Consider the following 288,358-nt stretch of genomic DNA (forward strand, 5'->3'; position numbering starts at 1 on the left):
CTCTTTCCAATCACCATGGGAATTTGTTTACTAGAAAATCCAAGCGTAAGAAAATGCACATCACAAGATGGTGATTTAAGCAGCCTGTTGGCTAATTCATTCAGCTTCAGAGCTTACTATGCACAGATGATGACAAAATAGGTTAGGCCGCTGGTGTCTGCATTGCTGCAACAAGACCGCATTAATTTAACGTTCGAGACACTCGTCCAAGTGGTAGTCTTAGGCATTCAAATGAAATAAGTATTACCTTATAAAGGCTCTGTCATTAAAGCTTTAAGAATTGTGACGGAGACCCTTTAAGTGGTTTTACGCTATATGCTTTTACCTGCTTACCTTTTGCACTTGGATTATAAGAACATCAGAAACAGGAGCAGGAGTCGGCCATACAGCCATTTAATAGGATCATGGCTGATCCGATCATGGACTCAGGTCCACTTCCCTGCCCGCTCCCCATAACCCCTTATTCCCTTATCGTTTAAGAGACTGTCTATTTCTGTCTTAAATCCATTTAATGTCCCAGCTTCCACAGCTCTCTGAGGCAGCGAATTCCACAGATTTACAACCCTCTGAGAGAAGAAATTCCTCCTCATCTCAGTTTTAAATGGGCGGCCCCTTATTCTAAGATCATGCCCCCTAGTTCTAGTCTCCCCCATCAGTGGAAACATCCTCCTCATAAGCCCCCTCATAATCTTATACGTTTCGATAAGGTCACATGTCATTCTTCTGAATTCGAATGAGTAGAGGCCCAACCTACTCAACCTTTCCTCATAAGTCAACCCCCTCATTTCCGGAATCAACCCAGTGAACATTCTCTGAACTGCCTCCAAAGCAAGTATATCCTTTCTTAAAAATGGAAACCAAAACTGCACGCAGTATTCCAGGTGTGGCCTCACCAATACCCTGTATAACTTGTCATGTATCTTACATTATTATATATAACTGTATCCTAACATGCTATACATGACTGTAATAAGATATGACCTGTAACCACCAGCATACCTTACCACCAGGGGTGGGTGCACTTGCAAGAGACAAGTATATAAGGACAGATCTCAGGCAAGTGCAGCATTCCAGAGCTGTGAAATAAAGGTGCAGGTCCAGAGTGACCTTGACTTCACTACATGTCTCGTGTGTGAATCTGTACTGAGGGGACAGGACTTTACATAACTGTAGCAAGACTTCCCTGCTTTTATACTCCATTCCCTTTGCAATAAAAGCCAAGATTCCATTGGTCTTCCTGATCACTTGCTGTACCTGCATACTATCCTTTTATGTTTCATGCACCAGGACCCCCAGGTCCCGCTGTGCTGCGGCACTTTGCAATTTTTCTCCATTTAAATAATAACTTGCTCTTCGATTATTTTTCTGCCAAAGTGGATTTTCCAACATTATATTCCATCTGCCAAATTTTTGCAGACTCACTTAGCCTGTCTATGTCTTTTTGCAGATTATCTCCTGCTTTACATAGTTTCATATATATTTATAAAAGGCTTGTATTGATACAAATACATGACAAACAGGTTGGTTACTTCTCTTGCACAAGGCACTTTACGTTCATAGACTCAGAGAAATTTATGACACAGAAGGAGGCCATTCAGCCCACGTTGTCTGTGCCGGCCGACAAAGAGCCATTACCGCAGCAGCTCGTTAGCACCCCCGCCAGGCGGTAACTGGAAGCGCTAACGTACCGAACCTTTCCCCCTGTACCTCTGATGGGCCTGTCCGATCCGTGGGACAGGGATGGTGATGGAAGAATATGGGACGTTGGCTGAAAGGTTTGATTCTGTATCACCATGGCAGGCTGTTGCTTGACCATTCTGTGGGGCAGCTCTCCCAATTTTGGCACAAGTCCCCAGATGTTAGTAAGGAGGGCTTTTCAGGGCCGACCAGGCTGGGTGTGCTTTTCGTAAAATCATGGAAATTTACAGCACAGAGGGAAGCCATTCAGCCCATCACGTCTGTGCTGGTCAATAAACAGCTATCCAGCCTAATCCCACTTTCCAGTTCTGCAGGTTATGGCACTATCCAAGTACTTTTTAATACGATGAGGGTTTCTGCCTCTACCACTCTTTCAGGCTGTGAGTTCCAGACCCCCGCCACCCTCTGGGTGAAGACAGAGCCGGGAACAGTATCCTCACAGGAGGGTTTGCAAGTGCTGTTGGGGAGGGTTTAAACTAGCTTGGCAGGGGGATGGGAACCAGAGAATAGATTCATAACAACACAAGAACATAAGAAATAGGAACAGGAGTAGGCCATACAGCCCCTTGAGCCTGCTCCGCCATTCAATACGATCATGGCTGATCCGATCATGGACTCAGCTCCACTTCCCTGCCCGCTATCCATAACCCCTTATTCCCTTATCGGTTAAGAAACTGTCTATCTCTTTCTTAAATTTATTCAATGACCCAGTTTCCACAGCTCTCTGTTGCAGCGAATTCCACAGATTTACAACCCTCTGAGAGAAGAAATTCCTCCTCATCTCAGTTTTAAATGGGTGGCCCCTTATTCTAAGATTATGCCCCCTAGTTCTAGTCTCACCTATCAGTGGAAACATCCTCTCTGCATCCACCTTGTCGAGCCCCCTCATAATCTTATACGTTTCGATAAGATCACCTCTCATTCTTCTGAATTCCAATGAGTAGAGGCCCAACCGACTCAACCTTTCCTCATAAGTCAACCCCCTCATCTCTGGAATCAACCTAGTGAACCTTCTCTGAACTGCCTCCAAAGCAAGTATATCCTTTTGGAAATATAGAAACCAAAACTGCACGCAGTATTCCAGGTGTAGCCTCACCAGTACCCTGCATAACTGTAGCAAGACTTCCCTGCTTTTATACTCCATCCCCTTTGCAATAAAGGCCAAGATACCATTGGCCTTCCTGATTACTTGTTGTACCTGCATACTAACCTTTTGTGTTTCATGCACAAGTACCCCAGGTCCCGCTGTACTGCAACACTTTGCAATCTTTCTCCATTTAAATAATAACTTGCTCTTTGATTTTTTTTCTGCCAAAGTGCATGACCTCACACTTTCTAACATCATACTCCAGCTGCCAAATTTTTGCCCACTCACTTAGCCTGTCTATGTCCTTTTGCAGATTTTTTATGTCCTCCTCACACATTGCTTTTTCTCCCATCTTTGTATCATCAGCAAACTTGTCGACATAACACTCAGTCCCTTTATCCAAATCGTTAATATAGATTGTAAATAGTTGGGTTCCCAGCCCAAGTTGGCACCCCACCAGTTACTGATTGCTAATCCGAGAATGAACCATTTATCCCGACTCTCTGTTTTCTGTTAGTTAGCCAATCCTCTATCCATGCTAATATATTACCCCCAACCCCATCAGCTTTTATCTTGTGCAGTAACCTTTTACGTGGCACCTTGTCAAATACCTTCTGGAAGTCCAAATACACCACATCCACTGGTTCCCCTTTATCCACCCTGTTCATTACATCCTCAAAGAATTCCAGCAAATTTGTCAAACATGACTTCCCCTTCATAAATCCATGCTGACTTTGCCTGACCGAATTTTGTTTTTCCAAATGCCCTGCTACTGCTTTTTTAATAATGGATTCAAACATTTTCCCAACCACAGATGTTAGGCTAACTGGTCTATAGTTTCCTGCTTTTTGTCTGCCTCCTTTTTTATATAGGGGCATTACATTTGCAGTTTTCCAATCTGCTGGGACCTCCCCAGAATCCAGGGAATTTTGGCAAATTACAACCAATGCATCCACTATCCCTGCCACTACTCTTAAGACCCTAGGATGCAAGCCATCAGGTCCAGGGGATTTATCCACCTTTAGTGGGGAGAGAAGCAAAGCTGGAATTGGGCAGCAGAAAAGTAGAAAGTGGATTTGGAAGATAGAGGAAACAAGGGCTGGAAAATAGACAACAAGGGGGTTTGGCACCACTAAATGGTATATTCTTCAATGAAAGGAGTATAGGGAATAAGGCAGATGAGCTGAGAGCACAGAAAGACACTTGGCAATACGATATTATAGGCATTACTGAGACTTGGCTAAAAATAGGACAGGTATAGCAACTCAACATTCCTGGTTACAGGGTTTTCAGACGGGATAGAGAGGGCGGCAATAAAGGAGGGGGGGTTGCAGTATTAGTTAAAGAAACAATTACAGCTGTGAGAAGAGATGATATGTTAGAGGGGTCATCAAACAAGGCCATATGGGTTGAATTGAAGAACAGAAAAGGGGCCATCACACTACTGGGAGCATGCTATAGATCCCCAAACAGTCAGAGGAAGATAGAAGAACAAATATGTGAGCAAATTGCTGCGAAGTGCAAAAGCTATAGAGCTGTAATAGTGGGGGATTTCACCTACCCTAATATTAACTGGGAAAAAAGCAGTGTGAATGGTACAAAGGGTGCGGAATTCCTAAAATGCATTCAGGAGAACTTCTTTAGCCAGTATGTAACAAGCCCAACAAGGGAGGGGGCAGTTCTGGACTTGGTTTTGGGGAATGATGAAAGGTTAGTGCAAGGGGTATCAGTGGGATAAGATTTTGGTGCTAGTGATACCTCGGGAGCCTCTTATCAACAAAGGCAGACATTGATGCGGAGATTCAACACCGCCTCCAGTGCGCCAGTGCAGCCTTCGGCTGCCTGAGGAAAAGAGTGTTTGAAGACCAGGCCCTCAAATCTACCACGAAGCTCATAGTCTACAGGGCTGTAGTAATACCCGCCCTCCTGTATGGCTCAGAGGCAAGGACGATGTACAGAAGACACCTCAAGTCGCTGGAGGTATATCACCAACGATGTCGCCGCAAGATCCTGCAAATCCCCTGAGAGGACAGGTGCACTAACATCAGTGTCCTCATCCAGGCTAACACCCCCAGCATTTAAGCACTCACCACACTCGATCAGCTTGGCTGGGCAGGCCACATAGTTCACATGCCAGACACGAGACTCCCTAAGCAAATGCTCAATGCGGAGCTCCTTCACGGCAAATGAGCCAAATGTGGGCAGCGGTTACAAGGACACTCTCAAAGCCTCCCTGATAAAGTGCAACATCACCACTGACACCTGGGAGTCCTTGGCCGAAGACCGCCCTAGGTGGAGAAAGTGCATCTGGGGTGTGTTGAGCTCTTCGAATCTCAATGCCGAGATGTGCAGAGGTCAAGCGCACGTGCGGTAAACCAATCCCACACACCCCTTCCCTTGGCGAATATCTGTCCCACCTGCGACAGAGTCTGTGGCTCTCGTATTGGACTGTACAGTAACTGGAGAACTCACTTCAGAAGTGGAGGCAAGTTTTCCTTGATTCTAAGGGACTTCCAGTGATGATGCTAGTGATCATAATTTAGTAAGATTTAGGATAGTTATTGTCATGTATCCTACATGGTTACTGTTTGTACTATTACAAGATGTGCCACCAGAGAGCACCGCAGTGGGAGACTTGTAGGCTACCTGTACAGATGTACATGGTCTAGTATAAAAAGCAGGCCATCATGTGTGATCCTCACTCTGGAGTGATCAATAAAGGAATGAGGTCACTACAGTTCAGGGGTTGGACCTCTACTCGTTGGAGTTCAGAAGAATGAGAGGTGATCTTGTCGAAACGCATAAGATTATGAGGGGGGCTTGACAAGGTGGATGCAGAGAAGATGTTTCCACTGGTGGGGGGGGACTGGAACTGTGGGGCATGATCTTGGAATGGGGGGCCGCCCGTTTGGAGCTGAGATAGGGGGGAATTTCTTCTCTCGGAGGGTTGTAGATCAGTGGAGTTTGCTGCGTCAGGGAGCTGTGGTGGCTGGGACATTGAATAGGTTTGGGACAGAAATAGACAGTTTCTTGACCGATGAGGAAGTGGGGGGTTGTGGGGAGCGGGTGGGGAAGTGGAGCTGAGTCCATGATCGGATCAGCCATGATCGTATTGAATGGCGGACGGAGCAGACTCGAGGGGCCGTATGGCCTACTCCTGCTCCTGTTTCTTATGTTCTTATGTTCTATTAAGTCTAGAGGTAACAAAGACATGGATGAGGGCTTCAGCAGCGGATGAGGCAAGATCGGAAGCAGGCGCTGGAGGTTATGGAGGCTGTGACATAATAATGTCCTTGGAACTCGAGAGGGAGTTGTTTCAGTTGCACACTCTACTTTGGCGATGAGTGGGTCGGGGGCGGGTGGGGGCGTCAGTAAAATAGTCGCTATCCCCCTTTATTACAGTAAGAAGATGAAAATAAATGAAATGTAAAATAGTAATTTAGAAACCACATAATATAAAGATCAATAAATGGCTGGCAGGAAGGAACAGTCCAACCTTGTTGGCATGCTGTTCAAAAGCTCCACAAACAATATCACACAAGGAAATACTTGAAGCATGTGACTGAAATTCCTTTCCTCATTATTTTAGTGGAGGCAATAACCAGCGTAAACTACAAAAGCAAAACACTGCGGTTGCTGGAATCTGAAATAAAAACAGAGAATGCTGGAAATCTCAGCGGGTCAGGCAGCGTTGAAACATAGAAATTTACAGCGCAGAAGGAGGCCATTTCAGCCCATTGTGTCCGCACCGGCCGACAAAGAGCCGCACGGCCCTCGGTCAGCAGCCCTGAAGGTTACATATAAACCTATGAACAATGAACAATGGCGGACAGGCAAAGAGCACCCGGCCCAACCAGTCCGCCTCACACAACTGCGACACCCCTTACACTGAAACATTCTACACTCCACCCCAACTGGAGCCATGTGATCTCCTGGGAGAGACAAAAAACATAAAAACCCAGGCAAATTTAGGGAGAAAAAATCTGGGAAAATTCCTCTCCGACCCATCCAGGTGATCGAAACTAGTCCAGGAGATCATAGTGGCCGTATTCGATTCCCTGCAGTACTTACCATTATATCTGCGCCGGCCAACAAAAGGTCATCCAGTCTAATCTCAATTACCAGCTCTTGGTCTGTAATCCTGCAGGTTACTGCACTTTAAGTGCCCATCCAACCATCTCTTAAAAGTGGTGAGGGTTTCTGCATCCACCACTCTTCCAGGCAGCGAGTTCCAGATCCCCACAACTCTCTGCATAAAGAAGCCCCCCTCAAATCCCCTCAAGGAGGTGGCCTTGGAAATAGCGGATGCATTGACAGCCATTTTCCAACATTCCATAGACTCTGGATCAGTTCCTATTGAGTGGAGGGTAGCCAATGTAACCCCACTTTTTAAAAAAGGAGGGAGAGAGAAAACAGGAAATTATAGACCGGTCAGCATGACCTCAGTAGTGGGTAAAATGATGGAATCAATTATTAAGGATGTCATAGCAGCGCATTTGGAAAGAGGTGACATGATAGGTCCAAGTCAGCATGGATTTGTGAAAGGGAAATCATGCTTGACAAATCTTCTGGAATTTTTTGAGGATGTTTCCAGTAGAGTGGACAAGGGAGAACCAGTTGATGGTATATTTGGACTTTCAGAAGGCTTTCGACAAGGTCCCACACAAGAGATTAATGTGCAAAGTTAAAGCACATGGGATTGGGGGTAGTGTGCTGACGTGGATTGAGAACTGGTTGTCAGACAGGAAGCAAAGAGTAGGAGTAAATGGGTACTTTTCAGAATGGCAGGCAGTGACTAGTGGGGTACCGCAAGATTCTGTGCTGGAGCCCTAGCTGTTTACACTGTACATTAATGATTTGGACGAGGGGATTAAATGTAGTATCTCCAAATTTGCGGATGACACTAAGTTGGGTGGCAGTGTGAGCTGCGAGGAGGATGTTATGAGGCTGCAGAGTGACTTGGATAGGTTAGGTGAGTGGGCAAATGCATGGCAGATGAAGTATAATGTGGATAAATGTGAGGTTATCCACTTTGGTGGTAAAAACAGAGAGACAGATGATTATCTGAATGGTGACAGATTAGGAAAAGGGGAGGTGCAACGAGACCTGAGTGTCATGGTACATCAGTCATTGAAGGTTGGCATGCAGGTACAGCAGGCGGTTAAGAAAGAAAATGGCATGTTGGCCTTCATAGCAAGGGGATTTGAGTACAGGGGCAGGGAGGTGTTGCTATAGTTGTACAGGGCCTTGGTGAGGCCACACCTGGAGTATTGTGTACAGTTTTGGTCTCCTAACTTGAGGAAGGACATTCTTGCTATTGAGGGAGTGCAGCGAAGGTTCACCAGACTGACTCCCGGGATGGCGGTACTGACATATCAAGAAAGACTGTATCAACTGGGCTTGTATTCACTGGAGTTCAGAAGAATGAGAGGGGACCTCATAGAAACGTTTAAACTTCTGACGGGTTTAGACAGGTTAGACGCAGGAAGAATGTTCCTAAGGGAAGTCCAGAACCAGGGGTCACAGTCTAAGGATAAGGGGTGAGCCATTTAGGACTGAGATGAGGAGAAACTTCTTCACCCAGAGAGTGGTGAACCTGTGGAATTCTCTACCACAGAAAGTTGTTGAGGCCAATTCACTAAATATATTCAAAAAGGAGTTAGATATAGTCCTTACTACTAGGGGGATCAAGGAGTATGGCGAGAAAGCAGGAATGGGGTACTGAAGTTGCATGTTCAGCCATGAACTCATTGAATGGCGGTGCAGGCTAGAAGGGCCGAATGGCCTACTCCTGCACCTATTTTCTATGTTTCTAAGTACAACACATTGACTCATGGAGTCATTATTAGAGCATCTAAAGGCATAACAATTGGCGACGAGATTACGGACCTTCACGTGAAAATGGCTACCTTTGGTACGTTGCAGCAGTTCGCCGATGGTGATGATTGGGACGCCTTCGTGGAGAGGCTCGGCCATTTCTTCACAGCAAACAACCTGGCAGGCGATGATCCGGCCACACTGGCTGATAAGCGCAGAGCTATCCTGCTGACCAGTTGTGGACCCACTTGCTGGCACCAGCGAAGACAACAACCATGACGTACGAGGAGCTTGTAACGCTGATCCAAGAACAACTCAAGTTCAAAGAGAGCATCCTCACAGCCAGACACCGGTTTTACACTCACCGACGGCCCGAAGGCCAGGAAATTATGAAATATGCTGCAGACCTCAGGAGGCTGACGGCACCGTGTGATTTCGGCAACCCACTTCACCGAAGCGCTGCGGGATATCTTTGCCATTGGAATCGGCCATGAGGCCCTTCTTCATAAGCTACTGTCTGTGGATACCACAGTCACACTGCAGAAGGCCATCTCCGTGAGCCAGGCATTCATGACCTCGACCTGCGGCTCTAGGCAGATGACTCTTCCTCAGGACTCAAACCTGGCAAGTACTCTGCACAGAGTGGCGCCTTTTAGAGGCTGGACTGTAGAAAGGGAACCTTCTCAGGGAAGTGAGAACAGGCCCCCGAGTCCCTCAACTCAGAGTCCGCCGAGAGGGGCTAACCGAGTAGTTCCATGCTGGCGTTGTGGAGGGAATCACAGGGCTCACCAGTGCCGCTTTAAAGACCATGTATGCAGCACAAAGGGCCACCTCTAGCGAATGTGTAAAAGAAATATGACTCACTGTGTTAATGACGAATCTGTAGAGGGCCATGAATCCAGCGCGGATTATGAAGAGACGCTCAGTGAGGCAGCTCAGCCCCACGATGAGGTACATGATATGTTTATCTGCACCACCGAGTGTTCCCCGTTGAGGATGGAAGTCGAGATAAATGGCGTTCCAGTCTTCATGGAAGTGGACATGGGGGCGAGCCAGTCAGTAATGAATCAAGAAGCCTTTGAGAGGCTATGGGACAATCAAACTGAACGACCCAAGTTGGTCCTGGTTCAGGCAAAGCTGCTCACCTACACCAATGAACTTATCCCAGTCGTTGGTAATGCGGATGTAAAAGTACTCCATGATGGCACGGTGCACAAGTTACCTCTGTGGATTGTTGCAGGTGATGGACCAACGCTACTCGGAAGAAGGTGGATGGAGAAGATCCATTGGAGCGGGGAAGATTTCATCCCTCCAGCGATCGACGTCCTCCGCACTCAGAGGCAAAGCAAGCCCTCGCCTGAGGTTGGATCCGGCACCAGAGAGCAGACCAGCACAGCACCCGAGGCACAGACCGCTCAGCACGACTGCGTGGAGATGATCCAGCTGAGGCAACCCGAACGCACCTTCCAGACTCCAGTGGCAGGACTCCGGAGGAAGAAAATCGGATGCAAAGGCGACTTCCCAGCTTCGGTGGCAAATCCCGGGGAGAAGAGGATCACCGCAGTCGACATCGTGGATGGAGGAAAGATGGCCAAACCACGAGGTGATGTGCTGAAGAAAAAGATGGCGGCGGCCAGACCACGAGGTGCAGCGCTGATGGAGCAACACGTGGTACCAAACAGAGAAGAGGATTGGGGTAAAGATAGCAAGGCTCTCTTAAAGGAGGCCTGCAACCCGCCACACTTAAAGGGACAGTTCCACTTTCTCAATCAATGTAAGAGCAACTGTGCGTTAGATGTAAAATGTGCAATTGATGATCGGAATTGTGTACATGTAATAAGCAAAGAAAAGGAGTGCGATCGCGATTGGAGCTACAGGTTACTTACCATGAATAGTGAAAAGTTGTGCAATGTAGGATTTCAACTGCACTCAGTCAATGCAGTGGGCAGACACCCATCGGGAGCACACAGGTCCAGTGAGCTACCCAATGTAGTAGCCTGCATCCCTGGGACCAGAGTCATGCACCACAGAGTATGGTCACAAGCAGCCAATACACACAAGCTGCAGAGCAAGCGATCTCAGGAGGGCAATGGCACCGGTATCGATACCCTGCCCCTGATCCTGATCGACTCCATCTCTCAGGCACCCGATGCCACGAGCCTGGAAGAGCAAACTGTGCTAAGGCGCAGCCCCCAGACCCTATTGCCACCAAGGCCATACCCGGGAACGAAGGGTCACCCGCAACAGTTCTCCCAAATGGGACCGGGACCAGCCAGGATCCCAAACCAAATAACGCCCAGGCAAGCGAGTCGGCAGTTCCCTGTGCACTGCCAGACGACTGCCCCTCAGGAAGCAGCAATGTAAGGAGAGGACAGGGAGGTCACAGGCATCTGTGAATCTGCCCGACGCTAGGAACAACGGCAAAAGTCCCGAGAGCAGGAAACTTGAGCCAACCAGGGTCCCACTGCCAGCACTGGGCACCACACCATCACCAGACTACCTGGACACCGTCCAGCAGTCCTGGCACTGGTTTGTCCTCATCAAAAATACTCCAAGCATGTACTTACTGCAACACTGTGAATGCATTTTTTTTTCCTTTGGACAACGGCACCATCTGTATGTGGGGGGGGGGGGGGGAGAGAATGGAGTGGTCATGGACACACAAGCAAAAACCACCAGCACTCTACTGCCAATGAAACACTCACCCAAGTTGGAAACGACCTGCCTAAGGTCAACCGTATAGAGCTAAGTCCAGAGCACAGTCAATGCAGAGGTGATTTGCACTAAAGACTTGGGGGAGAGTGATGTCATGTATCCTACATGGTTACTGTTTGTACTATCACAAGGTGTGCCACCAGAGGGCACAGCAGTAGGAGACTTGTAGGTTACCTGTACAGGTGTGCCTGGCCTAGTATAAAAGGCAGGCCACCAGGACTCACTCTGGAGTTATCAATAAAGGACTGAGGTCACTACAGTTCAAGTACAACACATTGCCTCGTGGAGTCATTATAGAAACATAGGAACATAGAAAATAGGTGCAGTAGTAGGCCATTCGGCCCTTCGAGCCAATATTATCAGAGCATCTAAAGACATAACGTTATGGAAAAGGACAAAGGTGGACCAGGAAAAAAAGTTCTCAATTGGAGTAAAGCCAATTTTGCTGAGCTGAGATGGGATTTGGCCAAGGTGGATTTGAAACGGTTACTTGATGGTCAGTGTCAGAGCAGTGGGAGGCATTCAAGGAGGAGATCCTGAGGGTACAGAGCAAGTATATTCCCTTAAAATAAAAGGGTGGAGCCAACAAATCTCGGGTCATACAGGGTAAGATAAAGAAAAAAAGGGAGGCTTATGACAGATTCTGGAGGAGTATAAGAAGTGCAGGGGTGCAATTAAAAAAGATATCAGGAAAGCAAAGGGAGAGCATGAATGTTGACAAGTAAAATCAGGTAAAACCCAAAGATGTTTTATAAATATATTAAGAGCAAGATGATAACTAGAGAAAAAAATGGGGCCATATAGAGACCACAAAGGAAATCTGTGTGTGGAGGCAGAAGACGTGGGTATGATTCTTAATGAATACTTTGCATCTGTTTTCACAAAAGAGAGGGGCGATGCAGACTTTGCAATGAGGGAGGAAGAGTGTGAAATATTAGACGAGATAAACATAGTGAGAGAGAAAGTATTAAGGGGTTTAGCAGCTTTGAAGGTGGATAAATTCCTAGGCCCTGATGAACTGTATCCAAGGCTGTTAAGAGAAGCAAAAGAGGAAATAGCAGAGGCTCTGACCATCATTTTCCAATCCTCTCTGGCTACATGTGTGGTGCCAGAAGACTGGAGGACTGCTGATGTGGTACCTTTGTTTAAAGAGGGAGAAAGGGACAGACTGAGTAATTACAGGCCAGTCAGCCTAACCTCAGTGGTGGGGAAATTATTGGAAATAATCCTGAGGGACAGGATAAATCTTCATTTAGAAAGACATGGATTAATCAGGGACAGTCAGCACGGATTTGTTAAGGGAAGGTCGTGTCTGACTAACTTGATTGAATTTTTCGAGGAGGTAACCAGGAGGGTCGATGAGGGCAGTGCATATGATGTAGTGTATATGGATTTTAACAAAGCTTTTGATAAGATCCCTCATGGCAGACTGGTCACGAAAGTAAAAGCCCATGGGATCCAGGGCAAAGTGGCAAGTTGGATCCAAAATTGGCTCAGAGGCAGGAAGCAAAGGGTAATGGTTGATGGGTGTTTTTGTGAATGGAAGGATGTTTCCAGTGGGGTTCCACAGGGCTCAGTGCTGGGTCCCTTGCTTTTTGTGGTATATATCAATGACTTTGACTTGAATGTTGGGGTATGATTAAGAAGTTTGCAGATGACACTAAAACAGGCTGTGTGGTTGATAATGAAGAAGAAAGCTGCGGACTGCAGGAAGATATCAATGTACGGGTCAGGTGGGCAGAACAGAGGCAAATGGAATTCAATCCGGATAAGTGTGAGGTAAAGCATTTGGGGAGGTCTAACAAGGCAAGGGAATACACATTAAATGGTACGACACTGAAAAGTGTAGAGGAACAGAGGGACCTTGGAGTGCAGGTCCACAGATCCCTGAAGGTAGCAGGCCAGGTAAATAAGGTGGTTAAGAAGGCCGATGGAATACTTGCCTTTATTAGTCGAGGCATGGAATACAAGAGCAGGGGGGGGTTATGCTTGAACTGTATAAAACACTTGTTAGGCCACAGCTGGAGTACTATGTGCAGTTCTGGTCACTACATTACAGGAAAGATGTGATTGCACTGGAAGGGGTGCAGAGGAGATTTACAAGAATGTTGCCTGGACTGGAGAATTCTGGCTATGAGGAAAGATTGGAGATGCTGGGTCTGTTTTCTTTGGAATAGAGGAGGCTGAGGGGAGACCTGATTGAGGTGTATAAAATTATGAGGGGCCTGGATAGAGTGGATAGGAAGGACCTGTTTCCCTTGGAAGAGTGGTTAACAACCAGGGGGCATAGATTTAAAGTAATTGGGGGGGAGATATAGAGGAGATATGAGGGGAAATGTCTTCACCCAGAGGGTAGTGGGGGTCTGGAACTCACTGCTTGAAAGGGTGGTAGAGGCAGAAACCCTCACCTCATTTAAAAAAATACTTGGGTGTGCACTTTTGGGGGAGAGAGTTCCAGATTCCCACAACCCTTTGTGTGAAGAAGGGCTTCCTGACATCACCCCTGAACGGCCTGGCTCTAATTTTAAGGTGACGCCCCCCTTGTTCCGGACTCCCCCACCAGAGGAAATAGTTTATCTCTCTCTACCCCATCAACCCCTTTAATCATCTTAAACACCTCAACTAGATCACCCCTTAATCGTCTATACTGGAGCGAATACAAGCCCAGTCTGTGCAACTCGTCCTTATAATTCTGGTGAATCTGCGTTGCTCCTCTCTGAGGGCAATATATCCTTCCTGAGCGGCGGGGCCCAGAATTGAACACAGTTACTCCCGATGGGGTCTGACCCGAGCTCAATACAACTGAACCTCACTTCCTCCTCTTTGTATTCCAGCCCCCTCGAGATAAAGGCCAGCATTCCATTATCCTATCACATTAGTTTAATATATGGAGTTTCTTCTTTGCAGACATGTCTACATAAAAGTAACAAATACAATCTAAAGCAACCTGGAGCAGTATGTTTTTATTCATTCTTTGGATGTGGATGTCACTGGAAAGGCCGGCATTAATTGCCCATCCCTAATTACCCCTCGAGAAGGTGGTGGTGAGCCGCCTTCTTGAACCGCTGCAGTCCGTGTGGTGAAGGTGCTCCCACAGTGCTGTTATGGAGGGAGTTCCAGGATTTTGACCCAGCGACGATGAAGGAACGGCCGATATATTTCCAAGTCAGGATGGTATGTGACTTGGAGGGGAACGTGGAGGTGGTGGTGTTCCCATGTGCCTGCTGCCCTTGTCCTTCTAGGTGGTAGAGGTTGCGGGTTTGGGAGGTGCTGCCTAAGAAGCCTTGGCGAGTTGCTGCAGTGCATCTTGTAGATGGTGCACACTGCAGCCACGGTGCGCCGGTGGTGGAGGGAGTGAATGTTGAAGGTGGTGGATGGGGTGCCGATCAAGTGGGCTGCTTTGTCCTGGATGGTGTCGAGCTTCCTGAGTATTGTTGGAGTGGCACTCATCCAGGCAAGTGGATAGTATTCCATCACACTCCGGTTTTGTGTCTTATAGATGGTAATAAACGCTGAATTTGTCGTCAGCGGCTATTATTGTGGGTTGAAAGGTGTTAATTTCAGTTGGCCACCACCGCAGGTCAGTAGTATAAGAGCCAGCGTGGGCCCTTCACCATCGTGGGCCACCCCGACACACGAGAGGACACCACCACAGGTCGGGAGGATAAGAGCTGGAGCGCAGCCACCACAACTTAGGGCGCGAGCCGCTCCAAGTGTGCAACGGCTTCAAGGAGGGCGACTGGGTGACGTCATCAAAACCCAGGTCGCCGTTTGGGGTATGAGCAGGAACATCGGCGGGGCCCTGGTACAGCGGAGGAACGGGAAGGTCAGGGCGGATGAGCGGCGAGAGATCGAAGCAGAAATGCGGCGGATGATCGGGACAGAGGAGCGGTGAGGAATCGTGGCTAAGATTTGGCGAGTGATCATGGCGGAGGTGCGGCGAATATTTTGTGGCGGAGGAGCGGCGAGAAATCGTGGCGGAGGTGCGGCAAATCGGGGTATGGGGCCCAGAAGGGGCGAGGGCCCAGGGGCAGCACGGGCCCAGCCCACACTGCGATATGTGCGCGCACTGGGTCCGTGCAGCAGAGCCGGTCTCCAGTCGTCCTGGTTAACATAGAAACATAGAAACATAGAAAATAGGTGCAGGAGTAGGCCATTCGGCCCTTCTAGCCTGCACCGCCATTCAATGAGTTCATGGCTGAACATGCAACTTTAGTACCCCATTCCTGCTTTCTCGCCATACCACTTGATCCCCCTAGTAGTAAGGACTATATCTAACTCCTTTTTGAATATATTTAGTGAATTGGCATCACCAACTTCCTGTGGTAGAGAATTCCACAGGTTCACCACTCTCTGGGTGAAGAAATTCCTCCTCATCTCGGTCCTAAATGGCTTCCCCCTTATCCTTAGACTGTGTCCCCTGGTTCTGGACTTCCCCAACATTGGGAACATTCTTCCTGCATTTAACCTGTCTAAACCCGTCAGAATTTTAAACGTTTCTATGAGGTCCCCTCTCATTCTTCTGAACTCCAGTGAATACAAGCCCAGTTGATCCAGTCTTTCTTGATAGGTCAGTCCCGCCATCCCGGGAATCAGTCTGGTGAACCTTCGCTGCACTCCCTCAATAGCAAGAATGTCCTTCCTCAGGTTAGGAGACCAAAACTGTACACAATACTCCAGGTGTGGCCTCACCAAGGCCCTGTACAACTGTAGCAACACCTCCCTGCCCTTGTACTCAAATCCCCTCGCTATGAAGGCCAACATGCCATTTGCTTTCTTAACCGCCTGCTGTACCTGCATGCCAACCTTCAATGACTGATGTACCATGCCACTGGACCAAGACCTAGCTCTGTCAAGCCCGTGTGGTGGCTGATGTGCAACGGCCACCACACGATAAAAAAATCCACGCACAGGCATCTTCCACCCCTGGAGTTCAAGACTGGAACATCGGGTCCTTCATTGAAACATCTGCGAACTCATCCCTTTTGGTGTGGACGCAAGTCATCCTCGTTCGAGGGCTCGCCTATGATGATGAATAGCGGAGTGGGCTCGAGGGGCTGAATGGCCTACTGCTGCTCCTAATTCTTATTGTCTTATGCCTTTGGATTAATATATTCGTTTACTGTCCCTGTAATCTCATTCATGCACAAAGTCTGCAAATACCACTGGACTGGAATTTCCCTCGATCAGCTGATTAAAGCAACTTGGCTATTGGTAAGTAAACAATAAATGTAACAGTAAGGGAATTACGAGAAATCACGTCAGGGCAAGTCCGAGAAGCTCAAATTCCCCTTAAGACCATAAACAACGACCATATAAAAAAACTTTATTCACTGTCACCACTGAGTCAGAAGGTTGTGGGTTCAAGTCCCACTCCGGGGACAGAAATCGAGGCTGACACTCCCAGTGCAGTACTGAGGGAGTGCCGCACTGTCGGAGGTGTCGTCTTTCAGATGAGACGTTAAACCAAGGCCCTGTCTGCTCTTTCAGGTGGATGTAAAAGATCCCATGGCACTATTTCGAAGAAGAGCAGGGGAGTTATCCCCGGTGTCCGGGGGTCAATATTTATCCCTCGATCAACATCACCAAAACAGATGATCTACACAGGATTACATCAGATATACGGCACAGAAACAGGCCATTCGGCCCAACCAGTCCATGCCGGCGTTGATGCTCCACTCGAGCCTCCTCCCGTCTTTCCTCATCTAACTCTATCAGCATAACCCTCTGCTGGACCATTGTACAGCAAAATTCTAAAAGGGCAGAGGGTGTTAAAAAAACAAGCCTAAAGGCTTTGTGTCTTAATGCAAGGAGTATCCGTAATAAGGTGGATGAATTAACTGTGCAAATAGATGTTAACAAATATGATGTCATTGGGATTACGGAGACGTGGCTCCAGGATGATCAGGGCTGGGAACTCAACATCCAGGGGTATTCAACATTCAGGAAGGATAGAATAAAAGGAAAAGGAGGTGGGGTAGCATTGCTGGTTAAGGAGGAGATTAAGGCAATAGTTAGGAAGGACATTAGCTTGGATGATGTGGAATCTATATGGGTAGAGCTACAGAACACCAAAGGGCAAAAAACGTTAGTGGGAGTTGTGTACAGACCTCCAAACAGTCGTAGTGATGTTCGGGAGGGCATCAAACAGGAAATTAGGGGTGCATGCAATAAAGGTGCAGCAGTTATAATGGGTGACTTTAATATGCACATAGATTGGGCTAACCAAACTAGAAGCAATACGGTGGAGGAGGATTTCCTGGAGTGCATAAGGGATGGTTTTTTAGACCAATATGTCGAGGAACCAACTAGGGGGGGAGGCCATCTTAGACTGGGTGTTATGTAATGAGAGAGGATTAATTAGCAATCTCGTTGTGCGAGGCCCCTTGGGGAAGAGTGACCATAATATGGTGGAATTCTGCATTGGGATGGAGAATGAAACAGTTAATTCAGAGACCATGGTCCAGAACTTAAAGAAGGCTAACTTTGAAGGTATGAGGCGTGAATTGGCTGGGATGGATTGGCGAATGATACTTATGGGGTTGACTGTGGATGGGCAATGGCAGACATTTAGAGACCGCATGGATGAACTACAACAATTGTACATTCCTGTCTGACATAAAAATAAAAAAGGGAAGGTGGCTCAACCGTGGCTATCAAGGGAAATCAGGGATAGTATTAAAGCCAAGGAAGTGGCATACAAATTGGCCAGAAATAGCAGCAAACCTGGGGACTGGGAGAAATTTAGAACTCAGCAGAGGAGGACAAAGGGTTTGATTAGGGCAGGGAAAATGGAGTATGAGAAGAAGCTTGCAGGGAACATTAAGACGGATTGCAAAACTTTCTATAGATATGTAAAGAGAAAAAGGTTAGTAAAGACAAACGTAGGTCCCCTGCAGTCAGAATCAGGGGAAGTCATAACGGGGAACAAAGAAATGGCGGACCAATTGAACAAGTACTTTGGTTCGGTATTCACGAAGGAGGACACAAACAACCTTCCGGTTATAAAAGGGGTCGGGGGGTCTAGTAAGGAGGAGGAACTGAGGGAAAACCTTATTAGCCGGGAAATTGTGTTGGGGAAATTGATGGGATTGAAGGCCGATAAATCCCCAGGGCCTGATGGACTGCATCCCAGAGTACTTAAGGAGGTGGCCTTGGAAATAGTGGATGCATTGACAGTCATTTTCAAACATTCCATTGACTCTGGATCAGTTCCTATAGAGTGGAGGGTAGCCAATGTAACCCCACTTTTTAAAAAAGGAGGGAGAGAGAAAACAGGGAATTATAGACCGGTCAGCCTGACATCGGTAGTGGGTAAAATGATGGAATCAATTATTAAGGATGTCATAGCAGTACATTTGGAAAGAGGTGACATGATAGGTCCAAGTCAGCATGGATTTGTGAAAGGGAAATCATGCTTGACAAATCTTCTGGAATTTTTTGAGGATGTTTCCAGTAGAGTGGACAAGGGAGAACCAGTTGATGTGGTATATTTGGACTTTCAGAAGGCGTTCGACAAGGTCCCACACAAGAGATTGATGTGCAAAGTTAGAGCACATGGGATTAGGGGTAGTGTGCTGACATGGATTGAGAACTGGTTGTCAGACAGGAAGCAAAGAGTAGGAGTAAATGTGTACTTTTCAGAATGGCAGGCAGTGACTAGTGGGGTACCGCAAGGTTCTGTGCTGGGGCCCCAGCTGTTTACAATGTACATTAATGATTTAGATGAGGGGATTAAATGTAGTATCTCCAAATTTGCGGATGACACTAAGTTGGGTGGCAGTGTGAGCTGCGAGGAGGATGCTGTGAGGCTGCAGAGCGACTTGGATAGGTTAGGTGAGTGGGCAAATGCATGGCAGATGAAGTATAATGTGGATAAATGTGAGGTTATCCACTTTGGTGGTAAAAACAGAGAGACAGACTATTATCTGAATGGTGACAGATTAGGAAAAGGGGAGGTGCAAAGAGACCTGGGTGTCGTGGTACATCAGTCATTGAAGATTGGCATGCAGGTGCAGCAGGCGGTTAAGAAAGCAAATGGCATGTTGGCCTTCATAGCAAGGGGATTTGAGTACAGGGGCAGGGAGGTGTTGCTACAGTTGTACAGGGCATTGGTGAGGCCACACCTGGAGTATTGTGTACAGTTTTGGTCTCCTAACCTGAGGAAGGACATTCTTGCTATTGAGGGAGTGCAGCGAAGGTTCACCAGTCTGATTCCCGGGATGGCGGGACTGACCTATCAAGAAAGACTGGATCAACTGGGCTTGTATTCACTGGAGTTCAGAAGAATGAGAGGGGACCTCATAGAAACATTTAAAATTCTGACGGGGTTAGACAGGTTAGATGCAGGAAGAATGTTCCCAATGTTGGGGAAGTCCAGAACCAGAGGTCACAGTCTAAGGATAAGTGGTAAGACATTTAGGACCGAGATGCGGAGGAACTTCTTCACCCAGAGAGTGGTGAACCTGTGGAATTCTCGACCACAGAAAGTTGTTGAGGCCAATTCACTAAATATATTCAAAAAGGAGTTAGATGAGGTCCTTACTACTAGGGGGATCAAGGGGTATGGCGAGAAAGCAGGAATGGGGTACTGAAGTTGAATGTTCAGCCATGAACTCATTGAATGGTGGTGCAGGCTCGAAGGGCCGAATGGCCTACTCCTGCACCTATTTTCTATGTTCTATGTTTCTATTTTTCCCTTCTCCCTCATGTGCTTGTCTGGCCTCCCCTTAAATGCATCGATACTATTCGCTTCAACCACTCCCTGTGGCAGCGAGTTCCACATTCTCACCACTCTCTGGGCAACAAAGTTTTTTTTCTGAATTCCCTATTGGATTTGGTCATTATCACATTGCTGTTTGTGGGAGGCACTGTGTGCAAATTGGCTGCCGCGTTTCCCACATTACAACTGTGAATACACTCCAAAAAGTACTTCATTGGCTGTAAAGCGTTTACAGGGACGGCCTGTGTTTGTGAAACTCGCTGAAGAAATGAAAGTGTTTGTTTCTTTCCGACACCTAGAGCTTTGAAAAAAAGAGTAGTTGGAGAGGTCTGGCCTTAGAGGTAGGTTTAAGGAAGCTTTTGAAGGTGCAGAGAGAAGTTGAGTGGGGCAGTGGGTGTTAAGGACAGTGTTGTCCATTGAAACATAGAAACATAGAAATTAGGTGCAGGAGCAGGCCATTCGGCCCTTCGAGCCTGCACCACCATTCAATAAGATCATGGCTGATCATTCACCTCAGTACCCCTTTTCTGCTTTCTCTCTAGTCCAATACTAGTCCAATACATTAGCCACATGTGCCTAATGGGGAATACAGAGGTGGATAATTGCATTTCTGATTGAGTAAATAAAAAATAAGGAATAGACATTCTCACTGGGCATGTGATACGCATGTGCAGAGGGTATGCAAGTACGCGGTAACCTTTTCGTGCCTCTGCTGGTTCCTACATTACAGCAGTGACCACACTTCAAAAATACGTCATTGGCTGTAAAGCTGTTTGGGACGTCTGGTGGTCGTGAAAGGCGCTATATAAATGCAAGTCTTTAAGATGCGAAGATGAAAAGTAGAGTGCGTGACCATCATTCGATTGTTGTGAGCGCTTTACTTCCATGGTTACCGAATGGTTTGTTAAGTAAACATACGCATGTCATAGAGTAATGGAGTCATAGGGGCCGAATTTGGTCAAGGCCCCCGCCCGCCCAAGTGCCGCCCAAAGTGCCGCCGGTGGCCGCCGAGGTACCGGACGGTACTGTGGGCGGGATATTCACGGCCGAGGTCCCTCGAAGGTCGGCGGGCAGCAAATGGACGACGTACGTCGCCAATCTGGGCGGCAGCGGGCGGGAGGTCTCATTCTCGGCGGCAGAGGCGCTTGCCGCCCAAGTAACACCGAGGATGGAGTCGGGTCCACGGAGGGTCGGAGACCTGGAAATAAAAATCACAAATAAAAAAATACAAAAACTATCGGAAGACCTTCAGGGGACCCCCGTGCAGGTAAGTCGCTGCGGGAAATGTAAATGTTCACTGACCTTTTTTTCAGGATCCTCAGACACACCGTCGGGGACAGACCCGCCTCCAGCCAGCGGCCCCGCCCCCGTTCTGTCTCCGAGTCCCGCCGACTCCCGCCCTCAGGAATCTGGGAGCTCGGCGGGCGGGAGCTTCCCGGCGGCTCTCCCCTCCCGCCCGCTCCAGGCCCCCCCCCCCCCAAAAGTGGCACTGGGCGGGTCTTCAGGAGGAACGTCGGGGGCAGTGGGCGGCAGTCGTTACGACACAGAAGGTGGCCATTCGTTCCATCGAGTCCATGCCGGCTCGCTGTAGAGTAATCCAGTCAGACCCATTCGCCCCCCCCCCCCCCCCCGGCTCTATCCTCGTAGCCCTGCAAGTTTATTTCCCTCAAGTGACTATCCAATTTCACTTTTAAATCATTGATCGTCTCTGCTTCCACCAACCTCGTTGGTGGCGAGTTCCAGGTCATTACCACTCGCTGTGTAAAAAAGTTCTTCTCACAGCCCCCTGTATCTTTTGCCCAAAATCTTAAATCTGTGCCCCCCCTAGCCCTTGTACTTTTAACCAATAAGGGAATTAAGGGTTACGGGCAGCGGGCGGGTAAGTGGAGCTGAGTCCACGGCCAGATCAGTCATGATCTTGTTGAATGGCGGAGCAGGCTCGAGGGGCTAGATGGCCTACTCCTGTTCCTAATTCTTATGTTCTTATGTTCTTACGTACCATCAGCTAATGGGAACAGCCTTTCTCTGCCTACCCAATCCAAACCCGTCAAAATCTTGTACACCTCTATCAAATCTCCTCTCAACCTCCTTTGCTCCAAGGAGAACAACCCCAGCTTCTCCAACCTCATCATCATCATCATAGGTGTTATATATTCAGACTATAGATATACTCTCTGTGTAGTCACTGTATAGTTGCATAACATGGAGACTTGTTACCTGATGCACTATCAATAAGGTTTACACTGTGTATATACTATGCTGGCACCACTAGAGGGTGCAACTGGTGGAGACCGGGGTTTCCTGCCCCTGTGGCACAGGCTGTCCACCAGAGGGCACTGCGGTGAGAGACCTGAGGGTCACCTGCATAGGTGTGCAGGGCCCAGTATAAAAGGCTGCCCACCATGCTTGTGCCTCACTCTGGGGTTATGAATAAAGGACCAAGGTCACTGCAGTTTGAGTACAACACACTGCCTCATGGAGCCATTCATACGTGTATTACAGACATAACAATCGGCAGTCCCTCGGAGTCGAGGAAGACTGGCTTCCACTCTAAAAGTGAGTTCTCAGATGATTGATGAGACCTGTCATGTATCTCACACGACTGTATATAACTGTATCTTACCATGCTATACATGACTGTAACTAGAGATGACCTGAAACCACCAGGGGTGCACTTGCAGGAGACTCTGCATACCTGTTCCACACAGGTATATAAAGGCAGGTCTCAGGCAAGTGTGGCACTCGAGAGCTGTGAAATAAAGGTGTAGGTCCAGAGTGACCTTGACATCAGCATGTGCCTCGTGTAAGTCTGGACTGCAGGGTCAGGACTTTACAAGACCAATGCAGGAACTACAGTCTCTACAGGTGGGGCAGACAGTGGTTGAAGGAAAGGGTGGGTGGGAGCTTGAGTTGATGCACGCTCCTTCCGCTGCCTGCGCTTGCTTTCTGCTTGTTCTCGCCGATGGGACTCGAGGTGCTCCCAGGTGCTCTTCCTCCACTTTGGGCGATCGTGGGCCAGGGATTCCCAGGAGCGGGTGGGGATGTTGCACTTTGTCGAGGAGACTTTGAGGGTGTCCTTGAAGCGATTCCTCTGCCCACCTGGGGCTCGCTTGCCGCGTCGAAGCTCTGCGTAGAGCGTTTGCTTTGGGAGTCTCGCGTCGGGCATGCGGGTGATGTGGCCCGCCCAACGGAGCTGATCGAGCATGTAAGCACGTGAAGTATTTTTTATCTCTATTAGGCGAATGGCATTAAGGGCCCGTAATTTGCAGTCAGCGGCAAAGCAAAGGCGTTCACTGCTGGCCCTGGATAAAGTTGCCCGCTGAGATCGCGCGAGAAGTTTACCTTTTTCAACACCCAAATGATTTCAGTGCTCTCTAGTGGCGATTTCCTGCGTGAGCTGCTGTGATGGTAGCATAGTGGTTCTGTCACTGGATTTAGTAATCCAACAGCCTGCCCTGATGACTTGGAGGCGTGAGTTCAAATCCCACCACGGGCAACTGGGGGAATTTAAATACAGTTAATTACATAAATCTGAAATAAAAAAGCTAGTATCAGTAATGGTGACCACAAAACTGCTGGATTTTTGGATAAAACCATCTGGTTCACTAATTTCCTTTCGGGAAGGAAGTTTGCTGTCTTTATCCGGTCTGGCCAATATGAGACTGCAGGCTCACAACAGAGGAAACTTCTTTACCCAGAGAGTGGTGAGAATGTGGAACTGACTACCACAGGGAGTAGTTGAAGCGAATAGTATAGATGTGTTTAAGGGGAGGCGAGACAAGCAAGAGGGAGAAGGGAATAGAGGGTTATGCTGATAGATTGAGATGAGGAAAGACGGGAGGAGGCTTGAGTGGAGCATAAACGCCGGCATGGACTGGTTGAGCCGAATGGCCTGTTTCTGTGCCGTATATCCACTGTTATCCTATTAATACAATATGTAACGTAGTTGACTTTTAACCGTCCTCGGAAACGGCCGAGCAAAAAGCCTTTTACGCTCGAAAAAACCTTGTCTACACTTTAGCAAATCAGGTGTAGGTTACAAATCAGGCGTAGGGAATGTGGGGGGGGTTTAAAGGGAAGTTTACAAACATTACACACTTCAGTTTTATAAATAAAGAGCCTCATCAATAATAAATGATAAAAACATCAATAAATCAACCAATAAATCAATCAAAAAAATTAATAAGAAATATATTTTTTTTTAAATCAATAAATAAAACATTTTCTACTTACCGACTGCAGCACCGGGAGCCCTCCAATAGCGTGCTGGGATGCCCCCCCCCCCCCAGTGTGTCTCTGTCAGTGTCTCTATCTCTCTGTCTGTCTGTGTGTGTGTGTCTCTCACTCTCTGTCTGTCAGTGTCTGTGTTTCTGAGGGGAGGGGGAGGAGGGGGGTAGAGGGGTAGAGGGAGAGAGGGGGGGGCAGGGGGAGGGGAGGGAGGGGGGCAGAGGTGGAGGAAGGGAAGGGGGAGTGATGGGGGAGGGGGGGAGAAAGGGGGAGTGGGGGAGAAGGGGGGAGATGGAGAAGGGGAAGGGGGGGAGAAGGGGAAGGGGGGGAGGAGGAGAAGGGGGGGAGGAGGAGAAGGGGGTGGAAAGGGGGGGGGGGGAAAGGAGAAGGGTGGGGGAGGCTGAACGGGCCGGGCCTGGCGGCTGGGCCCAAGACTTCGGGCAGGGCCCGTCCCCAGCACCAGATTTACAGGTAGGTGGTGTTGGGTCGGGTCGGGGTCGGGAGCGCGGGTCGGATCGGGTCGGGGCCGGTCCGGGGGGCGGGGGGGGCGGTCGGGAGCACAGGTCGGGTCGGGGGGGGTGGGGGAGGAGGAGGAGGGAGGTCGGTTCGGGTCGGTTCGTGTCGAGGCCTGTCCGGGGGACAGGGGGGCGGTCGGGAGCACGGGTCGGGTCGCGGGGGGGGGGGGGGAGGAGGAGGGAGGTTGCTTCGGGTCGGATCGGGTCGGGGCCGGTCCGGGGGTGGGGGGCGATCGGGAACACGGGTCGGGTCGGGGTGGGGGGGAGGAGGAGGGAGGTCAGTTCAGGTCGGTTCGTGTCGGGGGCGGGGGAAGGGAGGTCAGGTTGGGTTGGGTCCGGTCCGGGGGGTCGGTTCCGGTCTAGTCCGGGGGCGGTGGGGGAAGCGGGAGTCGGGTCGGTGTCGGGGTCGGGTCCGGTCCTGGGGTCGGGGGGCGGGGGAGCAGGAGCTGGGTGTGGGAGGAGCCTTATGCACGCAGCCCCAGTGAGGCCATTGGGCCAGGTCTAGGGGCTGCGTGCTTCGGGCCCCACCCACACAGTTCTGGGCACCTGGAACACGCATGTGCAGAGGTCCTGGCACTGTTTTCAGTGCAGGGACCTGGCTCCGCCCCCCCACAGCTCATGCTACGCCGCGCCGAGGGCCAGAGGACCTGCAGGGAGCCGGAGAATCAGGAAGTTTTTTTTAGGCGCACTTTGTGGTGCGAAAAACGGGCGTCCAGGTCGAACGGCACAGCCCGAAACTTGGGCCCATAGAAACATAGAAAATAGGTGCAGAAGTAGGCCATTCGGCCCTTCGAGCCTGCATCGGCTGAACATGCAACTTCAGTACCCCATTCCTGCTTTCTCACCATACCCCTTGATCCCCCTAGTAGTAAGGACTACATCTAACTCCTTTTTCAATATATTTAGTGAATTGGCCTCAACAATTTTCTGTGGTAGAGAATTCCACAGGTTCACCACTCTCTGGGTGAAGAAGTTTCTCCTCATCTCGGTCCTAAATGGCTTATCCCTTATCCTTAGACTGTGACCCCTGGTTCTGGACTTCCCCAACATTGGGAACATTCTTCCTGCATCTAACCTGTCTAAACCCGTCAGAATTTTAAACGTTTCTATGAGATCCCCTCTCATTCTTCTGAACTCCATTGAATACAAGCCCAGTTGATCCAATCTTTCTTGATAGGCCATCCCGGGAATCAGTCTGGTGAACCTTCGCTGCACTCCCTCAATAGCAAGAATGTCCTTCCTCAAGTTAGGAAACCAAAACTGTACACAATACTCCAGGTGTGGCCTCACCAAGGCCCTGTACAACTGTAGCAACACCTCCCTGCCCCTGTACTCAAATTCCTTCGCTATGAAGGCCAACATGCCATTTGCTTTCTTAACCGCCTGCTGTACCTGCATGCCAACCTTCAATGACTGATGTACCATGACACCCAGGTCTCGTTGTACCTCCCCTTTTCCTAATCTGTCACCATTCAGATAATAGTCTTTCTCTCTGTTTTTTACCACCAAAGTGGATAGCCTCACATTTATCCACATTATACTTCATCTGCCATACATTTGCCCACTCACCTAACCTATCCAAGTCACTCTGCAGCCTCATAGCATCCTCCTCGCAGCTCACACTGCCACCCAACTTAGTGTCATCCGCAAATTTGGAGAGACTACATTTAATCCCCTCGTCTAAATCATTAATGTACAATGTAAACAGCTGGGGTCCCAGCACAGAACCTTGCGGTACCCCACTAGTCACTGCCTGCCATTCTGAAAAGTACCCATTTACTCCTACTCTTTGCTTTCTGTCTGACAACCGGTTCTCAATCCACGTCAGCACACTACCCCAAATCCCATGTGCTTTAACTTTGCACATTAATCTCTTGTGTGGGACCTTGTCGAAAGCCTTCTGAAAGTCCAAATATACCACATCAACTGGTTCTCCCTTGTCCACTCTACTGGAAACATCCTCAAAAAATTCCAGAAGATTTGTCAAGCATGATTTCCCTTTCACAAATCCATGCTGACTTGGACCTATCATGTCACCTCTTTCCAAATGCGCTGCTATGACATCCTTAATAATTGATTCCATTATTTTACCCACTACTGAGGTCAGGCTGACCGGTCTATAATTCCCTGTTTTCTCTCTCCCTCCTTTTTTAAAAAGTGGGGTTACATTGGCTACCCTCCACTCGATAGGAAGTGATCCAGAGTCTATGGAATGTTGGAAAATGACTGTCAATGCATCCGCTATTTCCAAGGCCACCTCCTTAAGTACTCTGGGATGCAGTCCATCAGGCCCTGGGGATTTATCGGCCTTCAATTCCATCAATTTCCCCAACACAATTTCCCGACTAATAAGGATTTCCCTCAGTTACTCCTTCTTACTAGACCCTCTGGCCACCTTTATATCCGGAAGGTTGTTTGTGTCCTCCTTCGTGAATACCGAACCAAAGTACTTGTTCAATTGGTCCGCCATTTCTTTGTTCCCAGTTATGACTTCCCCCGATTCTGACTGCAGGGGGCCTACATTTGTCTTTACTAACCTTTTTCTCTTTACATATCTATGGAAACTTTTGCAGTCCGTCTTAATGTTCCCTGCAAGCTTCCTCTCGTACTACATTTTCCCTGCCCTAATCAAACCCTTTGTCCTCCTCTGCTGAGTTCTAAATTTCTCCCAGTCCCCAGGTTCGCTGCTATTTCTGGCCAATTTGTATGCCACTTCCTTGGCTTTAATACTATCCCTGATTTCCCTTAATAGCCACTGTTGAGCCATCTTCCCTTTTTTATTTTTACGCCAGAGAAGGATGTACAATTGTTGCAGTTCATCCATGCGGTCTCTAAATGTCTGGTTTGTTGGGCCATTTCAGAGGGAGGTTAAGAGTCAAGCACATTGCTTTGGGTCCAGAGTCACATATAGGCCAGGCCAGGTGAGGACAGCAGATTTCCTTCCCTAATCATCTAGGCAGTCCCTCGAAGCGAGCATGACTTGCTTCCACGCCAAAAGGGGATGAGCTCACAGGTATTTCAATGAAGGACCTAATATTCCAGGTCCTGAACTACATCGTGAAGGGGGCAAGATGTCTGTGCGTGGATTTTTTTAACGTATGATGGCCGTTGTACACCAGCCACCATATGGGCTTGACAGAGCTCAGTCTTGGTCCAGTGGCTAGTGTTATCCAAGACGACTGGAGACCAGCTCTGCTGCACGGACCCAGTGTGCGCGCACATATCGCACAGTGTGGGCTGGGCCCGTGCTGCCCCTGGGCTCTCGTCTCTGGTGGGCCCCGAACTCGTCCCTCCCCTGGGCCCCGATCACGTCCCTCTACAACCTCTCGCCGCTCCTTCGCCCCGACCTCGCCGCTCCTGCTGTATCTGCCCACGCTCCAATCACCTACCTGGACCTTGATGATGTCACTCTTCGCTGCCGTCACCCTCCTGCACCAGCTCGCGCTGTACCTTGCCGTGGTACACCGCCACACTGCCCATGGCTGCCGCTCACCGCTACTTTTATGGCCCCGACCTGCCGCTGACGGTCTCTCACAGGTCGGAGTTGCCACACTCCTTCCCTAAAGGGCATTAGTAAACCAGATGGGCTTTTATGACATCTGGATTTCATGATCACCATTACTGATACTAGCTTTTTTTTAAATTCCACATTTATTTGACTACTCCAACGAACTCTTTGGCTGGCCTCCCACATTCTACCCTATGTAAACGAGAGGTGATCCAAAGCTCAGCTGCCCGTGTCCTAACTCGCACCAAGTCCCGCTCACCCATCGCCCCTGTGCTCACTGCCCCGTGTCCTAACTCGCACCAAGTCCCGCTCACCCATCGCCCTCTGTGCTCACTGCCCCGTGTCCTAACTCGCACCAAGTCCCGCTCACCCATCACCCTCTGTGCTCACTGCCCCATTTCCTAACTCGCACCGAATCCCACTCACCCATCGCCCCTGTGCTCACTGTCCCGTGTCCTAACTCGCACCAAGTCCCGCTCACCCATCACCCCTGTGCTCACTGCCCCGTGTCCTAACTCGCACCGAGTCCCGCTCACCCATCACCCTCTGTGCTCACTGCCCCATTTCCTAACTCGCACCGAATCCCGCTCACCCATCGCCCCTGTGCTCACTGTCCCGTGTCCTAACTCGCACCAAGTCCCGCTCACCCATCGCCCCTGTGCTCACTGTCCCGTGTCCTAACTCGCACCTAGTCCTGCTCACCCATCACCCCTGTGCTCACTGCCCCGTGTCCTAACTCACACCAAGTCCCGCTCACCCATCACCCCTGTGCTCACTGACCTACATTGGCTCCCAGTTAAGCAACGCCTCGATTTCAAAATTCTCACCCTTGTTTACAAATCCCTTCATGGCCTCGCCCCTCCCTATCTCTGTAATCTCCTCCAGCCCGATATCCTTCCACCCCACGAGATGTCTGCGCTCTTCCAATTTTTCCCTCTTGAGCATCTCTGAATATAATCACTCAACCATTTGTGGCCATGCCTCCTGTTTCCTGGGCCCAAAGCTCGAGAATTCCTTGCCTAAACCTCTCTACCTCTCTCTCCTCAAAAAGATATAAATCAACTGGTCAGGTGGGCAGAACAGTGGCAAATGGAATTTAATCCAGAGAAGTGTGAGGGAATACATTTTGGGAGGGCTAACAAATAAAGGGAATGCACATTAAATGGTAGGATACGGAGAAGTGTGTGGGAACAAAGGGACTTTGGAGTGCAGGTCCACAGATCCCTGAAAGTAGCAGGCCAGGTAGATAAGGTGGTTAAGAAGGCATACAGAATGCTTGCCTTTATTAGCCAGGGCATAGAATACAAGAGCAGGGGGGTTATGCTTAAACTGTATAAAACACTAAATAGGCCACAGCTGGAGTACTGCTTGCAGTTCTGGTCCGGAAGGACGTGATTGCACTGGAGAGGGAACAGAGGAGATTTACAAGGATGTTGCCGGGAGTGGAGAATCCATGCTGTGAGGACAGATTGGATAGGCTGGATGTAACATACAGGGTGGATAAAGGGGAACCAGTAGATGTGGTGTATTTGGACTTCCAGAAGGCATTTGACAAGGTGCCACATAAAAGGTTACTGCACAAGATAAAAGTTCACGGGGTTGAGGGTACTATATTAGCATGAATAGCAGATTGGCTAACTAACAGAAAACAGAGAGTCGGGATAAATGGTTCATTCTCGGGTTCGCAACAAGTAACTAGTGGGGTGCCGCATGGATCAGTGCTGGGACCCCAACTATTTACAATCTATATTAACGACTTGGAAGAAGGGACTGAGTGTAACGTAGCCAAGTTTGCTGACGATACAAAGATGGGAGGAAAAGTAATGTGTGAGGAGGACACAAAAAATCTGTAAAAGGACATAGACAGGCTAAGTGAGTGCGCAAAAATTTGGCAGATGGAGTATAATGTTGGAAACTGAGAGGTCATGTACTTTGGCAGAAAAAAAAATCAAAGAGCAAGTTATTATTTAAATGGAGAAAGTGCTGCAGTACAGCGGGACGTGAGGTACTTGGACATGAAACACAAAAGTCTAGTATGCAGATACAGCAAGTGATCAGGAAGGCCAATGGAATTTTGTATTATATTGCAAAGGGGATGGAGTATAAAAGCAGGGAAGTCTTGTTACAGTTATACAGGGTATTGGTGCGGCTGCACCTGGAATAACGCGTAGTTTTGGTTTCCATATTTACGGAAGGATATACTTGCTTTGGAGGCAGTTCAGAGAAGGTTCACTAGGTTTATTCCGGAGATGAGGGGGTTAACTTATGAGAAAAGGTTGCATAAGTTGGGCCTCTGCTCATTGGAATTCAGAAGAATGAGAGCTGATCCTATCGAAATGTATAAGATTATGAGGGGGCTTGACAAGGTGGATGCAGAGAGGATGTTTCCACTGATAGGGGAGACTAGAATTAGGGGGCATAATCTTAGAATAAGGGGCTGCCCACTTAAAACTGAGATGAGGAGGAATTTCTTCTCTCAGAGGGTTGTGGATCTGTGGAATTCGCTGCCTCAGAGAGCTGTGGAAGCTGGGACATTGAATATATTTAAGACAGAAATAGACCGTTTCTTAACCAATTAGGGAATAAGGGGTTATGGGGAGCGGGCAGGGATTGGATCAGTCATGATCTTATTGAATGGCGGAGCAGGCTCGAGGGGCCGTATGGCCTTCTCCTGATCCTATTTCTTATGTTCTTATGTTTTTCTTATGATTTGTTTTCATTGAAACAGAGGAGGAGAAGGAGAGACCTCATTCAGGTGTATAAAATTATGAAGGACCTAGATATAGAGGATAGAAAGGGCTTATTTCCCTTAGCAGAGGAGTCAACAACCAAGGGGCATAAATTTAAAGTAATTGGGGGGAGGTTAAGAGGAGATTTGAGGGTGGTGGGGGTCTGGAACTCACGGCCTGAAAGGGTGGTAGAGGCAGAAACCCTCACCACATTTTAAAAGTACTGGGGATGTGCACCTGAAGCGCCGTAACCCACAGGGCTTCTGACCAAGAGCTGGAAAATGGGATTAGGCTGGATAGTTCTTTGTCGGATGGCGTGGACACGATGGGCCGTAATGGCCTCCTTCCGTGCTGTAAATTTCTATGAAAACCGATCTCTTGGATTGCCAGCGCTAATTTCTACTCAAGTGGCTCAGTGTTAAATTTTTTATCTCAATCCTCCTTGTGAAGTGTCACTGCATTAAAGGTGCTATATAAATACAAATTGCTGTTCTTGTTAATTAATTGAATTTAAATTCCCCAGCGGCCGTGGTGGGATTTGAACTCGAATCACGCAGATCATTAATTCAAGTCTGTGGATAATTAATCCAGTGACGTAACCAGTACGCTATGGTTCCCCCTAACGGGCCGGGCTTGACGTAGCACCATTTAGGATGAGTGGCGGAGAGGGGCGGGATTGCCGTTTTTGAGATAGTGCGCAGGCGCGCGGAGGCGGGGTCTCTGTGAGGCGGAGGGCGCGTCCTCGCGTGCGTGAAGCAGCAATTAGGATGATTGACAGACGGCGGTCAGAGAGGACGGGACTCCCCGAATTTTGAGGCAGTGCGCAGGCGCGGTAGGAGGGGGGAAGGGGGGGGCAGGTTCACGCGGAGGGCGTGACCTAGCGTGACGTCGCGCCAGTTCAGAGGATTGACAGACGGTGGGTGAAGGATCACGCGGAGGGCGTGGCCTGGCGTGACGTCTCGCCAGTTCAGATGATTGACAGACGGGCGGTGGGTGAAGGTTCACGCGGAGGGGGTGGACTGGCGTGAGGTCTCGCCAGTTCAGATGATTGACAGACGGGCGGTGGGTGGAGGTTCACGCGGAGGGCGTGGCCTGGCGTGACGTCTCGCCAGTTCAGATGATTGACAGACGGGCGGTGGGTGGAGGTTCACGCGGAGGGCGTGGCCTGGCGTGACGTCTCGCCAGTTCAGATGGTTGACAGACGGGCGGTGGGTGGAGGTTCACGCGGAGGGCGTGGCCTAGCGTGACATCGCGCCGGATTGACAGACGGGGTGGCAGCACTCCACCCGGCTTTTGGGGCGTGGCGTTAACGCGCGACGTGCTTACGTCAGCCGCCGGCCGCCATCAGGTGAGGCGGGGCGGGAGGAGCGAGGATTTGTTGTCCAATATGGCGGCGCTTGCTCTCCTCTCAGCCTAGCGCCGCGGCCTGCCGATGGTTCTGGGGGAAATTATTGAACTTTTGAGTTGAAATCGTCGTCGAACCGGCGGCGGGGGACAGGCCCGGGAAATGGCTCAGTGCGTGCAGAGCGTCCAGGAGTTCATCCAGGACACCTTCGTGCCCATGGTGGCCGTCCTGTGCAGCGAGGCTGCCGAGACGTCGACGCGGAAAAACAACCTGACTTTCGCCGAGCTGGTCAGGCCTTTCTGCCGCCTGACGTCCGAAGGTTTGTACCCGAGACACGGCTGGAGGGGAGGGAGCAAGGCCTCAGCTCGGCCCGCCTTGTCGATTTTCCTCCACCCAGCCCCTGCACCACTGCTGGCCGGAGCTGGCTTCAAACCCTCCCTCTCTCCAGCCAGGGCCTGTCAGCTGGCTCTGGGCTTCTCGTTCCCCCCCCCCCCCCCCGCCCCTTTCACCGCTTGCTGTGTGTACACCTGTATACTGTATTAACTCTGTGTACCAGGGCACCCAGGTCCCTCTGAACACCCAGCACTTCACAATTCTCTCCCCCCCCCCCCCCTCCTCATTTGAAACAGATTCTTGCTTTTTCTCTTTTTTTTCCCTACCAACTTCACATTTGCCACGTTCTTGCCCACTCACTTAACCTGTCTGTATCCGAAGAACATAAGAAATAGGAGCAGGCCATTCGGCCCCTCGAGCCTGCTCCGCCATTCAATAAGATCACGGCTGATCTGATCATGGACTCGGCTCCACTTCCCTGCCCGCTCCCCATAACCCTTTACTCCCTTATCGCTCAAAAATCTGTGTATTGCCGCCTTAAATATATTCAATGATCCAGCCTCCACAGCTCTCTGGGGCAGAGAATTCCAAAGAGTTACAACCCTCAGAAGAAATTTCTCCTCATCTCAGTTTTAAATGGGCGGCCCCTCATTCTGAGACTGTCCTCTAGTTTTAGTCTCCCCTATGAGTGGAAATATCCTCTCTGTATCCACCTTGTCAAGCCCCCTCATTATCTTATATGTTTCAATAAGATCATCTCTCATTTTTCTGAACTCCAATGTGCATAGACTCAACCTATCTTCATAAGTCCACCCCTTCATCTCTGGAATCAGCCTAGTGAACCTTCTCTGTAGGTATCCTCTTGGAAGTCTCTTGACACCCTCCTCACAACTTGAATTCAACCTCAGAACTTTTTGCATTTAATTATTCTCCCTCTGACTATATATCATGGCCTAGTTGGGCCGAATGGCTTGTTTCTGTGCTTTGCAATAAAGATTTGGTAGGCTAGGGTTAGAATATAAGAAAAACTTGCATTTCTACAGCACCTTTCATGAGAAACATAAGAAATAGGAGCAGGTGTAGGCCATTTAGCCCCTTGAGTCCATTCAATAAGATCATGGCTGATCTGATTTCACCACCACCTGACATCCCAAAGCCCTTTACAGCCAATTAAGTACAGTGTGGTCACTGTAATAAGAATTGGGAGTCGGCCATTCAGCCTCTCGTGCCTACTCTGCCATTCAATGAGATCATGGCTGATCTACCTCAACTCCACTTTCCTGTACTGTCCCCATATCCCTTGATTCCCTTAATATCCAAAAATCTATCTCTCTCTGTCTTGAATGTACTCAAAGACTGAGCCACCACAGCCCTCTGGCGTAGAGATTTCCAGAGATTCACCACCCTCTGAGTGAATAAGTTTCTTCTCATCTCAGTCCTAAATGGCCAACCCCTTATTCTGAGACTGGTTCTAGACTTCTCAGCCAGAGGAAACATCCTGTCAAGCTCTAAGAATTTTGTATGTTTCAATAAGATCACTTCTCATTCTTCTAAACTCTAGAGAATATAGGCCTAGTCTACTCAATCTCTCCTCATAGGATAATCACTCTATCCCAGGAATCAGTCTGGTGAACCTTTCTTGCACTCCCCCAATGGCAAGTATATCGATCCTTAGGTAAGGACTGTACACCATACTCCAGGTGCAATCTCACCAGGGTCCTATATAATTGCAGTGACCGCGTTGCTCTTATACTCCAATCCTCTTGTAATAAAGGCCAACATACCAGTTGCCTTCTTAATTGCTTGCTGTACCTCCATGTTAACTTTGTGATTTGTGTACAAGGATACCCAGGTCCCACTTCCCAATCTCTCACCATTTAAAAGGTACTTTAATTTCTATTTTTCCTATCAAAGCGGATAACTTCACATTTCTCCACATTTATTCTATTTGCCATGTTCTTAGCCTGCTTTACCCACTTACTTAGCCAGTCTATATCCCCTTGAAGCCTCTTTGCATCCTCTTCACAACTTACATTCCCACCAAGCTTTGTATCATCAGCAAACTTAGATATATTACATTTGGTCCCCTCATCCAAACATTGATATAGATTGTGAATAGCTGGGGCTCAAGCACCGATCCTTGCGGCACCCCACTAGATACAGCCTGCCAACCTGAAAATAACCCGTTTTTTCCTACTCTCTGTTTACTGTCCGTTAACCAATCCTCAATCCATGCTGGTAAATTAACTCCAATGCCATGAGCCCTAATATTGTTTAATAACCTTTTGTGTGGCACCTTATCGAATGCCTTCTGAAAATCCAAATACACCACATCCATTGTTCCCCACTTATCTATTCTGCTTGTTTGAACCTCAAAAAAAACTAGATTTGTCAAACATGATTTTGCTTTCATAAATCCACGTTGACTCTGCCCAATCCTATTTTTTGCCATATCCTTAATAATAGATTCTGTACTACTGATGTCAGGCTAACTGGTCTGTAGTTCCTCGTTTTCTCTCCCTCTTTTCTTAAATAGCGGGGTCACGTTAGCAACCTTTCAATCTCGACTCTGGAATTTTGGAAGATGACAACCACTGCATCCGCTATATAGCCGCCTCTTTCAAAATGCTAAGACGTAGGACATCAGGTCCAGGGGATTTATCAGCTTTCAGTCCCATTAATTTCTCCAGAACTATATTTTTACTGATACTAATTTCTTTCGTTCCTCATTCTCGCTAGACCCCTGATGCGCCACTATTTCCGGGAGGATTTTCGTGTCTTCTGTGAAGACAGACACAAAGTATTTGGTTAATTTCTCTGCCATTTCCTTATACCTCATTATAATTTCTCCTGTCTGTCTGTAGGGGACCCACATTTACTTTCGCTAATCTTTTCCTTTTTACATACCTATAGCAGCTTTTACAGTCTGTTTTTATGTCTTCCCCCTAGTTTACTCTCGTATTCTATTTTCCCTTTCTTTATCAATTTCTTGATCCTTCTTTGAATTCTAAAATCCTCCCAATCCTCAGGCTTACTGCTCTTTTTGGCAGCATTAATACTTCTCTTGTTGGACCACTCTTCCTGAGGAGTTTGTGCCTTAAAGGAATGTATGTTTGTTGTAAATTATGTATTCTTTAAATGCTAGCCATTGCTTGTCTACCGTCATACCTTAGTGTAGTTTCCCAATCTACCTTAGCCAACTCCACCTTCATACCTATGTAGTTTCCAATGTTTCGATTTAAGACCCCAGTTTCGGATTTAAATAAATCATTTTCAAACTTAATGTAAAATTCTATCTTATGGTCACTCTTCCCTAAAGTCCCCTTTACTACAAGGTTATTCATTAACCTAGTCTCAGCAGGCCGGGGCCATTGGAGGGAGCATAAGAACATAAGAATTAGGAACAGGAGTAGGCCATCTAGCCCCTCGAGCCTGCTCCGCCATTCAATAAGATCATGGCTGATCTGGTCGTGGACTCAGCTCCACTTACCCGCCCTCTCCCCGTAACCCTTAATTCCCTTATTGCTTAAAAATCTATCTATCTTTGACTTGAAAACATTCAATGAGCCAGCCTCAATTGCTTCCTTGGGCAGAGAATTCCACAGATTCACAACCCTCTGGGAGAAGAAATTCTTTCTCAACTCGGTTTTAAATTAGCAGCGTGCGACGGCATACCACTGTAGAGAGCAGCGCGTGCTGCTGCAGGAGGGCGACTGCTACGAAACCAGGTCGTTGATTGCAGTGCTGGCAGCCACAGCAGGAGGGGCGAAGGAGCGGCAAGAGTTCGTAGAGGGAAGTGACTAGGGCCAGGAGAGGCGAGGGCCCTGGGGCAGCATGGGCCCAGCCACACTGCAATATGTGTGCACACTAGGTCCGTGCAGCAGAGCTGGTCTCCAGTTAGTCTTGGTTAACCCTTGCCACTGGACCAAGACCTAGCTCTGTCAAGCCCGTGTGGTGGCTGGAGTGCAACGGCCATCTCTAGATTGAAAGTCCCCATGATTATTGTATTGCCCTTGTTACATGCACGTCTAAATCCTTGATATATACTGTGTCCTACATTACCACTACTGTTTGGGGGGGCCTATGAACAACTCCCACCAATGTTTTCTGCCCCTTGCTGTTTCTTAGCTACACCGAAACTGATTCTACTTCTTGATTTTCCAAGCTAAGATCCTTTCTCTCCTGTCTTTATCCCATCCTTTATTATCAGGGCTACCCCTCCTCCTTTTCCATTTTGCCCATCTCTTCTAAAAGTTAAGTATCCTGGAATATTTAGTTCCCAACCTTGGTCACTTTGTAACCACGTTTCTATAATGGCTATTAGATCAAACCTATTAGATGATTTAGACGAAGGAATTGAACGTAATATCTCCAAGTTTGCAGATGACACTAAGTTGGGTGGTAGAGTGAGCTGTGAGGAGGACGCGAAGAGGCTGCAGGGTGACTTGGACACGTTAGGTGAGTGGGCAAATGCATGGCAGATGCAGTATAATGTAGATAAATGTGAGGTTATCCACTTTAGTGGCAAAAACAGGAAGGCAGAATATTATGTGAATGGTGACGGATTAGGAAAAGGGGAGGTGCAATGAGACCTGGGTGTCATGGTAAATCAGACATTGAAAGTTGGCATGCAGGTACAGAGGTGGTGAAGAATACAAATGGCATGTTGGCCTTCATAGCGAGAGGATTTGAGTATAGGAGCAGGGCGGTCTTACTGCAGTTGTACAAGGCCTTAGTGAGGCCTCACATGGAATATTGTGAACAGTTTTGGTCTCCTAATCTGAGGAAGGACATTCTTGCTATTGAGAGAGTGCAGCGAAGGTTCACCAGACTGATTTCCAGGATGACAGGACTGACCTATGAAGAAAGACTGGATCTACTAGGCTTATAGTCACTGGAATTTCGAAGAATGAGAGGGGATCTCATAGAAACATATAAAATTCTGACGGGATTGGACAGGTTAGATGCAGGAAGAATGTTCCCGATGTTGGGGAGGTCCAGAACCAAGGGACACAGTCTAAGGATAAGGGGTAAGCCATTTAGGACCGAGATGAGGAGAAACTTCTTCACTCAGAGAATTGTGAACCTGTGGAATTCTCTACCACAGAAAGTTGTTGAGGCCAGTTAGATATATTCAAAAGGGAGTTAGATGTGGCGTTGACGGCTAAAGAGATCAAAGGGTATGGAGAGAAAGCAGGAATGGGGTACTGAAGTTGCATGATCAACCATGATCATATTGAATGGTGGTGCAGGCTCGAAGGGCCAAATGGCCTGCTCCTGCACCTATTTTCTGTGTTTCTATTAATTTTTATCTCTGCTATTAATTCATCTACAGCTTTATTTTGTTGCGAATGCGCAAAATGTAGGAAACGCAGCAGCCAATGTGATCATGATGTGATCTGTTTTAGTGATAGTTGAGGGATAAATATTGTCACGCCTCTAAGAGCAGGGAGGTTATGCTTGAACTGTATAAAACACTAGTTAGGCCACAGCTGGAGTACAGTGTGCAGTTCTGGTCACTATATTACGGGAAAGATGTGATTACGGGAGAGGGTACAGAGGAGCTTTACGGGGATGTTGCCTGGACTGGAGAATTTTAGCTATGAGGAAAGATTGGAAATGCTGGAGTTGTTTTCTTTGCAACAGAGGAGGCTGAGAGGAGACCTCATTGAGGTGTATAAAATTATGAGGGGTCTGGATAGAGTGGATAGGATGGAGCTGTTTCCCTTGGCAGAGAGATCAACAACCAGGGGGCACAGATTAAAAGTAATTGGCAGAAGGATTAGAGGAGAGTTGAGTGTTTTTCACCCAGACACGATGGGCCGAGTGGCCTCCTTCTAGAAACAAAGAAATTTACAGCCCATCGTGTCCGTGCCGGCCGACAGAGCCACACGGACTTGGTCAGCAGCCCTAAAGGTCACACACAAACCTATGAACAATGACGGAAAGGCAAAGAACACCCAGCCAGTCTGCCCCACACAACTGCGACACACCTTATACTAAAACAACCGGAGCCATGTGATCTCCTGGGAGTGGCAAAAACCAGATAAAAACCCAGGCCAATTTAGGGATTAAAAATTCTGGGAAAATTCCTCTCCGACCCATCCAGGCGATCGAAACTAGTCCAGGAGATCACTCTGGCCATATTCTAGTCCCTGCAGTACTTACCATTGTATCTGCTCCGACCAACAAAAGGTCATGCAGTCTAATCCCAATTGCCAGCTCTAGGTCCGTAACCCTGCAAGTTACTTTACTTTAAGTGCCCATCCAACCATTTCTTAAAAGTGGTGAGGGTTTCTGCATCCACCACTGCCAGACAGCGAGTTCCAATCCTCTGTGTAAAGAAGCACCCCCTCAAATCCCCTCTAAACCTTCCACCAACTACCTTAAAACTATGCCCCCTCGTAATAGACCCCATCACCAATGGAAATAGACCCTTACTATCCACTATGTCCAGGCACCTCAATATTTTGCACACCTCGATGAGGTCTCCTCTCAACCTCCTCTGTTCCAATGAGAACAAACCCAGCCTATCCAATCTGTCCTCATAACTAAGATTCTCCATTCCAGGCAGCATCCTAGTACATCTCCTCTGCACCCTCTCTAGTGCAACCACATCCTTCCTATAATACGGTGACCAGAACTGCACGCAGTACTCCAGCTGTGGCCTAACCAAAGTATTATACAACTTGAGCATAACCTCCCTGCTCTTATATTCTGTGCCTTAGCCAATAAAGGCAAGCATTCCGTATGCCTTCTTAATCACCTTGCCCACCTGGTCTGCTACTTTCAGGGATCGAGGGTCCACGTGACCTAATGGATAAGGTGTCTGACTTCAGTGTAAACTCTGGTGTGATCAGAAGATTGCAGACTCGAGTCCTACCCTGGTCATTTCCAAAAAGAGTTCTGTGCACAAGTACTCCAAGGTCCCTTTTGTTCATCTACACTATTAAGTGGTTTACCGCTTTCCTTATTAGCCCTCCCAAAGTGCATCACCTCACACGTCTCTGAATTAAATTCCATTTGCCACTGCTCTGCTCACCTGACCAGTAGATTGATATCCTCTTGCAGCCCATGACTTTCTTCTTCATTATCAACCACTCAGCCAATTTTAATGTTGTCTGCAAACTACTTAATCATACTCTCTATATTCAAATCTAAGTCGTTGATATATATTGTGTGCTGTAAGCTTCTATAATCCTGTATCTGTGGCTTAATCTCTACTGACAGTTTGTAAAGAACATTGACCCACCCACATTAAAAACCCAAAATGTTGAAACCTTCCTTTCCTAGTTAACAAAAAAGTTAACAGTGTGGTTTTATGTATTTAACCCGAGTCATAGGCTTTTTAGATAACTAGGATAAGTCTTGTTCTGGACAATGGTCCAATGAGGCTCATGTGTTGGGCTCGAAATTAAAACTCTTCATTAGTATAAACAGTAAGGCTCTTAAGTTATCTGGGCAAAAGCAAAAGACAGAAAGGAGATGAGGAAAAGTGGAGGGCAGAGAAACCCAAGGCAAAGAACAAAAAGGGCCACTGTACAGCAAAATTCTAAAAGGACAAAGGGTGTTAAAAAAGCAAGCCTGAAGGCTTTGTGTCTTAATGCAAGGAGTATCCGCAATAAGGTGGATGAATTAAGTGTGCAAATAGATGTTAACAAATATGATGTGATTGGGATTACGGAGACGTGGCTCCAGGATGATCAGGGCTGGGAACTCAACATCCAGGGGTATTCAACATTCAGGAAGGATAGAATAAAAGGAAAAGGAGGTGGGGTAGCATTGCTGGTTAAAGAGGAGATTAATGCAATAGTTAGGAAAGACATTAGTTTGGATGATGTGGAATCTATATGGGTAGAGGTGCAGAACACTAAAGGGCAAAAAACGTTAGTGGGAGTTGTGTACAGACCTCCAAACAGTAATAGTGATGTTGGGGAGGGCATCAAACAGGAAATTAGGGGTGCATGCAATAAAGGTGCAGCAGTTATAATGGGTGACTTTAATATGCACATAGATTGGGCTAGCCAAACTGGAAGCAATACGGTGGAGGAAGATTTCCTGGAGTGCATAAGGGATGGTTTTCTAGACCAATATGTCGAGGAACCAACTAGGGGGGGAGGCCATCTTAGACTGGGTGTTGTGTAATTAGAGAGGATTAATTAACAATCTCATTGTGCGAGGCCCCTTGGGGAAGAGTGACCATAATATGGTGGAATTCTGCATTAGGATGGAGAATGAAACAGTTAATTCAGAGACCATGGTCCAGAACTTAAAGAAGGGTAACTTTGAAGGTATGAGGCGTGAATTGGCTAAGATAGATTGGCGAATGATACTTAAGGGGTTGACTGTGGATGGGCAATGGCAGACATTTAGAGACCGCATGGATGAATTACAACAATTGTACATTCCTGTCTGGCGTAAAAATAAAAAAGGGAAGGTGGCTCAACCGTGGCTATCAAGGGAAATCAGGGATAGTATTAAAGCCAAGGAAGTGGCCAGGAGGAGGACAAAGGGTTTGAATAGGGCAGGGAAAATAGAGTACGAGAAGAAGCTTGCAGGGAACATTAAGGCGGATTGCAAAAGTTTCTATAGGTATGTAAAGAGAAAAAGGTTAGTAAAGACAAACGTAGGTCCCCTGCAGTCAGAATCAGGGAAAGTCATAACGGGGAACAAAGAAATGGCAGACCAATTGAACAAGTACTTTGGTTCAGTATTCACTAAGCCGGATACAAACAACCTTCCGGATATAAAAGGGGTCCGAGGGTCTAGTAAGGAGGAGGAACTGAGGGAAATCTTTATTAGTCGGGAAATTGTGTTGGGGAAATTGATGGGATTGAAGGCCGATAAATCCCCAGGGCCTGATGGACTGCATCCCAGAGTACTTAAGGACGTGGCCTTGGAAATAGCGGATGCATTGACAGTCATTTTCCAACATTCCATTGACTCTGGATTAGTTCCTATCGAGTGGAGGGTAGCCAATGTAACCCCACTTTTTAAAAAAAGGAGGGAGAGAGAAAGCAGGGAATTATAGACCGGTCAGCCTGACCTCAGTAGTGGGTAAAATGATGGAATCAATTATTAAGGATGTCATAGCAGCGCATTTGGAAAATGGTGACATGATAGGTCCAAGTCAGCATGGATTTGTGAAAGGGAGATCATGCTTGACAAATCTTCTGGAATTTTTTGAGGATGTTTCCAGTAAAGTGGACAAAGGAGAACCAGTTGATGTGGTATATTTGGACTTTCAGAAGGCTTTCGACAAGGTCCCACACAGGAGATTAATGTGCAAAGTTAAAGCACATGGGAATGGGGGTAGTGTGCTGACGTGGATTGAGAACTGGTTGTCAGACAGGAAGCAAAGAGTAGGAGTAAATGGGTACTTTTCAGAATGGCAGGCAGTGACTAGTGGGGTACCACAAGGTTCTGTGCTGGGGCCCCAGCTGTTTACACTGTACATTAATGATTTAGACGAGGAGATTAAATGTAGTATCTCCAAATTTGTGGATGACACTAAGTTGGGTGGCAGTGTGAGCTGCGAGGAGGATGCTATGAGGCTGCAGAGTGACTTGGATAGGTTAGGTGAGTGGGCAAATGCGTGGCAGATGAAGTATAATGTGGATAAATGTGAGGTTATCCACTTTGGTGGTAAAAACAGAGAGACAGACTAGGAAGGGGGAAGGTGCAGCGAGACCTGGGTGTCATGGTACATCAGTCATTGAAGGTTGGCATGCAGGTACAGCAGGCGGTTAAGAAAGCAAATGGCATGTTGGCCTTCATAGCGAGGGGATTTGAGTACAGGGGCAGGGAGGTGTTGCTACAGTTGCATAGGGCCTTGGTGAGGCCACACCTGGAGTATTGTGTACAGTTTTGGTCTCCTAACTTGAGGAAGGACGTTCTTGCTATTGAGGGAGTGCAGGGAAGATTCACCAGACTGATTCCCGGGATGGTGGGACTGACCTATCAAGAAAGACTGGATCAACTGGGCTTGTATTCACTGGAGTTCAGAAGAGTGAGAGGGGACCTCATAGAAACGTTTAAAATTCTGATGGGTTTGGACAGGTTGGATGCAGGAAGAATGTTCCCAATGTTGGGGAAGTCCAGAACCAGGGGTCACAGTCTGAGGATAAGGGTAAGCCATTTAGGACCGAGATGAGGAGAAACTTCTTCACCCAGAGAGTGGTGAACCTGTGGAATTCTCTACCACAGAAAGTAGTTGAGGCCAATTCAATAAATATATTCAAAAGGGAGTTAGATGAAGTCCTTACTACTCGGGGGATCAAGGGGTATGGCGAGAAAGCAGGAATGGGGTACTGAAGTTTCATGTTCAGCCATGAACTCATTGAATGGCGGTGCAGGCTAAAAGGGCTGAATGGCCTGCTCCTGCACCTATTTTCTATGTTTTCTATGGGCCTGCTTGCTTTCAAGCCGGTGTACATTTTCATACTATGTTCAATTGAACTGACAGTTTTGCATAATGTTCTCCCAAACACATGCAGAACATTTTGAGCTATGTAACTAGAGTCAATTAATGGTATTCACAGGTCATCATTATCATCATCGGCAGTCCCTCGGAATCGAGGAAGACTTGATTCCAATCTTAGAATGAGTCACTGCTGGTAAATTAAGAGAATCAGAAGATGAAGGGATATTTTATTTTTTACTGTAGTATATTGCTACTTTATGTAAAATAACCAGATTAAATTAAAGCTTTTTCCATTAAGGAAGTTGCTGTTCTGTCCATAAACTTATTACTTTTCTTGTTAATAGGCATGTAGCACAATGCAAAATCTTGATTTCTGCCAAAATAATTCAGTTGGACTAAGAACTGAAAGCAGAGACTGGAATGGAATCCTTGATATTTATTTCCTGTAGTCTGTTACATTGAGTTCAATAGATTTAGCAATCAATGCACTAGTGATCTGTTCAATGTAAGAAACTCCATGTTGGCACCTTATGAGCTTCATGCTACAACTTTAATAATGATTTTCTTGATGCCCGAGTGCAGTAGAGAGTCGATAAATATGTACTGGCATTGAAGTTTGTCTTAATTAATCCACCAAGAGATAGTGATACACATCAGTTGTAGTTTACTGGTACTTGAGGGCAGTACGCAAACTGATTAATTATAAATAGATTTAATGAACAAATGCATCAATTTTGCATTATCATTTCCTACTTTTGTTACTTCACTCTTGTATTTGTTCCCTCTGTTTCACTGTCCGAATGGTACTTTGTCTAATATGCAAATCATTTTCAAAACTAGTGGGTTTTCGAGTTTGAAGGGCTGCTACTCTGCTATTGGAATGTTTGTCACTAAATAATGCCTCCTCTGACTTTAGTTTCCATCTGCGATACGAGAACCGAATCATACAATAAAGCCTCACAGCGCTTTGCGACAAAGCTTGTTCTTGGATATTTAAGGCAATCAACAACCTGTGACGTACTCGTGCTTTAAGTCAGCTGATGGGCATATACTTGTGTATCGTGCGTTCCAGTCTCAACTCTCTGCAAACATAAGTCTGAAGTTTCATCCCCCCCTCAATTTGACTTCATTTAAACTAAGGAATATATTAAAATCATAGAATAGTTATCATCATCATAGGCAGTCCCTCAAAATCGAGGAAGACTTGCTTCCACTCTTTAAAAATGAGTCCTTAGGTGGTTGAACAGTCCAATACGGGAATTAGTCTTTGTCACAGGTGGGACAGACAGTGGTTGAAGGAAAGGGTGGGTCGGGAGTCTGGTTTGCCGCACGCTCCTTCCGCTGCCTGCGCTTGTTTTCTGCATGCTCTCAGCAATGAGACTCGAGGTGCTCAGCGCCCTCCCGAATGCACTTAGGGCGGTCTTTGGCCAGGGACTCCCAGGTATCGGTGGGGATGTTGCACTTTATCAAGAGTCTCCTTGAAACATTTCCTCTGCCCACCTTTGGCTGGTTTGCCGTGAAGGAGTTCCGAGTAAAGCGCTTGCTTTGGGAGTCTTGTGGCAAGCATGCGAACAGTGTGGCCCGCCCCGCGGAGCTGGTCGAGTGTGGTCAGTGCTGGGGATGTTGGCCTGATCGAGGACGCTAATGTTGGTGCATATGTCCTCCTAGGAGATTTGCAGGATTTTGCGGAGACATCGTTGGTATTTCTCTAGCGCTTTGAGCTGTCTACTGTATATGGTCCACATCTCGGAGCCATACAGGAGGGCGGGTATTATTACAGCCCTGTAGACCATGAACTTGGTGGCAGATTTGGACGAAGGCTGCGCTGGCGCACTTGAATCTTGTAATCGACTAGTACAACACAGGAGGTGGCCATTCGGCCCATCAACTGCGCTGGCTCTTTCAATGAGCAATCCAGTCAGTCCCACACTTGCTCTTTTACATATTCCTGCAATTTTTTCTCCAAGTATTTATCCAATTCCTTTTTGAAGGCTACTATTGACTGTATCCATTACCCTATCAAGCAGTGCATTCTAAATTCTAACCAGTTGTAGCATATACATTTTGTTTCCTCATGCCATCTCTGGTTCTTTTGCCAATCACCTTAAATCTGTGCCCTCTGGTTATTGATCCTTCAGCCATTGGAAACAGTTTGTCGTTATTTACTCTACCCATAATGATTTTAAACCTCTCTATCAAATCTCTTGGTCACCGTTTGCTCTAAGGAGAGCTTCTCCAGTCCCTCCACGTAACTAATCCTTCAGCTAGACACAATTCTTCAGCTAGAGGCAAACTAGTGCTTTATATAGATTTAGCATACCTTTTGCTTACTTTTGTACTCAATGCCTCTACTTATAAAGCTCCGGATCCCAAAGGCTTTTATCCTGCCACCTTCAACGATTTGTGCACAAGCACCCCCAGGTGTCTCTGTTCTTGCACCTCCTTTTTAAATTGTAGCATTAAGCTTGTGCTCACATTTTTCTGCATTTTAATCTGCCACGTCTCCACCCATTCCACTAGCCTTTCTGCATTCTGTGATCAAACACTGTGTAGAAAATATAAAAAACCAAATGGATGTTTTGCATCTAGAACTGTAGGAATGCATTTTAATTTGGTGTCTATGTTCCACAATGTATTGATTTAGCCTCCACAGTTATTTTTTTGAAAATCACTCTCTAGCTTCTCTCATCGTTGTAGGTTACTTGTACAGTTGCTGATTCATTCATCTTAAAACTGGACAGACAATCTGAAAATTCATGTTCTTTCTACGATTCTGCTCAAATTTTAGAAAGCAAAGAAACACTTGTATTTCTGTAGCGCCTTTCACGACCACAGGACATCCCAAAACAATTTATAGCCAATGAAGTGCTTTTTGAAGTGTGGTCACTGTTGTAATGTCGGAGTATCTGATGTGACTATTATGCATCCATGCTGTGTTTTGAATCCAGCTTAATTTCCTTCTTAATTCAATGATTCATTAAAATATTTTTTAATCAACATGTTTTTTTCTTCATACTGACTCTTGTTCTCCAGTTCCTTCCCATCACTGTGTTCATGGTTGGAATTTATTGCTGCTTATACTTAATCAAGTTACATAAGAAATAGGAGCAGGAGTAGGCCATATGGCCCCGCCCGCTCCCCATAATCCCTTACTCCCTTATCAGTTAAGAAACTGTCTATCTCTGTCTTAATTTTATTCAATGACCCAGCTTCCACAGCTCTCTGAGGCAGTGAATTCCACAGATTTACAACCCTCAGAGAAGAAATTCCTCCTCATCTCTGTTTTAAATGGGCATCCCCTTATTCTGAGATTATGCCCTCTAGTTCTAGTCTCCCCCATCAGTGGAAACATCCTCTCTGCATCCACCTTGTCAAGCCCCTTCATAATCTTATACGTTTTGATAAGATCACCTCTCATTCTTTTGAATTCCAATGAGTAGAGGCCCAGCCTACTCAACTTTTCCTCATAAGTCAACCCCTTCATCTCCGGAATTAACCGAGTGAACCTTCTCTGAACTGTCTCCAAAGCAAGTATATCCTTTCTTAAAACCAAAACTGTATGCAGTATTCTAGGTGTGGCCTCAGCAATACCCTGTATAACTCTATAGCAAGACTTCCCTGCTTTTATACTCTACCCCCTTTGCAATAAAGGCCAAGATTCCATTGGCCTTCCTGATCACTTGCTGTACCTGCATACTAACCTTTTGTGTTTAATGCACCAGGACCCCCAGGTCCCGCTGTACTGCAGCACTTTGCAATCTTTCTCCATTTAAATAATAACTTGCTCTTCGATTTTTTTTTTTTTCCTGCCAAAGTGCATGACCTCACACTTTCCAACATTATACTCCATCTGCCAAATTTTTGACCACTCATTTATAATGCCTATGTCCTTTTGCAGTTTTTTTTTGTGTCCTCCTCACACATTGCTTTTCTTCCCATCTTTGTATCGTCAGCAAACTTGGCTACTTTACACTCTGTCTCTTCATCCAAGTCGTTAATATGGATTGTAAATAGTCTGGGTCCGAGCACTGGTCCCTGTGGCACCCCACTAGTTACTGATTGCCAACCCTAGAATGAACCATTTATCCCGACTGTTTTCTGTTAGTTAGCCAATCCTCTATCCATGCTAATATATTACCCCCAACCCTGTGAACTTTTATCTTGTGCAGTAACCTTTTATGTGGCACCTTGTCAAATGCCTTCTGGAAGTCCAAATCCACCACATCCACTGGTTCCCCTTTATCCACCCTGTCTGTTGCATCCTCAAAGAATTCCAGCAGATTTGTCAAACATGACTTCCCCTTCATAAATCCATGCTGACTCTGCCTGACTGAATTATGCTTTTCCAAATGTCCTGCTACTGCTTCCTTAATAATGGACTCCCAACATTTTCCCAACCACAGATGTTAGGCTAACTGGTCTATAGGTTGCTAGGTCTAATTAAAGAGCAGATTCCAATCACACTAAAACGCACGCGTATAAACTACCATTTTATGGACAGCTCATTGTTTCCACTCGAGGGGCCGAATTGCCGACTCCTGCTCCTATTTCCTATTATGTTCCAAGGGGAAAGGTCCTGCGCAGGCTGTTCACCAGTACCGCGCATGCACCGAAATTTAATAGGATCGCGCATTAAAAGAAACAGGCCATGCAGAACAATGCACAGCTTACAGGGAACATTGGTACTGCTATGAATTTTTTTCACTATTTAGATAATTTTTATGTGCGTTTGAAAAGGAGAGGAGATGTAAATGAAATGGGACAATTTTAAAGGGGTTCACATACACAAATCTTTGAAGGTGACAGGACAAGTTAAAAATACTTTTTTTTTTAAAAAGCGTATGGGATCCTGGGCTTTATAGATAGAGGCATAGAGTACCAAAGCAAGGAAGCTATGCTAAGATGTTATAAATCACTGGTTAGGTTCAGCTGGAGTATTGTCTAAATCTAGGCACCATACTTTAGTAGCGAATGCAGAAAAGATTTACTGGAATAAGAGCATAGCGAGCAGGAGTAGACTGCTCGAGCCTGCTCTACCATTCACTAAGGTCATGGCTGATCCTTGACCTCCACTTTCCTTCCCCTTTCCCATACCTCCACTTTCCTTTCCCTTTCCCATACCTCCTAATTCCCTTAGTGCCCAAAAATCTATCACTCTCAGCCAAGGATTCACAACCCTCTGAGTGAAAAAATTGTGGGCAGAGTTGGCTAAAAGTGGACTGGGAAAATCGACTAAAGTATGGGATAGTTGATGAGCAGTGGCAGACATTTAAGGAGATATTTCATAACTTTACACAAAAATATATCTGAGAAGGGATAACAATCCGTGGCTAGCTAAGGAAATAAGGGAGGGTATCAAATTGAAAACAAAGGCATATAATGTGGCCAGGACTAATGGGAGGCCAGAGGATTGGGAAATTTTTTTAAGCCAGCAGAGAAAGACGGGAAAAAAAAGATAGGGAAGACAGATTATGAAAGTAAACTAGCACAAAATATAAAAACAGATAGTAAGAGTTTGTACAGGTACATAAAAAGGAAAAGAGTGGCTTAAAGTAAATGTTGATTCCCTGGAGGATGAGACTGGGGAATTAATAATGGAAAACAGGGAAATGTCAGACGTTGAACAAATATTTTGTATCGGTCTTCATGGTAGAAGACACTCAAAACATCCCAATGCTGGATAATCAAGGAGCTATCGGGAGGGAGGGACAATCGCTATCACTAATGAAGTAGTATTAGATAAAAGAATGGAACTAAAGGTGGACAAGTCCCCTGGACCTGATGGCTTACATCCTAGGGTCTTAAGAGAAGTGGCTGCAGAGATAGTGGATGCATTAGTTGTAATCTACCAAAATTCCCTGGATTCTGGGGCGGTCCCAGCGGATTGGCTGCCCATTTAAAACTGAAATGAGGAGGAATTTATTCTCTGGGGATTGTAAATCTGTGGAATTCTCTGCCCCAGCGAGCTGTGCAGGCTGGGTCATTGAATATATTTAAGGTGGAGATAGACAGATTTTTGAGTGATAAGGGAGTAAAGGGTTATGGGGAGTCGGCAGGGAAGTGGAGCTGAGTCCATGATCAGATCAGCCATGATCATATTAAATGGCGGAGCAGGCGTGATGGTCCAAATGGCCGCCTACTGCTCCTATTTCTTATGTTCTACGTCCTAAATGGCCGACCCCCTATAATACCAGAGATGACTGACTTCAGTTATGTGGAGAGACTGGAGAAGCTGGGGTTGACATCCTTGGAGCAAAGAAGGTTAAGGGTAGATTTAATAGAGGTGTTCAAAATCGTAAAGGGTTTTGATAGAGTAAATAAAACCGTTTCTACTGGCAGGAGGGGTAGTAACCAGAGGACACAGATTTAAGATAATTGGCGGAAGAGGAGATAAGATTTTTACGTGGCGAGTTATTGTGATCTGGAATGCGCTGCCTGAAAGGGCGGTGGGAGCAGATTCAATAGTAACTTTCAAAAAGGAATTGCATAAATACTTGAAAAAGAAAAGTTGCAGGGGAAAGAGCAGGGAATGGATAGCTTTTTCAAGGAGCCGGCACAGGCAAGATGGACTGAATGGTCTCCAGAGGGGTGGGGATCTCTTGTGGCCATCTGCTTGGTGTATTAATATGCTGTCTCAGTGCATTCCAGGTAGCTTTTTAATCAGCAGAGTTCGGGCACTGCAGCGAGGCTTTTAATATTTATTAATTCTGTTTGGTGATTTTTTTTTGTTGCTACTTTTCTTTGTCTAGTTCACATGCGAGATCCCAACAACCAGAGCCATGTTATTAAAAACCTAAGGATCAGCGTTACCGGCATTGTAACCCAGCCACCACAGCAGACGGCCATTCGGAAGCTGTTAAGCGAGGTGGTTTCTGCAAGTCAGCCTGCAGACGGATTGGTTGCTAATGTGATTACAGCCGGAGATTACGATCTCAACATCAGCGGTAAGCTCTCAATTTCATGTTTATTCTTTTTGGGTTGTGCACGGCGCCTCGGCTTACTGGAGGCTGTTTAAAGTTTACATTCAATTCTAGGTGTTGGAAATTATGAAGCTTGTTTGGTCAACATTTCCTATCATTTTTAAGCCGGATTTGCATTCGCATGCTTCACTTGCAATTACGATAGCCTCTAGATTAAAAATGTTGGGATTCCATAAGTTGTGTGGGCATTTCTTGTGGCATATGTGTGTGCAGTACTTGGCAGCTGAAACGTGACCATGTTGGCCTGTTTCATACTGTATAACTACTTTTGACTGAACCATTTTTAAGCTACCGACTGCTGTTTTCTCTTTGATGTTTGGCTATTATTTTGAAGGGTTCAGAACAAAGTGCATCATTCATTAAAACGTGCCCTATACATTGTAATTGATTTAAACCAACCATATTCTTAATGTTTAGTTGATGTAGATAGTTCAGGAGGAAACCAGCATCCGAGAGAGGGGATTCGGGCAGATGTAACTCGTGGGGTTTCAGTTTGGGGACGGAGCAGGCTGCCAAGGCCCCCTTGCTGTATCTTTTGGGCAAGCATTGCCTGGCTGCTCCAGATGTTTCTGTCTGGCTGCCGTGAGTGCCTTTTTGGCCAATCCGCATGGTTCCAGACTCCGTCTGAGTGCTGAGGATGAAATTTTACAGATCATTTAAGAGCCCAGCACTGCAGTTACTTTGAGGTTCAGTTCTTTCCCATCCAGTCTGTGTCCTCTCTTCCACCCTTCCAGGTAGCATACTGGTTATGTTACTGGACTGAGGCCTGGACTAATGAATCAAAGTCACGAGTTCAAATCCCACCACGGAGTTTAAATTCAGTTAATTAAATAAATCTAGAATAAAAAGCTCGCATCAGGAACGGTGACCATGAAACTACCAGATTGCTGGTTCACTAATGTCCTTTAGGGAAGGAAATCTGCTGCCCTGACCTGGTCTGGCCTATGTGTGACTCCAGACCCACAGCAATGTGGTCGACTCTTAACTGCCCTCATAACAAGCCACTCTGTTGTACCAAATCGCTACAAAATAGTATACGCACTGTGGGAGTACCTTCACCACACGGACTGCAGCGGTTCACGAAGGTGGCTCACCACCACCTTCTCGAGGGCAATTAGGGATGGGCAATAAATGCTGGCCTTGCCAGCAATGCCCACATCACATGAATTAATTTTAAAAACCTGCAACGTGTTACATGTTGCCTCACACTTTCCTGCATATCCTCGGCCAAAAGATATTGAGTGCATCAGCTCAGCAACTTGTCAGGCAGTGGAAACATGTAAGATGGAAGGAGGACAGAGGGCGATCTATCAGAAACAATGAGAAGATTTATTTTGAGTTATACGGACACCATAACAGAGTGCGTCATATGTACAACGAGGGATTCCAGACTCTACTACCCCAAGAATGGCAATACCCCATTCTCAAACCCAACTTTCTCTCTCACTTCTTCACCTTCCAAGCAGCTGCTTCCTTGCTTCATCCCTCAATCCTGGTACATGTTGTCTACCACCCTGCTGCTATATATCTTTGGCTTTAAAAAAAAAAAGCAGGGTTTAAGAATTCAGTCAGAGTAGTATGTGAAATATAGAAGGGAGGATAGAAACTTGGACAGTGAGAGAAAAAGATTCCACATTAATTGTCAGAGCCCACTATCTGAAGGGGCTGCTCCCCAACTTGCGGCTCTGCTTCAGTCCAACTCTCCTGATCTTTGGCCTGTCCGGTGCAGAGGGTGGTGGGCAGGTCGGAGGACCTTATCGTGTGCCTGCTTCCGGACCTGGCCAAGGTGGCCATCTGCAGGTCCAGGTTGGATGTGGCAAGGAGGGCTGCCTGCCTCACTTCCAGGTGGTCCCAGAGAGGGAGATGCAGTGCCCGGCGTTACGCTTGAGGCTTCCCACAATCCAGTGGGCACCGTAAGGACCGGTGTGTTTGTACATCCAGAACGACATTGTTATTTAGTTCGATAAGTTTAATTTCTTCTTGTGCTTAAGTTCTGTTGTTAGGTGTTCCTTTTAAAACTTTAATTTGGTTTTAAGTAGATGTCACCGGGGTGTATTATAAAAGGCATTTGGAGAGAATTGGTGAAGACGAGTGATACAGACTGCCATATAGCAAGAAGTAGGAAAGAACAAGACCCATTTACAGGAAAGCAAACCCCCCCCCAAGAGCCGCAGCATAGAACTCGTATGGCATTTAACACAAAATACATTTCATAACGCTCATGTCTTGTAGCAAATACTGAGGAAATCTAAAATCTATAGCAGCTGCAAAATTAGCCCTTTGGTACCTCCTTTTTGAAGCAAATTTTTTGATGCAGTGCATTTGTCTGCATCACAGATTCTTTAACTGTGAATTCATTGTTGCATCTCACTGTTTTTAGATTTCGGGACAATTCAGAGGCTGCAAAGTCATTGTGCACAGTCAAGTTCTGTACTTAATTTTATGTTTAAAATCCTGAGAGATTTAGTGGTATTGTATGGAGTGACCCAGCCTTCTGTGATGTGACAGCTTGAGGAAGAAATTTCTCTAAGCGAGCACAGACCACTTTTTTTCTCTAACCGGCTAGCTTATTGCATGAATGGGTGAATTGAGAATGCTATTTTGTTTGGTCATTCATTATAGGGAAAAGTGTAGTCCCGTTTCTCATGGAATTGCTCTTGCAAGTGATTCTCCAATTACCTTGGGTTGGTGCCCACTCCTTTTTCCGATTTCAGCCCAGACTGATGGCTTTCAACCCTTTGACTGAGGACTATATATTTAAACTGAGTCTTGGCAGTCGCAACCTCGTTCTTTGTAGGTGTGAGCTTATAACACGTTACCGGCGATTGTACTTGACCAGAGGGGTATGTGTGTCTCATTGATAAAAAGTAAAATTTCACCAAAAGTCTACATAAAGAAAAATAAATGCAGGAAAGTAGAGAAAAGCTTGATGGACTCTGTGGTACCTTTTTGTATGTTTGTAAAACCGCCAAAGGGATCTGCACATTGTTGCTCGTAAGCTGGTGCTCGTTTTTTGAATGAGATGTTAAACCGAGGCCTCGTCTGCCCCCTCAGGTGGACATAAAAGATCCCGTGGCACTATTTAGAAGAAGAGCAGGGTGAATTCTCCCTGGTGTCGAGGCCAATATTTATCCCTCAGCCAATATCACTAAAACAGGTCATCTGTTCATTATCACATTGCGCACAGCAAGCTCCCACAAACAGCAATTAGCTGGTGTGTTTCCTACATTACAACAGTGACAACACTTCCAAAGTACTTTATTGGTCGAAAAAGGTGCTTCAGAAATGCAATTCTTTTTGCTAATTGTAACTAACTTGGCACCAGGCTAATAGTGAATTAGAATGGCCAGAGCTCCGGTTGGGGTGGAGTGTAGAATGTTTCATAGAAACATAGAAAATAGGTGCAGAAGTAGGCCAGTCGGCCCTTCGAGCCTGCACCGCCATTCAATGAGTACCCTATTCCTGCTTTCTCGCCATACCCCTTGATCCCCCTAGTAGTAAGGACTACATCTAACTCCTTTTTGAATATATTTAGTGAATTGGCCTCAACAACTTTCTGTGGTAGAGGATTCCATAGGTTCACCACTCTCTGGGTGAAGAAGTTTCTCTTCATCTCGGTCCTAAATGGCTTATCCTTAGACTGTGACCCCTGGTTCTGGACTTCCCCAACATCGGGAACATTCTTCCTGCATCTAACCTGTCTAAACCTGTCAAAATTTGAAACGTTTCTATGAGATCCCCTCTCATTCTTCTGAACTCCAGTGAATACAAGCCCAGTTGATCCAGTCTTTCTTGATATGTCAGTCCTGCCAGCCCGGGAATCAGTCTGGTGAACCTTCGCTGCACTCCCTCAATAGCACGAATGTCCTTCCTCAAGTTAGGACACCAAAACTGTACACAATACTCCAGGTGTGGCCTCACCAAGGCCCTGTACAACTGTAGTAACACCTCACTGCCCCTGTACTCAAATCCCCTCGCTATGAAGGCCAACATGCCATTTGCTTTCTTAACTGCCTGCTGTACCTGCATGCCAACCTTCAATGACTGATGTACCATGACACCCAGGTCTCGTTGCACCTCCCCTTTTCCTAATCTGTCACCATTCAGATAGTAGTCTGTCTCTGTTTTTAACCACCAAAGTGGATAACCTCATATTTATCCTCATTAACCTCATAACCTCACATTATACTTCCATCTGCCATGCATTTGCCCACTCACCTAACCTATCCAAGTCACTCTGCAGCCTCATAGCATCCTCCTCGCAGCTCACACTGCCACCCAACTTAGTGTCATCCGCAAATTTGGAGATACTACATTTAATCCCCTCGTCTAAATCATTAATGTACAATGTAAACAGCTGGGGCCCCAGCACAGAACCTTGTGGTACCCCACTAGTCACTGCCTGCCATTCTGAAAAGTACCCATTTACTCCTACTCTTTGCTTCCTGTCTGCCAACCAGTTCTCAATCCACGTCAGCACACTACCCCCAATCCCATGTGCTTTAACTTTTCACATTAATCTCTTGTGTGGAACCTTGTCGAAAGCCTTCTGAAAGTTCAAATACACCACATCAACTGGTTCCCCCTTGTCCACTCTATTGGAAACATCCTCAAAAAATTCCAGAAGATTTGTCAAGCATGATTTCCTTTTCACAAATCCATGTTGACTTGGACCTATCATGTCCTCTTTCCAAATGTGCTGCTATGACATCCTTAATAATTGATTCCATCATTTTACCCACCACCGATGTCAGGCTGACTGGTCTATAATTTCCTGTTTTCTCTCTCCTTTTTTTAAAAAGTGGGGTTGCATTGGCTACCCTCCATTCCATGGGAACTGATTCAGAGTCTATGGAATAATGGAAAATGACTGTCACTGCATCCGCTATTTCCAAGGCCACCTCCTTAAGTACTTTGGGATGCAGTCCAGCAGGCCCTGGGGATTTATTGGCCTTCAATCCCATCAATTTCTCCCAACACAATTTCCCGACCAATAAGGATTTCCCTCAGTTCCTCCTTACTAGACCCTCTGACCCCTTTTATATCTGGAAGCTTGTTTGTGTCCTCCTTAGTGAATATCGAACCAAAGTACTTGTTCAATTGGTCTGCCATTTCTTTGTTCCCAGTTATGACTTCCCCTGATTCTGACTGCAGGGGACCTATGTTTGTCTTTACTAATCTTTTTCTCTTTACATATCTATAGAAGTTTTTGCAGTCATTGTAATGTTCCCAGCAAGCTTCCTCTCGTACTCTCTTTTCCCTGCTCTAATCAAACCCTTTGTCCTCCTCTGCTAAGTTCTAAATTTCTCCTAGTCCCTGGGTTCGCTGCTATTTCTGGCCAATTTGTATGCCACTTTCTTGGCTTGAATACTATCCCTGATTTCCCTTGATAGCCACGGTTGAGCCACCTTCCCTTTTTGATTTTTACGCCAACTATTGTTGTAATTCATCCATGCGGTCTCAATGTCTGCCATTGCCCATCCACTGTCAACCCCTTGAGTATCATTCGTCAATCTATCCTAGCCAATTTACGCCTCATACCTTCAAAGTTACCCTTCTTTAAGTTCTGGCCATGGTCTTTGAATTAACTGTTTCATTCTCTATCCTAATGTAGAATTCCACCATATTATGATCACTCTTCCCCAAGGGGCCTTGAACAACGAGATTGCTAATTAATCCTCTCATTACACAATACCCAGTCTAAGATGGCCTCCTCCCTAGTTGGTTCCTTGACATATTGGTCTCGAAAACCATCCCTTGTGCACTCCAGGAAATCCTCCTCCACCGCATTGTTTCCAGTTTGGTTATCCCAATCTATATGCATATTAAAGTCACCCATGCTAACTGCTGCACCTTTATTGCATGCACCCCTAATTTCCTGTTTGCCCTCCCCAACATCTCTACTACTGTTTGGAAGCCTGTACACAACTCCCACTACCGTTTTCTGCCCTTTGGTATTCCGTAGCTCCACCCATACTGATTCCACATCATCCAAGCTAATGTCTTTCCTTACAATTGCATTAATTTCCTCTTTAACCAGCAGCGCCACCCCGCCTCCTTTTCCTTTCTGTCTATTCTTTCTAAATGTTGAATACCCTTGGGTGTTGAGTTCCCAGCCTTGGCACCCTGGAGCCATGTCTCCGTGATGCCAACCACATCGTATCCGTTAACTGCTATCTGCACAGTTAATTCGTCCACCTTATTATGAATACTCCTCACATTGAGGCACAGAGCCTTCAGGCTTGACTTTTTAACACACTTTGACCCTTTAGAATTTTGCTGTAAAGTGGCCCTTTTTGTTTTTTGCCTTGGGTTTCTCTGCCCTCCACTTTTACTCATCTCCTTTTATGTCTGTTGCTTCTGTCTCTATTTTGTTTCTCTCTGTCTCCCTGCATTGGTTCCCATCCCCCTGCCATATTAGTTTAACTCCTCCCCAACAGCACTAGCAAACACTCCTCCTAGGACATTGGTTCCAGTCCTGCCTAGGTGCAGACCATCCGGTTTGTACTGGTCCCACCTCCCCCAGAACCGGTTCCAATGCCCCAGGAATTTGAATCCCTCCCTGCTGCACCACTGCTCAAGCCACGTATTCATCTGAGCTATCCTGCGATTCCTACTCTGACTAGCACGTGGCACTGGTAGCAATCCCGAGATTACTACCTTTGAGGTCCTACTTTTAAATTTAGCTCCTAGCTCCTTAAATTCGTCTCGTCGGATCTCATCCCGTTTTTTACCTATATTGTTGGTACCAATGTGCACCATTTCGGTGCAAGGGGTGTCGCAGTTGTGTGGGGGTTGGGCTGGTTGCTCTTTACCTTTCCTCCATTATTCATTGTTCATAGGTTTATATGTAACCTTCAGGGCTGCTGACCGAGGGCCGTGCGGCTCTTTGTCGGCCGGCACGGACACGATGGGCCGAAATGGCCTCCTGCGCTATGGATTTCTGTGTTTCTATGTTTCTATGTTCTATAATCTGGCGGATGATGCCTCAGAAATCTTCACAGTTTAAATGTTGACCATAATGCATTGCAAAGGAGTTTACATTTTCACGTTTTTATCGCTGATGATGGATTTGCTCATTCGGTAGCATGCTGTGTTGATGCATTTCTGCTGTCTGGATGTATTTCTGCAGATTTGATAGTTCTGAGCTGAGGCCATGTCTTCTGAGCGAGATTAAATGATTAGTGGTGAGAAGATTATGGCCTAAGTTTCACTCGACTGATTCCTGAGATGGGGCGCGGTTGTCGTATGAGCAAAGATTGAGCAGACTAGGCCTATATTCCCTAGAGTTTGGAAGAATGAGTGATGATCTAATTGAAACTTATCATCTTAAAGGGCTTGACCGGGTAGATGCAGGGGGGATGTTTTCCCGGGCTGGGGAATCTAGAACCAGTGGTCACAGTCTCAGGATAAAGGGTTGGCCATTTAGAACTGAGATGAAGAGAAACTTCTTCACTGAGGGTGATGAATCTTTGGAATTCTCTACCCCAGAGGGCTGTGGAGGCTCAGTCTTTAAGTAGATTCAAGACCAAGATTGATACATTTTTGGATATTTGAGGGATTCAAGAGAAATTGGGATGGTGCAGAAGGTAGCGTTGAGGTCTAAGATCAGCCATTATCTTATTGAATGGCGGAGCAGGCTCGAGGGGCCGAATGGCCTACTCCTATTTCTTGTTTACTTTCCAGTGCAAGTTATGAAGCTTTATATTTTATCTTTTTTTTGAATCTGAGCTATAAGTGTTCAAAATTTAGTCTTTGGAGTTAACATAAGAAATAGGAGCAGAAGTAGACCATATGGCACCTCTAGCCTGCTCCGCCATTTAATACGATCATGGCTGATCCGATCATGGACTCGGGTCACTTCCCTGCCCACTCCCCATAATCCCTTATTCCCTTATCGTTTAAGAAACTGTCTATTTTTTTCTTAAATTTATTCAATGTCCCGGCTTGCACAGCTCTCTGAGGCAGTGAATTCCACAGATTTACAACCCTCAGAGAAGAAATTCCTCCTCATCTCAGTTTTAAATGGGCGGCCCCTTATTCTAAGATTATGCCCCCTAGTTCTAGTCTCCCCCATCAGTGGAAACATCCTCTCTGCATCCACCTTGTCAAGCCCCCTCATAATCTTATACGTTTCAATAAGATCGCCTCTCATTCTTCTGAATTCCAATGAGTAGAGGCCCAACCTCCTCAACCTTTCCTCATAAGTCAACCCCCTCATCCCCGGAATCAACCGAGTGAACCTTCTCTGAACTGCCTCCAAAGCAAGTATATCCTTTCGTAAATGTGGAAACCAAAACTGCACGCAGTATTCCAGGTGTGACCTCACCAAAACCCTGTATAACTGTAGCAAGACTTCCCTGCTTTTATACTCCATCCCCTTTGCAATAAAGGCCAATATTCCATTGGCCTTCCTGATCACTTGCTGTACCTGCATACTATCTTTTTGTTGCTCTGTTTTTGGAAAGCAGTCTAGTGTAGAAAATATTTGAAGTGCGAAGCCATTTAAAAAAAAAAATGTCCTTCTTGAAAATTGTGTAGAAAATGTTAAGACTTTTCCATAAAACCGAAACAGTATTTGGTGAGTCGAATAGTACAGCCAATTAAGTGACATTATTTTAAAAAAAGATTGGAAAATAATATAAGGTTTGTGCACAGTATGTAGGGTTTGGGGATATGTATAGGGCTATTGCACCTGTGGTTGGTTAATGAATTACGTGGAATTAACTGCACAGAAACGGGCCATTCAGCCCTACTGCTTTGTGCTGCCGTTTATGCTCTACACGAGCCTCCTCCCAGCACTCTTCATCTCACCCGCTCAGTTTAACCTTCTATTCCTTTCGCCCTCGTGACTATTTAGTTTCCCCTTAACTGCATATTACATTATATCAAACCACTACAAACATTTTTATTGGTTCAAGAATGCGGCAACTCGGGATGGGCAATAAGTGCCGGCCTTGCCAACGATGCCTACTACCCGAGAATGATTGAATTTTTATTTTAATATCTGTGTCTTCCACTCGGAGCCTGCTAATAGTAGTAATAAGCCTTTTGCCGAAGTCGAATGGGACTGGCTTACATCAGAACATAAGAAATAGGAGCAGGATTCAGCCATTTGGCCCATCGAGCCTGCTCCGCCATTTAATAAGATCATGGCTGATCTGATCTTGGACTCGGGTATTTGACAATTCAGAAGGACAGACAGAAAGGAAAAGGTGAGGTAGCCCTGTTAATAAAGGATGGGATCAGTGTGTTAGTAAGAAACAATATTAGCTCAGAGGATCAAGATGTTGAATCAGTTTGGGTGGAGATGAGGAATAATAAGGGGAAAAAGTTGCTTGTGGGTGTAGTCTATCGGCCTCCTAACAGTAGTAACACAGTTGGACGGAGTATAAATCAATAAAGAATGGAGGCTTGTAATAAAGCCATGGCAATAATCATAAGAACATAAGAAATAGGAGCAGGAATAGGCCATACGGCCCCTCGAGCCATTTAATACGATCATGGGTGATCTGAACATGGACTCGGGTCCACTTCCCTGATTGCTCCCCAAAACCCCTTATCCCTTATCGGTAAGAAACTGTCTATCTCTGTCTTAAATGTATTCAATGACCCAGCTTCCGCAGCTCTGAGACAGCGAATTCCACAGATTTACAACCCTCTGAGAAGAAATTTCTCCTCATCTTCATTTTAAATGGGCGGCCCCTCATTTTAAGATTATGCCCCTTAGTTCTAGTCTTCCCCCATCAGTGGAAATATCCTCTCTGCATCCACCTTGTCAAGCCCCCTCATAATCTTATACATTTCAATAAGATCACCTCTCATTCTTCTGAATTCCAATGAGTGGAGGCCCAACCTCCTCAACCTTTCCTCACAAGTCAACCCCCTCATCTCCGGAATCAACCTAGTGGACCTTCTCTGAACTTCCTTCAAAGCAAGTACAGGTATATCCTTTCTTAAATATGGAAGCCAAAACTGTATGCAGTATTCCAGGTGTGGCCTCACCAATACCCTGTATAACTGTAGCAAGACTTTTATACTCCATCCCCTTTGCAATAAAGGCCAAGATTCCATTTGGCCTTCCTGATCACTTGCTGTACTAGCATACCTTTTTGAGGCAGTTCAGAGAAGGTTCACTCTGGAATTTGCTGTCTCAGATCTGTGGAAGCTAGGTAATTGAATGAATTTAAGACTGATTTAAACAAGGGATAAGGGAATAAGGGGTTATGGGGAGCGGGCAGGGAAGTGGAGCTGAGTCCATGATCGGATCAGCCATGATCGTATTAAATGGTGGAGCAGGCTAGCGGGGCCGTATTCCCTACTCCTGCTCCTATTATGTTCTTATGACCCAGCTGTATAAATAACTGATTTGTCCAGTTTAAGAATAAATAATGGCCTAGATATCCCAAGTCATACACACTGATTTCTGGAGATGTCTGTGTAGACATCAAGTCCTGGTAAACTGTTGTAGATAGTGGACCAGGCAACATTTTTAAGCCGTACTGTAAAACCAACTTGGCTATCTTTGCTGAATGACAAAAGAGCTGGAGTTTTTTTTATTCATTCCTGGGGTGTGGGCATCGCTGATACGGTCAGCATTTATTGCCCTCGAAGCTGCTGGTGAGCCGCCGCCTTGAACCGCTGCAGTCCATATGGTGAAAGTGCTCCCACAGTGCTGTTAGGGAGGGTGTTCCAGGATTTTGACCCAGCGACGATGAAGGAACGGCCGATATATTTCCACGCCATGATGGTATGTGACTTGGAGGGGAACGTGGAGGTGGTGGTGTCCCCATGCGCCTGCTGCCCTTGTCCTTCTAGGTGTTAGTGGTCGCGGGTTTGGGAGGTGCTGCCGAAGAAGCCTTGGCGAGTTGCTGCAGTTCATCTTGTAGATGGTGTACACTGCAGCCACGGTGTACCGGTGATAGAGGGAGTGAATGTTGAAGGTGGTGGATGGGGTGCCGATCAAGCAGGCTGCTTTGTCCTGGATGGTGTCGAGCTTCTTGTGTTGTTGGAGCTGCACTCATCCAGGCAAGTGGAGAGTATTCCATCACACTCCTGACTTGAGTGAGACACTCACAGCAGAATACCCAGCCTCTAACTTGCTCTTGTTGCCACAGTATTTATGTGGATGGTCCAGATAAGTTTCTAATCAATGGTAACCCCCAGATATTGATGTCGGGGGATTCGGCGATGGTAATGCTGTTAATGCTGTTGAATGTCATGGGGTGGTGGTTGATAGACTTGTTGGAATTAATCATTGCCTGCCGCCCCCCCCCCCCCCTCCCTTGCCCGTGATGGACAGCCTTCGGGCCGGGTTGGAGGTAAGTTGCTGCTATGTTTTTCAATTCTTTGTGTCTCCGGTCATCATCTGCACCGCTTTCCTTAACTTTAGGGAAGGTTTTTCAGGACAGGCCACATACGCTGGAGTAACCCTCAGCTGGCCAAACTTCCCTAAATGGTCAAAAGTGGCGCGGGTGGCTGGTTACGCCCCTTTTGGTGGAAAAAAACCTGACACAAAATTCGTAACTAAGCAGGTGCAAATTGATTAGGGAAACTGGGGATTTTTAAGTTTGGCCAGAAAAAGCAGCCTGCTCCAAAAAAAAAGGCGCAAATACTGGGGAAATTTGAGCCCTGTCTGAGGAGTTGCAAATGGATCTGAACACTGCAATCATCAGCGAACATCCCCACTTCTGACCTTATGATGGAGGAAAGGTCATTGATGAAGCAGTTGGATATTGGTGGGCTTTGGACACTGCCCTAAGGAACTCCAATGTTGCTGATTGTTTGATTTTAAAACATTTTAGGAGAGAAAAAAAAACCTTGAATGAGTTGTAAATAAGTTGAATTGTGAACTTTTCAATGCCGATCTAGGAACCGAGTTGTCGCGTGCATGCTGAAGTTGTGTTGCAGTCCACGACTTTATTTGACTAGTGTTTACAACTTCCCCGTTGAGTTTTTTATCTTGTGTATTTTGTGTGCAAACTCATTAATTTTTCTTATGTTGGCGATACTTTCAGTGGAAATCAATGTGCAAATGAAATCTAAGTCAGGATAAGGTGCATTCTCATGTACATCGGGAACAAGTGGGAAGTACAATAAACATTAAAAACAGAAAATGCTGGAAATATTCAGCAGGTCAGGCAGCATATCTGGAGAGAAAGAGTTAACGTTTCAGGTCGATAACCTTTCATCAGAACTGGAAGAAGTTAGAGATTTCACCCCTCCCTTACCTTCACATGGTCCATCTCCAAATCCACTTCCCTTCCTTGACTTCTCGTCCTTGACTTCACTATCTCCAGTTCTGGGTTTAGGCCTGTTAAATCTCTAATTTTTTCCAGTTCTGACAGAAGGTCATCGGCCCGAATCGTTAACTGTTTCTCTCTCCACAGATGTCTGCTGAGTATCTCCAGCATTTTCTGTTTTTATTTCAGATTTCCAGCACCTTGCTTTTGGTATAGTGAACGTATTATGTTTTCAAAAGTGTGTGTGCCTGTTGAAAATGTATAACGTTTTTTGGTCCAGTGCATAATTGAAACTTATACAGAAGGGTATTAATCCCAGCATATCCTGGAATAATTTTTGTGTTCAAAGTATGTTTTGTATCGCACAACAATGAGCAATTTAAGACAATTGTCGAACTTTTTAAGGGTCCTTGGACAAGACAACATCAATAGGCAGCAGTCAGTCTGGTTTGTGCAATGGATCAAATTTATCATAACAAGCTTACAATAGTTTACTTAACAAAAAGTGAAAGCTCGCAGGCCCAGCTCCTTGGAAACTTCCGGACATAGCCGATGTCATCTTAAATCCGTTCGTTGCTATTCCAGCAGTTTCTGTGCGGAGGTATTCTTTGAGTATCGCTGTTTTAACCAACTTCTTATCAAAGGTTCGCTTGGCCAGTGTCTTACAGTCTTTAACAAAATCACCTTATTTTAATTGGTTCTAATGGTCAAAATACCATTGTCACTCAGACCAGAGCTAGCATCTTGGCCACTCCGGCCTCCAGTAATTTTCCATCAATGCCATGTCCATGTTATCTTGTTTACAGATTTCTTCATCTCCTTGGAATCTGTCTTATTTATGCTACTGTACTCTAACTGTTAGTTTTGGTTAGACTGACTCCAATTTTTACTTTGTTATAAGGATGTTTCCGCTGATGGGGGAGATTCGTTGCAGCTTGTTATTTTTGACTGCCTTGCGTACTTTTGAGCAGCCTCTAACATTCCCATGCCCACAGAGAATCATAGAATCACAGACGTTTACAGCAGGGAATTCGATCAGGCAGAGTCAGCATGGATTTATGAAGGGGAAGTCATGTTGTTTGACAAATTTGCTAGAATTCTTTGAGGATGTAATGAACAGGGTGGATAAAGGGGAACCAGTGAATGTGGTGTATTTGGACTTCCAGAAGACATTTGACAAGGTGCCACATAAAAGGTTACTGCACAAGATAAAAGTTCACAGGGTTGGGGGTAATATATTAGCATGGATAGAGGATTGGCTAAGTAACAGAAAACAGTCGGGATAAATGGTTCATTCTCTGGTTGGTAATTAGTAACCAGTGGGGTGCCGCAGGGATCAGTACTGGGACCCCAACTATTTACAATCTATAACGACTTGGAGGAAGGGATCAAGTATAACGTAGCCAAGTTTGCCGATGATACAAGGGAAGAGAAGCAATGTGTGAGGAGGACGCACACAATCTGCAAAAGGACATAGACAGGCTAAGTGAGTGGGCAAAAGTTTGGCAGATGGAGTATAATGTTGGGAAGTGTGAAGTCATGCACTTTGGCAGAAAAAAATCAAAGAGCAAGTTATTATTTAAATGAAGAAAGATTGCAAAATGCTGCAGTACAGCGGAACCAGGGGGTACTTGTGCATGAAACACAAGGTTAGTATGCAGGTACAGCAAGTGATCAGGAAGGCAAATGGAATCTGGGCCTTTATTGCAAAGGGGATGGAGTATAAAAGCAGGGAAGTCTTGCGACAGAGTATTGGTGAGTCCATACCTGGAATACTGCGTACAGTTTTTGTTTCCACATTTACGAAAGGATATACTTGCTTTGGAAGCAGTTCAGAGAAGGTTCACTAGATTGATTCTGGGGATGAGGGAGTTGACTTATGAGAAGATTGGGTAGGTTGGGCCTCTACTCATTGGAATTCAGAAGAATGAGGTGTGATCTTATCGAAACATATAAGATTGAGGGGGCTTGAGAAGGTGGATGCAGAGAGGATGTTTCGCTGATGGGGGAGATTAGAACTAGAGGGCGTAATGTTGGAATAAGGGACCGCCCATTGAAATGAGGAGAAATTTCTTTTGGAGGTTGTGGATCTGTGGAATTTGCTGCCTCAGAGAGCTGTGGAAGCTGGGACATTGAATAAATTTAAATAGACAGTTTCTTGAACGATAAGGTAATAAGGGGTTCTGGGGAGCGGGCAGGGAAGTGGAGCTGAGTCCATGATCAGATCAGCCATGATCGTATTAAATGTCGGAGCAGGCTCGAGGGGCCGTATGGCCTTCCCCTGCTCCTATTATGTTCTTTTGGAAGGAGGCTATTTCGGCCCATCGTGTCCGTGCCGGCCAGCAAGTGACTATCCAGCCTGATCCCACTTTCCAGCTCTGGGTCCGTAGCCCTGCAGGTTACATCACTTCAGGTGCACATCCAAGAACTTTTTAAATGTGATGAGGGTTTCTGCCTCTACCACTATTTCAGGTAGTGAGTACCCTTTCATGCAGTGAGTTCCAGACCCCCACCACCCTCTGGGTGAAGAAATTTCCCCTCTAAACCTTTTTTATTTTAAATGTATGCCCCCTGGTTGTTGACTCCTCTAAGGGAAATAGGCCCTTTCTATCCACTATATCTAGGCCCCTCATAATTTTATACACCTCAATGAGGTCTCCCCTCAGCTTCCTCTGTTCAAGGTAAACAAACCCAATCTATTTAATCTGTCCTCATAGCTAAGATTCTTCACTCCCGGCAGCATCCTCTCCAGTGCAATCACATCCTTTCTGTAATGCGATGACCAGAACTGCACGCAGTACTCTAGCTGTAGCCTAACCAGTGTTTTATACAGTTCAATCATGGGTAAGATTAGTTTGGTCAATGACTACAAATTGAATATATATATATATATGAATCTCTAATACCAGTCTTTCTTGCACAATTTTGATGGTAGATCACTGCTTCCTAAATCAGTAATATAGTCTCATCGTTGTTTACAAATCCCTCCATGGCCTTGCCCCTCCCCATTTCTGTAATCTCCTGCAGCCTCACAAACCCTCCCCCCCCCAAGATATCTGCACTCCTCAAATTCTGCCCTCTTGAGCATCCCTGATTATAACTACTTAACCATTGGTGACCATGCCTTCAGCTGCCTGGGGCTTAAGCTCAGGGACTCCCTCCCTAAGCGCCTCCACCTCTCCTCTTTTAAGACACTCCTTAAAACCTACCTCTTTGCCCAAGCTTTTGGTCATCTGCCATTATTTCTTCTTGTCTGACTTGGTGTCAAATTTTTGTCTTAACGCTCCTGTGAAACGCTTCGGGACGTTTTGCTACGTTATAGGCGCTGCATAAATACAAGTTGTTGTTGTTTGGTAATTTAGTTAGCCAACCTGTGAGATTGCCACCTTCAATCCTTCGCTGTGCGTTGCTGACTGCACTTGAACTGGAAAAATTAATGATTTAACCAGTGGAGTGGGCCCTTTCACGCTCTGGGCCTGCTCTGTTAAACCTCCTCCCTTTGGAAGATGTTGGAGAGCTGATGTTGCAGGAGCCTGTCGTACGGGTCGTGCCTATTGAGAGATTTGTCGAAGCCAATGATGTTGGCAGCATCTTTGGTCGGAAACTGAGCAGTGAGAAAGAGTCTGGTAAATTGTTCGTGAGGAACATTGGAGTGTGTGGTAATAAACATCATGCGTTTTGTGGTTGAGGGGGTTTACTCAAGCATGCAATTTGTTTGCACGATCAATAAAATAGCAAACATAAAACCTGCTCAAGTGTGTGTGTAAAGGTTTGCACTAATTACAAGATTGCCAAAACTCATTTCTGAGACTCAAATTATCGCAAATACCGTCGCTTTTGGATTCACTAATTGAACTGTCAACTCATTAGAATTGAACAGGAAGTGGGGAATTTAATGCTAAAACTGAATTATCAAAAGATTTGAATTGAGTGATTTTGAATTAAGAGTAAAACATAGAAACAGAAAATAGGTGCAGGAGTAGGCCATTCAGCCCTTCGAGCTTGCACCACCATTCAATAAGATCATGGCTGATCATGCAACTTCAGTACCCCATTCCTGCTTTCTCTCCATACCCCTTGATCCCTTTAGCCGCAAGGGCCATATCTAACTCCCTTTTGAATATATCTAACGAACTGGCCTCAACAACCTTCTGTGGTAGAGAATTCCACAGGTACACAATTCTTTGAGTGAAGAAGTTTCTCCTCATCTCGGTCCTAAATGGCTTACCCCTTATCCTTCGACTGTGACCCTTGGTTCTGGACTTCCCCAACATCGGGAACATTCTTCCTGCATCTAACCTGTCCAGTCCCATCAGAATTTTATGTTTCTATGAGATCCTCTCTCATCCTTCTAGATTGTATATGCAATTCTCTTTGCATGTAAAGATTCATGCAGTGCCTGTGTTTGTAGAATCTTACAACTCAAACAGGCCATTCAGTCCGTCAAGTCTGCATCATTTTTCCCCACAAATTGACTAATGTAATCGTAGGCAGTCCCTCGAAACGAGGATGACTTGCTTCCATGCCAAAAAGGGATGAGTTCACAGGTGTTTCATGAAGGACCTAATATTCCAGGTCCCGAACTACATCCTGAAGGGTGGAAGATGCCTGTGCGTGGATTTTTTTAACGTGTGGTGGCTGTTGCACACCAGCCACCACACTGGCTTGACAGAGCTAGGTCTTGGTCCAGTGGCAAGGATTACCCCAGACGACTGGAGACCTGCTCTGCTGCACGGACCTAGTGCGCACACATATCGCAGTGTGGGCTGGTCCGTGCTGCCCCTGGGCCCTCTGCTCTTCTGGGTCCCAGACTCGCACCTCTCCTGGGCCCCGGTCACTTCCATCTACAAACTCTTGCGCTCCTTCGCCCCTCCTGCTGTGCCTGCCCGCACTGCAATCAGCGACCTGGCTTCGCAGTCATTGCCCTCCTGCAGTGCTATGTCGCCGCACGCTGCTCCCCCTGTTGGCCCCGGCCTGCTGATGGTTCTGCAGGCTGGGACCGTGCTGATTTCTGGGCTGGGCCGCTACACGCTGCTCCCTCTAATGTAGCCTTTCACTAATGTAATAGTATTCTTGTTGCTCCCCATTCCTCCTTTTTCAAGCAACTATCTAATTCCTCTTTTAAAATAATTCATAGTCTTTGCTTCAACGACAGTGTGGTAGAGAATTCCACATCCTGACCATTCTCTCTGGAAATAAATTGTTTCTACCCCGCCTTATTTTTGTGATTTATTTGATTGTAGTATAGAATAGTACAGCACAGAAGGCAGCCATTCAGCACGTGGCTGTCTGGAGCTCCCATGCAGCCTTCTTGCCGGCATTACAATAGGAAAAACCGCGCACATGCGAGAATGTTAATGGGCTTCCCAGCCATTTAAAGGGGGCGCGCAGCCAAAAGGATCGTCTTTCTGCGCCGGCTCTTTCGAAGAGCATTCCCCCGCTCTTTCCCCGTGTCCCTGCAATTTTTTCTCCAAGTATTTATCCAATTTCTTTTTGAAGGTTACTATTGAATCTGTATCCACCAAACGAGCCAAAGGGTGGGCAGAGGAATCGTTTCAAGGACACCCTCAAAGCCTCCCTGTTAAAGTGCAATATCCCCACTGACACCTGGGAGTCCCTGGGCAAAGACCGCCCTAAGTGGACGAAGAGCATCCGGGAGGGCGCTGAGCACCTCGAGTCCCGTCGCCGAGAGCATGCAGAAATCAAGCGCAGGCAGCGGAAGGAGCGTGTGGCAAACCAGACTCCCCACCCACCCTTTCCTTCAACCACTGTCTGTCCCACCTGTGACAGGAACTGTGGTTCTGGTATTGGACTGTTCAGCCACCTAAGGACTCATTTTAAGAGTGGAAGCAAGTCTTCCTCGATCCACCACCCTCAGGCAGTGCATTTCAAATCCTAACCACTCACTGCATAAAAAGGTTTTTCCTCATGTCGTCTCTGCTTCTTTTGCCAAACACCTTAAATCTGTGCACCTCTGGTTACCGACCCTTCAGATTATGGTTGATTTAAGTTTGTACCCTCTTGACCATATCCACTTACCAGACAAAATAATTTATCACTATTTACCTCAACATAATCTATCAGGTCAGCCCTCGACCTGTTTCGCTCCAGCCAGCATTTATCCCTCAACCAACATTACTAAAACTGATCCACTGGTCATTTATCTCATTGCCGCGTGCAGTTTGCCTGTCGAATTTCCCTACATTACAACAGCGACCACACTTCAGAGATTCTTCATTGGCTGTCGAGAGCTGTGGGACATGCTGATGTTGTGAAAGATGTTCTATAAATGTAAATTTGTTCTTTTTTTCATGGTGGCGGAGGGGTGGGAATCGCTAACCTAAGTTTTTCTACATGATTGTGACAGTAACATCCCCGTGAATCTACTCTCTACATTTCCGTTGCTTTTATACTTCCTGTAGTGGAGTGTCAAATTATACACAACACTCCAGTTGAGGATTAGCTTAAGACCTTGTACAAGTTCAACATTCTTGTTCTTGTATTTATATGTATCTCGATGCACAACTAAGGGCCCTCTGTTGCGGCCTACATGTATTTGGGCTGCCATATTTAATGAGTTGTGTAACTGCACTTGTGCTCCATTTCAAATCTTGCAAATTAACGTGCATTTCCTTGTTCTATTATTTCCAAATCATACAGCTCCGTATATTGCTACATTTGAACTCCATCTGCCTGCCCTGCTCACTGGTCCTCGGAGTATTTTGCAATCCTGTCAGAATTTGCCATAGCTCCTATTTGATTGTGACAATAGTCCTCTACTCTAAGTCTAAATGATACATTTAGTAAATAAGTGAGCCTTATGTTGGCTCCTGTGGCACACCCCTCCATACTGTTTTCCATTGCCAGGAACTGGCTGCTATTCCAACCCTTTGCCTTCTGTCCTGTAACCAGCTCTTTGTCCATGTGGTCACATTCCCTTTAATTGCATCTGTTTTGCTGCATTCATTACTTTTGGGGGTGGTGAGTGGGGGCGTGGAATGGTTCTTTGTTAAATCTCCTGACTTCTTATACCTGTTAAAGAGACTTTCAAAAGTATATGCCTTTAGCAAGATGCACAAAATTAGACAAAAGACACGTTCTACATGTAGCTAGTGATTCTTTAGTGATATCTCCAACCGCACTAATTCCATAAATGCAGTGGCTTTCTCTAACCCCCCCTCATTTTAGCATTATTTCCGTAGAAATGGTCGCTCTTTTGATGAGCTGGATTTTCATGAGTTGGAGATACCAAACAATCACTAGCCAGTTTCCTTCATACTGAGAAGAACTGTTGCGAGCGTCTTGGGATTCCACAGCGTTCAGCTCCACTCGCAACTCCTTCGGTAATGAAGCTGCCAATACCTACCTACAGCAGAACTTGGCTAACATCTAAGCCTGGGTTGACGAGTGGCGAGCTGCATTGACACCATAAAAGTGCTAAATAGTGAACATCATGAGGGGAGAGCCCAGTTATTTTCTCCCTCAAAGGCACCGCTATTGCCGAGCCCTCTTATCAACAGGTTGGAGGGGTTCACTATTGACCAAAATCTTAACCAGACAAGCCATGTTCGTACCATAACTACAAGAGCAAGGCAGAGATCCGGTATTCGGACGTATGGCTCACCACCTGACCGCACCATCATTACCAAGACTCCAGTCAGGAATATTATGGAATATTCATCTCGTGTCAGCTTGGAGGCAGCCGCTTGGGAAACTTGACAGCATCCAGGATAGAGAGCAGTTCACTTGATCGGCACCACTGCCACCGGACACACCATTCACCTCCATCACCGGACACCGATTTAAGGTGATTGGCAAAAGAGCCTGAGGAAACATTTTTTTAATGCACTTTATGAACTGGAATGGACTGCCTGAAATGGTGGTGAAAGCAGATTTAATAACTTTCAGAAGAGAATTGGGTAAATACTTGCAGGGGAAAAAAAATTGTAGGGCTCTGGGGAAAGAGCGGGGGTGTTGGACAGCTCTACCAAAGATCAGCCAAATGGCCTCACTTTATATTATATAATGCTATGATTCTATTTGAAGGCCTTTTAGGCAAACGCATATAGCCAGTCCAGATATTCAGCCATATTGTTAAATATTGTCCTTTTAAATATTGTGGGAATGGCTCCGAGTTTTCTCCCCTTTTCTCGAATGTACATGTTGGGTCTGGATCCACAGCCCTCAAATTCCTCCCTCAAATAGCTGTTCATACGTGAAACCAATTGTTGTGCTCCTGTCATAGAATCATAGAAGGGTTACAGCACAGAAGGAGGCCATTCGGCCCGTCGAGTCTGACCCGGCTCTCTGCAAGAGCACTTCAGCCAGTCTCTCTCCCCCGCCCTTTCCCCGTAGCCCTGCAAATTTTTTTTCTTTCACATACTTATCCAGTTCCCTTTTGAAAGCTGCGATTGAATCTGTGCCCACCACCCTTTCAGGCAGCGCATTGGGGATAATATATCAGCATGGGTAGAGGATTGGCTAACTAACAGAAAACAGAGTTGGGATAAATGGGTCATTTTATGGTTGGCAAACAGTGACTAGTGGGGCCTCAACTATTATTTACAATCTATATTAATGACTTGGATGAAGGGACCGAGTGTAATGTAGCCAAGTTTGCTGCTGATACAAAGATGGGTGGGAAAGCAAATTGTGAGGAGGACACACAAAAATCTGCAAAGGGAAAGAGACAGGCAAAAAATTGGCAGATGGAGTATAATGTGGGAAAGTGTAAGGTTATCCACTTTGGCAGAAAAAATAGAAAAGCAAGTTATAATTTAAATGGAAATAAAAATGCAAATGCTGCAGTCCGGAGGGACCTGGGGGTCCTTGTGCATGAAACATAAGTTAGTATTCAGATACAGCAAGTAATCGGGAAGGCAAATGGAATCTTGGCCTTTATTGCAAGGGGGATGGAGTATAAAAGCAGAGAAGTCCTGCTACAACTGTACAACTGTGAGGCCACACCTGGAGTACTGCGTACAGTTTTGGTCTCCGTATTTAAGGAAGGATATACTTTCATTGGAGGCAGTTCAGACAAGGTTCACCAGGTTGATTCTGGAGATGAGGGGGTTGACTTGTAAAGATAGGTTGAGTAGGTTGGGCCTATACTCACTGGAATTCAGAAGAATGAGAGGTGAACTTATCGAAACATAAGATAATGAGGGGGCTCGACAAGGTGGATAAAGAAAGATAAGGGGCCGCCCATTCAAAACTGAGATGAGGAGAAATTTCTTCTGAGGGTTGTAAATCTGTGGAATTCTCTGCCCCAGAGAGCTGTGGAGGCTGGGTCATTGAATATATTTAAGGCGGAGATTGACAGATTTTTGAGTGATAGGGCGTGAAGGGTTATGGGTAGTGGGTAGGGAAGTGGAGCTGAGCCCATGATCAGTTCAGCCAAGATCATATTAAATGGCGGAGCAGGCTCGAGGGGCCAGGTGGCCTACTCCTGCTCCTATTTCTTATGTTCTTGTAAGCTGTGAAGCTGCTGCCTGGGATCGGCCTGTTTAGTGTGAAATTTCACACGTGTGGAACATTTCCAAACAACTACTTGCATTTATACAGCATCTTGAACAAAAACTTCCCAAGACACTTCACATCGGAACAGGAGCAAGTTAGTCATGTCTTGAGCCTGTTATGCCACTTTATTAGATCGTGGCTGATCTGTACCTCAACTCCATTTACTCTTTTTCGTGTATCACTTGACTCCCTCACCGAACAAAAACATTTACACCTCTGTCTTGAAAATTTCAATTGACGCAGCAGCTACAGCCTTTTGAGGGGTAAGACTTCCAGATTTTCACTGCACTTTGTGTGTGGGGGGGGGGAAAAAAACTACCTGATTTCACTCCGAACTGGCCCAGCTGTAATTTTACGATTATGCCCACTGGTATATGAAACTAAGTTGATTGGGGATTGGACACTGAGCCATGGATAGAGCCGCAGGATTATCGGGAAAGAGTTCTGGAGAAGAGGGCTGAAGTAGCTGTGGATTCTGCAATAAACGGGGGTGAGGAGAGGGACTACGCAAAATGGTGGCATCAAAAGACAGCAAGGTGGGGTGATGCTGTGGATGGAGCTGAAGATGAGGGTCAGGGTTTTAAATTTTAAAAAGTAGAGGAAGCCCAAATGCGTCGGGGAGTGGTGCAGGACAGGATGCTGCATTTTGGACAAGGAAGACGGGATGCCGTACAGGAGGGCGTTGGAATAATTAGGTTTCGTGGTAAATGAACAGAATCTGTGATTGGGGCATCGGATTTGAAGCTCAGCTGTAGGTTGAGCAAGATGCACATAGAAGTCGAAGCTTGCTTTAAAAAGGGTTAGTTTCTCTCGGCAAATCCAGTGCTGGGATATAAATAAGCCCAACGAAGTGTTGGGCTCGTGGCCTCAGACAATGGGGGCTTATTGAATGTCTTTTTATAAAGTATGGAGAACTTGCAAATGCATCAAACCGCTGGATCGACCAAGGCTCGCATTTAAAGATGTTTGCGTGAGGGACTTGAGAACTTTTAACATCGGTACCGCGAGCTAACTGGCCACCACTGGAGGGGAGCACAGCATCGGGGGCAGGCTAAAGAGAGGTGGCCAAGAGTGAGGTGAAGCACATCAGATTTGAAGAGTTAATACTGCACTGGCGTCTGGCAATGTGATCTACACCTGCACCATCTATGGAAAGGATCGTCGCTTGAGAATTGGACTCTCTAACTCGCCTGGTTGCAGAATAGCAAAGTAACTGAACTGCTTGGGCGCGAACGCGATCGTCTTGAGACGGAAGGTTGCCGTATGCACGTAACTAGAAAACCTCCTGTTTAAGGTAAGTAAGACAACCCAGTGATGTGGGGTTAGCATCATCCGTTTTATTTTTCATACTTACGCGATTGAAGTAAGTGATTTTGGTTTACTTGTTGCTTTGTACATGTCACCCTGTTGTGGAATAAACTTCACATCACTGAGTGTTAACTTAATCTGCCTTCAGAAATAAATGCTCAAAAGGCACCAATATCCCGTGTTCTGCTATCATGCGAGCAGATATAGGGCATTGTGCATCGATGCTGTGCCAGCCGTGGCTCAGTGGGCAGCACCCTCGTCTTGGAGTTGGAAGTTTGTGGGTTCCAGTCTCATTCCAGGAACTTTAGCACAAAAATCTAGGCTGACACTACCAGTGCAGTGCTGAGGGAGCGCCCGCACTGTCGAAGGTGTCCTCTGCTTCTAAATACAAGTCCGTCTTTGAATTTTCTGTTCCTACAGATTTTCCATTGTTAAACATGTGGTAGTTGTGTTTTTACATGTGTTGCAAATTGTTAATTATGTCTGAAAATTTACTTTTGTCACCTGATTGATTAAAAAGGGCTAGAGTGATGGTCATTTGAAAGTGCCATTTCTTGGATATAGGGAAGTGTAGTGGCATCATTCAAGGTAGATATTTTTTACGATTTAACACGTGTGAACATGATTTTCCTGACATGTGATGGGTGGTATAATGTGGCCAGGCTAGCTGGGACCTAGTATAGTTCCTAGTGAAGCCTCTTTCCACAAAAAAAATAGTGCTACAATAGACTTGTGAATCTCAAAAGCCAACAGTAGTAAGCAGAAAAGTTCATTTCTGAAGAAAGAATAGACAAATGTGAACTTATTGAAAGACGACCTTTACCACCAGAGGATGACGTTAAGCCCGAGGTCTCGCCTGCCCTCAAATATGCACCATGAAACATTGCTAATTCATGAAAGAAACAATTTCTCAAGAATGCAATAGTACAGTACAGGTACTTGCAATTTTCATATCAGGAATAACATTTAAAAGCACGCTTTGACTTCTGCGTTTTGCGCGGTTTAAATGCGCACACCCGCTGAAACTGCCCAAAACCGTCGGCACGCTTCATGCGGTTTAAACGTAATTGATGCCGAGGGCAAATGGTCAGCCCGATGTAGGTGCTGTATGGGATTAGCGGGAACGCTGCCGTGTAAGTGGGGACTGGGACTGTATTTTGTGAATAAATGTACTTGGACTTTTACAACTCCTAATCTTTATTTGTAAAAGCACTGTACTGTTTTAGAAAGCCTATTTTTGTTTTGGGCATTTCTATACATGAAACAAGAAGTTCTTAACTTAGTGATGGGTCATTAATGCCATGTTCTGTTTTCCATCAGATCGTTCAGTTAAAGCTAGTGTTCCATGGTACAATAATTGGAAAGACACTTTGGCGCAGCTGAGTTCGTCCAAGTTCCACGCAGGTATTTGCTTCAGTTGGTGTGGGCTTAGCAGTGCCTTCTCTCCTCCCCATGTCTCCTTAAAAACACTCGTTTGTTATGGCTGTCTGAATTTCTCAATCATCAGTGCTATCAATGATTTTTTTGTTGCCGTTGATCTGTTTTACTGTGTTCTCATGGTATTGGTTGCGAAAGCTACAGCAGTTGGAGATGGACGGAAAAAGAGACCATCTCCAGGCAACCGGGATTGTTCTGAGTGTATGTTTGGCAAAGTACAATTCAGCCACTGATTTGTCAGCTGGTCATACTATTTAAAGCTGCAGGGATGTATTTTTTTGAAGCGTCTATTAAAATAAGTTTTAAGCTGGATCTTCACAGGGGTTTGGGTGACCTTGTACACAAAACGCAAAGTTAACATGCAGGCAAGGCAAATGGTGTGTTGTACTCCAACCCCCTTGCAATAAAGGCCAAGAGTAAGGAAGTCTTGCTGCAATTGTACAGGGCTTTGGTGTGACCACACCTGAGGTACTGTGCACAGTTTTGGTCTCCGTACCCAAGGAAGGATATACTTTCTTCCGGAGCAAGTGCAATGAAGGTTCACTAAATTGATTTCTGGGGTTAGAAAGTTGTCCTCAAAGTTGTCCTATGAGGAGAGATTGATCAGAATGGGCCTATATTCTCTGGCGTTTAGAAGAATGAGCGGTGATCTCATTGAAACAAATAAGATTCTGAGGGGGATTGACAGGGTAGACGCTGAGGGGTTGTTTCCCCTGGCTGGAGAGGCTAGAACTAGGGGGCATTGTCTCGGGGTAAGGGTCGACCAGTTAGGACTGAGATGAGGAGAAATTTCTTCATGGATGTGAATCTTTGAAATTCTCTACCCTGAGGGCTGTGGATGCTGAATCGTCTGGTATATTCAAGGCTGAGATCGATAGCTTTTTGGGCACTAAGGAAATAGAGGGGTTTGGCGAGTGGGTGAGAAAGTAGAGTTGAGGTCAAAGATCAGCCATGACATTGGTGGAGCAGGTTCGAGGGGCCAAATGGCCTATTCCTGCTCCTTATTCTTATGTTCTTAATCCAGTGCACGACAACTTTGGTTCTTGTGCTGCGCCCTTCCCGTAGGGCTAACCTGATATGTGCTGTGTGCAATCAATTTAAAAAAAAAAACGTTCGAAGTGCTGACTTGTATTTTCCTTGCGAACATCTTAGCCCATTATGTCGGTAAAATGAGCTTGTTCAAGGTATCAATATTGACATCCCACCTGTATATTAAAATCGAGACGGTTCAATTTTATTTACAGATACTAATCTTTTATCTTAAAATTAATTGTAGAGAAAATGAATATTTTGAGAAAACATATCAAAGCTGGAAGCAAAGGGCGATCTTCGATGTAATTGAGTTGCCTCGGAGAGAATTAATTTGCTGTTAATGGTCCCTGGAGTGGTATCCCTGATACTAATGTAAACAAAGTTTGTTCTTCTGCTCCACAGATGGATAATTGCTCGTATATAGCAAGAAAGGACTTGTATTTAGTTAGCATCTTTCACGACCTCACGATGCCTCGAGCGGTTCACAGCTAATTAAGTACTTTTGAAGTGTAGTCACTATTGTAATATTTTATTTTCAAATCCCTCCATGACCTCTTTCCCGCCCCCCCCTCCCTCTCTAAGTCTCTAACCTCCCCCAGCACAACCACAGATTTCTGTGCTCCTCCAATTCTGGCCTCATGGACATCCCCGATTTTAATCGTTCCACCATTGGCGACCGTACATTCAGCTTCCTGAGCCTTAAACATAGAACCATAGAAAATAGGAGCAGGCGTAGACCATTCGGCCCTTCGAGCCTGCTCCACCATTCAGTAAGATCATGCAACTTCAGTACCCCATTCCTGCTTTCTCTCCATACCTGGGTCTGGAATTCCCTCCTTAAACCTCTCCACCTCTTTACTTCTCTTAAGACTCACCCTACCAAGTTACCTCTGACCAAGCTTTTGGCCGAATACCTCATTATTCGGCTCAGTGTCATATTTTGTTAATGCTCCTGTGAAGAGCCTTGGGGTGTTTTACTACTTTAAAGATGTTTTATTAATATAGGTTGTAATCTGGGAGACACGGCAGCCAATTTGCTCGCACGAAGTTCCCACAAACACCAATGAAATAATCACCAGATAATCTATTTTAGTGATGTGGTCGAAGGATAAATATTGGGCAGGACCCCGGGGAGGACTCCACTGCACTTCAAGTAGTGCCCAGCAATCTTTTACGTCCACCTGAGGGGGTAGACGGGGCCTCGGCTTAAAGTCTCATCCAGAACACAGCACCTCCGACAGTGCAACATCCCCACCGACACCTGGGAGTCCCTGGCCCAAGACCGCCCTAAGTGGAGGAAGTGCATCCGGGAGGGCGCTGAGCACCTCGAGTCTCGTCGCCGATGTCGAAATCTCGACCTCCGAAAAGAATGACTCCGACACTTGCAGCTCCGGCAGAAGTTTCTTTAATTTACTTGCTAGCAAGGGGCAGGTTACACTCAGTCAAGGGCTAAGTGAACACCTCCGAAATGGTACAGTTTCACAAGATACTTATACAGTAAAACCCAAGTTATGGCCCCTCCCTGTGTATTGGCTCTGTCTTGTAGTCAGTGAATACAGATAAAGAGTTAATTACTACATCCTTGTCCTGACATGGTTTCTAGATATTTCCTTTTGTCAGGGTTATTAGTTGGCCAGTCGGCCATTACTCCGAGAGTGTGGTAATGAGCTATTACCTGTCTTGCATTGTGTCAGGATTGTTCAGTTTCCTAGTCAGTTTATCTGTTTGCATCAAATGGATGAGGTCTCTACAAGAGATAATGGCTGGTGGTTTGAGTCTAGAAGATAAGGGTGGGGTGACATGGAACTCCTGTCGTGTAGACAATAGGAGAGCACCATGGGGAGTACTTGTCTCAGCATGACTTGTCTCCTAGCTGTCTGATGGCCATCAGCCATCTCAAACCAGGTTTAGCTGTTTATGCAAGCTGACTGCTAAAATGCAGAAAGTTCTGGAAGGGCCAGGACTCCATTTTGTTATATTGCAAAGGGCACACAAATACCGTATGGTATCAGCTTAGATAAAAATACATTTCCACACCGAGAGCATGCAGAAATCAAGCGCAGGCAGTGGAAGGAGCGTGCACCAAACCAGTCTCACCCTCCCTTATCCTCAACGACTGTCCCACCTGTGACAAGGACTGTGGCTCTCTTATTGGACTGTTCAGCCACTTAAGGACTCATTTTTAGAGTGGAAGCAAGTCTTCCTCGATTCTGAGAGACTGCCTATGATGATGATGATGACTCCCTCAGTACAGGAATTGGAGTGTCAGTCTAGATTATGTGCATTGTGTCAAGACATTTGTACTAGATACAAAGCATATTAAATGGAACATTGTTTCTGATCAGAGATGTTTTGTGTGCGAGGAGCATTTCTAAACCTAACCTTAAGCCTTGTGCTTCAAACCACACAAACCAATTGGCTTCAGTGTGGTTAGTTCTGCATTCTGTTGCTTGGTAATCTGCAGATTGATTCTTGCATGTTTTCTTAGATTAGAAAGCATTATTGGGAGGCTTGTATGACTAATTACTGAGGTGGAATTGTACATTTTGGCAGTGAAGGGGTTTACTGCTTTGAGAGCAATGTGGAGTTAGTACGCTATAGATCCAGTGCAACAAATGCCTTGATATGTTGAAAATCGGCAGCACCTCCCAAACCCGTGACCTCTACCACCCAGAAGGACACAGACAATGGCAGCAGGCGCACGGGAACACCATCACCTCCAAATTCCCCTCCAAGTCACACACCGTCCTGACTTGGAAATATATCAGCAGTCTCTTCATAGTTGCTGGGTCAAAATCCCGGAACTCCCTCCCGAACAGCATTGTAGGAGCACCTTCACCACATGGACTGCAGCGGTTCAAGAAGGTGGCTCACCACCACCTTCTTGAGGGCAATTAGGGATGGGCAATAAATGCTGACGTTGCTACTGACGCACACATCCCATGAATGAATTTTTTTTTAAATGTTTTTGGCTTTCCTTTGTACAATTGCTGATGTCTGGGAGAAAAGCACAGGGTTGTAAAGACGCTCTGGGACAGTTCCCACTTGTTATAAGGTTTGTGTGTTCTAGCAATCTGATATCCATGTGTATTTTTAAAGCTTGTTATTTCTTACTCTTGTACATTGGAGACGGTGGGGAGGGCAGAACTCAAAGTTCTTGTATCAAGCATTGGAAAAAAACAGCTCCTCTATGCTAATTAATCTTGAAATCCACACCGGTAGAGTTGGTGCAAAATAACCACATTTTATCCATCCGACGAATTTGTTCTCTGGGAATTTTCATTCCTATAAGTTACAGCATTCCAGTGATCCTTGGGATGTCGTACTGCATTTTTATTATGGATATTTGAAAACTAAATTTTGACCATCTTCCCGCCCCCCCCCCCCCCCCCCAGAAAAGATGCATGACCTCAATTACTTTCCCAAATGTTATAACATGACTGGCTCAGTTTCACTGATATCGAATGTTCATTGGAAAGTTTTGAATCAGAAAGGCTAATGGGCTGTTAACATTAACTTCTTCCTTTCATGGTCAGAATGCCATAGGGCTGCATTATGGTGTCGTGGAATAGCAGAACGCCAATATTTCGCATGAGTGCGTTACATATCTCGGCTGTTGGTATTGGGATGGAGAGCAGCAGCTTGGTCATTAGACACTTGCCCAGTCTTTCTTCTCTTGTTTCTTCACCCTTCTTCACCTCTCTTCACCCATCTCCCCCGCCCTCTGAGCCTGTCCAGAAAATGGATGGTTCTCGTCCTGGGTTCCAGAGCAGTATTTGAAGAGATCTGGGAGCTGGTCATCTAATACACTTGGTTTTAAAAAAAAATGAAAGACTTGCACTTATATAGCGCCTTTCATGACCACTGTACATCCCAAAGCATGTTACAGCCAATGAAGCATAATCACTGTTAATGTTGGAAACGCATCAGCCAATTTGCACACAGCAAGCTCTCTCAAACAGCACTATGATGATGACCAGATAATCTGTTTAGCGATGTTGGTTGAGGGATAAATATTGGCCAGGACACCGTGGATAATTTTTTTCGAAATAGTGTCGTGGGATCTTGTACATCTGCCCAGCAGATGGGGCTTTGGTTTAACTTCATCGGAAAGATGACACCTCCGACATTGCAGCACTCCCTGGGAGTGCATGGGAGTGTCAGCCTAGATTTTTGTGCTGAAGTCTCTGGAGTGAGACTTGAACCCACAACCTTCTGACTGAGATGCAAGGGTGCTGAGCCATATTTGGGGTATGGCAGACATTGGGAATACCAAGTTGTTGAACGAGGGAGAAATGCATTATTCTCTTCCCCATACACTTCTGAATTTCAATCTTAATGCATCTGAAGTAAAGTGTGCTGAGATCACAAGTCCTTGCTTTGTTCACTAATAGTGATAAAGGCTCTGGTTCTTGTTGTTTCCACCTTCAACTGCAGTTGCACTGGTTATTTTTGGATTCTAGCAGCTTGGGCCGAACAGTACTGTTTGTGTTTGCAATCTGTTCAGTAATTGTTATCTAATCTGTAGCATTCTCTTCTGTGTGACATTCTCATTCTGGGTTGCGTGATTCATGGTACAAGTGCAGCTCATTTTAAAAATCGGAAGAGAACTAAAGATCATTTGACTTCATTTCTCTGTTAGTCTTTCTGCTGACAGCAGCTGAGAATTGCCTTGTTAATTGTTGGGTTGTAAATAGTTGGGTGGTCTACCAATAGTGTTTCATTTTAAAGATAATCACTAATAAATTCAATAGGGAATTCGGGAGAAACCTCTTTACCCAGAGAGAATGTGAAACTTGCTGCCACAGGGAATGGTTGAGGCGAATAGCGTAGATGCATTTAAGGGGAGGCTCTAAGTGCATGAGGAGAAAGTAATATAAAGATATACTGCCGGTCACATGAAGAGGAGTGAGAGTGGAAGTGGGGAAGTCCAGAACCAGGAGTCACAGTCTAAGAATAAGGGGTAAGCCATTTAGGACTGAGATGAGGAGAAACTCAATTGTGAACCTGTGGAATTCTCTACCACAAAGTTGCTGAGGCCAGTTCGTTAGATATATTCAAAAGGGAGTTCGACGTGGCCCTTACGGCTAAAGAGATCAAGGGGTATGGAGAGAAAGCAGGAAAGGGGTACTGAGGTTGAATGATCAGCCATGATCTTATTGAATGGTGGTGCAGGCTCGAAGGGCCGAATGGCCTACTCCTGCACCTATTTTCTATGTTTCTATGGAGCATAAACACTGGCATGGACCAGTTGGGCTGAATGGCCTGTGTCTGTACTGTAAGTTCTATGTAGTTCTGTATGTAAACTCTATATAGTGTGCATTATATATGACCATGTTTTTTCCCAATACTATAATAGGTTCAAACAGTGGAATTGCATTCATGTGTATAATTGCAGTTTTCACATGTAGTATAAAGTTTTATTATTTTGAGGGGTAAACTCCTCAATGAGTTCCCTTGCACCTGTAAGTGCATTGATTTCCTTGGGAACTTTATTTTCTTTTGCCTTTTTATTTGATGAATTTGACCAATGATGACTATACTGAAGCTGCTTTTGCATGGTAGTAGCAAAAAACAAATTATCAATATCTAAATTAGCATTCTAGGCCAAAGCTTCCGGTGCAACGGCATGTAGAAGTAGAAATTTACAGCACGGAAGGAGGCCGTGCGGCCCATTGTGTCCGCACCAGCCGAGAAAGAGCTACCCAGCCTGATCCCACTTTTCAGCTCTTGGTCTGTGGCCCTGTAGGTTACAGCACTTCAAGTGCATAGCCAGGTACTTTTTAAATGTGGTGAGGGTTTCTGCCTCTACCACCCTTTCAGACAGTGACTTCCAGACAACCACCACCCTCTGGTTGAAAGAAGTTCTCCTAAACTCTCCTCAAATCCTGCTACCAATTACTTTAAACCCCTGGTTACTGATCTCTCTGCTAAGGGAAATAGGTCCTTTCTATCTAGGCCCCTCATAATTTTATACACCTCAATAAGGTCTCCTTCAGCTTCCTCTCCCAAAGAAAACAACCCCAGCCTATCCAATTGTTCCCCGCATGCCTGCAAATTTTCTCTAAGGGCAGTGCTCGGTGATGTGCGTAGAATCTGATCAGGGGCTCCGCAGTCACATGATGGAGATGCTTTAATCTTCCATCTATGTCGAAGGTGGCAGCATCTACGATGACTGCCTCTGATGGTTATCCATTGTTTGTGAGGAAAATTTGATTATTCAGGTTGTACTGTGGATTCCTCTTTAAGGAGTCCATTTGTTGTATTGCAGTTCTTCCAAGCATCATAGGCAGTCCCTCAAAATCGAGGAAGACTTGCTTCCACTCTAAAAGTGAGCTCTCCGGTGACTGAACAGTCCAATACGGGAAACAGTCTCTGTCACAGGTGGGACAGACAGTGGTTGAAGGAAAGGGTGGGTCGGGAGTCTGGTTTGCCGCACGCTCCTTCCGCTGCCTGCGCTTGTTTTCTGCATGCTCTCAGCGATGAGACTCGAGGTGCTCAGCGCCCTCCCGGATGTTCTTCCTCCACTTAGGGGGGGATCTTTGGCCAGGGATTCCCAGGCGTCGATGGGGATGTTGCACTTTACCAAGGAGGCTTTGAGGGTTTTGCCATCAGCCATCAAGGCTGAGGGGGCATCACTGAAGGGCTTCAGCAGCGGTCCAGAGTGGCTGCCTAGATTTGAGACGAGTTGGTGGTGGGTTAGTCAAGTCGGCCTGGATTGGCATGTCTTTGCTGATTTAGTGATTGTATTCTCTGAATGATGTGATTCACTTGATAAAGTGCAACATACCCACTGACACCTGGGAATCTCTGGCCCAAAGACCGCCTTAATTGGAGGAAGAGCATCCGGGAGGGCGCTGAGCACCTCGAGTCTCGTCACCGAGAGCATGCAGAAAACAAGCGCAGGCAGCGGAAGCAGTGTGCAGCAAACCAGACTCCCCACCCGCTCTTTCCTCCGACCACTGTCTGTCCCACCAGTGACAGAAACTGTATTTCTTGTATTATACTGTTCACCTGAGGACTCACTTTTAGAGTGGCAGCAAGTCTCCCTCGATTTCGAGGGACTGCATATGATGTGATGATCTCGGAAGACTGCATATTCGTAGCGTAGGTTTGGTGGTGTGATGTTTGCATACAGTTTGTATACTTAAAGTTAACATACAAATTCTAACTTTCAATCTCTTTGGTGACTACATTTCAGAGACTGGTTACAGGTCAAGGAAAGTCTAGGAGCACTACTTTTTATTTACAGTACTAACCTTTTTTAAAACAAAAGAAATGCTTACCAAAAAATGTATTCAAATGTCTCTCTTCCTGCTGCTATGCTGAACCTTGATTGGAATCTCGCTCGCCATTGGGTTGCTCCAGTAATGTCCAGCACCAATGAGCAGGATCGTTCCGTATAGGAGAGATGGGGGAAGGGAACACTACTTCACACCAGTCTGAGGTAGCTGACTGGGTCAAATGCTAATGGCTCCATAGTGTGTAGTCACGCCTGCTGCAGTAATTTACATTTGAAGCTGCCATGTGATACACGAGAGGGACAAGCGGCGGGCATTCTCTTTAATTATCGTCACTGGGTGGCCAAGCTACTTAACTATCTGCATGCTGGCAGGAAATGTGACTTGAAGGTCAGAATTTCTTGGTGAGATTAATTTTTCTTAAGCAAAAAGTGGAGCATTTTGAATAAAAACACACTTTCTCTGCCATCCCCTTCCAAAGCAGGACATCGCCCGCCTCCGCTCCACCATTGGCGGTCGTGCCTCCAGCTGCCAAGGCATTATGCTCTGAAATTCCCTCCCTAAACCTCTCTGCCTCTGTGCTTCGCTTCTTGGCGAGGCTCCTGAAGACCTACCTGTTTGACCCAGCTGCCCTAATATCTCCTCATGTGGCTGTGTCAAATTTTGTTTTCTATCATCATCATCCCTTGTATCCAGGATGACTTGCTTCCACGCCAAAAAGGGATGAGTTCACAGGTGTTTCAATGGTGATTCAATGATGGACCTAATATTCCAGGTCCCGAACTACATCATGAAGGGTGGAAGATACCTGTGTGGATTTTTTTAACGTGTGGTGGCCGTTGCACGACAGAGCTAGGTCTTGGTCCAGTGGCAAGGATTACCCAAGACTAACTGGAGACCAGCTCTGCTGCATGGACCGAGCACGCACACATATCGCAGTGTGGGCTGGCCTGTGCTGCCCCTGGGCCCTCGCCTCTTCTGGGCCCCAGATTCATTACTTTCTGGGATCTGGTCACTTCCCTCTAGAAACATAGAAAATAGGTGCAGGAGTAGGCCATTCGGCCCTTCGAGCCTGCACCACCATTCAATAAGCTTATGGCTGATTGTTGCCTCAGTACCCCTTTCCTGCTTTCTCTCCATACCCCTTGATCCCTTTAGCCGTAAGGGCCATATCTAACTCCCTTTTGAATATATCCAATGAACTGGCATCAACAACTCTCTGCAGTAGGGGATTCCACAGGTTAACAACTCTTTACGGACTCTGCTGCTCCTTTGCTCCTCCTACTGTGCCTGCCCGCACTGCATTCAGTGACCTGGCTTCGTAGCCGTCGCCCTCCTGCAGCAGCACGCGCTGCACCCTGTAGTGATATGCTACCACACGCTGCTCCCTCCAATGGCCCCGGCCTGCTGATGGTCTTGCAGGCCGGGACCGCACCGATATAATCGCTCCTGTGTAACACCTTCGGATGCTTTACTACGTTAAAGGCGCAATATAAATACAAGTTGTTGTTGACAGCTCATCGTGCCTTTGTTACCTCTAGACTCAAATATTCCAATGCTTGCCTGCCCAGCCTCCCACCTTGCACATTCCGTAAGCTCGTGTTCATCCAAAACTCTCTCCATCACCCCTATGCTCGCTGATCTACATTGGCTCCCGGTCTGGCAACGCCTCAATTTAAAACTTCTCAAACTTGTTTTCAAATCCCTCCATGGCCTCTCCCCTGGTCTGTAACCTCTTCCAACCTTACACTCTCCGAGATCTCTGCGCTCCTCCAATTCTGGCCTCCTGCGCATCCCCAGTTTCCATCGATCCACCATTAGTGGCCATGCTTTTAGCTAGCTCGGCCCCAAGCTCTGGAACTCCCTCTCTCTCTCTCTCTCTCTCTCTCTCTCTCTCTCTCTCTCTCTCTCTCTCTCTCTACCACCTTTAAGACACTCCTTAAAACCTACCTCTTTGAACAAGCTTTTGGTCACCTATCTTTATCATCTTGCATAGCTCATGGGCAGATTTTGTTGCTGCTCCTGTGACGTGCCTTGATCAGTTTGACTACATTAAAGGCGCTCTATAAATACAAGTTATTGTGGTTGAATGTAGAAGATGCTATCTTAGCAAAGCTGATTTGCCTTGCAAGCAGAGGTAGTGTGTTCATCGGTTGCCTTTAACCTACAGTGCTTGATTCAGTCGAATGTTTATTGATTTGAGGCTCGGTGCGGATAATCTAAGTTTCAGTTGAATAATGCGCTTTGCTGTGTCAACCAGTGGCTCAGTGGGTAGTACTCTTGCCTGAGAGCCAGGAGGTCATGGGTTCAAGTCCCACTCCAGAGACTTGAGCTCAAAAATCTAGGCTGACACGACCAGTGCAGTGCTGAGGGAGTGCTGCACTCAGAGGTGAGATGTTAAACCAAGGTCCCCTCTGTTCCCTCAGGTGGATGTAAAAGATCCCATGGCACTATTTCGAAGAAGAGCAGGAGAGTTATCCCTGGTGTCCTGGCCAATATTTATATCTCAATCAACATCACAAACAGATTATCTGCAATGTGATAATGACCAGTTTGTGGGAGCTTGCTGTGTGCAAATTGGCTGCCATGTTTTCTACATCATAACAGTGACTACACTTCAAAAAGTACTTCATTGGCTGTAAAGCACTTTGGGACGTCCGGTGGTCGTGAAATGCAAGTCTTACTTTCTTCTTTCTATACATCTGTACTATAGAACGTATGGATGTCCACACATTTAAACGTACACTTTGCTTTTCCACCCGTGGCGCTCACTTCAAACAGTGCATTGCCATTCATGGCAAATACAAATTAGTTTACACGGTAATATTAATCCAACCCATCCTCATGTCGTTCAGTTACGATGAGGGAAATCTGTCAATTGGGAGAACTGGTACTGAATCTGGATAGCAAAAACTGGATTAATGTGCAAGGTATAGTGTGGAGCCATTTAAAAAGCATTTGTGTGCATTCAGGGCTTTGCCTTAATGTTGTCGAAACTCTTCCTTTTTGTCAGGGTGAGACAGTTTGAAAAGTTTTCTATAGTTTCACAATGACTACAAATAAGAGAGTACAAGGTAAAGTAGACTATATAGTCTCTTAATTCAAAATTTAATCGAAGTTAGCTGATTCAAATTTTTCACCCCCTAATTTCCTACTTTTGTTTGTTTAGTTTGTACTGGATTATTCCTAATTTTTTAGCACAAGAATCGACTTTGGTTAGTCAGTCTAGTCCTGCTAATTCAATGATGTTCACTCATATGTTCAGTGCTCGAGTTCTTAAGATGAATGTTGGTGCAGAGTACTATTAGCACTTGCTGTGGAATAGTTTCTGTAGTAACCTAGTTCCCCTCCCTCAAGGATTGTGAAATGGATATTGTAGCGGTATTGCACAATATTTGAACTGTTTACAACACGAAGTAGCTATAAGCCTGTTACATTGATGCAGAGATGGCAGCCGTGGCTCCGTGGGCAGTGCACACTCCTCTGAGTCAGAAGGTTGTGGGTTCAAGTGCCACTCCAGTGCAGTGCTGAGGGAGTGCAGCACTGTCGGAGGTGCCGTCTTTTTTTGGATGAGAAGTTAAACCGAAGCCCCCGTCTGCTCTCAGGTGGACGTAAAAGATCCCATGGCACTATTTCAAAGGGGAGTTGTCATCTGTGTCCTAGCCAATATTTTTCTTGCATCATTAACAACTATTTATATAGTAGTAAAACGTCCCAAGATGCTTCACAGCAGTATTGTAAGACAAATCAGATAAATTTGACACCGAGCCGCAAGAAATTACGGCAGATGACCAAAAGCTTGGTTAAAGAGGTAGGTTTTAAGGAGCATCTTAAAGGAGGAGAGAGGTGGAGAGGTTTAGGAAGGGAGTTCCAGAACTTGGGGTCCAAGCAGCTGAAGGCACGGCCACCGATGGTTGAGCGATTATTATCAGGCAGTTTAGTGGGAATAGGGTCATGGAGTGGGTTTCATGGATATGATGAGCTTGGAGGTGTCAAGAGGGGAGATCAAAGAGGAAACTAGAAACAGATGTGAGGCTGGAGCCGGTGGGAGCCTCAGATGAAGTTTGGCCCTGTGGGCTCGGGGAAGGAAGGGAACTGGAAGAGGCCGCTTGTCACATGGTCTCAAACTTTGAGACAAAGGAGTCCATGAACTCCTCACACTTGTTGGTGAGTGTGGTGGAGACGGTGGAGACAGGGAGAGGGGTTTAAGACGGTTAGCAGTAGAGCATAGTAGCCGGAATGGTCCTGGAATAGTGAGCAGCTTTTGTAGACCAGAGTAGACCCGATAATGCTTTGTGTTTGAGCCAGATCTGGGGGCGAATGGCTAAACCAGTTGTCCGCTACATCTGTTCAAGTCTGCACCCCTTGGACTTGAGGGAGCGAAGATGAGGGCTGTACCGGGGGAACGGCCCGGTTGGGAAGAAGTAATTATTTTAACAGGGACGAGGACATCAAAGGTGGTGGTAGTGGTGGTGAGGTTGTGGATGAGCAGATCGGTGGCTGCAGGAATGTCATGGTGAAAGGAGAGCCAAAGGCTGGACAGTTTGTGGATGATAAGTGCAGTTGTAAGAGCGTTTGGAGCGAGTTTTTTCCAGGAGCGGATGCAGAAGGAAGTAGGTTTGGATTTGGGGAGTGGGGTGTGTGGGTAGAGAGCAATACAGGGAAATAGTCAGAGATGGCCTTATCTTTAATTGACATGGTTGGAATAGTCTGTCGGGTTTCCTACATTACAGCACTTTAAAAAGTACTTGATTGGCTATAAAGTGCTTTGGAAAGTCCCGAGGTTGCAAAAGGCGCTATATAGAATCATAGAAGTTTACAGCACGGAAGGAGGCCATTTCGGCCCATCGTGTCCGCACCTGCCATCAAGAGCTATCCAGCCTAATCCCACTTTCCAGCTCTTGGTCCGTAGCCCTGCAGGTTACATCACTAAGTCACATCCAAGTACTTTTTAAATGTGGTGAGGGTTTCCGCCTCTACCACCCTTTCAGGCAGTGAGTTCCAGACCCCCACCACCCGCTGGGTGAAGACATTTCCCCTCAAATCCCCTCTAAACCTCCCCCCAATTACTTAAATGTATGCCCCCTGGTTGTTGACCTCTCTGCTAAGGTAAAGAGGCCCTTTCTATCCTTTATATCAAGGCCCCTCATAATTTTATACACCTCAATCAGGTCTCCCCTCCGCCGCCTCTGTTCCAAGGAAAACAAATCCAGCCTATCCAATCTGTCCTCATAGCTAAAATTCTCCACTACCGGCAACATCCTTGTAAATCTCCTCTGTACCCTCTCCAGTGCAATCACATCCTTCAGTAATGCGGTGTCCAGAACTGCACGCAGTACTCTAGCTACAGTCTAACTAGTGTTTTATATAGTTCAAGCATAACCCCCTTGCTCTTGTATTCTATGCCTTGGCTAATAAAGGTAAACATTCCATATGCCTTCTTAGCCACCTGGCCTGCTACTTTCAGGGATCTGTGGACATGCACTCCCAGGTCCCTCTGTTCCTTACATATAAATGCAAATCTTTTTTTTTCTTTGTTTCTAACTGAGGAGTTGAAGCAGGGTGCACAACTCTGTTATCGGGGCTGAGGGGAGGAAGGTTCCTCATCTGTCGCTTTGCTTCTTTGTCAGAAACCCTCCATGTGTGTGTAAAAAGGATTTCGGATGAATAAAGTCTGGCAAAGCAGGAGCAAATGAGTAATTCCCAGCCAGTGTATTCTAGAATATTCTAATAATAATGGGCCTGAAATTCGGGTCGAAGGCTTCCTTCGAACGAACACCTCCGACCCGAGACTATTTTACAAATTTACCTGGTGGTCCCGGGGGGCATCTGCGATTACCGTGGGGAGGCCTTCTCTTCTCGCACTTCGGAGCTTCTCCCGTCCTCGAGGTTTGGACACGCAAGGTGCAGTCGCGACCAATCAGGTACAGTATTCTCATTAATAGCAATGAGAACTCCGTATCTACGAGTTTCTTATTGCGAGTAATGAGGAAAAAAAACAAACACACTAAACACAACAAAAAAATAAAAAAAACACACCTCAATTAAAATTAATTGAAATGAAATGTTCATTGAATCTTAGTAAAAAAAAATGTATTTGGGATTTTTGTTTAAAGTATTTTAATAGGGTTTAAAATAAACTTGGTGAACTGGGTTTTTAAACATAAAAATATGTATTAAAATGTTATTTTTATATGTTTTAAAACTTAACACGGGTAAAAGTAGGCTATGCACCTGTTCTTACCAAGCACAAGAGTTTTAAGGACATTCGTTGGGCAAATAACCCAATCTCGTGGGAATGTCCTGGCTGCGGGGATGCGTTCGATCTGTCGAGCCAAAACTTGACATTGGGAAAGCCGCTTTTCGGCGCGTGCACATTGCGTGCCAAAAACCGGCTTTTACGGGGCCTCGCCAGGTTGGTGCGTATTCTGCAAGGCTCTGGCAATGCTGGAATTTTAGCCCCAGTAACTCCAGTGTTGGGCTCCTCCAAGCCAGTTTCACAAAGAATTGCAAAGAAACGGCAGAAGCTGGGTCCGGGGTGGGCTTTATTATTAAGTCTTGGAGAGATAATCAAGTGATTGGTTACAAAAAAATCTAAATTCAAATTTACTGGGGACGTTAGTTTTTTGGAATGCCCCATAAAAATTGCCTTAGTTCGAAGTTTAAGAAAACACTGAAGTATAAATGCGCTGTATAATAAATGCTGTAATATTTGCTGTTCGATAATTGTGAAGGAACATTTTTGGAAGCGTAAAGTAGAAGCTGTTGGGAAGGAGCAAGTACAGCTGGGCAAAAGTAAAATCGGGAATATGATCTTTCCTACTTGAATCTGGGATTCACATTTACTGGTTCTGGTGAAAATCCTTGATCGCTATGTGTTCTGTGCTGAGGGTCTTGCTGAGGAGAGCATGAGACCAAGTAAGCTAAAACCACATCTTGGTGACCAACCTCCTGCCCTCAAAAAAAAATAAATAAATAAACCATGCGATGTTTTTAAATGAAAGGACAGGTGAAGATATTAGACGAGTGAAGTGTTACCTGAGAGAGATTATAGCTATCGGGAACGATTGAACAGGCTGGGGCATTTTTCTTTAGGAAATGGAAGACTTGGATGAGACCTGTCCGAGGTCTTTAAAATGATTGATGTGGAGAGAATGTTTCCACTTGTGGGAGAATCCAAAATTAGAGACCATAAATACAAGATAGTCACTCATAGATCCAATGAGGAGAAAATTCTTTACTCGGTGGTTAGAATGTAGAACTTGCTACCACAGGAAGTGGTTGAGGCAAATAGCTTTGATGCTTTCAAAAGGAAACTAGACACATGAGAGAAAAGGGAAGAGTGAGATATGCTGAAAGGCTGCGATGAGGGTGATGGACCAGGAGGAGACTCGTGGAGCATAAACACCAGCACAGACTGGTTGGGCCGAATGGCCTGTCTCTGCTGTATATTCTATGTAATTCTATGCTGTCTCATATCAAATAGCAACAAATGGAAAATCTCATACTACTGATACAAGACATCAATTGTAATTGGAATGGCATCACTAGTAAGTCTCATCCCACTATATGACAACACAGCAGACACACGTAATTGTTGATAGAGCAGAGGATGTCCAGGAGCAGCTCATCGAAGCAACGAGGCAAAGCCCTTCTGTCGCACTGCAAACTGCCGTGAGTACAGACACTGGCAGTGCTAATGGCTTTCATTTGATGCATCAACTCCTGTGAGATCGAAGTGCTTTTTATTTTGCCTTTTTGTCCCAGCAAGAACTACTGGTGCGGAGTTGTTCAAAAATTTGACCGGCACATGAGAAATATTGAATAAAATTGTTGTCTATTTGTACAGAATTTAACAAAGAATTGAAGAAACATGAGAGTAGTGAGAATGTGGAACTCGCTACCACAGGGAGTATGTGAAGCGAATAGTATAGATACATTTAAGGGGAGGCTAGTCGAGCAGATAAGGGGAAAGGGAATAGAGGGTTATGCTGATAGTTAGATCGGGAGGAGGCTCAAGTGGAGAATAAACACCGGCACGGACTGATTTGGCCGAATCGTCAGTTTCTGTGCTGTATATTCTACGCAATTCTATAAGCCTTTTGTTGCAAGCTAAGAACTGTAACATTTTCATTAAGAACTTAAAAAGTTAAGAGCTTTGCCAAAGAAACATTTCCTATGGAGTTGCTGTATGCTGATATTCAGAGGGACCTGGGTGTCCTCGTACATGAATCACTGAAAATTAACACGCAGGTACAACAAGCAGTTAGGAAAGCAAATGGTATCTTGGCCTTTACTTTCATACTCCAATCATTTTGTAAAAGAAGTCTTACTGCAATTTTACTGGGCCTTGGAGAGACCACATCTGGAGTACTGTGCACAGTTTTGGTCTCCTTTTCTAAGGAAGGATATACTTGCCTTCGAGGGATTGCAACAAAGGTTCACCAGACTGATTCCTGGGAATTGTCCTATGAGGAGGGATTGAGGAGACTAGGCCTATATTCTCTGGAATTCAGAAGAATGAGAGGTGATCTCATTGAAATGTATAAAATTCTTACAGGGCTTGACAGGGTAGATGCAGGTAAGATGTTTCCCCTGGAGAGTCTAGAATTAGTTCAGTCTCCGATTAAGTGGTCGGCCATTTAGGACTGAGATGAGACATTTCTTCATTGAGGGTGGTGAACCTTTGGAATTCTCTACCCCAGAGGGATATGGAGGTTCAGTCGTTGAGTATATTCAAGGTAGAGATCGATAAATATTTGGATATTGAGGGAATCGAGAGCTATGAGGATAGTGCGGGAAGGCGGAGTTGAGGTAGATGATCAGCCAGACTTACTCAGTGGCAGAGCAGGCTCGAGGGGCAGAATGGCCCACCCCCTCCTATTATGTTATATAAGACAATGTATCTATGTTCCCGACATTGTCTTGCATAATTACGGACTGTGAAAATGTTTTTCCCAGAAGTTAAAAGATGTAATTCTGGAGTATTAGCACAAAATTCAGTGAATATTCTCCTGAAAGTGTTGCAAATGAATTGTAAGATTTCACTTAGTTTTGAGATTGAGTTTCAGGGAACAGAGGCAAATGCCAAGTTTGCTGTGATTCTGAGGAGAGTTTGATGGTCGCCAGTGACTCTGTTTTGAGTGATCGTTTTCAAGCCATGGCTCTCAATTTGAAACTAATTCCATGAGTTATGCCAAAGAACTTTCAAAACTACTTGTTCATTTTGCCTGGTGTTAATACTCCACGAGTTTCCTCCCATTTCATCTATCTCGTATCAGCCTTTCAGCACATCTTGCTGTTCCCTTTTTCTCTCGTACTCATCTAGTTTCCTTTTGAAATCCGTGTGAAGTGGGTTTTTCTTCGCTTATTTAGCTTAAAAAAACAAGTTGGAGAAGCTGCTTGAATATAGATTGATGTGATGGATGTTCTTCAAAATTCCACATTATACGCTAGCAAACAGGCTACTCACTGAGACACATTGAATTGAGTACCATTTATGTTCAAGTTCATTCAACGGTATCGTGGTGCTGAGTCATTTATGTTGCTTTTTGTGTTCAGCAATATGTATGCTAATTGAGAAAATAAAATCCCTTTCCATGCAAAAATACTGTTCGAGTAGTGCGTATGGGACATAAATCTCTGGCAGGTTGTCGGGAGGAGGGGGGAGCTCTGCACTACAGAAGTTTGGGAACCTCGGCATTAATAGACATGTTTTTGCTGCAAGTTTAATATCTGTTTGCACTGATGCCAAACTTTCAGTGACAATCCAGAGTGGAGATCTGATCTTGACTCTAGAGAAGCAGTTTGAGGCTCTCCTCAGTTTAATGTTCATCATCATCATAGGCAGTCCCTTGAAATCGAGGAAGACTTACTTCCACTCAAAGTGAGTTCTCAGGTGACTGAACAGTCCAATACGGTAATTACAGTCTCTGTCGCAGGTGGGACAGACAGTGGTTGAAGGAAAGGGTGGGTGGGACTGGTTTGCCGCACGCTCCTTCCGCTGCCTGCTCTCGGCGATGAGACTCGAGGTGCTCAGCGCCCTCCCGGATGATCTTCCTCCACTTGGGGGGGTCTTTGGCCAGGGACTCCCAGGTGTTAGTGGGGATGTTGCACTTTATCAGGGAGGCTTTGAGGGTGTCCTTGTAACGTTTCCTCTGCCGTGTAGGAGTTCCAAGTAGAGCGCTTGCTTTGGGAGTCTCGTGTCGGGCATGCGGACGATGCGGCCTGCCCAATGAAGCTGGCAGAATGTGGTCAGTGCTTCGATGCTGGGGATATTGACCTGATCGAGAACACTGACGATGGTGTGTCTGTTCTCCCAGGGGATTTGCAGGATCTTGCGGAGACATCGTTGGTGATATTTCTCCAGCGATTTTGAGTTTAATGTTAGAGCATGAACGCGGTGTTAAACCTGGTTTACAAAGTGCTCTGAATCACCTGACTAAATGTTTAAAGACTGGAGATTCTCCCTCTTCAATATTGAAGGCTGGGAGAGCAACCAAGCACGTGCAGAGCTCTCTGCTGGACAGGAGAGGTCTGGTTCCCACAGTGTCAATGGAGTTTGTTCCTGGCTGGTCCCAGACACAAGCGCATTCTAGCACCAATAGCTGTAGTATAAATGTGGCCAAGGATTCTAAACACCATCAGATAAATTATCATTATAGCAGTTCAATTTTAAATTTGGATAGGATGAGAGGCCTGGGGCTGCACTCATTTTGCAGTCTGACCTTGTGGTATCTGAATGGTGACAGATTAGAAGAAGGGGAGGTGCAACGAGTTCTGGGTGTCATGGTACATAGTCGTTGAAGGTAGGCATGTAGGTATAGCAGGCGGTTAAGAAAGCAAATGGCATGTTGGCCTTCATAGCGAGGGGATTTGACTAGGAGCAGGGAGGTTTTGCTGCAGTTGTACAGGGCGTTGGTGAGACCACACCTGGAGTATTGTGTGCAGTTTTGGTCTCCTAATCTGAGGAAAGACATGCTTGCTATTGAGGGAGTGCAGTGAAGGTTCACCAGACTGATTCCTGGGATGACAGGACTGACATATGAAGAAAGACTGGATCGACTAAGCTTTTATTCACTAGAATTTAGAAGAATGAGAGGGGACCTCATAGAAACATATAAAATTCCTGATGGGACTGGACAGGTTAGATGCAGGAAGAATGTTCCCGATGTTGGGGAAGTCCAGAACCAGGGGTCACAGTCTAAGGATAAGGGGTAAGCCATTTAGGACCGAGATGAGGAGAAACTTTTTCACCCAGAGAATTGTCAACCTGTGGAATTCTCTACCACAAAGTTGTTGAGTGCAGTTCGTTGGATATATTCAAAGGGGAGTTAGATGTGGCCCTTACGGCTAAAGGGATCAAGGGGTATGGAGAGAAGGCAGGAATGGGGTACTTAAGTTGCATGATCAGCCATGATCTTATTGAATGGTGGTGCAGGCTCGACGGGCTGAATGGCCTACTCCTGCACCTATTTTCTATCTTTCTATTGAAAGATGTGAGGTTTACTAACACATTTTCTACTCTCCCAATGTTCCATGAATTTATCCACTTAGTATCTGAATCCGGGGTTTGATATCCATTCTGTGGTGTGCTTGCTGATCCCAGCGAGAGCACAGGGCTGCTATGTTCCCTTGCACCTACCATCTCTCTTCACTGTGCCCTACTTGTAGGCAAATATCTGTGAATATTTGATTGTGATTGGCTGTGATGGTCCCTGTGGTTGAATGGCGATAGATTGCTACCGAAGCTCGTACTTGAATGATGGACACTAAAAGAAGATTTTCATTTACCTAGCGCATTTCATGACCTCAGGAAGTCCCAAAGCGCTTTACAACCAATGACTTATTTTTAAAGTGCAGTCACTGTTGTAATGTGAGAAACGCGGCAGCCAATTTGCGCACAGCAGGCTCCCACCAACAGCAAGCTGATGATGACTAGATAATGTCTTTGTGATGTTGCTGGGGAGATCAGTATTGGCCAAGACACCGGGGATAACTCTCCTGCTCTTCAAAATAGTGCCGTGGGATCTTTTACGTCCACCTGAGAGCAAACGGGGCCTTGGTTTAACGTCTCATCTGAAAGGCGGCACCTCCGACAGTGCAGCACTCCCTCAGTACTGTACTGGGAGTGTCAGCCTAGATTTATGTGCTCAAGTCTCTGGAGTGGGACTTGAACCCACAACCTTCTGACTTAGAGGAGAGTGTGCTGCCCATTGAGCCACAACTGATCTGATCGACATTAGGCGACACACTTGAGATTGCCTAGTATCTGTGGAACACGACCTATATATTACAGTCCTCGAACAATGCTTTTTTAATGTCTTGATTTAGTATTAAATATGTAATTTTTCTTGCGTCTTGCTCAAACTCTTGAATTGTTGTGACCACATTATTGGTGCTATTTTTCTTGTACATCTGTGGTTCTTGTAATGGCAAATCAGCAATAGTTTGGTTGTTTTTTGGCAGGTGTTGGAGTAAAGAAGCAGACAAAATATTAGAATTTATTTTGCGTAGATGAGATACGGCAGCGCGCAGTTTTCTGGTTTCAGTTTAATGGGACGAAGAGCATTGGAATACCTCCATAGCTGCAAATTAGTTTCACCCCTTGATTAGTTGCGTATTGAAGAGTAAGTTCCCATGTTAAGTTCACCAAGTCCCGCTCACCCATATTCATTCATTCATTCATTCATTCATTCATGGGCAGTCCCTTGAACGAGGATGACTTGCTTCCACACCAAAAGGGATGAGTTCATAGATGTTTCAGTGAAGGACCTGATGTTCCAGTCCTGAGCTCCAGGGGTGGAAGATGTCTGTGCGTGGATTTTTTTAACGGGTGGTGACTGTTGCACATCAGCCACCACATGGGCTTGACAGAGCTAGGTCTTGGTCCAGTGGCAAGGATTGATCCAGGACGACTGGAGACCTGCTCTGCTGCACGGACTTAGTGCGCACACATCACAGTGTGGGCTGACCCGTGCTGCCCCTGGGCCCTCGCCTCTTCTGGGCTCCGTACCCTCACTCGCTGCGCCTCCACTACAACCTTCCCGCTTCTCCGCTGTACCTGGGCCCCGCCGATGTTCCTGCCCATGCTCTAACCGGCAACCTGGACCCCGATGACGTCACCCAGTTGCTGACCTCAAAGTTGCCGCACACTTGGGACGACTCGCGCTGGAAGCTATAATGGCATGCTCCAGCTCTTATACTCCTGACCTGCGGTGGTGTCCTTTCGCAGGTCGGGGTCACCCATAACCCCTGTGCTCGCTGACCTACATTGGCTCCTGGTTAAGCAATGCCTTTATTTTAAAATTCTCATCCTAGTTTTCAAATCCCTCCATGGTCTCACCTCTCCCTATCTCTCATCTCCTCCAGCCCTTCAACCCTCCCAGTACTCTGTGTTCAACCAACTCGGACCTCTTGCGCATCCCTGATTTCCATCGCCCCCTCACTTTGGAGATGGCCTAACTGCCTCGGCCCTAAGCTCTGGAATTCTCTCCGTAAATCTCTCCACCTCTACCTCTCGCTCCCCCTTTAAAACCTAGCTCTTTGACCAGGCTTTTGGTCACCTTACGTGGCTGGTTGTTCAATTTGTCTGATAACATTCCTATGAAGCATCTTGAGACGTTCTACAATGTTAAAGGTGCGTTGCAACAGTTAGTGACTTTTGGATAGATTTAACTGACATTTAGTTTTGAGTTCTATTTAGTCAGTGAATAACTCTTTAAGCTGTACCCTTTGGGGGTTAAGGCTTGAAATGGTTATAAGGACTTTTTTTTAAAAAATTGAAGCATGAGACAAAAGTCTGTCTGTCTTGTGGTGAAGTAGTTGGCAACTTTTTCTGTTTGTGTGAGAATTTGTTATTGGGAACAACACGCTCTATTTAAAAAAAAAATTTAAACTTCAACTAATTGTTTCCATAAAGTGTAAACTATACCTTTAATAGATGGCCTTTTTGTCACCTTATTTAAAAAAAGCTCATCAGTATTAATTGTGTTTTCTAATTTTTTTTTAGCCACCACTCCCTGGTTTGAGGCCTACAGAGAATGCTTCTTCCAATCCATGCCTCCGTCAGACCATGAGTTTCTACACCACTACTTGGCATGTATCCTTTTTCTGACTGGTGTATGGTTAATACATGGACTGGAAATGCTTACTTTGACACAATATTTTTGCTGTGAATCAAGGACCCCATAGGTTTTCCTTTGGAAGTCTTGTAGAGTGCGTTAAGTGTACACACATCCATTTGCGTATAACTACATCAGATCAACAGGGCCCTTGGTTTTATAGTGATGAAGTTTAATTCAACAACAACTTGAATTAATATAGCACCTATAAATTGGTAAAGTCTCAAGGTGCTTCACAGGAGCGTTATCAAACAAAATTTGACACCAAGCTACTTGAGATTTAGGACAACTGCCCAAAAGCTTGGTCAAAGAGGGAGGTTTTAAGGAGCATCTTAAAGGTCGAGAGAGGCGGAGAGGTTTTGGGAGGGAATTCAAGAGCTTAGGGCCCAAGCAGCTGAACGCAGGACCGCCAGTGGTGGAACGATTAAAATCAGGGATGTTGAAGAAGCCAGAGTTAGAGGAGCAAAGATATTTTGGAGGGTTGTGGGGCTGGAGGAGATTATAGAGATGAATGAGGTGTTAAAAATCATGAGTGGTCTGGACAGAGTAGATGCAGAGAAGCAGTTCCCATTGGCAGAAGGGTCAAGAACCAGAGGGGACAGATTCAAGATAATTGGCAGATGAACCAAGAAAAACTTTTACGCAGCGAGTGGTTAGGATCTGGAATGCATGGCTTGAAAGGGTGGCGGAGGCAGACTTGATCTTACCTTTCAAAAGGGAGTTGGATAAGTCCCTGAAGGAAAAAAAATTGCAGTGCTATGGGGAAAGGGCAGGGTGGGAGTGGGACTAGCTGAGAGTCTGCACGAGCTTGAATGGCCGCCTTCCGTGCTGCAACCATTCTATGGTTCTATCTGCCTCAGCCTCTCTGCAGTGACTGTCTTTGAGCTCGCGACTTGATGCTGTTGAAGAGGAATGAGAATCAGTGATGGTGCATCACTATGAATTATCGAGTATTATTTTACCCCCCCCCCCCCCCCCCCCCCCCCCCCGAGAGTCGAGCCAAAGGCAGTTGGTCATTTTATTAAACTGATAAATCGGGTTTGATTTGCATTTTCCATAACTGTGTTCCTTAAGGTATGCTTGTGGTATCGTCGAGGGACCCTGATCCTGTGGAACAGTTTTTGAAGTTATCGCAAGAGCAACATCGTATACAACATAGCAGTGACTACTCCTACCCAAAATGGTTTATTCCGAATACACTGAAATATTATGTTTTACTACATGATGTTAGTGAAGGGGAGGAACAAAGGTAAGGTTTTATTTTATCATTTGATTTTAGGATAGTTGTTTAGAAATGATGAAAGTTGCCTTCAAACTCTAGAATCAAGGACTATGGACGGAAGTGTGGAGGTGGTGTTCAGTCAGTTTACATTTAACTACTTTATCCAGAGGGTGGTGCACATGTGGAACAGACAGCCTTGGGAAGCAGTGGACAAATGATGTGGAAAAATGTGAGGTAGAATTAGTTGGGTAATGAGAAGGTGGGCAGTTGAGGGGCACTAGTATTTTGGGGGGCTGGCCAGATGGACTGCAGAGTGTTTGCTGTATCTGTTATTTCCTGTGTCCTTATAATCAGGCAATTGGGTTTAATTCTGGACTTCCCAAGCTTTAAGTCAGAGAAAATTGTCATTGAGTGGCCAGATGTTCTGTGCTCTGCTGTATCAAAGACAATAGTGGCCATATTAGCATCGTTCTGAACTGCAGTTCTTGGCAGAATAGACGGGTGCCCCTAAGCCGTAGCACAAAGCGGGTCCTTGTCCATGATCGTTTGAGCTCAACCCAAGTCGGAAAGTTCATCACTTAAGCCACCTCCGCCTTTGTGAGGTCTCATAGTTCACTACCTTGCATCATTGAAGTGCACTGTTCACAGAAAATTACGACACAGAAGGAGGTCATTCGGCCCATCGTGTCCGTGCTGGTCGAAAGAATTACCCAGCCTTCCAGCACGAGGTCCGTTGCCTGTAGATCACTGCTCTCGAAATGCACATCCAAGTACTTTTTAAATGTGATGAGGGTTTCTGCCACCCTCTCTCATCCTTCTACCAATTACTTTAAATCTATTTAAATCCTGTTGGGGACGAGAGGTGGTCGGGGGGTTGGGGTGGGGGGTGGTGTAATAAGAGATATACATCTCTTATTACGTGATTCCATGGTGCTGGGAGACTATTGGATGAAAGCCATTTCTTTCCATGATTCCAAGGGTGCTTGCCTATTGGCTGTTCTTTGGCGTTATCTTTAAAAAGGTGTACGCCGGGGATGGAAAACCAAGCACCCTCAGTGTTTCTGCATTGGATCTCCAATTTTGTAAAATAAATTACATTTCTCTCTCATTTTTCCTACCCTACCCCTAGTATTATCCTGTGACTGACCCGAGGGGCTGAATGGCCTACAACTTTTTTAGGTTTGAATCATTTTCCATATGTGGGGGAGACATTCATTTGAAAAATGATTATTGTAATAGGTTGGCTGCCTATTGCTGGCATTAAATAGTGTTGTGTGATCATTAGTCCTCCTCAACATCATGTGCAAATTGGCACTTTCCTTTCTAAAATTGGATCAATTGTAGAAAGACGAGCAATCCATTTATCTGCCCGACAAGATCAGCTGAATTGAATTCAAACAGCTTCAGCATGCTTACTTGTAAAATTATTTATTTATTTTTTTAAATCTGAAATTTGCACACGTAACAAGATTTAGGAGCAGGAGTAGGCCATATGGCCACACGACCCTGCTCCGCCATTCAATAAGATCATGGCTGATCTTCTACCTCAACTTCACTTTCCTGCCCCATCCCCATATCTTTGTTTCCCCCAGACTCCAAAAATGTGTATCTCATCCTTTAATATACTTAACAATTCAGCATCCGTAAACGATTGGGGTAGAGAATTCCAAAGATTCATAACCCTCCGAGTGAAGAAATTCATCCACATCTCAGTCTTAAAAGGCCAACCCCTTATTCTGAGACAATGCCCCCTAGTTCTAGACTTTCCAGACAGGGAAAACAACCTCTTGGCATCTACCCTGCCAAGCCCCTGCAGAACCATGTGTGTTTCAATGAGATCACCCCTCATTTTTCCTCCGGAGAGTATCGGCCAAATCAACTCAATTATAGTACTTTGTCCTTTATATTTATATATCTGAACATAGTGCATATTAATCTGGTCAGTCGTAGATATATGTAGCATCTAATTGTCGGAGTGACTCCTTCCAACGAACCGGAAGCTATGCAGAAGCATTCTGCGCCTAACTGTCGGGTCCCAAATCTAAAAAATGATGTTCCCCACAACAGACGGAGAATCAGAGAAGTGCTCCAGCTTTCTGGCCAGCCCGCTCCCCTCCTGGCTTTCCACTCATAGGGAAAACTAAAACTAGGGGCCGCCGATTTAATACTGAGATGAGGAGGAATGTCTTCTGAGGGTTGTAAATCTGTGGAATTCTTTACCCCAGCTGGGACATTGAATATATTTAAGGTGGAGATAGACAGAGTTTTGAACGATATGGGAATAAAGGGTTATGGGAAGCGGACAGGGAAGTGGAGCTGAGTCCATGGTCTTATTAAATAGCGGAGCAGGCTTGAGGGGCTGAATGGCCTACTCCTGCTCTTATTTCTTTTCTCCCGTGACAAACCGGCAGCGCACGTGTTCGTTGGCAGCAGTCTTGGCCTTTAATTTTAGTTTCCTTTTTATTTCACTCCGATTAATACCTCTGACTTGAGCCATGTTACCTCTGATTTCTAACTTTCCTGCAGAGCTGAATCTGTCTATGAAGAAATGAAACAGAGATACGGGACACAGGGATGTTATTTGCTGAAGTTCAACTCTCGAATACCATCCAGTGGAGCCGATGAGCAGATCCCTGACCCTTGGAGTCAGTATTTGAATCGAAATAACTTGCAAAACCAGGTAGGCACTCGGATCTATCTCTTTCGATAGACTGACCTCAGGACGTCCCAAAGTGCTTCACAGCCAAGCACAGTCAGTTTCCTTTTTGGCAAATGGGGCAGCAAATTTAATTGTAGCAAATTCCCATAAACAGCACTGAAATAAGTCACCAGCCAATCTGTTTTTGGCAGTGGTAGAGGGATAAATGTTGGGCCAACAATGAAAGAACTTCTATACTGTTTGGACAGTGTCAGAGAAGAGGTTTAATGTGAGCATTGTGATTTAACATCTCATCTGAAAGACAGCACTCGACTCCCTCAGTACTGCACTTACACTTTTTTTTTAATTAGTAGCTTGAGTTTTGTTTCTGATGGCAAGTTACTACTTTGAGCTTTTCCAACTTTGTCGCATACTTATTAAAGTTGGGTACAGTATGGCCTGCTTCAGAATAAATTTTACATGGGATTAATTAGGATATACGGCACAGAAACAGGCCATTTGGCCCAACCAGACCATGCCGGCGATTATGCTCCACTCGAGTCTCCTGTCTCCCTCAGATTTCTCATGTCCAGCTTCCCCTTAAATGTATCCATACTAATCTCCTCAACCACTCCCTGTGGTAGCGAGTTCCACATTCACACCAGAAGTTTCTTCCGAATTCCCCATTGGATTTCTTGGTGACTGTTATATTGATGGTCTCTAGTTACGCTCTTCCCCATAAGTGGAAACATTCTCTCTCTCCACTCCACCAAAAATGTTCACAATTTTAAAGATCTCTATTAGGTCACCCCTCAGCCTTTTTTCAAGAGAAAAGAGAGACCCAGCCTGTTCATCCTTTCCTGATGTGTATACCCTTACATTTCTGGTATCATCCTTGTAAATCTTCTCGGCACCCTCTCCAGTGCCTCTATCATTTTTATAATATGATGACCAGAACTGCACTCGGTGCTCTAAGTGTGGTCTAACCAAGGTTCGATACATGTTTACCAAAACTTCCCTACTTTCCAATCCTATCCCTCTGTATCCACTCTGTAAAACCCCACCTTCTGAAAGGAATCATTTACTTTGCACCATTGTGGTCCATTACCTGCTATTATAAAGTATTACAAAATAATTACAGCACAGAACAGGCCATTCGGCCCAACAGTTCTTTGCTGGTGTTTATGATCCACACCAGCCTCTTCCTACCCCTCATCATCTAACCCCATCAACATATCCTTCTATTCCATTCTCCCTCATATGTTTATTTAGCTTCCCCTTGACTGCTTCTTTAAAGGCATCCAAGCCATTTGCCTCAACTACTCCCTGTAGTAGCGCATTCCACATTCTCGCCACTCTCTGGGTAAAGAGGCTTCTCCTGAATTCCCTATTGAATGTACGAGTGACCACCTTATTAGTTGGCCCAAGTGAAATTTTCATTTTGCTACGTAGATTCCAAACCACTTGAAACTGGGATGAAATCATCATGTCATTGTATCCAGTAGAGCAGGAATGTTCATCTCATCAGTCTGATCTAGGCCTAACCTATTCTAATCTCACTCCATCCACCACCTTAAACACTCACTCCCTCCCCCACCGGCATACTGTGTCTGCAGTGTGTACCATCTAAAGATGCACTTCAGCAACTCGCCAAGGCTTCTTCGACTCCTAAACCTGTAATTTCTACCACCTAGAAGGACATGGACAAGGGCAGCTGGCGCATGGGAGCGCCATCACTTCCAAGTTCCCCCTCCAAGTTACATATCATCATGATGTGAAAATATATATCGGCCGTTCCTTCACCTTTGCTGGGTCAGAATCCTGGAACTCCCTCCCTAACAGCACTGTGGGAGCACCTTCACCACACGGACTGCAGCGGTTCAAGAAGGCGACTCACCACCACCTTCTCAAGGGGCAATTAGGGATGGGCAATAAATGCCGGCCGTGCCAGTGACTCCCACATCCCAGGAATGAATTATGAAAAAAAACGTAGTATCCCTCAGTTATACCTGAAGAGAACATGTAACTTGTACCCAATTTTTAAAGTTATATTTTAATTTTATTAATCTATTAAATTTGTGTTATCTCTTCTTTGAAGGAAATCTGTGAGGATGGACTTGTTCCGCTTACCAACAAGAATAAAGAGAACAACACGAATACACTAGAGCTGGATGGGTTGGACAATTCGATTAATGGTAAAGGTCAACTTAAAAAAAAAAAAAAATGTCGAAGTCAATGCTATTATGGGGCTGTCTTTTGAGAAGGTGTGATGGTTAAGTTGATAAACCTGAGAATTAAATTTACATGCCATTGTATACCCCTTGACAATGGCAAATGGAATGTGATTTGAATTTAATTTTGCAACCATTAATTGGACATGCAGAAACCAACAGTCAAGAGTAGAATTAAATAAAAAAAAATTCATTTATCAACGAGTGTGTACCTGGCAAGGCCTGCATTTATTGCCCATTGTAATTGCCCTTGAGAAGGTGGTGGTGAGCCGCTTTGAACTGCTGCAGTCCGTGTGGTGAAGGTGCTCCCACAGTGCTGGTAGGGGGAGCGTAGGGGGTTGGAATTCCGGGATATTGGCCCAGTGATGAAGGAACGGCTAAGTTTCCAAGTTAGGATGGTGTGTAACTTGGAGGGCAACTTAAAGGTGGTGGTGTTACCATGCACCTGCTGCCCTTGTCCTTGGTGGTAGAGGTCGTGGGTTTGGGAGGTGCTGTCGCGAATGTTGGAAATACACTGTGGGTCAGTCAGCCTATGTAAAGATAAAGGGCAAGTTCACGTTTGGGATGGATACTCTTCAGATCTGGGAAAGATCCACAAACATTTTGGTAAGTTTGCAGAAAAGGGAGGTGGGGGTGGTGTTTGCAAAATAGATTCTCCAATCCGAGGGAGTTCATGGCCTGCAAACTGTCTTTGAAAACTCAAATAATATAAATCAGTGAGGCAGTCGAAAGGCAATTAAACAAACAAACTATGTGCAATTTGTCAGGAGGGGAAGTCCCATAGTAATGAAAAGGCAACAAAGTGGGAGAAATTGGACCACGGAGAAAAGGCAAATGCAGGAGGCCTGAGATGAGACCAAAGTGCTGCAGAACTCAGTGGGTGTCTCAGTCCCAAAAAGAGCCAGGCCAACCCTTTGATTGATACCCCCTCCCCCTGCCCACACTGTGCACTAACAGAGTCTAAATTATTTCGGGCAGTTCCAGCAGCTGATTGCACCTGTCCAGCTCGATCAGGTACAGGTGGAACCCCTGGGTGAGTTGCTGGTGGGGAGTAGGTTTATTTGGAGAGGATGTCTGGGCCATGGGATGGGCACAGAAGACATTTATTCAGATCAGACCAGGATGAGCCACTTCATTTCAATGTCAGCTTGTGACTCTGTTGGTAAGCATCTTTGCCTCCGAGTCAGAAGACTGTGGGTTTGAGCCCCACTCCAGAGACTTGATTATAAAAATCCAGGCGGACACTCCCAGTGCAGTACTGAGAGAGTGCTGCATTGTCGGAGGTGCCGTCTTTGGGATGAGGCATTAAACCGAGGCCCTGTCTGCTCTCGGGTGCATGTAAAAGATCCCGTGGTACTATATCGAAGAAGAGCAGGTGTCCTGGCTGATATTTATTTCTCAATCAACATCTCTTTAAAAACAGATTATCTGGTCATTGTCACATTGCTGTTTGTGAGAGCTTTCTGTGCACAAATTGTGACTGCGTTTCCTACATTACAACAATGACTACACTTCAAAAGTACTTCATTGGCTGTAAAGAGCTTTGGGATGTGAAAGGCGCTATAGAAATGCATTCTTTTATTTGAGGAGAAAACCTGTCTTGTCTTTTCCCCCACTAGAACAGAGGGCTAAGAGGAGATACGATAGGTGGGCTCAAAATGATCAGGAGTTTTATTTAAAGTGCATAGTGGGAGGAGGCTCTTGTGACGAATAAACACTTGGCATGGACCTGTTGGGCCGAATCATCGAATCTCAGAAATTTACAGCACGGAAGGAGACCATTTCGGTCCATTGTGCCCGCGCTGGCTGACAAACAGCTATCCAGCCTAATCCCACTTTCCAGCTCTTGGTCCGTAACCCTGTAGGTTACGACACTTCAAGTGCACATCCAAGCACCCCTTAAATGTGGTGAGGGTTTCTGCCTCTACCACCCTTTCAGGCAGTGAGTTCCAGACCCCCACCACCTTCTGTGTGAATAAATTTCCCCTCATATCTCCCTTAAACCTCTTACCAATTACTTTAAATCGATATCCCCTGGTTATTGACCTCTCTGCCAAGGGAAATATGTCCTTCCTATTCATTCTATCCAGGCCCCTCATAATTTTATACACCTCAATAAGCTCTCCCTTCAGCCTCCTCTGTTCCAAAGAAAACAACCCCTGCTTATCCAATCTTTCCTCGTAGCTAACATTTTCCAGACCAGGCAACATCCTCTCAAATCTCCTCTCTACCCTCTCCAGTGCAATTACATCCTTCCTATAATGAGATGACCAGAACTGCACACACTACTCCAGCTGTGGCCTAACTAGTGTTTTATAGAGTTGAAGCATAACCTCCCTGCTCTTGTATTTTATGCTTCGACTAATAAAGGCAAGTATTCCATGTGTCTTCCGAATGGCCTGTTTCTGTGCTGTAAATACTATGTAATTACAAGTACATCAAAACTATTTCCAATGGTCAGTGCATTGGTAACTAGACTTTTGACAAGGTTCCACAGAAGATATTGGTGTGCAAAATTAAAGCACATTATATTGGGGGTAATGTACTGATGTGGATAGACAACGAGTTGGCAGATAGGAAGCAGAGTGTCGGGATCAACGGGTTCCTTTTCAGAATGGCAGGCAGTGACTAGTGGGGTGCCACAGGGCTCAGTGCTGGGACCCCAGCTATTTACAATATACATTAATGATTTAGATGAAGGAATTGAGTGTAATATCTCCAAGTTTGCAGATGACACTAAACCGGATGGCGGTGTGAGCTGTGAGGAGGACGCTAAGAGGCTGCAGAGTGACTTGGGCAGGTTAGGTGAATGGGCAAATGCATGGCAGATGCAGTATAATGTGGATACATGTGAGGTTATCCACTTTGCGGGCAAAAACACAAAGGCAGAATATTATCTGAATGGTGGCAGATTCGGAAAAGGTGCAACGAGACCTGGGTGTCATGGTACCATCAGTCATTGAAAGTTGGCATGCAGGTACAGCAGGCAGTGCTAGGGGATTTGAGTATAGGAGCAGGGAGGTCTTGCTGCAGTTGTACAGGGCCTCGCCTGGAATATTGTGTTCAGTTTTGGTCTCCTAATCTGAGGAAGTACGCTATTGAGGGAGTGCAGCGAAGGTTCACCAGACTGATTCTGGGATGGCAGGACTGACATATGAGGAGAGACTGGAACGACTGAGCCTTTATTCACTGGAGTTTAGAAGGATGAGAGGGGATCTCATAGAAACATATAAAATTCTGACGGGACTGGACAGGTTAGATCAGTAAGAATGTTCCTGATGTTGGGGAAGTCCAGAACCAGAGGACACAGGATAAGGGGTAAGCCATTTAGGACCGAGATGAGGTGGGGTAGCATTGCTGGTTAAAGAGGAGATTAATGCAATAGTTAGGAAGGACATTAGCTTGGATGATGTGGAATCTTTTGGGTAGAGCTGCAGAACACCAAAGGGCAAAAAATGTTAGTGGGAGTTGTGTACAGACCTCAACAGTAATAGTGATGTTGGGGAGGGCATCAAACAGGAAATTAGGGGTGCATGCAATAAAGGTGCAGCAGTTATCATGGGTGACTTTAAAATGCATATAGATTGGGCTAACCAAACTGGAAGCAATACGGTGGAGGAGGATTTCCTGTAGTGCATAAAGAATGGTTTTCAAGACCAATATGTCGAGGAACCAACTAGGGGGGAGGCCATCTTAGACTGGGTGTTGTGTAATGAGAGAGGATTAATTAGCAATCTCATTGTGCGAGGCCCCTTGGGGAAGAGTGACCATAATATGGTGGAATTCTACATTAGGATGGAGAATGAAACAGTTAATTCAGAGACCATGGTCCAGAACTGAAAGAAGGGTAACTTTGAAGGTATGAGGCGTGAATTGGCTAGGATAGATTGGCGAATAATACTTAAGGGGTTGACTGTGGATGGGCAATGGCAGACATTTAGAGACCGCATGGATGAATTACAACAATTGTACATCCCTGTCTGGCGTAAAAATAAAAAAGGGAAGGTGGCTCAACCGTGGCTATCAAGGGAAATCAGGGATAGTATTAAAGCCAAGGAAGTGGCATACAAAATGGCCAGAAATAGCAGCGAACCCGGGGACTGGGAGAAATTTAGAACTCGGCAGAGGAGGACAAAGGGTTTGAATAGGGCAGGGAAAATAGAGTACGAGAAGAAGCTTGCAGGGAACATTAAGACGGACTGCAAAAGTTTCTATAGGTATGTAAAGAGAAAAAGGTTAGTAAAGACAAACGTAGGTCCCCTGCAGTCAAAATCAGGGGAAGTCATAACAGGGAACAAAGAAATGGCAGACCAATTGAACAAGTACTTTGGTTCGGTATTCACTAAGGAGGACACAAACAACCTTCTGGATATAAAAGGGGTCAGAGGGTCTAGTAAGAAGGAGGAACTGAGGGAAATCCTTATTAGTCGGGTAATTGTGTTGGGGAAATTGATGGGATTGAAGGCAGATAAATCCCCAGGGCCTGCTGGTCTGCATCCCAGAGTATTTAAGGAGGTGGCCTTGGAAATAGCGGATGCATTGACAGTCATTTTCCAACATTCCATTGACTCTGGATCAGTTCCTATGGAGTGGAGGGTAGCCAATGTAACTCCACTTTTTTAAAAAAGGAGGGAGAGAGAAAACAGGGAATTATAGACCGGTCAGCCTGACCTCAGTAGTGGGTAAAATGATGGAATCAATTATTAAGGATGTCATAGCAGCACATTTGGAAAGAGGTGACATGATAGGTCCAAGTCAGCATGGATTTGTGAAAGGGAAATCATGCTTGACAAATCTTCTGGAATTTTTTGAGGATGTTTCCAGTAAAGTGGACAAAGGAGAACCAGTTGATGTGGTATATTTGGACTTTCAGAAGGCTTTCGACAAGGTCCCACACAAGAGATTAATGTGCAAAGTTAAAGCACATGGGATTGGGGGTAGTGTGCTGACATGGATTGAGAACTGGTTGTCAGACAGGAAGCAAAGAGTAGGAGTAAATGGGTACTTTTCAGAATGGCAGGCAGTGACTAGTGGGGTACCGCAAGGTTCTGTGCTGGGGCCCCAGCTGTTTACACTGTACATTAATGATTTGGACGAGGGGATTAAATGTAGTATCTCCAAATTTGCGGATGACACTAAGTTGGGTGGCAGTGAGCGCTGCGAGGAGGATGCTATGAGGCTGCAGAGTGACTTGGATAGGTTAGGTGAGTGGGCAAATGCATGGCAGATGAAGTATAATGTGGATAAATGTGAGGTTATCCACTTTGGTGGTAAAAACAGAGACTATTATCTGAATGGTGACAGATTAGGAAAAGGGGAGGTGCAAAGAGACCTGGGTGTCATGGTACATCAGTCATTGAAGGTTGGCATGCAGGTGCAGCAGGCGGTTAAGAAAGCAAATGGCATGTTGGCCTTCATAGCAAGGGGATTTGAGTACAGGGGCAGGGAGGTATTGCTACAGTTGTACAGGGCCTTGGTGAGGCCACACCTGGAGTATTGTGTACAGTTTTGGTCTCCTAACCTGAGGAAGGACATTCTTGCTATTGAGGGAGTGCAGCGAAGGTTCACCAGACTGATTCCCGGGATGGCGGGACTGACCTATCAAAGACTGGATCAACTGGGCTTATATTCACTGGAGTTCAGAAGAATGAGAGGGGATCTCATAGAAATGTTTAAAGTTCTGACGGGTTTAGACAGGTTAGATGCAGGAAGAATGTTCCCAATGTTGGGGAAGTCCAGAACCAGGAGTCACAGTCTAAGGATAAGGGGTGAGCCATTTATGACTGAGATGAGGAGAAACTTCTTCACCCAGAGAGTGGTGAACCTGTGGAATTCTCTACCACAGAAAGTTGTTGAGGCCAATTCACTAAATATATTCAAAAAGGAGTTAGATGTAGTCTTTGCCCCTTGATCCCCCTAGTAGTATGGCGAGAAAGCAGGAATGAGGTACTGAAGTTGCATGTTCAGCCATGAACTCATTGAATGGCGGTGCAGGCTAGAAGGGCTGAATGGCCTACTACTGCACCGATTTTCTCTGTTTCTATGAGGAGAAACTTCTTCACCCAGAGAATTATTAACCTGTGGAATTCCCTACCACAGAGTTGTAGATGCCAGTTCATTGGATATACTCAAGAGGGAGTTAGATATGGCTCTTACGGCTAAAGGGATCAAGGTGTATGGAGAAAAAGCAGGAAAGGGGTACTGAGGTGAATGATCAGCTTTGATCTTATTGAATGGTGGTGCAGGCTCGAAGGACCGAATGGCCTATTTCTGCACCTATTTTCTATGTTTTTAGAGGGCTTAAATTTAAGATCATCAAAAGAATAAAGGAAGAGTGTAAAGATTTGTTTAAAAAAAAAAAATTATGTTGGAGTTTTGAACAGGGAATGCCCTCTCCAGAAACAGTGGTTAAAGCAGAATCGATAATGGGGAAATGGATAATTATTGGAAAAAGAAAATGTCGACAGACAGGGGGAATGGCACTAAGTGGATAGGGCTTTTAATAGAGGAGCACTGCTTCTGTGGTGCAAGTCATTTTAGATAAATTAAGAGCAATGCACAGCATTGAAGTCCATTAGCTTAAATGCGTTTGTTCCAATGCTAAATAAGCCAAGTAACAACACTGACGTACGATAAATGCTACGTCAACCTCAGGAAAGAATTTGATTTCAGAGTTCAGCTGACGACCATAAACAACTCGTGTTTTGCTGTTTTGTTATTTGAACCCATTGATTAGATTACTGTCTTGTACTTCACTGGCAGCGCAGCCAGCCAGTGTCTTCTGCTGGGAAAGCTTTTCAAAGCTGAAAACATGAAGATAGATGTGAAAACAGGAGGAGGGGGTTACCCAAAATATGGTTGCAAGGCAAATTGCTTTTAAGTGGGATATCCTGTAAAATGGTGAACACCATCAAAGGCAGGTTTAGATCAATGTGTAACCATCTACTGCTGAGAAACTAAACTGAGGTTTTAAATGGAAAATAAATCGTGGCTAAGTGTATGCTTACTGGCTTGAACTTCAAAGAATTTGGTTGTCTTAAAATGTTTGCAACTTGGACATCGGAACCCTATCCTAGCCTTTTTATAATATTTAGTTTTAATAAAAGATTAGTGACTTGGGTGTGTGTTTCTTCCAGTTTTGTTGCTCGTCTTTCCTTATAACTGCTGAATGTTCTGTTTCAGATTGTATAAGCAGTGTTGGCAACCATGTTATTAGCCTATGCTGTGATTATCTTAGCCTGAGAGATTGTGGTTGTTTACTGAAGCAGGCTATTTATAGGGTAAAAGTCTACAAAATGCTCTGGGACGCTATGGAGGCTACTGGGGTGAGTGAATGACTAACTGAAGGTTAGTCCTGGAGTAGTTTATGCAGAGAAGACTTTACTGTCATCTCTCAACAGCTTGCATTTGTATGGCGCCTGTAACGTAGTAAAACGTCACAAGGTGCTTTCCTTCTCCTCTGATGCCTCTGCACCTCACGGACTGCAGCAATTCAAGAGGGGGGCTCACCACCACCTTGTCGAGGGCAATAAGGAATGGACAATAAATGCTGACTTTGCCAGTGGCGCCCACATCCTGTGAATGAATTTTTTTTTTTAAAAGGCAAAAAAAAGTTAAGACCCAAGATCATTTAAATCGCATTTAATTCAATGTATGCAACTGAAGAAATTAAACTATTTCAGTAGGTTAACCTTTTTAATGTCGTAGTTCCCACTTTTAATCCATCTGCAGCCTTCAGTTTCCTGTAGTTCCCTTGCGACACTGTTCCTCCGCTCCTGGGAGCATTAAAAGTAAAATGTCAGTGAAACTGGTGAAAGTCAGTTAATGACCACAATGGCTTGAGGCATCAGCGTATAGTCGGGACGGGGATATTATTTCAGCAGCTCTATTAATTTATTAATTGGTGTGCCTGTGGTCTGTTGATTTATTAATAGGCGTGATTGCTGCCAATGAGCCAGAAGCTACGTAGAAGATTCCTGCGCAATGCGCTTCTGGCTCGTTACAGGAGCGGGCTTGTTTAAATACAAAAAAATTTAAATGCCGGGAGGGAGTGGGCTCTGGGGTGGGAGATGGCTCTCGTGTAACGTGCACCCGAGAGGGCAGACAGCTCCTCGGTTTAACATCTCGCCCGAAAGATGGCACCTCCGACAGTACAGCTTTTCCTCAATCCCTCAATGGAGCGCCGACCTAGAGTCATGTGCTTAAGTACCTGGAATGGAACTTGAAACCCACAAGCTTCTGACTCAGGCGCGAGGGTGCTATCTCAAGACTGAGATCTTTGCTCACGGGGATTGTGAATTTTTGGAATGCTCTTCCTTAAAGGGCTGTGGCTGTTCAGTCATTGGGTATATTCTGGGCTGAGACAAATAGATTTTTGGACTCTCGGAGATTCAAGGGATTTGGGGGATTGTGGCGGGGAAAGTGGATCTGTGGTGGAAGATCAGCCTTGATCAACTTGAAAACAAGGGCATACAATGTGGCCAAGGTTAATGAGAGGCCAGAGGATTGGGAAACTTTTAAAAGCCAGCAAAGACCGACTAAAAAAAATAAGAGGGAAGATAGATTATGAAAATAAACTAGCACGAAATAGGAAAACAGTAAGAGTTTCTACAGGTACATAAAAAGAAAAAGAATGGCTGAAGTAAATGTTGGTCCACTAGAGGATGAGACTGGGGAATTAATAACGGGCAGGAAAATGGCAGAGACTTTGAACAAATATTTTGTATCGGTCTTCACGGTAGAAGACACTAAAACATTTCAATAGTGGATAATCAAGGGGCTATAGCGAGAGAGGAACTAAATACAATCACTATCACTAAAGAAGTAAAACTCGGTAAAATAATGGGACTAAAAGCGGACAAGACCCCATGACCTGATGGCTTGCATCCTAGGGTCCTAAAAGAAGTGGCTGCAGAGATAGTGGATGCATTGGTTGTAATCTACCAAAATTCCCTGGATTCTGGGGAGGTCCCAGCAGATTGGAAAACTGCAAATGTAATGCCCCTATTTTTAAAAAAAAAGGAGGCAGACAGAAAGCAGGAACTATAGACCGGTTAGCCTAACATCTGTCATTGGGAAAATGCTGGAGTCCATTATTAAGGAAGCAGTAGCAGGACATTTAGAAAAGCATCGTTCAATCAAGCAGAGTCAGCATGGTTTTATGAAAGGGAAATCATGTTTGACAAATTTGCTGGAGTTCTTTGAGGATGTAACGTGCAGGGTGGATAAGGGGGAACCAGTGGATGTGGTGTATTTGGATTTCCAGAAGGCATTCGATAAGATGCTACATAACAGGTGATTGCACAAGATAAAAGTTCACGGAGTTGGGGGTAATATATTAGCATGGATAGAGGGTTTGCTAACTAACAGAAAAGAGCTGCGATAAATGGGTCATTTTCCGGTTGGCAAATAGTAACTAGTGGGGTGCCGCAGGGATTGGTGCTGGGGCCTCAACTATTTACAATCTATATTAATGACTTGAATGAAGGGACTGAGTGTAATGTCGCCAAGTTTGCTGATGCAAAGATGGGTGGGAAAGCAAATTATGAGGACACAAAAAATCTACAAATGGATATGAGTGGGCGAAAATTTGGCAGATGGAGTAAAATGTGAGGTTATCCACTTTGGCAGAAAAAATAGAAAAGCAAATTATAATTTTAAATGGAAAAAAATTGCAAAGTGCTGGGGTCGTTGTGCATGAAACACAAAAGGTACAGCTAGTGATCAGGAAGGCAAATAGAATTTTGGCTTTTATTGCAAAGGGAATGGAGTATAAAAGCAGAGAAGTCCTGCTACAACTATACAGGGTATTGGTGAGGCCCCACCTGGAGTACAGCATACAGTTTTGGTCTCTGTATTTAAGGAAGGGTATACTTGCATTGGAGGCAGATCAGAGAAGGTTCACTCGGTTGATTCCGGAGATGAAGGGGTTGACTTATGAGGAAAGGTTGAGTAGGTTGGGCCTCTACTCATTGGAATTCAGAAGAATGATCTTATCGAAACACATAAGATTATGAGGGAGTTTGAGTAGGTTGATGCAGAGAGGATGTTTCCACTGATAGGAGAAATTAGAACTAGAGGGCATAATCTTAGAATTAGGGGCCGCCCATTTAAAACAGAGATGAGAAATTTCTTAGGGTTGTAAATCTCTGAAATTGGCTGCCTCAGAACTGTGGAAGCTGGGACATTGAATAAATTTAAGACAGAAGTAGACAGTTTCTGAAACAATAAGGGAGTAAAGGGTTATGGGAAGTGGAGCTGAGTCCATGATCAGATCAGCCATGATCTTATTAAATGGCAGAGCAGATTCGAGGTGCCAAATGGCCTAATCCTGCTCCTAATTCTTAAGCTCTTATGATAGTTTTTTTTTCTTTCACTGTTTCAAGTGGTACTGTTCAAAATATTTGGGAGCATTGGGTGGAAACTTTTCGACACTGCGCAGGCCTTGATTTCTTGGGAGTTTGCCCAGCACATGTGCATAACCATTCTCTCTCCATTTTTAACAGATGGAATTCCAAACAACTTTAATTCCCATCCATTTCAGGAAGGTGTCCTTGTGAATTCTGGGGGCCTTGATGGTGTGAACCGACCGAAGCCTGTGGAATCATCAAATGATGCAGCAAAACAGAACAACACGAGTGCGCATGGACTCAGTTTAACACTGACGGATCATGATCGAATTAGACAGTTCATTCAGGAGTTCACTTTTCGGGGGTTACTGCCACACATTGAAAAGACTATCCGGCAACTGAACGATCAGGTGTGGCTATAGTTTTATCTGCATATTTCTTTCAAAAGAATGTTTGCTGCCAACTGCGTAGGTGGTCAGATGCCCATACTTCAAATAGTTCACGTGAAACGAGGATAAAATATTGCAACATCACAACAGTAACTATGCTTCAAAAGTACCTCTTTGGCTGTAAAGTGCATCAGGCAGTCCTGTGATGCTATATAAATGCAAGTTTTTTCTTTAAAAAGAAAATGACTCCGGTTGGGGTGGAGTGTCGAATGTTTCAGTGTAAGGGGTGTCGCAGTTGTGTGGGGCGGACTGGTTGGGCTGGGTGTTCTTTATCTTTCCGCCACCGTTCATGGGTTTATAGGTAACCTTCAGGGCTGCTGACCGAGGGCCATGATGGGCCGAAATGGCCTCCTTCATATAGATTTTTATGTTTCTATGTTTTTAAAAACTGCAAATGCTATAATTTGGAAATGACGCCAAACCTCTTGAAGTACACAGGAGGGTGTTGTGCAATTTCGATAGTCGTGTGATTAGTAGTTGCCTGCGACGGTTCCTGAGTTAAATACCAAATTACACACTAGACAAATTACAGTATCGTTAATGTTCGTTTAATACAGGAAAAGTACAAGACTCACTACTTATACCCTATTTAACTCTGCTTAACTGTGCAGAAAGGCATTCCAAAGGATGTTCCTCTCCGCTCCGAATACTCTTGTCTGTTCAACTCTCTAACTCAACTCTACTAACTCAGCTCTGCAAACAAGGTGTTCCTTGCTGTTCAAAATACTCCTGTTTAACTCAACACACATTCATAGTTACCCAATAAGTCCCGGGTGATCAATCCGGTCCTAACACTGTTCCTTCAAGAGTCGCTCCCTGGTCCCTGCTTCTGTCGAGTGTTAGTCCCGGGTTCTCGCTCCGGACTGTCCCAACGTGTCCATTTTTATACCTTTTTTTTGTCCTTTTGTTAGCCATATAGGTTTCTACTAATTGCTTGCTTGTCTACAAGATACAGAGACATTCTGCTGTTATCTCAACTTTTGGAGGCGAGAGCCAAGTTATTACCAAGTTGGGAGTCTCCCTTCCTGTGTGCGACCATTAATTTGATCTCTGGAATCTTTCTTATCACTCCCCTGCTGTGGCCACAGCTGGTCCTGTGATGGTGGGTGACTCCCTCCTATCCGTTGGTCTTCAATTTGTTATTCCTAGCCTGACCTTTTGTTCGGTCGTTAACAATTGCTGGAACTTTGTTAATTGGCATTTGGCTTTATTATCCCGTGACTTTCCCTGCTGGTTACAACTTTACCTCATCCCTTATCTCATTGACCCTGAGGTTAATGCTGTCTTGTTTATTGTGCAATAGAGCTTGTTAGTTTATTTTTAAGACCCCAGGTCTGAACTAACTTCTTAATCCTTTCTGATATTTCCACAGAGGGGCAATCAATGTTCCTGAACATTTTTCTGGGGGGGAGGGGGGGGGGGGGGGGGGGGAGGAGAGAAGAAGGGTGGCGGCTGTCCAGCCCATTCAAGCGTGCGTCGTTTTTTTCCCCCTTTAAAGGCGGGTGAACCGACTGCGCGGGACCTCCAGTCCGTCCAAGGCACGGGCCCCTCTCTCGGGGCGAACCCATTCCAGGGCGCCCTGCCCTTCACAAAGAAAAGAGAACTCTCTCCGGGGCTCCCGCCGGCTTCTCCGGGATCGTTTGCGTTACCGCACTGGACGCCGTGAGGCGCCCGTCTCCGCCACTCCGGATTCGGGGATCTGAACCCGACTCCCTTTCGATCGGCAGCTTAAAGGGAACATTGACAGCAGGTCAATCCACATCTGGGACCTAACATTTCATGTGGAGATGGAGTACACATCTTATCTTGGAGGTTGACGAGTTCAAATATGCTGCTTATTTCTGCCAGGAGAAAAATAACCATAATGCAATAAAGATATTACTGAATAATAGGAATATTTATAAATCACCCATTCATCCACTGGGTCTCCCCGCTGTGAGTAAGTGCAGACAGTGCTGTACATTGTGTTGACTGTAATCCACACCATGCTCGAGTCTGATCATTGAGTTTCTACGGCTGTTGTTAAGAATTCCCTTGACCGCTTCAATGCATCCCCGGGAAAAGGGCATCTGTGGGCAGAGAGTTGGGCTGTTTACCAAATTTCTGCCCAGCCCATGCCCGCGTAAGGCCTTTTACCAGCGTAAGAGTTTAAAAAGACACACACAAAATTTTATCCATCATTTATACATTTGAAAACCCTGTGTGATAAGGTACGTTTATTTTTAGCCCGGTTAAAACATGTACATTTATTTTTCTAAAAAATTTACTTCTTGTTTTAAATATTTAATTAAATGCCACTTTAATTTTAAAGATTGTTTTAAAAAAAAAAAAAGAAATATTTATTTATTCATAGATGTATTTTTTGGGGTATTCCCATTCAGACCATGAATGAGGCTTCCCTTTTTATTGGTTGGGCTGGCACATGTGATCCCAGGGGCTCTTGTGCACCACATGCACCTCTGGGATATGTGGGCCTCTACCCGCGGGTACCCAGAGAGGCTCAGGACCGTGAATCTCCCGGACCACCAGGGACGCGGGCGTTTTATTTGCGGATTGCGGGAAGCCATAAGACCGCAAATTCAGGTCCTGATCTTTCATGTATCACAGGTACGTTTCATCTACTTAAGTAAGAAATCACATTGAGTCTATAAGGTGGATGTCTTTGCAAGAATAATTTCTACAGGAGTCTGTTCACACCGAAATTAAAATTACTTGTATGCTGAGCTTCTGCATGAACATTGAAAGTAGTTCATTCAAATTTGTTACCCTTAAAATAATGTCTTGATTGTTTCAAAACTATGTCCATGGACAGAAGTCATTCTGACACACTCATTTGCAAAGGCAGTGTTTCTAGGTTTTGGTATTACTTCTCCCTTTCCTGAAGGTGTTATCACCTTGCTGAGTTGCTGTTGGGCACCGTGCTTTCGTGGTCATTCTTCACATGCAAGCTTCGACAGCGAGCATCGACGAACTGTTTAATGTCTTCGTGCCGAGTCATGATCTTGAATGGTAGAGCAGGCACAAAGATCTGGAATGGCCTACTTCTGCTATCTGTTCTTCAGTCCACAGATACATGCCTCCCACTGGTATTGTTGTACAATAGTAAGAACATAAGAACATAAGAAATAGGAGCAGGAGTAGGCTATACGGCCCCTCGAGCCTGCTCCGCCATTCAATACGATCATGGCTGATCCGATCATGGACTCGGGTCCACTTCCCGCTCCCCATAACTCCGGATTCTCTTATCGGTTAAGAAACTGTCTATCTCTGTCTTAAGTTTATTCAATGACCCAGCTTCCACAGCTCTGAGGCATTGAATTCCACAGATTTATAACCCTTCAGAAGAAATTTCTCCTCATCTCTGTTTTAAATGGGCGGCCCCTTATCCTAAGATCATGCCCTCTAGTTCTAGTCTCCCCCATCAGTGGAAACATCCTCTCTGCATCCACCTTGTCAAGCCCCCTCATAATCTTATGTTTCGCTAAGATCACCTCTCATTCTTCTGAATTCCAATGAGTAGAGGCCCAACCTACTCAACCTTTCCTCATAAGTCAACCCCCTCATCCCCGGAATCAACCTAGTGAACCTTCTCTGAACTGCCTCCAAAGCAAGTATATCCTTTTGTAAATATGGAAACCAAAACTGTACGCAATATTCCAGGTGTGGCCTCACCAATACCCTGTCTAACTGTAGCAAGACTTCCCTGCTTTTATACTCCATCCCCTTTGCAATACAAGCCAGATTCCATTGGCCTTCCTGATCACTTGCTGTACCTGCATACTAATCTTTTGTGTTTCATGCACCAGGACTCCCAGGTCCCGCTGTACTGCAGCACTTGGCAATTTTTCTCCATTTAAATAATAACTTGCTCTTTGATTTTTTTTCCACTAAAGTGCATGACCTTACACTTTCCAACATTTTACTCCATCTGCCAAATTTTTGCCCACTCACTTAGCCTGTCTATGTCCTTTTGCAGGTTTTTTGTATCCTCCTCACACATTGCTTTTCCTCCCATTTTTGTATGGTCAGCAGTTGGGAGCAAGAACTCAGCTCCCCCAATATTGGTAGGACTCCCTGGCAGCGTAGATCTGAGTTCTGAGCCGTGGGGGTGGGTGGGGGGGGGGGGGGGGCTAGAACTCACTGCCTGAAAGGGTGATAGAGGCAGAAACCCTCACCACATTTAAAAAGTACTTGGATATGCACCTGAAATGTTGTAACCCACAGGGCTGCAGACCAAGAGCTAGAAAGTGGGATTAGGCTGGACAGCTCTTTGTCGGCTGGTGTGGACACAATGGGCCGAAATGGCCTCCTGGCGTGCCATAAATTTCTATGATTCTCGAAAGAGGAAAGTCTGAATTTGAGCTGGTCTGCCTGGAGTCCAAAAATAGCGCTATTAAAGCTGCAGTGTGTTGCAAAACCTTATTCATGGGTAATGTCACACAAACTACCCACGTAACGGATCTGATGGATCTCTCTCCATCACTTGCTCAGCTATCTGCATTAATCTCGGGACCTTTTACACTTGACACCAATGTTCCCTGTAAGCTGCGCTTTGTTTTGTGCGGCCTCTTTCTTTTAATGCGTGGTCCCTTTAGATTTCTGTGCGTGCGCGGTATTTAGTGTAAAACCCGGTGAGCGGCCTGCGCGGGACCTTTCCCTTACGGCACGTCCACGCTTACAGGGTACTTTGCTTGACGGACGTGCATTGAAGAATGCTGTTTGTTGTACTGCTGTAAATCCAGTATTGAAGGTCTTGCAGTAGTAATTTCCTGTCACTGGATGGTGCCAAAGTCCTGCGGTGTAAAGCTTGTTTCTTTTTCCCTCTGTCAGCCACTTCATGATGCTTCAGGTTCCAATGGCCAAGGTGTAGACTATAATATACCAAATTCAAGTAATATGTTTGTTAAAGACAACATGAAGGATGCTAAAATTAAACTAAGATAGCCTTACTTTCAATATTAATGGGACCAAACATTGGAGCACAGCCTGTTGAATTAGATTATGGTTGATCAGTATCTTGGCCCAATCTAACCGCCGCGGTAAATATTTTGTGATGAGTTGGCTGTGACGATCCACTGACCATCCAATCGATCAGCTGTGTGCGCAGGAAAAGTGCTCCTTCTTCCAACCTCTGGTTTAAATTAATATATATATATCATCATAGGCAGTCCCTCGGAATCGAGGAAGACTTGTTTCCACTCTTAAAATGAGTCTTTAGTGGCTGAATAGGCCAATACAAGAGCCGCAGTCTCTGTGTCAGATGGGACAGATAGTCGTGGAGGGTGGGACAGATTTGTGCACGGTCTTGGCAACTAGACTCGGTGCTCAGTGCCCTCCCGGATGCACTTCCTCTACTTGGGGCAGTCTTTGGCCAGGGACTCCCAGCTGCGGTGGGGATGTTGCACTTTATCAGGGCGGCTTTGAGGGTGTCCTTGTAACGTTTCCTTTGCCCACCTTTGGCTCGTTTGCCGTGAAAGAGTTCCGAGTCGAGCATTTGCTTTGGGAGTCTCGTATCTGGCATGCAGACAATATGGCCTGCCCAGCGGAGCTGATCAAGTGTGGTCGGTGCTTCAATGCTGGGGTTGTTGGCCTGGTCGAGGACGCTAATGTTGGTGTGTCTGTCCTCCCAGTGGATTTGTAGGATCTTGCGGAGACATTGTTGGTATTTCTCCAGCGACTTGCGGCGTCTACTGTACATAATCCATGTCTCTGAGCCGTACAGGAGGTCAGGTATTACTACAGCCCTGTCGACCACGAACTTGGTGGCAGATTTAAGGGCCTGGTCTTCGAACACTCTCTTCCTCAGGCGGCCAAAGGCTGCACTGGCACACTTGGAGGCGGTGTTGAATCTCGCCATCAATGTCTGCTCTTGTTAAGAGGCTCCCAAGGAAATGGTCCACGTTGTCCAGGGCCACGCTGTGGATCGCCGAGAGCATGCAGAAAACAAGCGCAGGCAGCGGAAGGAGCGTGCCGCAAACCAGACTCCACCCACCCTTTCCCTCAACGACTGTCTGTCCCACCTGTGACAGAGACTGTAAAGTCACCTGAGAACTCACTTTGAGTGGAAGCAAGTCTTCCTTAATCTCAAAAGGACTGCTTATGAATGATGATGAATATGAATGAATGGTGTTCTATCCACAAATTTTATATATTTTTTAAATTTAAACCAGAGTTTGGAAGGAGCACTTTTCTTGCACACACACATGATTTGGTTGGGATGGTCAGTGGATCGAAACAGTCAACTCATCATACAATATTTACCATCATGACTATCTTTGAAAAAGGGGACAAGTCCAGCAACTAGAGGGGGGCAGTGCTGTGCTGCGAGGACAGGCTGGTGGAGGACCTTTGTGTTACGGATGTTTAGCGCAAGGCCTCAGTAAATACGTCGACTATCCTGGAGTTCAGCCTCTATGCACAGACGTAGGCGTCATCCACATACTGTAGCTCGACGACAGAGGTTGGGGTGGTCTTGGACCTGGCCTGGAGACGGCGAAGGTTGAACAGGTTCCCACTGGTTGTTGTTTAGTTCCACTCCAGCGGGGAGCTTGTTGACAGGTGGAGCATGGCAGCGAGGAAGATTGAGAAGAGGGTTGGGGTGATGACGTAGCCCTGTTTGACCCCGATCCGGACGTGGATTGGGTCTGTAATGGATCCATTGGTAAGGATCACGGCCTGCATGTCGTCGTGAAGCAGGCGGAAGATGTTGATGACCTTTTGGGGGCATCTGAAACGGAGGATGACGCTCCATAGTTCCTCGCGGTTTTCAGTATCAAAGTCCTTTGTAAGGTCGAAGGCGGCCATGTATAAGGGCTGGTGCTGTTCACTGCATTTTTCCTGCAGCTGTCGCGCTGCAAAGAATCATGTCTGTTGTGCCCCGTAGGGGACGAAATCCGCACTGTGACTCCGGGAGGAGCTCCTTGGCCACTGGGAGAAGACGGTTGAGAATTCTAGCGACAACTTTCCTAGTGGCTGATAGCAGGGAGATTCCTCTAGTTGCCGGACTTGTCCCCTTTTTCAAAGATAGTCATGATGGTAAATATTGTGTGATGAGTTGGCTGTTTCGATCCACTGACCATCCCAACCAAATCATTTGTGTGTGCAGGAAAAGTGCTCCTTCCAACTTCTGGTTTAAATTTAAAAAAATATATAAAATTTGTGGATAAAACACCATTCATTCATATTCATCATCATTCATAAGCAGTCCTTTTGAGATTAAGGAAGACTTGCTTCCACTCTAAAAGTGAGTTCTCAGGTGACTTTACAGTCTCTGTCACAGGTGGGACAGACAGTCATTGAGGGAAAGGGTGGGTGGGAAGTCTGGTTTGCCGCACGCTCCTTCCGCTGCCTGCGCTTGTTTTCTGCATGCTCTCGGCGACGAGACTCAAGGTGCTCAGCGCCTTCCCGGATGCTCTTCCTCCACCCAGGGCGGTATTGGTCCAGGGATTCCCACTTACCGGTGGGGATGTTGTATTTGATCAAGGAGGCTTTGAGGGTGTCCTTGAAACGTTTCCTCTGCCCATCTGGGGATCGCTTTCCCTATCGAAGCTCCGAGTAGAGCGCTTGCTTTGGAAGTCTCTTATCGGACATGTGGACGATGTGTCCTATCCAACGGAGCTGGTCAAGCATGGTCAATGCTTCAATGCTGGGGATGTTGGCCTGAGCGAGAACACTGACGTTGGTGAATCTATCCTCCCAGTAGATTTACAGGTTCTTTTGGAGGCAGCGCTGATGGTGGTACTTCAGCGCTTTGAGGTGTCTACTGTATATGGTCCACGTCTCTGAGCCATATAGGTGGGCGGGTATCACTACTGCTTTATCGACCATAAGCTTGGTGCCAGAATTGAGGTCCTGGTCTTCGAACACTCTCCCTCAGGCGACTGAAGGCTGCGCTGGCACAGTTGGATCTTGTCGTTGATGTCTGCCCTTGCTGATAATAGGCTCCAGAGGTATGGAAAGTGGGCCTCGCCGTGGATTTTGATGACCAGGGGCAGTGCTGTGTGGCGGGGTCAGGTTTGTGGAGGACCTTTGTCTTAGATGTTTAGTGTAAGGCCCATGTTTTCGTACGCCTCGAAGGTGTTGACGATGGCTCAGTTCAGCCTCTGTGCGTAGACGCAAGCGTAGTTCGATGACAGAGGATGGGACGACCTTGGATCTAGCCTAAAGGCAGCGATGGTTGAACAGGTTCCTATTGGTTCTATAGTTTAGTTCCACTCTAGCGGAGAGCTTGTTGATAGTGAGATGAAGCATTGCAGCAATGAAGATTGAGAAGAGCGTTGGTGCGATGACGCAGCCCTGCTTGACCCTGGTCCAGACATGGATTGGGTCTGTGGTGGATCCATTGGTCATGATCATGGCTTGCATGTCATCGTGGAGCAGGCGAAGGATGGTGACAAACTTTTGGGGGCAGCCGAAAGGGAGGAGGACGCTCCATAGTCCCTCATGGTTGATGGTGTCACAGGCCTTTGTGAGGTCAAAGGCGGTCATGTGCATCATCATCATCATAGGCAGTCCCTCGGAATCGAGGAAGACTAGCTTCCACTCCTGAAGTGAGTTCTTTGATGGTTGAACAGGCCACTACGAGAGCCACCTGTTGCAGGTGGAACAGATAGTCTCTGAGGGAAGGGGTGGGTTTGCCGCATGCCTGCGCTTGATCCCACAAACAGCCATGTGATAATGACCATGTACAAGGGTTGATGCTATTCCCTGCATTTCTCTTGTAGTTGTCGCGCGGTGAAGACTGTGTCTGTTGTACCCTTTAGTGGATGGAATCCACATTGCAACTCTGGGAGGGGCTCTTCGGCCACGGGAGAAGACGATTGAGGAGGATTCTTGCGATGACTTTCCCAGTGGCCGACAGCAGGGAGCTCCCCTCTAGTTACTGCAGTCGGACTTGTAAAACACCATGCCAATGAGGGGCAGCTGAGTCTGGCCTTTAGAGAATAGTTTGCACATCCTCAGCATAGTGAATTCTATGGGATGAGTATAAAGGTGCTGGAAGTGAATGGTTGAACTTTTTTGTCCGCCAATTCTATTTCTAAAAAGAAAACCTGAACTGCCATTTATGTCGTGTTTTTTACAACGTCCTGACATTCATATAACATAACATAACAATTAGAAACAGGAGTAGGCCATCTAGCCCCTCGAGCCTGCTCCGCCATTCAATAAGATCATGGCTGATCTGGTCGTGGACTCAGCTCCACTTACCCGCCCTCTCCCCGTAACCCTTAATTCCCTTATTGCTTAAAAATCTATCTATCTTTGACTTGAAAACATTCAATGAGCTAGTCTCAACTGCTTCCTTGGGCAGAGAATTCCACAGATTCACAACCCTCTGGGAGAAGAAATTCTTTCCAAAGTGCTTTACAGCCAATGAAGTACTTTTGAAGTGTAGTCACTGTTGTAATGTAGGGAACCAGCCAGCCAATTTGTGCACAGCAAGCTCCCACAAACAGCAACGTGTTAATGACCAAATAATCTGTTTTTAATGTTAATTGAGGGATAAATATTGGCCTCGACATTAGGAAGAACTCCCCCGCTCTTTGAAATAATGTCAAGGGATCCTTTACGTCTGCCTGAGAGAGCGCAGACTTGGCCTGGGTTTAACGTCTCATCTGAAAGGCGACACCTCTGACTCCGTCAGTACTGCACTGGAGTGTCAGCCTAGATATTTGTGCACAACCTTCCGACTGAGGCGAGAGAGAGTGCTACCCGTTGAGCCACGACTGACAATCCTGACAATTTCTGCTCTTGTACAAAGGAAGGTTACTTCTTCGCAAATGATTCTCAATTCTTTTTGTGAAAATTATTCTTTCCAGTCCCCCCCCCCCCCCCCCGTCCCCAATGTGAACACGGAAGTCACCAGCCAAATAATTCACTGTGCCTTGTATCGTTATCCATTCTGTTTTACTGAAAGGGAATGATGGAAATACAATTTGCTCTTATCTGCGTTTCAGTTATGTGCTACTGTCTTGCGACCAGTCACTATAAACTACAAGAATTAAATTCGTAAAAGTCTTCAATTTGGCTCTGAATCTGAAGGTTGTGGGTTCAAGTCCCAGTCCAGAGACTTGAGCAAATAATCTTGGCTGACACTTCAGTGCAGTGCTGAGGGAGGTACCATCTTTCAGATGACACATTAAACCAAGACCCCATCTGCCCCCTCAGGTGGACGTAGAAGATCTCGTGGTACTATTCGAACAAGACCAGGGGAGTTATCCCCGGTGTCCTGACCAATATTTATCCCTTAGCCAATGTTACTGAAAATACCTATTATCGGGTCATTATCACATTGCTGTTTGTGGAAGCTTGCTGTGCGCAAATTGGCTGCAATTGAGCAAAAGATAACCTTCTCCCAAGCCTATGCAAGTGCATTTGTTGGTTGACTGCTGAATTGGGAAGAATTGGAAGTGAAGTGTTAACCATTCAGAAAGCTCTTGTGGATTAGCTGAGTTTGAAACTTGGCATGGTAAATTGCTGGCTAAAGCTGCGTCTTATTTTGTGCCGCATTATGTAACATACCACAATGTGACGTATTACCATATTAAATTAAAAAAACAAAATGTATTGAATGATCCACTGGAAAAGAAACCTACATTTCTATCACGCCTTTCGCGATAACTGGATCTCTCAAAGCGTTTTACTGCCAAGTAAGTGTAGTCACTGGAATATGGGAAATGTGGCAGCCATATTGCGCACAGCAAGGTCCCACAAACAATGTGATAATGACCAGATAAACAGTTTTTGTGGTGATTGAGGGATAAATATTGGTCCAGGATGCCGGGCTAACTCCCCAGCTCCTCTTTGAAATAGTGGCCATGGGAGCTTTTACGTCCATCTGAGGGAGCAGGTTTAATGTCTCATCCGAAAGACAGTGCGGCACTCCCTCAGTATTGCACTGGAATGTCAGCCTAGATTTCTTGTGCTCAAGTCTCTGGAGTGGGACTTGAACCCACAACCTTCTGATTCGGAGGCGAGAGAGCTACCCACTGAGCCATTGGCTGACACAAGCTGGAACAAGAGAGTGAAGCAAACAGGTGACTGCTACAGTTTAATTTTTTTAAGTGATAATCTCTTTCTGTTCTAGGGAATTAAATGAGAAAACACATTTTTTTTTGATCTTCATTTTGTAAGGATGGAAAGGTGGATGAGGAGGGATGAGGTTGCTATTAGTAGTCACGCTTGTCGAAAATGTTTGGTTTATAATTATGTTCAGTGGCACAGCTCAATTGCATGTTTTTACAGTATGCTTACTTTGTAACAGTTGCTTTGTGCATAAAAGCTTTGAATAGTGCGATGGAAGTCTAAAATAATGAATTACTCATGCAGTAAAGTGTTAAAGCAGTCTGCTTTTACCTTCGTTTGTGTCACAAACTTGTGTTTCTGCAGCTGGTGTCTCGAAAAGGTCTAAGTCGTTCTTTATTCACGGCTACGAAAAAGTGGTTCAGCGGGAGTAAAGTGCCGGAGAAAACCATAAATGAGCTTAAAAATGCCACCAGCCTGTTGTAAGTAGAGCCCTCAATGTTTTTGGCAAAATTCTCCTGGTTTGCATTGATTCAGAAAAACTCCAAATGTTTAAATTATCAAGGCTTCACAGTGAAGGCACAAGTTCACCATTGATGTTGTGTGGCTTTGTTTTGGGGTACTGCTGGAGAAAATATTCCATGACCCAGGTATTATTAAAGATGTAATAGCACATTTGGAAAGCAGTGACCGGATCGGTCCAAGTTAGCATGGATTTATGAAAGGGAAATCATGCCTGACAAATTTTCTAGAATTTTTTGAGGATGTAACTGGTAGAGTGGACAGTGGATGTGGTGTATTTGGACTTTCAAAAGCTTGACAAGGACGCACAAGAGATTAGTGTGCAAAATTAAAGCACATGGTTTTGGGGGTAATTATTGACGTGGATAGAGAACTGGTTGGCAGACAGGAAGCAAAGAGTGGGAATAAACGGTCTTTTCAGAATGGCAGGCAGTGACTAGTGGGGTACCACAAGATTCAGTGCTGGGACCCCAGCTATTTACAATATAAATGATTTGGACAGAAGAATTGAATGCAATATCTCCAAGTTTGCAGATGACACTAAGCTGGGTGGCCTTGAGAGTTGTGAGGAGAATGCTAAGAGGCTATAGGGTGACTTGGACAGGTTAGGTGACTGGGCAAATGCAGTATAATGTGGATAAATGTGAGGTTATACACTTTGGTGGCAAAAACATGAAGACAGATTATTATCTGAATGGTGACAGATTAGTAAAAGGGGAGGTGCAACGAGACCTGGGTGTCATGGTACATCAGTCATTGAAAGTAGGCATGCAGGTACAGCAGGCAGTCAAGAAAGCAAATGGCATGTTGGCCTTCATAGCGAGAGGATTTGAGTATAGGAACAGGGAGGTCTTGCTGTGGTTGTACAGGGCCTTGGTGTGCAGTTTTGGTCTCCTAATCTGAGGAAGGACATTCTTGCTATTGAGAGAGTGCAGCCGGAATGGCAGGACTGACCTATGAAGAAAGGCTGGATCGACTAGGCTTGTATACTGGAATTTAGAAGAATGAAGGGGGATCTCATAGAAGCATATAAAATTCTGACGGGATTGGACAGGTTAGTTGCAGGAAGACTGTTCCCGATGTTGGGGAAGTCCAGAACCAGGGGTCACAATCTAAGGGTAAGGAGTAAGCCATATAGGACCGAGATGGGGAGAAACTTTTTCACTCAGAGTTGTGAACCTGTGGAATTCTCTATCCAGTTCGTTAGATATATTCAAAAGGGAGTTCGATATGGCCCTTACGGCTAAAGGGATCGGGGGGTGGGTATGGAGAGGCGGCAGGACGAGGGTACTGAAGGAATGATCAGCCATGATCATATTGAATGGTGGTGCAGGCTCGAAGGGCCGAATGGCCTGCTCCTGCACCTATTTTCTATGTTTCTATATTTCTATAAGATTGATTTTTTTTTAAAGTGCTGAAATGGTGAGGGAAAAGAGGGAGACCAGAAAGACGACCTGCAGAGATTTTACAACAAAAAGCGAACATTAAGGGAAGAAGTTGAAGGGTAACCTTGAGCATGGGGGAGGGGAGAAAACATCAAAAGGCAGTGAAGAAGAAAGGGGCAAGGAACTTTATATATTTTTAAATATCAAAGTACAGCAAGTTTTGCTAAGATTGAGGTAACATTTGGATGGAAGATTTCCACAGACCTTTTTATGAAAGATTATACATGTATTGTAGGATGGGGAGATAACTGGGAACTGTTCTTGCATGCTTGATTTTGTTGCATTTGAAAAAGAGAAGAATTGTTCAGAACCAAGCGGGTAATATCCCTTTTAGGTACTTCGGAGTACACGTCGCTAGTTTTGCAGTTCAGAACCATTGAGTCATCTTCCTGGACAGTGTGGTAGCTGTGTTGTATGAGTGAATAAGAAATGCTTCAAAATTCTATATCCATGGATCAATGTAAATTGGTACGTCCAAATCTGGGACGACTTGCAGTGGGTAAACCGAGTTTGAGCTGTTTGCATAGTACGTTGGTGTGATTACATTTAATTCGCTGATTATCTTTATGCAGATATCCACCAGAAGCTCCGGAGTTGCAGATACGGAAAATGGCCGATCTGTGCTTCTTGGTTCAGCATTACGACCTGGCCTACAGCTGCTACCACACAGCAAAGAAAGATTTTCTCAATGATCAAGCAATGCTTTACGCAGCAGGAGCATTGGTTAGTGCCTAACTTCCCAAATTATAAAAAATGATGGGTTGTGAGAGGATATCAAGAAGGCAGGGTGTCTGAATGTCCTGGATATATTGAAATATTACCCATTACATAGAAACATAGAAAATAGGTGCAGGAGTAGGCCATTTGGCCCTTCGAGCCTGCACCACCATTCAATATGATCATGGCTGATCATGCAACTTCAATACCCCATTCCTGCTTTCTCTCCATACCCTTTGATCCCTTTAGCTGCAAGGGCCACATCTAGCTCCCTTTGGAATATATCTAATGAATTGTTCTCAACAACTTTGTGGTAGAGAATTCCACAGGTTCACAATTCTCTGAATGAAGAAGTTTCTCCTCATCTCGGTCCTAAATGGCTTACCCATTATCTTTCGACTGTGACCCCTGGTTGTGAACTTCCCCAACATCGGGAACATTCTTCCTGCATCTAACCTGTCCAATCCAGTCAGAATTTTATATGTTTGAGATCCCCTCTCATTCTTCTAAATTCCAGTGAATATAAGCCGAGTCGATCCAGTCTTTGTTCATATGCCAGTCCTGCCATCCCGGGAATCAGTCTGGTGAACCTTCGCTGCACTCCCTCAAGAGCAAGAATGTCCTTCCTCAGATTAGGAGACCAAAACTGTACACAATATTCATGGTGTGGCCTCACCAAGGCCCTGTGCAAATGCAGTAAGACCTCCCTGCTCCTATACTCACATCCTCTCGCTATGAAGGCCATCATGCCATTTGCCGCCTTCACCTATTGAAGTATCCATACAGGCAGTATCTATTTTGATTTTAAGGAGCCATACATAATGTGCTCAACAGACATGTCTGTGCCCTTCTTGTCTTAAGAATATAAGAAATAGGAGCTGGAGTAGGCCATTCAGCCCTTCGAGCCTGCTCCGTCATTCAACAAGATCATGGCTGATCTTCCAACTCAACTCCACCTTCCCTCACCATACCCCTTAATTCCCCAAAATGTATCGAACTCTGTCTTGAACATACTGAACGACTGAGCATCCACAGTTCTCTGGGTAGATAATTTCAAATATTCACAACCCTTTGAATAAGGAAATTTCATCTCCCATCCGCCACCACCATCACAGGAAAAGAGTTAAGACTCTGATGGCAAATTGGGTTCTGTGTGCCAGCCATTCAGTTAAAGTTTTTGCTAAACTCAGTCGGTTAAATTCCCCATTTTTAAAAAGTTACTACACTGTTGCTCAGTGGGTGAAATTAAAACATTGGTTATTGGCACAACTCCGTCATCTCACTGTGGCATTGACAGCATTTTTTGTCAATGTTTGCAATTTTAATTGCCTTTCTCATCTTGATGCTATAAGCAAACAAATGGTCCTGTGAGGGAATATGCAAAAAAACCATCGCTATAAATCTGTCGATACACACATTTAGATATTAAATTTGCTCCTTTCCCCATTTTAATATTTTTCATTTAATTTAAGTATTTAATAGCCGTATGTAACTAATTTCTCGACTTAAGTGATGGCACTTTGAAAGTAGTTCGTTGATGAAACAGACATAGACTAGTGCAGCACAGAAGGAGGCCATTCGGAACATCGAGTCTGCGCCGGTTCTAAGAGCAGTCCAGTTAGTCCTACTCGCCCCCTGCTGTTTCCCAATATCCCTGCCATTTTTTTTTCCTTCAAGAATGTATCCAATTCCCTTTGAATGTTATTACTGAATCTGTCTCCATTGCTCTATCAGGCAGTGCAATCCAGATCATCTGGGCTGGAGAAAATCATTGGTGTAGCTTACCCTTCCAAAGCTTTTGTAGGTTCTTCACTGCGATTCTAGAACGAGGAAACATAGAAACATAGAAAATAGGTGCAGGAGTAGGCCATTTGGCCCTTCAAGCCTGCACCACCATTCAATAAGATCATGGCTGATCATTCACCTCAGTACCCCTTTCCTGCTTTCTCTCCATACCCCTTGATCCCTTTAGCCGTAAGGGCCATATCGAACTCCCTCTTGAATATATCCAATGAACTGGCATCAACAACTCTCTGCGGCAGGGAATTCCACAGGTTAACAACTCTCAGTGAAGAAGTTTCTCCTCATCTCAGTCCTAAATGGCCTACCCCTTATCCTAAGACTGTGTCCCCTGGTTCTGGACTTCCCCATCGTCTGGAACATTCTTCCCGCATCTAACCTGTCCAATCCCGTCAGAATATTGTAAGTTTCTATGAGATCCCCTCTCATCCTTCTAAACTCCAATGTATAAAGGCCCAGTTGATCCAGTCTCTCCTCATATGTCAGTCCAGCCATCCCAGGGATCAGTCTGGATAACCTTCGCTGCACTCCCTCAATAGCAAGAACGTCCTTCCTCAGATTAGGAGACCAAAACTGAACACAATATTCCAGGTGAGGCCTCGCCAAGGCCCTGTACAACTGCAGTAAGACCTTCCTGCTCCTATACTCAAATCCCCTCGCTATGAAAGCCAACATACCATTTGCCGCCTTTACCGCCTGCTGTACCTGCATGCCAACTTTCAATGACTGATGAACCATGACACCCAGGGATCGTTGCATCTCCCCCTTTCCTAATCTGCCGCCATTCAGATAATCTGCCTTTGTGTTTTTGCCCCCAAAGTGGATAACCTCACATTTATCCACATTATACTGCATCTGCCATGCATTTGCCCACTCACCTAACCTGTCCAAGTCACCCTGCAGCCTTGGAGTCCTCCTCACAGCTCACACCGCCACCCAGTTTAGTGTCTGCTGCAAACTTGGAGATATTACACTCAATTCCTTCATCTAAATCATTAATGTATATTGTAAAGAGCTAGGGTCCCAGCACTGAGCCCTGCCGCACTCCACTAGTCACTGCCTGCCATTCTGAAAAGGACACGTTTATCCCGACTCTCTGCTTCCTGTCTGCCAACCAGTTCTCTATCCACGTCCAGTACATTACCCCCAATACCATGTGCTTTGATTTTGCACACCAATCTCTTGTGTGAGACCTTGTCAAAAGCCTTTTGAAAGTCCAAATACACCACATCCACTGATTCTCCCTTGTCCACTCTACTAGTTACATCCTCAAAAAATTCCAGAATATTTCTAGAGCATGATTTCCCTTTCATAAATCCATGCTGACTTGGACCGATTCTGTCACTGCTTTCCAAATGCGCTGCTATTTCATCTTTAATAATTGATTGCAGCATTTTCTCCACTATTGATGTCCGGCTAACTGGTCTATAATTACCAATTTTCTCTATCCATTTTTTAAACAGTGGTGTTACATTAGCTACCCTCCAGTCCATAGGAACTGATCCAGAGTCGATAGACTGTTGGAAAATGATCACCAATGCATCCACTATTTCTATGGCCACTTCCTTAAGTACTCTGGGATGCAGACTATCGGGCCCCGGGAATTTATTGGCCTTCAATCCCATCAATTTCCCCAACACAATTTCCTGCTTTATAAGGATATCCATCAGTTTCTCCTTCTCACTAGACCCTCGGTCCCCTAGTATTTCCGGAAGATTATTTGTGTCTTCCTTCGTGAAAACAGAACCAAAGTATTTGTTCTGCCATTTCTTTGTTCCCCATTATAAATTCACCTGAATCTGACTGCAAGGGACCTACGTTTATTTTCACTAATCTTTTTCTCTTCACCTATCTATAGAAGCTTTTGTAGTCAGTTTTTATGTTTCCAGCAAGCTTCCTCTTATACTCTATTTTCCCCCTCTTAATTAAACCCTTTGTCCTCCACTGATGTATTACAAAATTCTCTCAGTCCTCGGGTTTGCTGCTTTTTCTGGCCAATTTATATGGCTCTTCCTTGGATTTAACACGATCCTCAATTTCCCAGTCCTTTGCAAGAATGCATCCAGTCCTTTTTTTATTTAAACCTGTCCTGGATCAACAATTTTATCACCCTCAAGAAAAATGTTGCTTAAAGTTCTAGTGTTCCTTTGGCGCCTTTAACGCTAAACTGTGAGCCCTCGTCCTGGAATCTTGTGCTCACTAGAAGATCTTTTTTGGATTAGAATTCTCCATACCTGTTAAATTTATATTTATATTTGACATTACTCCTCTTCAGAGAATAAAATCTGAAGAGGCGATGCTGTTTCTTCGTTAACTCGGTCCTTTTCGTTCAGAAATAAGTCTTGTAGACCTCTTCTAGAATCCCTCCAAAAATTCTACACCTTGCATCAGAATATAAGAATTAGGAGCAGGAGTAGGCCATACACCTCCGTCATTCAGTTAGGTCATGGCTGATCATCCACCTCAACTTCTTGCTTCTATCCCCATATCCCTTGATTCCCGTAGTGTCCAAACATTGATTGATCTCAGTTTTGAACATACTCAACGAGTGAGAATCCACAACAAAAGCAAAATACTGCAGATGCTGGAAATCTGAAAAAAAAAACAGAAGATGCTGGAAATACTCAGCAGTCAGAGTAGGAATCGCAGGATAGCTCAGATGAATACGTGGCTTGAGCAGTGGTGCAGCAGGGAGGGATTCAAATTCCTGGGGCTTTGGAACCGGTTCTGCGGGAGGTGGGACCAGTACAAACCGGACGGGCAGGACCTGGGGAGGACCGGAACCATTGTCCTAGGGGGGGTGTTTGCTAGTGCTGTTGGGGAGGAGTTAAACTAGTATGGCAGGGGGATGGGAACCGATGCGGGGAGATAGAGGGAAACGGAATGGAGACAAAAGCAAAAGACAGAGGGGAGATGAGTGAGGGTGGAGGGCAGAGAAGCTCAAGGCGGAAGACGAAAAGGGCCACTGTACAGCAAAATTCTAAGGGGTCAAAGTGTAATAAAAAGGCAAGCATGAAAGTTCGGTGCCTCAATGCGAGGAGTATTCGGAACCCAGGAAAGGACTCTGAGTTAGAGTGGGTGAGAGCTCAGATGAACAGGACCCCAAGAAAGAATGCAACAGGCAGGAGGCAACAGAGCAGAGTAACACTGGGGTAAATGTAAACCACAAGGTGATAGGAAGGGACAATATGTATGAATATAAAGGGGCTGCAGGAGGGGTCAAAACTAACAATCATGGTTTAAAAACTAGTATTAAAACATTCTACCTAAACCCACGCAGCATTCGAAATAAAGTAAATGAGTTGACGGCACAAATCATTACAAATGGGTATGATTTGGTGGCCATTACAGAAACGTGGTTGCAGGGTGGCCAAGACTGGGAATTAAACATAATGGGGGTATCTGGCAATTCGGAAAGATAGACAAGAAGGGAAAGGAGGTGGGGCAGCTCTGTTAATAAAGGATGATAGGGCAGTTGTGAGAGACGATATTGGCTCTAATGAACAAAATGTTGAATCACTGTGGGTGGAGATTTGAGATAGTAAGGGGAAAAAGTCACTGGTGGGCGTAGTTTATAGGCCCCCAAATAATAACTTCACGGTGTGGCGGGCAATAATCAAGGGAATAATGGAGGCATGTGAAAAAGGAATGGCAGTAATCATGGGGGATTTGAACCTATATATTGATTGATCAAATCGCACGGGGTAGCCTTGAGGAGAAATTCATAGAATGCATATGGGATTGTTTCTTAGAACAGTATGTTACAGAACCTGCAAGGGAGCAAGCTATCTTAGATCTGGTCCTGTGTAATGAGACAGGAATAATAAACGATCTCAAAGTAAAAGATCCTCCTCGGAATGAGTGATCACAGTATGGTTGAATTTGTAATACAGATTGAGGGTGAGGAAGTAGTGTCTCAAACGAGCGTACTATGCTTAAACAAAGGGGACTACAGTGGGATGAGGGCAGAGTTGGCTAAAGTAGACTGGAAACACAGACTAAACGGCGGCACAATTGAGGAACAGTGGAGGACTTCTAAGGAGCTCTTTCGTCATGCTCAACAAAAATATGTTCCAGTGAAAAAGAAGGGCGGTAAGAGAAGGGATAACCAGCCGTGGATAACCAAGGAAATAAAGGAGAGTATCAAATTAAAAACCAATGCTAAGGTGGCTAAGGTTAGTGGGAAACTAGAAGATTGGGAAAATTTTAAACGACAGCAAAGAATGACTAAGAAAGCAATAAAGAAAGGAAAGATAGATTACGAAAGTAAACTTGCGCAAAACATAAAAACAGATAGTAAAAGCTTTTACCGATATATAAAACGGAAAAGAGTGACTAAAGTAAATGTTGGTCCCTTAGAAGATGAGAAAGGGGATTTAATAATGGGAAATGTGGAAATGGCTGAGACTTTAAACAATTATTTTGCTTTGGTCTTCACAGTGGAAGACACAAAAACCATGCCAAAAATTGCTGGTCATGGGAATGTGGGAAGGGAGGACCTTGAGATAATCACTATTACTCGGGGGGTAGTGCTGGACAGGCTAATGGGACTCAAGGTAGACAAGTCCCCTGGTCCTGATGAAATGCATCCCAGGGTATTAAAAGAGATGGCGGAAGTTATAGCAGATGCATTCGTTATAATCTACCAAAATTCTCTGGACTCTGGGGAGGTACCATCGGATTGGAAAGCAGCTAATGTAACGCCTCTGTTTTAAAAAAAAAAAAAAAAGGGGGCAGACAAAAGGCAGGTAACTACAGGCCGGTTAGTTTAACATCTGTAGTGGGGAAAATGTTTGAAGCTATCATTAAGGAAGAAATAGCGGGGCATCTAGATAGGAATAGTGCCATCAAGCAGACGCAACATGGATTCATGAAGGGGAAATCATGTTTAACTAATTTACTGGAATTCTTTGAGGATATAACGAGCATGGTGGATAGAGGTGTACCGATGGATGTGGTGTATTTAGATTTCCAAAAGGCATTCGATAAGGTGCCACACAAAAGGTTACTGCAGAAGATAAAGATACGCGGAGTCAGAGGAAATGTATTAGCATGGATCGAGAATTGGCTGGCTAACAGAAAGCAGAGTCGGGATAAATGGATCCTTTTTGGGTTGGAAATCGGTGGTTAGTGGTGTGCCACAGGGATCGGTGCTGGGACAACAACTGTTTAGCCGGGAAATTGTGTTGGGGAAATTGATGGGATTGAAGGCCGATAAATCCCCAGGGCCTGATGGACTGCATCCCAGAGTACTTAAGGAGGTGGCCTTGGAAATAGTGGATGCGTTGACAGTCATTTTCCAACATTCCATTGACTCTGGATCAGTTCCTATGGAGTGGAGGGTAGCCAATGTAACCCCACTTTTTAAAAAAGGAGGGAGAGAGAAAACAGGGAATTATAGACCGGTCAGCCTGACATCGGTAGTGGGTAAAATGATGGAATCAATTATTAAGGATGTCATAGCAGTGCATTTGGAAAGAGGTGACATGATAGGTCCAAGTCAGCATGGATTTGTGAAAGGGAAATCATGCTTGACAAATCTTCTGGAATTTTTTGAGGATGTTTCCAGTAGAGTGGATAAGGGAGAACCAGTTGATGTGGTATATTTGGACTTTCAGAAGGCGTTCGACAAGGTCCCACACAAGAGATTGATGTGCAAAGTTAGAGCACATGGGATTGGGGGTAGTGTACTGACATGGATTGAGAACTGGTTGTCAGACAGGAAGCAAAGAGTAGGAGTAAATGGGTACTTTTCAGAATGGCAGGCAGTGACTAGTGGGGTACCGCAAGGTTCTGTGCTGGGGCCCCAGCTGTTTACACTGTACATTAATGATTTAGATGAGGGGATTAAATGTAGTATCTCCAAATTTGCGGATGACACTAAGTTGGGTGGCAGTGTGAGCTGCGAGGAGGATGCTGTGAGGCTGCAGAGCGACTTGGATAGGTTAGGTGAGTGGGCAAATGCATGGCAGATGAAGTATAATGTGGATAAATGTGAGGTTATCCACTTTGGTCGTAAAAACAGAGAGACAGACTATTATCTGAATGGTGACAGATTAGGAAAAGGGGAGGTGCAAAGAGACCTGGGTGTCATGGTACATCAGTCATTGAAGGTTGGCATGCAGGTGCAGCAGGCGGTTAAGAAAGCAAATGGCATGTTGGCCTTCATAGCAAGGGGATTTGAGTACAGGGGCAGGGAGGTGTTGCTACAGTTGTACAGGGCATTGGTGAGGCCACACCTGGAGTATTGTGTACAGTTTTGGTCTCCTAACCTGAGGAAGGACATTCTTGCTATTGAGGGAGTGCAGCGAAGGTTCACCAGACTGATTCCCGGGATGGCGGGACTGACCTATCAAAGACTGGATCAACTGGGCTTGTATTCACTGGAGTTCAGAAGAATGAGAGGGGACCTCATAGAAACATATAAAATTCTGACGGGGTTAGACAGGTTAGATGCAGGAAGAATGTTCCCAATGTTGGGGAAGTCCAGAACCAGGGGTCACAGTCTAAGGATAAGGGGTAAGCCATTTAGGACCGAGATGCGGAGGAACTTCTTCACCCAGAGAGTGGTGAACCTGTGGAATTCTCTACCACAGAAAGTTGTTGAGGCCAATTCACTAAATATATTCAAAAAGGAGTTAGATGAGGTCCTTACTGCTAGGGGGATCAAGGGGTATGGCGAGAAAGCAGGAATGGGGTACTGAAGTTGAATGTTCAGCCATGAACTCATTGAATGGCGGTGCAGGCTAGAAGGGCCGAATGGCCTACTCCTGCACCTATTTTCTATGTTTCTATGTTTACAATATACATATGTGACCTGGAAGAGGGGACAGTGTAGTGTAACAAAATTTGCAGATGACACAAAGATTAGTGGGAAAGCAGGTTGTGTAGAGGACACAGAGGCTGCAAAGAGATTTAGATCGGTTAAACGAATGGGCTAAGGTTTGGCAGATGGAATACAATGTCGGAAAATGTGAGGTCATCCACCTTGGGGGAAAAAAAACAGTAAAAGGGAATATTATTTGAATGGGGAGAAATTACATCATGCTGCGTTGCAGAGGGACCTGGCCGTCCTTGTGCATGAATCCCAAAAAGTTAGTTTGCAGGTGCAGCAGGTAATCAGGAAGGCGAATGGAATGTTGGCCTTCATTGCGAGAGGGATGGAATACAAAAGCAGGGAGGTCCTGTTGCAACTGTACAGGGTATTGGTGAGGCCGCACCTGGAGTACTGTGTGCAGTTTTGGTCACTTTAAGGAAGGATATACTAGCTTTGGAGGGGGTACAGAGACGATTCACTAGGCTGATTCCGGAGATGGAGTTACCTTATGATGATAGATTGAGTAGACTGGGTCTTTACTTGTTGGAGTTCAGAAGGATGAGGGGTGATTTTATAGAAACATTTAAAATAATGAAAGGGATAGACAAGATAGAGGCAGAGAGGTTGTTTCCACTAGTTGGGGAGACTAGAACTAGGGGAGCCAATTTAAAACCGAGTTGAGAAGGAATTTCTTCTCCCAGAGTTGTGAATCTGTGGAATTCTCTGCCCAAGGAAGCAGTTGAGGCTAACTCATTGAATGTACTCAAATCACAGAGATAGATATTTAACCAATAAGGGAATTAAGGGTTACGGGGTCCGTGCGGGTAAGTGGAGCTGAGTACGGCCAGATCAGCCATGATCTTGAAGCAGACTCGAGGGGCTAGATGGCCTACTCCTGTTCCTAAATCTTATGTTCTTATGTCGGTCATCTGTGGAGGGCGAAACGGTGTTAACGTTTCAGGTTGGTGACCTTTCGTCAGAACTATTATCTATAATACGGGGATTAAACTGAAGGCACTATCTCACCAAGCCGAGACACTAATCTGTCACCCTTTTGATTTATATCACTGCTGTATCAACTTTATTTGCTGCAAAGGATGAACCACAATTTTAACAACCATTTCAGCTAAACCCTCTATCTTAAATAAAAACAGAACATGCTGGATATACTCAACCGGTCAGGCAGCATCTGTGGAGAGAGCAACTGTTCAGGTACTTAAGGAGGTGGCCTTGGAAATAGCGGATGCATTGAGTCATTTTCCAACATTCCATCGACTCTGGATCAGTTCCTGTCGAGTGGAGGGTAGCCAATGTAACCCCACTTTTTTAAAAAAAAAAAAGAGGGAGAGAGAAAACTGAATTATCGACTGGTCAGCCTGACATCGGTAGTGGGTAAAATGATGGAATCAATTATTAAGAATGTCATAGCAGCGCATTTGGAAAGAGGTGACATGATGGATCCAAGTCAGCATGGATTTGTGAAAGGGAAATCATGCTTGACAAATCTTCTGGAATTTTTTGAGGATGTTTTCCAGTCGAGTGGACAAGGGAGAACCAGTTGATGTGATGTATTTGGACTTTCAGAAGTCTTTCGACAAGGTCCCACACAAGAGATTAATGTGCAAAGTTAAAGCACATGGGATTGGGGGTAGTGTGCTGACATGGATTGACAACTGGTTAGCAGACAGGAAGCGAAGAGTAGGAGTAAATGAGTATTTTTCAGAATGGCAGGCAGTGACTAGTGGGGTACCGCCAAGGTTCAGTGCTGGGCTCCCAGCTGTTTACATTGTACATTAATGATTTAGACAAGGGGATTAAATGTAGCATCTCCAAATTTGTGGATGACACTAAGTTGGGTGGCAGTGTGAGCTGCGAGGAGGATGCTATGAGGCTGCAGAGTGACTTGGATAGGTTCGGTGAGTAGGCAAATGCATGGCAGATGAAGTATAATGTGGATAAATGTGAGGTTATCCACTTTGGTTGTAAAAACAGAGAGACAGACTATTATCTGAATGGTGACAGATTAGGAAAAGGGGAGGTGCAACGAGACCTGGGTGTCATGGTACATCAGTCATTGAAGGTTGGTATGCAGTTACTGCAGGCGGTTAAGAAAGCAAATGGCATGTTGGCCTTCATAGCGAGGGGATTTGAGTACAGGGGCAGGGAGGTGTTACTACAGTTGTACAGGGCCTTGGTGAGGCCACACCTGGAGTATTGTGTACAGTTTTGGTCTCCTAACTTGAGGAAGGACATTCTTGCTATTGAGGGAGTGCAGCGAAGGTTCACCAGACTGATTCCCGGGATGGCGGGACTGACATCAAGAAAGACTGGATCGACTGGGCTTGTATTCACTGGAGTTCAGAAGAATGAAAAGGGATCTCATAGAAACGTTTAAAATTCTGATGGGTTCAGACAGGTTAGATGCAGGAAGAATGTTCCCGATGTTGGGGAAGTCCAGAACCAGGGGTCACCGTCTAAGGATAAGGGGTAAGCCATTTCGGACTGAGATGAGGAGAAACTTCTTCACCCAGAGAGTGGTGAACCTGTGGAATTCTCTACCGCAGAAAGCTGTTGAGGCCAATTCACTAAATGTATTCAAAAAGGAGTTAGATGTAGTCCTTACTACTCGGGGGATCAAGGGGTATGGCGAGAAAGCAGGAATGGGGTACTGAAGTTGCATGTTCAGCCATGAACTCATTGAATGGCGGTGTAGGCTCAAAGGGCCGAATGGCCTACTCCTGTACCGATTTTCTATGTTTCAATTATCTTGCTTCCTGTTACCTCAGGCACATTAGAATTCATTATATCTGTACGTTTGTTCCTCCTCCCTAATCTCGTGACTTTTCATTTATTGATGTTTAATCTCCCCTGCTACCTCTGTTCATTGACCTGACCTATTGCACATTATTTAGCATCATTGGCCAAATATCCAATTTAACTTGAATTGCTTCTGGCATGTCCTCCTTTTAGTTCCTTTCTATCGCCTCCCTGCCCCCGCCCTCACCCTGAACCTATCTGTCCACACTACCTATCTTCCCAACTTCAAACTCACTTTCATCTTGGGAGTAGTGATCATAATGCCAGGTTTGAGATCCATTTTGAAAGAGGAAAAGATCAGTGCAGAAACTAGAACAGCAGATTGGATTAAGGCAGATTTTCACAGGATCAGGAATGAGCCAGTTAAAGTGAGGTGGATGGAGACATTGGCACACAGGACTGTGGAACAACCCTGGGATATTGAGCGTGCATAGGCGCACACATATAAAGTGGAAAACTGCTAACTTTGGGATGCTGTGGATAAAAAGAAACTAATTAAAATTGAACACTCAAAGAATAATGAAAATAATTAGTGGTTAAAATAAGAGGTTGTGTTAGATAAGGAAAGCTTAAGAGAAAACCTTAGAGGCTAACATCCCCAGCATTGAAGCACTGACCACACTCGATCAGCTTCGCTGGGCAGGCCACATAATTCGCATGCCAGACACGAGACTCCCTAAGTAAATGCTCTATGCGGAGCTCCTTCATGGCAAACGAGCCAAAGGTGGGCAGCGGAAATGTTACAAGGACACCCTCAAAGCCTCCCTGATGAAATGCGTCATCACCACTGACACCTGGGAGTCCCTGGCCGAAGACCGCCCTAGGTGGAGAAGGTGCATCCGGGAGGGCGCTGAGCACCTCGAGTTTCAACGCTGAGAGCGTGAAGAGATCAAGTGCAGGCAACGGAAGAAACACGCGGCAAACCAGTCCCACCCTTTCCCTCGACGAATGTCTGTCCCACCTGTAACAGGGTCTATGGCTCTCGTGTTAAACTGTTCAGCCATCAAAGGAGTGGAAGTAAGTCTTCCTCCATTCCGAGGGACTGCCTATAATGAAGAGGGAGTATGAGGAAAAAAGTTTAAAAACCTCAAAAGGAACAGTAATCATTTTACAAATATATCAGTAAAAAGGGAATTATTCAAATAAAGAGGATTGTAAATTGTAGAGGATAATCAATAAAAATAGCTGGATATTTAAAAATAAATTTGCATTTGCCTTTGCTCCAGAGAAGGATATCGGACAGGTGGTGAAGCTGTAAGAAATTGAGAGTGAGATGAGAAATATTGTGGTGGATAAAAAGTTTTGGCAAGTTAACTAAGCTAAGGGAAAATGAAGTGCCAGGACCTGATGGAATACATCCTTGGATCCTGAAGCAATTGAGGGAGGGAACTGCAGAAGGCCTCGAAACTATATTTGTTTGCTCTATTGAATATGGATGTGAGCCAGGGAACTGGAGAACTAATGTAGCACCCATTTTTAAAAAGGGGAGTCTGAGCTTATTACAGGTTAGTTAACTTAGTCTGTGGTAGGGAAAATCTTAGTCTTTCATTGAGGATAATGCTACCAGAGAGATAATAGAAGTAGCCAGCATGGATTTCAAAAAAGGAGCAATCATGCTTGGGAGAAACTCATTGTCTTCTTTGAGGAGGTAACAGAGATGGTAGATGGGGGAAACACAGGGGTTGTCATGTACATGAACTTCAGGAAAACCTTTGGCAAGGTACCACACAGGAGATTACCAGAGAAGGTTGAGGGGGTGTGGAATTACAGGGAAGAAAGCAAATTGGATTTAAGAATTAGTTAGACGGAAGAAAGCGGAGAGTCGGAGTTAGCGGCTGTTTTTCCAGAGTATTTGGAAGTATGTAATGGTGTCCCCAGGATTCATTTCTGGGCCACTTTTGTATGTGAATGATTTCGAGACAGGCCTCGAGGGAGTGGTGTTGAAATTTGCAGATGGTGCTAAAATAAGAGGCAATTAATTCTATGGAACACCGAAGCAAACTGAAAAGGGATATTGGTAAGATGGGTGATTGGGCTAATAAGTGGCAGATAGAATTCAATATCGGTGAGTGTGAGGGGTTGCATTTCCACAAAAATAGTAATTCACTAGAAGTGGGCTTGGTGCTGTGGAAGAGCAGAGGGACCTGGAGTAACATGTTCACAGAATATTGAAGGCAGTACCTCTGGCTGTATAATTTGAAAACAACTAATAGAATTCTTGGTTTTGTCTCTAGTGTTGTAGACTATAAAGCCACAAGGTAGTGATGCGCCGATATAAAATCCTTTAAGACCTCCGTTGGAGTACTGTGTGTAGTATTGGGTTGCACACTGTAGGACGAATATTGAGGCTTTCGATTTCGTGCAACGCAAATTCACTTGGATGCTGCCTGTTGAGGAAACACAAATACGAAGAAAGACTTGAAAACATTGGGTCTTTTTTTCGTTGGAACACAGATTACACAACAGTGTAACAGAAGTGTTGAAAGTAATGCAAGGCTGGATCGGGGTAGATAGAAGCAGACTAGTTCAGTAAACGAGGGGTCATGGGAACAAGATTGAATGCAAGAGATTTAGAACATGGGGCAGGAGAAACATTTTACCCTTCTAGGGTTAGTTGTTGAGGCAGAAGCTGTGTCATTCTTTCCAGAGATGCTGCCTGACCCGCTGAGATTTCCAGCATTTTCTGTTTTTATGTCAGATTCCAGCATCCGCAGTATTTTGCATTTGTGTTATTCACGATTAGACTGGATAGGTGGTTGAAGCGATACAGGAACAGGGTGGTTAAGCATGATTTTAACTATTTGCTTGTGAGAAGGGTAAACATAGATAGTGACTGGTTGTGCCAAATAGGATATACGACACACAGGCCATTCGGCCCAACCAGACCATGCCAGTGTTTATGCTCCACTCGAGCCTCCTCCTGTCTTTCCGCATCTACCTCTGATCAGGGTAACCCCATTCTCCCTCATGCTTGTCTAGCCTCCCATTAAATGCATCGATACTATTCACCTCAACCACTCCCTGTGGTAGTGAGTTCCACATTCTCACTGCTCTTTGGGTAAAGAAGATTCTTCTGAGTTCCCGATTAGATTTCTTGTTGACTGTCTTATATTGATATTGAAATAGCCTGCTTCCGTAATTGTAATTTCTATATATTTCTTCGTTGGGGGTCCTTGAATGTTGTGTTGTCTCCTAGATCTGTGTCCACTTCTCCTGCATCTCCTTGTTTGAAGCTCTCCAATCAGGAAGCCTGCCTTTCCCACCGCACTGAAGTGGCCCTAACCAAAGTTATGAATGACATTCCCAGTTACTGGCCGTGGTACATTATCCCTGCTCTACCAGTCTGCCGTTGATCACACCATCCTCTCCGTGACTCATCTCCTTTTCCAGCTCTGAGTTACAGCCTTTGCTTGGTACTGCTCGTGCCGATCCAGTCATGGCCAAAGCACCTCTAACAGCAGATGTTCCCACGGCCACAATGTCGCCGTGGGAGTCCTTCGCGGATCGGGGTGTTGTGTAATTGTGGAAGTACGCTGATGTCACCCAACTCTACCTCTCCACTGCCTCTGCGCTTATCCGACAGTCTTCCTGAAACATCAACAGTGGGGAACTAATGCTTCATGGCAACTGCAGACACGGAGAATCTCCCAGGCGCTTAAAAAATGTAAATAATTGTTGGCTGAAACAAACACAATAAACTATAAATTCTTTATGACCAGAGATTGGAGGTGGCAACAACACGACCAGAAAGCCTCGAAGGAAGAAAAATCTTTATTTTTCAAAAAAAAACTTTTTTAACAAAACTTTAAAAAATATCTGAAAGAAGTTAATAAGAAATTTAAATGAATATAGGCAAGTTGTGTGGAAACATAGAAACATAGAAAATAGGTGCAGGAGTAGGCCATTAGGCCCTTCGAGCCTACACCGCCATTCAATGAGTTCATGGCTGAACATGCAACTTCAGTACCCCATTCCTGCTTTCTCGCCATACCCCTTTATCCCCCTAGTAGTAAGGACTTCATCTAACTCCCTTTTGGATATATTTAGTGAATCGGCCTCAACAACTTTCTGTGGTAGAGAATTCCACAGGTTCACCACTCTCTGGGTGAAGAAGTTTCTCCTCATCTCAGTCCTAAATGGCTTACCCCTTATCCTTAGACTGTGACCCCTGGTTCTGGACTTCCCCAACATTGGGAACATTCTTCCTGCATCTAACCTGTCTAAACCCGTCATAATTTTAAACGTTTCTATGAGGTCCCCTCTCATTCTTCTGAACTCCAGTGAATACAAGCCCAGTTGATCCAGTCTTTCTTGATAGGTCAGTCCCACCATCCCGGGAATCAGTCTGGTGAACCTTCGCTGCACTCCCTCAATAGCAAGAATGCCCTTCCTCAAGTTAGGAGACCAAAACTGTACACAATACTCCAGGTGTGGCCTCACCAAGGCCCTGCACAACTGTAGCAACACCTCCCTGCCCCTGTACTCAAATCCCCTCGCTATGAAGGCCAACATGCCATTTGCTTTCTTAACCGTCTGCTGTACCTGCATGCCAACCTTCAATGACTGATGTACCATGACACCCAGGTCTCGTGGCACCTCCCCTTTTCCTAATCTGTCACCATTCAGATAATAGTCTGTCTCTGTTTTTACCACCAAAGTGGATAACCTCACATTTATCCACATTATACTTCATCTGCCATGCATTTGCCCACTCACCTAACCTGTCCAACTCACTCTGCAGCCTCATAGCATCCTCCTCGCAGCTCTCACTGCCACCCAACTTAGTGTCATCCGCAAATTTGGAGATATTACATTTAATCCCCTCGTCTAAATCATTAATGTACAGTGTAAACAGCTGGGGCCCCAGCACAGAACCTTGCGGTACCCCACTAGTCACTGCCTGCCATTCTGAAAAGTACTCATTTACTCCTACTCTTTGCTTCCTGTCTGACAACCAGTTCTCAATCCCATGTGCTTTAACTTTGCACATTAATCTCTTGTGTGGGACCTTGTCAAGCCTTCTGAAAGTCCAAATATACCACATCAACTGGTTCTCCCTTGTCCACTCTACTGGAAACATCCTCAAAAAATTCCAGAAGATTTGTCAAGCATGATTTCCCTTTCACAAATCCATGTTGACTGGGACCTATCATGTCACCTCTTTCCAAATGCTCTGCTATGACATCCTTAATAATTGATTCCATCATTTTACCCACTACTGAGGTCAGGCTGACCAGTCTATAATTCCCTGTTTTCTCTCCTTTTTTAAAAAGTGGGGTTACATTGGCTACCCTCCACTCAATAGGAACTGATCCCGAGTCAATGGAATATTGGAAAATGACTGTCAATGCATCTGCTATTTCCAAGGCCACCTCCTTAAGTACTCTGGGATGCAGTCCATCAGGCCCTGGGGATTTATCGGCCTTCAATCCCATCAATTTCCCCAACACAATTTCCCGACTAATAAGGATTTCCCTCAGTTCCTCCTCCTTACTCGACCCTCTGACCCCTTTTATATCCAGAAGGTTGTTTGTGTCCTCCAAAGTACTTGTTCAATTGGTCTGCCATTTCTTTGTTCCCTGTTATGACTTCCCCTGATTCTGACTGCAGGGGACCTACGTTTGTCTTTACTAACCTTTTTCTCTTTACATATCTATAGAAACTTTTGCAATCCGTCTTCATGTTCCCTGCAAGCTGCTTCTCGTACTCCATTTTCCCTGCCCTAATCAAACCCTTAGTCCTCCTCTGCTGAGTTCTAAATTTCTCCCAGTCCCCGGGTTCGCTGCTATTTCTGGCTAATTTGTATGCCACTTCCTTGGCTTTAATACTATCCCTGATTTCCCTTGATCGCCATGGAGGACGCAAAGAATCTGCAAAGGCATATAGATAGGCTAAGAGAGTTTGCAAAAATTTGGGAGATGGAGTATAATGTAGGAAAATGTGAGGTTATCCACTCTGTTCGGAAGAATAAAAAAGCTAATTATTTAAATGTAGAGAGATACAAAATGCTGAGATACAGAGCGATCTGGGAGTCCTTTGTACATGAAACACAAAGTTAGTATGCAGGTACAGCAGGTATTTAGGAAGGCAAATGGTATTTATTGCAAGGGGGATAGAGTATAAAAGTAGGGAAGTCCTGATACAACTGTACAGGGTATCTGGTGAGGCCACACCTGGAGTACAGTTTTGGTCTCCGTATTTAAGGAAGGATATACTTGCATTGGAGGCTGTTCAGAGAAGGTTTACGAGATTGATTCCTGCGATGAATAGGTTGTTTTATGAAGAAAGGTTGAGCAGTTTGGGTCTATACTCATTGGCGTTCAGAAGAATGAGAGGTGATCTTATTGAAACACAAGAATCTGAGAGGGCTTTGGAATTCTCTACCCCAGAGAGCTGTAGAGGCTGGATGATTGAATATATTTAAGGTGAAGATAGACAGAATTTTGAATAATGAGGGAGTCAAAAGTTACGGGGAGCGGGCAGGGAAGTGGAGTTGAGTCCAAGATCAGATCAGCCATGATCTTATTGAATGGCGGAGCAGTCTCAAGGGGCCAAATGGCCTACTCCTGTTCCTATTATGTTTCTTATAACCTTAATGTGAGGTAGAAATAATGCTGTAGCTATACAAAATACTAGTTAGACAATACCTAGAGTACTGTGGGAGCAGTTCTGGGCACCACACCTGAGGAAGGATATATTGGTCTTGGAGGGACTGCAGTGTAGGTTTACCAGAATGATGTCTGGACTTCAAGGATTAAGTTACGAGAAGAGATTACACAAATTAGGATTGTATTCCCTGGAATTTCGAAGGTTAATGGGTGATCTAATTGAAGTTTTCAGGATATTAAGGGGAATAGATAGGGTAGATAGAGAGAAACTATTTCTGCTGGTTGGGGAGTCGAGGACTAGAGGGCATAATCTGAAAATTAGAACCACACCTTTCAGGAGTGAAATTAGGGAACCTTTCTACACAAAGGGTGGTAGAAGTTTTGGAACTCTTCTGCAAATGGAAATTGATGCTAGATCAATTATTAATTTTAAATCGGAGAGTGACAGCTTTCTGTTAGTCGAAAGGTATTAAAGGATATGGGCCGAAGGTGGATTTATGGAGTTAGGTTGCAGATCAGCCATGATCTCGTTGAATGATGGAGCAGGCTCAAGGATAGCTTCCTCCTGTTCCTATCTTCCTAAAGTAGCACATAGTATGTGAGGTTCTAGACTGGATGAATCTGTTGCACGAATGTTTTTACTGTGTAAAATTACATAAGCACCTAAGAACATAACATAAGAACAGGAGTAGGCCATCTAGCCCCTCGAGCCTGCTCTGCCATTCAAAAAGATCATGGCTGATCTGGCCGTGGACTCCGCTCCACTTACCTGCCCGCTCCCCATAACCCTTAATTCCCTTATTGGTTATAAGAACATAAGAATTAGGAATAATTGTACTATGTTCATGTATAATAATCAAATGAAAATTCTTTTCAACTTTGCCCTCATGCAGAAAATGTAATGAGTGTGCCAGTACATGAGGATCACCTGCAGAGTTAATACTCTGAATTCAAAATGCAATATAATGCATGTCATTCTAGTGGTTGGTCATGTATAGGGGGGGGCCTTTCCCTATTTTAAGATCCATTTTATTTTTAACTTAGCAATTTTCTGCCCGGTTCCTTTGCTCCGTACCTTTCTTAATGTGGACTCTTGGTTGGGCTATGAATCATCGTTATCATAGGCAGTCCCTCGGAATCGAGGAAGACTTGCTGCCATTCTAAAAATGAGTTCTCAGGTGACTGAACAGCCTAATATGGGAATTACAGTCTCTGTCACAGGTGGGACAGACAGTGGTTGAGGAGTCTGGTTTGCCGCACTCTCCTTCCGCTGCCTGCACTTGCTTTCTGCATGCTCTCGGTGACGAGACTCGAGGTGCTCAGCGCCCTCCCGGATGCTCTTCCTCCACTTAGGGCGGTCTTTGATAGATGGGTGCTGATGGCCAATGTTCCCCCTGATTTTATTTTGGGCGCGCGTCCCATTCACATGCTCGAACGTAACATCAGGAAAGCTGGTATGCGCGGGATCAGCAGAGGAAGCCGCGATGCTGGTGGTCCCCTGGTGCTTTGTGTAGGTGGCCATTGTTTGTGAATATTGACACCACCGATAGGCTGTTTGATCATGAGTCATCACAGACCAGCCTGATGCAATCTGCACATGTGAACCAGAGCATACTTGGTATTGATATATGTGCACTTCCAGCAGCGGTTTACTGGTTAATGTTGAAGGGAGGGATCCTGGTTGATTTTTTTTCTGATCCCTTTTCTTTCCCTACCCTACCCCACCCAAGGGTGCAGAGATGAATTTGAGAGCCTTTGCCACCTACCCTGGGCTATGGTCAGACTGGGCACCAGATTTGGGGTCTTCCTGGTCTCTGCCTCAGATACTTGATAATTTGCTGAGCTAGATTCTCTTGCTAAAATGTTGAACTACCAAACTGTTGGGATTACAATTCACCACTGATTTAAGGTAATTGGCAAACGAACCAGAGGCGACAAGAGGAAACATTTTATTAACTCTGCGGGTTGTGATGATCTGGAATGCACTGCCTGGAAGGGTGGCGGAGGCAGACTTTATAGTAACTTTCAAAAGGGAATTTGATAAATGAACTGGGAAAATTTGCTGGGCTTTGAGAAAGAACACGACAGTGGGACCAATTGGAAAGCTCTGTCTAAGAGCCGGTACAGGCACTACAGGCCAAACGTGCTATATCATTGTATGATGAAGTTGGTACTTGCTTATATGGACCATGACGGAATTGAACCTGTCACATCTTGTAATACCCGCTTTAATCATGTGTCTTGCAAAAGTTAGATTTTGTAGGACTGGGATCCTGTCATTTTTAGTTTTTGCGCCTCTTGGGAGAGACCTGAATACACACACACACGAGTGTCTATCTGAGTAATGTTGAGCTGTTTATTTAATATTTGAGTGTTAAATACTGCATGAGGGTGCCATTGAACATAATCTTCATTCTTGACTTCCTGATCCTGTGAAACACAGTATCTGTAATCCACTTGATATTGGTACATGTGATATTCAGTTTATTTTATTCAGGTTTCTATTTTTGATCCACCTCCATGATGTTGCACATCAGACATCTCTTCAAAACCGAACTCTTAAAATGATACTATAAAGTTACGTTGTAGAATTGCTGGTCGTTTTGGTAACACTTGAGAGTAACGTTTTTCTTTTTGTAAATTTTTAATCTGTCAAAGGAAATGGCGGCAGCATCAGTTTTTCTTCAGCCTGGAGCACAGAGACAGTATCCCACCCATTACATGGAGACAGCTATTCAGACGTACAAGGACCTGTGCAAGTACGTGACATCTTCGGTCAAGCCAAATAAGAATTAACACTCAGTTATGAGGTGGAATAGCGAATGCATTTGGAAAAAAATATCTCTGGGCCGAAGGTTTGAAACTTTATACTAGCTTGAAGCTGTTCTAAGAGCCAGTTTTGAGTTGAGTGATGGCCTTGCACCGGGAGAATGAAAGCGGCAGTCGGGAAGTTAATCAATGTTTTTTTTTTTGAAGAGGACTGGTAATGTAAAAAGGCATTGAAATTCAAAGCAATTGAATACTTGTTGAGACCTGTGCAAAGAGACAAGTGAGGCAGATGATGATCCAGGGTTCCTTTTGAGATTTGTGATGTATATAATAGATGGCGAAGGTAATGTAATTCTGGAGGATTTTGTTTTCCTCGGGTGGATGAAATATTCACAAGTTAGCAAAGGGGCCATTGATTTTGCAGGTAGTGATGAATTGTTACTCGTATAGTCTGTGGATATTGAGGTGCAAATGCACAAAGGGTAATGATGAGTCAATGTAAGACCTCAGTTAGAATACAGTGTGCAGTATTGCAATTGATGCCATTGGAACGATATTTAAACTTTTAGAGCGGATAAGGACACAGTGTGCCAGTTTATTTCTTCTGTTAATGAACATAAACAAATTCATAACTAACTTGCTATTGATTCATGAGATGATACATCAAGAAAATTGCATTTCCCCTCTGGCTTTGTAGGTGCACAGCCCAGTGTACAGATAAAAGCAGCCCGCTTTATTGGCACCCCATCCACCACCTTAAACATTCACTCACTCCACTATCGGTGCATCGTCTACCATCTACAAGATACACTGCAGCAACTCACCCAGACGTCTTGAAGCGCACCTCCCAAACCTGCGACCACTACCACCTAGAAGGACAAGAGCAGCAAGGGTTACATAGACTTGTATATAATCTGCAGCATGGAAACCGACTGAGTGAGCTGGTCTGTGGTGTTTATACGCCACACGAGTTTCTAACCAATCTAAATACTTGCCCCCACCACCCCGTTCTCCCGCCCCCCTCCCCCGGCCATCCCAGTATTCCTCTATTCCCGATACCTCGTGTATGTCTCGAGCCTCCCCTGAAATCATCATCATAGGCAGTCCCTCGGAATCGAGGAAGACTTGCTTCCACTCTAAAAATGAGTCCTTAGGTGGCTGAACAGTCCAGTACAACAACCACAGTCCCTGTCGCAGGTGGGACAGATGTATATCACTGCTATCTGTTTCAACCACTCCATGTGACGGCGAGTTCAACATTCTCACCACTTCGTGTAAAGAAATTGTTGGTGGTTTTCTTGTATTTATGCCCCCTTCTGGACTCGCTCACAGGTGAAAACAGTTTCTCCACATCCATCCTATTGGAACACCTCCCATAATTCAAAAAACTTCTATAGGGTCTCCTTTCCCCCCGCCCCCCCTCTGAGTAAGGAACCAAAGCTTGCTCAATCTTTCCTGATTTTTACATCCCCTCTATTCTAGTAATACGCTTGTAAATTTTTTCTGCACTTTCTTCAGTGCTTCAATATCCTTTTTGTTGTAATGAGACCAGAACTGTGCGAGGTCTGTACAAATCTAACCTTGCCTCCCTGCTTTTGTATTCTAGCCCTCTGGAAATGAATCCCAGTACTTGGCATTCTTTATGACCATAACAACTTGTGTTACTTTTAACAATTTACGTATCTGTACTTCCAGAACTGTTTGCTCTTCTACCTCATTTAGTTTCTTGCCTTCCAAGGAATAAGTGGCCTCTTTATTCCGCCTACCAAAATGCACCACCTCGCACTTGCTCTATTGAGTCTCACTTGCCATTTGTCTGCCTACTTTGCAAGTCTGTTTGTCATTTTGTATTTGGATGTTGTCTTAAGATTATTAACAATATCCCCCAACTTAGTATCACCTGCAAATTTCGATGCCATATTACCAATTTCTGAGTTCAAATCATTCATGTATATGGTAAACCAGAGTGGTCCCACCACACATCCCTGCTGCACGCTACTTTCCACTTTCTGCCAGTCTGAGAAACTTCCCTCAACTCCTACCCTCTCTCCTGTTCTGTAGCTATCTTTCAATGCATTCTGCTACCTGGCTCCTGACTTCACATGTCCTGACCTTTGTCACGAGTTTCTGTGACGTACTTGAAAGAAAGTGGTGAGAGAAGGGGGCTCATTAAAGCAATACTGCAAATCTAAGCAAAATTTGCAGTTCCAGCTGATAAACCCATCGTATTCAGTCTTATCTTTACTCATAGCTCCTCTGAAGGATTTGAATGATGCAAAAAGAATACATAGGTTCTTGGAATCGCTTTTCTGCAGGGATAGACTTAAACTCTTCAGTGTGAAAATTAGAGAAAGGTTGAGGGATACGATTTTAGGCCTTTTAAGATAGGAGAGTTGATACTGAAGCAAGTGTATTCGTTGAGTTTAACAAGAGGAGGAGAGCAAGTTGTATACTGTTTTAAACCTAGCTAAATTGGAGTTGGGTTGGGACACTTAATATGCATCTTGTCTGTAAAGAATGGTCTTTGAGTGCAAGTAACTGCCACATTTTGTGACGAGTGTGGCATAGTTGGATGTAGGTGTAGTGGTTGCTGAATTAGTTTTGGAGTCAGGGATGATTTGATGCTACTGCCATGTTGTCAGATAGACCGGGATGAGCTCAATAGCTTCATTCTGTAGCAAACATCCATTTTGTGGCATTATTCCAAGACAATTTGGAAAATGTAGTTTTACCATCTTGGAAACCGATATTGATTCCCAAGTTAAGATAATTACCACTTGGAGAATGCAACAGTCGCCATAAGCCTAAAATTCAGGGAATGTACTTTGCTTTTAGTTTGGTTAATTTGGTGTAACTTTGGAATTTTAATTTTTTTAAATAAAATTGCTCCATCCTAGGAACCTAGTACTCGCTGAGCGATGCACTTTACTAAGTGCTGAAATTTTGAAAAGCCAAGCCAAATATTCGGAGGCTGCAACTCTCCTCATTCGGATGACCAGTGAGGTAGGAAGTTTCTTGCAATTGGAGTTTGATATGACTTTGGCATTGTACTTCGGTATTACATAAGGTACCAATGCAGTATTGTTATGGTTGGTGCTGTTTTTCTATACTCTTGTCTCGGTTCAGTCGCCATATGCAGTCTAGCTGTACTCCGCCAACTTTTTGACCAGGACACCAGGGATGACTTACCTTGGAAATAGTGCCATGGGATCTTTTGACATCCACCTGAGAGCAGACGGCTCCTTTGTTTACCGTCTCGTCCAAAAGACTTCACCTCCGACAGTGCAGCACTCTTTTTCAGTACTGCACTGGGAGATTCTTGTGCTGTCGACAAAAGTCTCTGGAGTGGGGCTTAAACCCACAACCTCTGACTCAGAGGCGAGAGTGCTCCCCACTGAGTCATGGCTGACCTCAATAGATCTGATAGAAATCTTTAAATCGAATGTGTGTGTGTGTCATGGACACCAGTGAAGTGAAATATCTGCCCATACCTCGCTTGAGATGTCGTTCAGAACTATCTGAGTAATCTCAATGAGAATTAACCTCTTCCAGTGGTATTTTCAACCCTGTGGCTTCCATAACAAAGTGATCCTGCTTCTAACAAATATTTAACCAAATGTTTTTCTTCTATAGTCTGTTACTGAGGAGTCATTTTTATTTCTCACTGACTTGTAACTTGCCTTTTGAGGTCATCTAAATTAGTGAAATGATATTGTTCCTGTATTATATCTCCAGTGATTTATTATAGCTGGCAATGTTCCTGCTAATTATCTCTCTTCATGCGTGATCCCTTTAAATTTGCTGCGTGGTATCTTTACCAACAGCAAGAGCTAGTGAGCGGCCTGCGCAGAGCATCCGGATCGGTGCACACCTTAGAGGAAACGTTGGGGTAATATTGATGCAAACAGTAAACGGGTGAATTGGAAACCAGAATCGGCTGAGGTTATTGCCCACCCACTCAGTTCTCTGCTATTGAAATATCCCAGTATATTGCACTATACTGCCAACATAATTGAAGTGTAAGGCAGTTACCTACTTGAATTGAAATGTATAGAACATGAGAAGCATTCATTATGATTTTCATTCAACAACCACGTGTGAATATATAGTATGCTTTGATCTCACAGGGAAAATCAATCGGGGATGGGAACGCAAAGAGGAGGAGGTCATTCAGCCCCTCAAACCTGCTCCACTATTCACTGAGATCATGACTGATCTCCATATACCCACCTTTGGCCCATATCCCTTAATACCTTTGTTAACACAAAGCAATCAATCTTTTATTTAAAAAGAACAATTGACCTAGCAGCAATTGCCATTTGCGGAAGAGAGATCCAAACTCCTACCTCCCTCTGTTTAGAATGTTTCCTAATTTCACTCGAAGGTATGGCTCTTAATTTTTAGACTCTGTCCCCCTAGTCCGAGACTTCCCAACCAGCGGAAATGGTTTCTCTCGATCTACCCTATCTAGGGAATATAACCCTAATTTGTGTAATCTCTCCTTGTAACTTAACCCTTGAAGATGCTTTGCCTTTGTGGTTGGATACTGCGTTCCTCTGCAGTTACCTGAAACTTTGATCCGTCACCCATATCAGAAGATCAAATTGCTGGTGTGTTTGCTTCTTGTTCAGTCCAGTCTATCTTGCATTTTATTTTCAGCTCTGGGCAAAGGGTTTACTCATTATTTTTCCAAAGTACGCAAAGGTTTCATCATGCGCTGGATACTTGCATATTCATAAGAACATAAGAAAATAGGAGCAGGAGTAGGCCATACAGCCCCTCGAGCCTGCTCCGCCAGTCAATAAGATCATGGCTGATCTTCGATCTCAACTTCTTTCCCATCCAATCCCTATATTCCTTGATTTCTTGAGTCCAAAAATCTATATCTCAAACTTGAATGTACTCAACGATTCAGCATCCACAGCCCTTTGGGGTAGAGAATTCCAAAGATTCACAGCCCTCTAAGTGAAGAAACTTCTTATCTCTGTATTAAATGGTCGACCCATTTATACGGATGGTTACGAGAAATGCGAGGGTAAACATATCTGGAAAGGATGAACAGGTTGGCTCTTTTCTCTTGAAAAGTGAAGGCTGAGGGGTGACCTAATTTTTAAAATTATGAAAGGTTTTGATCGTAGATACAGAGTATGTTTCCACTTGTGGGAGTGGATACAGAGTATGTTTCCACTTGTGGGAGTGGATACAGAGTATGTTTCCACTTGTGGGAGTGGATACAGAGTATGTTTCCACTTGTGGGAGTGGATACAGAGTATGTTTCCACTTGTGGGAGTGGATACAGAGTATGTTTCCACTTGTGGGAGTGGATACAGAGTATGTTTCCACTTGTGGGAGTGGATACAGAGTATGTTTCCACTTGTGGGAGTGGATACAGAGTATGTTTCCACTTGTGGGAGTGGATACAGAGTATGTTTCCACTTGTGGGAGTGGATACAGAGTATGTTTCCACTTGTGGGAGTGGATACAGAGTATGTTTCCACTTGTGGGAGTGGATACAGAGTATGTTTCCACTTGTGGGAGTGGATACAGAGTATGTTTCCACTTGTGGGAGTGGATACAGAGTATGTTTCCACTTGTGGGAGTGGATACAGAGTATGTTTCCACTTGTGGGAGTGGATACAGAGTATGTTTCCACTTGTGGGAGTGGATACAGAGTATGTTTCCACTTGTGGGAGTGGATACAGAGTATGTTTCCACTTGTGGGAGTGGATACAGAGTATGTTTCCACTTGTGGGAGTGGATACAGAGTATGTTTCCACTTGTGGGAGTGGATACAGAGTATGTTTCCACTTGTGGGAGTGGATACAGAGTATGTTTCCACTTGTGGGAGTGGATACAGAGTATGTTTCCACTTGTGGGAGTGGATACAGAGTATGTTTCCACTTGTGGGAGTGGATACAGAGTATGTTTCCACTTGTGGGAGTGGATACAGAGTATGTTTCCACTTGTGGGAGTGGATACAGAGTATGTTTCCACTTGTGGGAGTGGATACAGAGTATGTTTCCACTTGTGGGAGTGGATACAGAGTATGTTTCCACTTGTGGGAGTGGATACAGAGTATGTTTCCACTTGTGGGAGTGGATACAGAGTATGTTTCCACTTGTGGGAGTGGATACAGAGTATGTTTCCACTTGTGGGAGTGGATACAGAGTATGTTTCCACTTGTGGGAGTGGATACAGAGTATGTTTCCACTTGTGGGAGTGGATACAGAGTATGTTTCCACTTGTGGGAGTGGATACAGAGTATGTTTCCACTTGTGGGAGTGGATACAGAGTATGTTTCCACTTGTGGGAGTGGATACAGAGTATGTTTCCACTTGTGGGAGTGGATACAGAGTATGTTTCCACTTGTGGGAGTGGATACAGAGTATGTTTCCACTTGTGGGAGTGGATACAGAGTATGTTTCCACTTGTGGGAGTGGATACAGAGTATGTTTCCACTTGTGGGAGTGGATACAGAGTATGTTTCCACTTGTGGGAGTGGATACAGAGTATGTTTCCACTTGTGGGAGTGGATACAGAGTATGTTTCCACTTGTGGGAGTGGATACAGAGTATGTTTCCACTTGTGGGAGTGGATACAGAGTATGTTTCCACTTGTGGGAGTGGATACAGAGTATGTTTCCACTTGTGGGAGTGGATACAGAGTATGTTTCCACTTGTGGGAGTGGATACAGAGTATGTTTCCACTTGTGGGAGTGGATACAGAGTATGTTTCCACTTGTGGGAGTGGATACAGAGTATGTTTCCACTTGTGGGAGTGGATACAGAGTATGTTTCCACTTGTGGGAGTGGATACAGAGTATGTTTCCACTTGTGGGAGTGGATACAGAGTATGTTTCCACTTGTGGGAGTGGATACAGAGTATGTTTCCACTTGTGGGAGTGGATACAGAGTATGTTTCCACTTGTGGGAGTGGATACAGAGTATGTTTCCACTTGTGGGAGTGGATACAGAGTATGTTTCCACTTGTGGGAGTGGATACAGAGTATGTTTCCACTTGTGGGAGTGGATACAGAGTATGTTTCCACTTGTGGGAGTGGATACAGAGTATGTTTCCACTTGTGGGAGTGGATACAGAGTATGTTTCCACTTGTGGGAGTGGATACAGAGTATGTTTCCACTTGTGGGAGTGGATACAGAGTATGTTTCCACTTGTGGGAGTGGATACAGAGTATGTTTCCACTTGTGGGAGTGGATACAGAGTATGTTTCCACTTGTGGGAGTGGATACAGAGTATGTTTCCACTTGTGGGAGTGGATACAGAGTATGTTTCCACTTGTGGGAGTGGATACAGAGTATGTTTCCACTTGTGGGAGTGGATACAGAGTATGTTTCCACTTGTGGGAGTGGATACAGAGTATGTTTCCACTTGTGGGAGTGGATACAGAGTATGTTTCCACTTGTGGGAGTGGATACAGAGTATGTTTCCACTTGTGGGAGTGGATACAGAGTATGTTTCCACTTGTGGGAGTGGATACAGAGTATGTTTCCACTTGTGGGAGTGGATACAGAGTATGTTTCCACTTGTGGGAGTGGATACAGAGTATGTTTCCACTTGTGGGAGTGGATACAGAGTATGTTTCCACTTGTGGGAGTGGATACAGAGTATGTTTCCACTTGTGGGAGTGGATACAGAGTATGTTTCCACTTGTGGGAGTGGATACAGAGTATGTTTCCACTTGTGGGAGTGGATACAGAGTATGTTTCCACTTGTGGGAGTGGATACAGAGTATGTTTCCACTTGTGGGAGTGGATACAGAGTATGTTTCCACTTGTGGGAGTGGATACAGAGTATGTTTCCACTTGTGGGAGTGGATACAGAGTATGTTTCCACTTGTGGGAGTGGATACAGAGTATGTTTCCACTTGTGGGAGTGGATACAGAGTATGTTTCCACTTGTGGGAGTGGATACAGAGTATGTTTCCACTTGTGGGAGTGGATACAGAGTATGTTTCCACTTGTGGGAGTGGATACAGAGTATGTTTCCACTTGTGGGAGTGGATACAGAGTATGTTTCCACTTGTGGGAGTGGATACAGAGTATGTTTCCACTTGTGGGAGTGGATACAGAGTATGTTTCCACTTGTGGGAGTGGATACAGAGTATGTTTCCACTTGTGGGAGTGGATACAGAGTATGTTTCCACTTGTGGGAGTGGATACAGAGTATGTTTCCACTTGTGGGGGAGTGGATACAGAGTATGTTTCCACTTGTGGGGAAGAGCATACAGAGTATGTTTCCACTTGTGGGGGAGTGGATACAGAGTATGTTTCCACTTGTGGGGAAGAGCATACAGAGTATGTTTCCACTTGTGGGGAAGAGCATACAGAGTATGTTTCCACTTGTGGGGAAGAGCATACAGAGTATGTTTCCACTTGTGGGGAAGAGCATACAGAGTATGTTTCCACTTGTGGGGAAGAGCATACAGAGTATGTTTCCACTTGTGGGGAAGAGCATAACTAGAGGCCATCAATATAAGATCGTCAGCAAGAAATCCAATGGGGAATTAGAAGAAATGTCTTTATCCAAAGAGTGGTGAGAATGTGGAACTCGCTGTCACGGGGAGTGTTTAAGTGAATAGTATAGATGTATTTAAGGGAAGGTTAAAGAAGCATATGAGGGAGAAGGGAATAGAGGGTTATGCTGATAGATTTAGATGGGAGAAGGCTCAAGTGGAGCATAAACGCCGGCATGGACTGGTTGGGCCGAATGGTCTGTTTCTGTGCCGTATATCCTGTGTAATCATATGCCCCCTAGTTCTAGACTCTCCAGCCAGGGGAAACAATCTCTCAGCCTCTGCCCTATCAAGCCCCCTTAGAATCTTATGTTTCACTGAGGTCACTCCTCATTCTTCTAAACTTGAGAATATACGTCCAATCTATTCAGTCTCTCCTCATAGAACAACCCTCTCACCCCCAGGGATCAATGTAGTGAACCTTTGTTGCACCCCCTCTAGTATGTCCTTCCTCAGATAAGGATGACTCGGCTCAGTTTCTGTCAGTGAATAGAGGCTTTCAGTTGTGATTTTAGCTGCTTCTCCACTCCCTGGTCCGAGAGGGAATGGACTATGGGGAGCAGCGATGTAGCCATGTATAACCCAGAAAGGAAATTTCTGCCCAGCTGCACTTCACATTAACTGATACAGCCCAGGAAAAGTTGTTGGGTGTACTGGATCCAGAGGAGCTTCAGCAGCAGATGCAGCCCTGGCCTCCCTCCCTGGCACCTTCAGTTTGTCTCCCAGTTGGAGGTTGGTTTTCAGTATCATATCGCCTCCCATCGGTGAAGCCTTTGGTGATGAAAGCAGTTACTTGATATTCACAGACAGCAGGAGCTGGCAAGGGATAGCTCTGGACACTAATTTGCCCACTCGCGTGTATTTTGCAGAAGAGTAAAGAATGTTAGTTAAGGAGACTCCCTGCGGGAACTGTGGAAGGGTTAATGCAATGTTCTTTTTCATTTTACAGCGTAAACTTAAAATTTGTTGCTTATCGCTTTCAGAGAGTCTTAAGGTAATTATTGATTGGTGTAATTAATTATTTCGTTTACTTGTCTATTGAGTGTTTACCACAAAGCTAGATGCTAATTGAGATTGTGTTGTACTAAAAACAGAAAATGCTGGAAATCTCAGCAGGTCAGGCAGCATCTGTGGAGAGGAAGCAGAGTTAACGTTTCGGGTCGTTGACTATGCTTCCTCCACAGATGCTGCCTGACCTGCTGAGATTTCCAGCATTTTCTGTTTTTATTCCAGATTCTGCAGAATTTTGCTTTTGTATTTGTGTTATATAGTTTGCAGTGTTGTAAAGTGCCGATGTGTCTTTTTTCTTTAAATGCAGGATTCTGACCTCCGAAGTGCACTTTTACTAGAACAAGCTGCCCACTGTTTCATCAATATGCGCTCTCCCATGGTACGCAAGTTTGCTTTTCATATGATTCTGGCCGGGCATCGATTCGGTAAAGCAGATCAGGTAAGCATGGTGTTTGAATATAGTGCATTTAACGGATCTTTTGATGTAACAAATATGCAGCAATACATTTAGCACGGTTAATTCTGCTTTGTGGGTGTACACTGTCGTGCTTTTTGTCAAAAATTATTTGGGTAAAGTCCTCCCAGTTATTCAGATTTTCTGAGGAGTCGATGGTTGCATTTTTTACACTGAATTTTTCTTTGAGTTTACAATGTGATCTGGGTAAATTATTGCCTGGAAGATTTCAGAATTACTTGTTCTCTTTACCATTAATTAATCGATGTATCAACCCTCCTGAACTTTAGCAAGTTGAGATCAAATTTTGTAGTCTGTAGAAGTAAGACCTTTCCCGTCACCATTATTAATCTAATTATAATGGCCTGGATTTTGCGGTGGTAATGACGGCGGAACTGTCGGGGTTCGCTGTCATTACCCCTCTGAAACTGACCCCAACTTCAGGACTTGGTGCATGTGCCGGTAACCCCGGTAAGATGCGGCCAGTCATTCCCTGCTCTGCCACAGGTTGCGCTGTGGAGCTCCCCAGAGCTGGCAATCAATTCAAATCTCTTGAATTGATAACTTCCTCTTCTATGATGGAATATTGCTGTTTTCAAAAAAAAAACGTTAAGCCTTGTTGAAAGAGGTGCAACTGGGTTTTTAACAGCATAATGACCTTGAAAAAATAATTTCATATTTGTGGAATGTCTAATTTGTGTCCATTAATATGATTAAGAATTGCAGGTTGGACTTCCCTTATACAGGACTCTCTTTATCCGGCACCGCCCCACGTCCGGCATGATGCCAGAGGCGCATGCACAGAACGCGGCCGACCTCCAACCCTGACTTTGGGGCCGCGCCGACACCCGGCCCGCCGAGGGTGCGCTGACACTTTCGGCCTGTCCGGGGCGCCGACCCCACTCTTTCTCTTCCCCCCCCCCCCATGGTCTCGGGAGTGCGGGATAAGGGAGGTTCAACCTGCATAAGTTTTAATACAATATTTTTCTAAAAGTTTTTTTGATATTTCAGCTTCTACCGTAATCCTGTGTATATGTCCCAATCTTTATTTTGCGCGCTCAAATTTATTAGAAGCAAATTAGAATATCTGCATTTTACTTCCCGGTTTGCTGTCTGGGAATCCTTCAATGTGATTGGCTGCTTAACCAGCTTGATGGCATCACTGTTGCTCAATGCTTAGGATTTACTTGATTTGGAGCCAGATTCAAGCGAAAGTCGGGCGAGCTAAAATTGACGCCACAGAGATCACGAGATATTTGTGGAAAGCTTTTTTGCGAGTTTAGCGGCGAGTGCCGTCGCTTTGTTGCTGACTGCAAATTCCAGGCTCGTGTCTAAATGTGGAGTGTTGGGCCATGCTTGCTCAGGCTATTCATTCGCATCTTCTTGGGCTAGTTACACAATAGTATTGGCAGATGGCTGGGAAGCATGGTGGTGGATAATATTGGATGAGATCTACAATTGGAAACTTTTGTTAGATTAGTTTAGAAATATGGGGACAGATGTGTCCCGTCATTTGAGTTTTTATATCTATTCAGCCTTTTCCTTCCTGTGTTCTGGAAAAATTCTTTCCTTGGTATGTCATTAATTGTTTTCTGTGCAAGCTTTATTGTAGCATTGTTGGTTGAGAGATTGAGTGGAGTGGGCCTATACTCTCTGGAATTTAAAAGAATGAGTGGTGATCTGATTGAAACATATAATATTCCGAGGGGGATTGACTGGGTAGATGCTGAGCTGCTGTTTCTCCTGGCTGGAGAGTCGAGAACTAGGGGCACAGTCTCAGGATAAGGGGTCGGCCATTTAAGACGGGGATGAGAAATTTCTTCACTGAGGGTTGTGAATCTTTGGAATCTTCGGCCCCAGAGGGCTGTAGATGCTGAGTCGTTGAGTATATGTAAGCTGAGATCGATAGATTTTTGGACTCTAGAGGAATCGAGGGATATGGGGATCGGACGGGAAAGTGAAGTTGAGGTTGAAGATCAGCCGTGATCTTATGGAGTAGCGGAGCAGGCTCGATGGGCCGAATGGCCTGCTCCTAATTCTTGTGTAATGCAAATTACTGTACGCAAATTACAGACTAATGTATTTACAGTTGTGTGCTGATCTGAAGTATGGTAACAAAATTATTTAAAGTTAAGAACTCAAACTATTGCACAGGAATGCATTTTTATTTTGGTTTAGAACAGAAGTTTCAACTGTTCTTTTAAACCGCTGTAAGAATAAAAATTACAGTAAGTGACCAGATCAGCAGTAGTTCATTATTTGAAGTGTAAGATTGAAAATCAGAATCAACGTTTTAATTCGGCAATGACGCAAGGGATTTGAATCAATAGAAATCAAACATTGGTGCAGGAATTTGTGACTCGAGACAAGATCACACATTTCTGTTTTTGTTTTTCACAACAGAAAAAATATGATTTAATATAAACATGGAGACCATAATGGGCAATGCACTCGATCGGCAGGCCACATAGTTCGCATTCCAGATACAAGACTCCCTAAACAAGTGCTTTATGCAGAACTCCCATCACGGTAAACGAGCCAAAGGTGGGCAGAGGAAATGTTACAAGGACACCCTCAAAGCCTCCCTGATAAAGTGCATCATCACCACTGATACCTGGGAGACCCTGGCCAAAGACCGTCCGAGGTGGAGAAAGTGCATCCAGGAGGGTGTTGACTTCTTCGAGTCTCCGACGCAAAGAGCGTGAAGAGGTCAAGCGGAAGGAGCGTGCGGCAAACCAGCCCCACCCATCCCTTCCCTCGACGAATGTCTGCCCCACCTGTGACAGGGTCTGTGGCTCTCGTATTGGACTGTTCAACCACCAGAGAACTCACTTTGGGAGTGGAAGCAAGTCTTCCTCGATTCCGAGGGACTGCCTATGATGATATGCTGGTAGTGAGCTAGAAAAGGAAATTAATTGGAATTTAAGTATTTGAGGATAATTGTTTGGTGATAATATTTCACAAGTACTTTGCATCAGTGTTTCCAATAACTTGTATTTATAATAAAAACACAAAATGCTGGAAATCTCAGCAGGTCCACAGATGCTGCCTAACTGCTGAGATTGCCAACATTTTCTGTTTCCATTCCAGCATCTGCAGTATTTTGCTTTTGTATTTATAATAGCGCCTTTAACGTAGCGTTATCAATAAAAGCATTTTTGACACAAGCCGCAAAAAGAAATATCTGGACAGGTGAACAAAAGCTTGATCAAAGAGGTAGGTTTTAAGGAGTGCTGTAAAGGAGGAAAGAGGGGTGGAGAGGTTAAAGGAGGGAATTCCTGAGGGAATTCGGAAGTCAGAAAAATGTTGGGGAGGAGTTAAAAAAGATCAGAGATATTTCATTAAAGGGAAAGTATTCGAGAAGTTAGTTAAGCTCGAGGAGGACAAAGTGAGACGATCTGGTGTGATACATGCGATCCTGAGGGAAATGGAGAAATAGTGGCGGCTCCAGGAATATTTCGGGGTTCTATTGAGAAACATAGAAAATAGGTGCAGGTGTAGGCCATTTGGCCCTTCAAGCCTGCACCACCATTCAATAAGATCATGGCTGATCATTCCGTCAGTACCCCTTTCCTGCTTTCTCTCCATACCCCTTGATCCCTTTAGCCATAAGGGCCATATCTAACTCCCTCTTGAATATATATATATATATATATATATATCTAACGAACTGGCCTTAACAGCTCTCTGCGGTAGAGAATTCCACAGGTTAACAACTCTGAAGAAGTTTCTCCTCATCTCGATCCTAAATGGTTTACCTCTTATCGTTAGACTGTGACCCCTGGTTCTGGACTTCCCCAACATAGGGAACATTCTTCCTGCATCTAACCTGTTCAATCCCGTCAGAGCGGATGTGTGCCAGTGGACTGGAGTGTGCACAATGTAATACCCATTCTCAGGAAGCGAAACGGGAAAATTTGGGAATCTTTATACATGAAATTAATATTTAGATGAAAAGAAAATTAAAAGTAGCCAACGGAGATTGGAATCTTGGCCTTTATTGCAAAGGGAATGGAGTATAAAAGCAGGGAAGTCTTGCTACAGTTATACAGGGTATTGGTGAGGCCACACCTGGAATACTGCGTGCAGTTTTGGTTTCCATATTTACGAAAGGACATACTTGCTTTGGAGGCAGTTCAGAGAAGGTTCACTCGGTTGATTCCAGAGATGAGGGGGTTGACTTATGAGGAAAGGTTGAGTAGGTTGGGCCTCTACTCATTGGAATTCAGGAGAGTGAGAGGTGATCTTATGGAAACATATAAGATTGAGGGGGCTTGACAAGGTGGATGCAGAGAGGATGTTTCCACTGATGGGGGAGACTAGAACTAGAGGGCATAATCTTAGAATAAGGGTACCGCCCATTTAAAACTGTGGAATTCACTGCCTCAGAGCTGTGGAAGCTGGGACATTGATAAATTTAAGGCAGAGATAGACCGTTTCTTAACCGATCAGGGAATAAGGGGTTATGGAGCGCGAGCAGGGAAGTGGACCTGAGTCCATGATCAGATCAGCCAAGATCATATTAAATGGCGGAGCAGGCTCAAGGGGTCGTATGGCCTACTCCTCCTATTTCTTATGTTCTTATTTCTGAAATGTAGATCGTGCTTGATGAACCTGATCGAGCTCTTTGAGGAGGTGACAGACATGTAGATGGGGAAAGTGCAGTGGATGTGGAGTACATAGACTTTCAGAAAGCATTGGGAAAGGCTATTGGAGAAGGTTAAGAGGTATTCAATTAAAGGAAAGTTTGAAATGGATTCCAAACTGGATAGAAGGGAAGGAAACGAGAGTTAAGGGCAGTTTGAGTTGTTTGAAGTGGGTAGCGGTGCTCCACAAAGCTCCTTTCTCAGACTGCTGTTTACTGTGTTCATCAATGATTTGGATATATTTGAGTCTCATCACCTGAGAGCATGCAGAAATCAAGTACAGGCAGCGGAAGGAGCGTGCGGCAAACCAGTCCCACCCACTCTTTCCCTCAACGACTATCTGTCCCACCTGTGACGGGGACTGTGGTTCCCGTATTGGACTGTTCAGCCACCTAAGAACCCATGCTAAGAGTGGAAGCAAGTCTTCCTCGATTCCGAGGGACTGCCTATGATGATGATATAGGGCTGGAGAGAATGATATCCAAAGTTATAGATACTAAAATGGGAGGCAAAGTAAATTATTCGAAGACCAAAGGAAGCTGCAAGAGATCAGATGCTGGAACGTGCACAAAAAAAAAGCGTACGGGTTTCAAGCCCACTCCAGATACCTGTACTGAAAACACAAAGCCTGCTTCCCCAGGCAAGGCCAGGCTCCTTGTGACCTTAAGCACAAAGTCTCTGGAAGATGCAGGATGGTGAACACTTTTTAATCTTTTGGGGCATGCACTAGAAATGAATAAATAACCAGACTATACAGGCGAGCACTCTAAATCCAGTACATTAAGAATTAAAACTATACAAGAGGAACCACAAATTTCACTAGATTCTGCAACTTTACTTAACTCAGTCTTGGTTACAAAATAATAAACATTACAAATCACCAGTCAATCTTGGAAGTAATTCTTTGTGTAGTATCAGTGATGTGACGTTTATCTTTAAAAAGTCAAATATTCACTGAATATTCTACATGCTCCAACTTGTTAGCGTCCTTAAACTGAAGATTTAGGTCAGTAGACTTTCTGCTCAATTGAAAATTCAGCTATCTTTGACCGTGGTCATCTCCACTAAAGACTGGCGGGGGTAAGCTAGACTTTGCAGCTGTGACATAGCAGAGTAGATACTGGATATACTAGTGGGAAGGGCGTGAAGAGCAGAGTGCTTGTAACCAAATCCATTCCACTGACCTTTAGTAATGGGCGCAATCACACACACGCTTTCGACTTGGCACACTTGTGCAGTTAGATCACAGAAACATGAGTCAAGGATTCTTCTGTTCGGACAGGGGGCCAGAATTAGTGATGTAAATACCCACACAAGTGACTCCCGGCGTGTTCCTAATACAAGTGTCTGGATCAAATTCCCTTGGCCTACATGATCACCGTGTCTGTTCCAGTTTTGTGCATTGAAATGTAAAAGGAGAAATCCTGTAAGTAAGTAGAAGTCCAGTAAATACTTGGGATAAGTGTATGCAATTTAAAAAAAAAAAAAAAAAATCTGCAGGTAAGTACTTAATGAGCACCCGTATGCTTAAAATTCATTTAACAACATTTACATTCTTTGTGTTGAAATTGGTTTGATTTAATTGATGAACCTTGAATCTTCCATGCCCCAATTAAATCTTTAGTTGATAACTGGCTATGCTCTCTAAGTCGGGGACCTTGCGTGAATTGGTTACATCCTCTCTTCCAGCGGAAGCATGCCTTGCGGTGTTACAGTCAAGCCATGCAGGTTTACAAAGGCAAAGGCTGGAGTCTGGCAGAGGATCATATTAACTTCACAATTGGCCGCCAGTCTTTCACCCTGCGGCAGCTGGACAACGCGGTGTCAGCTTTCAGGCATATTCTCATCAACGACAGCAAGCAGACAGCTGCTCAGCAGGAGGCATTCCTGAGGGAGTACCTGTATGTTTATAAGGTAAGAGAAATCAGGAAATTATAGTGGATCTGATTTCCTCAATTTTTTTTTTGTTGCCTGTATTGGTAGACAATAATTGGATTTCTTTTTAAGAGTCATAGATGCATAGAAACTTGCAGCACTGTAGGAGGCCATTCGACCCGTTGTGCCTGTGCTAGCTTTTCGAAAGAGTAGTCGTGCTTAGACCCACATCCCCTTCCAAGTTACCAAGTCAAATTTGACTTTCTAATGCAGCACCTGGGACTGTATCCAGATGTAGCTGAAAACGTGCATCAAATTGGAACAAATTTAACAGCGATTCTGCTGCCACTATGTTGTTCACTGCAAATCACTGACTAGCCACAGGTGAGGCCGCAGCGACACTGTTTTTGCCACGTGCGCTAATCTTAACAATCTGAGGGTCGTGAACCTTTGGAATTCTCTACCCTAGAGAGCTGTGGAGGCTGAGTCATTGAATATATTCAAGGCTGATATAGACAAATTCTTGAACTGTTGGAAATCGGGGGTTATGGGGAGCGGGCAGGAAAGTGGAGTTGAGGCCAAGATCAGATCAGCTATGCGGAGCAGGCTCGAGGGGCCTTATGGCCGACTCCTGCTCCTATTTCTTGTGTTCAAAAAGCCTTTGTGACACTGGCACAATACAGGTAAATATACTTCACGTGTATGTTTACTTAACAAGCATCTAGCGCCATTCAGTAACTAAAGCGTTCATTAATCTATAAACAGCCCAAGTCAGTAGCTGACAGCAGCGGTTTCTTTTTGGTAGCTGAATTTATTTTTGTGTGTACTCCCTCATTGACCTCTTTCATATCTTGAATCACTGGTGGCTTTATTCTCCCGTCAGAAAAGTGCACAAAGATGTAATACAAGGGGGGAAAGCAAGAGAAGAATGTTCAGGTGCATCTGTGAAATGTTACATAGAAGTACATAGAATATACAGCTCAGAAACCGACCATTCGGCCCAACTCGTCTGTGCTGGTGTTTATGCTCCCTGGCCAAAGACCACCCTAAGTGGAGGAAGAGCATCCGGGAGGGCGCTGAGCACCTCGAGTCTCATCGCCGAGAGCATGCAGAAAGCAAGCACAGACAGCGGAAGGAGTGCGCGACAAACCAGACTCCCCACCCACCCTTTCCTTCAACCACTGTCTGTCCCACCTGTGACAGAGACTGTAATTTCTGTATTGGACTGTTCAGTCACCTGAGAACTCACTTTGAGAGTGGAAGCAAGTCTTCCTCGATTTCGAGGGACTGCCTATGATGATGATGCTCCATACGAGTCTCCTTCCATTCCATCTCCCTCATCTCAGCCTTTCAGCATATCTTTCTGTTCCCTTTTCTCTCTTGTACTTGTCTAATTTCCTAGCTATTTGCCTCAACCACTTCCTGTAGTAGCGAGTTCCACATTCGAGCCACTCTAATTAAAGAATTTTCTCCTTATTTCCCTATTGGATCTATTGGTGATTATCTTGTATTTATGGACCCCAGTTTTATATTCTCCCACAAGTGAAACATTCTCTCCATCTGCCCTGTCCAACCCATTCATCATTTTAAAGACACCAATCAGGTCTTCGCTAAGTCTTCTCTTTTTTCTAAAGAAAAAATACCTCAACCTGTTCAATCTTTCCCAATACCTGTTGTCTCTCAGTTCTGGTACAATTCTTGTAAAATCTACTTTGCACTTTCTCCAGTGCTTCTATGTCCTTTTTAATAGTATGGAGACCAGAGCTCTGCTCAGCAGTAAGTGTGGCCTGACCAGGGTCATTCACAAGTTTAACACAATTTCACACTCATATTGAATTATATACCCCTGGTTGTTCTCTTTGGAGCAGAGGAGATTTATCCCAATAGCGCCAAAATGAATTATCTGGTCCTGATGACATTTCTGTTTGTGGGAGTTTGCTGTGTGCAAATTGGCTGCCACGTTTCCCACATTGCTGTAAAAGCGCTTTTGAGACGTCTGGTGGTCGTGAAAGGCGCTATAGAAATGCCTTTTTTTGTTACTAAAACAACCCAGGCGCTTCACAGGAGCATGGGTTGTGAGAAGAATGAAAGTTTATGGTATAAAAATGGAACTGAAGTATAGGGGAGGGGAGACAAAGTGAAGGAATATCTGAACATTATTGCAATGACAGTAATTTTTTTGATCGATTTTCATCAAACTTTGTTAACTTTTCTTTTTCCCCCTTCCCATCTCAGAGCGTAAGCCAGTTCTCACCTGATGGACCTTTACCCCAGCTTCCGTTACCCTGTATTAAGAGCTCAGCAACTCGGGTATTTTTTGGACACGACCGGCGGCCTTCAGAAGGTTAGTTGTTTTAATTGTTGAAGTTTGCCCCTTTTAAACATAGGGTTGTGTTAGAAGAGATACAAGCAGGATTTTTAAATTCGTTCCTGGGATGCAAATGGCGCGGGCAAGATTGGTATTTATTGCCCTTTCCTCATTGCACTGGTTTTATATAACTGAGTGGCTTGCTGGACCAGTTCCAGAGGGCAGTTAAAATGCAGCCATGCTGGAGTGGGCCTGAAGTCACACATAGGCCAGTCCGGTTAAGGATGGCAGCTTTCCTTCCCCAAAGGACATTAGTGAATCCACAACGATATTCTGACAGTCTTGTAGTCAAGTTTACTGATGACCAGATTTTAATGTTTACCTTTTTGAACTGAACTGAATTCAAATTCTCAAATGACCATGGTGGGAGTTCTCTGTATTGATAACCCAGGCCTCTGGATGATTAGTACAGTAATATAACCGTGATGGTAATAGAAGTTTTGAATTTAACCCTCTTTAATTTCATCTTCGCTGCAATGCTTCATTTCGCTTTTAACAAGCTCCCCCGCTGGAGTGGGGTTAATCTACAGGACAAGCAGGAAATTGTTCAACCTCCGTCGCCTCCAGTCCAGATCCAAGGTTGTTCCGACCTCTGTCGTTGAATTACAGGATGCAGACGACGCTTGTGTTTGTGCACACTCGGAGGCTCAACTGCAAACCATTGTTGACAGCTTCACTGAAGCATACAAGAGTCTGAGCCTTGCATTAAAAATCCGTAAGACAACAGCTCTCAAAGGCACCCCACCCACCCGTACCTCCAGCCACCATTTGCCCCACCTGTGACCGAGACTATAGATCTCATCAGTCACCTTCGAACTCATTTTAGTGTGGAAGCAAGTCATCCTCGACTCCGGGGGGCTGCCTAAGAAGAAGGAATAGAAGTTTAAAATTTAACCCTATTTTTTTTTTATGTGGAGAGCCGTTCTGCTTTTCAACTTAGGACGGAAAATCAACTCTTGTGGCTGGCTTCATTTTTCTTCGACTAAGTGCTAGTTGATATGAAATCCAGATTCTTGGACTGCAGAAGCATCAGTATTGCATATTTCTTCCCAAATCACATTGTTTTCTAATAAGTTAATTCTTAAGTCGTAAAGTTAGGTGCAGCAGGAGAGCGGGTGGTGTTGAAATATTATCTACTTCCTTTGGCCAGTTGGGTGCGCTCGATAATTTCACTGCACCTGTAGTGGACTGTCTAGGTGCAGTTCTTTGGGATAGCTTTTAGCCTATCTGTTTTTGGAGAAAGATCTGTAACGCATATTGCCTTGTCTCGAAATCCATATCTAAGTAATATGCATCAAAAAAAAATGTAAACTAGTCTCGTGTGAAGCGCGTCCTTGCAAATCGAGTTCAGCACATGCAGTGATCCAAATACACTTACGTAAGCTTGTTTGGTTCATAATATCATTTAATGTAACTTCGTTTGTCAGCCAGGGCTCAGTGGGTGGCACCCCTGCCTCTGAATCAGAAGGTTGTGGGTTCAAATCTCTATTCCACAAGACTTGAGCGTGGCAATACAGGCTGATGCTCCCAGCGCAGTACTGCGGGAGTGCTGTGCTGTCAGAGGTGCCGTTTTCCGGATTAAACCGTGGACCCATCTGCTCTCTGGGGTGGACATAAAAGATCCCATGGCACTATTTCAAAAAGCAAGGGAGTTCTCCCTGAAGTCCCGGCCACAGCTAGACTGCATATGCCGACTCAATCGAGATAGGACAAGGCTTGATGGCTAAGCCCATCAGCCATCTTGTTACTGCTGTAAACCCACAGGCCATTTTTATCGAGGAGACACCCAAAAAATTCGGAAGGGTTTTGATGAATGGGAAAAACTTTTATTTTCGGGCCAGTTTAAAAACTCTTCCATTGTAATTTGGCTCGTAACTGCTGTGCTAGAAAAATTGTAGTGTGATGCCACCTATTTTCAGACTTCAAACAGAACAAACCTGTTGACCAATAAGTCGGTGTTTTTCAGGGGGATTTTACCCTTTTTAATGTACATAAAATTACATCGCGTCTACGGCACAGAAACAGACCATTTGGCCCAACTCATTTGCTTTTCTAACCCAATGGTGATGTAAGGGACCACACTATGAAAGAGCCCTGTTAGTTATATATTAATGCTTTTTTTTTCCTCCCCCTTGTAAGGAGAGAAGCAAGCGGCCACCCATGTCAGTTTAGACCAGGAATATGAGCGTGAAGCTTCACAGCAATGGAAAGAGCTCGAGGAACAGGTAGCGGCTCTGGTGAATCGAGGAACAGTACCACTGAATTTTCAACCTACGCAATACTGTCTAAACAGCCACACTGACAACTTGCGATTTCCTGTGGCTGTGGTAGAAGGTAAATTCTTGACCAATTCAGTTTTTGACAGCTGGTGAATCTCTTATTGAAACCTATTGTACAAAATTGTGTCTCTTTCCCCCCCACCCCCGCACTTTCCCTATCGACCAGAGCCAAAGCCTGCCCCCTCGGCAATGTTGCCTCTGAGCTGCGCAGTAAGGGACACACATCCTGTGCAGGCCGCTCACCAGCTTTCACGCTGTAAATACTACGCATGCACAGACATTTAAAGGGGCCGGGCATTTAAAAAAAAAAAGCAGCCACGCAGAACAAAGCTCCTCAGGTGGATGTGAAATATCCCACGGTCGCTATTCGAAGAGCGGGGGAGTTATCCCCGCTGTCTCAGGGCCAATAGTTACCCCAATATAGTAAAAAAGTCTCAAGGCGCTTCACATGAGTGATTATCAAACAAAATTTGACACTAAGCCACATGAGATAGATGGGCAGATGAGGTAGGCTTTAAGGAGTGTCTTAAAAGGCGAAAAAGAAAGACTTGCATTTATATAGCACGCTTCAGCTTTACAGCCATTGAAGTATATTTGGAATGAAGTCATTTGAAATTTGGGAAACGCGGCAGCTAGTTTGCACACAGGAAACTCCCACAGACAGCAATGTGATAATGACCAGATAATCTGTTTTCTTTGTGATGTTGATTGGGGAATAAATATTGGCCACGACACCAAGGATAACTCTCCTGCTCTTAGCAATAGTACATAAGAACATAAGAAATAGGAGCAGGAGTGGGCCATTTGGCCCCTCGATACTGCTCCACCATTCAATAAGATCATGGCTGATCTGATCATGGACTCAGCTCCACCTCCCCACCCGTTCCCCATAACCTCTTATACCCTTATCATTTAATAAACTGTCTATTTCTGTCTTAAATTTATTCAATGACCCAGCTCTGAGGCAGTGAATTCCACAGATTTACAACCCTCAAGAAATTTCTGCTCATCTATGTTTTAAATGGGTGGCCCCTTATTCTAAGATTATGACCTCTAGTTCTAGTCTCTCCCATCAGTGGAAACATCCTCTCTGCATCCACCTTGTCAAACCCCCTCATAATCTTATACGTTTTGATAAGACCACCTCTCATTCTTCTGAATTCCAATGAATAGTGCCACGGGTCTTTTGCATCTACCTGAGAGAGCAGACAGGGCCCCGGTTTAACGTCTCATCCAAAGACGGCATCTCAGACAGTGCAGCTCTCCCTCAGCACTTCACTGAAGTGTCAACCTGCAGTGGGACTTAAACCCGCAACCTTCTGACTCGGAGGCGAGAGTGTGACCCACTGAACCACAGTTGATGCTCTAGGTTTAGGGAGGGAATTCCAGAGCTTGAAGCTTGAGGCATGGCTGCCAATGGCAGAACGATTAAAATCGGGGATGAGCTATAGGCCAGAGTTGGAGGAGTACAAAGGTCTCGGAGGGTTGTAGGGCTGGAGGAGATTAGAGATGGGGAGGGTCGAGGCCCTGCAGGATTTGAAAACGAGGATGAGAATTTTAAAAGTACACTTCTGGCCAAGGGCTATGATTCAAAGCAGCGACTTGCTCAAAGGCTATTCTAAACCCACGATGTGTCTTATTTTTAAGTGTGACCACACACTTCCCTTCCCAAAAAATGACCAGATGTTTTGAACAGGCTTTCACCAGTAGTTTAGTCATATTGCTGTTTCTCTTTGCTGCCAGTATTTTTTCCCCTTTCAAAAGATTTGCATTTAAATTGGCCTGTGACAAATGGAAAACAGACAAAATTGTGTCTTGAAGGAGCAGGATTGGGTCTGTCTGGAAATGCAGCAGTGTTTAGTACAACTTGTGAAAAGGGGGCATACCCAGTTCTTTGCACTGACGGGTGTCTAAGGTGTCAGCCGTGGCTCAGTGGGCAGCACTCTCGCCTCTGAGTTAGAAGGTTGTGGGTTCAAGTCCCACTCCAGGGACTTGTGCACAAATCTAGGCTGACGCTCCCAGTGCAGTGCTGAGGGAGTGCTGCACTGTCGCAGGTGCCGTCTTTCAGGAGAGACTTTAAACCGAGGCCCCATCTGCTCTCTCAAGTGGATGTAAATGATCCCATGGCACTTTTTGGAAGAAGAGCAGGGGAGCTATCCCCGGCGTCCTGACCAACATTTATCCCTCAACCAACATTACCAAAACAGATTATCTGGTCATTATCATATTGCTGTTTGTGGGAGCTTGCTGTGTGCAAATTGGGTGCCGCGTTTCCCACATTACAACAGTGACTGAACTTCAAAAATACTTTGGGACATCCTGAGGGTGTGAAAGGCGTTATATAAATGCAAGTCTTTTTCTTTTCAAGCCTCCCACTTCGCTCGGTACTGATCGCTTAGTAATTTTCTTTCTATTGGTTCCAAAATTTCAGTAATAGATGAATTTTTTTTCTTTGTCTCTACATTCTTTTTACGCTTAACAGGATTTATTGATTTCTGTAGGATATGAGACACTGTCTTTCTACAACCTTACACAAGTGGTTTCATTTGGTAATGCTGTCAGTCATGTTGTACCTTGTCATTCTTACTGTGTGTTTGCTTTGGCGGTGTGCAGAACCAGTCACGGTCGAAGTCGTGTTCAAAAATCCTTTGAAGGTCCCTCTACTCTTGAACGATCTATCGTTGTTGTGGAAGTTCAATTTTAGAGACTTCAATAAAGGTTCAGAGGGAGATGCAAGAGAGTCGATCAGCAATGAGAAAGATACTCATCCAAAGGTAACGAAGCATTTCTGCAATAATTCCAGCTTTATGCTCAGTACTGATATGCACAAGAGGTTCTGTAACTCTTGGGTTAGCTTAGCAAATTTTCTCCTTTCCTCGTCTGCTAGTTCTCACCGGCTATTTCTCTTGGGTTTTTAAATCCGCTTATATACTTTACATCATTTACATATTGAAGTGACTGGTGGTGTGTGTTGCAGCACATTCCTTTCACACCCGGGACACTTCATGCTTGACGAATCTTCTGGAATTTTTTGAGGATGTAACTAGCGGAGTGGACAAGGGAGAACCAGTGGATGTGGTGTATTTGGACTTTCAAAAAGCTTTTGACAAGGTCCCACACACGAGATTGGTGTGCAAAATTAAAGCGTGTGGTATTGGGGGTAATGTACTGATGTGGATAGAGAACTGGTTGGCAGAGAGTTGGGATAAACGGGTCCTTTTCAGAATGGCAGGCAGTGACTAGTGGAGTGCCGCAGGGCTCAGTGCTGGGATCCCAGCTCTTTACAATATACATTAACGATTTAGATGAAGGAATTGAGTGTAATATCTCCAAGTTTGCAGATGACACTAAACTGGGTGGCGGTGTGAGCTGTGAGGAGGACGCTAAGAGGCTGCAGGGTGACTTGGACAGGTTAGGTGAATGGGCAAATGCATGGCAGATGCAGTATAATGTGGATAAATGTGAGGTTATCCATTTTGGGGGCAAAAACACGAAGGCAGAATATTATCTGAATGGTGGCAGATTATGAAAAGGGGAGGTGCAACGTGACCTGGGTGTCATGGTTCATCAGTCATTGAAAGTTGGCATGCAGGTACAGTAGGTGGTGAAGAAGGCAAATGGTATGTTGGCCTTCAGAGCTAGGGGATTTGAGTATAGGAGCAGGGAGGTCTTACTGCATTTGTACAGGGCCTTAGTGAGGCCTCACCTGGAATATTGTGTTCAGTTTTGGTCTCCTAATCTGAAGAAGGACGTTCTTGCAATTGAGGGGGTGCAGCGAAGGTTCACCAGACTGATTCCAGGGATGGCTGGACTGTCATATGAGGAGAGACTGGATCAACTGGGCCTTTTTTCACTGGAGTTTAGAAGGATATGAGGGGATGCCATAGAAGCATAAAATTCTGACGGGACTGGACAGGTTAGATGCGGGAAGAATGTTCCCGATATTGGGGAAGTCCAGAACCAAGGGACGTAGTCTTAGGATAAGGTTTAGGCCATTTAGGACTGAGATGAGGAGGAACTTCTTCACTCAGAGTTGTTAACCTGTGGAATTCCCTGCCACAGAGTGTTGTTGATGCCAATTCATTGGATATATTCAAGAGGGAGTTAGATATGGCCCATACGGCTAAGGGGATCAAGGGGTATGGCGAGAAAGCAGGAAAGGGGTACTAAGGGAATGATCAGCCATGATCTTATTGAATGGTGGTGAAGGGTCGAATGGCCTACCCCTGCACCTATTTTCTATGTTTCTATGTCTCACTGTCTGGCTTGGCTGCAGCTCAAACCAACGAGGGTCCTCTACCCTACCTGCAAGTCCTTTCCATAGGTACTCCGCTCTGTGAAGAACTTACTGACCTCCATCCTTAAATTTGCCATTCGCTATTTAGATCTGCATCCACTGCTCCTGCTGTCATGGTTTATTTTGACAGAAACAAAGAAAATAGATGCAGGAGTAGGCCATTCGGCCCTTCGAGCCTACACCACCATTCAATAAAGATCATGGCTGATCATTCACCTCAGTACCCTTTTCCTGCTTTCTCTCCTTACCCCTTGATCCCTTTAGCCATCAGGGCCGTATCTAACTCCATCCTTGAATATATCTAACGAACTGCCATCAACAACTCTCTGCGTTAGAGAAGTCCAGAGGTTAACAACTCTGAGTGAAGAAGTTTCTCCTCATCTCGGTCCTAAATGGCTTACCCCTTATCCTTAGACTGTGACCCCCTGGTTCTGGACTTCTCCAACATCGGGGTATTAAAAGATATGGCGGAAGTTATATTCGTTATAATCTACTAAAACTCTCTGGACTCTGGGGAGGTGCCATCGGATTGGAAAGCAGCTACTGTAACGCCTCTGTTTAAAAAAGGGGGCAGGCAAAAGGCAGGTAACTATAGGCTGGTTAGTTTAACATCTGTAGTGGGGAAAATGCTTGAAGCTATCATTAAGGAAGAAATAGCGGGACATCTAGATAGGAATAGTACAATCAGGCAAACGCAACATGGATTCATGAAGGGGAAATCATGTTTAACTAATTTACTGGAATTCTTTGAGGATATAACGAGCATGGTGGATAGAGATGTACCGATGGATGTGGTGTATTTAGATTTCCAAAAGGCATTCGATAAGGTGCCACACAAAAGGTTACTGCAGAAGATAAAGATACGCGGAGTCAGAGGAAATGTATTAGCATGAATCGAGAATTGGCTGGCTAACATAAAGCAGAGAGTTGGGATAAATGGGTCCTTTTCGGGTTGGAAATCGGTGGTTAGTGGTGTGCCCCAGGGATCGGTGCTGGGACCACAACTGTTTACACTATACATAGATGACCTGGAAGAGGGGACAGAGTGTAGTGTAACAAAATTTGCAGATGACATAAAGATTCGTGGGAAAGTGGGTTGTGTGGAGGACACAGAGGCTGCAAAGAGATTTCGATAGGTTAAGCGAATGGGCTAAGGTTTGGCAGAAAGAATACAATGTCGGAAAATGTGAGGTCATCCACCTTGGGTAAAAAAAAAACAGTAAAAGGGAATATTATTTGAATGGGGAGAAATTACAACATGCTGCGGTGCAGAGGGACCTGGGGGTCCTTGTGCATAAATCCCAAAAAGTTAGTTAATCAGGTAATCAGGAAGGCGAATGGAATGTTGGCCTTCATTGCGAAAGGGATGGAGTACAAAAGCAGGGAGGTCCTGCTGCAACTGTACAGGGTATTGGTGAGGCCGCACCTGGAGTACTGCGTGCAGTTTTGGTCACCTTGCTTAAGGAAGGATATACTAGCCTTGGAAGGGGGTACAGAGACGATTCGCTAGGCTGATTCCGGAGATGAGGGGGTTACCTTACGATGATAGATTGAGTAGACTGGGTCTTTACTCGTTGGAGTTCAGAAGGATGAGGGGTGATCTTAGAAACATTTAAAATAATGAAAGGGATAGACAAGATAGAGGCAGAGAGGTTGTTTCCACTGGTCGGGGAGACTAGAACTAGTGGGCACAGCCTCAAAATACGGGGGAGCCAATTTAAAACAGAGTTGAGAAGGAATTTCTTCTCCGAGGGTTGTCAATCTGTGGAATTCTCTGCTCAGGGAAGCAGTTGAGGCTAGCTCATTGAATGTATTCAAATCACAGATATAGATTTTTAACCAATAAGGAAATTAAGGGTTATGGGGAGCGGGCGGGTAAGTGGAGCTGAGTCCACGGCCAGATCAGCCATGATCTTGTTGAATGGCGGAGCAGGCTTGAGGGGCTAGATGGCCTACTCCTGTTCCTAATTCTTATGTTCTTCTTATGTTCTTATGTATGTTCCTGCATCTAACCTGTCCAGTCCCGTCAGAATTTTATATGTTTCTATGAGATCCCCCCTCATTCTTCTAAACTCCAGTGAAAACAGGCCCAGTCTCCTCATATGTCTGTCCCAGGAATCAGTATGGTGAACCTTCGCTGCACTCCCTCAATAGCGACATGCTGTTACCGATCTGCCTTTTCTCTTCGTTTAATACATTGTTTATCTCTGAGCCCAAAGGAGCTCAAAAACATCACCCGTATCAAAGATGAACCGGGCCTCAAGCGCTGTCTGCTTGGTATTCCATTAGAACACAAGAATTAGGAGCCATTCAACAAGATCATGGCTGATCTTCGACCCAAACTCCATTTTCCAGCCCGATCCCCATATTCCTTGATTCCCTTAGAGTATAAAATTCTTACAGAAACATAGAAATTTACAGCGCAGAAGGAGGCCATTTCGGCCCATCGTGTCCGTGCCGGCCGACAAAGAGCCGCACGGCCCTCGGTCAGCAGCCCTGAAGGTTACATAGAAACCTATGAACAATGGCGGAAAGGTAAAGAGCTCCCAGCCCAACCAGTCCGCCCCACAACTGCGACACCCGTTACACTGAAACATTCTACACTCCATCCCAACCGGAGCCATGTGATCTCCTGGGAGAGGCAAAAACCAGATTAAAAACCCAGGCCAATTGGGGAAGAAAATCTGGGAAAATTCCTCTCCGACCCATCCAAGCGATCGAAACTAGTCCAGATCATCTCCCTGGCCGTATTTGATTCCCTGCAGTACATAGCATCATATCTGCGCTAGCCAACAAGCCAGCCTTGAATACACTCAACAACTCGGCATCCACAGCCCTCTGGGGTAGAGAATGCCAAATATTCACAACCCTCTGAGTGAAGAAATTCCTCCTCATCTCAGTCCTAAATGGCTGACCCCTTATCCTGAGACCGCCCCCGCCTAGTTCTAGATGCTCCAGCCTGGGGGAAACAACATCTCAGCATCTACCCTGTCAATCCCCCTCAGTATCTTATGTTTCAATGAGATCACCTCTCATTCATCTAAACTCGAGAGTTGAGGCCCTCTAATGCAGCCTTTTCGTGACCACGATTGTATAGTATGCAGATTGAAACAGCATACCCATTCCTTATCTTGTCTGGCGTAAAGTGCCATCGAACAATGAAATGTTTGCTGTTGTTGTATCGACACATTGCTTAATGTTTCATTTGGCATTTTTACACATGTACTCAAGTTATTTAACATACTGGTTTTCTTTTGAACTTTAGTTGTGCCAATGTTTGAGGGAGTGGGTTTTTCCTCTTTCTTTGACTTGGAGGGTATTGATGTGCTTGTCCTGTAGTCCTTTTCGGCCAAAACAATCCATTTTTTTTTCATAGAGCAATCTTGCCTACCTGTATCTCTTATATATTCAAACTCTGTTTTCCCCTAACTATCCTTGCAAAACTGGCCCTAATTGTCTTGAGTCTATTTGTACTATTCTTGGGGAAGTCCAGAACCAGGGGTCACAGTCTAAGGATAAGGGGTAAGCCATTTAGGACCGAGATGAGGAGAAACTTCTTCACCCAGAGAGTGGTGAATCTGTGGAATTCTCTACCACAGAAAGTTGTTGAGGCCAATTCACTAAATATATTCAAAAGGGAGTTAGATGAAGTCCTTACTACTAGGGGGATCAAGGGGTATGGCGAGAAAGCAGGAAGGGGGTACTGAAGTTGCATGTTCAGCCATGAACTCATTGAATGGCGGTGCAGGTTAGAAGGGCCGAATGGCCTACTCCTGCACCTATTTTCTATGTTTCTATGTTTACTATCTGGAGTAGCCTTTCTTAATAAATTATTCTACAACTCGATTGATGTTTTTTGGTGGAATGGTCTTGTCTGACCTTCCTGCTTATTCCTGTATTTAAATGATGCTTACCCAATAATATTTGCCACATATTTATTGTTTGCTCAGCTCTTTATATGTTGCTGTTTTTATTGGCTGGGCGTGACTTTTATGCGACTTGCGCACATTTCTAGCTAATTTTTGGGTTGGAACAGTTAAGACATACTTGTTTTCAGCTTCCGTAATGAACAATAGCAAATTTTCCATTGGTACCATTTAATTTTAGAGGATAAAAGATACCTGTCATGGCATACATACATTTTGCTTAAAATAAATCACCTGTGGTTTTTATGATTACAGACATATCTCGGTATTGCCACAGAGGTAATAAGTGAATTTCAAGTAAACGGTGAAGAGACTAAAGTGGTGAGTATAATATTTATTCCTCCAGACCCATCTTTTTTGGTTCTTTACTTGTCCCATCTCCTATCGCCTTGCACCATTGTCCCTTTGTCATCTATTCTCTCCTGCCTTTCACCCAATCACAGACCTTCCCTTTGGTTCTGTTATGGCCCTTATGGCTAAAGGGATCAGGGGGTATGGAGAGAAAGCAGGAATGGGGTACTGAAGTTGCATAATCAGCTGTGATCATATTGAATGTTGGTGCCGGTTCGAAGGGCCGAATGGCCTACTCCTGCACCTATTTTCTATGTTTCTATGTTTCTTTCCTCCCCTTCCCCACCTCCTCCCAACATTGATACTTGCTTAAAATCTGTTGCATCTCTAGCCTGACGAAAGGTCGTCGACCTGAACCATTAACTCTGTTCCTCTTGCCACATATGCTGCCTGAGCTGATGAGTGTTTTCCTGCATTTTCTGCTTTTCTTTCCCATTTCCAGCCTCTGCGGTGTTTTGCTTTTGTAACCTGACATTCATCTTATTTTGCAAAGTATGATTCTCTCCTCGTGTTCTCCCCTGCTCCTGCTCAGAAGGCATTGAATCCCTGGTGAACAGCTGCATGGGTTCCTATTGCCTTCCGACATCCTGCCCAAGTGCCTATTATTCCTCGTTTGTGTACTGAAGGTTCCACCACTAGAGCAACACAATCGAGGTCTATCCTGCCCTTGTGGTGTCCACATTAGCACCTCCACCAATGATTGGTTGGGCAGCAGTTGTGAGCAAGAACGTAGATTTAAACGCCAACTGGTTACTGCATAATCAACATGTCCTCCGCTTCCAATCAGGAAAAAGTGCCTTGTACAGTGTGCTATCATATAAAAGCAGGTGTACAGTATTAATCTGATGGCTCTTTTCTTCACTGAACTGTTCTGGGCGAGTGGTGAAAATGTGGGGATTCCAATGGTGTTGATTTTCAGAAGTTGCCTCCTTTAGATTTGGGAGTGCTGTCTACTCTTACTGGCACTCCCTTAAGGTCAAAGTGTCTGTTGTACTTGAGAACTAATTACTTTTTTTTTGTAGTATCGTCACTTGTTTTGTATGGGTGGGAGGGGGAGAGAAAGTGCCATAAGACCGTTTACATCCAGCTGAACAGCCAGATTTGGCCTTGGTTTAATGTCTTATTCGAAAGCTGGTACCTCGCAATGCGGCTCCTCCCTCGGCTCAAGGCTTGAACCCACAACCTTCTGACTTGGGGTCAGAATGTCACCATTGCTACTGGCTCAGATTGTTCAATTGTGCAACATTACAGTATCAGCAATCATAGGCAGTCCCTCGAGCAAGAATTACTTGATTCCACAAGAGTTCACAGATGTTTCAATGTCGGACCCAATGTTCCAGTCCTGAACTCCAATTGAAGATTATTAAAGAAGCAGTAGCAGGACATTTGGAAAAGCAAAATTTGGTCAGGCAGAGTCAGCATGGAAGTTATGTTTGACAAATTTGCTGGAATTCTTTGAGGATGCAACAGACAGGGTGGATAAAGGGGAACCAGTGGGTGTGGTGTATTTGGACTTCCAGAAGGCATTTGACAAGGTGCCACATAAAAGGTTACTGCACAAGATAAAAGTTCACTGGGTTGGGGGTAATATATTAGCATGGATCGAGGATTGGCTAACGAACAGAATTCCAAGAGTAGGGATAAATGGTTCATTCTCAGGTTGGCAATCAGTAACCAGTGCCACAGAAATCAGTGCCGGGACCCCAACTATTTACAATCTATATTAACGACTTGGAAGAAGGGACCGAGTGTAACGTAGCCAAGTTTGCCGACGATACAAAGATGGGAGGAAAAGCAATGTGTGAGGAGAACACAAAAAATCTGCAAAAGGACATAGACAGGCTAAGTGAGTCGGCAAAAATTTGGCAGATGGAGTATAATGTTGGAAAGTGAGAGGTCATGCACTTTGGCAGGAAAAATCAAAGAGCAAGTTATTATTTAAATGGAGAAAGGTTGCAAAATGCTGCAGTACAGCGGGACCTGGGGGTACTTGTGCATTAAACACAAAAGGATAGTATGCAGGTACAGCAAGTGATCAGGAAGGCCAATGGAATCTTGGCCTTTATTACAAAGGGGATGGAGTATAAAAGCAGGGCATTCTTGCTACAGTTGTACAGGTTATTGATGAGGCCACACCTGGATTCCATATTTACAAAAGGATATATTTGCTTTAGAGGCAGTTCAGAGAAGGTTCACTAGGTTGATTCCAGAGATCAGGGGGTTGACTTATGAGGAACGGTTGAGTAGGTTGGGCCTCTACTCATTGGAATTCAGAAGAATGAGAGGTGATCTTATCGAAACGTATAAGATTATGAGGGGGCTTAACAAGGTGGATGCAGAGAGGATATTTCCACTGATGGGTGAGACTAGAACTAGAGGGCACAATCTTAGAATAAGGGGCTATCCATTTAAAACAGAGATGAGGAGAAATTTCTTCTGAGGGTTGTGGATCTGTGGAATTCGTTGCCTCAGAGAGCTGTGGAAGCTGGGTCATTGAATAAATTTAAGACAGAAATAGACAGTTTCTTAAACGATATGGCGAGGGCAGGGAAGTGGAGCTGAGTCCATGATCGGATCAGCCATGATCATATTAAATGGCGGAGCAGACTCGAGGGGCCGTATGGTCTACTCCTGCTCCTATTTCTTATGTTCCTAAGAAAAGAACATTTTCGAAAGTAACTTGTGCCTTTATCTCTTTAGGCTAGATTAAAACTGCTCCCTCATCAGACAGGAGAGCTGCACATTCTTGGAGTTGTATATAACCTTAGCACTGTACAATCCGCTCCTACGCATGATGGAATAGACTCAAGTCCTGGAACGCAAGTAGCAGGTGAGAACATCTATCTTTCCTAATGAGGTCTTTTGCAACTGCGCATTTTCGATTGTGCACTTTAATTTGCATCTTAAAGATTCGGATATTAATTTGCATAATATGCATAATATTAAACTCCCCCTCTTACATTTATTTTCCTTAATAAGAACATAACATAAGAAATAGGAGCAGGAGTAGGCCATACGACCCCTCGAGCCTGCTCCGCCATTTAATACGATCATGGCTGATCCGATCATGGACTCGGGTCCATTTCCCTGCCCGCTCCCCATAACCCCTTATCCCCTGTGGTTATTTTGAAGAGTTACTTAGCGTCTGATGAGGGAATATTGAAAATTAAAACCACATTATGGAAAAGCAAATAAGTAATTTGTTTTGAAAGCACCATTGTATTTGTAAAGCAAAGTACTGCCAATGCTGAAAAGCTGAAATAAAGAGAAAATGCTGAAAATACTCAGCAGGTCAGGCAGCATCTATGGAGAGAGAAACCGTTAACGTTTCATGCCGATGAAGTTCTTCGACCTGAAACGTTAACTCTGTTTCTCTCTCCACAGATGCTGCCTGACCTGCTGAGTATTTCCACAATTTTCTCTTTTGTATTTGTAAAGTTCGTTGATTTGTGTGTTTTTTTTTGTTTTTCCATTATTTAACCTGTTCTCGCAGCCAGTTGCCTCAACGTCAGCAACCTGTACTTGGGAAAATCTGGAAGCAAACCGCAGACTCCTCACAGTCTCCACCATCAACCCAGCTCTACAGATCAACTGGAGTACTTCCATGGGCTTAGCTGGACAGAAGGTTAGTTGTGGGGGTAGGGGAAGCTGGTGGCAGAGTGAATGTACTGGGCAGAAGATTAGTGGGGGTGGATAGGGGTGGGGGTGGGTGACATGGTGGATATGTTGGGCAGAAGGTTAGTAGTGGGGGGTGGCAGGGTGGATATGCTGGGCAGAAGGTGGTTTATATTCATGGTACAGTCTTGTCCGCTCGTCACACTCAACATTCACTCCCTCCCTCCACCACTGGTGCACTGGAATGTACACTAATTTATTCATCAGATTCAAGATGATTGTACAAATTAAGCAAATTATCAATGAAGGATCCAAATTGCTGAGCAAGTGATTTTAAAGCCTTTCTGACCTGCAATGCATCCATAAATACTGACTTTTAAATAATGTAGCATCGAGTATTTAGTTTTATTTTTGAACCATCTTATTTCAGAACCCACAGAGGAGGCCACTCAGCCCATTGTGCCTGTGTCAGCTCTTTGAAAGAGCGATCCAATTAGTCCCACTCTCCCTGCTCCTTATCCCCATAGCCTCGATAACATACGTAAATCAGACTTTGCATCAGTTGTGATAATGGATGTACTGCAGATAGCATGGCTGAAAATAACTCCCAGCACCATCATTGCATGAATCTAGCATTGTAGCTGTTCGCAGAATTATCTGTTCATTATTGAATGAGTTAATCTGATCGATCATGTTTTTCTCTGCCAGACTAAAAGTGAATAATGTTCAGATCATTTATCCAACTTTTTGGAAAATAAATTGTTAATTTTCAGATTACTTTTAAAATACCTGCTGAATCGACAAAATACATGATGGTAGAGCATCGAAACGTCATTAGTACAGTGAAGTATTGTGTCCATCTCTAATTCAGCCTTAATTTATTTGCCAAATTAACTTTGTTTTACTACATATATGAATGAATATATACATATATGTGTTAAACCAAGACCATTGATTGTCTAAAGGTTGAACAGCGGGGAGGGATTCATGCTACTCTGTCGTGGGACTGACATTCAGTTCAACAAAGCTGATTTTGATCAAACCGCCCATTCCCTGTAACCGTACTAAAACCACAATGCTAGAAACACTCAGCAGGTCTGGCACCATCTGTGGAGAGAGAAAGAGAGTTAACATTTCAGGTCGGCGACCTTCCGTCAGAGCTGGAAGATGTTGGAGATGTAACCGGTTTTAAGCAAGTGCAGGAGCAGGGAAAGAGGGGAGGACAGATAAAAGGGAAGGTCTGCGATAGGATGGAAGGAAGGAGAGATTAATTGTCAAAAGGGGTGATGGTGCGAGTCAAAAGGGGATGGCAACACGACAAGTAAAGAAGCACAAGATGGGTGTAAATGGGAATAACAGAATCCTCAGCAACAGCTGCCGTCCGAAAAAATGGGAGTAGCAGCAATCGACTCCCTTCCGACAATTTCCACGCTGGATTGTTATTTAGCAACACAACTCTGCAGCTTTAGGTATGTTGCACTACAGAGTGGTTGAGTGTGGATTGATAAGTTATAATGAGAGCTGTAACTTGCATTTTACTTGACAGGAATGATTTCTAGTCACAAACGCAGGACTCCATTCATAGAAACATCATAAATAGGTGCAGGAGTAGGCCATTCGGCCCTTCGAGCCTGCACCACCATTCAATATGATCATGGCTGATCATTCAGCCTCAATACCTCATTCCTGCTTTCTCTCCATACTCCTTGATCCCTTTAGCCGCAAGGGCCACATCTAACTCCCTGGTGACTCAAAGTTTGCTCGTGGAAGGCAGCATTAGTTGTCTCGTAAAGTTTATAAAGTTCCCAGGATAACCTTTCATAACGTCGCTTCACAAAGGACTGGAGTCATAATGCAAATGGTATCGTAGAACCATACAGCACAGAAGGAGGCCATTCAGCCCATTGTGCCTGTGCTCGCTCTTTGAAAGAGCTATCCAGTTAGTCCCAGTCCCCTGCTCTTGAACATAGTTGAAAAGGAAAAATTTGCAGGGCTATGGGGAAAGATCAGGACTGTGGGACTAATTGGATCGCTTTTTCAAAGAGCAGGCACAGGCACGATGGGCTGAATGGCCTGTATGATTCAATGATCATTTACATGTAAAAAAAATATATATATATATTTTTTTTTAAATTCATTCATGTGGATGTGAGTGTCGCTGGCAAGGCCAGCATTTATTGTCCATCCCTAATTCCCCTTGACAAGGTGGTGAGCCGCTGCCTTGGCCATTTCAGAAGGCAGTTAAGAGTCAACCACATTGCTGTGGGTCAGGAGTCACATATAGGCCAGACTGGTGTGCAACGGCCACCACATATTTTTTTAAATCCACACACCGGCATCTTCTGCCCTTCAGCATGTAGTTCGGGACCTGGCATATTCGGTCCTTCATTGCAACACCCGCGAGCTGATGTCTTTTTGGCGTGGAAGCAAGTCATCCTCGATATGAGGGACCGCCTATGATGATGATAGGTCAGACTGGGTGAAAGATTTCCTTCCCTGAAGACCATTGGTGAACCCGATGGGGTTTTAACGACAATCCGGTAGTTTCATGTTAGCTTTTTATTCCAGATTTATTTAATTTAAATTTAAGTACTCCAGCTGCCTGGTGGGATTTGAACACGTGTCTCCGGATCATTAGCCCAAGCCTCTGGATTTAAGGATGTTGAAATGAGTCAACCACTAAATTGTAGATGATCAGTGCCATTGTTTTCCCTAAACATTCATAATCATTTTCCTCTTGAATTAACTTTATTTCAGGTAAAGTACCTCATGGGTTATCGGTAAGAGGACGGCAAGACTTGGAAATCCAGGGGCCTCGGCTCAATAACACTAAAGAGGAGAAAACGTCTGTCAAATATGGATCTGATCGACGGCTCGATCCCATCATTACCGAGACAATGCCCTTGTTAGAGGTAACGATCCATCATAATGTGACTAATTTGAAGTCACGTCGCTGATAATGGTATCACCAGAAGTGGAACATTATCCTCCCATGTTTTCAAGTGCTTTGATTTATATTACGCAACTAGAATAAAATCTATTGAACAGAATTGCATTAAAATATTCAAATATTTTTTTTAAAGTATGGTTTTGATACGTGGACACATACAATTGTAATAGTTACTGATTGAATACTGTTTTTCCTTCAGCTACGAGGATTTTGGAAATGTGCCCAAATAGATCGTAGCAATGTTCCCTTTAAGCCATTTGGCTGCACAGCACACCAGAGGGTCCTGTGCAGTCGGTTAACTGGAAAAAAAAACACACACGTATGGACTCATGAATGGGTCGCGTGGCCCCTAAAATATTACAGGGAACATTGTTCACCGGTAGTCTGGTCGTAGAGCCATATTCTGGGGCCCACTTATCCAAAGCCAAGCCTTAATTGACAAACCAGACTGCGGTATCTGGAAAAGAATTGTCTGCTTTGTGAACAGAGGTTTCCGTGAGCTGCCACACGGTGGCATAGTGAGTGATGAATCATGAAAAAATCCAGAATCTAAACACTGAAGTTAATTCCTACAAGCCCAGTAAAATGACAGTAGTTCTCCTTTCGGGTACGGTAGCATAGTGCTTCTGTTACTGGACTAGTAATCCAGAGGCCTGGACGAATGATCCAGAGACGTGAGTTCAAATCCCACCACGGCAACTGGGGAATTTAAATTCAGTTAATTAAATAAATCTGCAATGGGGACCAGATTGTCGTTAAAAACCCAACTGGTTCACTAATGTCCTTTTTAGGGAAGAAAATCTGCCTTACCCGGTCTGGCCTATATGTGACTCCAGACGCCACAGAAACGTGGTTGACTCTTGACTGCCCCTCTGAAATGGTGGCTCACCACCACCTTAAGGGCGATTAGGAATGGGCACTAAATTATGGCCTTGCCAGCGACATCCACATCCCATGAACAAATAATTAAATACATTTTTAAATTAGTTTGGGCTCTATGCATTGCGAAATGCTGCAATGGGTGAAGTCTGTCAGACATTTTGAGTAGAGTAGTTAAGTCTGAACTTATTCATGATTATAAAAAAAGAAAGAAAGACTTGCATTTATATTGCCATCCGAACATCCTAAAGCGTTGTACAGTTATAGCTCTGGGAGTGCTGCAATAGTTTTGAGGCCAGCTGGTTTCTGTTTTATTTTAAATTGTGGGTGAAGTATTTATCGTAAAAGGTAGTTTAATGGTTCAAGTTTAGGTGCCTTGCTGTTGCAACCATTGGGCTGTCTGCAGGATCAAAAGGTCAAAAAAAAGATTGTACAGGTTAGATGCAGGACGAATGTTCCCGAAGTTGGGGAAGTCCAGAACCAGGGGTCACAGTCTTAAGGGTGTAAGGGGTGTAAGCCATTTAGCACTGAGATGAGAAACTTCTTCACCCAGAGAATTGTGAACCTGTGGAATTCTCTCCCACAGAAAGTTGTTGAGGCCAGTTCGTTAGATATATTCAAAAGGGAGTTAGATGTGGCCCTTGCGGCTAAAGGGATTAAGGTGTATGAAGAGAAAGCAGGAATGGGGTACTAAAATTGCATGATCAGCCATGATCATATTGAATGGTGGTGCAGGCTCAAAGTGCTGAATGGTCTTCACCTATTTTCTACGTTTCTATGCAGTCCACCCCCCCCCCCCCCCCCCCCCCCAATAAAATATCTCTGCCGCATTCCCAGCCCCAAACCAGCCAGTCCCAATATCCCCCTTTGCTCAGTACCTGTACCACCCAATTTAACGTGACCTCCCCTCATCTGGAAAAATCCCTTATCCAGCACAGGCCAGGTCCCGAGGATGACGTTTGAGAGGTTCAACCTGTACTACATAATTGCAATTATTTTATTTTTACGTCGACATGTTGTCCAGCTAGTAAATTAAAGATCAACAAATTTGAACATCAGTTTTACTGTCCGCATTGGGAGTAATCGAAAAGTGGGATCTTAAAGGTTAAAGCCGAGCTAATTTGTGCTGTGCCCATAAAATCTCTGCCTCGGCAACAATTTGATAAGCTCCTATATAGAAAACGGCAATTTTATACTGTCTGAAACTCGCCTTCGATGTACTGTACTTTATTGCTGTCGTAATAATTCAGAACTATCCCAGTGAGCACGGACATTTATTTCTTATGCATGACCCAGCGAGATGTTACGGAAAGTAATAAAAACTGTCGTTTGGCACAGAATTGCCACTTTCATTCCAACCTGCAATGACACAAATTATGACAAAAACATAAAATTTGACAAGTGCAATTTCGAAAATGAGAAAAATTCAATACGTTGTAAAACGTGCAAGAGCTAGTCAAGTTCGATCTTGGGAGTTCCAATGCACATACTACTTTCCTGTAGGTTATTGTCAGTATCTTCTGATTCCCTTGATAGAATCATGGAAATTTATAGCTCAGAAGGAGACCATTTGGCCCGTCGTATAAGCCAAAAAAGAGCTATCCAGCTTAATCCCACTTTCCAGCTCACGGTCCGTAGCCCTGTAGGTTACGGCACTTCAAGTGCACATCCAAGTACTTTTGAAATGCGATGAGGGTTTCTGCCTCTACCACCCTTTCAGGCAGTGAGTTCCACACCCCCACTACCCTCTGGGTGAAGAAATTTCCCCTCAAATCCCCTCTAAACCTTCTACCAATTACTTTAAATCTATGCTCCTTGGCTATTGGCCTCTCTGCTAAGGGAAACAGATCCTTCCTATCCACTCTTTCTGGGACCCTCATCATTTTATACACCTCAATTAGGTCTCCCCTCTGCCTCCTCTGTTCCAAAGAAAACAACCCCAGCCTATCCAATCTTTCCTCATAACCAAAGCTCTCCAGTCCTGGTAACATCCTGGTAAATCTCCTCTGCACCCTCTCTATTGCAATCATATCTTTCCTGTGATGTGATGTGAACAGAACTGTACGCAGTTGATCTAAATGAAAAGGTTGCAGTTTTCATAGGCATTGATGGTTCTTTATTTTCTAGACATGGGCAGATAAATGCTGTAATACATGCACATCTCGGATTAAATTTTGAGTAAATATTATATATTTATAGAATTTTTTTCCCCCTCTGTACAGGTCTTTTTCATTAACTTTCCCACTGGATTACTTTGTGGGGAAATCCGAAAGACATACGTGGAGTTTGTGAACGTGAGCAAGTGTCCGCTGACTGGATTGAGAGTGGTGTGCAAGGACCCAGACTTTTTTTCCTTTGGGAGTAAAACGGCTGTGTTGACGCCGTTGAGTCCGACGGCTTCTGAAAACTGCAGCGCCTACAAGACTGTGGTGAACGACAGCGTGTGCACGTCTTCAGCGGTGACATCTTCGGTTTCCCCCGCAGACTTTGGCATGGGCTCTGGGAATCCTCTTTGGGTGATTGGTGTACCGCTCCCTGACTCTGTGTTATTACCCGGGGCTTCAGTGCAGCTACCCATGTGGCTGCGTGGACCAGACGAAGAAGGAGTTCATGAGATAAACTTTTTATTTTACTACGAAAGTACAAAACCACATTCAAAATTGAGGTATGTGGTGCTTTTTTGACCACCAGGTTTGATTTGGCCTGTAATGTCACATTTCACTATCAATCAGTTGGCAATGGTAGTTAAAAATGTATGTCCAGTGAGTGTAAAATTGTACGAGCCCATCATAAGCGGGTAGCACCCTTGCCTCGGAGTCGGAAAGTTGTTGTTTCAAGTCCCACTCCAGAGACCTGAGCACAAAAATCCAGGCTGACACTCCCAGTGCATTGCAGTGCTGAGGGAGTGCTGCACTGTCGGAGGTGCCGTCTTTCGGATGAGACGTTAAACTGAGGCCCCGTCTGCTCCCTCAGATGGACGCAAGAGATTCCTGTGCGCAAATTGACTGCCGCGTTTTCTTCATTACAACAGTGACTACACTTCTCAAAGTACTTCATTGGCTGTAAAAAGCTTTGGAACGTCATGGTTGTGAAAGGCGCTATAGAAATGCAAGTTCTTTTATTTTAAACTCTTCAAGATTCAGTTCTTTTTCCTTCTATTTTTGAAGGGAAACATCCAATGGACTCTGGGACTAACCGATCTCTCGCTAATTTTTCACACCTCTCCTGACTTGGAGCTGATTCCATAGGTGCTTGTTTCCCTCCACTTTATGCCCTTTATAGAAACATAGAAATTTACAGCGCAGAAGGAGGCCATTTCGGCCCATCGTGTCCGCGTCGGCCGTCAAAGAGCCGCACGGCCCTCGGTCAGCAGCCCTGAAGGTTACATATAAACCTATGGACAATGAACAATGACGCAAAGGCAAAGGCCACCAACCTTCTCCACCTCCTCTCAGCAGCAGACTGATCAATCATTCAACCTGATTTCTAAATTTGTCATTTTATGGCTTTGTAAATGGTTGTGGGGTTCTGGAACTCGCTGCCTGGGAGAGTGGTGGATGCAGAAACCCTCGCCACTTTTAAGAGATGCTTGGATGGGCACTTAAAGTGCAGTAACCTGCAGGGTTATGGACCTAGAGCTGGTAGTTGGAATTAGACTGGATTTATGTGAGCTATTTTTAAAAAAAGACTTGCATTTGAAGTGTTGTCACTTGTAATGTAGGAAACGAGGCAGCCAATTTGCACACAGACACGAACAACAATGTGATAATGACAAGGTAACCTGTTTTTCAGCGATTGCTGGTTGAGGGATAAATTTTGGCCAGGGAGACCTACCCTGCTCCTCTTTGAAATAGTGCCATGGGATCCTTCACGTCAACCTGAGGGGGTAGGCTGGGCCTCGGTTTGAGGACTCATCCGAAAGACGGCACCTCCGACAGTGCAGCGCTCCCTCAATACTGCACTGAAGTGTCAGCCTAGGGTTAGCTGCAAAGGGGGTGGAGTATAAAAGCAGGGAAGTCTTGCTACAGTTATACAGGGTATTGGTGAGGCCACACCTGGAATATTGCGTGCAGATTTGGTTTCCATATTTACGAAAGGATATACTTGCTTTGGAGGCAGTTCAGAGAAGGTTCACTAGGTTGATTCTGGAGATGAGGGGGATTGACTTATGAGGAAAGGTTGAGTAGGTTGGGCCTCTTTACTCATTGGAATTCAGAAGAATGAGAAGTGATCTTATCGAAACGTATAAGATTATGAGGGGGCTTGACAAGGTGGTTGCAGAGAGGATGTTTCCACTGATGGGGGAGACTAGAACTAGGGGGCATAATCTCAGAATAAGGGAATTTAAAACCGAGATGAGGAGGAATTTCTTCTGAGAGTTGTAAATCTCTGGAATTTGCTGCCTCAGAGCTGTAGAAGCTGGGTCATTGAATAAATTTAAGACAGAGATAGACAGTTTCTTAACCGATAAGGGGATAAAGGGTTATGGGGAGCGGGCAGGAAAGTGGACCCGAGTCCATGATCGGATCAACCATGATCGTATTGAATGGCGGAGCAGGCTTGAGTGGCCGTATGGCTACTCCTGCTCCTATTTCTTATGTTACATAGAAACATAGAAAATAGGTGCAGGAGTAGGCCATTCATCCCTTCGAGCCTGCAACGCCATTCAATAAGATCATGGCTGATCATTCACCTCAGTACCCTTTTCCTGCTTTCTCTCCATACCCCTTGATCCCTTTAGCCGTAAGGGCCATATCTAACCCTCTCTTGAATATATCCAATGAACTGGCATCAACAACTCTCTGCGGTAGGGAATTCCACAGGTTAACAACTCTGAGTGAAGAAATTTCTCCTCATCTCAGTCCTAAATGGCTTGCCCCTTATCCTTAAGACTATGTCCCTTGGTTCTGGACTTCCCCACAATTGGGAACATTCTTCCTGCATCTAACCTGTCCAGTCCCGACAGAATTTTATGTTTTTATGAGATCCCCTCGCATCCTTCTAAACTCCAATGAATATAGGCTCAGTCGATCCAGTCTCTCCTCATATGTCAGTCCTGCCATCCCGGGAATCAGTCTGGTGAACCTTCGCTGCACTCCCTCAATAGCAAGAACGTCCTTCCTCAGATTAGGAGACCAAAACTGAACACAATGTTCCAGGTGAGGCCTCACTAAGGCCCTGTACATCTGCAGTAAGACATCCCTGCTCCTAAACTCAAATCCCCTAGCTATGAAGGCCAACATACCATTTGCCGCCTTCACCGCCTGCTGTACCTGCATGCCAACTTTCAATGACTGATGTACCATGGCACCCAGGTCTCGTTGCACCTCCCCTTTTCCTAATCTGCCTTCCTATTTTTACCACCATTTATCTACATTGTACTGCATCTGCCATGTATTTGCCCACTCACCTAACCTGTCCAAGTCACCCTGCAGCCTCTTAGCATCCTCCTCACAGCTCACACTGCCACCCAGCTTGGTGTCATCTTCAAACTTGGAGATATTACATTCAATTCCTTTGTCTAAATCATTAATGTATATTGTAAATAGCTGGGGTCCCAGCACTGAACCTTGTGGTACCCCACTAGTCACTGCCTGCCATTCTGCGAAGGACCCATTTATTCCTACTCTTTTTGCTTCCTACCAGTTCTCTATCCATGTCAGCACATTACCCCTCAATACCATGTGCTTTAATTTTGCACACTAATCTCTCGTGTGCGACCTTGACAAAAGCCTTTTGAAAGTCTAAATACACCACATCCACTAGCTCCCCCTTGTCCACTCTACTGTACCATGCTGACCAATCCTGTCACTGCTTTCCAAATGCACTGCTATTACATCTTTAATAATTGATTCCAACATTTTCCAACATCAATGTCAGGCTAACCGGTCTATAATTCCCTGTATTCTCTCTTTTTTTTTTTAAAGTGGTGTTACATTAGCTACCCTCTAGACGATAGGAACTGATCCAGAGTCTATAGAATGTTGGAAAATGACCACCAATGCATCCATTATGTCTAGGGCCACTTCCTTAAGTACTCTGGGATGCAGACTGTCAGGCCCTGGGGATTTGTCGGCCTTCAATTCCATCAATTTTCCTAACACAATTTCCTGACTAATAAGGATTTCCTTCAGTTCCTCCTTCTCACTAGATTCTCGGTCCCCCAGTATTTCCAGAAGATTATTTGTGTCTTCCTTAGTGAAGACAGAACCAAAGTATTTGTTCAGTTGGTCTGCCATTTCTTTGTTCCCCATTATAAATTTGCCTGATTCTGACTAAGGGGACCCACATTTGTCTTCACTAATCTTTTTCTCTCCACGTATCTGTAGAAGCTTTTGCAGTCAGTTTTTATGTTCCCTGCAAGCTTACTCTCATATTCTATTTTCCCCCTCCTAATTAAACCCTTTGTCCTCCTCTGCTGAATTCTCAATTTCTCCCAGTCCTCAGGTTTGCTGCTTTTTTTTGGCTACCTTATATGCCTCTTCCTTGGATTTAACACTATCCTTAATCTTGTACGGCACGGTTGAGCCACCTTCCCCGTTTTATTTTTACTCCAGACAAGGATGTACAATTGTTGAAGTTCATCCATGTGATCTTTAAATGTCTGCCATTGCCTATCCACCGTCAACCCTTTAATTATCATTTGCCAATCTATCCTAGCCAATTCATGTCTCATATCGTCAAAGTTACCTTTCTTTATGTTCAGGACTCCAGTCTCTGAATTAACTGTCACTTTCCATCTTAATGAAGAATTCTACCATATTATGGTCACTCTTCCCCAAGGGGCCTCGCACAAGATTGCTAATTAATCCCCTCTCATTACACAACACCCAGTCTAGGATGGCCAGCTCTCTAGTTCGTTCCTTGGCATATTGGTCTATAAAACCATCCCATATACACTCCAGGAAATCATCCTCCACCATATTGCTACCAGTTTGTTTAGCCCAATCTATATGTAGATTAAAGTCACCCATGATAACTGCTGTATCTTTATTGCACGCATCTGTAATTTCCTGTTTGATGCCAGCCTCAAGCTCACTATGACTGGTGGTCTGTACACAACTCCAACTAGCTTTTTCTGCCCTTTGGTGTTCCGCAGCTCTACCCATACCGATTCCACATCATCCAAGCTAATATCCTTCCTTACTATTGCATTAATCTCTTTAACCAGCAACGCTGTCTATCCTTCCTGAATGTTGAATACCCCTGGATGTTGAGTTCCCAGCCTTGGTCATCCCAATTACATCATATCTGTTAACAGCTACCTGCATGGTTAATTCATCCACCTTATTACTAAGTCTCGAGTGCGACTTGAACCCACAAGCTTCTGATGCAGAGGTGAGTGTGCTACCCACTGAGACACGACTGACCATTATTTACCATGAGAGAGACACCATAGTCAAACTGAATCCTGTCCTCCCCTGACGTGTACACTGACAAACTATCCGCTCTGGGTACCAATCATAAGTTGCACCACTCCTTGCTACTTTTCCACCGCCTAACCTGGTGCTGGGGCCAATTGTAATGCACCCACTCCACCACGAAACGCAATTGGCTCACTCCGCGCCACTGGGGGAACCAAAACTGCGATCACCATAGGTAATTTGACTACATTAAAGGCACCATATAAATGCAAGCTTTTCATTTGGCTACTCTGGATGAGAACATCAGGAGTAGGCCATACGGCCCTCACGCTGGTTCTGCCATTCAATACGATCATGGCTGATCTTCAAACTCAAGTCCACCTTCCTGCCCGATCCCCATATCCCTTGATTCCCTTAGTATCCAAAAATAATAACATAAGAAACAGGAGTAGGATAAACTTGCTGGCAGATTGGAAGAGTTCAAAACTGATCATGTTTAACCTGTAGTGATTGGGTTACTTGCTGAATTTATGTCCTTGCCCAGAATGAGCACTGCAGCCACTATACTAGCCGTCCCTAGATTGTCAGTTTTAAAATCAACATACTGGGACAATTCTTTTTCAACAAAACTTGTATATAACACTTTTAACGTAGTAAACCGTCACAAAGCTCTGCGCAGGAGCATTATCAAACAAAATTGAACACAGACTTTCTCTTGGGCAGTCCCTTGGAGTCGAGGATGACTTGCTTCCACACAAATGAGTTCTCAGGTGACTGAAGAGTCCAGTGTGGGACCTGCAGTCTCTGTCGCATGTGGGGCAGATGATCATTGGAGGGACGGGTGGGTGGGGTGCTTGGGTTGTCGTGCGCTCCTTCCGTTTGCGCTTGGCTTTCGCATGCTCCCGGCGAAGAGACTTGAGGAGCTCGACGCCTTCCCAGATGCTTCTCCTCCACTTTAAGCGGTCTTAGGCCAGGGACTCCAGATGTCGGTGGGGATGTTGCAATTTTCCAAGGAGGCTTTAAGAATGTCCTTGAAACGTCTCCTCCGCCCACCTGGGGCTCACTTGCCGTGTCGGAGCTCGGACTGGAGCGCTTGTTTTGGGAGTCTAGTGTCAGGCACGCTGATGATGTGGCCTGTCCATCAGAGCTGATCGAGTGTGGGCAGTGCTTCGCTGCTGGGGATGTTGGCCTGAGGGAGAACACTGATGTTGCGCCTATCCTGCCAATGGATTTGCAGGATCTTGTGGAGGCTACAGAATAAACGGGAAACTGTTCAACCTCTGTCGTCTCCAGTCCAGATCCAAAGTCGTCCCATCCTCTGTCGTTGAATTGCAGTATGCAGACGACGCTTGCGTTTGCGCGCACTCGGAAATTGAACTCCAAACCATCGTCAATATCTTCACCGAAGCTTGAGACTGTGGGCCTTACACTAAACATCCGTAAGACAAAGGTTCTCTACCAACCTGCCCCCGCCACAAACTACTGCCCCCCCCCACCCCCCGATTATTAAGATCCACAACGAGGCCTTGGACAACGTGGACCATTTTTCATACCTCGGGAGCCTACTGTCAACAAGGGCACAGAACTACCTAATGAGAAATTAGGGTAGGTGACCAAAAGCTTGGTCAGAGGTAGGTTTTAAGGAGCGTCCTAAAGGAGGAAAGCGAAGCAGAGGTTTGGCGAGGAAATTCCAGAGCTTGGGGCCTAGGCAGCTGAAGGCACGGCCACCAATGGTGGAGCAATTATAATCACGGATGCTCGAGGGCAGAATTAGAGGAGCGCAGAGATCACGGGCGGGGATTGGGGGGAGCTGGAGAAGATTCGTGATAAGGAGGGGCGAGGCCATGGAGGGATTTGAAAACGAGGATGAGAATTTTAAAATTGGGGCTTTGCTTAACCAGGAGCCAATGTGTGCCAACAAGCACGGGTGGATGGGTGAGCAGGACATTAAGACACTAAATATGAACATGATCAGCCCAAGAAACTGGAAAATATATTGGCATTGAGCATGAAAACAAATTTCATTCTGTGACACAAATATGTTTACATTCAGTGACTTGTGCAAACAATCTGGGCATTGTGAAGGTGGAATACTGTGCAGGTTTAATTAATCCAGCAGTTTGTCTATGACGAGCTCCATTTTAAAAAGTAAGAGAAATGCATCAATATTTTCGTGCCGAGGCTGTCAAGACCGATGCCAAACTGTTGCTTACATACACTTGCTAAAACATAGAAACTAGGTGCAGGAGTAGGCCATTCGTCCCTTCAAGCCTGCATCACCATTCAATAAGATCATGGCTGATCATTCAACTTCGGTACCCCATTCCTGCTTTCTCTCCATACCCCTTGATCCCTTCAGCCGTAAGGACCATATCTAACTCCCTCTTGAATATATCCAATGAACTGGCCTCAATAACTCTCTGCGGTAGAGAATTCCACAGGTTCACAATTCTCTAAGTGAAGAAGTTTCTCCTCATCTCAGTCCTAAATGGCTTACCCCTTATCCTTAGACTGTGTCCCCTGGCTCTGGACTTCTCCAGCATCGGGAACATTCTTCCTGCATCTAACCTGTCCAATCCCGTCAGAATTTTATATGTTTCTATGAGATCCCCTCTCATTCTTCTAAACTCGAGTGAATACAAGCCCAGTCGATCCAGTCTCTCCTCATATGTCAGTTCTACCATCCCAGGAATCAGTCTGCTGCACTCCCTCAATAGCAAGAACGTCCTTCCTCAGATTAAGAGACCAAAACTGAACACACTATTCCAGGTGAGGCCTCACCAAGGCCCTGTACAACTGCAGTAAGACCTCCCTGCTCCTATACTCAAATCCTCCAGCTATGAAGACTGACATGCCATTTGCTGCCTTCACTGCCTGCTGTACCTGCTTACCAATTTTTAATGACTGATGTACCATGACACCCAGGTCTCGTTGCACCTCCCCTTTTCCTAATCTGTCACCATTCAGATAATCTGCCTTCATGTTTTTGCCACCAAAGTGGATAACCTCACAATTATCCACATTATACTACATCTGCCATGCATTTGCCCACTCACCTAATCTGTCCAAGTCACCCTGCAGCCTCTTAGCATCCTCCTTGCTTAGTGGCATCTGCAAACTGAGATATTACATTCAATTCCTTCATCTAAATCATTAATGTGTATTGTAAATAGCTGGAGTCCCAGCACTGAACCCTGCGGCACCCCACTAGTCACTGCCTGACATTCTGAAAAGGACCCATTTATTTTGACTCTCTGCTTCCTGTCTGCCAACCAGTTCTCTCTCCACGTCAATACATTACCCCCAATACCATGTGCTTTAATTTTGCACACTAATCTCTTGTGTGGGATCTTGTCAAAAGCCTTTTGAAAGTCCAAATACACCACATCCACTGGTTCTCCCTTGTCCACTTTACTAGTTACATCCTCAAACAAAATTCTAGAAGATATTTGTCAAGAATGATTTCCCATTCATAAATCCATACTGACTTGGACCGATCCTGTCACTGCTTTCCAAATGCGCTGCTATTTTATCTTTAATAATTGATTCCGACATTTTCCTCACTACTGATGTCGGGCTAACCGGTCTATAATTCCCTGTTTTCTCTCTCTTTTTAAAAAGTGGTGTTACATTAGCTACACTCCAGTCCATAGGAACTGATCCGGAGTCAATAGAATGTTGGAAAATGATCACCAATGCATCCATTATTTCTGGGGCCACTTCCTTAAGTACTCTGGGATGCAGACTATCAGGCCCTGGGGATTTATAGGCCTTCAATCCCATCAATTTCCATAACACCATTTCCTGACTAATAAGAATTCCCTTCAGTTCCTCCTTCTCGCTAGACCCTCGGACCCCTAGTATTTCCGGAAGGTTATTTGTGTCTTTCTTGGTGAAGACAGAACCAAAGTATTTGTTCAATTGGTCTGCCATTTCTTTGCTCCCCATTATAAATTCACCTGATTCTGACTGCAAAGGACCTACGTTTGTCTTCACTAACATTTTTCTCTTCACATATCTATAGAAGCTTTTACAGTCAGTTTTTATGCTTCCTGCAAGCTTCCTCTCGTACTCTTATTTTCCCCCTTCTAATTAAACCCTTTGTCCTCCTCTGCTGAATTCTAAATTTCTCCCAGTCCTCAGGTTTGCTGCTTTTCCTCTTCCTAGGATTTAACACTATCCCTAATTTCCCTTGTTAGCCACGGTTGAGCCACCTTCCCCGTTTTATTTTTACTCCAGACAGGGATGTACAATTGTTGGCGTTCATCCATGTGATCTTTAAATGTTTGCCATTGCCTATCCACTGTCAACCCTTTAAGTATCATTTGCCAGTCTATTCACGTCTCATACCATCAAAGTTACCTTTCCTTAAGTTTAGGACCCTAGTCTCTGAATTAACTGTCACTGTCCATCTTAATAAAGAATTCTACCATATTATGGTCACTCTTCCCCAAGGGGCCTCGCACAGCTGCTGTACCTTTATTGCACGCATCCCTAATTTCTTGTTTGATGCCATCCCCAACCTCACTAGTACTGTTTGGTGGTCTGTGCATAACTTCCACTCGCGTTTTCTGCCCTTTAGTATTACGCAGCTCTACCCATACAGATTCCACATCATCCAAGCTAATGTCCTTCCTTACTTATTGCGTTAATCTTCTCTTTAACCATCAATGCTATCCTACCTCCTTTTCCTTTCTGTCTATCCTTCCTGAATGTTGAATACCCCTGGATGTTAAGTTCCCAGCCTTGGTCACCCTGGAGCCATGTCTCTGTAATCCCAATTATATCATATTTGTTTATAGCTGCCTGCACAGTTAATTCGTCCACCTTATTGTGAATACTCCTTGCATTCAGACACAGGCTCTTCAGGCTTGTCTTTTTAACAATCTTTTTAACACTCTTTGTCCCTTTTTAGAATTATGTGGCCTTTTTTGATTTTCGCCTTGGATTTCTCTGCCCTCCACTTTTACTTTTCTCCTTTCTATCTTTTGCATCTGCCCCCATTTTACTTCCCTCTATTTCCCTCCATAGATTCCCATCCCCCTGCCATATTAGTTTAACCCCTCCCCAACAGCACTTGCAAACACTCCCCCTAGGACATCTGTTCCGGTCCTGCCCAGGTACAGATCATCTGTTTTGTACTGGTCCCACCTCCCCCAGAACCGGTTCCAATGTCCCAGGAATTTGAATCCTTCCCTCTTGCACCGTTCTTCAAGCCACGTATTCATCTTAGCTATCCTGCTTTTTCTACTCTGACTAGCACGTGGCACTGGTAGCAGTCCTGAGATTGCTACCTTTGCCACGTAAACTGAAGGATCCCCCTTCAGACCTAACTGAAATAAAGCAACTTGCACATATATACCACACCTTACCTTGGGAGGATGTCCAAGAGCAGAAACATTTGGGTTGGAAACATAGCTAGAATGGAGTTAAGAACAGTAGAAGAGAGCATTCTTGTATTTGTAAGCAGATGGGGAGATGGTAAGCTGGAGGGATTTGGAAGAAAGTTCCGGGGAACAGTGCTACGGTGAGTGAAGAGGGCTGTTGCTGATGATGGAGCAGACAGGATGGGAAGGTAGGAGTCGAGACGGTGTCGACAAGGAAGGAGGTGATCAGGGATATAAGACTGAGGACTTCAATGCTGGGGATGTTAACCTTAATTGGGACGCTGATGTTGGTGCGCCTGTCCTCCCATGGGATTTGTAGGATCTTGCGGAGACATCGTTGGTGATATTTCTCCAGCAACTTGGTGTCCACTATACATGATCCATGTCTCTGCTATCAGCCACTGGGAAAGTCATCGCTAGAGGCCTCCTCAACTGTCTTCTCCCCGTGGCCGAGGAGCTCCTCCCGGAGTCACAATGCGGATTTCGTCCCCTACGGGGCATAACAGGCATGATTTTTGCAGCACGACAGCTACAGGAAAAATGCAGGGAACCAGCGCCTGCCCTTGCACATGGCCTTCTTTGACCTTACAAAGGCCTTTGACACTGTCAACCGCGAGGGTCTATGGAGCGTTCTCCTCCGTTTCGGATGCCCCAAAGGTTCATCGCCATCCTCCGCCTGCTCCACGACGACATGCAGGCCGTGATCCTTACCAACAGATCCATCACAGACCCAATCCACGTCTGGACCGGGGTTAAACAGGGTTGTGTCATCGCCCCAACCCTCTTCTCGATCTTTCTCGCTGCCATGCCCCACCTCACAGTCAACAAGCTCCCCGCTGGAGTGGAACTAAACTACAGAACCAGTGGGAACCTGTTCAACCTGCACCATCTCCAGGCCAGATCCAAGACCACCCCAACCTCTGTCGTCGAGTTACAGTACGCGGACGACGGCTGCGTCTGCGCACATACAGAGGCTGAACTCCAGGACATAGTCGACGTATTTACTGAGGCGTACGAAAGCATAGGCCTTGCGCTAAACATCTAAGACAAAGGTCCTCCACCAGCCTGTCCTCACCGCACAGCACTGCTCCCCAGTCATCAAGATCCACGGCGCGGCCCTGGACAACGTGGACCACTTCCCATATCTCGGGAACCTCCTATTAACAAAAGCAGGCATCGACGACGAGATCTGTAATACCGCCTCCAGTGCGCCAGTACAGCCTTCGGCAAAGTGTTTGAAGACCAGTCCTCAAAACTGCCACCAAGCTCATGGTCTACAGGGCTATAGTAATACCTGCCCTTCTGTATGGCTCAGAGACATGGACCATGTACAGTAGACACCTAGAGTTGCTGGAGAAATATCACCAACGATGTCTCCTCAAGATCCTACAAATCCCCTGGGAGGACAGGTGCACCAACATCAGCGTTCTCGCCCAGGCCAACATCCTCAACATTGAAGCACTGACCACACTCGATCAGCTCCGTTGGGCAGGCCACATTGTCTGCATGCCAGACACCAGACTCCCAAAGCAAGCGCTCTACTCGGAACTCCTTCAAGGCAAACGAGCTAAAGGTGGGCAGTGGAAACGCTACAAGGACACCCTCAAAGCCTCCCTGATAAAGTGCAACATCCCCACCGGCACCTGGGAGTCCCTGGCCCAAGACCACCCTAAGTGGAGGGAGTACATCCGAAAGGGCGCTAAGCACCTCGAGTCTCGTCACCGCAGAAACCAAGCGGAAAGAGCGTGCGGCAAACCAGTCCTACCCACCCCTTCCCTCAACGACTATCTGTCCCACCTGTGACAGTCTGTGGTTCTCGTATTGGACTGTTCAGCCACCGAAGAACTCACTTCAGGAGTGGAAGCAAGTCTTCCTCGATTCCGAGGGACTGCCTATGATGATATGATGAAGGCTGAGGAAGGCACTGAGGTCAGACGGGGTGAGGTTGTTGAAGGAATATTTTGGGCAGAGTACTGAGTAAGGATTGGTTAATGGAAGTGCAGAGCTTTCGGTGGGTAACGGCATTATGAATGGATTCCAGGCGGGAAAGGTGGGAGTGCGGATGTCGGCAAGAAGAGTATTAGTAAAATCGGGGCAATAACTGCATGGATTAGAGTCATAGAATGGTTACAGCACGGAAGTAGGCCATTCGGCCTGTCGAGCCTGTGCTGGCTCTCTGCAAGAGCACTTCAGCTAGTCCCACTCCCCTGACCTTTCCCTGCAGCTCTGCAAATTTTTTTTCCTTCAGGTTATTATATAATTCCCTTTTTGAAAGCCACGATTGACTCTGCCTCCATCACCCCTTCAGGCAGTGCATTCCAGATCCTAACCACTCGCTGTGTAAAGCTTTACCTCGTTGTCTTTTGTACTTTTGCCAATCACTTTAAATGTGTGTCCTGGTTCTCAACCCTTCTGCCGATGGGAACAGTTTCTCTCTCTCTCTCTACTCTGTTGAGACCCCTCATGATTTTGAACAACTCTATCAAATCTCCTCTCAACCATCTCTACTCCAAGGAGAACAATCCCAGCTTCTTTGGTTCCAGGGATGAGGGACAGACCATTCTCGTAAATCGTTTCTGCACCCTCTCTAAGGCCTTCACATCCTTCCTAAAGTGCGGTGCACAAAATTAGACACACTGCTCCAGTTGAGGCCGAACCAGTGTTTTATAAAGGTTCATCATAACTTCCTTGCTTTTGTACTCTATGCCTCTATTTATGAAGCCCAGGATCCTGTGTTTTTTTTAATGGCTTTCTTAACCTGCACTAATTTGTGCACATACACCCCCCAGGTCTCTTTTCATGCACCCCCTTTAGAATTGTACTTGTGCAGTCTTATATTGCGTTGTCTTATTCTTACTACCAAAATGTATCACTTCACACTTTTCTGTGTTAAATTTCATCTACCACTTGTCTGCCCATTCCACCAGCCTATCTATCTATGTCCTCTTGAAGTCTATCACTCTCGTCTTAAAGGTTCACTATGCTTCCATGTTTTGTCATCTGTAAATTTGAAATTGTGCGGTGTACATAGTCATTAATGTATATCAAGAAAGTGACTTGCCAACGAACCAGAAACCGAGCCGAAGTGTACTGCGCACTCACAAACAACCGTAAGCAGTGTTTCTGCTTTTTAAAAAAAAAGTACGCTAACGAGCTTGCTCCATTCCCAGCTTTTTCTCACCAGCCCGTCCCTTTCCCACTTTAGTTAAACAATTTTTTTTTTTTTTTTTTAGTGGCGAACCATGCGTAGAACGCTTCCAGTTCGTTGGCAGCAGTCGTGTCCAGAAAAGCAGTGGGCCTAGTACAGACCCCTGGGGAACACCACTATATACCTTCCTCCAGTCTGAAAAACAACCGTTCACCACTACTATTTCCTGACACTGAGCCAATTCTGTATCCATGCTGCCACTGTCCATTTTATTCCATGGGCTTCAACTTTGCTGGCAAGCCTGTTATGTGGCACTTTATCAAATGCCTTTTGGAAATCCATATACACCACGTCAACCACATTGCTCTCATTAACCCTCTCTGTTACCTCAGCAAAGGACTCGATCAAATTAGTTGAACACAATTTGTCTTTAACAAATCCATACTGGCTTTCCTTAATTAATCTATGCTTATCCAAGTGACAATTTTGTCCCTGATTATCGTTTCTAAAAACTTCCCCACAACTGAGGTTAAACTGACTGGCCTGTAGTTGTTGGGTTTATCTTTACACCCTTTTTTGAACAAGGGTATAACATTTGCTAGGAGGATTGGAAGATTATGGCCAGTACCTCTGAGATTTCCACCTTAACTTCCTTTGGCATCCTAAGATGTATCCCATCCGGTTCTGATGACTTATCTACTTTAAGTACAGCCAGACTTTCTAATACCTCCTCCTCATCAATTTTATCCCATCTAGTATCCCGACTACCTCCTCCTTCACGATGACTTTGGCAACATCTTTTTCCTTGGTAAAGGTAGATGCAAAGTACTCGTTTAGTACCTCAGCCCTGCCCTCTGCCTCCATGTGTAGGTCTCCATTTTGGTCCCTAATTGGTCCTACCCCTCCTTACGACAGTTTATTATTTATATGCCTTTGGAAGACTTTTGAATTCTGCCATGTTAGCTGCTATTCTATTCTCGTACACTTTGCTCCTCATTTTCTTTTTCACTTCCCCCTCTGAATTTCGATATTCAGCCTGATTCTCACTTGTATTCTCAATCTGACATCTGTCATATGCCCCCTTTTTCTGCTTCATTTTCTTTCGTCATTCAGAGAGCTGTGGCTTTGGTTGCCCTACCTTTCCCCATAGTGTAAATGTACCTTGACTGTACCTGAACTATTTCCTCTTTAAAGGCAGCCCATTGTTCGATTACAGTTTTGCCTGCCAATTTACCTGGGCCAGATCTGTTTCCTCCAATTAAATATTTTTACTCTAGATTGCGCCTGTCCTTTTGCATAACTTATCTAAACCTTATGATGCTATGATCACTGTTCCCTAAATGCTCACCTACTGACACTTGCTCCTCATTGCCCAGAACCAGATTCAACAATGCCTCCTTCCCTGTTGGGCCGGAAACATACTGATTGAGAAAGTTCTCAACACACTTCAGAAATTCTTCCCCCTCTCTGCCCTTTTACACCATTACTATCCCAGTCTATATTAGGCTAGTTGAAGTCCCCCATTATCACTACTCTCTAGTTTTTGCCCCTCGCTGTAATTTCCCTGTAAATTTGCTGCTCTATATCCTTCCCGCGAGTTGGTGGTCTATAGAATACACCTAGTAGTGTAATGGCACCTCTATTATTTCTCAACTCTAACCAAATAGATTTTGTCCTTGGCCCCACCAGGGCATCTGCTCTATCCAGCACTGTAATATTCTCCTTAATCAATACTGCCACAGCACCTCCTTTCTTCTCTATCTTTCCTGAATAACTTAAAACCAGGAATATTTAGTACCCAATCCTGCCCGTTTTGAGCGAGATCTCTGTTATCGCCATGTGCCTATTTGCACCTGCAGCTCACCAAACTTAATTGCCACACTTTGTGCATTCAGACACATTACTGTAAACCTTGTATTCTTAGACTGACCCCACCTAATACCATACTATTTCTTACTCTAGTAGTCCTCTTAATTCTTATGTTCTTAACATCCGATGCATTTCCTTTATTAATAATAGAAACTGCTGGAAATACTCAGCAGGTCAGGCAGCATCTGTGGAGAGAGAAACCGAGTTAACGTTTCAGGTTGATGATTCTGATGAAAGGTCATTGACCAGAAACGTTAACTCTATTTATCTCTCATCAGGTCAGGCAGCATGTGGCGAGTGTTTATTTCAGATTTCCAGCATCCACGGTATTTTGCTTCTCTCTTCCTTTTGTTAATGTACTGATTTCCTCAAAAAACCTATTTATAGAACATAACTTGCCTTTTACAGATCTATGTTGGCTGTCCTTGATGAATCCACATCTTTTCAAGTGACTGTTAATCTTGTCCCTTATTATGGGAGCTCATCCGCTATTGATGATAGCTGATTGGTCTATCATTATGCCGTTATATATATCTCTCTCAATCTGAACAGAGGTATTACATTGGCAGCCTTGCAGTCCTATCATAACTCCCAAACTCAACGATGCTTTCAAGATGCATCTGCTTGGCTCAGTGGGCAGCACTCTCGGCTCTGAGACAGAAGGTTGTGGGTTCAAGTCCCACTCGAGACTTGAGCACCAAAATCGAGGCTGACACTCCCGTGCAGTGCTGAGGGAGCGCTGCACTGATGGAGGTGCCGTCTTTAGAATGAGACGTTAAACCGAGGCCCTGTCAACTCTCAGGTGGATGTAAAACATCCCATGGCGCTATTTTGAAGAGCAGGGGAGTTATCCCTCAATCAACATCACTAAGACAGGTTATCTGATCATTATCACATTGTTGTTTGTGGGAGCTTCCTGTGCGCAAATTGGCTGCTGCATTTACAACAGTGACTGCACTCCAAAAGCACTTCATTGGCTGCAAATATCTTTGGGACGTCCGGTGGTCATGTATATAAATGCAAGTTTTTTTTTAAAAGATTGTGGTCCGATTAGTGGATGAAATTGGAAAAATTTGGAACTCTTGTGTAATTAAATTGAGAGAATGCCAACTCTCCCTGATTTCCCAGCAGACACGTGCATTATTGTATTGCTGAAACTAAATTGCTGATGAATCTAGTTTTTAACGGTAATTAAAAACAGAAAATGCTGGAAGCACTCAACAAGTCAGGCAGCATCTGTGGGGAGGAACAGTTCACGTTTAAAACTGAGCTGAGGAGAAATTTCTTCTGCCTCAGAGAGCTGTGGAAGCTGGGACATTGAATAAATTTAAGACAGAGATGGATAGTTGCTTAAACGACATGGGAATAAGGGGTTGTGGGGAGCAGGCAGGGAAGTGGAGCTGAGTTCATGATCAGATCAGCCATGATCTTATTGAATGGCGGAGCAGGCTCGAGGGGCCGTATGGCCTACTCCTGCTCCTATTTCTTATGTTAAAGTTTCAGGTCAGTGACTTTTCGTCAGATCTGGAAAAAGTTAAGAGATGTAACGGGTTTTAAGCAAGTGCAGAGACAAGGAAAAAGCTAGGGGAGGAAAGAACAAAAGGGAAGGACTGTGGTAGGGTGGAAGGCAGGAATGGTAAAATGACAATTGGTATGATAGTGCAAAGTAAAAGGAAATGGTGATGGGACAAGTAAAGAAACAAATGATAAGCCCAGCAGAAGTGTAAATGGGAATTGCCGAATCATCAGCTGCCATGTGAAAAATGAGGGGCAGAGGTTATGGTCTGTAATTGTTGAACTTGATGTTAAAGAACATAAGAAATAGGAACAGGAGTAGGCCATAATGGCCCCTCGAGCCTGCTCCGCCACTCAATATCATGGCTGATCTGATCATAGACTCAGCTCTACATCCCTGCCCGCTTCCCATAAGCCCTATCCCCATATCGTTTAAGAAACTGTCTATTTCTGTCTTAAATTTATTCAATGTCCCAGCCCCCCAACAGATTTACAACTCTGAAGAAATTCCTCCTCATCTCAGTTTTAAATGGGCGGCCCCTTATTCTAAGATCATGCCCTCTAGTCCTAGTCTCCCCCATCAGTGGAAATATCCTCTCTGCATCCACCTTGTCAAGCCCCCTCATAATCTTATACGTTTCGATAAGATCACCTCTCATTCTTCTGAATTCCAATGAGTAGAGGCCCAACCTACTCAACCTTTCCTCATAAGTCAACCCCCTCATCCCCGGAATCAACCTCGTGAACCTTCTCTGAACTGCCTCCAAAGCAAGTATATCCTTTTGTAAATATGGAAACCAAAGCTGCACGCAGTATTCCAGGTGTGGCCTTTATATAGCTGTAGTAAGACTTCCCTGCTTTTATACTCCATCCCCTTTGCAATAAAGGCCAAGATACCATGTTGAGTCCAGAAGGCTGTAAAGTGCCTAATGGAAAGATGAGGTGCTTTTCTTTGAGCTTTATGTTGAGCTTCGTTGGAACGGTGGAGGAGGCCGAGGTCAGAGTGGGAGGAATGGAAGTGGAGCAGAGCGTTAGTGACAGGCGACTGAAAGTTCGGGGTCACGCTTATGGACTGAGCGGAGATGTTCTGCCAACGGATCACCCAATCTCCACTTGGTCTCCCCAAAGTAGAGGAGACCGCATCGTGAGCAGCGAATACAGTATTCTAAATTGAAAGAAGTAAATCGCTGTTTCAACTGGTTGGAGTGTTTGGGGCCCTGGAAGTGAGGAGGTAAAAGGGCAGGTGTTGCATCTTCTGCTCGTAATCTCACCAAACACATCTTCCCCTCCCCTGAAGGGACTGCTCCCTCCATGACACCATGGTCCACTCCTCAATCGCCCCCAACACCCCCTCCCCTGTCCACGGCACCTTCCCACGCAAGCACAAGATTTCCAGCATCCACAGTATTTTGCTTTTGTATTTGTTTTTAAGGTAATGCCTTCAAGCGATTCTTCTCTGTTTACCAACACAAGTCTACGATGTCTCTGTGTTCCATAATAGGGACAAAGAGTGGGATGCGGGGCGAGGGCATCAGCTGAAGTTCTTGCTCCTGCTGTCCAGCAACTAATCATGGCTTTAAAAACATTTTTAAAACACATGGCATTTAGTCCTTTATTGGCACGTGATTGTGAACCTGTTTTGCAGACTCGAATAGCAGAGGTAACGATAGGTGCCACACTTAACTTGCTCATGTTTAACTCCTATCCCTTGCTTCTTTACTGTTGTGAGGAAGTTTAGCCTGTGGCATTGTTCCATGGACTGCTTTTTCACAATCCAGTGGATTGGTTAGTCAAAATTTTCCACCGAATTTAATCCTTACCATCACCAAGTATATTTTTATCAAAAACTTTCACCTAATGGACACGTTTACATTTGTTTCCACCCTCTCCCCTTTCCCATCAAGCAAAACCTCCTCCCAGACTCCTCTTCACCGTAGCCTTGATCCCACATCTTTTTCTACTGCATCTCCACTAACTGCTCCCTCATTCCTCCATTGGCACTAAATTGTCTAGTCAACTTTCCTGTCTGGCCACCCCACCTTGCTAGCTGATATTTTAAATGGTTCCCTCTCCTTTGGTACTGTCAAAACCGCTGTCATCACCCACCTTTAATTTAAAAAAAATTTTTAAAAACCCCACTGTCAACCAATATGTTCTCATTTTTTATTTTTTTTCCCCTGCGCGGGTGCTGTAAATTGCCGGCTGCGCATGTGCAGTATCCCTTCCAGCGGCAGCGCTGGTGAGAGACCTGTGCAGTACCTCGCGATCGGCCTCGCACCTTAGGGGAAACATTGCTGTCTTGCCATCAACGCCCCATCTCCAACCTCTCGTTCCTTAAGTCCTTGAACTTATTATCACCTGGTATTTTTTGTATATACAAAAATAGTAATTGATAAAGTTGTACAAAGCTCAAGAACAAAAGCTTGTATTTATGCAACACCTATATCTGCCCTAATTTTTCCGGATGTGGCTCGGCATCAAATCTTGTCTGATGACGCTCCTGTGAAGCACCTTGGGACGTTTATTAGGGCAGATGTCCAAAAGCTTGGTCAAAGATGTTGGTTTCAAGGAGGTAGAGAGGCGGAGAGGTTGAGGGAGGAAATTCCAGAGGCCGGAGTTCTGCGAGGGATGTAGGGCTGAAGAAAGTTGTAGCGATGGCGAGGGATTTGAAAGTGAGGATGAGAATTTTAAATTTGAGGTGTTGCTGGGCTGGGAGCCAATGTGGTTCAGCAATCGTGGGTGATGAGTGAAGGGGGGCTAGGTGCGAGTTAGGGTTTGGGAAGAAGAGTTTTAAATGGGCTCCAGTTTATGGAAGGCGCAAAGTGGGAGGCCAGCTAGGAGAGCATTGGAATAGTCGAGTATCGAGGTAACAAAGGCATGGCTACTGATTTTGCAAAAATACAAATGCATTCATGTAATTTTAATACTGCTACAGGTCCCATAATACTGTGTCATTCAACACAATTTGACTTTAATCGCTATAAGAGGCCCTCTTGTATTTTACTATGTTTACTTGTGAGCAACACCATCGGAGATCCACTCTCGTCCAAATTTTCTAGCTACTTGTGATTTTGTTGAGTAGCAGCCACTAAGCATGTTATCTGTTCCAATCGCATTGGCGTGACCCACAAATTTACAGCACAGAAGGGGCCCATTGTGTCTGTGCCGGCCGAAAAAGCTGTTCAGCCTAATTCCACTTTCCAGCTCTTGGTCCGTAGTCCTGTAGGTTACGGCTCTTCAAGTGCATATCCAGGTACTTTTTATATGCGGTGAGGTTTTCTGCCTCTACCACCCTTTCAGGCAGTGAGTTCCAGACCCCCACCACCCTCTGGGTGAAAAAAGTCTGCTCCACTCTCCTATAATCCTCCTCCAATTACTTTAAATCTATGACCCCTGGTTATTGACCTCTCTGCTAAGGGAAATGGGTCCTTCCTATCCACTCTATCTCGGCCCCTCATAGTTTTAGACACTTCAAAAAAAAAAAGTCTCTCCTCAGCCGTCTCCACTTCCAAAGAAAACGACCCCAGCCTTTCCTCGTAGCTAAAGTTCTCCAGTCCTGGCAACACCCTCGTAAATCTCTTCTGGACCCTCTCTAGTGCAATCACATTGTTCCTGTAATGTGGTGATGAGAACTGCATGCTGTGGCCTAACTGATGATTTACAGACTGAACGCAACCATTGGATCCTGAAATTGGCTTTTGACCACATATCCGCAGCATAACTAAGACCGCTTATTTCCACCTCTGTTACATCGACCGTCTCCACCCTTGCCTCAGCTCATCCGCTGCTGATGCCTCATCCATGCCTTTGTTATCTCTAGACTTGACTATTCCAAAGCACTCCTGGCAGGCCTCCCAAATTTTACCTTGCATAAACTAGAGGTAATCCAAAACTTGGCTGCCCATGTCCTAACTCACACCAAGTACTGCTCACCCATCACCCCTGTGCTCGCTGACCTTCATTGACATCTGGTTAAGCAACGCCTCGATTTCAAAATTCTCATCCTTACTTTCAAATCCCTCCATGGCCTCGTCCATCCCTATCTCTATAATCTACTCTAATTCTGCCCTCTTGAGCATCCCTGATTATAATCGCTCAACCATTGGTGGTCGTGCCTTCTGTTGCCTTGGCCCCAAGCTCTGGAACCCCCTGCCTAAACCTCTCCGCCTCTTTCCTCCTTCAAGGCGCTCCTTAAAACGTACCTTTTTGACCGACCTTTCGGTCATCTGCGCTAATTTCTACTTGTGCGGCTGTGTCAAATTTTTTATCTCAATACTCCTGTGAAGTGCCTTGGAACATTTCACTGTTAAGGCGCTAAATAAATACTACTTATACAGTTCAAGCATAACCTCCCTGCTCTTGTACTCTTGTATTCTATTCCTCTGCTAATGAAGGGAAGCATCCTGTATGCCGCCTTAACCACTTTAATCTCCCTGTCCCAATAATTACAGAATTAATTTTCAATGCTAACCAGGCTGCTGAAAATCATGATTAAGACCTTTGAACTCACGACCACATGAAGTCGTTGAGGCAAATTGCACAAATGCATTTAAGGGGAAGCTAGATAAGCACATGAGGGAGAAGGGAATAGAAGGTTATGCAGATACGATGAGATGAAGTAGGGTGGAAGGAGACTCGTGTGGAGCATAAACACCGAATGGCCTGTTTGTGTGCAGTAAATTCTGAGATACAGCTGGCCGCACATAGACACGGTCCAAGAATGTGCATAACTTGACTGTTTAAAATAAAGTCCTTTCATAAAATATCTGTCTTTCTTCCAACAGCCACCGAGTGCTGAGACACACAGCGATAATATGCACTAGCCGTTCGCTAAGTGTGAAAGCCACAGCCTGCAGAAGTAATGTACTGGAAGCTGAAGGGAAGAACGACAGCGATAATCTGCTGGTGTTTCTGGATGTGGCAAACATTAACACCGTAAGTTATTTATACATGCACTGAAACGTTGAAATTGGCATAAATGTATTGAAGAATTCCAGTCAGTTTATTATCTGATGATAGCTTCCATGGATACAATAACAACCCGTGTCCTAACTCGCACCGAGTCCTGCTCACCCATCTCATCATAGGCCGTCCCTCGAACGAGGATGACTTGCTTCCGTATGAGTTCACACATGTTTCAATGAAGGACCCGATGTTCCAGGTCCTGAACTCTAGTTGAGGGGTTTAAAAAAAACATAGAAAATAGGTGCAGGAATAGGCCATTCAGCCCTTCGAACCTACACCACCATTCAATATGATCATGCAACTGCAGTACCCCATTCCTGCTTTCTCTCCATACCCCCTGATCCCTTTAGCCGTAAGAGCCACATCTAACTCCCTTTTGAATATATCTAACAAACTGGCGCCTCCAACTTTCTGTGGTAGAGAATTCCACAGGTTCACAATTCTCCGAGTGAAAAAGTTTCTCCTCATCTCGGTCCTATATGGCTTACTCCTTATCCGTAGACTGTCACCCTTGGTTCTGGACTTCCCCAACATCGGCAACATTTTTCCTGCATCTAACTTGTCCAATCCTGTCAGAATTTTATATACTTCTATGAGATCCCCTTTCATTCATCTAACTTCCAGTGAATATAAGCCTAATTGATCCAATCTTCATATGTCAGTCCTGCTATCCCGGGAATCAGTCTGGTGAACCTTCGCTGCACTCCCTCAATAGCAAGAATGTCTTTCCTCAGATTCGGAGACCAAAACTGTACACAATACTCAAGCTGTGGTCTCACCAAGGCCCTGTACAACTGCAGCAAGACCTCCCTGCTTCTATACTCAAATCCTCTCGCTATGAAGGCCAACATGCCATTTGCTTTCTTTACTACCTGCGTGCCTACTTTCAATGACTGACGAACGATGACACCCAGGTCTCGTTGCACCTCCCCTTTTACTAATCTGTCACCATTCAGATTGTTGGGTATCTGTAAAGCATGCACTCCCATGTTCTGCCACCAGGGAGCTCATCTCCTGAAGTCCCAAGCTGGAGGATGTCTGTGTGTGGATTTTTTTAATGTGGTGACCGTTGCACACCAGCCACCACACGGGCTTGACAGCTAGGCCTTTATCCAGTGGCAAAGGTTAACCAGGACGACTGGAGACCTGCTCTGCTGCATGGACCTGGTGTGCACACATATCGCACTGTGGGCTGGCCCGTGCTGCCTCTGGCCCCTCGGCTTTTCTGGGCCCTGTACCCTCATTCGCCGTACCTTGACCCATGATGTTCCAGGGCCCGGCGCTCCAGCTCTATTTATAGCCCCGACCTGCGCTGGTGTTCTCACACAGGTCGGGGCGGCCAATCGAAGCCATCTACTCCTGTGCTCGCTGACCTACATTGGTCCCGGTTAAGCCATGCCTCGATTTCAGAATTCTCATCCTTTTTTCAAATCGCTCCATGGCCTCGGCCCTCCCTATCTCTGTAATCTTTTCTAGCCCCCCCCCCCTCCACCCGAGATGTCTGCGCTCCTCCACTTCTGCCCTCTTGAGCATCCCTGATTATAATCGTTCAACCGTTGATGGCCGTGCCTTCTGTTGCCTGGGCCCCAAGCTCTGTAATTCCCTGTCTAAACCTCTCCGCCTCTCTACCTCTCTTTCCTTCTTCAAGATGCATCTCAAAACCTACGTCTTTGACCAAATTTTTGATCACCTGCCCTAATTTCTCCTTGTGCGGTGTCAATTTTTTTTGTCTCATAATACTCCTGTGAAGTGCCTTGGCATGTTTCACTACATTTAAAGGTGCTATATAAATACAAGTTGTTGTACAGTGCCTTTGACATAGTAAAATGTCCCAAGGCATTTCAAATGAGCATTACCAAACATACCAAGCATTTGGAGGATAAACTCCCTCAAAAAGCTATTTTGTGCGTGTAAAGTCCAAAGAAATATTGCGTATTCTTAGCACGGTCATTTTGTTAAACATAGAAACATAGAAAATAGGTGCAGGAGTAGGCCATTTGGCCCTTCGAGCCTGTACCACCATTCAATAAGATCATGGCTGATCATTCACCTCAGTACCCCTTTCCTGCTTTCTCTCCATACCCCTTGATCCCTTTAGCTGTAAGGGCCATATCTAACTCCCTCTTGAATATATCTAACGAACTGGCATCAACAACTCTCTGCAGTAGAGAATTCCACAGGTTCACCACTCTGAGTGAAGAAGTTTCTCCTCATCTCAGTCCTAAATGGTTTACCCCTTACCCTTAGACTGTGACCCCTGGTTCTGCACTTCCCCAACATTGGGAACATTCTTCCTGCATCTAACCTGTCCAATCCTGTCAATTTTGTGTTTCTATGAGATCCCCTCTCATTCTTCTAAACTCCAGTGAATACAGGCCCAGTCGATCCAGTCTCTCTTCATGTCAGTCCAGCCATCCCGGGAATCAGTCTGGTGAACCTTTGCTGCACTCCCTCAATAGCAAGAACGTCCTTCCTCAGATTAGGAGACCAAAACTGAACACAATGTTCCAGGTGAGGCCTCACCAAGGCCCTGTGCAACTGCAGTAAGACCTCCCTGCTCCTGTACTCAAATCCCTGAACTATGAAGGCCAACATGCCATTTGCCGCCTTCACTGCCTGCTGTACCTGCATGCCAACTTTCAATGACTGATGTACCATGACACCCAGGTCTCGTTTCACCTCCCCTTTTCCTAATCTGTCACCATTCAGATAATCTGCCTTCATGTTTTTCCATCAAAGTGGATAACCTCACATTTATCCACATTATACTGCATTTGCCCACTCACCTAACCTGTCGAAGTCACCCTGCAGCCTCTTAGCGTCCCCCTCACAACTCACACTGCCACCCAGCTTAGTGTCATCTGCAAACTTGGAGATATTACACTCAATTCCTTCATCCAAATCATTAATGTATTTTGTAAAGAGCTGGGGTCCCAGCACTGAGCCCTGCGGCACTCCACTAGTCACTGCCTGCCATTTTGAAAAGGACCCGTTTATCCCGACTCTCTGCTTCCCGTCTGCCAACCAGTTCTCTATTCACGTCAATACATTACCCCCAATACCATGTGCTTTAATTTTGCACACCAATCTCTTGTGTGGGACCTTGTCAAAAGCCTGTTGAAAGTCCAAATACACCACATCAACTGGTTCTCCCTTGTCCACTCTACTAGTTACATCCTCAAGAAATTTTATAAGATTTGTCAAGCATGATTTAACCAATAACCAATAAGGGAATTAAGGGTTATGGGGCGCGGGTGGGTAAGTGGAGCTGAGTCCATGGCCAGATCAGCCATGATCTTGTTGAATGGCGGAGCAGGCTAGATGGCCTACTCCTGTTTCTAATGTTCTTATGATTTCCCTTTCATAAATCCATGCTGACTTGGACCGATCCTGTCACTGCTTTCCAAATGTGCTGCTATTTCATCTTTAATTGATTCCAACATTTTCCCCACTTCTGATGTCTGGCTATAACCGGACTATAATTCCCCGTTTTCTCTCTCCCTCCTTTCTTTAAAAAGTGGTGTCACATTAGCTACCTTCCAGTGCATAGGAACTGGTCCAGAGTCGATAGACTGTTGGAAAATGGTCACCAATGCATCCACTATTTCTAGGGCCACTTTCTTAAGTACTCTGGGATGCAGACTCGGAGTAGGAATTGCAGGATAGCTAAGATGAATACATGGCTTGAAGAGTAGTTCAGGAGGGAGGAATTCAAATTCCTGGGACATTGGAACCGGTTCTGGGGGAGTGGGACCAGTACAAACCGGACGGTCTGCACCTGGGCAGGACCGGAACCAATGTCCTAGGGGGGAGTGTTTGCTAGTGCTGTTGGGGAGGGGTTAAACTAATATGGCAGGGGGATGGAAATCTATGCAGGGAGACAGAGGGAAGTAGAATGGGGGCAGAAGCAAAAGATAGAAGAAAAGTAAAAGTGGAGGGCAGAGAAACCCAAGGCAAAAATCAAAAAGGGCCACATTGCAGCAAAATTCTAAAGGGGCAAAGTGTGTTAAAAAGACAAGCCTGAAGGCTCTGTGCCTCAATGCGAGGAGTATTCGTAATAAGGTGAATGAATTAACTGCGCAGGCAGCTATTAACGAATATGATATAATTGACATTACGGAGACATGGCTCCAGGGTGACCAAGGCTGGGAACTTAACCTCCCAGTAAACTGCTTTACTTCAGATTCTAGTTCCATAATCATTTAAGCCAGTATTTATAGTGATTTATAATGTTACTGATATTTAGACAAATTTTATAAACTTTACTGAAAACCATTTGAAATCTGAAGTTCGCCCACTAGCATTGTGATAATAAATCATTCAATTGATCAATGACTTTAAAAACATAGTTTAACTCCTGCAAATCCTGGAACTTGCTACCACAGCGGTTAAGGCGAATTGTATAGATGCATTTAAGGGGATGAGAGATAAACGCCTGAGGGATAAAGAAATAGAAGGATATGCTGATAGTTAGATGGAGTAGGGTAGGAAGAGGCTCATGTGGAGCATAATAACAACAACTTGTATTTAAATAGTGCCTTTAACAAAGTGAAACGTCCCAAGATGCTTCACGAGTATTATGCGATAAAAATTTGACACCGAGCCGCACAAGTAGAAATTAGCGCAGGTGACCAAAATCTTGGTAAGAGGTATATTTTAAGGAGCGTCTTGAAGGAGCAAAAAGGTAGAGAGGCGGAGCGGTTTCGGCAGGGAGTTTGAACTTGGGTCCTAGGCAACAGAAGGCACAGCCACCTGAGCGATTACAATCAGGGATGTTCAAGAGGGCCGAATTAGAGGAGCGCAGACATCTCGGGTGATGAGTGGGTGGGGAACGGCGGAGTTGTGAGGCTGGAGGAGATTACAGAGATAGGGAGGGGCCGAGGCCATAGAGGGATTTGAAAACAAGGATGAGAATTTTGAAATCGAGGCGTTGCTTAGCTGGGAGCCAATGTAGGTCAGTGAGCACAGGGGGTGATGGTGCGAGTTAGGACATGGGCAGCCGCGTATTGGATCAATTCTAGTTTATGTAGGAGCTGTTGGGCAAAATGGCTTGTTTCTGTGCTGTACATTCTATGTAAAGGGGTTTTAAAATGTTTATTTTTATGTATTATTTGATCAATAATAGAGTTTCAAGCGGCGTCTTTAGGTGAAGTGGAGTCCATTTTAAAGCTGTACATTGACACTTTATTTTTATATAATGTATTGGTTTTATGGTGTCTATCCTCATCCATGACAACACATCACAGGGGCAAGGGAGCAGCAGAAAAACAAGACACTGCCCAAAACAACGGGATCTGCCCTGCAGAAACCGGCTGCAATTTTAGCATAACTCAAAACAACGCTTTAAACACGATACGGGAGTGGGGCGGGGCTGTAGTCTGTTAAAGTGAATGATTCTGCTTAGAAGCCCATTAAATTGAGCCTTGGGCATCAAACGCAAGTTATTTTTAAAAGCAAAATTATAAATGTATTACAGATGTGATTTTTATATTTTAATCTTTCGGGGATGGGAGGACAGGAGTGGGGCGGGACAGCATGTGCCAAACTTTAAGCTTACTATGGGCTGCGTAGTGGCAGGAAATGCCCTCTGGACCAATATTCTCTAAGCTGCACAGCCGCGCAGCACTTCCAGGGATCCTGGCTTGTTGGCTTTTCAATGCAAAAAACGCGCTGGCACGCTAATTCGAACGGCCTGCGCAGCCCCTTAAAGGGGCCAAGTGCAGCTAAAAAAATATTACAGGGAGCATTACTCTGGACGCAAACAAAATACCTGCAACACGTTCGGAACTTCATCAGACACGAGAAACTGCAAAAATATGGGGGGGAGCACTTTTACACTGAGCAGCTTACCAGACCATTCTAAGCACCATTGTGGGCCGCCTAATGGGGCTCGAGAAAACCCGGGGTACAAACCCAGACCGTCATGGGATGCAAGACATGAACAGCAAAATATATCTACTTGAGTTTTAGCCTGAACAATTGGCATTAATTTTCTTCATATGATGTAGGTGTAATGTTAATAATGGGATTAATCTTCCAGAGTGAAGCAGGTGTAAGGGAATTCCACGTAATCCAGGTGTCGAGTGGGAGCGAGCATTGGAGGCTGCTGAAATGTATCAATCCTGCTGAAGATAAAGGTTTGTTTGTGATTTTTTTTTTGTCTGCTCTTCTACTTGTTTTGTATTTTAATAATTAGTGCAGGTGTCACATCTCCTTCCTGTACGTACTAAAGTTAAAAATATCCTGTGTATGTTGATGTAGAATGGGCCTAAAGATAAATCAAATTGGCGGACACGTGTCAAATTGCTTTAGGTAATTAGATACGTGTAGAATTATGGGCTATATTTATTTCACTATTCGATCATAAACCAACATTTATTGATCTTAATTCTGAAAAAGCTTTTTTATTAAGATTAGGAAGTTGAGTATGTTTGTAAGAGGACTACAAATCATTCATTAAATTAATTTAGATAAGTGATTTTAACATGGAAAAACTTCCTAAAGGCACTTCACAGAAGCATAATCAAACACTAAATGCAGGACTGGGGAAGGTTACAGAGATGGGGAGCGAACGAGTCCATGAATAAATTCCTCAAAAGTTACAGAACAGAAGGAGGCCACTTGGCCCGTCGTGCCTATGCTGGCTCTTGGAAAGAGCAGGTGTGCATAGTCCCACATCCCTGCTTTTTGTCCGTAATGTGAAAAAAAAGACTTGCGTTTCTATGCAGGTTTTATCTGTTTGTGTTGGTGGTGTAAATTAATTAGTGTTCATCAGGGGCAGATCCTGTTGATCCAACCACACTTGCTGTGGTGAACCATGTTGCCCCCATATGTTGGAATGGAATCTCCCAGTTACCGTGACCAATATTCAGTTAAGCTCCCCATACTGGAAAGGTGGTGAAATCCAGACCCCAGCAGAACCTCCTTAACTGGTAGTTCAGAAAAAGGGCGATACCATTCACACAGGTAGCCAACTGAGAAGCAGGGTGGCGGTGGGTTTTACCTCACCAGTAAGGACCGGCGCATTTAACCAAAGGATGTCAGACCCAGGAAAGTGGACATGAAAACTAAACTTGTTTGTGGGAAACGTCAACCCGAAGCATCCAGCGCAGTCAGTTGCAAAGCTGTCTGGCTCGCAGACATTAGAATTAGCAGTAGGCCCTGCAGCCCCTCGAGCCTACTCTGCCGTTTAATGTGATCATGGCTGATCTACCTCAACTCCACTTTCCTGCCCGATCCCCATATCCCTTGATTCCCTTAATAGTCAAAAATCTATCGATCTCTGTCTTGAATATACTCAAAGACTGAGCCTCCACAGCCCTCGGGTAGAGAATTCCAAAGATTGCAAAGACGGATGCATACGTACAGTCGTATCATCCATTATTTTTAACAATCTAAGAACGTGGTCTAATTGTTATGGTTTTACCGGGACCTCCAATGTGAAAAGGAAGGCTTGCATTTATATAGCTCCTTTCACGGCTTCAGGGCGTCCCAAAGTGTTTTACAGCCAGTGAAGTACTTTTTGAAGTGTAGTCACTGTTGTAATGTAAGAAACGCAGCAGCCAGCTCTCTCAAACAGCAATGTCAGATATTCTGTTTGATGTTGATTGAGAGATAAATATTGGCCAGGACACTGGAGAGAACTCCCCTGCTCTTCAAAATAGTGCCATGGGATCTTTTACGTCCACCTGAGAGGGCAGTCGGGTCCTCTGTTTAACATCTCAACTGAAAGCAGCACCTCTGACAGTGCAGCGCGCTCTCAGCATTGCACTGGGAGTGCGACTTGAACCCACAACTTTCTGACAGAGGCGAGGATGCTGCCCACTGAGCCACTGACTGACAGGACTCTGTGATAGAAACATAGAAAATAGGTGCAGGAGTAGGCCATTCAGCCCTTCGAGCCTGCATCACCATTCAGTAAGATCATGGCTGATCATTCACCTCAGTACCTCTTTCCTGCTTTCTCTCCATACCCCTTGATTGCTCTTTATTTAAAAAAAAAGGCATGCACCTGATTTCCATTGTAGCGTGTGACTACTTTTATTTAGACTGAATAGATTTGCAACGTAGCATGAACATTTTGTAATGCAGTATTGCTGATTTAATAAAATAGATTCGATATTTAGTGCTACTATAATTTCTTTTAACTTAATCTGCGTTTCAGATGCAAAACTCAGTAGTCGGGAGAGGGCAAAACTGTGCTTCAGAGCAACAAGATGTCAAAGTTCTGAAGGTGAGGTGATAAATTCAGATGCTTCCAGTCATTTAAAAAATAAATGTCTTGCTGTAACCTAGCATCTGTAATGGTGACTACTGTGCAATTAAGGTGAATTTTTTCACTTTCCTAGCTACCTCATGTACAGAAGGAAGGTATATATTTGCAGATATCGTACTGGGAAGCGAGCAGGTGAGTAAGCTTGTCATTTCTTTCTGTTCACTTTCACAGTTGGTGTCTGTGTCTGTTAATCTTGCACTATGCTCATTGTGGGGTATATATGTTTTTTTGTGACAAACTTTGGCAAAAATAATAGAAAAGCAAATTATAATTTAAATGGAGAAAAATTGCAAAGTGCTGCAGCACAGAGAGACCTGGGGGTCCTTTTGCATGAAACACAAAAGGTTAGTATGCAGGTATAGCAAGTGATCAGGAAGGCAAATGGAATGTTGGCCTTTATTGCAAGGGGGATAGAGTATAAAAGCAGGAAAGTCCTGCTATAACTGTACAGGGTATTGGTGAGGCCACACCTGGAGTACTGCGTACAGTTTTGGTCTCCGTATTTAAGGAAGGATATACTTGCATTGGAGGCTGTTCAGAGAAGGTTCACCAGGTTGATTCCGGAGATGAGGGGGTTGACTTATGAAGGTAGGTTGGGCCTATACACATTAGAGTTCAGAAGATTGAGAGGTGATCTTATCAAAACATATAAAATAATGAGGGGGCTGGATAAGGTGGATGCAGAGAGGATATTTCCACTCATAGGGGAAACTAAAACTAGGGGACATAGTCTTAGAATAAGGGGCTGCCCATTTAAAACTGAGATGAGGAGAAATTTCTTTTGAGAAATCTGTGGAATTCTCTGCCCCAGAGAGCTGTGGAGGCTGGGTCATTGAATATATTTAACGCAGAGATAGACAGATATTTGAGCGATAAGGGAGTAAAGGGTTATGGGGAGCGGGCGGATAAGTGGAGCCGAGTCCATGATCAGATCAGCCATGATCATATTGAATGGCGGAGCAGGCTCGAGGGGCCAAATGGCCTACTCCTGCTCCTATTTCTTATGTTCTTAAACTGACATTTATTGGCCATTCCTCGATATCCTGAAAAGGTCGTGGCAGACTTTTTATGTTCAACCGCTGGTATTTTTTTTTTATGTATTTTTACAACTGGGTGATTTGCTAGGCCAATTCACCGAGAATCAACCATGTCACATGCCATGGATTCTTCAACCCGTCATTGGGTTCTGTTATAAAAACAGAAAATGCTGGAAATACTCAGCAGGTCAGGCAGCATCTGTGGAGAGAGAAAGAGTTAACCTCAGGTCATAATTCTGGTGTTCTTTCCACTTGACTCGAGAGCCTGGCAAGTTCATTTCCTCGTTGGGCACCAGTGTTCACTTCTGATAATCTGCAGAATTTTAAGCTAGGTAATTTCCAGCAGGAACACTGCACACACACTCGATAAGTTAGCAAAATTGACGGGGTTGCATCAAAACAGAACTTGATAAAACTAAAGTTATTGTTCAGGGCCAATAGAAGAAGCTCATTAAAATTCACCTTGTATGGAGTTGTATTCGGTAATGCAGAAACGTGTGGATTGTGATGTAGAGGAGATAACAAAAAGGTATTAAAAAGTGGGTGTTGGAACGGATACTTAGGATTCAAAGGTCTGCAGCATGTATCCTCTGTTGAGCTCGCAATATTTGTATCTTAAATACTGCTGAAAAATGTGTTTGGTTTCTGCACACTTTTTGGGCCTAAGTAACAGCGCTATTACCCCTTTGAAACTGACCACATCTTCAGGATTTAGCGCATGTGGATCCTAGTGCAGAAATCTTGACGTTGCAGTCAGTCATTCGTTGCTCCGGCACAGACTGTGCTGTGACCCTCCCATAGCTGGCAATCAGCGTAATCAGTGAAACTGGCAAACTTTGGCTTTTCCGCGGTTATACCACAGTTAAATACTCCATTAAATGTTGGGCCTTGTTGGATTTGGTGTAAATGGGGATTTAACAGCGTATATATAGATAGCTAAACAAATGTTATGGCCCACTATACTGCACTGAAATCACTTGCACGAAAAAGGCAAACTTCTCGCCACGAGATCTTTGGGGGCAGCTTTCTTCGAGGCCGATGGCAAACGCCTTTGCTTGGCCGCTGACTGTAAATTCTGGGCCCATAAATCTGTGGCCTCGAACATTGTATTGTGAACCCCACTGACACCTGGGAGTCCCTGACCAAAGACCGCCCTAAGTGGAGGAAGAGCATCCGAGAAGGGAAGTCATTAAATTCTACAATAAATCCTTAGTTATACTTATACAAATATTATACAAATAAATCCAACCTGAATAAAAATTTATAAGCAAAGAAAAGATTAAATAAACCATCTTCCTACCTGTGTGAAAGTGCTTCAGGCAGGCCTTTCAGTCAGCGGTGTGGCGTCGGTCCCGACGACGGGAGGGGCAGGGGTGGGGGGAGGCAGGGAGAAGGCTGCAGGAAGCCTCATTACTTGAGGCAGCCGTTCCCGACGGCAGGGCGGGGGAGGCAGGGAGAAGGCTGCAGGAAGCCTCATTACTTGAGGCAGCGGTTTGCCGTCGGGACCGACGGACGGCAGGGGGAGAAAGCTGCAAGAAGCCTCAGTGCTGATCATGGAAGGGCAATGTGGTTTTATTAAAAAATGTTAAAAATTGAACAGCTACAAAGAATTTGAATAGTCTCAAACAAGTGCATGTGCCCCGTTTATCACAGTCTATCTTTAATTACAGAATGCACTCCCTCACCCTCACACACAGAAATATCAAGAAAATTAAAATACAAGCCTTTGCAAGGGCTCAATAAACAAATTTTCACTTTTTCTGCAGCACTTTTTAAAATGGCCGAGTGCAAATGTTTCCTTCACACTGCGCGTGACGCTCCAACGCGCACGTGCAGGGTTACCGGCACGAAAAAAACTCATTTAAATTGTACCCGCCCCCTCCTACTTACAAAATCGGCGCGAGTGGTAGGCCCCGCCCCCTGGGCGCCGCGCCAAGCAGACATCGAGCAGCAAAGCGCTCGAGAATAGCGCGCTTTTTTTTCAGGCGCCACTTTCGGCGCGAAAAACGGGCGCCCAGCTCGGAGGGACGCCTGTTTTGCCGCGTGTGGAAACTTGGGGCCGTAGAAAGGTAGGTACTGCGGGGAATTCGGGGCCAGAGTGGTGATCTGGACTAGTTTCGATCAACCAGATGGGTCGGAGAGGAATTGCCCAGATTTTTTTTCCCCCAAATTGGCCTGTGGTTTTTTAGCGCTGGTTTTTGGTGCCTCCCAGGAGATCACATGGTTTTGGGTGGGGTGCAGTGTATATGTTGTGATACACAAGGTATCGCCATGGTGTGTGACGGGTTCGATGGACCAGAGGGTCTTTACCTGTCCCTCATTGTTCGTATTTACCTGTGGTTTTTATTGTGGATTACAATTGGGTGCAGGGTGGTTTGCAAGTTCAGGATACAATCTTGTGGTTAGATTCTATCATAATTAGTTCTGCTTTTGTTTTTCAGATAATCAGTGCAACCACTCCGTGTGCAGACTTTTTCTTTCAAAGTTGCTGTGCGTTGCGATCTCGAAAGACTGTACTGCAGACAACTGCGGGACCTGGGAGACCAAAAACTGGCGACATTACCAAATTAGTACAGAAGTGTAGTGAGGTGGATCTCAATATTATAGTATTATGGAAGGTTGGTATAATAAATTAGCATTCATGATGAATAGCTGTACATTAAAAGGTATTGCTGATTGGAACGAACTGATATTTTACTTGGGGTAGAAAACTCATGGTACACAAGAATCCGGAGTCGGCCCCACGTCCCCTCAAGCCTGCTCTGGCTGATCTTGGATCTCAACTCCACTTTCCCGCCCAATCCCCATATCCCTTGATTTCCCCTAGCGTTCGAAAATATAACTGTCTTGAATATACTCAAACACTGAGCCTCCACAGCCCTCTGGGGCAGAGAATTTCAAAGATTCACAACCCTCTGAGTGAAACAATTCCTCCTCATCGCAGTCTTAAATGACCGACCCCTTATCCTGACACTGTGACCCCTGGTTCTAGACTCTCCAGCCCGGGGGAAACATCCTCCCTGCATCTACCCTGTTCTTTTAGAGCACTTTCTAATATGAAGCAGTGATTTTAAGACTTTTTCTTATCCTTTGAGGTGTATTTATTAAATACATAATTGAAATATGAAGAAATCATTGTGTACTCTAGTTTAAAAGTGAGCTTATTGTGACTTTTTTCAGGTAAGTTCTGGCAGTTTCTAATGTCGTGAGATAATTCCTTATAACACTTGTAACTGAGAGTTACTGGTCTTTTATACTCTGCAAACCCCACAAATAGCTCAATACAACTTCAATTTTTTTTTTTAAAGTTCATTCGCGGGTTTGGGAGATGCTGTTGAAGAAGCCTTGGCAAGTTGTTGCAGTGCATCTTGTAGATGGTACACACTGCAGCCACGGTGCGCCGGTGGTGGAGGGAGTGAATGTTGGGTAGGGTGCCAATCAAGTTCATGTGTGTGTCGCTGGCAAGGCCGGCATTTATTGCCCGTCCCTAATTGCCCCTTGAGAAGGTGGTGGTGAGCCGCCTCCTTGAACCGCTGCAGTCCATGTGGTGAAGGTGCTCCCACAGTGCTGTTAGGGAGGGAGTTCCAGGATTGTGACCCAGCGACGATGAAGGAATGGCCGATATATTTCCAAGTCAGGATGGTGTGTGACTTGGAGGGGAACGTGGAGGTGGTGGTGTTCCCATGCGCCTGCTGCCCTTGTCCTTCTAGGTGGTAGAGGTCGCGGGTTTGGGAGATGCTGTTGAAGAAGCCTTGGCAAGTTGTTGCAGTGCATCTTGTAGATGGTACACACTGCAGCCACGGTGCGCCGGTGGTGGAGGGAGTGAATGTTGGGTAGGGTGCCAATCAAGCGGGCTGCTTTGTGGTGGTGAGCTAACATCCTTTATTAACTTGTTTATAAAAGTGACTCAGCAGCCAATGACATCTGATGCCTTTCTCCCTGTTGTCTTGAAGTTGTGCAATGCTGAACTTTCCCTTACCCTGTGCCATCGTTTCAGTCTCTGCCTCTTCTAGTTCATTGTCTCATGGTTCTATCACCAAGGTAGATGGATTCTCAACAATCACTGGCTATTATATGGCACCTTTAACGTAGAAAAATATCCCAAAGCACTTCATAGAAGCCTGATCAAAATAATGGATATTGGGATATTTGGAGATATGACCAAGACCCTTTTTTTTTAGACTGGTCTTAAAGGAGGAGGGAATTCAAGTGCAAGGGGCTTAGCTGGGGGTGGGAGGGATGGCGGGGAAGGAGTATGCTCTAGTGAAGGGGAATGGTGCAATGTGAGTAGGTGCAACAACCAATTATCAGAGGTTGTTTACCGGGTTACAGCTCTCCATACTGATCAAATGAGCTTTCTGTTTATGGCGTGCCATTTCTGATTTCTGTCCTCCAGCGAACAGAAGCTCAGACTGTGGAAATGTCCTGCCACAGGACGTCACTGGTCAACTCCAATGCAGAGTCTGTATTAATTGCACCAGATACTAATGCAACATCACGAACAACATTGCTTAACCTTGCCCATTTGTACACCAGAGATACTCCCCTGTTTCCTGTAGAACTGGAGCCATAGCATTCCATGAAATATATCGTCCCCTTCAATCCTTCATCCAGCTCTTCTTAAGTCAATTATTGTCATTATAACCAATCCGAGCTGTCTTTTCTATGAGTACTTTTTTAAAATATAGAATCTCGATACCTGGTAATCAAATGAATTAGTCTGCACTGGAAGCAGACTGTGTGACGAACAGGAAAATGCATCATGATGTGTGTTAGTGTCTCTTCAAAGTATGGCGGTAAATCTGTCCTGTGTAGGTCGATGCTTTCAATTACATAACATAAGAAATAGGAATAGGCCATACCACCCCTTGAGCCTGCTCTGCCATTTAATACGATCATGGCTGATCTGATCATGGACTCAGCTCCACTTCCCTGCCCGCTCCCCATAACTCCTTAATCCTTTAACGGTTAAGAAACTGTCTATCTCTGTCTTAAATTTATTCAATGTCCCAGCTTCCACAGCTCTGAGGCAGCGAATTCCACAGATTTTGCAACCCTCAGAGGAAATTTCTCATCTCAGCTTTAAAAGGGCAAATCCTTATTCTAAGATTATGCCCCCAAGTTTTAGTCTTCCCTATCAGTGGAAACATCCTCTCTGCACCCACTTTGTCAAGCCCCCACATAATCTTATACGTTTTGATAAAATCATATCTCAATGGGTTCAAAATTGCTCAGGAGTTGCGCTGTTTTTTTTGGGGCAACTTGATTTTTCTGAAGTATCTTAAAAATCCCCATTTTGCACATTCAGTTTGCGCCAGTGTAAGTGAGTGAGGATTTTTAAAGTTTTTTTTTCTCAAAAGGGAGCGTTACCAGCCACCTACGCCCCTTTTGGCCATTTAGGCAACTTTGGACAGCTAATAGTTACTCCAAACCAACTTAGGCCAGTGTTTGTGGCCGCACAGAAAACCCTTGCTGAGAGTTAAGAAATCAGCGCGGGCAGGTACATCAGAGGCCAGCAGAACTTAATGACTTGACTAAAGAATGTGAATAGGATCAAACAGCTATACAGGACATCATATGACAAACTTTGCAAAGTTAATTTACTATAACAACAGAAGCATTCATGGAAGCTTAAACTACAAAAATACAAAGAAAAGAGACAAAACATATTTACATAATTTTTTCAAAATATCCAAATAAAAAATAGAAGTACCTCCTCGTAATTCTTATGTTCTCCCAGCCGCCTAAGCTCACTCACCATCAGCCCGCCCCTTACAAACAACTGTACCCCCATGGGGTCAGTGATTGAACCCACCCTGCAATTCAGAATCCCCGCCCCCTGGGATCAAAACTTCCTCCCCCCCACCTCCAACCCCGGGATCAAACCACCCCCCCAGGTCAAAAATCCTACCGCCTCGGCTTGGACCCCGCACCAACCTGCTTGTTGCCTTCTAGGCAGCGGGCCGGTCTGTGCAGGAGGCCACTCGTCCAGGGATAGGGGCGGGACGCATCGGCTCCCATGCTGCAGCACGCACACAGAAGCTGGGGGCAGGAGCTACTGCGCATGCGCGCACACTCCAACGTGCATGTGCAGAGCTGCCAGCACAGGGCCCTAGCTCCGCCCCCAATCAACTGGCCACGCCGCGCCAAGCCCCAGGAGAGGCAACACAGCGGCCAGAATCGGGGCAGATTTTTAGGCCGTTGTTTTCGCGCCGAAAAAAGGGGTGGGCCAATTTTGAGCCCATTCTTCTGAATTCCGATGAGTAGAGGCCCAACCTCCTCAACCTTTCCTCATAAGTCAACCCACTCACCTCATTATAATTGTCAAGTCCACATTGGTGACCAAGGAGACATCTATTTTGTGGCGATCCTGTCAGGGCATCCTGCACGCAAGATTCTCTCCGCTTGGTCCTGCCTGAAAGGGGTTGATAGCTGGAGAACCAGCCTGATGCTGAGCGAGCTATAAAGGGAGAGCTGTGTTGAATTAATGGAAACGTATCACTGTCGGTCAACGTCCAGGAGAGAACGACCACTCGGTGGGGATACCCCTGATTATTCTGTCCCACCTCGTATTTATCCTCGAACCAGAAACTTGTTGTTTTCTCTCTCAGCTGTAACTCAGTGGGTAGAACCCTCGCCTCTTGAGTCAGAAGGTTGTGGGTTCAACTTCAGCACAAAAATCCAGGCTGACACTCCACTGCAGTGCTGAGGGAGCGCCGCACTGTCAGAGGTGCCGTCTTTCAGATGAGATGTTAAACCGAGGCCCTGTCTGCTCTCTCAGGTGGACGTAAAAGATCCCATGGCATTATTTCTAAGAAGAGCAGGGGAGTTCTCCGGGGTGTCCTGGGGCCAATATTTATCCCTCAATCAACATCACTAAAACAGAATACCTGGTCATTATCACATTGCTGTTTGTGGGAGCTTGCTGTGCGCAAATTGGCTGCCACATTTCCCACATTACAACCGTGACTACACTTCAAAAAGTACTTCATTGGCTGTAAAGCGCTTTGGGGCATCCTGAGGTCATGAAAGGTGCTATATAAATGCAAATCTTTTTTATCTTTTATCATTTTTATCTCGAAAGAAATGGGAAAACCTGTGGACATTTACTCTTAATATTCTGGGATTTGCTTCATTATCTTTAACGGCATGGGGTACTCCTGCAGAACATGCGCTTGAGGGCAAGTGATAAATTGACCAGTCGTGGTTACACAAATTGTGTACAGTGTGTAACAGGAACAGGCTTGATGGGCGGAACGATATGTTCTTGTTTCACACTTTGTTCTTGATATAAAGGCATTAATTGTGATCAGGATGAAGTGCAGAATAGTAATGCACTACACACTGGCTAAGATTTCAGTGGGATACCGATGTTGCTATGAAAATTGAATTTCTCTTTTGTTACAGGCATATGTTGTGGAGGACAATAAGCAGCTTATTCTCGAAGGCCAGCTTCATGTAGCTCTACAGTCAATTGGGAAAGAAGCCTGTTCATTACCTCAAGTGCAGGTAACACATTTCTAACTGCCCACTGCCATTGTGTTTTTCTGACCTTTTATTGTTTGTTGCGGATGCTGGAATCCGGAATAAAAACAGAAAATGCTGGAAATCTCAGCGCAGCTGCTGAGGAGAGGAAGCAGAGTTAACGTTTCGGGTCGATGACCCTTCGACCGAACTGGAGAGTGTTCGGAAGGAACGGTTTCTTAACAAGCGCTGAAAGGGGGAGGGGAGGATAGAACAAAAGGGAAGGGTTGTGATAGGGTGGAAGGCAGGAGAGATTAGAGAGACAAAAGGGATGATGGGACAAATTCAAATGGTAATGCCAGGAGTTAGAAAAACATTAGTCGAGATAGGGTGTGAATGATGGGGTAATTGTCTAACTTAATTCTTGTGTTCCCTTTAATTTTTGGGGGGCTGCGTGGGCCAATTGAACATTTTGGGCGTGCAAGACTACTGTCCTGGTATCACCACAGCTTTGTTTTAAAGTACGTTTTGCAAGGTGCAAATTCAATTGTTCGAGTGGCACAGAACAAAACATAATGTTCCTCATTCCAGCGTGTAAAGTAATTGTGTAAATTGCAGCAGTTTCCCAACCCTTGGGTAATGATTGCACAAACATTCTGTTGGAAATAGGAGTTTTGAAGCCTTGAGTATTTTTTCTATCTTGCACCTTCCAGGAAGCACAGGAAATGGCTCTGTTGAAATTTATACGACCTGAACAGCCACCGCTGCCCGCGAGACCGAGCATGGAACAGCTTTCCCATCTCATTAAGATTAGCCTTCATTACCCTGAATACTATGACCATCCGTTTCATCAAAAGAGGTTTGTAGATTATTTTTAATGTGGCTTAATTGGGCAGCTCTGTCTGTTCGAAGTAACCGTGCTTAAATATGCTCCAGAAAAAGGTTAACCAACTATTGTGTTATGCTAAGTACTATAACAACAACTTGCATTTATATAGCGCCTTTAACGTAGTAAAACATCCCAAGCACTGCACAGGAGTATTAATCGAACAAAATTTGAGACCGGGCCACATAAGGAGGTATTAGGACAGGTGACCAAAAGCTTGTTCAAATAGGCAGGTCTTAAGGAGCGTCTTGAAGGAGGAAAGAGGTAGAGAGGCAGAAAGGTTTAGGGAGGGAATTTCAGAGCCTAGGCAGCTGAAGACACGGCCTTCAATGGTGGAGCAATTGTAATCAGAGATGCTCAAGAGAGCAGAATTGGAGGAGCGCAGACATCCGAGTTGTGGGGCTGGAGGAGATTACAGAGATAGGGAGGGACAAGACTATGGAGGGATTTTAAAATCGAGGCGTTGCTTAACCGGGAACCAATGTAGGTCAGCGAGCGCAGGGATGATGGGTGAGCGTGACTTGTTGCAAGTTAGGACACAGGCAGCAGAGTTTTGGATGACCTGAAGTTTATGGAGGGTGAAATGTGGGAGGCCAGCCAGGAGTGCGTTGGAATAGTCAGGCACTATTGGGCTTTATCAAAACAATCCATTATACCAGGATCGTCCTGGAGGGTAAAGATAACGTCTGGCTTCTTTTCTCCACTACCAACCCTCTGCTTAAACCCCTGTCTCCTCCACCTGCACCACCAAGAACATGTTGCCAGGAGCTCATTGGCCTTGTCACTAAGATTGATACCAGCTGCTTCTGTCACATCCCCCACCCCACGTCCTTTCCCACCAAGCCTCCTCATAGGCTCCCACTTTCCCACATCTCTTGCTCTTCTATCTACTCTCGATCTCTGAGCTCACCTTCTCAATGAGACCCCCTCCCTCCTCTCCTGAACCCATTCCCACTAAACTGCTGACCACCCAACGTCCCCTCTGGGGTCACACGCTAGCTGGCATTGCAAATGGCTCCCTCTTCTCTGGTGGTATTCTCCTCCCTTTTAAAATCTCCCTCAAAACCTTGTCCCCGCCTCCAAAAAATGTGTTCTGCACACCTCTGTCCTTGCCAACTACTGTCCCATCTCCAGCCTCCCTTTCCTCTTCAAGGTCCTTGAACGTGTTGTCACCTCACAAACCCGTGCCCATCTTTCCCATTCGAATCGCTCCAATTAGGTTTCCACCCCTGCCACAACACTGAAATGGCCCTGATCAGAGTCACCAGTGACACCCTGTGTGACCGTGACCATGGTGCACTGTCCCTTTTTGTCCTCCTTGCCCATTGAAGCTTTTGACATGGTGGACTGCAACATCCTCCTCCAATGTCTCTGCTCTGTTGTCCAGCTCTGAGACTTTCCTCGCTGGGTTCTGCTCTTCCCTATTGACATGTAAACAGATCAGTTGCAGCAATGGCTTCTTTCCCCCCCCCCCCCCCCCACTGTGGTCGCTGGAGCCCCCCGAGGATCTGTCTTTGGACACCGCCTCTTAATTTACATGTTGACTCTTCGTGGCCTCATTAGCAAAGACGAGGCCAGGTTCCAGATGTACACTGTAGACAGCAGCTCTAACTCTCCACCAGCTCTCTCAACCCCTCCACTGCCTTGGTGCTGTCACACCACTTGTCCAACGTCCAGTCCTGGTGTGCCATAATTTCTTCCAGTTATACCTCAGGAAGACCACACATCTTTTCAGCCCCCATCACAAACCCCCTACCCTCACTTATCCCTTTCCCCGGCAATTGTCTCGGGCTGAAACCAGACTGTTTGCAATCTCTGCGTCCTCTTTGACTCCAAACTGAGCTTCCGATCCCATATCCTCTCCATCACAAACACCGCCTACTGCAACCTCCATCACATCCGCACCTCATCCATTGTCGCCTCCAGACTCCACTATTGCAATCCTCTCCTCGCCGGCCTCTCTCTCTCTCCACGCTGTTGGTAAATAGCTGCTGCCCTTCATCTTGTCCTCACCCTTGTGCTCGTTGACATACATCGGTTTCCATGCCCCAACTCTCCAATCATGTTTAAATCTTCCTCGCCCCTCCCTATCTCTAACCTCCTCAAGCTCTATAACCCCGAGACCTCTGCATTCCCCCACTCCCTTCGCTCACACCCCCAATTGGCGGTTGTGCCTTCAGACATCTAGGATTTACGCTTTGGAATGTGTACCCTACCTTGCTGTTTCACTCTTGAAGACCTTCCTTAAAACCTACCCCTCTGACCAAGCTGTTGGTCACCCTTGCTGATAGCTGTTCCTTCGGTTTAGCATTGGTTTTTGCCTGATTGCGAAGGTTTTCTACAATAAAGGCACTAAATAAATAGATTGTTCTTGTACAGCTTTAACTAAATCTTAAGGATGTTTTTGTTTTGAGATTTTTGGTGGAATGATGTAATCTCTTAATTCCTCTTGTGCACAGAGCCCCTGAACTATTTTCCTCCAATTATTAGTTGCATTGCATTCCATTTTGAGAAAAGTCTTAAAGAACAAGGTGGTTTGCTCCACCATCGGTGGCCGTGCCTTCAGCTGCCTGGGCCCCAAGCTCTGGAACTCCCTCCCTAAACCGCTCTGCCTCTCTACCTCTCTCTCCTCATTTAAGATGCTCCTTAAAACCTACCTCTTTGACCAAGCTTTTGGTCATCTGACACCATTTCTTCTTGTGTGGCTCAGTGTCCACTTTTATTTGTCTTCTAACACTGCTGTGAAGCACCTTGGGATGCTAAAGGCACTATATAAATACAAGTTGTTGTTGTGACTGGTGTAGAGAGTGACGAATGCAGAATTCTATGATCAGAGAATGGACAAAATGGCCCTGAAATCCCGGCCTCCCTGGGTCCATACGGAGTTCGTATGGACCTGGGAAGACATTGGGAAAGCTAGTTTCCGGCGCGCAATGCGCATGCTCTGGAAACCGGCATTTCCCATCTGTCAAGTTTCTGGCTACATCGGGAGCGAGGACACTTGTCAGTGGAAATTTCCGATTATTTACGCTTACAAATGTCCTCAAGTTTTGTACAGGCGCAAGTGTTTTTTAAAATAAGAAACAGAATCTAAAAATAGTTATTACAACATATATTATCATTAAAAACCCTCCCCACAATGGAAAGTTTATTTTTAAAAACTGTTTTTAAAAAATCAGGAAATTTTTTTAAGACATTAATAACTAATTTAAATGTAGTGTAATTATTTTCTATTTTTTATTACTGTTTTGGGTGTTTCGGGCTTTATCACAATCATAGTAATAGGAGTTTAGGACCCTGCAGAACTCCTATTACTATGATACCTTACCTGATTGGCTGTCCAGAGCCATGTGACTCCAGCTCCAGCACTGCGCACGTCCCTACGTGCACGTGCTGCAACTGGCAGTCAAAGGAGGCCACAGGCTCAAGGGCAGCAGCTTAAGGTAAGTGCGGATTTTTTCTCTCATGCCGGCGGGGAGGCTAAATTGGAATTTCAGGGCCAATATTTTTGACACGTTTATTTCATGGTCGTCTTCTAAACATCATTACTGAATCAGATATAAAGACAATTCTTGTATGTGAGCAGCGTATTGAGTTAGAAATTTGTTAAATAGAGATATGTTTGAGCACACGAAGGATCTGTAACTTTTAATGTAATTTTTGCCTGCTCCACAGCTTGTGTTTGGTTCCTGTTACTCTTGTTCTTTTCAACTGCTGTCAGATTGAAGTGGATATCATCATTGATCTGCGACACAAAGCCACAAGGTGAGGTAGATTCGAAAACTTTGTTCCTTGACCAAACTTGACCACTTAACCAAGAATAACTTTATGCATATTTGTTTCCATGGAGTACTTTATATATTTGGATTGGAGAGGCTGGGGTTGTTTTCTTTAGAAGAGAGGAGGCTGAGGGGTGACCTTATTGAAGTGTATAAAATGATGAGGGACCTAGATAGAGTGGATAGGAAGGACCTATTTCCCTTAGCAGAGAGGTCAACAACCAGGGGGCCCAGATTTAAAGAAATTGGTAGAAGGTTTTGAGTTATTGTTTCACCCAGAGGGTGGTGGGGGTCTGGAACTCGCCTGAAAGAGTGGTAGAGGCAGAAACCCTCATCACATTTCATCATCATCATAGGCAGTCCCTCGAGATCGAGAAAGACTTGCTTCCACTCTAAAACTGAGTTCTCAGGTGACTGAACAGTCCAATACAGAATTACAGTCTCTGTCACAGGTGGGACAGACAGTGGTTGGAGGAAAGGGTGGGTGAAAAAGTACTTGGGGGTGGACTTGAAGTGCCGTAACCTGCAGGGCTACGGACCCAGAGCTGGAAAGTGGGATTAGGCTGGATGACCCCTTGCCGCCCGCCACAGACACGATGGGCCCAAGGGCCGCCTTGCGTGCGATGAATTTCTATGATTCTATATACATAGTGCTTAAGTCAAATATTGTATTACTGAAGTGGTTATACTACTGGACTAGTAATCCAGAGAATTAATTCAAATCCCACCGTGGCAATCTGAGCATTTGAACTTAGTTTTATTTAAAACAAAGGGTGGTAATCTGGAAATAGAAAGCGGATAACACTAAAAGTGACCATCATCATCATAGGCAGTCCCTCGGAATCAAGAAAGACTTGCTTCCACTCCCAAAGTGGGTTCTCTGGTGGCTGAACAGTCCAATACGAGAGCCACAGACCCTGTCACAGGTGGGACAGACATTCGTCGAGGGAAGGGGTGGGTGGGGCTGGTTTGCCGCGCGCTCCTTCCGCTGTCTACGCTTGGCCTCTTCACGCTCTTTGCTCAAAGAGCTCAGCGCCCTCCCGGATGGACTTTCTCCACCTCTGGCGGTCTTCGGCCAGGGTCTCCCAGGTGTCGGTGGTGATGTCGCACTTTACCAGGGAGGCTTTAAGGCTGTCCTTGTAACGCTTCCGCTGCCCACCTTTGGCTCGTTTACCATGAAGGAGCTCCACATAAAATATTTGCTTGGCGAGTCTCGTATCTGGCATGCGAACTATGTGGCCTTCCCAGCGAAGCTGATCGAGTGTGGTCAGTGCTTCAATACTGGGGAAGTTGGCCTGGTCGAGGACACTGATGTTGGTGCGCCTGTCCTCCCAGGGAATTTTCAGGATCTTGCGGAGACAAGTGACCTTGAAACTGTTGGATTGTCGTTAATATCCAATTGGCTCACTAATGTCCTTTCGGGAAGTAAACCCGAATCCTCGTCCCCTGTATTAACATCTGTAGTGATGATTTTTTTCATGTATTGTAAAAGCAATTCTCGGGTTTACTCCACAATTGATTTAATTATTTCACGAACATTAATGCAAGGTTAATGAGACTGCACGTTACCTTATTGAAAATGAGTACCACAGTGGCCTGTTTCCAATGTACCGAGATCTCCCTGCGCAAATTAACTTTCTTTCATTCCTTTTCAGGCCAACTACTTGGGCTCTCCTCTATATCTCAGAACTTATTTAGCACTGGGGGACTGTGCACTTAACCCAAAATAGAATCTTTACTCTTACTACGTAATGGGGTGAAAATTCAGCCGCGTCTCTGTTGCGGCGTTAATCCGGGCAGAGCGGTAAATTTTGTCCCGGCAAAATTCATCGGCTGGGCCCGAGGTTTGGAGCGGAGCGCTAAGGGAGGTGTTGCACACCTCTCTCAGGGCGCTAGGCCAGCTGAGCAAGTGAAAATCCCAAGCTGAACCGCTGGCCTCGGAGCGCCCTAAGACAGGCCTTGGGGGGTTGTTATGTACCTGGATTTTTTTTTAAAAAACAGCAAAAACATTCCCAATAAATAACTCACACCAACACATCACAAACCACCCGAAAGACAAATCAATCACACTTACCTGAGGTTTACTACTTCCCTCACTGCAGCCACTACAGCACGGAATGGTAGCTTTCACCGGCGTTCCCACCAGGGCGGGCTGAGTCGGGCACCCGCCAAGAATCGAAGCGGTGTTGCAACCAGGATCATTGTACACCGGCTCGCCACTTCCGGGCGGTAATGCTCCGTGCCTCCGCTGAAACACGCACACTGTCCCGGCGTGGTGCTGGAAGCTGACCTCCCGCCCGGAAGTGCTCACCGCCGCCCCTCCGGAGTGCTAACGGGCGCAGAGACCTGCTGCCTTAACTTACAGTTCATCATCACAGGCAATCCCTCGGAACCGAGGAAAACTTGCTTCCACTCTGAGTTCTCAGGTGACTGAACAGTCCAATACGGGAATTACAGTCTCTGTCACAGGTGGGACAGACAGTGGTTGAAGGAAAGGGTGGGTGGAGAGTCTGGTTTGCCGCACGCTCCTTCCGCTGCCTGCGCTTGGTTTCTGCATGCTCTCAGCGACAAGACTCGAGGTGCTCAGTGCCCTCCCGGATGCTTTTCCTCCACTTAGGGCGTTCTTTGGCCAGGGACTCCCAGGTGTCGGTGGGGATGTTGCACTTTATCAGGGAGGGTGTCCTTGAAACGGTTCCTCTGCCCACCTGGGGCTCGCTTGCCGTGTAGGAGTTCTGAGTAGAGCGCTTGCTTTGGGAGTCTTGTGTCTGGCATGAGGACAATGTGGCCCGCCCAGCAGAGCTGGTCGAGTGTGGTCAGTGCTTCGATGCTGGGGATGTTGGCCTGATCGAGAACATTGTCCCCCCCAGGGGATTTGCAGGATCTTGCGGAGACATCGTAGGTGGTATTTCTCCAGCGATTTGCGGTGTCTGCTGTACATGGTCCACGTCTCTGAGCCAACCTACAGTTAGGGTGGCTCTAAAAGGCACGCAGAAACGTTTTAGTTTTGTTGATTACAGGAAACATAGAAACATAGAAACATAGAAAATAGGTGCAGGAGTAGGCCATTCGGCCCTTCTAGCCTGCACCGCCATTCAATGAGTTCATGGCTGAACATGCAACTTCAGTACCCCATTCCTGCTTTCTCACCATACCCCTTGATTCCCCTAGTAGTAAGGACTTCATCTAACTCCTTTTTGAATATATTTAGTGAATTGGCCTCAACAACTTTCTGTGGTAGAGAATTCCACAGGTTCACCACTCTCTGGGTGAAGAAATTCCTCCTCATCTCGGTCCTAAATGGCTTCCCCCTTATCCTTAGACTGTGTCCCCTGGTTCTGGACTTCCCCAACATTGGGAACATTCTTCCTGCATCTAACCTGTCTAACCCTGTCAGAATTTTAAACGTTTCTATGAGGTCCCCTCTCATTCTTCTGAACTCCAGTGAATACAAGCCCAGTTGATCCAGTCTTTCTTGATAGGTCAGTCCCGCCATCCCGGGAATCAGTCTGGTGAACCTTCGCTGCACTCCCTCAATAGCAAGAATGTCCTTCCTCAGGTTAGGAGACCAAAACTGTACACAATACTCCAGGTGTGGCCTCACCAAGGCCCTGTACAATTGTAGCAACACCTCCCTGCCCTTGTACTCAAATCCCCTCGCTATGAAGGCCAACATGCCATTTGCTTTCTTAACCGCCTGCTGTACCTGCATGCCAACCTTCAATGACTGATATACCATGACACCCAGGTCTCTTTGCACCTGCCCTTTTCCTAATCTGTCACCATTCAGATAATAGTCTGTCTCTCTGTTTTTACCACCAAAGTGGATAACCTCACATTTATCCACATTATACTTCATCTGCCATGCATTTGCCCACTCACCTAACCTATCCAAGTCGCTCTGCAGCCTCATAGCATCCTCCTTGCAGCTCACACTGCCACCCAACTTAGTGTCATCCGCAAATTTGGAGATACTACATTTAATCCCCTTGTCTAAATCATTAATGTACAGTGTAAACAGCTGGGGCCCCAGCACAGAACCTTGTGGTACCCCACTAGTCACTGCCTGCCATTCTGAAAAGTCCCCATTTACTCCTACTCTTTGCTTCCTGTCTGACAACCAGTTCTCAATCCATGTCAGCACACTACCCCCAATCCCATGTGCTTTAACTTTGCACATTAATCTCTTGTGTGGGACCTTGTCGAAAGCCTTCTGAAAGTCCAAATATACCACATCAACTGGTTCTCCCTTGTCCACTCTACTGGAAACATCCTCAAAAAATTCCAGAAGATTTGTCAAGCATGATTTCCCTTTCACAAATCCATGCTGACTTGGACCTATCATATTACCTCTTTCCAAATGCACTGCGATGACATCCTTAATAATTGATTCCATCATTTTACCCACTACCGATGTCAGGCTGACCGGTCTGTAATTCCCTGTTTTCTCTCTCCCTCCTTTTTTTAAAAAGTGGGGTTACATTGGCTACCCTCCACTCCATAGGAACTGATCCAGAGTCAATGGAATGTTGAAAAATGACTGTCAATGCATCCACTATTTCCAAGGCCACCTCTTTAAGTACTCTGGGATGCAGTCCATCAGGCCCTGGGGATTTATCGGCCTTCAATCCCATCAATTTCCCCAACACAATTTCCCGACTAATAAGGATTTCTCTCAGTTCCTCCTCCTTACTAGACCCTCCGACCCCTTTTATATCCGGAAGGTTGTTTGTGTCCTCCTCAGTGAATACCGAACCAAAGTACTTGTTCAATTGGTCCGCCATTTCTTTGTTCCCCGTTATGACTTCCCCTGATTCTGACTGCAGGGGACCTACGTTTGTCTTTACTAACCTTTTTCTCTTTACATATCTATAGAAACTTTTGCAATCCGTCTTAATGTTCCCTGCAAGCTTCTTCTCGTACTCCATTTTCCCTGCCCTAATCAAACCCTTTGTCCTCCTCTGCTGAGTTCTAAATTTCTCCCAGTCCCCGGGTTCTCTGCTATTTCTGGCCAATTTGTATGCCACTTCCTTGGCTTTAATGCTATCCCTGATTTCCCTTGATAGCCACGGTTGAGCCACCTTCCCTTTTTTATTTTTACGACAGACAGGAATGTACAATTGTTGTAGTTCATCCATGCGGTCTCTAAATGTCTGCCATTGCCCATCCACAGTCAACCCCTTCAGTATCATTCGCCAATCTATCCTAGCCAATTCACGCCTCATACCTTCAAAGTTACCCTTCTTTAAGTTCTGGACCATGGTCTCTGAATTAACTGTTTCATTCTCCATCCTAATGCAGAATTCCACCATATTATGGTCACTCTTCCCCAAGGGGCCTCGCACAACGAGATTGCTAATTAATCCTCTCTCATTACACAACACCCAGTCTAAGATGGCCTCCCCCCTAGTTGGTTCCTCGACATATTGGTCTAAAAAACCATCCCTTATGCACTCCAGGAAATCCTCCTCTACCGTATTGCTTCCAGTTTGGTTAACCCAATCTATGTGCATATTAAAGTCACCCATTATAACTGCTGCACCTTTATTGCACGCACCCCTAATTTCATGTTTGATGCCCTCCCCAACATCACTACTACTGTTTGGAGGTCTGTACACAACTCCCACTAACGTTTTTTGTTCTTTGGTATTCTGCAGCTCTACCCATATAGATTCCACATCATCCAAGCTAATGTCCTTCCGAACTATTGCCTTAATTTGCTCCTTAACCAGCAATGCTACCCCACCTCCTTTTCCTTTTATTCTATCTTTCCTGAATGTTGAATACCCCTGGATGTTGAGTTCCCTGCTTCCAGGAGCAGGAGGAGGCCACTCAGCCCTTCGAGCCTGTTCGGCCATTCGGTGCGATGGCGGCTGATCTGTGCCTGTTTTCTTTGTTCCAGCCCCGAGATGTTGGAGATCCACGGCTCGTTCACCTGGCTCGGACAGACCCAGTATAAGATTCAGCTGAAGGGCCAGGAGGTGCACACCGTCCCGCTGAAGGCTTGCTTTGTTCACGCCGGCGTCTATAACCTTGGCACGCCCCGGGTCTTTGCCAAGCTCGCCGAGCAGAACGTGCAGTGCGAGACCAGCCAGCAGAACTCCACGCCAGCCCTGATCATCATCAACAACGTCTGACCATCAGCAGGCCGTGCGGCACTGTACGCCAGTCACCGCGAATCTCAGAAGGAATCGGAAATGCCGATCGTTTTTCTTTTGTAGCTAATGTTGAAATTTCCTGCAAATTGCATCTTGCACCGACCACAAATTCAGAACTAATGTCACACAAATTGTACAGAACAAATGGGAGGGCGGGGGGGGGGGGCTCGAGGAGGAGGGAAGGCGAAATGAGAACCACACCAGACCTAAAATTATTTTATGTCTCTCAAAATAAAAGGCACTCTGGATTTGGGTGTGCATATGTAAGATGATTTTTTGAATATATTTATCATTCATCTCTGCTTATAATTAGACCTTTTTTTAATGCAAGTGTTGAGTATAGATGTGCACGTTGGGCCCTCTGGTTTGTAATGCAGTTTAAAACTGCCGTTCCCTTTTCTGGCACATCCGAGAGGATGTTCAAACTGTGATTTGGGCCTTTTTCTTCCTTCAGCGTCAATTTCCTGGTTACTAAATCAGAAGAGCGTGATCACTAATTGTATAGTTTGTGGGGTGGGAGGGATGGGGAGGGGGTGGGGAAATGCATTAATTGCACGAGCTAACCACTCATTGCTAACTCTTCGAAAGCAATCTTTTTACGTTCAACCCTTGAGGTATAAAATTAAACATTGCTTTACACATCTTGGATCTAAGCCCTTTTTACACACCAATGCGTCTCTCGCTATATCTCAGGTTTAAAAGAAAAAGCTGAATGATGAAATATACCTATTTGATTTGATCTCTTTTTGGGATTTGGTTTTATTCAATTCCAAGTTTTTTTTCCCCAGAACCACAGGGTGTTAAAGTTGGACCCAGCGAGCTACATTATGATGGAACATTGCAGATTCAATGTGTTATTTAATGTATCTGACTTCAAATCAAAACAAATGTCTTTTCAAGAAATGATGTATTATATTTATAGCTAATGTCTGTAAATAAAATAAAACGTAACCCAGATATCACCGAGTTTGCTTCTGACTGCCACCTGGCAGCATCATCATCATAGGCAGTCCCTCAGAATCGAGGAAGACTCGCTTCCACTCTTAAAATGAGTCCTTAGGTGACTGAACCGTCCAATACGGGAATTACAGTCCCTGTCACAGGTGGGACAGACAGTGGTTGGAGGAAAGGGTGGGTGGGGAGTCTGGATTGCCGCACGCTCCTTCCGCTGCCTGCGCTTGCTTTCTGCATGCTCTCGGCGACGAGACTCGAGGTGCTCAGCGCCCTCCCGGATGCTCTTCCTCCACTTAGGGCGGTCTTTGGCCAGGGACTCCCAGGTGTCGGTGGGGATGTTGCACTTTATCAGGGAGGTTTTGAGGGTGTCCCTGTAACGTTTCCTCTGACGACTCTAACTCGTACTCCAACAACGATGCTCAAAGTTTCAAATCTAATTTATTCAGTGAACACCTTTTTAAAAATTGTCTTGGATTGAAAAAAATCTGTAATAATTAAAAATCATGGATGAGACATTAATCCGAGGCCCCCTGAGGTGGATGTAAAAGATCCCACGACAATATTTCAAAAAAGATCAGGGGAGTTATTCCCGGTGTCCTGGCCGGCATTTATCCCTCAATCAACATCACTTTTTTTTTAAACAGATTATCTGGTCATTATCACGTTGTTGGTTGTGGGAGCTTGCTGTGCGCAATTTGGCTGCTGTGTTTCCCACATTACAACAGTGACTACACTTGAAAAAATACTTCATTTTCAGTGAAGTGCTTTAGGTTGTCCTGAAGTGAAAGGCGCTATATAAATGCCAGTTCTTCCTTTCTATAGGCGAGCAATAAGGGAATGAAGGGTTATGGGGAGCGGGCGGGTAAGTGGAGCTGAGTCCACGGCCAGATCAGCCATGATCTTGTTGAATGGCGGAGCAGGTTCGAGGGGCTAGATGGCCTACTCCTGTTCCTAATTCTTATGTTCTTGTGTTCAATCAGTGTTAACACAAGGGACCAGGAAAATTGGGCCTTGTGTCCACTAAATCCCATCTTGAGGCCTTAAAATTGTTGTATTTGAGATATGGATAATTCTGTCTAAAGTTTATCAAGTCTCAGGTTCCACAGTCGATCCACAATGTTGGGTTTAGAAAGGAAATTGTCATATAGCCGTACTACCCTACTAACTAAGACTAGGAAACATTGAAACTCTGTTAAATCAAGTCAATTGGGTAATAAAACAACCCTTCTCATTCAGTGTATGAGAGAACTTGCATACCAGGGACTCTTCAAAGCGAGATCATCATCATAGGCAGTCCCTCGGAATCGAGGAAGACTTGCTTCCACTCCTGAAGTGAGTTCTTTGGTGGCTGAACAGTCCAATACGAGTGTCACAGGTGGGACAGACCGTGGTTGAGGGAAAGGGTTGATAGGGAGTCTGGTTTGCCGCACGCTCCTTGCGCTTGATTTCTGCATGGCTCTCGGCGACGAGACTAGAGGTGCCCAGCGCCCTCCCGGATGCACTTCCTCCACTTAGGGCGGTCTTTGGCCAGGGACTCCCAGGTGTCTGGGATGTTGCACTTTATCAGGGAGGCTTTGAGGGTGTCCCTGTAGCACTTCCTCTGCCCACCTTTGGCTCGTTAGCCGTGAAGGAGTTCCGAGTAGAGCACTTGCTTTGGGAGTCTCGTGTCAGGCATGTGGATTATGCGGCCTGCCCAGCGGAGCTGATCAAGTGTGGTCAGTGCTTCAATGCTGGGGATGTTGGCCTGGTCGAGGACGCTGATGTTGGTGCGCCTGTCCTCCCAGGGGATTTGTCGGATCTTGCAGAGACATCATTGGTGATATTTTTCCAGCAACTTGGTGTCTACTGTACAAAGTGGGATTAATAGATTAAGTGAACGGACAAAACACTTAGATGGATTTCAGTGTGGGTAAGTGTGAATTCACCCACTTTGGACCTGAAAAGGATTTGAGCAGGGGGCTTTCCAAATAATAAAAAGACAGAAACAGCGGTGGTCCAGAGAGACTTGGGGATACCATAGATCATTAAAATGTCCTGAACAGGTGCAGGAAATAATGAAAAAGGCTAATGGGATGCTGGCCTTTATATCTAGAGGACTAGAGTACAAGGGTAGAAGTTATGCTGCAGTTATACAATACCCTGGTTAGACCACACCTGGAGCACTGTGAGCAGTTCTGGGTATCACACCTTCGGAAGGATATATTGGCCTTGGAGGGACTACAGCGTAGGTTTACTAGAATGATACCCGGACTTCAAGGGTTAAATTACGAGGCGAGATTACACAAACTAGGGTTGTACTCCCTGGAGTTTAGAAGGTTAAGGGTGATCTGATTGAAGTTTAAGATATTAAGGGGAACTGATGGATAAGATTGAGCGAAACTATTTCTGCTGGTTGAGTCTAGAACGAGGGCGCATAGCCTAAAAGTTAGTCAGGTCTTTCAGGGTGAAGTTGGGAAACACTTCTACATGCAAAGGGTGGTAGAAGTTTGGAACTCTTCCACAAAATGGCCGATGCTGCTGGGTCAATTGTTAATTTTAAATCTGAGGTAGATGGATTTTAGTTATTGAGGGGTATGGGCCAAAGGCAGCTATATGGAGTTAGGTCACAGATCAGCCATGATCTCATTGAATGGCGGACAGGCTCGAGAGGCTAGGTGGACTATTCCTGTTCCTATCGTCCTATGTTCATGAGCTGGAAAGTATCATTAGTAACTGCTGAATTTAGCTTCAAGACCAGGAAAGTCCTCGAGACCAGAGTGCACTTTTTAAAAATCTGTGTAATGGCGTCCTAAAACAGCAGCATTGCCAATGTTCTCACTGAGTCTGCACACTAAGATCTGTTTACTCACGGAGAAACTGAGAGTATTAGCTATGGTCTTGCATTTTCTCTCCTTTCAGTACATACACACCAGTCTCTTCATCCCACATCACCTCCCTGCAATTACTTGACTGATTTACCAGATCTTCTCATGGCTGGTTAATGAGGTAATGTCTCCAGCGGTTCCATGCCTGGCCTGCATAGCCATTGCAGAATAAATACTAAAGGTGGATTATTTCTATTTTGTATTAAAGCAAGATAGGACTATTGGACCGAGTACACCTATTCATACAAGCAGTGTTTTATTTGGAATGGGATTTATTTTTTGTTTTTAAAACACCTTGTCTTGAAAATTTTTAAATCTCTCAAAATTCCATTTAGGAGATTACAATGCTGAAATTTTCACCACAAATGGACACAGCACAGAAGGAGGCCATTCGGCCCATCGAGCCCGTGCCGGCTCTCTGCAACAGCACCTCAGCCAGTCCCACTCCCCCGCCCTTTCCCCGGAGCCCTGCAATTTTTTATTCCTTCATGTAGTTACCCAATTCCCTTTTGAAAGCTACGATTAAATCCACCCTTTCAGGCAGTGCATTCCCGATCCTAACCACTCGCTGCGTAAAAATGTTTTTCCTCATGCCGCCTTTGGTTCTTATGAGAATCCGCTTCCTCCAATGGGAACAGTTTCTCTCCATCATCTCTGTCCAGACCCCTCATGATTTTGAACACCTCAATCAAATCTCCTCTCACCTTTCCTGCTCTTAGGAAAACCATCCCAGCTTTTCCAGTCTATCTATATAACTGCAGTCCCTCATCCAACGTTCTAAATTGGGGAAAAGCTAACTTTGCTAAGCTGTGAGGTGATTTGGCCAGAGTGGACTGGAAACAGCTACTTGAAGGTAAATCAGTGTCCGAGCAGGTGGAGGCATTCAAGGAGGAGATCCGTAAGGTTCAGGTCAAATATGTGCCCTTAAAGAAAAAGGGTGGGATGAACAAATCTAGATCCCCATGAATGTCATGGAATTCTAATCTTCCCTTAGAAAGACATGGACGGGCAGCATAGGTTTGTTAAGGGAAGGTCGTGTCTGGCTAACGTGATTGAATTTTTCGAGGAGGTAACCAAGAGGGTCGATAAGGGCAGTGCGTATGATGTAGTGTATATGGATTTTAGCAAAGCTTTTAATAAGGTCCCACATGGCAGACTGGTCACAAAAGTAAAAGCCCATGGGATCCAGGGCAAAGTGGCTAGTTGGATCCAAAGTTGACTCAGAGGCAGGGAGCAGAGTGTAATGGTTGATGGGTGTTTTTGTGATTGGAAGGCTGTATCCAGTGGGATTCCGCAGGGCTCAGTGCTGGGTCCATTGCTTTTTGTGATAATACATCAATGATCGAGACTTAAATATAGGGGGTATGATTAAGAAGTTTGCAGATAAAATAGGCTGTGTGGTTGATAATGAAGAAAGCTGCGGACTGCAGGAAGATATCAATCAGGTGGGCAGAACAGTGGCAAATGGAATTTAATCCAGAGAAGTGTGAGGTAATGCATTTGGGGAGGGCTGACAAGGAAAGGGAATACACATTAAATGGTAGGACGTTGAGAAGTGTAGAGGAACAAAGGGACCTTGGAGTGCAGGTCCACAGATCCCTGAAAGTAGAAAAGGTGGTTAAGAAGGCATATAGAATGCTTACCTTTATTGGCCGAGGCATAGAATATAAGAGCAGGGAGGTTATGCTTGAACTGTATAAAACACTGGTTAGGCCGCAGCTGGAGTACTGCGTGCAGTTCTGGTCACCGCATTACAGGAAGGACGTGATTGCACTGGAGAGGGTGCAGAGGAGATTTACGAGGATGTTGCTGGAAGTGGGGAATCTAAGCTGTGAGGACAGATTGGATAGGCTGGGTTTATTTTCATTGTAACAGAGGAGGCTGAGGGGAGACCTCATTGAGGTATATAAAATTATGAAGGGCCTAAATATAGTGGATAGAAAGGGCCTATTTCCCTTAGGAGAGAGTCAACAACCAGGGGCATAAATTTAAAGTAATTGGTAGAAGGTTTAGAGGGGATTTGAGGGGAAATTTCTTCACCCAGAGGGTTGTGGGGGTCTGGAACTCACTGCCTGAAAGGGTGGTAGAGGCAGAAACCCCACATTTAAAAGGTACTTGGATGTGCACCTAAAGTGCCGTAACCTGCAGGGTTATGGACCAAGAGCTGGAAAGTGGGATTAGGCTGGCCGGCACAGACACGATGGGCCAAAATGGCCTCCTTCTGTGCTGTAAACTTATATGATTCAATGATCCTTGGAACCATTCTTGTAAATCTTTTCTGCACCCTTCACATCTTTGCTAAAGTGTGGTGCCCAGAATTGGACACAATACTCCAGTTGAGGCCGAACCAGTGTTTTATAAAGGTTTATACCGTCCTTGGTTTTGTACTCTATGCCTCTATTTATGAAGTCCAGGATCCCGTAAGCTTTTTGAACCGCTTTCTCAACCTGCCCTGCCACCTTCGATGATTTGTGCAGATATATACCCCCAGGTCTCTCTGACCATGCTCCCCCTTTAGGATTGTACCCTTTAGTTTATATTGCCTCTCCTCATTCTTCCCACCAAAATGTATCACTTCGCACTTTTCTGCATTAAATTTCATGTGCCACGTGTCCGTCCATTCCACCAGCCTATGTCCTCCTGAAGTCTATCACTATCTTCAGCCATCAGACATCCCATAAACCTTAAGGTTAAGGATTTTCACGCAGCTAGATGACATTTGGTGCTGAGGGGGTCCCCTGATGAGCAATGTGTTGCTTGATGAGTTCTGCTATGTGTAAACTTGTGAAACATGAAATTCAGTTTTTAAAATCTCATTCAACTTGAATTGTGGAGTCTCACTGGTTAATGTCAGAAGAAAAACTGTGGACCTCGATTGTAAGCCAGCCTTGTGGCACGTGGTAGGAGACATCGTTGGTATTTCTCCAGCGACTTGAGGTGTCTACTGTACATGGTCCATGTTTCTGAGCCATAGAGGAGGGCGGATATTACTACAGCCCTGTAGACCATGAGCTTGGTGGTAGATTTGAGGACCTGGTCTTCGAACACTCTTTTCCTCAGGTGGCCGAAGGTGGTGTTGAATCTCGTCATCAATGACTGCTCTTGTTGATAAGAGGCTCCTGAGGTATGGGAAATGGTCCACGTTGTCCAGGATCGCACTGTAGATCTTGATGAGTGGGGGGGTGGGGGGCAGTGCTCTCTGGTGAGGATAGGCTGGTGCAGGACCTTTGTCTTACGATGTTTAGCATAAGGCCCATGTTTTTAAATGCCTCAGAAAATACGTCAACTATGTCCTGCAGTTCAGCCACACGAACACCTGGGAGTCCCTGGCCAAAGATCGCTCTGAGTGGAGGAAGTGCAGCCGGGAGGGCGCTGAGCACCTCGAGTCTCATCGCCGAGAGCATGCAGAAATCAAGCGCAGGTAGCGGAAGGAGCGTGCGGCAAACCAGACTCCCCACCCATCCCTTCCCTCAACCACTGTCTGTCCCACCTGTGACAGGGACTGTGGCTCTTGTATTGGACTGTTCAGCCACCTAAGGACTCATTCTATGAGTGGAAGCAAGTCTTAGAAACGTAGGAAATAGGTGCAGGAGTAGGCCATTCGGCCCTTCGAGCCTGCACCGCCATTCAATAAAATCATAGCTGATCATTCACCTCAGTACCCCTTTCCTGCTTTCTCTCCATACCCCTTGACCCCTATAGCCGTAAGGGCCATATCTAACTCCCTTTTGAATATATCCAATGAACTGGCATCAACAACTCTCTGCGGCAGGGAATTCCACAGGTTAACAACTCTCTGAGTGAAGAAGTTTCTCCTCATCTCAGTCCTAAATGGCTTACCCATTAACCTTAGACTGTGTCCCCTGGTTCTGGACTTCCCCAACATCGGGAACATTCTTCCTGCATCTAACCTGTCCAGTCCCGTCAGAATTTTAATACGTTTCTATGAGATCCCCTCTCATCCTTCTAAACTCCAGTGAATAAAGGCCTAGTCGATCCAGTCTCTCCTCATATGTCAGTCCAGCCATCCTGGGAATCAGTCTGGTGAACCTTTGTTGTACTCCCTCAATAGCAAGAACGTCCTTCCTCAGATTAGGAGATCAAAACTGAACACAATATTCAAGGTGAGGCCTCACCAAGGCCCTGTGCAACTGCAGTAAGACCTCCCTGCTCCTATACTCAAAACCTCTAGCTATGAAGGCCAACATACCATTTGCCTTCTTAACCGCCTGCTGTACCTGCATGCCAACCTTCAATGATTGAAGTACCATGACACCCAGGTCTCGTTGCACCTCCCCTTTTTCTAATCTGCCACCATTCAGATAATATTCAGCCTTCGTGTTTTTGCTGCCAAAGTGGATAACCTCACATTTATCCGCATTGTACTGCATTTGCCCACTCACCTAACCTATCCAAGTCACCCTGCAGCCTCTTAGCGTCCTCCTCACAGCTCACACCGCCACCCAGTTTAGTGTAATCTGCAAACTTGGAGATATTACACTCAATTCCTTCACCCAAATCATTAATGTATATTGTAACTGGCTGGGGTCCCAGCACTGAGCCCTGCGGCACCCCACCAGTCACTGCCTGCCATTCTGAAAAGGACCCGTTTATCCCGACTCTTTGCTTCCTGTCTGCCAACGAGTTCTCTATCCACGTCAGTACATTACCCCCAATAACATGTGCTTTAATTTTGCACACCAATCTCTTGTGTGGGACCTTGTCAAAAGCCTTTTGAAAGTCCAAATACACCACATCCACTGGTTCTCCCTTGTCCACTCTACTAGTTACATCCTCAAAAAATTCCCGATTTGTCAAGCATGATTTCCCTTTCATAAATCCATGTTGACTTGGACCGATCCTGTCACTGCTTTCCAAATGTGCTGTTATTTCATCTTTAATAATTGATTCCAACATTTTCCCCACTACTGATATCAGGCGAACCGGTCTATAATTACCCATTTTCTCTCTCCCTCCTTTTTTAAAAAGTGGTGTTACATTAGCTACCCTCCAGTTCATAGGAACTGATCCAGAGTCGATAGACTGTTGGAAAATGATCACCAATGCATCCACTATTTCTAGGGCCACTTCCTTAAGTAGGGATGCAGACTATCAGGCCCCGGGGATTTATCGTCCTTCAATCCCATCAATTTCCCTAACACAATTTCCCGCCTAATAAGGATATCCTTCAGTTCCTCCTTCTCACTAGACCCTCGGTCCCCGAGTACTTCCGGAAGGATATTTGTGTCTTCCTTAGTGAAGACAGAACCAAAGTATTTGTTCAACTGATCTGCCATTTCTTTGTTCCCCGTTATAAATTCACCTGATTCTGACTGCAAGGGACCTACGTTTGTCTTAATTAATCTTTTTCTCTTCACATATCTATAGAAGCTTTTGCAGTCAGTTTTTATGTTCCTGGCAAGCTTCCTCTCATTCTATTTTCCCCCTCCTAATTAAATCCTTTGTCCTCCTCTGCTGAATTCTAACTTTCTCCCAGTCCTCAGGTTTTCTGCTTTTTCTGGCCAATTTATATGCCTCCTCCTTGGATTTAACACTATCCTCAATTTCCCTTGTTAGCCACAGTTGAGCCACCTTCCCCGTTTTATTTTTACTTCAGACAGGGATGTACAATTGTTGAAGTTCATCCATGTGATCTTTAAATGTTTGCCATTGCCTATCCACCGTCAACCCTTTAAGTATCATTTGCCAGTCTATCCTAGCCAATTCACGTCTCATACCATCAAAGTTACCTTTCCTTAAGTTTAGGACCTAGTTTCTGAATTAACTGTGTCACTCTCCATCTTAATAAAGAATTCTACCATATTATGTTCACTCTTCCCCAAGAGGCCTCGCACAACAAGATTGTTAATTAGTCCTTTCTCATCACACATCACCCAGTCTAGGATGGCCAGCCCTCTAGTTGGTTCCTCGACATATTGGTCCAGAAAACCATCCCTAATACACTCCAGGAAATCCTCCTTCACCGTATTACTGCCAGTTTGGTGAGCCTAATCTATATGTAGATTAAAGTCGCCCATGATAACTGCTGTACCTTTATTGCACACATCCCTAATTTCTTGTTTGATGCTGTCCCCAACCTCACTACTACTGTTTGGTGGTCTGTACACAACTCCCACTAGCGTTTTCTGCCCTTTGGTATTCCACAGCTCTACCCATACAGATTCCACATCATCCAAGCTAATGTCCTTCCTTACTATTGCATTAATTTCCTCTTTAACCAGCAATGCTACCCCACCTCCATTTCCTTTCTGTCTATCCTTCCTAAATGTTGAATACCCCTGGATGTTGAGTTCCCAGCCTTGGTCACCCTGGAGCCATGTCTCCGTGATGCCAATTATATCATATTCATTAATTGCTGCCTGTGCAGTTAATTTATCCACCTTATTACGAATATTCCTCGCATTGAGGCACAGAGCCTTCAGGCTTGTCTTTTTAACATACTTTGCCATTTTGGAATTTGGCTGTAATGTGGTCCTTTTTTTTTGCCTTGGGTTTCTCTGCCCTCCACTTTTACTTTTCTTCTTTCTATCTTTTGCTTCTGCCGCCGTTCTCCTTCCCTCTGTCTCCCTGCATAGGTTCCCATCCCCCTGCCATATTAGTTTAACCCCTCCCCAACAGCACTAGCAAACACTCCCCCGGGACATTTGTTGTGTAGCTGTAAAGCATGCACTCCCATGTTCCGCCACCAGGGAGTGCATCCCCTGAAGTCCCAAGGGATCGCAGCATCCCTTGGGAGCACTGTATATAAGCCGGTCCCTAAGGCCTGTTACTCACTCTGGAGTGTTTTAATAAAGACTGAGGTCACTGTTACTTTAACCTCCCTGTGTGCAGTCTCATCTGTGTTAGGAACACAACAACATTGGTTCCGGTCCTGCCCAGGTGCAGACCGTCCAGTTTGTACTGGTCCCATCTCCCCCAGAACCGGTTCCAATGTCCCAGGAATTTGAATCCCTTCCTTCTGCACCATTCCTCAAGCCACGTATTCATCTGAGCTATCCTGCTATTTCTACTCTGTCTAGCACGTGGCACTGGTAGCAATCCCGAGATTACTACCTTTGAGGTCCTACTTTTTTTAATTTAACTCCTAACTCCCTAAATTTAGTTTGTAGGACCTCATCCCGTTTTTTACTTATATCGTTGGTACCTATATGCACCACGACAACTGGCTGTTTACCCTCCCCCTTCAAAATGTCCTGCAACCACTCCGAGACATCCTTGACCCTCGCACCAGGGAGGCAACATACAATCCTGGAGTCTCGATTGCGGCCGCAGAAACGTCTATCTATTCTCCTTACAATAGCTCTCCCACTCTTTCTTGCCCTCCTGTGCAGCCGAGCCACCCACTGTGCCATGGACTTAGCTGCTGCTGCCCTGATGAGTCATACCCCCCAACAATACCCAAAGCGGTGTATCTGTTTTGGAGGGGGATGTCCGCAGGGGACCTCTGCTGTAGGGGGTTTTTGCTCTGCCCAATTATGGGGGTCTTTGGTGGCTGTTGGTGTATTGGGCCTCTCTGCCCCTTCCATGGGATGGTCCAGCAGCTTTTGGCTCGCTGACCACTAAACTGGCGGTTTCGAAGTGCCCTTGCACCCCTATCTGGTTCTAAGCTCAGGATTTTGGTGGACTATGAGCTTCCACAAGGGAAAACAAAACACTCAGAGACAAGTGGTCCTTGGAACGAAAAAAAACGGGTAAGTCCAATTTATTAACCACGGTAAGTTTCCAACGAGGTCAAACTTCATCAAAACACAGATCTGACTCACACTTATAAACTATGAAAATCTATGGGAAGAAACGGACACAACGAAAACCTTACACAATTTTATCTTTACAAGACGTTTCCAACACCACCCCCACCCCCCTTTTTACCTGACTGACCGAGGCTGACAGTTGAGAAAAGAAACCCCAGGATAATACTTACCATCCCTTTTGACAGTTATTTTTTTAGCCTTAGGAGGGTTGGTTTACGGGGTAGCTGGAGTGAATGTTGCCTCTCCCAGTTACTTCGGTCTCCGGTTCTTCAGCTGGTTGGCCTCGGAGCGTTGTTCGGTGTGCGGCTTGAGACGATGTTGGGCCTCTCGGTAGTTGGGTTGTATATTCTGCACACAAGTCGAGTCCAGGGCCCGTTCGATGGTAGGTTTCCCAGCCGGTAACAGTCTGTCTCCGTTCTCTCTCGGTTTCTGTCTGTCTGTGACTGCTACTGCTCCTCAACTCCTTCTCCTACTGCTCCAGCTGCTTCCCTCCTCTCCGGTGGTTCCGTAGGTCCTATATTTGTATCCAATTTAGTTCTGGCCTTTTCGTGCCCAAACTCAGTTGGTGGTCCATTGTGGGCGGGGAGATAGCTTTGAATATTTAATCAGAAGATGTCACAGGTACAGGTAGGTGTGAGGTCAGGGGTATTGTTTCAGTGCACATTGGTGCCTCAAAGTCTGCTTGTCCATTGTAACAGTCCTGGGAGTCAATCGGTTTGGGCCTCCCCTTTGATGGGCCATCACCGCAGTGACCTCAGGACCATTGTCCACTGTCCATATTAATTAGGTAGATGATGGTCCACATTCATAATTTGATTAGGGGCGAGTCATATTTTCGAACTGGGCCGGGTAGTCCCCATTGGTTGAGGATTTCCCCACTTCAGGCCCGACTCGACCCCTGATTGGTCTGCCAGAATGCACTTTTCCCCCATTGGCCAGTGCCTCTGTCTCGCTTGTGAACCAGACTCCACAATGTCTGTATCCGCTCACAAGTTTCCCAGCCTGCCTGGTCTGAGGATTTTACTTGGCCAAAAATGTTCATTTAAAATGTATAGGACGATCCCATCTCAGTTTTCTTGTCCTTAGGGTGTTCCAATAAAATGCGGCCGTGGATTTTCGAACCTTACACTGCACTACCTTCCTTCCACTGCTCTTCCTGTTGGTCATCCATTCCCTATCTGTCTGTGTAACCTTTACCTGCGGTAAGACCAACTCACTAAACGTGCTATTCAAGGCATCCTCAGCATCGCGCATGCTCCAGAGTGAATCCACCCGCAGCTCCAGTGCCGCAACGCGGTCTGTCAGGAGCTGCAGCAGGGTACACTTCCCGCACATGTGGTCGTCAGGGACACTGGAAGCGTCCCTGAGTCCCCACATAGCACAGGAGGAGCATGACACGTGTCCGAGCTCTCCTGCCATGACTTAATCCTTAGATTAACTTAATTTGGCAACAACAATGATAAAGGTTACCTACTGATAGGGAAAAAAAAAAGAAAAACTACTCACCAATCATCAGCCAATCACTTACCCCCTTGGCTGTGACGTCACCTTTCGATTTCTTTCTACTTCTTTGTTTACCTTCTGCCCTGCAGCTGCACCGGCTGGCCCCTCCGACCCCCTGGGTCTTTTGATAGGCCTCTCCGAGGGACTGCGTATGATGATGATGACGTGGTAGAAAAATAACTAAATGCTGCTGTTTGCATTTGTCTTTTGAAGAGTAACAGAACATCTCATTGTTGGTCCATTCTAATTTAAAAAACGCCTTTTGGATGAGACGTAAAATCAAAGCCCTGTCTGCCCTCTTCGATGGAGTTAAAAGATCCCACAGAACTATTTGAAGATCGTCTCCTGCAGTGTTGTACCCCACCCCTGCCATTCTAGGGTTCCATTGTACCCGTGACATCTGCTCATTCTATGCACTAACCTTTCCAAATCTGCCGTTTTGTTCTGCTGGATATCTCACCCCTTGCATCCACCCACCTCCATTTAGTTTCTTTACATGGTACCACTCACCTCTGAGTCAGAAGGTTGTGGGTTCCAGTCCCACTCCAGAGACTTGAGCACTTAATCCAGTTTGACACTTCAACATCATAGGCAGTCCCTCGAAATCGAGGAAGACATGCTTCCACTCTAAAAGTGAGTTCTTAGGTGACTGAACAGTCCAATACGGGAATTACAGTCTTTGTCACAGGTGGGACAGACAGTGGTTGAGGGAAAGGGTGGGTGGGGAGTCTGGTTTGCCGCATGCTCCTTCCGCTGCCTGCGCTTGTTTTCTGCATGCTCTCGGCAACGAGACTCGAGGTGCTCAGCGCCCTCCCGGATGCACTTCCTCCACTTAGGGCAGTCTTTGGCCAGGGACTCCCAGGTGTCGGTGGGGATGTTGCATTTTATCAGGGAGGCTTTGAGGGTGTCCTTGAAAAGTTTCCTCTGCCCACCTGGAGCTTGCTTGCCGTGTAGGAGTTCCAAGTAGAGCGCTTGCTTTGGGAGTCTTGTGTCGGACATGCGAACAATGTGGCCCGCCCAGCGGAGCTGGTCGAGTGTGGTCAGTGCTTTGAAGATCAGGCCCCCAAATCTGCCACCAAGTTTATGGTCTACAGGGCTGCAGTGATAGCTGCCTTCCTGTATGGCTACGAGACGTGGACCATATACCAAATCGCTGGAGAAATACCACCAACGATGTCTCCGCGAGATCCTGCAAATCCCCTGGGAGGACAGACGCACCAACGTCAGTGTTCTCGATCAGGGCAACATCCCCAGCATCGACACTTCAGTGCAGTGCTGAGAGTGCACTGTTTAATGGATGAGACAAAATCAAGGATCCTTCGACCCTCTCGGGTGAAAGTTCAAAAGATCCCATGGTACTATTCAAAGGGGAGCAGGGAATACTGCTAGTGACCTGCTCGACATTTATCTCTCAAACAACATCACAGAAAAAAAACATTATCTGGCCATTTCTGTTTGTGGGATCTTGCTTTACACAAATTGGCTGTCATGTTTGCCTACATCAAAAGTACTTCATTGGCTGTGAGGGTGTCCTGAGGTGGTGAGAGGCATTATATAAACATAGGTTTAGGAAGGGTAGACCAGTCAGTGCCTAGAGCCAGTCAATTAGATTGTGGCAGATCTGTACTCAACTCCAAACTGCCTTTGCTCCAAATTCATTAATACCCTTACAACAACAACTTGTATTTATATAGCTCCTGTAATGTAATAAAACAGCCCAATATGCTTCACAGGAGCGTTATCAAACAACATTTTACACCGAGCCACGTAAGACAACATTACAACCGGAGGCCTAAAGCTTGGTCAAAGTCTGAGGTTTTAAAGAGCATCTTAAAGGAATAAAGGGAGGTTTAGGGAGGGAGTCCCAGAGCTTCGGGCCTCGGCAGCTGAAGGCACGGCCGCCAATGGTGGAGCGAATAAAATCAGGGAGGAGCAAGAGGCCAGAATTGGAGGAGCGCAGAGATCTCGGGGGGGGGGGGCCATTGTAGGGCTGGAGGAGGTTGCAGAGATAGGGAGGGATTTGAAAACCAGGATGAGAACCGCTGCAGTCCGTGTGGTGAAGGTGCTCCCACAGTGCTGTTAGGGAGGGAGTTGCTGGATTTTGACCCAGCGACGATGAAGGAACGACGCTATCTGTCTATCAGGATGGTGTGTGACTGGGAGGGGAACGTGGAGGTGATGGTGTTCCCAAGCGCCTGCTGCCCTTGTCCTTCTCGGTGGTAGAGGTCGCGGGTTTGGGAGGTGCTGCCGAAGAAGCCTTGGCGAGTTGCTGCAGTGCATCTTGTAGATGGTACACACTGCAGCCACGGTGCGCCGGTGGTGGAGGAGTGAATGTTGAAGGTGGTGGATGGGGTGCTAATTAAGCGGGCTGCTTTGTCCTGGATGGTGTCAAGCTGCCAGAGTGTTGTTACATAGAATTACATCGAATGTACAGCACAGACACAGCCATTCAGCCCAACCGCTCCGTGCCGGTGTTTATGCTCCACACGTGTCTCCTCCCATCCCTCTTCATCACACCCCATCAACATAACCTAATCCTTTCTCTCTTATCTAGCTTCCAAACTGTTCACCTCAACCACTCCCTGTGGCAGTGAGTTCCACCTTCTCACCACTCTCTGAGTAAAGAAGTTTCTCCTGAATTCCCCTTTGGATTTATTGGTGACGATCTTATATTGATGGCCTCTAGTTTTGGACTCCCCTATGAGTGGGAACATCTTCTCTACGTCTACCCTACTGAACCCTTTCATAATCTTAAAGACATCTATCAGTGCGCTGCACCATCCAGGCAAGTGCAGGTCTGCCTTCCGGGCGGTGAAGAGACTTTGGGGAGCAACTCGCACAGAACACCCAGCCACCGACCTGCTCTGTGGCTGGTCCAGTCGGGTTTCTGCTCAATCAAGACCCCCAGGATGTTGGTGGTGGGGGACTCAGTGATGGCAGTGCCATTCAGTATTAAGGGGAGGAATGCTCCCTCTATTGGAGTCATTGCCTGGCACGAATGTTACTTGCCACTCATCAGCCCAAGCTTGGATGTTGTCCAGGTCTTGCTGCATGCGGGCTTTGTAAGGGGGGGTGGTCTCTATGAGGGGGGTCAGGTTCCCTTCTGACCAACTTGAGCGGTTCAAATCGCTCCCACTCCCTTGGGTTCTGCACTCTGGATTTATTTGGGGGGTGTGACAAAAGTGCAAAGGACACTGGTTTGATGCAAAGAACTTTGTTTTTATTACAGTCAAGGTAATACAGGCTTATTACACTGGTAAGAAAATACACGGCCAAACTTACAATCACGCTAATAAAGGACAGTACAAGGAAAGGTACAAGGTCAAACTTACAATCAGTCTAATAAAGGACAGTACAAGGAAAGGTACAAGGTCAAACTTACAATCAGTCTAATAAAGAACCATAACTACACATTCAAAGGGGTTTGCAGTAAAATTACACCTCCCACCTCCCAGTACCTAATTCTAGCTAGGTTAGACTCCAGGGCAGGCAGGGACTATGCTTACCAATCCTTTTGATAGTTAACGGTAGTTCGCGGTTGTTTTTCCCTTGATACCACGTTGGTTGTGGCCGGTTGCTGCTGCGATGGTGATGTTCTTCTTTCCTTCAGGACTTCGAGGTTGGAGAAGTTAGTTTACAACTGTTGCGTTGGTTTCTCTCCTTGTCATGATGACATACTCATAGTATAGCACCTGGTGTAGTATGGCATCTGAGATAGTAACAGCCTTGTAGCTACCTAGCAACCACCTAATCTCTGTTGAAAACAGGGGCCAGTTATACGATTTCAGTGTTCCAATCTTGCTGCCAAATCTGTTCAAAATCCTTTGTATAATTTTGGCGGGCTTGTAATATTTCGTCGGGCTCATTAAAAGTTGATATGTTTTGGGTGAGTTGATGTTCGAAAGCTGTTTCCTGATGGAAATATTAGTTTGGTAATTACAATGTCCTTTTGTGCTTAGTCTTTCGCATACAGGCTGGATTGTGCCTCTTTGTGATGTATATGTTGATGGGTAGCTACCTCTGGGTGATTTTGTGATGTTAATGTCTCTTGTGGGGGAAGGATTTTCGAATACTCATCCCTCCAGACAGGTCCTCACACCCAGGTAGCTTCACTTAATTAGACTGTCTCTTGCTAATTCCTTGGGTCCACCTCCAGCCTTGAGTTTGTCTTTTAAAATCCAAAATTCTATTAAAGTTCGTAGTTTCTTCCATAAGCACGTTAGAGTTCTAAACTTTTTGGTAGATAGTCCCAAATTAAATTTCCTTTCAAATGAGTCCAAACACAGGGTGGGGGGGGGTTCTTGTGAATGTTGCATTCCTTCACATGGACTACTCCCTTACCTGAGGAGTTGCGAATGGAGCTGAACACTGTGGACTCATCAACGGACATCCCTATTTCCGATGGAGGGATCATCATCATCATAGCCAGTCCCTCGGAATCGAGGAAGACTTGCTTCCACTCTAAAAATGAGTCCTTAGGTGGCTGAACAGTCCAATACGAGAACCACAGTCCCTGTCACAGGTGGACAGACAGTGGTTGAGGGAAAGGGAGGGTGGGACTGGTTTGCCGCACGCTCCTTCCGCTGCCTGCGTTTGGTTTCTGCATGCTCTCGGTGACGAGACTCGAGGTGCTCAACGCCCTCCCGGATGCACTTCCTCCACTTAGGGCGGTCTTTGGCCAGGTGTCAGTGGGGATGTTGCACTTTATCAGGGAGGTTTTGAGGGTGTTCTTGTAACGTTTCCTCTGCCCACCTTCGGCTCATTTGTCGTGAAGGAGTTCCGAGTAGAGCGCTTGCTTTGGGAGTCTCGTGTCTGGCATGTGGACTATGTGGTCTGCCCAGCGGAGCTGATCGAGTGTGGTCAGTACTTCAATGCTGGGGGATGTTGGCCTGGTCGAGGACGCTAATGTTGGTGCATCTGTCCTCCCAGGGGATTTGCAGGACCTTACGGAGACATCGCAAGATCATTGATGAAGCAGCTGAAGATGGTTGGGCCGAGGACACTGCCCTGAGGAACTCCTGCAGCGATGTCCTGGGTTTGCGATGATGGACCTCCAACAACCACAACCATCTTCCTGTGCATGACTCCAGCCACTGGAGCATTCTCCGCCTGACTTCAGTTTTACTATGGCTTCTTGGTGCCAGAGTCAGTCAAATGCCAGTCAATTATGGGGCAATTATGGAGTTAAGTCACAGATCAGCCATGATCTCACTGAATGGCAGAATTGGCTCAAGGGGCTAACTGGCCTCCTCCAGATCCTAGGTTCCTTGTTGCTCTGATGTCAAGGGCCTCTCATGCTTGACCTAAATACCTCACTTGGACTTGACTCCCTCTGTGCATCGAAAATCAAGTCGTCAATTGGTGACAATTACACATCAAGTTAAATTGCAGTTACCGTTCTATTCCACCAGGTGGCGGTGTAGTGGTGCAGAGATTTATGCCGAGCCCTCGAATTTGCGCACTTTCAGAGGCCGAATTCGAAGCCATCGTCAACACCTTCACTGAGGCGTACGAGAGCATGGGCCTTACACTAAACATCCGTAAGACAAAGGTCAATTATGGGGCAATTATGGAGTTAAGTCACAAATCAGCCATGATCTCATTGAATGGCGGAATTGGCTCAAGGGGCTAACTGGCCTCCTCCAGATCCTAGGTTCCTTGTTGCTCTGATGTCAAGGGCCTCTCATGCTTGACCTAAATACCTCACTTGGACTTGGCTCCCTCTGTGCATGGAAAATCAACCTACCAACCTGACCCGCCACACAGCACTGCCCCCCCCCCCCCCCCACCCCCCGGTTATCAAAATTCACGACGATGCCTTGGACAACGTGGACCATTTTCCATACCTCGGGAGCCTACTGACAACAAGGGCAGACATCGACGACGAGGTCCAACACCGCCTTCAGTGCGCCAGCGCAGCCTTTGGTCGCCTGAGGAAGGGAGTGTTTGAAGACCAGCACCTCAAACCCAGCACCAAGCTCATGGTCTACAGAGCAGTAGTGATACCCGCCCTCCTGTATAGCTCCGAGACATGGACCATGTACAGCAGGCACCTCAAAACACTGGAGAAGTACCACCAACGCTGCCTCCACAAGGTCCTGCAAATCCTTTGTGTACCAACATCAGCATCATTGCTCAGGCTAACATCCCTAGCATCAAGGCACTGACCACACGCGACCAGCTCCGCTGGGCGGGCCACATTGTCCGCATGTCCGACACAAGACTCCCAAAACACACGCTCTATTCTGAACTCCTACATGGCAAGCGAGCCCCAGGTGGGCAGAGGAAACGTTCCAGGGACACCCTCAAAGCCTCTCTGATAAAGTGCAACATCCCCACTGACTCCTGGGAGTCCCTGGCCAAAGAGCGCCCAAAGTGGAGGAAAGCATCCGGGAGGGCGCTGAGCACCTCGAGTCTCATCGCCGAGAGCAAACTGAAGCCAAGCACAGACAGCGGAAGAAGCGTGCGGCAAACCAGACTCCCCACCCACCCTTTCCTCTAATCACTGTCTGTCCCACCTGTGACAGAGACTGTAATTCCTGTATTGAACTCTTCAGTCACCTGAGAACTCACTTTTAGAGAGGAAGCAAGTCTTCCTCGATTCCGAGAGACTGCCTATGATGATGATGATATGCAAAGCACTCGAGTACTGACACTGTCTTTCCTCAACATGAGTGGTTTATTTTATAGACTATGTAATATATATATCTATATCTTAGTCTTGAATATTGAATTTTTAGATATTAAATACCTTTGGAGCTTAGAATTTAAAAAAAAATAATTCACAGGATGACCTTCTCTTCTTAGGCAGTCTCTCGGAGTTGAGGAAGACTTGCTTCCACACCAATATGAGTTCTCAGCTGACTGAAGAGTCCAAGGCGGGACCTGCAGTCTCTGTCCCAGGTGGGGCAGACGGTTGGTTGGAGGGACGGGACGGGTGGGGAGCTTGGGGTCCTGTGCGCTCCTTCCGCTGTTTGCGCTTGGCTTCAGCTTGCTCCCAGCGTAGAAACTCGAGGTGTTCTTAAGATCATCAGAAATAGGAGCATGATTAGGTAATTTGGCCCCTCGAGCCTGCTCCGCCATTCAATAAGATCATGGCTGATCTGATCATGGACTCAGCTCCACTTCCCTGCCCGCTCCCCATAACCCTTTACTCCCGTATCGCTCAAATATCTGTCTATCTCCACCTTAAATATATTCAATGACCCAGCCTCCACAGCTCTCTGGGGCAGAGAATTCCACAGATTTACAACCCTCTGAGAGAAGAAATTCCTCCTCATCTCAGTTTTAAATGGGCGGCCCCTTATTCTGAGACTATGTCAGCTAGTTTTAGTTTCTCCTATGAGTGGAAACATCCTCCCTTCATCCACCTTGTTGAGCCCCCTCATAATTTTCAATAACATCACCTCTCATTCTTCTGAACTCCAATGAGTTGATGCCCAACCTACTCAACCTTTCCTCATAAGTCAACCCCCTCATCCCCGGAATCAACCAAGTGAACCTTCTCTTAACAGCCTCCAATGCAAGTATGTCCTTCCTTAAATATGGAGACCAAAACTGTACGCAGTACTCCAGGTGTGGCCTCACCAATATCCTGTACAGTTGTAGCAGGACTTCTCTGCTTTTATACTCTATCCCCCTTTGCAATAAAGGCCAACATTCCATTTGCCTTCCTGATCACTTGCTGTACCTGCACTTAGTGTTTCATGCACTGTGGGCTAGAAATTTGGTTTCTGGTGAGAGTGAATGCTTCTCCTCCACAGGATGTGGGCATCGCCAGCAAGGCCAACATTTATTGCCCACCCTAATTGCCCTGGAGAAGATGGTGGTGAGCCGCCTTATACAACTGAGTGGCTGGCCATGCCATTTCGGAGGGCATTGAAGTGGGTCTGGAGTCACATATAGGCCAGAGCGGGTAAGGACGGCAGATTTCCTTCCCTAATGGGGAAGGTTTTTAACGCCAATCCGCCAGTTTCATGGTCACCATTACTGATTCTAGTTTTTCATTCCAGATTTAATTAATTGAATTTAAATTCCCCAGCTGCCGTGGTGGGATTTGAACTCATGTCTCTGGATCATTAGGCCACTGGTCTAGTAACATAACCACTATGCTACTGTAGAAATGAACACTTGTCCACGGAACTAGTGACACTATACAGGGTGATAACTTTGGGTTTTGGTGAAAGGGGTATTTATTTCATCAAAAATACCCCTTTCGCTCCGCTACTGCGACGAGGCTCAAATTCAGGCTTCAGTTTGCGCAGCGGTAAAAATTGGCGTTGCACGAGGATTCGTGGCACAATTTGCGCATTTTCTCTAACGTTACTCCTAGGTTGATACCGCTGTGAGAGGGAGGCCTTGGAGCGGGGAAACACATCCCAAAAAGTTGCAAAAAACTAAAAATGAAACATCACAAAACATTTGCAAGACACTTAAGTAGCGAATCGCTGAAAAAGAATGGAAAAATACAAACTTTAACTTACCTTTTTTTGCAGGTCTTCATACCTACCGCGGTCCCAAGGGCTGCAACACAGCTTTTTCCCGGGCGTTTTTTTTCATGCAGAGTACGGGTGCTCGCTGAGACAGATTTTTGCCGAAAGTGCTATTTTGAGTCCTGCACGGCGGCGGTCCACTTCCCAGCAACACTTCTCCCAACTTTCCGCCGTACCGTTTTCCGCCAAAAATGGTGAAATATCGCAAAGAAAACGGGCGCAAGGTTGGCGAATTTTAGCCCTGAGAGTGTGACTGACCAATTCTGTACTCGAGTCTCGTCGCCGAGAGCGTGCAGAAATCAAGCGCAGGCAGCGGAAGGAGCGTGCGGCAAACCTGTCCCACCCACCCTTTCCTTCAACCACTGCCTGTCCCACCTGTGACAGAGTCTGTGGCTCTCGTATTGGACTGTTCAGCCAGCAAAGAACTCACTTCAGGAGTGGAAGCAAGTCTTCCTCGATCCCGAGGGACTGCCTATGATGATGATGATGATGACTTAAATTGCTATTCCTCTATCTCGTTTAGTTACATCACAGCTCAAAGTCCGATTGATGAATTGCTGGCCAAAGTGTGTTCAGCCCTCACTGGCATTCTGCTGCACTTATTATTTTTGTATATTAAAGCATCTCGAGATTAGAAACAGAATGATCTGTAACAGGCCAACTAGTGCATTCGGGTTTCTAAATCTGTATCGTTCTGAGAATGTTTGGCTTTTAGCTCACTCTGGGACTCTGGTTACATCGGCATGTAAATTACCGGGATTCGGCGCACCGAGCAGGTTTGCAGGCTGTTTGCTGAGCCAAGTGCAAGCTGTCAACGTCACGTAACCTGTGCACTCCGTTGATGTGCCACAGCACCGAGAGGTTATTCCTATAGGGAGAGGATGAACAGGCTGGGCCCTTTTCTGTAGCAAAGAGCAGACTGTGGGAGGAGGGGTTGGTGACCAGATCGAGGTCTTCAAGATTATGAAAAGGGTTCGCTGGGGCAGACGTACAGAAGATTAGTATGTAGAAGGATAGTATGCAGGTACAGCAAGTGATCAGGAAGGCCAATGGAAGCTTAGCCTTTATTGCAAAGGGGATGGAGTATAAAAGCAGGGAAGTCTTGCTACAGTTATACAGGGTATTGGTGAGGCCACACCTGGAATACTGCGTGCAGTTTTGGTCTCCATATTTACGAAAGTATATACTTGCTTTGGAAGCAGTTCAGAGAAGGTTCACTCGGTTGATTCCGGGGATGAGGGGGGTTGACTTATGAGGAAAGGTTGAGGGGGTTGGGCCTCTACTCATTGGAATTCAGAAGAATGAGAGGTGATCTTATCGAAACGTATAAGATTATGAGGGGGCTTGACAAGGTGGATGCAGAGAGGATGTTTTCACTGATGGGGGAGACTAGAACTAGGGGGCATGATCTTAGAATAAGGGGCCGCCCATTTAAAACTGAGATGAGGAGAAATTTCTTCTTTCAGAGGGTTGTAAATCTGTGGAAGCCGGGTCATTGAATAAATTTAAGACAGAGATAGACAGTTTCTTAACCGATAAGGGAATAAGGGGTTATGGAGAGCGGGCAGATAAGTGGACCCGAGTCCATGATTAGATCAGCCATGATCGTATTAAATGGCGGAGCAGGCTCGAGGGGCCGTATGGCCTACTCCTGCTCCTATTTCTTATGTTCTTATGTTCTTATGTTTTCACTTGTGAGCAAGATCAGAACTAGGGGCCATAAATATAAGACAGTCACTAATAAATCCAATGGGGAATTCAGGAGAAACTTCTTTACCCAGAGAGTGGTGAGAATGTGGAACTCGCTGCCACAGGGAGTGGTTGAGGCGAATAGTATCGATGCATTTAAGGAAAATTTAAGCACGAGAAAGAAATAGAGGGATATGTTGATGGGGTTGGATAAAGAAGGGTAGGAGAAGGCTGTTGTGGAACCCGCACGGACCTGTTGCGGCAGAATGACCTGTTCCTGTGCTGTAAATACTTTGTAACACTAAACAGCATTTTCTTTACCAGAAATGTTACACTTTGAGAAAACCTTCCTCATTCTACATTGTTAAGCCATGATGTTATTGTGCAGTTCATTGGGAATTATAATTAGTAACATTATAACCTGTAATTGGTGTCCTCTGGTGAGACCAAAGAATGAGAAGTATAGCATTTCCTTTGTTTCGTTACTTTTTTCCCATAAAATTTTCAGCATTGTGAAGGAGAGACACTCGAAACCTGCAAGCGGTCTCTCCAGAGTATTTGACAGATGTCGAGACAGGTTTGCCAAACAAAGACACGAGTAGTGTCGTAGTAAATGATTTATAGCGGTGTCGCTCCTTTATGTATTTCTCATGTGTTATTTTGCAAATGTAGTATGGCGTTTTAGGGAGCGATGGTCTAACTTTCAACGTGTAAAACGCGGTACTTTAGTTTCCAGCACGTTTCTTATTTTGGACAGCGAGGCTAATCATCAACACAAGACTCGCACCGACTGTACGTTTGCACCTTACAGGAATGATTTGAGTGACAATCGCCTAAAGGCTGCCCAAACAGGTCTGGACGGATGGCTGTGTACAGTTATTGCAGAGCCGAGCAGCTCCGATTGTAACAAGTTGCCAGAAATGAACCAATCAGATTGAAGGATTGTGAAATGAACAGCGCAGGGACTAAGCAGGAAGTGCAGGTCAGAGTGGGTAAATTCAAATCGGGCACAGAAAGAGGGAAATAAAGATTGGGTTAAGAGAGCAACAGACAGACACAAAGGAAAAGTTTTTTTTTAAATTTGCATTTTAAAAATCACCAACTAATTAAAACCTGAAGCAATGAGACTCCACACTTGTTCATTTTAGTTAGTACTTTTCTTCTCTTCCCACCCTTCACCCACTGTCCTGTCTCCGCATTGTGTCCAGTGATTGTTCCACAATGGGACTGTCCCAGAGGGTTAGCAGAGGGATCAACTGTTATTAATAACGCGATAGACTGAATACGGTCGGGAAATTGTGTTAGGGAAATTGATGGGATTGAAGGCTGATAAATCCTCAGGGCCTGATAGTCTGCATCCCAGAGTACTTAAGGAAGTGGCTTAGAAATAGTGGATGCATTGGTGGTCATTTTCCCACAGTCTATCGACTCTGGGTCAGTTCCTATTGATTGGAGGGTAGCTAATGTAACACCACTTTTTAAAAAAGGAGGCTGAGAGAAAACGGATAATTATAGACCGGTTAGCCTGACATCAATAGTGGGGAAAATGTTGGAATCAATTATTAAAGATGAAATAGCAGCGCATTTGGAAAGCAGTCCAAGTCAGCATGGATTTATGAAAGGGAAATCATGCTTGACAAATCTTCTAGAATTTTTTGAGGATGCAACTAGTAGAGTGGACAAGGGAGAACCAGTGGATGTGGTGTATTTGGACTTTTAAAAGGCTTTTGACAAGGTCCCACACAAGAGATTGGTGTGCAAAATTAAAGAACATGGTATTGGGGGTAATGTACTGACGTGGATAGAGAACTGGTTGGCAGACAGGAAGCAGAGAGTCGGGATAAATGGGTCCTTTGCTGAATGGCAAGCAGTGACTAGTGGGGTGCCGCAGGGCTCAGTGCTGGGACCCCAGCTATTTACAATATACATCAATGATTTGGATGAAGGAATTGAGTGTAATATCTCCAAGTTTGCAGATTACACTAAGATGGGTGGCAGTGTGAGCTGTGAGGAGGATGCTAAGAGGCTGCAGGGTGATGTGGACAGTTTAGTTGAGTGGGCAAATGCATGGCAGATGCAGTATAATGTGGATAAATGTGAGGTTATCCACTTTGGTGGCAAAAACAGGGAGGCAGAATATTATCTGAATGACGGCAGATTAGGAAAAGGGGAGGTGCAACGAGACCTGGGTGTCATGGTACATCAGTCATTGAAAGTTGGCATGCAGGTACAGCAGGTGGTGAAGAAGGCAAATGGTATGTTAGCCTTCATAGCTAAGGGATTTGAGTATAGGAGCAGGGAGGTCTTACTGCAGTTGTACAGGGCCTTGGTGAGGCCTCACCTTGAATATTGTGTTCAGTTTTGGTCTCCTAATCTGAGGAAGGACATTCTTGCTATTGAGGGAGAGCAGCGAGGGTTCACCAGACTGACTGGTGAGGCAGGACTGACATATGAGGATCGACTGGGCCTGTATTCACTGGAGTTTAGAAGGATGAGAGAGGATCTCATAGAAACATATAAGATTCTGACAGGACTGGACAGGTTAGATGCAGGAAGAATGTTCCCGATGTTGGGGAAGTCCAGAACCAGGGGACACAGTCTAAGGATAAGGGGTAAGCCATTTAGGATTGAGATGAGGAGAAACCTCTTCACTCAGAGAGTTGTTAACCTGTGGAATTCTCTACCGCAGAGAGTTGTTGATGCCAGTTCATTGGATAGATTCAGGAGGGAGTTAGATATGGCCCTTACGGCTAAAGGGATCAAGGGGTATGGAGAGAAAGCAGGAAAGAGGTACTGAGGTGAATGATCAGCCATGATCATATTGAATGGTGATGCAGGCTCGAATGGCCGAATGGCCTACTCCTGAACCTATTTCCCATGTTTCTATGTAAACTCACACAGGTGCAAACCTGGTTCTGCTTTATTAGGGCCCAAAGTGATGACATTACATGATGGCTTGCATTTTACACACGTGCGCACAGCCCAATGACCTCCAATAGTGGCACCACCTGGTGGCTAGTAACCCCAAGCATACATACATGACAATATCCTTCTTTAAGATGTTAGTAACAGTCTTTTTACAAATTGAGACGGTCCAGGGCTTTCTGCTCCCGAGTTGATTGTTTTAGTTCAACTCCAGACTTGGGTGAGTGTTCTGAGTCTGTTATGACTGGGGGCTGGGTAGCCGATCTGATGGGAGTGGCAATGACCATGTCAGGGATTGAAAGTCCAGATTCATTGATGACAGCGGAGTCCTCTGATCACTGAGGGTAGGTTGGTTGGTCACTGATTGTGTCTTCCTCAGACTGTTCCGGTTCATCCGTGTGCCACAGCTTTATCTGATCAACATGTTTCCTGCATGTTTGTCCATTCTTGAGCTTAACGATAAACACTCTGTTACCCTCTTTGGCCGTAACAGTACCGGAAATCCACTTGGGACCCTGACCATAATTTAGTACATACACAGGATCGTTAACAGAAATGTCGTGTGACACAGCAGCGCGATCATGATACCACTGCTGACTTTGACGTCTGTATTCAACATGATCGTTCAAGTCAGGGTGGATAAGAGAGGGCTTGGTCTTGAGACCTCTCTTCATCAATAGTTCAGCAGGGGGGACCCCGGTAAGCGTGTCCTGTAACTAAGCAATATGCATGACAAGCGAGTTGACAGTGAACCTTGAGTTACACGTTTCATACTCTGCTTGATGGATTGGACTGCACGCTCTGCTTGACCATTAGATGTGGGTTTGAATGGTGCTGAGCTCACATGTTTGATACCATTGAGTTTCATGAACTCTTGACACTCCAGACTGGTGAAGCAAGGTCCGCTGTCACTTACAACGATGTCGGGCAGACCGTGAGTGGCAAACATGACGTAAAGGCTCTCAATGGTAGCTGTGGATGTACTGGATGACATGATTATACACTCTATCCACTTGGAATATGCATCCACTATAACTAAAAACATCTTTCCCAGGAAGGGATCTGCAAAGTCGATGTGGATCCTGGACCATGGTTTAGATGGCCACGACCACAGACTCAGCAGCGATTCCGCTGGTACTTTACTTAGCTGCATGCAAGTGTTGCACTGGTGCACACATGATTCCAGATCAGAGTCAATTCCAGGCCACCATACATGAGACCTGGCAATGGCTTTCATCATGACAATACCAGGATGCGTGCTATGTAGATCATGTACAAATTTCTCTCTGCCTTTCTTAGGTATAACAACACGATTACTCCACAGTAAACAATCTGACTGAATGGATCGTTCATCTTTGCGACGGTTGTAAGGTTTGGTCTCATCACCCATTTGCTTGGGTATGGCAGACCAATCACCACTAAGGACACAACGTTTCACAACCAATAATATCGGGTCCTGGCTGGTCCAGGTCTTAATATGTTGAGCCGTGACAGGGGTTCCTTCACTTTCAAAAGCATCCATAACTAACAGTGGGTCTGCAGGTTGTGGTGTCTCCACCTCCGGTGTGGGCAACGGCAGACGTCTCAGTGCATCGGCACAATTCACGGTGCCAGGCCTATGGTGAATGACATAATCATAGGCAGATAATGTCAGCGCCCACCTCGGGATGCGGGACGATGCATTGGTATTTATACCTTTGTTTTCCGAAAACAATGAAATGAGTGACTTGTGATCTGTTTCCAGTTCAAACCGAAGACCAAACAGGTACTGATGCATTTTTTTAACCCCATACACACAGGCTAGTGCTTCTTTCTCTACCATGCTGTAGGCTCTTTCCGCCTTTGACAAACTTTTAGAAGCATACGCAACAGGTTGTAGTCTACCCGACTCATTAGCTTGTTGGAGCACGCAACCAACTCCATATGACGAAGCATCACAGGCCAACACTAGACGCTTACACGGATCATAATGTACCAGCAGCTTGTTAGAGCAAAGCAGATTAGTAGCTTTCTCAAAAGCTCTATCTTGAGACGCACCCCAAACCCAGTTGTCGCCTTTTCTTAGCAGCATGTGCAGTGGCTCTAATGAAGTGCACAATCTAGGTAGGAAATTACCAAAGTAGTTGAGTAGGAACGAATGCAGCTCCGTCACATTCTGAGGCTTGGGTGCATTTTTGTTGGCCTTGGTTTTCGAGTCCGTGGGCCTGATGCCATCAGCAGCAATTTTCCTCCCCAGGAATTCGACTTCCAATGCCATGAAGACGCACTTCGAACAGTCTGAGTCCCACTTTGTCCAGACGATGTAGAACCTCTTCCAGGTTGTTCAGATGTTCGGCGGTGTCTAGACCTGTGACCAGGATGCTATCTTGGAACACGATGGTTCAAGGGACGGACTTCAGTAGACTCTCCATGTTCCTATGCATGGCTGCAGCTGAGCGAATTCCAAAAGGACACCTGTTGTAGATAAACAGTCCTTTATGAGTGTTGATGCATTTAAGTTTCTTCGATGTCGCGAGCAGCTCCTGTGTTATGTAGGCTGATGTCAGATCCAGTTTAGTGAACGACTTCCCCCCGGCTAATGTTGCAACAGGTCATCAGCCTTTGGTAACGGGTATTGTTCCTGTTTTGAAACTCGGTTGATCGTAACCTTGTAGTCTCCACAAATCCTGACAGTGCCATCACTCTTCAACACAGGAACAATGGGGCTGGCCCATTCGTTAAATTCGACTGGTGATATGACCCCTTCACGCTAGAGTCTGTCCAGTTCGATTTCGACCTTCTCCCTCATCATGTATGGAACCTCCCGAGCTTTATGATGGACGGTTCTTGCATCCGAGTCCACGTGGATCTGCACCTTGGCTCCCGTGAAATTGCCGATGCCTGGCTCAAACAGCGAGGGGAACTTGCTCAGCACTTGAGCACATGGAGTATCATCCTCCGATGACAAGCTTTGATATCGTTCCAATTCCATTTGATTTTTTATAGCCAATTCCTGCCAACAGCATTGGACCATTGCCTGGAACAATCCATAATGGTAAATCATGAACCGCACCATCATACGACACCTTGACTACTGCACAGCCAATCACCGTTATGAGTTCTTTAGTGTACGTACGCAACTTGGCCTTGACTGGACTCAGCTTAGGCCTCACAGCCTTAGTATCCCACAGCTTGTCGAATGTCATCTGGCTCATTATTGATTAACTCACACCCGTGTCCAATTCCATCGGTACCCGCTCACCGTTAAGTTTCACATTAATTATTATCGGTTAGCTCTTTGTTAGGAATAAATTCAGTCCATACACTTCCTCCTCTGGTATCTCAGATTGCATATCCGGATCCACGCTATATTGGTCATTATCCTCCACGTGGTGTATCGCAGCACGCTTGCTCAGTTGCGGACACATCGCTGGAGATGCCCCAGTCTCGAACAGCCTTTACAAATGTACTATTTAAACTGACACTGATGAGGCTGATGATTGCCTCCACAATGCCAACGCGGTGAAATCGGATTCATTCCCATTGGCGGACTTTGGGCAGCCACAGGTTTCGCATACGCAATCGAATAGGTCCTGCCATATGCAGCTCTGCCAAACGATGATACAATCTTGTTTACAGTACTTTCCGAGTTCCGATTTTTCAATGATATTTGCTTTAAGTTTTTGTCCATTGTCATGCATGCCTGGGCAATTGCTCAAATCCAGCGTCTCTCCCACCAGTAGCTTACCTCGTGGTTGATGCCGATTACAAAGAAGTCCCGCAGCATGTCTCCCAACGTGTTTTCGAACTTACACGGTCCAGCTAGACGTCTTACGTCGGCAACGAATTCCGACACATCCTGGCCCTCAGAATGAACGTGCTTGTAGAATCGATATCTTGAGATGATGATGCCTTCTTCTGGTTTGAGATGGTCATGTACCAGAGCACACAATTCTTCACATCCTTGGACTTGCAGGCGAGAGGAGATTCTTTATGAGTCCATAGATTTTCGGACCGCAAACCGTGAGGAAGACCGCCCTGCGCCTAACTGCGTCAGTGGGTTCCTCCATTTTGTTGGCCACGAAGTACTGGTCCAGGCGAGCTACAAAATTTGCCCACTCCTCTCCCTCCACGAATGTCTCCAGAATTCCAATTGTGCTCATTTTTGCATGCGAAGGTTCTTAAGTTACCTCGTCGCCAAATGTTATGTATGTAATAACTCGATAGACTGAATACTGTAAACTAACACAGGTATAAACCTGGCTCTTCTTTATTAGGGCCCAAAGTGATTACATTACCTGATAGCTTGCCTTTTATACCTGGGCTGCACACATATGCATACAGCCCAATGACCTCTGACAGTGGCACCACCTGGTGGCTAGTAACCCCAAGCATACATGCATGACATCAACAACCAGGGGCCATAAATTTAAAGTAATTGGTAGAAGGTTTAGAGGGGATTTGAGGGGTAAATTTCTTTACCCAGAGGGTGGTGGGGGTCTGGAACTCACGGCCTGAAAGAGTGGTAGAGGCAGAAACCCCTCACCACATTTAAAAGTACTTGGATGCGCACCTGAAGTTCCGTAACCTGCAGGGCTACAGACCAAGAGCTGGAAAGTGGGATTTGGCTGGATAGCCTCTTGTTGGCTGGTGTGGACACGATGGGCCAAAATGGCCTCCTTCTGTGCTGTAAACTTCTATGATTCTATGATTTTCAGGGCCAGAGAGGTTGTGTGGCAGCAATTAACACTTACCACTTCATTAAATGTGTACTTAGACTGAAATGGACAAGACTTAACTTTCTATGCTTAGTTTAGTTAGTTTCTACAGCGCACAATTACTGCAACTTCATGCCGCTCAATTGCGCACAGCAAGCTCCCACAAACAGCAATGTGATAATGACCAGATTATCTGTTTTTGTTATGTTGATTGAGGGATAACTATTGGCCAGAACAGCGGGGAGAACTCCCCTGCTCTTCTTCAAAATAGTGCCGTGAGACCTTTTACGTCCACCTGAGAGGGCAGACGGGGCCTCGGTTTAATGTCTGGTGAGCCAGACAGAGCACTGCCGATTTTGTGGGCGGCACAACTCGGACAACAACAGCTGGATTTCCGCCTCTAACCTCGTAACTGCCTCAATGTCTGGTGAGCCAGCCAGCGCACTGCCGCTTCACAAAATCGGGGGTGCGCTGTCTGGCTTACCAGACATTAAACCGAGGCCCCTGTCTGCTTTCTCAGGTGGACATAAAAGGTCCCATGGCTCTATTTCGAAGAAGAGCAGGGGAGTTCTCCCCACTGTTCTGGCTAATAGTTATCCCTCAATCAACATAACAAAAACAGATAATCTGGTCATTATCACATTGCTGTTTGTGGGAGCTTGCTGTGCGCAAGTTGACTGACGTGTTTCCTACATTGCAACAGTGTCTACACTTCAAAAATACTTATTTGACTGTGAAGTGCTTTGAGACGTCCGGTGGTCATGAAAGGTGCTATCAAAATGAAAGTCTTTCTTTTCTATCTTTAACAGGAAATGTTAAACTGTTCTAATAGGACAGTTGAATTTTCAAATGCTCATTCCTTCAAACCCAATACTATATTTGTTCTGCTCTGTGTTATTGTGTTGATGAAGTTATTGGATGCTGTTTTGTACTTTGATTAACTTCCTTACTGTTGAATAAATGAGAGAGAATGGTTGATTTATTGCTGCAGGTACAATCCTTCTCATTGTTGAGATAAAGTTCCATCCTGTATTCATTAGCCTTGGCTCAGTGTCACTGCTCTTACTACTCCAGGGCTCGAAGGCGCCGTCTTTCGATGCAACGTTAAACCCAGGCTCTGTTGGCCCGCTCAGGTGGATGTAAAAGATCCCAAGGCATCATCATCATCATCGTCAGTCCCTCGGAATCGAGGGAGACTTGCTTCCACTCTAAAAGTGAGTTCTCAGGTGACTGAACAGTCCAATACGGGAATTACAGTCTCTGTCACAGGTGGGACAGACAGTGGTTGGAGGAAAGGGTGGGTGGGGAGTCTGGTTTGCCGCATGCTCCTTCCGCTGCCTGCGCTTGCTTTCTGCATGCTCTCGGCGACGAGACTCGAGGTGCTCAGCGCCCTCCCGGATGCTCTTCCTCCACTTAGGGCGGTCTTTGGCCAGGGACTCCCAGGTGTCGGTGAGGATGTTGCACTTTATCAGGGAGGCTTTGAGGGTGTCCTTGAAATGTTTCCTCTGCCCACCTGGGGCTCGCTTGCCGTGTAGGAGTTCCGAGTAGAGCGCTTGCTTTGGGAGTCTTGTGTCTGGCATGCGGACAATATGGCCTGCCCAGCGGAGCTGGTCGAGTGTGGTCAGTGCTTCAATGCTGGGGATGTTGGCCTGATCGAGAACACTAACGGTGGTGCGTCTGGCCTCCCAGGGGATTTGTAGGATCTTGCGGAGACATCTTGGTGGTATTTCTCCAGCGATTTGAGGTGTCTACTGTACATGGTCCTCGTCTCTGAGCTATACAGGAGGGCGGGCATTACTACAGCCCTGTAGACCATGAGCTTGGTGGCAGATTTGAGGGCCTGGTCTTCGAACACTCTTTTCCTCAGGCGGCTGAAGGCTGCGCTGGCTCACTGGAGGCGATGTTGAACCTTGTCGTCGATATCTGCCCTTCCTGATAATAGGCTCCCGAGGTATGGAAAGTGGTCACCGTTGTCCAGGGCCGCGCCGTGGATCTTGATGAATGGGGGGCAGTGCTGTGAGGAGGGGACAGGTTGGTGGAGGACCTTTGTCTTACAGATGTTTAGTGTAAGCCCCATACTTTTGTACGCCTCAGTCAAGATGTTGACGATGACTTGGAGTTCGGCCTCTGAGTGTGCACAGACGCAAGCGTGGTCCGCATACTATAGTTCGACGACAGAAGATGGCACGATCTTGGATCTGGCCTGGAGATGATGAAGTTTGAACAGGTTCCCACTGAATTTATAGTTTAGTTCCACTCTAGCGGGGAGCTTGTTGACTGTGATGTGGAACTCTGCAGCGAGGAAGATCGAGAAGAGAATTGACACGATGACGCAGCCCTGCTTGACCCCGGTCCGGATGTGGATTGGGTCTGTGCTGGATCCGTCGGTCAGGATCACGGCCTGCATGTCATTGTGGAGCAGGCGGAGAATGGTGACAAACTTCTGGGGGCAGCCGAAACGGAGCAGGACGCTCCATAGTCCCTTGCGGTTGACAGTGTCAAAGGTCTTCGTGACCCTTCGTGAGTTCTGAGGAGTCGTCTCCTCTTTGCCAGATTGTCTCTGCTTCCTCGCCCCGCTTCTGATATTCTGCTGTTGCCATTTATACCTCCTCTGGACCCATCGTTTGTTTCTTTACTTCTCTCATTACCACCTCAATTGGCCTCGCAGGGTCATTGAATAACTCCTGCCCTCCACCCTAGCACAGACCTTCCCTTTTGTTCTTTCTCACCCCCGCCTCTGTATTTGCTTAAAACCTGTTACAGCTCTAACATTTTCCAGTTTTGATTGAACTCTGCTTCTCTCTCCACAGATGCTTCTTGACCCGCTGGGATTTCCAGCATTTTCTGTTTGTATTTCAGATTCCAGCATCCGCAGTATTTTGCTTTTTTATTAGATGAAGGGCAGGAGAGATCGCACAGCACCCTGGCTGTTACACTCATAATAAAGGCTGAAGACTGAGGACTGTGTACAATGAGTAAGTGTGACCTTAGCTCTTTTAATGTGACTCCAGAGTGTAGGTACCTCGTGGGTGGCCTGCTTATATACCGTGCTCCCAAGGGATGCTGGGATCCCTTGGGACTCCAACAGGTGGGCCCTCTGGTGGTGGTGTGATGCAGGTTACACGGTTGCAGGGGGTTAAATACATAACATCACTCCACCGTGAAGTCAACAGTACATTTATTCACAAGGTGAGATGATCTGGGGCTTTTCGCTCCCTTGTCGATCGTCTCGGTACAAATGCAGGTGTGGGTGGGTTGGTCAGTTCTTCACTGGGCTGTTGGGCAGCTGACTTTGCCGGGCTGCTGGGGATGGTGAGTTCGGCTTCGTGGTCAAACATGATGTCAGTTGCCACTTGTGTGTGTGTTGAAGGGTCAACGTTGGTGGTGTCCTCTTCAGGTTGTTCGTAGCTGTTGGTGAACCGCAATTTGATTTGGTCCAAATGTTTTTTGTGCGTTTGTCCATTGGTCAGTTTGACCTGAAACATCCTATTCACCTCTTTGGCTGTGATCGTGCCAGCAAGCCATTTGGGACCATGTCCATAATTGAGCACAAACACAGGATCATTGATCTCAATATCGCGTGACAAAGTTGCGCGGTCATGGTACGCACTTTGTTGATGCCGCTTACCCTCCACGTGATCATGGAGATCAGGGTGGACAAGAGAGAGCCTTGGTTTTAACACCCTTTTCATGAGCAGCTCGGCTGGAGGAACCCCGGTGAGTGAGTGGGGTCTGGTACGGTAGCTGAGCAGCACTCGGGACAGCCGGGTCTTGTGATAAGTTCACAGAGCACAGCACACACAGCTCCTAACATGGCAGGCAGCTCTCTCGGAAGCCTCCGGAATCTGCCTGGTTCTGTTTAACTTTTAACTCTGCAGTTGCAGTACACAATACATCCACATCCACAGTGTGGAGCTACAAACATTACAAGCTTACAGACATTACACTTCTCCCTCCTTAATGAAGAAGTTATTATAACAAACATCATACATAACTTTCATATTTATACATAACACAGGTATAAACTTCTTTTTTTTCCCATATTTACCAATTTAACTTTACCACTTGTTTTCTGTTTTGAAGAGGATACTTTCGCTCTCGAACAGAACCTTCCAAACCTGGTGTCAAATCTAAACTCATTCGAGGCTCATCCTGAGGAACGTTTTCCTCCATGGAATTTCCTTGATTTTCATTTGAACTCACTCTAACTTCAGTCTCTTTGTTTTCCTGACTCGGACTCAGACTTTCATTCTGATTCTCTCCTGGATTTGTTTCCAGTACATTGAATTTAGGATTTGCTACTGGTGTATCAAAACTATCTGATGAGTCAGAAATAATTGAATCATTCCCACCATCAACTCCTTCCATGTCTGTTGGTAAAATATGATCAATATGAACAAACCTAACCTGTCCATTATCAAACATCTTTACCAAATATGTGCGAGGACCACATATCTTCACCACTCTTCCGAGTAACCACTTTACCCATTTATGGTGATGGTTCTTCACTCTCATCTTTATCATGATTCTCTTTCTGTCTTAATTGTGTCTCTTCTACGGACTGTGCCAAATTTGGTTTCAACAACGAGAATCTGGTTCGTGGCTGTCGTTTGAGAAACAACTCTGCTGGTGTTCTACCAGTAGTTGTATGAGGAGTATTTCGATATGTAATCAAAAAATTAGGCAATTTGTGATCCAATGACAACTGTCGTTTCCTTGGATTTGGATCTAACATTTGTTTTATGAGGGCACGTTTTACAATTTGTACAGCGCGCTCTGCTGCACCATTCAAAGCAGGATGGTATGGTGGAACCTTGGTATGTTTCACACCATTTTTGCTCGTGAATTGTGCAAATTCTTCTGATCGAAATTGTGGTCCATTATCCAAAACAATTTCTTCAGGGAGGCTAAATTAAGAAAATAATTTTTGTAAAATGTCCAATGTTTTACTTGTTGTTATTTTCCACATTGGAAACACCTCAACCCACTTCGAATGGCTATCAATCACAAGGAACAATTGTTGTCCTTCTAACTCAGCAAAATCAATATGTAGCCTTTGCCACACCCTGGGAGGCCATTTCCATGGCTGTAATGGTACTGGTGGTGGTTGCTTGCTTACCAATTGACATGTCATACACTGACTCACGATGTACTCGATATCTTTATCAAAACCTGGCCACCATAAATAACTGCGTGCAAAACTCTTGGTCAAGCAATTCCCAGGTGCTAGTCATGGAGGTCTCCTAATAAGTTGGACCTGAATTTATTTGGTATAACCACTCTTGCACCCCACATGATACAATCTTTATTGACTAATAATTCATTTCTACGAATGAAGAATGGATGTGTATCTTTGTCTGTTTCCTGGTTTGGCCATCCATTTGCAATATACTCATACACCTTTGACATCACTGGGTCACATTTGGTTGCTCTACCAATCTCTTCAGCTGTGATTGGCAATTCATCAATGTATGAAAAATAAAACACTTCTTCCCTATCGGGTGTAACTTGTGATGGGGAAGGCAATATGGACATTGCATCAGCATTACGGTGATCAGCTGATAGTCTGTATTCAATATCGTATGTATATGCTGACAAAATCAAAGCTCACCTCTGCATTGGGGCTGCAGCTAATTTTGGAACTGGGGACCTTGGATGGAGGATTGCTGTTAGGGGCTTATGGTCCGTAACGATGGTAAACTTACGACCATACAAGTATTTGTGAAACATCTTGACCCCAAAAATTAATGCCAAAGCTTCCCTTTCAATTTGCGCATAATTACTCTCACTGGCACTGAGAGTGCGTGAAGCAAAAGCAATTGGTCTCTCCTTCCCACTACGAGATACATGAGAGATTACTGCCTCAACTCCATACGGAGAGACATCACATGCTAGCTTCATCTCCTTTGATATGTCACAGTGAACTAACATGGTGCTCTCTACCAATTTGCTTTTACACTCCTTGAATGCTGTATCGCATTCTTTTGACCACTTCCAATAGACCTGTTTTTTCAAAAGTTCATTCAGTGGATGTAATACTGTAGCCAAATTTGGTAGGAACTTCCCATAATAGTTCAAAAGACCCAAAAATGAACGAACTTCAGTGACATTCCTGGGAGTGGGTGCATTTCTGATTGCATCCAATTTTACCATGGTTGGATGTAAACCATCTTTGTCTACTCTGTACCCTAAGTACTCCACTGAGTTTTTAAATAACTCACACTTACGAGCAGACACTCGTACTCTGTGCTTCTCTAGCTGTTTGAGGACTTAATTCAATATGTCATTATGAATTTGCCTATTTGGTGCTGAAATTAGTATGTCATCCAAATAACATACTACCCCTTCAATACCTTGCAAAATCTGATTCATCACCCCTTGGAATATGGCAGGGACGGAAGACACTCCAAACGGTAGCATATTAAATTGATATAGGCCTAGATGAGTATTTATAGTCAAACATGACTTGGACTCATCTAGTTCAAGCTGTAAGTAGGCATTTGTAAGATCCAGTTTTGAGAACATCTGACCACCTGTCAGTGTTGTGAACAAATCTTCTATATTCGGCAATGTATTGGGGATATTACCCTTTAGAACCTGGTTTACGGTTACTTTATAATCACCACACAATCTTACCTTATCATCGGACTTAGGTACAACAACAATGGGTGTAGCCCAATTGCATCGATCTATCTTACAAATAATGTTCTCAGTCTCTAGTCTTTTGAGTTCTTGCTCAACTTTCTCCTTGAGTGCATATGGTGAGCTGCGAGGAGGATGCTATGAGGCTGCAGAGTGACTTGGATAGGTTAGGTGAGTGGGCAAATGTATGGCAGATGAAGTATAATGTGGATAAATGTGAGGTTATCCACTTTGGTGGTAAAAACAGGGAGACAGACTATTATCTGAATGGTGACAGATTAGGAAAAGGGGAGGTGCAACGAGACTTGGGTGTCATGGTACATCAGTCATTGAAGGTTGGCATGCAGGTACAGCAGGCGGTTAAGAAAGCAAATGGCATGTTGGCCTTCATAGCGAGGGGATTTGAGTACAGGGGCAGGGAGGTGTTGCTACAGTTGTACAGGGCCTTGGTGAGGCCACACCTGGAGTATTGTGTACAGTTTTGGTCTCCTAACTTGAGGAAGGACATTCTTGCTATTGAGGGAGTGCAGCGAAGATTCACCAGACTGATTCCCGAGATGGTGGGACTGACTTATCAAGAAAGACTGGATCAACTGGGCTTGTATTCACTGGAGTTCAGAAGAATGAGAGGGGACCTCATAGAAACGTTTAAAATTCTGATGGGTTTAGACAGGTTAGATGCAGGAAGAATTTTCCCAATGTTGGGGAAGTCCAGAACCAGGGGTCACAGTCTAAGGATAAGGGGGAAGCCATTTAGGACCGAGATGAGGAGAAACTTCTTCAACCAGAGAGTGGTGAACCTGTGGAATTCTCTACCACAGAAAGTAGTTGAGGCCAATTCACTAAATATATTCAAAAGGGAGTTAGATGAAGTCCTTACTACTAGGGGGATCAAGGGGTCTGGCGAGAAAGCAGGAATGGGGTACTGAAGTTGCATGTTCAGCCATGAACTCATTGAATGGCGTTGCAGGCTAGAAGGGCTGAATGGCACACTCCTGCACCTATTTTCTATGTTTCTATGTTTCTATGTACGGAACATGGCTTATAGTAAAGTGATCTAGCGTCCTTCTGTACCCTGACACTCGCCTTGAAGCCTTGGATCGGACTGCCCGTTTCGCAGAACACCTTCGGATACTTCTTGATAGCCTCATCCGTTGATGAAAATCTCGCTTCCACACAGAAAATCTCACTCCAATCCAGCTTCAGTGAGCTCAACCAATTTCTTCCTAGTATGGCAGACTTGTCTCCTTTCACTACTATTAGAGGCAAGTTCTGAAATTGATATTTATATTTCACCGGTACGGTGATACGACCTACCACAGGAATTTTCTCTCCCGAGTAGCCTCGCAGCTCTATCTTGGATTTCTCCAATTGGAAATCACGCAATTTGTCGCGATATAGTGACTCCGGTACTACACTCACGGATGCACCTGTGTTGATTTCCATTGGTATCTTGAATCCCGCAACATCTATGTGGATTTTGATGCTTTCCAAATCGCTGTCCGTTAACCTCGTGCTCCTGATGACGTGTAACTCTAACATCTCCTCGTCCTGTTGTTGTTCTTCCTTGCTATGTAGTCTCTTGGGATTTCTACTCATAGCTTTGAACGCTGGACTCATAGCTTTGGAAGCTGGTTTACCCTTCAGTCGGCATGCCTTTGCAAGATGCCCAGTCTTTCTGCAGAAGAAACACTCTGCCTTCACGTATGGACAACTTTGAGCAATGTGTTGTCCTAGGCCTATAGCACGACTTCGACGCTCTGTTAGAATTTCCAGTTTCTGAGACTTTGGGCACCCACCATCTTTTACTTTGAACCTGCAGCTGATTTACCTCAGTTGACTGACGACCATAATCATTATTTAATTCTCGGGAATATTGTTCGGCCATGCCCATCGACCTCGCTGTCTGACAAGCAATCTCAAAAGTCAAGTCATCCGTCGTCAATAACTTCCTTCTGATCGTATCATTTTTCACCCCACAAACAAAACGATCCCGTAATGCTCGGTTTTGAAAGTTTCCAAAATTACAGTGCATCGATAGTTCTTTTAATGCTACGATGTAATCACTGATACACGCATCAGCCTTTTGATTCCGAATCCCAAAATGATAGCTTTCAGCAATTTCTAACAGTTTGGGGTTATAGTGCTGCTCCAGCTTCATTAAAATCTCTTCAAGCATTGTGTCCTTTGGCTCGTCAGGCACAAGCAGATTTACAAGGGTTTCGTATAATGCCGGACCCGCCTCCGATAAGAAGATCGCTTTCTTACTTGCCAACACAGCCCGGTTCTGGACTGCATTGTCTGGAACTTCGAATATGTTATTTGCAGTGAAATACATTTCTAGCCGATCCACATACACTTTAAAACGTTCCCGGTCATGTCTATATTCCCCCAAATGTCCGATTACACCTGCCATTTTAATCTCACACCGTGTGCAGTATTTTACCTTGGATTTTGTAGCTTTTTTCCAAAGACAGAAACTTCCAAAGTCTCTCTGTCGGCTGGCTGACTCCTTCCCCAACAAAATTTAAGCTTTAAATCATCCGAAAAATCCCATTTCATCGCCAAATGTGATATATTCACAGAGCACAAGCATACACAGCTTCCTACATGGCAGGCAGCTCTCTCGGAAGCCTCCTGAATCTGCCTGGTTCTGTTTATTATTATCTCTGCAGTTGCAGTACACAATACGTCACATCCACAGTGTGGAGCTACAAACATTACAAGCTTACAGACATTACAGGGAACCTTCCGACTTGCATTTCAAGCTTTGTTTGACGGTCTGAACTGCCCGTTCTGCCTGGCCGTTGGATGCGGGCTTGAACGGGGCAGATGTGACGTGTTTGATCCCATTGCGGGTCATGAATTCCTTGAATTCAGCACTGGTGAAGCACGGCCCATTGTCGCTGACTAAGACGTCAGGCAAGCCGTGCGTGGCAAGCATGGCTCACAGGCTTTCAATAGTGGGACGTGCTTACAGACATTATCGCACATTCAATCCATTTTGAGTAAGCGTCCACGACAACCAAAAACATTTTGCCTAGAAATGGGCCCGCATAATCCACATGGATCCTTGACCACGGTTTATAGAGCCGTGACCACAAACTTAGCAGTGCCTCTCTGGGTGCATTGCTCAGCTGAGAGCAAGTGTTGCACTGGCGCACGCATGACTCGAAATCTGAGTCGATGCCGGGCCACCACACATGGGATCTGGCTATGGCTTTCATCATTACAATGCCTGGATGGATGCTGTGCAGTTCACAAATGAACATATCTCTGCCTTTCTTGGGCAAGACCATGCGATTGCCCCATAACAGGCAGTCCGCCTGCAGGGACATTTCGTCTTTGTGCCTGTGGAACGGCTTAATCGCCTCCTGCATCTCCGCTGGGACACTGGACCAGCTCCCATGGAGGACACAGTTTTTTACTCAGGACAGTAAAGGATCCTGGCTGGTCCAGGTCCTGATCTGGCGGGCCATAACAAGGGACTTTTCGTTCTCAAATGCCTCCATGACCGTAAGCAAGGCCAACTGAGAGCATCTGCGCAGTTCTCTGTGCCTGGTCTGTGGCGGATTACGTAGTTGTGAACCGACAGTGTGAGCAGCCATCTTTGGATGCGGGCAGAGAGATTGGTGTTAATCCCTTTGCTCTCAGAGAACAACGATATGAGTAGCTTGTGGTCAGTTTCAAGCTCAAACTTGAGGCCAAATAAGTACAGGTGCATTTTTTTTACCCTGTAAACGCACGCCAGAGCCTCTTTTTTAATCATGCTGTAGGCCCTTTCGGCCTTGGACAAACTCCTGGACGCATAGAAGACCGGTTGCAAAATCCCCGATTCATTAGCCTGTTGTAACACACACCCGACCCCGTATGACGACGCATCGCAAGCTAACAGTAATCTTTTACAGGGGTTATACAGGACAAGCAGTTTGTTTGAAAACAACAGATTTCTGGATTTCTTAAGCAGTCTCTTGTGAATTCCCCCATACCCAGTCGTCTCCCTTGCGCAGTAGCGCATGTAGAGGTTCAAGCAGGGTGCTTAACCCAGGTAGGACATTACCGAAATAGTTAAGGAGTCCCAGGAACGACCACAGCTCCGTCACGTTCTGTGGTCATGGCGCATTCTTGATGGCCTCCGTCTTGGCGTCAGTGGGTCTGATGCCGTCTGCTGCGATTCTTCTTCCCAAGAACTCGACCTCCTGCACCAGGAAAACACACTTCGAGCATTTCAACCTGAGTCCCACATGATCCAACTGACTAAGAACCTCTTCCAGGTTCTGCAAGTGTTCGATGGTGTCCTGACCTGTAACCAATATGTCATCCTGGAAAACCACGGTGCGAGGAACCAACTTTAGCAGGCTCTCCATCTTCCGTTGGAAGATTGCTGTGGCCGACCGAATCCCGAACGGGCACCGGTTATAGATAAACAGAACTTTGTGCGTGTTGATGCAGGTGAGGCCTTTCGAAGACTCCTCCAACTCCTGCGTCATGTAGGCCGAGATCAGGTCCAGCTTGGTGAATGTCTTCCCTCCAGCCAGGGTCGCAAATAAGTCATCTGCCTTGGGTAGCGGGTACTGGTCCTGTAGCGAAAAACGGTTAATCGTTACTTTATAGTCCCCACAAATTCTAACCATGCCGTCATCTTTAAGTACCTGGACAATCGGACTGGCCCACTTATTGAATTCCACCGGCACGATGATGCCTTCTCGCTGCAGCCTGTCCAGATCAATTTCTACTTTCTCATGCATCATGTACAGTACCGCCCGTGCCTTGTGGTGAATGGGTCGTGTATCGGGAACCAAATGGATCTGCGCTTTCGCCCCTGAGAAGCTTCCAATGCCTGGCTCGAGCAACGATAGGAATTTGCTCAGAACCTGGGCACATGAGGCGTTGTTGATGGACGAGAGCGCTTGGATGTCGTCCCAGTTCCAGCAGATTTTACCCAGCCAGCTTCTCCCAAACAATGTGGGGCCATCCCCTGGCACAATCCACAGCGGGAGTTCATGTACTGCTCCGTTATAGGAGACTTTGACTTCTGCACCGCCAATTACAGGGATTAGTTCCTTGGTGTAAGTCCTTAGTTTGGTGTGAATGGGGCTGAGCTTGGGCCTGTGTGCCTTTCTGCCCCACAGCCTGTCGAAGGCCTTTTTACTCATTATGCACTGACTCGCACCCATGCCCAGTTCCATAGATACTGGAATTCCGTTCAGTTCAACTTTCAACATTATTCGTGGACATTTCGTAGTGAATGTGTGTACCCCGTACACTTCTGCCTCCTCGCTACGAGTCTCCAATTTAGCCTGATCCCCAGTGGATCGATTTTCCTCTGCAACCTGGTGGTTTGCAGGGTTTGCAGCTTGCCCACATTCTCTGGAGGTATCCCATTGTTCTGCAGCCGTTGCACGTATAGTGCTTGAAGCGACATTGATGGGCCCAATGATCACCTCCACAACGCCAACAAGGTGTTAACTGCCTCGTGTTAACGATTGATGGTGGACTCTGGGTCATCTGAGGTCGGGCAGCAGCAGCCGGCGTGTACGCTCTGCCATGTATATTTCTGCTCGAAACCGACGTTACTTTATGCATAGTACTGGCCAAAACTTCTTTACTCAGCGAAATCTGTTTGGTGTTGTCGCTGGTGGACATAAATGCCTGGGCTATCGTTGTGGCTTTACTTAGATTCGGAGTTTCTACAGTCAACAGTTTGCGAAGGATTGTCTCATGGCCAATGCCTAGTACAAAAAAGTCTCTGAGCATTTGTTCCACGAATCCCTCAAATTCACAATGTCCTGCGAGGCGCCTTAGTTCGGCGACATAGCTCGCCACTTCCTGGCCCTCCGATCGTTGACACGTGTAGAACCGATATCTCGCCATCAAAACGCTTTCCTTAGGATTTAAGTGCTCCCAGGCCAGCGTACACAATTCTTCATAGGATTTCTCTGTTGATTTTTCCGGAGCTAGGAGATTCTTCATGAGGCCATAGGTTGTTGCCCCACAGACAGTTAAGAGGATCGCCCTTCATTTGGCAGCGTTCTCGTCCCCTTCCAGCTCATTGGCCACAAAGTATTGGTCAAGTCTCTCCACAAAGGCTTCTCAATCATCCCCTTCTGAAAACTTCTCCAGGATACCAACTTTTCTTTGCATTTTCACGCGGTTGTTCGTTATCTCGTCGCCAATTGTTATGCTCATAATAAAGGATGAAGACTGAGTACATGTACAATGAGCAAGTGTGATCTTAGCTCTTTTAATGCGACTCCAGAGTGCAGGTACCTCGTGGGTGGCCTGCTTATATACTGTACTCCCAAGGGATGCTGGGATCCCTTGGGACTACAACAGGTAGGCCCTCTGGTGGTAGAGTAATACAGGTTACAAGGGGTTAAATACATAACACTGGCCACCATTTACCCCTCAACCAACACAATCCCAAACAGATTATCTGGTTGTTTATATCACTCTTTCCCCACAACCCTGCAAATTTTTATCTTTCACGTATTTATCCAATTCCCTTTTGAAAGTTACTTTTGAATCTGCTCCCACCGCCCTTTCAGGCAGCGCGTTCCAGATCTCAGCAAATCACTGCGTAAATACATTTCTTCATATCTTCCCACTGGTTCTTTTGCTAATTCATCATCATAGGCAGTCGCTCGACATCAAGAAGGCTTGCTTCCACTCTAAAAATAAGTTCTCAGGTGACTGTACAGTTCAATACGGGAATTACAGTCTCTGTCACAGTGGTTGAATGAAAGGGTGGGTGGGGAGTCTGGTTTGCTGCACGCTCCTTCCGCTGCCTGCACTTGTTTTCTGCATGCTCTTGACGACGAGACACAGAAACATAGAAACATAGAAAATAGATGCAGGAGTAGGCCATTTGGCCCTTCGAGCCTGCACCACCATTCAATATGATCATGGCTGATCATGCAACTTCAGTACCCCATTCCTGCTTTCTCTCCATACCCCTTGATCCCTTTAGCCATAAGGGCCACATCTAACTCCCTTTTGAATATATCTAACGAACTGGCCTCAACAACTTTCTGTAGTAGAGAAATCCACAGGTTCACAATTCTCTCAGTGAAGAGGTTTCTCCTCATCTCAGTCCCAAATGGCTTACCCCTTATCCTTAGACTGTGACCCCTGGTTCTGGACTTCCCCAACAACGGGAACATTGTTCCTGCATCTAACCTGTCCAATCCCGTCAGAATTTGAAATGTTTATATGAGATTCCCTCTCATTCTTCTAAATTTCAGTGAATATAAGCCTAGTCAATCCAGTCTTTCTTCATATGTCAGTCCTGTCATCCCGGGAATCAGTCTGGTGAACCTTCGCTGCACTCCCTCAATAGCAAGAATGTCCTTCCTCAGATTAAGAGACCAAAACTGTGCACAATATTCAAGGTGTGGCCTCACCAATGCACTGTACAACTGCAGTAAAACCTCCCTGCTCTTATACTCAAATCCTCTAGCTATGAACGCCAACATGCCATTTGCCTTCTTCACCACCTGCTGTACCTGCATGCCAACTTTCAATGACTGATGTACTATGACACCCAGGTCTCGTTGCACTTCCCCTTTTCCTAATCTGTCAACATTCAGATAACATTCTGCCTTCCTGTTTTTACCACCAAAGTGGATAACCTCACATTTATCTACATTATATTGCATCTGCCATGCATTTGCCCACTCACCTAACCTGTCCAAGTCACCCTGCAGACTCTTAGCAACCTTCTCACAGCTCACACTGCCACCAAGCTTAGTGCCATCTGCAAACTTGGAGATATTACACTCAATTTGTTTGTCTAAATCATTAATGTATATTGTAAATAGCTGGGGGCCCAGCACTGGGTACCCCACTAGTCACTGCCTGCCATTCTGAAAAGGACCCGTTTATTCCTACTCTTTCCTTTCTGTCAACCAGTTCTCTATCCACGTCAGTACATTACCCCCAATACCATGTGCTTTAATTTTGCACACTAATCTCTTGTGTGGGACCTTGCAAGAGTCTTTTGAAAGTCCAAATACACCACATCCACTGGTTCTCCCTTGTCCACTCTGCTAGTTACATCCTCAAAAAATTCTAGAAGACTTGTCAAGCATGATTTCCCTTTCATAAATCCATGCTGACTTGGACCGATCCTGTCACTGCTTTCCAAATTGCTGCTATTTCATCCTTAATGATTGATTCCAACATCTTCCCCACCACTGATGTCAGGCTAACCGGTCTATAATTTCCTGTTTTCTCTCTCCCTCCTTTTGTTAAAAGTGGGGTTACAATAGCTGGCCTCCAATCTATAGGAACTGATCCAGAGTCTATAGAATGTTGGAAAATGACCACCAATGCATCCACTCTTTCTAAGGTCACTTCCTTAGTACTCTGGGATGCAGACTATCAAGCCCTGGGGATTTATCGGCCTTCAATCCCATCAATTTCCCTAACACAATTTACTAACCAGTAAGGATTTCCTTCAGTTACTGCTTCTCGCTAGACCCTCGGTCCCCTAGTATTACCGGAAGGTTATTTGTGTCTTCCTCAGTGAAGACAGAACCAAAGTATTTGTTTAATTCGTCTGCCATTTCTTTGTTCCCCATTATAAATTCACCTGATTCTGACTGCAAGGGAACTACACTTGTCTTCACTAATCCTTTTCTCTTCACATAGCTATAGAAGTTTTTGCAGTCAGTTTTTATGTTCCCTGCAAGCTTACTCTCATACTCTATTTTCCCCCTCATAATTAAACCCTTTGTCCTCCTCTGCTGAATTTTAAATTTCTCCCAGTCCTCAGGTTTGTTGCTTTTTCTGGCCAATTTATATGCCTCTTCCTTAGATTTAACACTATCCTTAATTTCCCTTGTTAGCCACGGTTGTGCCACCTTCCCTGTTTTATTTTTAATCCAGACAGGGATGAACAATTGTTGAAGTTCATCCATGTGATCTATAAAGGTCTGTCATTGCCTATTAACCCTTTTAGTATAATTTGCCAGTCTATCCTAGCCAATTCACGTCTTATACCATTGAAGTTACCTTTCTTTAAGTTCAGGACCCTAGTCTCTGAATTAACTGTTTCACTCTCCATCTTAATGAAGAATTCTACCATATTATGGTCACTCTTCCCACAAGATTGCCAATGAATCCTCTCTCATTACACAAGACCCATTCTAGGATGGCCTGCTCTCTAGTTGGTTCCTCGACATATTGGTCTAGAAAACCACTCCAGGAAATCCTCCTCCACCATATTGTTACCAGTTTGGTTAGCCCAATCAATATGTAGATTAAAGTCGCCCATGATAACTGCTGTACCTTTATTGCACGCATCCCTAATTTTCTGTTTGATGTCATCCCCAACTTCTCTACCTCTGTTTGGTGGTCTGTACACAACTCCCACTAGCGTTTTCTGCCCTTTGGTATTCCGTAGCTCTATCCATACAGATTCCATATCATCCAAGCTAATGTCCTTCTTTACTATTGCGTTAATTCCCTCTTTAACCAGCAACACTACCCACCTCCTTTTCCTTTCTGTCTATCCTTCCTGAATGTTGAATACCCCTGGATGTTGAGTTCCCAGCCTTGGTCACCCTGAAGCCATGTCTCCGTAATCCCAATGACAATCATATCTGTTAACAGCTATCTGCGCAGTTAATTCATCCACGTTATTACGAATTGAGACACAGAGCCTTCAGGCTTGTTTTTTTTAATACTCTTTGTCCTTTTAGAATTATGATGTAATGTGGCCCTTTTTGATTTTTGCCTTTTATTTCTCTGCTCTACACCTTTCCTTATCTCCTTTCTACATTTTGCTTCTGCCCCCATTCTACTTCCCTCTGTCTCCCTGCACAGATTCCCATCCCCCTGCCGTATTAGTTTAAACCCTCCACAACAGCACTAGCAAACACTCCCCTATAGGACATTGGTTCCGGTCCTGCGCAGGTGCCAACCGTCCCATTTGTACTGGTCCCAGCTCCCCCAGAACCGGTTCCAGTGTCCCAGAAATTTGAATCCCTCCCTCTTGCACCATTCCTCAAGCCATGTATTCATCTTAACTATCCTGCTATTTCTACTCTGACTAGCATGTGATACTGGTAGCAATCCTGAGATTACTACCTCTGAGGTCCTACTTTCTAATTTAACTCTTAGCTCCCTAAATTCAGCTTGTAGGACCTCTTCCCGGTTTTTACCTATATCGCTGGTACCTATATGCATCAGGACAACTGGCTGTTCACCCTCCCCCTCCAAAATGCCCTGCAGCCACTCCAAGACATCCTTAACCCTTGTACCAGGGAGGCAACACACCATCCTGGAGTCTCGATTGCGGTTGCAGACACGCCTATCTATTCCCCTTACAATACAATCCCCTACCAATATAGCTCTCCCACTCTTTTTCCTGCCCTCCTGTGTAGCAGAGCCACCCACGGTGCCATGAACTTGGCTGCTGCTGCCTTCCCCTGATGATTCATCCCGCTCAAGAGTACCCAAAGCGGTGTATCTGTTTTGCAGGGGGATGACCACAAGGGACCCCTGCACTACCTTCCTTCCACTGCTCTGCCTGATGGTCACCTATTCCCTATCTGCCTGAGTAACCTTTACCTGCGGTGTGACCAACTCACTAAATGTGCTATTCACGACATCCTCAGCATCGTGGATGCTCCAGAGTGAATCCATGTGCAGCTTCAGTGCCGCAATGCAGTCTGTCAGGAGCTGCAGCTGGATGCACTTCCTGCAGACATAGCAGCCAGGGACATTGGGAACGTTCCTGACTTCCCACATAGCACAGGAGGAGTATGACATGGGTCTGGGCTCTCTTGCCATGACTGAACCCTTAAATTAACTTAATTTGGCAACAACGTCAAAGGTTACCTATTGATAAGGAAATAAAAAGAAAAAGTTTAAAAATTCACCAATCCACCAGCCAATCACTTACCCGCTTGGCTGTGACGTCACACTTCGATTTCTTTTTACTTCTTTGTTTTACCTTCGGCCTCGATCTCCCGCTCCCGAACTGCTACTCCTCCTCCCGAGCTCCGCGCCCTTTTATCAGAGCCTCGATCTCCCAAACTGCACCCCGAGACTCGAGGTGCTCAGCGCCCTCCCGGATGCTCTTCCTCCACTTAGGGCGGTCTTTGGCCAGAGATTCCCAGGTGTCGGTGGGGATGTTGCATTTTATCAAGGAGGCTTTGAGGGTGTCCTTGACACGTTTCCTCTGCCCACCTGGGGCTCGCTTGCTGTGTAGGAGTTCCGAGTAGAGCGCTTGCTTTGGGAGTCTTGTGTCATAATTATCTTCATTATGTGTCTGTTATGTAATTACGTAATAGTTTAAAATCTCCTGGCCCATTTTCAATTGCAGCTAAATAAAAAAGAAAGTGATGGCATGCCAAAACATAGATTACTGAAAGAATTAACTCAGGATCTTACTAAATTCCTGACCAACCTACTGGAGGAATGTTCCTCACATGATAGTGATGGCTTCTGATTGACAAACTCATATTTGTCATATTTCACCCAATTTCTCGAATGTTGTTTATGGCATGAGGAAGTAGAGAAGGCAGCTACATAATTAACAGCAGTGTTTGCAAGATTGTATATGGCAAAACCTCATGACCTGGCATAACCTTCACTCTTCTATTACCATCAAGCCTGGGGAACAACTCTGGTTCATAAGAACATAAGAATTAGGAACAGGAGTAGGCCATCTAGCCCCTCAAGCCTGCTCCGCCATTCAACAAGATCATGGCTGATCTGGCCGTGGACTCAGCTCCACTTATCCGCCCACTCCCCGTAACCCTTAATTACCTTATTGGTTAAAAATCTATCTATCTGTGATTTGAATACATTCAATGAGCTAGCCTCAACTGCTTCCCTGGGCAGAGAATTCCAGAGATTCACAACCATCAGGGAGAAGAAATTCCTTCTCAACTCGGTTTTAAATTGGCTCCCCCGTATCTTGAGGCTGTGCCCCCCAGTTCTAGTCTCCCCGACCAGTGGAAACAACTTCTCTGCCTCTATCTTGTCTATTATTTTAAATGTTTCTATAAGATCACCCCTCATCCTTCTGAACTCCAACGAGTAAAGACCCAGTCTACTCAATCTATCATCATAAGGTAACCCCCTCATCTCTGGAATCAGCCTAGTGAATCGGCTCTGTACCCCCTCCAAAGCTAGTATATCCTTCCTTAAGAAAGGTGACCAAAACTGCACGCAGTACTCCAGGTGTGGCCTCACCAATACCCTGTACAGTTGCAGCAGGACCTCCCTGCTTTTGTACTCTATCCCTCTCGCAATGAAGGCCAACATTCCATTCTCCTTCCTGATTACCTGCTGCACCTGCAAACTAACTTTTTGGGATTCATGCACAAGGACCCCCAGGTCCCTCTGCGCCGCAGCATGTTGTAATTTCTCCCCATTCAAATAATATTCCCTTTTATTGGTTTTTTTTCCAAGGTGGATGACCTCACATTTTCCGACATTGTATTCCATCTGCCAAACCTTAGCCCATACGCTTAACCTATCTAAATCTCTTTGCAGCCTCTCTGTGTCCTCTACACTAATCTTTGTGTCATCTGCAAATTTTGTTACACTACACTCTGTCCCCTCTTCCAGGTCGTCTATGTATATTGTAAAAGTTGTGGTCCCAGCACCGATCCCTGTGGCACACCACTCACCATCGATTTCCAACCCAAAAAGGACCCATTTATCCCAACTCTCTGCTTTCTGTTAGCCAGCCAATTCTCTATCCATGCTGATACATTTCCTCTGACTCCGCATACCTTTATCTTCTGCAGTAACCTTTTGTATGGCACCTTATCGAATGCCTTTTGGAAATCTAGATACAACACATCCATCGGTACACCTCTATCCACCATGCTCGTTATATCCTCAAAGAATTCCAGTAAATTAGTTAAACATTATTTCCCCTTCATGAATCCATGTTGCGTCTGCTTGATTGCACTATTACTATCCAGATGTCCCGCTATTTCTTCCTTAATGATAGCTTCAAGCATTTTCCCCACTACAGATGTTAAACTAACCGGCCTATAGTTACCTGCCTTTTGTCTGCCCCATTTTTTAAACAGAGGCGTTACATTAGCTGCTTTCCAATCTGATGGTACTTCCCCAGAGTCCAGAGAATTTTGGTAGATTATAATGAATGCATCTGCTATAACTTCTGCCATCTCTTTTAATACCCTGGGATGCATTTCATCAGGACCAGGGAACTTGTCTACCTTGAGATCCATTAGCCTGTCCAGCACTACACCCCTAGTGATAGTGATTGTCTCAAGGTCCTCCCTTCCCACATTCCCATGACCAGCAATTTTTGGCATGGTTTTTGTGTCTTCCACTGTGAAGACCGAAGCAAAATAATTGTTTAAGGTCTCAGCCATTTCCACATTTCCCATTAT

The 288,358-nt window shown here is 45.4% G+C and overlaps 1 protein-coding gene across 4 annotated transcripts; it reads left to right on the forward strand.

Moving 5' to 3' along the window:
• The first annotated feature begins 32,372 nt into the window (after window positions 1-32,372).
• trappc8 (trafficking protein particle complex subunit 8) lies at window positions 32,373-237,580 on the forward strand. 4 transcript variants are annotated; one of them, XM_070896697.1, is made up of 32 exons: window positions 32,373-32,682; window positions 49,869-50,063; window positions 74,489-74,572; window positions 96,890-96,979; window positions 98,076-98,250; window positions 100,750-100,903; window positions 102,960-103,056; window positions 113,598-113,851; window positions 125,279-125,394; window positions 127,452-127,602; window positions 148,297-148,397; window positions 151,305-151,410; window positions 157,890-157,934; window positions 158,259-158,390; window positions 164,741-164,965; window positions 167,162-167,270; window positions 169,434-169,628; window positions 172,187-172,347; window positions 178,052-178,117; window positions 180,848-180,977; window positions 181,641-181,772; window positions 184,520-184,674; window positions 187,814-188,256; window positions 209,659-209,809; window positions 215,880-215,976; window positions 218,004-218,072; window positions 218,188-218,246; window positions 221,593-221,769; window positions 226,559-226,660; window positions 227,329-227,474; window positions 231,177-231,266; window positions 237,180-237,580. In XM_070896697.1, the coding sequence occupies exons 1-32, from the start codon at window positions 32,526-32,528 to the stop codon at window positions 237,412-237,414; spliced, it is 4,599 nt and encodes a 1,532-aa protein (XP_070752798.1). In that variant the 5' UTR covers window positions 32,373-32,525; the 3' UTR covers window positions 237,415-237,580. The 4 variants fall into 4 exon arrangements, with proteins under 4 accessions (XP_070752798.1, XP_070752804.1, XP_070752811.1 ...); XM_070896703.1 differs by lacking the exon at window positions 157,890-157,934; XM_070896710.1 differs by lacking the exon at window positions 74,489-74,572.
• The last annotated feature ends 50,778 nt before the right edge of the window (window positions 237,581-288,358 follow it).

The sequence above is a fragment of the Pristiophorus japonicus genome, chromosome 1, assembly GCF_044704955.1.
Source record: "Pristiophorus japonicus isolate sPriJap1 chromosome 1, sPriJap1.hap1, whole genome shotgun sequence".
Classification (NCBI taxonomy): Eukaryota; Metazoa; Chordata; class Chondrichthyes; family Pristiophoridae; genus Pristiophorus; species Pristiophorus japonicus.

What these genes read in the sequence shown, in the direction of transcription:
- trappc8 (XM_070896697.1), top strand. Translation starts at nt 32,526, where the DNA reads ATGGCTCAGTGCGTGCAGAGCGTCCAGGAGTTCATCCAGGACACCTTC. An exon ending in TTACGATCTCAACATCAGCG is followed by an intron (nt 50,064 to 74,488) that starts GTAAGCTCTCAA and finishes GTTTTCCATCAG; the next exon opens with ATCGTTCAGTTAAAGCTAGT. An exon ending in TCTACACCACTACTTGGCAT is followed by an intron (nt 96,980 to 98,075) that starts GTATCCTTTTTC and finishes GTGTTCCTTAAG; the next exon opens with GTATGCTTGTGGTATCGTCG.